The 222095-nt window shown below is 32.5% G+C and overlaps 4 protein-coding genes across 4 annotated transcripts in view; 2 read left to right on the forward strand and 2 right to left on the reverse strand.

The window, feature by feature from the left end:
• Positions 1–9329: 9329 nt before the first annotated feature.
• Positions 9330–128707, reverse strand: LOC113392565 (arrestin homolog). Its single transcript, XM_026629059.2, has 11 exons — positions 128483–128707; positions 60981–61032; positions 54522–54686; positions 43469–43589; positions 39642–39789; positions 35928–36081; positions 27397–27458; positions 22378–22441; positions 14494–14602; positions 10587–10728; positions 9330–10437 (listed from the first exon to the last, which is right to left on the reverse strand). The coding sequence occupies exons 2-11, from the start codon at positions 61010–61012 to the stop codon at positions 9890–9892; spliced, it is 1545 nt and encodes a 514-aa protein (XP_026484844.1). The 5' UTR covers positions 61013–61032; positions 128483–128707; the 3' UTR covers positions 9330–9889.
• Positions 128708–166759: 38052 nt separating this feature from the next.
• Positions 166760–204004, forward strand: LOC113392504 (protein obstructor-E-like). The gene is made up of 6 exons (XM_026628974.2): positions 166760–166901; positions 181549–181596; positions 199836–200075; positions 200375–200563; positions 202293–202504; positions 203764–204004. Exons 2-6 carry the CDS (start codon positions 181563–181565, stop codon positions 203842–203844), a joined length of 756 nt encoding a protein of 251 aa, XP_026484759.1. The 5' UTR covers positions 166760–166901; positions 181549–181562; the 3' UTR covers positions 203845–204004.
• Positions 204005–213719: 9715 nt separating this feature from the next.
• Positions 213720–219908, forward strand: LOC113392313 (kynurenine aminotransferase). The gene is made up of 9 exons (XM_026628672.2): positions 213720–213962; positions 214472–214625; positions 214938–215064; positions 215481–215590; positions 216953–217196; positions 217440–217606; positions 218077–218263; positions 218957–219120; positions 219479–219908. The coding sequence occupies exons 1-9, from the start codon at positions 213811–213813 to the stop codon at positions 219536–219538; spliced, it is 1365 nt and encodes a 454-aa protein (XP_026484457.1). The 5' UTR covers positions 213720–213810; the 3' UTR covers positions 219539–219908.
• Positions 219909–220600: 692 nt separating this feature from the next.
• Positions 220601–222095, reverse strand: part of LOC113392551 (CIMIP2 protein CG18335-like) — a 17708-nt gene continuing 16213 nt past the window's right edge. The window contains exons 7-8 of the mRNA XM_026629044.2: positions 221324–221422; positions 220601–220733 (exon numbers count right to left, since the gene is read on the reverse strand). Of these exons, the coding sequence (XP_026484829.1) occupies positions 220664–220733; positions 221324–221422 (169 nt within the window). The 3' untranslated portion in view covers positions 220601–220663. The remainder of the gene's footprint in view (positions 220734–221323; positions 221423–222095) is intronic.

Raw genomic sequence — 222095 nt, forward strand, 5'->3', positions numbered from 1 at the left:
ACTAACTTATCTATAGAATTTATTTATTCCCTTCGCACCCAAAAAGTTGCGCTTCAAAATTTTTGTAATTAATTTAAAGTTCATTAAGTTATACGTCAAACGGCACAACTTGTTACACTAATATTCTAAGTTAAAATTCGAAATCATTAATAATAAATTTTTTTTTAATGAACTTTTAAACGTTTTTCATAACCTAGTTAGTAATACAAATATCAAAGATAAATGCTTGTGCCATACTGCAGTTATCGCCATAAACTAAAACGTACCAATAAAACGTAATTACCCATTCCGTTTTAAAACCGAGCCATGTCGTTCAACGATTACATTTCACTGACAGGTATTTTATGACGATGTCAAAATGTTTTTACGTTCCGAAATCAAAGAAACATTTCTCGAATCGAAATGAGAGATATTATTTCTCTGCCTATGTGTATGTTAAGCACAGGTTCTTAGGCTGGCTTTTGGGGATCAGATGTCACGCTGTTATATTATAGCGGGAGTTTGTTCACTATTGTAAGCGTATAAATTATTTTATTTGACAGTTTTATAAATAACAAACAGCCCGTCCCGACTTTGTTCAGATAAAATAATGATTTTACTTCGAGGATTCGACGGACAAGCTAGTTCAAGCCGGCCCCGTTGCCCAGGGTGCACCACGAGGAGGTGACTGACATGTACCACGATTTTCAAATAAATACTCAAGTCTTACAATTTGTATTTATAAATATGCAACAGTAAAATGAAAAAAAAAACTAAAAACAGCGAGGATTTGAAGGACTAAGTTTATTTAACTTTAATTACTTGAATCTTCAGCCGACTTGTTTTATTAGCCAATTTGAAAATAGTATACTTATAAAAGGTGCTCGTTAACAAAATTATTTTCATTGTTTTTTTTTTTAATTAAATAATGATGACTTTAAAAATCTACCAATTAACGGTACCAAGCACTCCATCATATCATTACGTCAGCCAATAGTAGTGAGCTGGTTTATTGAGATACTGCATAAAGGAATTTATTCCAATAAAATCAAAGTCCATATATGACGTTCCAAATACTTTAAGCATTGAATAGTTCCTAAAGTAAAATTTAAAAATCTGTGTGATTGCACTGATATTTTTAATATCTTGGGAGTTGTTCGGTCAATCTCAAAGCAGTTGAACTGAAGTTTAACTTTATCTCTAACAAACGAAAGCAGGTTACCTCCGTAGATATTCCACAGACAATGGATAGAGAAGAAGGCGTTACTTTTTCCAAGCAATCGTTTACGTCACTGACGAATGACCAGTATAGGGTGAACTGTGTCTCCATGTTGACACTTATACTAAACATTTTACATATTTAGCATCCAGAAGTGAAAGAGATTAAAAAAATAATAATAATCCACTTAAAACAATTTACTAACCAAAATAAGATATCTCTTTCTTCCAATTTATCATAACATAAAAAACCAAATTATATATATTGAAGTAAACTACTTACTCAGTTAATCTGACAAATCCAAATGAAACATAACAACTTTTAAATAATTATAAGTCGTGCCAATATCGACTCGACTGTCCGAGGCAAAACATGAAAAATTAATGCCGGTTCAATTAATTAGCGCACTTTATTTTTTTTTAATTCTAGCCAGTAGTATGGGTTACGGAATCTCTGACATAAATGTAGGAAGAACGACGTCACATAATACAGACACTGTGTATATATATAATATTTGTTAAATAAAAAAACTTGGCATGAAAACAGAGTATATTTATAGTTTGTACATAAGAAACATGATGAAAGGATAACTAGTGGGCAATAAAAAAAATAACCTTTGAGCCTTAGATTTAGTCACCAATGACAAATTAACTTGAAGATATAACTTCTCATACATGTATTGTCGTTCTCATCATAACATTATGATCTTTTAAATTGAATTAAGTTCAATGAACTGTTCGTGAACACTAGCGTACGATACACAGCAAAAACAAATGAAAAAATCAATTGAGCGATATTTAGAAATATGAAATAATTTGTATTACTTACTACGAAAAAGATCAAAAATAACTCTTTGCAAATAAGTATTACAAATTGTACGCTAACGAAGCCAATGTTATTAAAGTATTATTTTAATAAGACAAGACTTAGAGAGATTATGTTTTCACTCCAAGCAAAAACCCACAATTTAACTAAGAAACTTTATCATTAGAAGACAGAAGGTCGTCGCTCTCTGCTCTTAATATTTAACTTCTTATTTAGAATTATAATTATTAAACGGCCGATTGTTTAATTAAAAAACAGGGTTCAGGTTAAAGGTTTCGTGAACACTTGGATTTAAATTATTCATTGTTACTAGTGTCAGTCGTGTAGGTGGTTGAAATTAAACTATAATCATTAATGAAAATTAAAGAAAAACGTTTAAAACATATTTTTCTTTAATCTTATTTCAATTATTTTTCATAAAAATCACAAATAGGTTCACCAACAGTTCAGTTCACCAACAATATATGTATAAGGAGTTATATTTATATAAGAATTATTAATATCAAGACCTTAATTATATACTAATAAAAGTTAAAAAATAGTTACTGTACAAATCATGACCGCGTGGAATGCTAGTGCATTCTAGCCACCATTTCACGCGTTACTAAACATTTTTGTTTAGTAACGTTACTAAACACGTTGAATCGCAATTCCGATCCTCTCGGCAAAAAAGAACCAGCCCTCCTGTCATCGGTGCAGGCAATATAGCTTGGTGCTATACTTTGAATAAAGGTTTTTGCACTAATACTCTAAGGTCCAAGTTTATCAACCGCAAATGGGACCCAGAGATGATTTGGAATAAGAGATGTTTGGATTGTTGGTTTGCTTCAGTTTGTATCGCGGCAGTTCCAGCTCTTGACATTGATTCCCTGATATGAAACGGGACCAACGTGTCATTGCGTTGACACGTTGGTCCTAATTTTAATTTTGTCAATTTCACACGTATGTTGGAAAAAATTTATCAGACCACTGCGGTTCTGTAGATAAATCCTATAATAGACAGACAACCTAGATTCTTAATATGGATCCATTATTTGTATACCGAAACCTAAAAAAGATCTAAAACTTTTATCATGTAGTCTTGAAACTGTAAATTTTTTTCTTTTTCATATAAAGATTCCAGTTCCTAGGATCCAAAAATCTCTTAATGAATAACGTCGGTACGTAAATAATTAAAAAAGTTCTCCGTCACCAAGCAACTGACCGTGAGGCGAAGGCCCTTAAAACAGCTTAATGTACCGAAAACTCGCCTTTTAATTAAAAAAAATCTTTTAATTTATAAATCTAGACTCTGTTCAGTTTGTTTAATTTATCAAGTAGATGTAAAGATTTAGTGTCTTTAGTTTGAAGCTTTAAGAATATTATTAAAAAAATATAAGTAGGATAATTTAAAAAAAAAAAAACAATTAAACAACACACTCAATTTATTTCTTATAATTCAAAATGGTAAAATCACCGCCATTTAAACATTGGCACTATTTCTTATCTCACCCTTACTAAAAGTAACATGAACACATATAACCAACCAGGCAATTATTACGAATTACGAAACTAGTATAATTTAAGGATAAAATAAAAAGGACCATGAATATTATGAAAGCAACTAACTATCTAACGATCAGCGCTCGCAAAGGCCCGCACTAAAGTGGCCTTGAGGATGTCGTAATCCCTCCGACGTAGCTTTCATCTACCCGACACTAAACTTGTCAAACCTTGACAAATAAATAATTGGAGGATGGGAAATGCTGGCTATGTCTCATTTCCTTGCAAATTATCTAAGGATATCTATATTAATAATTTCGCGTAGGTCTACAATAGCCCCGATAGAAACATATCCACAACTATAGATCGTTAAAAAATAATATTTTTTTTAGTCGACAACATACATATATCCACAAAAATCGTATCATTAGCAGTCTGTAAATTTTCCCCCTGCTGGGCTAAGGCCTCCTCTCCTTTTGAGGAGAAGGTTTGGAGCATATTCCAACACGCTGCTCCAATGCGGGTTGGATATTTAGATATTAAATCCATAAAATTAAATAATATGAAGTACAACGGGCGGCCATGTTTGACGTTTACGGGTGCGTTCCAAATAATAATTTCGTACAGGTGTACGGTAAACTCAATGGAAACTTATCCACATTTAATTTTATTAATAAATGATAAACCGTATTTGTTTAGTTTTTTTTTTTATTTTACTCGGGCAGACCCGGGTTTTCATCTAGTATCTCGTCTATTCTCTAGTTTATTCTTATAATTGCATTTACTGTGTCAGTTTCACCGAAACCAAATTAATTAACATAAGACTTACTACTCATCTACGTTATTATTTATGGTGTACCGTGACTTCATATGCCTAAATATATACATATATTATCTTATTTGGTCGAGGTTCAGTGATAAACATCTCAATCATAAGGTTTTTATGTTTATGAACTGTGATTGTCCATTAGAAACACGTGGATCTTGAGCGAAGAACGCGCTTTCAATCTGGGTAAGTACTACTGAGTTTTTAGGTATTAACCACACTTTCATTTGATATCCATAACATTGGGGTCAATGGGGATAAATCGCCACTTTGTGGCGGCCACCATTTTGGATTACAAATGGCTTCATTTAGGTAATCGTGTATTCTCACGAGAACCAATCGAGTGTGTCAAATTTCAGCTCAATCGGACAATGGGAAGTTGGTCGAATTTAACTTGCAAGATTTGTTTGGAGACACCGGGACAGGTAAATGAAAAGCTAGTTAAAAGTTAAACTTGATTGACAGGGCTTTGTGCTAGCTTGACTGTATTAAAGTACCACCTACTCTTTACATATTCTACCGTCAAACAGGAATACTTAGTTTGTATTGTTGTGTTCCGCTTTGTAAGGTGAGTCAGCCATAGAGCCAATAGTAGTGGGTGGTGGTGACCACTTACAATCGGGACCATTTGCACATTGTCAAACTATATCATTAAAAAAATTTCAAAGATATATGTGACGTATAGGAACCGTTTAAACGGTTCGTCACTTGTAACTCATAATCAAAAACACTCGGTTACTCATGTAGAATTGGTTAATTTTAGGGACTCCGTATACGTAGCGTATCATTATAGCATCTTATAAATTAGATTTGTTTGGTACAAAATACAAGACGACCTCTGTGGTTGAGTAGTGTGTACACCGGTTTTCATGGGTACGTCACTCCTGTAGTCCTGAGTTGATGTAGGAAAAGTTTATTAGTTTTTTATGTTGTCTTGGGTCTGGGTGTTTGTGGTACCGTCGTTACTTCTGATTTCCATAACACAAGTGCTTTAGCTACTTAGATTGGGATCAGAGTAATGTATGTGATGTTGTCCAATATTTATTACAAACATACCTGTTAGCTGAAAGCGTATTGCATGTAATTTTTCATAGATCGGGGGATATTGACAGAAAATTCTACGTAATTTGTTACAAGTCTTGCTACACGTCATAGGTCGAATTCCATTATTAATGAAACTAAAATAATGCCATAGCTGGTCGTCGGCACGTAGTCTTGGTGGACGATTAATCGAACTTGTCGACTAAATTGCGGGTGTCAAATGTTTTGCTTCATTTTTTTTTCCGTTATACGGTATCTGATAAAAATGTACTAGATGTTTTACTTGGTGGTAGGGCTTTGTGCAAGCCCGTCTGGGTAGGTACCACCCACTCATCAGATATTCTACCGCCAAACAGCAGTACTCAGTATTGTTGTGTTCCGGTTTGAAGGGTGAGTGAGCCAGTGTAACTACAGGCACAAGGGACGTATCATCTTAGTTCCCAGGGTTGGTGGCCCATTGGTGATGTAAGGAATGGTTAATATTTCTTACAATGCCTTTGTCAATGGGCGGTGGTGACCACTTACCATCAGGTGGACCATTTGCTCGTCCACATATCGATATCATAAAAAAAAAGATAAATGTTATACCTATCTGAGCTCACAGTCTGTCATATCAATGAAGATTATTAAAAGTAGATTTTGAATGAATTGAATTAAAAAACAATAAATCAGTTTACCTTTATCATATTAGTACAATAATTATAATAATATTAAAATCCGAGTCGAAATCATCTTTACAATTGGGTTGTCTGAAATAAATTAAATATTATTTCTAAGACCGGCCTTGTGCTACATATTGAAAACATAATTATATTAAACACTTTTATACTATAGTTTATATGATTTACAATAAAATATAAAAAAAAAACCTTCTGACTATAAATCAATTAAGAATCAAGATTTTAGTAGAACTATGTACATATATTATAAGGTCGGCTCTACGCTGTTATAATATACATACATATCTTTATGTATGGGTACCTTTATATCAAGTACTGTACATTATTTTATTTTAAATATATTGATATTTCACTGTAATGTATTCATATATTATGTTTATCTCTATTTATTTTCTTTACCTGTTTTAGCGATAAGGCCGCATCTTATGCATCTTTCTTGAATGTGACTAATGTATGTTATTGGTGTACAATAAAGAGTATTTTGATTTGATTAATATTTACCAAAATATAATGTATTTATTCGTTTGTATTTAATATTGCATATTTTGAAGCACGTTCCACGAATATTTGCAATAATAAAACTAGTATACAAACATAATCAATATGTTGTTCACACGTTCACCTTCTCTTACAAAACTTCATTCACCAAATGTTGTCTGAGAGACATATAAGACCGCCTGTGCGCACACTATGTTGATCGTTCTTTTCTTACTGATAAAATATATGTTATATGTTATGCAATTAAATATTTAAAATGAAATAAAAATAACTAAATAAATTAGTTACCGATAGGCTTCAAGAAGTCTTTTATAAAAACTTTTGAACTGTCTTGTTACACGACTTATTAAAATGCAAAGTTACCACCCGTCTTCAAATGTAGATTCTGACGAGAACCGGAAAAAAAAACGGATCACTTACCTTTTTCCATGTACGTAGTCAACACGGCGAACAAACCTACATAATAGTATCTTGGGCGAACTTCCGTCACCTTGGGCAATGTGGTGAAAAGAGCTCGAATCTCTTCTCAAAGGGAGAGTCGACTTTATCTAAATTTATAAGATTTAAAAGTAATTGGGGATAGGTGCGTCGGTACCGTTAATTTTATTAAGAATTATTGCGTCGGCATTGTTTTATTTCAACATTAATTGCGAGCGAGTTGTAGGGACTATGATTAATGGCACAAGATGCTTTCCAAGTTTTATGATTGAAATGGGTTTCTTAATACCTCTGACTTTTATATTCATGAACAAAAGTGATTAATTATATTAAAAGATAACGGGTAAGAGGTGATTAAAGTTACATTTAAAGAATCAAACGCTTGTTTTATGGATTTTTGTCCCACGATTTGACTATGGGAATGAAAGGATTGCATACAGGCTAATAAAAAATGTTATTGTATTACTATATATATTTTATGAAATGGTTACGCGAAATGGCAAATTGTCTATCTGATGGTAAGTGGTCAACACTGCCCATAGACATTGGCGCCTTAAGAAATTGAATCATTCCTTACAACTCCAATGCGCCACCAACCTTTGGAACTAAGTTATTATACCCCGTGCCTGTACACTCTCTTCAAACCGGAACACAACAATATAAGTTTTGCTGCTTGGCGGTAGAATATGTGATGAGTGGACGGTACCTACCCAGACAAGCTTGCACTAAGCCCTAGCACCAAGTAAAGATGAATGGATGGTACCTACGCAGACAAGCTTGCACTAAGCCCTAGCACCAAGTAAAGATAAGTGGATGGTACCTACCCAGACAAGCTTGCACGAAGCCCTAGCACCAGTTAAAGATGAGTGGATGGTACCTACTCAGAAAGTCTTATACAAAGCCCTAGCACCAAGTAAAGTTAATATCTGAATTACTTTTAATATTTCATGCTGGACTAATATTGGTATCCGATGTGATTCGTTGATTAACGCATGAAATAAATGTCTATCTTCATAAAAAACAATTGAAATGAATTTAATTTTTTAAATTACCAAGAGATTTGAATATCCAATTCCACATTCAAAGTAAATTGTGTGTGTTTCGTTCACTTAATCGAACGACTAATAAATGTTAATTTTTATCATAATAAAATATACAAAAACAGATTTTATGGAAATAATAAAAGATTTTTTTATTTATTTAATAAAAAGTTTTATGATATCAATTTACGTGTAAATAATCTTTCATTCGACTGTAATAACTATTTGGTCTGTTTACTGACTATGTCGGAAAATGATATTAAATAAATACACTTAGTAATTTGTTAAAATAATACAAAAAAAACACATTTCGAAAAGTTTATTTACAATTTATATACAAATTCGGTAAATAATGTTGATGTAATAACATATATTTAAACAGTAGCTTATATATTAAATGTGCATACTCTACAACTTTAATTGAAAATGTTGCCTTAAAAATATTAATAATATAACAAATAATGTATATAGAGCACAGGGTTGCAAGTTAAAAAAAAAACATTTAAATGGCAATGAAGAAATAAATTGCGAAAAAATTAAAATAGTTCTTTATCACTTGCTTCTGAATACATAGGATTTTTTATCGAAATGAATTTAATTAAAAAGTTGTAACACGTTTGACATTCAATTTAGTTGAATTATTGTGTTTGTAAAATCTCTTCTGACACTAATAGATACGAATACGTCATACATAATTGTGTGATTCCATTTTTAAAATTGTGCTAAAGTAAATTAAATCAATGTGAAAATCTGCCTTAATTTAGTCAATCACTACTATAATTTAATAAGCGTATAAACTATTCAGGCTTTGCCTTTTTATCAGCATCTGTACTTAATAAATATTAAATAAGTATTCTTAAAACTAAAAAAGGTATTAAAATCTAATGACTAGCTTTATAATGTCATAATACAAGGAGCGTGTGAGGTATAAATGTATGTGTGCAGTGGAGTTACCAGCAGAACAAGGTTTGGCCTTTGGTCAGATTAGAAACTACTAAAAAATGATTCCGGAAAATTAGACGGTTTTCTAGCAAATGTTTTGTGGAAAGCGATCTTCAAGACATCTTGCTTTTGATTGGAGGATTTCTCTGTCATGATATTCATACATCGTTAATTACAAAAACGAATCTAGGCACTGACGCACTGAAAATTGTAGGGGAGTTGAAAACTTTGAAATATGTGTCAATCTAACATTGTGTGAGTGTATGACTTTTGAAATATGGATATGACTAGAAACAGAGATGGAAGATGAACACACTGTGCTGTCCCTATATAAATAAATGGAATATGGACGAGCGCATAAATAATCTAGTAATGACAATTGGTAGAGAATATATTTATCATTTATAAATGTTTTTTATAATATTTGGTACATCTTTAATATACGATTTTACTTAGTCAGATCTCTTTAAAATTGACAAATTGTGATTTACTCAAACGCCGACTACATTTTTCTTTAATTATTCAATTCAGTTCATGTTTAGGTAACTACTAATTTCGTTCAGTAATACATTTACATGCAAGAACACCGAAATATATTTATCTAGATATCTGTGGTTAGCAAAAATATATAGTCCCTAGTTAGAATACATTTTATATATGAAACTATCTTTGGAACATTGAATTTCTTTGGCTTAACAAATAGGTACTGTTTATTAAATAGATCGCGTGTAAAGTAATATAAATTTAATCTTAATTACGACTGTCGTCTCACGGTGCAGCAAACAGCTCTTTTCAAATTCTCAGTGAAACCAATTTTTTGATTTTGGACCTCCGTTTTACAGGTTTTGGTGTCGTTCACATCATTTGACTTTTCAGTCTTATCGCCTCCCTTTCCTTTTACAGCAACTTCCTCGTCGGATCACGTATCGGAACCTGGGTACTTTACTATCAGATCTAATTCTTCTTGGTTCGGTTTCGCAGTTCGAACCTCAGTTTGCCCTTCGAATTTCTTTGGCCTTTCACACATTTTGTTCTCTATATTAACCAGGACATCGGCAACACATCTGTGGTCGTCTGGAGACTTCACCTCAGCCTCGTCACCGAATGTCGTTGCTTGGTTTTCGTTGACACCGTTGTTGTTCTGCTTATCTTTTTTCGTTTCGGCTTTACTATCCTCTTCTTCGCTATTTTCTTTTCCTTCGAGGATCATTTTATGAGTTGCTTCTTCTGTAACACTGTCTGTTGGTGCTTCGTTTATGCAGGAATGTGTGAGTGTGAAAGGCAATTTCACTGAAACTTCACCGCCCATAGCACTGAGGGTGAGTTTCACTTTGACATAATAAGAAACGTAAATAGCGAAAACGTTGCGATCCTCAGGCGAATCAGAGTTGCACAGAACCGTTGAAGCCAAACTTGCACCTGATTTAGAGTATGAATCTTCCAATGCTATCCAATTTTTGGTCACCCCTGTACAAATTATTTAGCTTTAATATTTATTATTGAACAAAATTTTGAGGTTATTGCTACTATACAGTATAAAGTAACGACGCATGAAGTTATGCTCGTACGACATTATCTAAGGCATAACTATACGATAAACTTATGTTTAAAATTACCTTTGTGTGGAATAAGGGTATACGTGTCAGTGAATGTTTGTCCGGGCAGTACAGGCGTTCCGGTCCCACGTACTAATGCAACCACATTCTTGAATTTCCCGTTGGAAAACATACACACGTCGACATGCTGGACCACTAGTGCCTAAAACAAAGTTTATATAAGAATCATTGATATCAATTATACTTTCTAGTATAATCGTGACAGTTGTGGATTTTTTATAAATAGATAATAAAATATCTTTATTAAAATCAACGTTAGCTATAAGTTTCAATTGTTATCTAATATCTATACATATAATAAAATTGGCGTGTCTGTTTGTAATATTAAAATAACCGCTTTTTACTAAATGCAAATGCATACGGTACGTATACCAAAATGACATATTTTTCAATTTTTGTCTGCTGTCTGTTTGTTCCGGCTAATCTCTGGAACGGCTGGACCTATTTTGACGGAACTTTCACAGACAGATAGCTGATGTAATAAGGAGTAACTTAGGCTACAACAATAACTTTTTTGTTAAATTCTAACGCGCAAGAAGTCGCAGGAACAGCTAGTCATGGAATGAAATAAATAAAAGTCATTAAAGATATATAATCTGTCAGTGTTTGGGTTGACAAGGCTAATTAGCAGTAAGTCCGTCCGTTACACAAGTTGTACGCAATTTATCTGAATTATAAGTTGTGTGTTGTACACTACATAGTTTAAAACAAAGTCGCTTCCCGCTGTCTGTATATCCCTGTGTATGCTTAGCTTTTTAAAATTACGCAACGGATTTTGATTTTTTACTAGATAGGGGGATTCAAGAGAAAGGTTTATACGTATAATACATGCATAATATAGTAGACGAATATTGATAATTTTAGAGGTTTCTAATATGATGTCGTAAATAAATACATTTTTAGCGCTTACATTGCAAACACTGGCTGAACCCTACGAGATAGATCAAAATAATGTAATACAGTATTGTACATCTTAAAAAGATTTACAAAAAAGTCCGCGATGATATGATATCAGTAACACGGAATAACAATTTTTTATCCTTTACACTTTACTAGAAATAATGGCTTATTTACGAAGCTATTATAAGCAATACAGCATGAATCCTTATCCAATTAAATTTAAATACATTGTGCATTTATTATAGCCCTATATACGTATATTAATATGGGCCTTAATAGAAAGTAATTTAAATGAATATTTCCGAAGATATTACAGATATAAAATTCAGGGACATAGCGGTTTGTATTGTCTAATGACAAAAAAGCTGCGAACGTTGTATTTAAAGACATTCTGTAGTATATTTAGTATAAGCATTGCACCCGTGCGAAGCCGGGGCGGGACGCTAGTATACAATAATATTTGTATGTGGAATTTAAGCCTAGCTTAAGCCATACGTACCAAGCTAAGTTACTATTGCTGAAATTAAGCGATCATCACCATAATCATCGGGATTAAAATTAAAACTTGGATTATGAAATTCATGACATATTGTATGTACGTCTTAATCGCTCAATATTAATGATTAATTGGCGTGAGATCATTGTTATCAAGCATTATGAGTGTATTAATATTGTAATTAATATCAGATGAGTTATTAAGTATAACATAAACATAATCAGCCTGTAAATTTCCCACTGCTGGGCTAAGGCCTCCTCTCCCGTTGAGGAGAAGGTATGGAGCATATTCCACCACGCTGCTCCAATGCGGGTTGGTGGAATACACATGTGGCAGAATTTCGTTGAAATTAGACACATGCAGGTTTCCTCACGATGTTTTCCTTCACCGCCGAGCACGAGATGAATTATAAACAAATTAAGCACATGTAAGGTTTGAACCCGAAATCATCGGTTAAGATGCACGCGTTCTAACCACTGGGTCATCTCGGCTTTTTAGATTAATTAATATTTATGATAAAGTTATTACGGAAATGTTGAGTATAAACTTAAATCATAAGATAAATACTAACTGAACTACTGCCGTGAATGGCTCTAATGGCTTAAAGGGCCTCTTCGAATTCTGAAAGGCGTTATCGGTACAATCTTGACCCTTTAAGATTTTGTGATATAATAGCACAAGTTTTACGCTTAAATTAAGAGGAAAATATCAAAGTAAGTAAATGTCCTAAAAATATATTGAATATACTTTTAAGAATACATGAAATGATTCAATTCTTAATTAGGTATTTAAATTTCAATTAAAAATCATATTATATATTATGTTATATACTTCGTACTTATAACTTATTTGCTGTGTTTATTACTTAACTGGTCTATTTAAAAAAACAAAAACATATTTGTCCATGGAACAGCTGGTGTGGTGACACTTTTACACTTTTTTGACTGACTTTTCTGACTGACTAACTGACATTTCAACCATACATTTATTTATTTAGATTTTTCAATTTCATTTTGTTTTACTTTAGTCTAATGTTCTTTTTTTATTTAAAAATGTCAAGATCCTTTGTTCCTATTTCGTACGACTGGTTGAATGAATAATTTAAAGTAATAATTTTTAATCCGATCAAGCGGCGAGTTCTATATGAAAATCCAACAATTATTTCGCGGTGTAGTAAGCTTTCAAGGGATTAAAATCAACCTGCAATCGTTTTCAAGGACTTTAATTATTTTCAATAGTCGTATCTCTGAATTACTTTTTAATGTTTTTGGTAATGTTCTGCGAACAATTTTCGCTCAATAATTGTTATATATTTAGTTAGACAGCCGAAATATAGAATTAAATATTATATTTTGGAAGCGTAATTATTAGTTTGGAATCAATGTTTGTGTCACAAAGACGTAAAAATGTATTCGTGATTGCAAAGTATTAATCAACTAGATGAAAACCCGGCTTCGCTCGGGTAAAATAAATAAAACTAAACAAATACGGTTCATACTTTACACTATACATACATTTTCATAAACGTTGACTTATAATTTATTATGCATAAGATCTACCGCACCTCTGCACGAAATTATTATTTGGAGCGCACTTTCTGAACGCACCCGTAAACGTCAAACATGGCCGCCCGTTGAACTGTCATGTTATTGAATTTTATGTGTTGTCGGTTAAAAAATTATAATTTTTTAACGATCTATAATTGTGGATAGGTTTCAAACCTGCATGAAATAGTGCCCAGTACAAGGACCTTAAATTGTTTTGACATATACAGATGTAAAACTTTGTGTCTTTTTTTGCGATGGTTTTTTTTCTAGGTTATTATTCTTCTAGGTACTAATATTATAAAGAGGTGAAATTTATTTGTTTTTATGTAGTGGTAGGTAATCTCCTCAACTGTCCACGGATCCAAATTAAAAATGTTGACGAACGTAGTGTTTATGAGTTAATCTTGATGTAATATAATACACGGATTCAATTCCAAAGATGTTGATGTATGTACGTAATGCTTAAATGTTAATCATGATGTAGTTATATATAATATGTGTTACTTTTTGTGTATGTACGAGGCTAAATATGTTAATGTTGTTTACAATTCATTCTACCCCTGCCTACATACTTTATAATCAGCCCTCCCAATCAATCCCCAACGAATTCCCGGGAAAGAATGCTGCTGCGATGAGGCGGCTGTTGCATAGATTTTGGAATTTACTTTCATTCCTTTATATAGTAAGATTTACATAAACACTATATAAATTACAATTTATATTTTCTATTCTAGTCAAAGTGTAAATATACTTAGTAATAATACAATTTAACGTTTTATGAATGAATGCACTATTTTTTTTTTAAATATATTTGTGCGTTTTCATTGCAATTTGTTTTTTTTTTAAACTGTTCATACAATCATACGTTGCACAGCAATTTCTTTATAATATGTGTGTGAAAAGTCTAAAAAATTAAAAATAAAACTTTTTAATTTTATTATGTTATATGGATTTTTAAACGTACCTTTATTCTTCTAACGGTTTTGGATGAATGGTTCGATATGACCACGCTCACAGCTATGGATTCGCCGTGTGAATACGTCGCTTTGTCTAGCCAGGCCTCCAACTCCACTCTGTTGACAAATAAGATGAAACTTTGTATAGTCATGGCTGATATTTGCATAACTTCTCTGACTAAGATCAAGAGGCTGGTTTAACAGTTGGTGGCGCATTGGTCATGCAAGGAATGGTGAATATTTCTTACAGCGCCAATGTCCAAGGGCGTTGGTGACCAATAACCTTCATGTGGCAAATATGTCGATTTGTTGTTTGAAGGAACGCAATGTATTATATATGTTTATTTGTAAATTAATTTGGATTGTTCAACAGTAAACAGGTCTAGTGTAAAAAAAATCAGGTTCGTTGACCCGTTGTTCTGCGGTCGTACGCAATCCTATACAACGTTGAACGCTTAGTTGGACCGAGAAATACGCACATAGGTAATGCCTGAAAAAATAAGCATTATTTTCTTTTCATCAAATACATCTTTAGAAAAATATATTGCGTGGACATTTAAAATAGACGTTCGTTTAGTTGCAGCAGTTTAAAATAGTCGTTCTTAGAATTTACATTAAACGAAGGGAAATGCAATTTATAATGTAATAGTTTACTACAGGAGTCGTTTCAATTTGTCAAAAAAAAAAAACTTTTTTTTCCAACTACAAGAAATTTGTTTTAAATGCTTGGATGACATGACTATTTTTAAGAATATTTCGAGAAACTTTACTGTATTTTCACTGTTACAGAATAATATCAAAGCTCCGTAGTTTCTCAACGGTATCGGTATTGTTCATCCAAAACCTTCGGCAGAGGGGCGTAACACCTTAGTTCCCAAGGTCGGTTGCGCAGTCAGTATAAATAGACGTTAATAATTCATCTCGTGCTCGGCGGTTAAGGAAAACATCGTGAGGAAACCTGCGTGTGTCTAATTTTAACGAAATTCTGCCACATGTAAATCCACCAACCGCACTGGAGCAGTGTGGTGGAATACGCTCCTAAACTTCTCCTCAAAAAGGGTGTGGATTCCTTAGTCCAGCAGTGGGGAATTTACAGGCTGTACATGTTGTAACTGGTACAGTATTTCTATTGGAAAACAATTACTAGAATAATTATTATGTACTTAAAAATATTGAATATACAAATCGTAGTTATAAAAGCTACGGTAAAAATGATCACTCCATGGGATAGTGGTAAATATCCCCGTTAAATCGCAATTTCAAGGCCAAAAATTAACCAACGCACCTGACATCAGTGGAGGCAATTAATATGTTTTTAAAGTTTATGAACTCCAAAGTGTGGTCAACAACAAAATGAGAAAATATACTTGCTTAATATTTCTACATAGTATAAAACAAAGTCGCTTTGCGCTATCGCTTAGATCTTTTAAACTACGCAACGGATTTTAATGCGGTTCACCAATAAACAGAATGACTAATAAGGAAGGTCCATGTATAAAAAACATCTTGACAAAGAAAAAAAAACAGAGTAACTACTGAGTTTCTTGCCGGTTCTTCTTGGTGGAATCTGCAATCCGAACCGGTGCTAGCTTCACTTAATACAGTTTGTTAAATGACAATTCGAAAGTGCCTGTAAAAGCCTACTAGAGTAAGTGTGTTTTGATTTTTTTTTATTTTGATTCATATTATACTAGAGAAGACCCGATAATGTCAACTTTCCTTACCGAAAAAGACTATTAAGATAATCTTTGTTCTTCAAGATAGTCCCTTATTGTTCTCAGAGCTACGGTAGCTAGTACTAGAATTATGAATATTCCAAATTTTTAATAAAAGCCTTCTATACTACGGTGTAATCTATTGACAAGTTTGAGAAGCGACCTTATTTCATTCGAGCGACACCGGAAGGATGGCGTAATTTATTCCATTATTGCTTCCCTTGTCCTTAAATAAACACATCTAAATTATAATTCGTTTTATATAAGGTACGCTTAGCAACAAAACCAAATTAAAGGAGACGTGTTCCCCAAAAAACAATACGCGCCTCGCTAAAAGCATTCTGTAACCGAATATACATTTTCATAAATATCACGAATACAATGCGACTGAAATGACCGAATTAAAGTTGACACGGCGTATTGAAACAATCATAGTTCATTCAACACGTTCGTTCACAAAGGAGAAAATTAGTGATTCATGTTCGAGGTATCGGTTAAATTAACTGTGCATCGATTCCAATTGAATTCATCGTTTGAGTTAAGTCTACTTAATTGATTGACTGTGATTTTTTGATGACTCAATTAAATCCAGTCATAATCGTTTTGCTTTCAATAATGACATTGATAAGTTAGTCGTTGTAATTTACTTTCTTCTTCTGTATTGTATATTGCTTATGTGGGGTTCAGTGAGACTAACGCCGTAACGGTGTCTCCCGTGAGAATGTACCTCATGACAACTTGTGAAGAATGATGGAGATGCTATTCGGAACGCGTGCGGTAACCAAATATCGACAAGAATCGAACTTTAATATTAAAAAAAAAATAGCTAAAATATTCGAAATTTAAATATCGCGTCTAGCAACGTTCTATGTCCAATAGAATCACAACATATATTTTTTAAAGTTTCGTATCGTTTTTTTAACCCGTCTAAGTATAAAACTCGAGACTATTAAGTTTACAATTAAATACTCACTTAAATATTGACTATAACTACAGTGAAATACTCATAATAAATATGAAATAAAGATAATACAATACAATACAATCGCATTTATTGTTTTCTACGATACTTGGCCTGTTATGCGTCGTGTATCGGTAATTTTATAAATGGAGATCTTAAGTGGTTTAAAGTAAATCTAATGGAGTATATCAAAAATCAAATCCATATTTATATCGTATTAACAAGCCCACGCTTCTTGGCGAACAGCTATGACGCACTATGTCCTTGTGGTTCCAATATACATGATCCTCCAGTGTGATGGTTCATTGATCCCTCTGATTCGAATAGTTTTTATGAGTATTATTTCTTTGTCAATAATTGGGCTAGAATTTTTCTTAGGAATAGGGCTTAGAATTCAGTCTAATATTGAATCGTAAAAAGCTTAGAGGCAACAGTTGATATTATTTTATTTTTATCTTTTATCTTTCTTTGTACTATCCTAATATATTTAAGCACAAGTTAAAACTTAATAATAAGACTAATAAATGTAAACACTGATTGGGAACTCACTGGCCCCTAAGATACGGGTTCTCCTAGTTTAGGAGTACAGGGCCTCTTTGATGTATTAACAATAAATATATTTGATATTTATTCGTGGCAGGTTAAGGTAAGGCAGGTTGGCTTTTAGGCTCATCCTAAGTTATGTATAATGTTGATTTTATTTACGGAAGTTACTTCACATTAAATATACCCTACACATTAAAATATATATTATATGAATGTTACCGAACATGAAACAACAATTTCAACTAAAATTCACAAAAAATACCGCACCGATACCGTAAAGGTTCGTTTATACGTTATGCTCTCTCTCCGTCACCCCTTCTATCCCTTTGTGGAGCGTATGGTAATTAAGATATTATTAAATTAAACTTGCTATGAACATAAATTCTTTACCCGTGACGGTTACATTTTTAATTTTATTGCAATGTACGCGATATATCCATAATCAGCAGCACGTCACGGCTATAAACAAATCAATAATTAGTAATAATTCACTTTAAATATTACACTTTTAATAAATATTGTACTTTTGTTATTCGTAACTTGAAATGGAATGGTTCATACAGTATAACTTCAACTTACTCGGAGCTTCGACTTTTTATAAATAAAGTTTATGATGGATTACATTACCGACCTGGAGTTGTTTCGTAAGTTTTAAGCAACCTGAGGCGCTACTAAACTTGGGAACTTAGATGTTATGTCCATCATGCCTGTAGTTATACTGGCTCACCTTTCAAACCGGAACACAACAATACCAAGTATTGCTGCTTGGCGGCAAAATATCTGATGAGTGGGTGGTACCTAACAAGACGGGTTTGCACAAAGCCCTACCACCAAAATTTCTTTTTCTACTAACACAACGTTCTAGCAGTGCGATGTAAGAATTCACCTCGTATTTCACTCGTTAAATGTTGACAACCGACTCACGGTTGTATCCCATTTCGATACCTTGAATCCTATAACGTTTATAATAATTGTAGGCAATGTTGCATATCACATTTCGACATCTCACGCTCGTATTTTACAGTGAGTTTCGAGATTATTCTTACAGAAAAAACTCTACAGTTGTGTTTCGGTGAAAATTGAATCGGAATGGAATCGGTAATCTATCCTACCTATAGCCATTATAAATTATTATATACATACATAATTAAGGTTTCGTTTGACGTGAATAAACCACAGATAATAACGTGTCATCTTGAAAGACAATTTGACATTAAACTTGAATAGAATTCCATTGAAGTTTTTGAGATTTGTCGAATGAATAATCTAATAGAATTATATTATAGGGCGTAACAAAGTTATTCCAGCGAGTTCAGTTATTTTATCCTTTTGATAATATATTTTATTTTACGAACGAATTGTTCAATGAATGATTATCATTTAGAATGCTTGAGGCGTTTCTGGAACGTGTTCATTGTAATTTAAAACAACCAATTAAGTGTCTCTTAAGTTTCGATTTAAATTTTCATTAATTCGATTGAGGCAATTGATAGAATTTTATTAGGGATTTTAATTCAAATATATAGCAGCAATGTTTGTATTTGAGAAATTACTAATGTTCGTAATCGTATTTAACACCCCAATTACGACTTAAACTTATTATATTAGTGGGGACTAAAATAGCGGAGGAGGCAGGATTGAACTTGACTATTAAAAAAGTAGGCGGGCAAAAGCCGTTGCTATAGATACTTTTTCGGTACGATAGAAGCATATTCGTTACAGGTTTCGCTTTCGCGTTGTAAGCTCTTGCTAAACAAATGTATTAGAGCGAATATTGGTGTCGTATGACTTAATTACTCATCAATTTCGATGACATACATATGTAGTGGGCACACAACAGATGTATTCGTTTATTGTATACTAGATGAAAATCCGGCTTAGCTCGGGTGAAATAAATAAAACTAAACAAATACGGCTTATCGTTTACTTTTCATAAAAATCTATATTTTCTTTTTAGGTGGTGAAAACTAACAATAAAGATTCTTTACGCAGCCTTCTCAATGCACTCGTAAACGTCAAACGTGGCCGCATGACATTGACAATTCAACGAATTGTCAATGTCATTGAATTTCATGGATTTATTATACTAATGTATCGATTTTGCAGATATATGTTGTCGACTAAAAATCATTAATTTTTAACGATCTATAATTGTGGATAGTTTTCTATCGTAGACCTGCACGAAATTATTAATACAGATATATTTTTATCAGTCTCTGTTTATCTACACCCTAAAATACACACACAATGATATATCTTGATATATTATATTCTATATCTATTATTATTAATTTTATATATATGGATTATTTTGATTTAAACACGTATTAAAAGGAATTCTGCCTCATTGGAGCAACGTGGTGAAATAAACTCCAAGACTTCTCAAAAGGAGATGTTTACAGGATGTTGCTGCAATATACTTAGGTATTTATTTTATGTAATATTCTGTTTAATTATTTAATATTTTATTACTTATTTTTAGACTTTACTTATTTAATTTAGTTCCTGAAATAAAAACGATTAAATTTTGTTTTTTCAATTAAGTTCGAATGAACACTTTTGATTTCGCTTTATACTAATCTAAATTATATTTTAATGCTACATTTTTTACTTGGAACATTTCGAATTGCGGTGCTTTTTAGTTAGTTTACTTGGCATCTTACTCGTGAAATGTTGAAACCCGAGTAACGCTGATAAGTTTTTTTATTCATGTTTCTTTTAAGTGTTATTTAAGTTAAAACACTTTTAAATTTCACAGTCGTGATTTCCATTGAGTTTCCTGTTTTGTGAATATATTTTTTAATTTAGATTTTCAGTAAATCGTTTGTCATTTTGTTTTACTTATCCGCTGGTGGACACACTAGCTAATCACTACATAGTATAAAACAAAGTCTATTACCGCTGTCTGTCCCTATGTATGCTTAGATCTTAAAAAATACACAACGGATTTTATTGCGGTTTTTTTTCGATAGATAGATTGGTTCAAGAGAAATGTTTATATGTATAATACATGCACAATATACCTAGTAGAGAAACACTGATAATTTTAGAGACATTCTATAGTATATTTAGTATCAGCATTGCACCCATGCGAAGCCGGGGCGGATCGCTAGTCCTGTATAATTCTGTAGCCGATGACGAGTTTGAGTATTATAAAAAAATGAATTTAACAGCAGTAAAAAAGGACGTAACATGTAAAATTGATTCGATGGTCGAATTTCGACCACTGATGAAGAAGTCGTCATGTCTCTTTTTAAACAAAAATTGTTAACTAATTCGACCTAATGAACCCAGGATCTCGGTATTCGTGGCCTTATATCTAACCACTAGACTAACGAGGCAGTCGACCACAATGCAAACACTTGTGTATGTTTATATGAAACACTATGTACTATCATTATTGTAAAATAGATTTAAGTATGTTTAGCAAAATACCTTATTATACATACAATATACATTTTTAACGCAATTGTATCGTGATTAACTTTTGTGCATAATTTGTATTATTAATTTACCTATTTAAAAAGGTACTAACAATATACTCAAAGTCGAACTCAAATTCCTTTATTCAACATAGAAGCATTACACTTACTTATTGATAGTCAAATGAAACACTACCACCGGTTCGGAAATGAAAACACCCTGACTTGAGAAGAACCGGCGAATGAAACTCAGCGGGTCTTTTTTTGTCTATTTTACATGACAGCATATCGCTAGTGCCATCCTTTAAATTATGAGGAAAGAAGTTTTGACAGCTAATCGGTCTGGTGAAGCGTCGTATCGATGGTTGGCGGGAATGTTGAACGCCGCCATTATTGTGGAGTAGTTCACTGCAAGAGCTACCAAGCCAGCGAGGAATCTGCTTTATTCCTTATAAATTTTGTACTGTGGTATTGCAATTTCTTAAGGAAAGAATAAATGAATGGTTTATACTAATAGAGTTGAAGTTCTGACTTTAGCAGCCTGTTAATTTCCCCTGCTGGGCTAAGGCCTCCTCTCCCTTTGAGGAGAAGGTATGGAGCATATTCCACCACGCTGCTCCAATGCGGGTTGGTGGAATACACATGTGGCATAATTTCGTTGAAATTAGACACATTCAGGTTCCTCACGATCTTTTCCTTCACCGCCGAGCACGAGATGAATTATAAACACAAATTAAGCACATGAAAATTCAGTGGTGCTTGTCTGGGTTTGAACCCGAAATCATCGGTTAATATGCACGCGTTCTAATCACTGGGCCACCTCAGCTCTATATATACATATCTATATATATATACATGCATAGCTTACACTAAATAATAAAAAGATAGACTTCGTAACATTCACTGATGCATTCAATTAGAAATATATAATTACATAATATATGTTATAATTTTTGGAATTTATTTAAAAAAACTATTCCCAAAGTGATTACGGAGTTTTTATTTTCTAAAAGCACTATTTGGATTAACATTCATTCATCAAGGCATGTTTAAAATTTTGTCACACATGACCACTAACCTATACTGAAGCAGCGTGGTGGAAGCTCAACACAATCAATTTGTGCAGGAGAAAATGTATAAGCTGATACAGATTAACTCGAAAAGTAAAGTAATTCAAATATATTCACAGTAGACATTGTGTGCTTCTATATTCCGTTTAAAATATTAAATTATAAAATCATTTCTCACCTTCCATCAGACAACAGGAACGGCTTCTCGACGGTCGCTCGGGGCGGCGCGGGTTCAACGTTCTCTGTGAAAACATGAAAATATGAAAAATAAATAATAACATATTTCACATCCCATTTGCCAAATTAAAGCGCATTTCCGCTGTTTTAGAAATCGTTAAAGCTGACTTCCTGCTGTACATTTTCCTATTAAATTATAATTAATTTATGCGTTCATATGTGATCCTTATCTGATAACATAGTTATGATATATGAGGTTGATTAATAGTGTGTCACAATTACGGCAATGTATCTATCTATATATATGGGGAGTCTTGATGGTCCAGTGGGTAGAAGAATTGACTCCTAACCGATGGTCTGAGCTCAAAACCGGGAAAGCAACATAATGTGCTATGTGTATCCAGGAGTCCGCATTGAAGCAGCAGGGTAGAGTAGCCTCAAAGCCTGGTACTACGCACTCTTTCCCCCCCACCATAAGCAGTTAGGTGGTACTCCGTAGCCCGGGCACCTCCGTAAGATTTGGAGACGCGCATATATGAAAAAACCTTCAAACCTTTTCCTCAAACTGGATAGGAGGCCTTAGCCAAACAGTGATATTACTGGTATACTGGCTTATTTATGTACAAATGTGTACATATTTTATTATATAATGATTTCACCTCCAGCGCCGCGTCTGTCTGTACGTACAAGATGAGTGCCACTTGACATTTTCCGTGGCGTGCGCTGTTTAGATCGATAAAATGATATGTGGACTCAGTGTTCGTCACACTGAGCGCCCATCTAAACGCTGCCAGGTTTATTTAGAAAAACTCTTAAGGCGATGTTTAATGTTAATGGCCCAACCCTTAGACGGATAATTTATTAACGCCACTTAACTTACAAGGTAACTTTCTAAGTAATCTTCGACATTCAATTTCCTATTAGAGACGTTGTACAAATACCTATTTTATTCCGTATAATGACGATATTATGTAAGAAGAAACTCGAAACACACGGCAGAATACGAACGTAATGTCAGACTGTGATATGCAATATTGACTATAATTATTATATATACACGTATCAAAATAGCATATCACCGTAAGTCGGTTATCAACGTCTCAAGAGTTAATTATTTTATTATCGCGCCGATAAAAGTTAGTGGCAGTAGAAAAATCGACCCTTAGTATTAATGATTTGATTGGATACAACTTTTAAGACGTGGTAAATCTATCTTGGTGGTAGGGCTTTGTGCAAGCCTGTCTGGGTAGTACCCACTCATCAGATATTCTACCGCCAAATAACAGTACTCTGTATTGTTGTATTCCAGTTGTTAGAAGGGTGAGTGAGCCTGTGTAATCACAGGCACAAGGGACATAACATCTTAGTTCCCAAGGTTGGTGGCGCATAGGGGATTTAAGGAATGGTTAATAATTCTTACAGCGCCTTTGTCTATGGGCGATGGTACCACTTACCGTCAGGTGGCCCATATGCTCGTCCGCCAACAAATGCCATAAAAAAAAAATATCTATATAACAGAAGGGGAGATTGATCTAAGTGGTCGTCCTTATCATCAGACATTATATGTGGGCGAAATGTGTATACGGGTATATTACAAAAATTCCTTAACTAATCGAAAGACAGTTTCTAGACGTGTTGTCAGTACGGCGGCTTGCAGTGAAGTGTAGTGTCGCCGACTCGCACCGACACATCTAGACTCCGTCGATCTAACAATAACAATCCTTTCGGCTCGTTATCAAATCAACTTCCGTATTGTTGACATCTCCAACATATATAAATTAAAATGAATGTATGCATGTCTATTCTCTATGAGTTATTAGTATTAGTATTGTGATTCTCATGCTTCTGTGATTTACAATATAAGTAATTTATTTGGCTCATATAAAAGTTATACTTATTTTAATAGTGTAGGTACATAATGTTACATTTTGTTCATAAAGTTTCTATCGTGTCGGTTCAAAACATAAACGAAAATAAAAATATGAACAGCGAAAAATTCCGAACAAATTCAATTCAACTTTTGATTATATTTCGGACGTTGATATTTCATACTTAAAAATACAACGAAATCAAATAACGTCACTGAATAAAATTTTTAGTGAAATTCATTCTTTGACGTGGAATTTCATTTAAAACTATAGTAGTACACCTTTAGTATATCTGGACTGGTTTATGCCTTTATTTTATTTTTTTATGTTTCAAGTAGGCGGACGAGCAAATTGACCACCTGATGGCAAGACCATGTTATGTATCTTGTAGCTGTAGTTACACCGTCTCACTCACCGTTCAAACTGGAATTGGGTTCCAATAACGGTTCCAATACTGAGTACTGTATTTTGGCAGTAGAATATCTGATGAGCGGGTGGTACCTACCCATATGGGCTTGCACTAAGCTCTCATTAAATAAATTTCATTTAGCACGACAAATTCCATTAGAAAATTTAAATTAAAAAACAACGACTTTGAAATATAATATTAGGTTTATATATTTTGTGCGCTATTGATGAACACAAAAAATAGTTCGTATTGGGTGGAAATAAATGGTCGAAAACAATAACCATAGAGTTCATAATATTGTGTAATAATTTCAATAGACTTAATACCTTTTCAGCGCTTTTATGGTTCGCTCTCGTGTATGTCTGTCCGTCTGATAGCGTCTGATACCGTATTAGTTACCAAAACAATAAACAATTCATTCCTTTTAAGTTGACCATTCGAAAATACTAAAGAAATTTAAATAGTTTTAAACTAATAACTATTAAAAATGTAAATTATTTTGAATACAAAACATTTACTGATAACGATATGAATTGCTGTTACTGCAATCAGCTGTGTTGGCATTGGGACTTTAAAAATGCCTGTAAATATAGCTTATAGCTGGTATTCACTTTGACATGGAATGTTATTCAAAACTATATTAGTATATAGTACATACATTAAACCTGTAAATTTTCCTCTGCTGGTTTAAGGCCTCCTCTCCCTTTGAGGAGAATGTTTGGAGCATATTTAACCACGCTGCCTCAAATCGGGTTGGTGGATACACATGTGGCAGAATTTGTATTGTATGTAGCCGTTCAATGAAACACCTAGCTAGTTTACGAAACGGTGCCGTTCAACCAGCTGCCTGAATGACCTCCGACAATTTAGCTCTCGTTCATAAAACAGGGTCATTTGCTTTGGACTTTCCTTTTTTTTAATTTGGTAGAAAATACCGGCTTCCTTAACTCTAATAAGGTTTTACGGCCTGTCTTACCCCTAAAGTGTTTTTAAGAAGGTGCTGCACATCCTTAGTGCTGAAGGTCACCGAGTTACAAAATTTATTGATAAACAACTTTATTTTCGGGAGCGTTTATCTTCATTCTTTTTATATGGTTGATCAACCCAATTCAAACTTTGTCACATCGATGATGACTTATACGCCCAAAATAGACAAGTATAAAAGCGGTTTTAGGACACGCTCAAAATTTAAATTCGATGTACCTTTAATATTGCTATATTTATCAAATGGTTTTTTTTAATGTCATAGGTTGCTTTACGAACATACGGGTCACCTGATGATAAGTGGTTAAATCGCCAATGTGCCACCAACCTTGGGAACTAAGGTGTTATGTCCCTTATGCCTGTAGTTACACTGGCTCACTCGCCCTTCGGAACACAACAACCACCAAGTTATATGAAATGAGCTTTAATATCAATTAATCTAATTAACAATAAAGCAAAGGATTATTATATTATTCTCCAAACGCGTTTCATCTTCTCGTATAAGTTTTATGCATATTGGTTCAGCATTTTTTCAGTTAGGCATACAAAAAAACCCTCCCCATTAACTAGTATAGATATTTATATTTGTTTTAAGCAGATAAAGTCAACGTTTGCTATTACGATAATGTCCTTAAAATTATCATTATTATTGAAATAATTGAAGTGAAACGTGATATGGGTGAGGTATCCGGAGAATGGGACCCGTTTTGACTTCACTGTACATTAAACATGGCCGCTTCCATGAATATTATATACCTACTCATATTATAACAACACGTCGATGTGATTGTGAGATGAAAGAGATATATATGCAGACTTCATAATGTATTGTTTCTATATTTAAACGGTTTACGCGGTTAGATTTGATCAGTGGGAGGGCTTTTGCAAGCCTGTCTGGGTAAGTACCACCTACTCGTATATTGTTACCAGCAATATTAGTAATATTAGTATAAGTTGAGTTCCAGTTTAAAGGTCGCGTGAGCCAATGAACTATAGATTCAAGGGTCATAACGTCTTAGTTCACAAGGTTGGTGGCATATCAGCGATGTTGGTTAATATTTGTTACAGCCCCAATGTCCATGGGCGACCACCACTGAATTTTCATGTGCTTAATTTGTGTTTATAATTCATCTCGTGCTCGGTGGTGATGGAAAACATCGTGAGGAAACCTGCATGTGTCTAATTTCAACGAAATTCTGCCACATGTGTATTCCACCAACCCGCATTGAAGCAGCGTGGTGGAATATGCTCCATACCTTCTCCTCAACGGGAGAGAAGGCCTTAGCCCAGCAGTGGGAAATTTACAGGCTGATTATGACCACTAATCACCAGCTGGTGACACTGGCGCCCTATTTCCGATTAATAAAAGTAATAATTTTGCAGATGGTCGATTAAAATTTTGCAACACACTCAAAATTTACATATTTGGCGATTAATTATGCACATAAAGAGCAGCCGCTCATGTCTGCGTCAAAGTCTTAAAGACGTGATTTTCTAGACTGAAAATGTCTTGTCTCAGGAAACCTGAGACCTTGAGGTCAGTTGTACGCGATTGACGATTAAAATTTTTTTTTTTTAAATATAAAATTTCAACTTTTTATTTGGCAAATATAAATTGAATATAGCATATAATTCCGAAATAAAACCGAATCAAAACATTCGTTAACCTATTTAGAAGGTTTATTTGCAGTTCTAAAAATATAAAAAGCAATATGGATGGTAAATTAAAAAGGGAAGTTTTAAAAGAAAGAACACTTACCGATTTCCTCGTTTTTCGCTCTACATTTTTCATCCGTGTCCAATTTAGCTTTATTTTTCAGCCTGTAATTAAAAAGAAATCCATACAATTCTGCGACTTTTCTTTCACGAGAGATTTGAAAAAACCGACTATGCCCAGTTTTTTTTTTTTTTATTACAAAACCTAGTGTTTTTGATAAACTTTTTCTCATAACTAGTTTCGTGAATTACAATTGAGGATAAAAAAAATCGCTTATTTAAATTTTTTTCTAAATGAATTTATAATTATAAATATTTTTTTTAATTAGAAGGCAATCCTGTAAGTGAGTACTTGATAGTAAGCGGTCTCAATGATCATATATATAAACACTGTATGAAATATTAACCATTCGTTACATCTTTTATGAGCTGACGTGACCCAATGGCTAAAACGCTAGAATATTAATCGAATATTACGAGTTTCAGCCTGAGAAAGGAATGCTGAATTTCCTGTTTTAATGCTTACGCTAATCTCAGAAACTACTAAAGGTACCACCTTTGTGTTTATACTGATCTCTTCAAAGTATAAAACAGTCGCTTCCCACCGTCTGAACGCTTAGATCTGTTAAACTATGCCATGAATATTAATGCGGTTTCATCAATAAATACATTGTTTCAAAAGATTTATATGTGTAATATTGTAGTAGGGAAAAGCGAAAAATTTCACCTTTCTCAGTTGGAATTTTTTTTTGTTCTTCACACAAAAAGTTATATATAAACTCTTATTGAACCAGTGTAAAAGCGGGACGGGTAACTAGTTAATAACACATTAGTAAGTTAGCTAATGTCATGACGTTAATAAGTTGAAAAAAAAATTGATGAGTTTCGATGACTGTCGGATAAAAGTTTTTTAATGTTACATGAAGAATCTGTACGATAGAATTACCCCTTTATGTATTCAGTCGTACGTACGTCGTCGGTGTACGTCATTTGAAATGATTTGAATGATGACCCAGTGGTTAGGTAATGTAGCATATTTCCACCTCCATATAGGCCTTATAAATGCCATGGACAGTTTATGGATACATGTGGATAGTACATAAGTTTATCTATAATTAATAATTCGCATTTTTGATAGTCTTCACTGAAACAAAATAGTCTACAAACTTAGCTTTCTTGTATTTAAAGCTTGTCTCTCTTTGTGTGTTGTATTAGTTTTAGAGTTAAGAGTAATACTTTGTAACAGTAATAGATCACGAAAACAGTATTCGCTTTTTAATTTATTAGAAAACATTGTGTTATTCCCGGAGCAATGAATAAAAAAAAACAAACTTTAACTTTAACATTGGTCGAGATCTTGAATAAATCTCTGATATTAAACATGGATTCGCGCAAAAAGTTGCGTTTTGAATGTCGACGAAGTTGTTATAGGAATTTCTTGTAAAATTAAAGTGGATATAACTACTTAAGTGGAATCAAGAATCGTTTGTAGTGTTTAATAAAGCAGAGCAATTGGCAATTCAGACGAAATATGTTAATCTGAGGTCTGTTTGTCTTTACACCATCGATTGGAATGGTTTAAAGAGGTATATTTCATAGTTTCATGAATCTTCAATGCATGAATTGACGCAAAAATCTTATTGTTTTGGTTGAAAAAAAAAAAAAAAAATTCAAGAGGCATTAGAATAATTAATGTATCATGAGAACGTCCTGATATATTTCAGTAACGTGGTCATTATTTTGAAAAAAGCAAACACGGGTGCATTTTTATAGTCCTGATGGTAAATGATTATCAGCTTCTAGACATTGGTACTGTAAGTAATATTTTCCGACCGACGACCTCCGTGGTTGGGTAGTGTGTACACCGGTTTTCATGGGTACGCTACTCTGAGGTCCCGGGTTCGATTTCCAGCCGAGTCGATGTAGAAAAAGTTCATTAATTTTCTATATTGTCTTGGGTCTGGGTATTTGTGGTACCGTCGTTACTTCTGATTTTCCATAACACATGTGCTTTAGCTACTTATATTGGGATCAGAGTAATGTATGTGATGTTGTCCAATAAAAAAATATATACAGGGTTATTGGAATCCTATAACCCTGTATATATTAACCATCGCTCATCTCCTTACATCGCTGATGCGCCTAACACCGACTAACTAACTAACTGTTAAAACTAACTGTTAGGCTAACTTTGAAACTTTTTCCTGTAGACGCACTGGTTCATTCACCAGTCATAATTCCGTATTGCTGTATGTTTAACTATCTATCTCTTGAATAGACTTGTTTTGTAATTTTGGTGGAACAAAGGGAGTTCAACAGTGTTTGGATATTCATATGGGAGATTAGACATCCAGGGTAACTACAAAGTTAAAGTCCAATACGTATGTATATTGTATAGAAAGATGTCTGACGATCACGACAAACATAAGAATGATCGTTCAGCTGCAAGTCATCTTACCGATTCTTTGTCATACATAATATATAGTATTTATAGGAATATTAGCTGCAGGTTGAAACCGCAGAAGCAATATTGAATTCCAATAAATACTAAACAATATTAAATATGATATTCATATTTTATCCGAGATATTTATAACTATGATATTATTCGTTGGTCCGAAATACTATTTTTTTTAAAACGTATATCGGATAAGATGTCGAAATTTATGATTTTAAGGAGTAATAAACGTCATCATATAGGTAAACTGTTTTTAATTTTGTTTATTTTTTTTTTTAAGTCGCGATGCCGTAACACGAAAATGTTGCCCTTGCTAAAATACATTTACGATTTCCACGTTGAGATCTTTAAATTTATTCATAGCGGTTCATGCATTCACAGTTGTAAACTATTATTGTTTTTATTAATCTTAACGTTAAATTAAAATAATATATAGGAATTATAGGAATTGTATTTAAACGTTTGCAATTTCATTTTCTTTGCATTTGATATTCAGTATATAATGCTACGACCCACGGCGGCAGAGTTGTATTGTGTAACGCAAGTGAACTCAAGCGGAGCAGCTATTCATAAAATAAGTATTATTTAAAATATGGTGATATTACAATACCCAAAAGTGGATAGGTACATGGAATTTATGTTTGTGCTGTTTGCCGTATTTGTGCAAATGAAGCAAATATAAGGTACGTATTGTGTCAATTAACGCAAAATACGTGAGCACGGTACAAGTACGTCGTGTTTCTGTTATAATATCTCCTACGTAGTTACGAGTCGTTACGGACCGCAATGGTCGGAATCGGTCAGAAGAACCATCATTATCATATCATATTACTAATTTTGAGACATATTTATACGTCTGGAATAAAATTTTCAATTATTAAAAAAAGTCAAATCATCTGTAATATTCTTTTTATTTTTTTTGTTGCGATTTATTTTAATATCGCTTGATTTATCGATGTTTTTATTTATTTACGGTTGGTTGCGGGAACCAACTAGTTGACTTTAAAAATACATAAAGGAAACCGGACCTGATGCCCCAATATTTGACACGACTTGAGATTCCTCAATACCTTTAAAAATAAAAACCAACTGTATATTGTATAAGTCCATATTATAGGGCGGTTTGTGTAGAGGCCTCGTAACTGGTCCCATTGTTTGAAGTGTCGCAATAAAAGGTTCGATATATGGAGAATTGCTAATAACCTCCTTCATGTTTCCAAGTACACGTTTCGTGGAGGTCGAGTTACGTACGGTTAAATAATTGACCCAAATATAGTCTTTAACGCGTGTGGTACAAGTGAGAACATTAACACCAAAATTGCTTAATATTTAACGAGTATTAGCTTTATTTTTCGAGTACATTAATACATTTATATATAGATATACGATTTATTACAGAAAAAAAGATAAATCAAATCAAATCGATGTAGAATGGTAAGGGGTGTATTAATATAAATGACTGTTTGTTTGTCTGTGAATTCCCAAGCTCTCGGATCAAGGTCGAAAACGGTTACCGTATCCGTACAGTTTTAGTTAGAATCCAACACAACCCGATTCCACTCCATTTTATTCACAAAAATGTTGCCGCGCGGGACGCTCAGCAGAAGTGTAAAATCGAAATTGATGTTTGTTAAAATGATTTATAGATAAAGAAAATCAATAAATAATTACTTATAATATAAGAAAGAGTCATTACATTGCCATCACAGAATGAGACGATTCTACTCAAATATACAAATAAATGTTGACTACGACCATAAAAATATTTTTTGGTTTTTATGTATCTAAATATATTTTCTAAAAGACAGTCCTTCATAATCACAGTCGCAGACTTATAAAAGGGCTTTAGCCATTTAATTTCGAAAAATATATTTAACATTTACAATGCCGTAAATTAAAAAAAGCTTTTAGAAAACTTTAATAGTCAAAGCATATCGTTCTATGCAAAACCATGTTAAGCGTAAGAAGCATAGAGCAATTATACAGCGAAATGACTTCAACAGAGTAACAACCGAGTTTTCAGCGGATTTCTCTCGTAGAAATTACATTCCGAACCGGTGAACTGTTATGATAGACTTGTGTTTCGAATCAAATGTTCTTGATAGTGAAATATTTTAAAGTTGTATATAACATAGGACATTTGCGTTGTTAGACATATTAACTATACCTTCCAGATCTAACATAGATAAAATATGTTATCTTTAATCTATTATTAAATTTTAGTCCAGCCATTTCCGTAAACAAAAATAAATATAGGTTTTACAGTCGAAATTACTATTATATATAAAATCTGTAATTAATGATTATTATTCGATCTTAAGTGTGTACAAATTGGTCGACCATTCTTCATTCTAGGACATGAAATTAAAAAACTAAGTTGTTCGATTGATGTCTTGTGAATCTAGTAACAATAAGTATACTTCAAATAGGCTGAAACTAATATGGCCTGAGGAAAAGTGGTCACCATATTCCCTATATACTTACTTAGCTTTAGCAGTCTAATTCGCGGAAGCATAAACATTGTCAACTTCCATACGTTTCTGCTGAGATTTCTTGACCAAAAACCCTATAACTCTTTTGTGGCCCTGATTCGGGTTTTGAATCTTCAACCTTGAATGTTAAACTCTAGAGACGAGGCAGTCAGAGTAGTAGATATTATAAATATTGTCTTCAAAATAATTGCTAAGTCAGTGAAATTATAAAAAAAACGTTTCGCAATTATTGGAAAAAGGCAAACATTTAAGAATACATTTGTTTGACAATAAAATACAGAGATTCTTAACGGTTAATCTTGTGGCATTTAATATATCCTGTGATATTACGATTCAAAAGTGCTTGCATTGTATGTTATAATATTGTGTTTAAAGTTTTAATGGAGTTAGCCAATCAAAGCAAAGATTTTTTTACTTCGTTTCGATTGGCTAACTTCATCAGATGTATTATCGTAACAACTGTTGCCTTAGACCGTTACCGAACACAGCTCAATGGAGTAGGATAATGTGCATTATGTATGGTTATATGGGCGACAGGGCATTTACCTGTACCGTGGGATTGCCCAGCGACACATATAATGAAGGTTCGATTTTCAAAAACGTAAATAGGTATTCTACAATACTTCGCTCATTCGGAATTAATCGAATGTTTTCAAACTTTATAAAAAGTCTAAAGATCGCGCTTAAGAAACTAAAAATAAATGTTTTGTTGATAGCTGATTTAAATATAACGAGTTTCTTGGAATAGTTTATAAAGTAATAAAAGTTGTATTTAGAATATATATAAATATAAAAAGTCTATTTATTGTAATAACTGACTCATCAAAGCTGCGATCAGAGGTATCAAATTTAACCACAAAATTGACTTCAACGTAATATTATCCACCAAGATATTTTATATGACAAAGCCATAAAATAAGCAGTAAAACTTGTTGTTATTTTATTTGCAGTTTCACATCATACCGTGATGCTTCATGCATAATTAATATTTATATTCTTGTAACATATATTACGTTTATTATTTTGACCTGGAAAATAGTTTTCAGCTGTAAGGTTACGGTACGTAAACTTTAAGTTATTTATTTTATGAATTCTATGACATCAAGTCTAATTTAGTTTTAAAATTATAAATAGCTAGCTGCTGTACACGGCTTTATCTACGTTACACGTTGCTGCTCAACCTTGATAATCATTTCCAATCAAAGAAGGAAAGATAAATAACTTGGATCTTACTTTGGAGCTCAGCTATATTGCGCAGTACTAACATTTCTTGGCTGAATAAAATGATTTATAATACAACACTATTCAACTAAACAATTTATATCCACTTTAATTTTTCTTCCAGAATTCTGATAACGCCATTTTTTCGCAAAGTCAAATTTAATACCATCGACTATTCAAGCTTTCGACCAATTATATCGCGTCAAATGTTGTTTATTTGGCTTTTGTTCTCTTGTGGTTGGAATAGTTTATAACTGTCCGGAGCTGGTCCGACCAGCTGGCATTTATTGAAGAATGTTTGAAGAATTTCAACGAGCTCATCTCCGAATAAGCACAGATATTTTTCAGCTTTGATTAGACCGATAAGAGCAGAGCAGAGAACAAAATGACAAGCGGCTCGGTATGTACATTCTACAGAGTAGAACCGCCATATATTACTCGGTATTTACTCTTTTCCGTCAATGAAATACCAGTAAAAATTACTAGAAAAAAAATCGACACAATTTATAAAATCTGCCTAATAATAAATGGGTACACCTTCAACTATTTTAATTCTTTCAATTCATTCAAAATGAAAACGTTATTCAAAAAGGTTTTCATAAGCATTTTTGAATAGCCATTTTACAGGATTATATTAAATATTAAACTGCGAGTAAAAATATCGTAAGTCTTTACAAAAGTTAGAGGCTGTCGGACATACCTAAGTATAGAATTAAAGGTTTTACTCTCTCGTCTCTTTGAGTGTCCTTCGTCCCTCCGAATCTGTATAAAGTCAAGTTCTCACAGAAGTTTTAGCCGGCAGAAATCCCGTAAAATCCATTTTACGAACATTCCAGGGACTCGAGTATATGTATTTCACATACTACAATAATTTGTGGTATGTAATACCAATATGAATAGCAACGTTTATATATAATCATTTATATATTTATTTGAATAAATATAGATTAATTTAAAAAATCTATACAAAAAATATAGCAATCGTGAAAAGTTGGAGCGAAAGACTATTATATTGATGTATGCTACAATGTTAGTGAAGTGACTCGGAGTGAAGTCTCAAGTATGCTAAGTATCCAAAGCCGTAGCACTTCAGCATTGCAAGATACCTCGAATACCGAGATTAGTTATACAAGATACCTATATTAACCTACCTACCTGTTTTATTATGTAACGTGTCTGTATGGACACATTACCGTCTTTACCATAGGGCACATGGGGCACGTGCCCAGGGCCCCCATCCTGAGAGGGCCCCGAAGAACCAACAATTTACCAAATTAAACCAGAAAATATATAGCAAAAGGGACCCAAATTCATGGTTGCCCAAGGGCCCCAGCACAGCTTGAGACGGCTCTGTATGGACATGCACTAATACATCGACGTTAACTTTTTGGGATGTATTTTATCTATTTACATACATTACTGGGTGGCTTTGAGCTAGCCCGTCTTAGGTAGATACCACTCACTCATCAAGTGTTCTACCACTAAATAGGAATGCTTGTTATGTTTCGGTTTGAAATTTCGGTATTTTCACATTACGGTTTAAGGAGTTTTGCTTTTTTTCAATATTATATCTTACAATCATCCCATAGATTATCCCATAGATAGTATCCATAAACTAACATCAGTGTTTAGTGTTCCATGAGTTATCGGTTTTCGACATTAAAAACAACAACAAAACGCGTGGTTTGTTTGTAAACAACATCCTGAAAGAACAACATACGCGCTGAATAGTCAACAAAGGTGACGAATTCAATATGACAAAATTTATATCAATAAGCATTTGTGATTGATTTAACTTCCTTGTAGTAAATACCTATGAGTATTTAGGTCAATACATACATTAAAACGTTATGTTTTATTCATTGTAAGATTTTCACGTGCTTTCCTATCATGTAGAACGCGGCAACGTATGTATAGGAAACCTATGTCACAAATAATTATCACATATCTCTGGGCATTGTGTTCTTCAAGTATTCAAAACCAAGTGAGCGCTTCCAAAAACAAAAATGTCTTCAAAATTGAGATACCGGATTTTGTAAGAACCCCCTTTCTAATAATTTTAAAACAGTCCAAAACTACCCCACTCGCGATACACTTAACCCTTCTCCAACATTGATATCATACGATATTTAGGTATAAGGTAGGTCGGAAATGGCTTCACCGGTCGTCACATAAGATGTTGTGTTCACGTTTTAAGAGTGATTGAGCCAGTATTACTTAAGGCACAAAGACACAAAAACTTAGTTCCCAAGTTTGGTGACAATTTAACGAATGGTTAATATTTCTTAATGGCAATACGTATGGGCATTTGCCAATCTGCATAACTACAATAAATAATCATAATGAAAATAAAATTAAGACGTTTAAATAGTCCCGTATTTTACAAGAATAAAAGGCTGTTACCTAAGCACGTTGTGATGTGCCAGCGTACTGAGCGTGCGGTGTGGTGATGGTGGTAACACTGGCGGTATAGCAGACGACTTGCCAGGACCTTGAAGTACTCGTATACCCATACGAACTGTGTTGCGTCTTGATACTTTCTCGTCAGCTCGTTCCGCTAAAGGAGGCAAAAAAATCTCGTATAATATTAAGTATGAAATAATGAACCATTATAAGTCTGTTTTTTTTACAAAAATTAGTCTCCCGTGATGGAACCCGAGCCTAAATCCAGGCGTTTTTTTCTAAAAGTACTCATTTAATGAATAATAAGACTTATTTATTAATTTAGTCTTAATAAACTTTTTAAATTTCGTAAATGGTAAATTTATTACATTTCCCGGTATCTTATTATATATGCATATACCATTGCCCAAAAACGTTCTCTGTACCGTATGCAAACGGAAAGTAGTGGTTACAAGTTTATTCTTATTTCTTGTATTAATAGTATGTATATCAGCTTTTATGGAATACTTTTGTATATTCTTCTGTATAAACATTATAAATATATATACTTATTATCATAAATATATTGTGAAACAGCCGTTAATATACCTATTTCTTTAAATTTTTCGCATAATGATGTCCTAGAGCTAATATTATAAATAGTTCGGATAGCTCTTTTCTGCAGAATAAATACTATTTCAATATCTGCTGCATTACCCCATATCAACATTCCATATGACATAAGACTGTGAAAATTACTAAAATAAACTAGTCTAGCAGTACGTATATCCGTGAGTTTTCTTATTGTTTTTATTGCATAAATGGCACAACTTAGTTTCCCTGCTGGGCATACAAGTGGGTGCCCCACTGAAGTTTGGAGTCAAGGGTTATCCCTAGAAAGGCCGTCGACTCAACAAACTCAAGCCTTTCATTATTCAAAATGACGGCAGAAGAATTTGATTTGACATTTGGCAGAGAAATCAAAATACATTTAGTCTTTTTGGCATTTAGTACCAAATTATTTATGTCAAACCATCCAAGAACCCGCGACAGAGCACTGCTTACAACGTCATAGTTGTTTATTTTTCTGTCCAGTTTAAAAATAAGGGATGTATCATTTGCAAACAGTACAATGTCGCAAGTCTTATTTACAAAATAAGGTAAATCATTTATATATATGAAGAACAGGAGAGGTCCTAAAATTGAACCCTGTGGTACACCCATTTGCGCCAGAGCGACATTTGACTTTGCACCGTTAACAACCACCTTCAAAACTCTTTCATTAAGGTAGGAGGAAATTAATTTCAATGCAGGGCCCTTGATTCCATAATAAGAATAATAATAATTCTTTATTCAAGTTACCAGTGACTCATAATGGTTAGTATACAATATATCTTACAGACTATGTTAGTTATATTTACAATGATACATATAACAATTTTTTTTTTCTATATTATATTATTCTATCTTATATTTTTCTAGAAGAATATCATGCCTAACGCAATCGAAAGCTTTTGATAAGTCACAAAAAACTCCAATAGCATTTTGTGACTTCTCCCACGCATCATAAATGTGCTCAACAAATGCTATACCCGCATCAGTAGTCGAGCGACCTTTAGTAAAATGTCTCCTGCCTGGAAACCAACAAGCATTAACTTCACGCTGATATTATTACGGACTAGTTTATATGATATTATTGGCGGGCTTCATAACTGTTTCCCTAACGTTAGCCATTACAGAAAACGATTTGAAAAAAACCTATTACTAAGATTTTTAACACAGTTGTCGGAATTGGTGGAATAAAAAAAAAATAAGAGTAAAATAAGGCGAGGACCAGTGATATTCATAATAGAACAAACTTAAGCTTTATTTCGTTATTTGAATGAATCCGTTGTAATATTTAGTACACGAACTAATATTCTTTGCAATAACAATGTATTATTTTAATGACAAGTCAACAGGTAAGAATCATCGTTCAAGATTTGAATAAGAATTTTATTAATGTAATCTTTATTCATTAAATTATTTATTAAAATAAAATTTTAAATGACTGATTCCTTTTTTAAATTTTCATTGAAGCAAAAAAAACTCCGATATTGTACTCCGAACAAGATGGATGGATCGTGTTTCTTACACTTGACGCCTTTTACGACTTAAGTGCGTTTGAGGTAAGGCTTAGATACGAAAAGTCAGCATATAAGGCCAAGTATGTCGTGTAATGAGTGTCTTTTATGCAATATTGTATATTATTAATTATGTTTAACATATTTTTGGTAAACCTATATAAAACTAAGTACAAGCTAAGGCTATGAGTTAAGTCTGAGAGCTAACGCAATGCTAAGCTCATTATAAATGTAGGTACTTATTTTAGTAAGAGCTTTTGTATCTTAACGCTTATCTTAATTTTCTCAGGGATAAAATTTTTGCTTTGAAACATATTTTCCTCATTTTATACATATTTTTTATTGCAAGCGACTAAAATGATTATACTTTGTATATCTTATCTTTAATTATTTCTAATTCTTCTAAGGTTCTTTTCTACGTATTACCCTTGATTCAAAATTTCAGTCTATTCGTATGCCCTAGTAGGGATACTAAGTATAGCCATTTATGCAATAAAAATAATTCGAAAACTCACGTAGACGTAATAGGTACTGTATAACCACTATTCGACTAACTTATTTTAGTAATAACTCATTGTCTTAAGTGTTATGGAATGTTGTTATGGGGTAATGCAGCAAACATTTAAATGTATTTATTCTGCAGAAAAGACCACCATTATCATTTAACAATTAAAATTAAATAATAACTAATAAAATCACCAACTAAAACGATAAATAGCCTGTGATGCCGTATTTGTGCGTGGCACCCAAACTTCGCGCCAAAAACAATAATTCTATGCTTCAGTGACGTTTGCCACAGATATAAAATGTTAAATGACGAAATTGATAAACGTTTCCAAAAGTTTTTAAGTTCCAGATGTTTGAAATGAATAAAGTTCAAAACTCATAATAAAAATATTTAATTTGTTATTATTATTTGTGGGGCTAAGTTTCAATATAATACGGAATGTTTCGATAACAGATATTGATTCTTATCTTTAACATAAGTTGGAATGTTATTAAAATTATTATAGACGATACCGTAACACAATAACGCGGTATTTCGCGTCCGCACTGTAACGTGTTGTCGCGCGCGTTTTAATTTTCTTTGGCGCCGCGTCTTGTCGTATAACAAAAATGCTCATAACAAATTCAGATCCATATTTTTTAACCTTAGGGCTGGTATTTATTCTTTATGTTTAAATGAGACTGCTCAAAAAATCCAGTTAAAAAAAATTTATGGATAGGTAAAAAATAAAAACACATAAAAAAGAACTTTTTTCAAATCAATTAAAAATATAAGAAGTGAAAAATAACGCAACCGGATTTTTTATTATAAAGTTTCATGTACAAAATATACGAAATAGGAGCTGCGAATGTATTTCGTTAGTCAAGTTGTTTTTAGTATCGCACCGAATCAGATTGTATATTATTTGTTTTATTTAGCGTTTATTACACAGTAAAAAAAAAGGTATTAAAGGCATGCTAATCCTTTGAACAGAGTTCCTCTAAAACAGATTGACAGTGACAAATATATTTGCTACATTTTAAATATTGGTAATTTAAAACGTTAGATACATATTGGAAAAAATGGGTTGGAACCTTTATATTCAGTCCGGAGTTAACGACTTACCAATATACGCTCGTACGTCGTACGATGTCCCAATAGGCGCTCCGTGATATTGTTTAGCCGGAACGAGCTGGACGCTCGGCGGCGCCAGTGGAGTCAACTCTAAGTGGAACGGAAACGCATTTGTCCCCAGCCTCTTGATAAGTGCATCCTGGAGCAAAAATGAAATTGTAGTACGTATAAAACCGATATGAACAGGTGCAGTGGAGGGTATAGCTACTGCTTAGTGATGGGTTGATATTTAGGCAAGTATCACTTAGTTTTGACGTTCTGAACGTGTTTATTTCACCAACTCATCTTAGAAAAAATGGTGAAATGGTCTCGAGGAAATTTGGCAGACTTAGAAGATTTTTTTCTTAAAGAAATCATTCCGTTTTCCTTCACCGTTGAAGATGAGATTAATTATAAACGCAAAAAAGTAACATTTAAATTCAGTGGTGCTTGGTCGGATTTAAGATGTCATGTGTAGGCGGACGGGCAAATGGGCCACCTGATGGTAAGTACTCACCACCGCCCAAAGATATTAGCGCTGTAAGAATATTAACCATTCCATACATCACACCAAAGCGCTACTAACCCTGAGAGCTTAGATTTTATTTACCTTGTGCCTATAACAATAATATTAAGTATTATTGTTTGGCGATATATCTTATGAGTGGGTAGGACCTTACCTAATCTACTCAGACGGGCTTGAATAAATTATACTACCAAGTAAACCCACCCGTTTTGGCCACTGGAATATCTCTATTCGGTTTTGAGTATATTTATGGTAAACATCAGTATGGTGTATACGAAAATAGTAAGTAAATTTTACAGTGAAAACAGTAATGAAAAATCCATTGTAGTCGTAAATTCTCTAACGAAATAGTAAAAAAAAACGCTGAGCCGTGTGTTGTTCTATGAAGTTTGTACGCAGAACGTATTATTTTTAGAAATAGCGAAAAAATTTCCGCCTAGCGTTTTGTCGAAATATTTTTTTATCTGTTCTGTTCTTTCATGTTGTAAAGCTGTTGTTTTATTGCATACATGGCTACTTTCTATTATTTTTCGTTACGAATACATGAGTATCAAGGAAAATAAGGTATATGGTTGCAGAAGCAGGTCTATGAGATTTAGTTGCTATAGCGATGTAAATACTGATTAATATTACTTTATTGTTATTATTTATTTAATATAGGCAAACTGAAAAATGGATCACTTGATAGAAAGTGGTCACCAACGTCCATAGATATTTGCACTGAAAGAAATATTAACCAACCCTCGGATCGCCAATGTGTCATCAATCTAGAGAATTAAGATGTTTTGTAATGTATGCCTGTAGTAGCATTGGCTCCCTCACCCTTCAAACCAGGAAACAACATTACAAGTTTTGTTGTAAGGCGATATTATATGTGATGAGTAGGTGGCAAGCTTACAGACGTGAAGACGACCTTCCAAGAAACCCTACCACCAAATGAACCCATGTCCCTGAGTGGTGATGACCATTAGTTATTTCGTTCCCAGATTTTCGGTTTAGCTATCGAGTTATTAATTAAATAATTAAAAATAACTAATTTATGATATACATTGTTGATGTTCGGTACCTTTTTAAGTTTCCTCGATCGATTTTCGGTCACTGCGATCAATGTCAAAGATCACCAATATTGGTGCCAATTTGAAGATTATGTAATATAAAATTTTTGATTACATGTTCGCTGATGGCTACAATTATAAGACTATATGGCCAATTTTTGTTCACGACCAATATCAAATTAACCAACTATTGGCGCAAATATATTTGTATATAATTTTCTATCAAAACTAACTTCATAATGCTACATATTTTCGCGTCATTCATGTATGATGTTACTTAATTTGCCGGTGTGGGTAGCGAAGTCGCTTATGGTCGTAATTTGACTTACGAGGCAAATTGAAAGCCATCGTATACAGTGAGTCACAGAACGTTTAATGGCTATTCCGAGTTCCATTAAGATGTCCGCATAACTTCTACACAATATTGGCACTGAAAAATTAGGCAAATTTGTGTTTATAATTCATCTCGTGCTCGGCGGTGAAGGAAAACATCGTGAAACCTGCATGTTACTAATTTCAACGAAATTCTGCCACATGTGTATTCCACCAACCCGCATTGGAGCAGCGCGGTGGAATATGCTCCAAAAACCTTCTCCTCAAAGGGAGAGGAGGCCTTAGCCCAGCAGTGGGAAATTTACAGGCTGCTAATGTAATATAAATATTAACTTTATAGTTATTTCAGTATTAATTTTTTTTTTTTTTAATTAAACCACGCTTTGTCTCTTTCACGTACTACTACGTACAATAATCACAGCGTTCGCAACGGTCGCATACAGTCAGCTAAATCTCTTCAAAAATTAACATCTCAATCACAGGTATTCTGCGATTTAATATGGTTATTGTCTGGCATGCCTTGCAATAAATTATTAATCCCGTACGAAGTAGTAGTAAATATAAACCTTATATTTAAATATACGATTTATTAATAGTTCTGATATATTATGCTCTGCAAACAGTTCTTGTATTGTAATATAATCTTTTATAATACAACAGTATTTCACTTACGTAAATAACCACTTAATTTTACTTCGATTTCAAAGTTCGATAACAATTTAACCATTCGAAACGTCCTTTTATTTAACGTCAATTAAATATCAAAGTTATTAATTAAGCTTTATTTCTCTTTTAAGTTGTATGGCAATCGGATTAATGATGTATACCCACTGACGACCTCCGTGGTCGAGTAGTGTGTACACCGGTTTTCATGGGTACGCCACTCCGAGGTCCCGGGTTCGTTTCCCGGCCGAGTCGAAATAGAAAAAGTTCATTAGTTTTCTATGTTGTCTTGGGTCTGGGTGCTTGTGGTACCGTCGTTACTCTTGATTTTCCATAAGACAAGTGCTTTAGCAACTAACATTGGGATCAGAGTAATGTATGTGATGTTGTCCAATATTTATTTATTTATTTACTTTGGATGTTCCTCGTGACTAGATAAAACATATTACTATAGTGCACAGTACGCACAAAAACGAGATCACTCACTATTGCCTTACGTGTTCTCCTAGGAACGGGAGTTCAATATTTGCAACTAAGAATATTTCTTAATGTCCCAATCGGGACTTTGATTGCAGAACCTTTACTTGGTTATAGAGCACTGTCCAAGCCTGTTTGGGTAGGTACCACTCACTCGTCGTATATTCCACAGCCAAACAGCATACTTGGTATTATTGTATATTGGTTTGAAGTGAGCTAATGTAAGCACAGACTCAAGGACACATATCAGTTCCCAAAGTTAGCACAGGCGATGTAAAAAATGTTTAAAATCGCATACGGCGCCAATGTCTATGGACAGCATTTGCCCGTCCGATTCTACGGCCTTATAAGATAGGATCAAAATCAACGAAATTGGCTCGTTAAAAATTATAAAGAAGATAAAAATGTCGTTTTGAATCGTTGACGATAAGGAATGATTGTTAACTTCTTTAGCGTTAAAGTTATTATTGGTAGACCATTAACAATGAGCTAGCCCCTTTATCCGGATTGGCCGATTACTAAAAATAAATAAAGTTCACCAATCGCATCTTTCAGTAAATATATTAACATTATATCCTTACAGTGGTATCACTGATAGAAATCCATCAATAGAGATCTCTCAGTCTTTATTTACGGGGAAACTTTTGGTATATAATTTCTACATCAAAAAATTAAATTATATGAAAATATATACGCTAATTATTCTGCTCTAACTGTTTTTAGTACTTTATTATATCCGTGTTATTGAGAATTAAAACCAGTTACTAGTAATAATGTTGCTTTACCTGCAACGCTGTGTTCGGTTCCCTCTCAAGGTTGCAGTGCAGCGGCCATATCTGCGCGAGGCTCATAATTGCCTCGTTACAGAACTTGAGGCCCATCACTTCTTCATCTTCGCGACCGTATCTGTCAACAGAAAAAATTAAATAAACTATGTAAGTTGTGTTTTAATGATAGCAACCGACAGCCGTAATGATTGAGTAATTATTTATTATTAATTTGGAGTGCAATTACGGAATCACTAAAATCGAAAAATCCAACATATAAACAAGGTGGGAAAAAAAAAAGAAATTACATAAGCAATACTTCAAGCAATGATAGGTTTACATTTTTATTATAAAAATATATATTCATATTTTATTACAGTATTTATTTTCGTTCATTATTTTTGGACGTACGAACGTGGACGTACGGTGGACGTCCAATTTGTTATAATATTTTGAAAATCGAATAAATATTTTTTAATGTGTAACCTCTTTCCAAACGATGAGTTTTTGAATACAATTTGAAAAACATTCGCTGCAAGAAACGTTTGTGAAGCCCTACAATTTTTTAAGTAGATTTATCAACCATTAGTTTGGAATAGAAATAAACATACTTTAATCAATTACTAAAATTGGTCATGCTGATTGTGAGTCACCTTGACTTGAGACAAGAAACTCAGCTAGCCACAAATAAATTATAAAATATTAAACATGATAACAAACCCAGGAATGCCTGCTGCCATACCAGCAGGTACATATTGTATAAATAATTAACATATTATTGAATTTCTGGCGTTAGCTACATATATGTAACAAAATATGTATTATCTGATTGTAATATTTGTTGTGTTTGTTTATTATCGCTTTAAGCGCTTTATAAAAATCAAAAGAGAAGTCTGAACCATACGAATAAGGTAATGACAGAGATATCGAAATGTCATCGTTATCAAAACGTTGTCAAAAGTTTTAAATGTTTTTTTTTAATTCACATTATTGCGTTCCACACATTCGAGGGCAAAGGTATTGTTTTATTAATCTAGTAGCAGATTATAAATATTTAATTACTCATACTCATCTGAATATATCCATTAAAAACATTTTATATATTTGTGTTCCAGTTATTTGTAAAATTAATGCGGTTTCATGGATTTTAGTAATGGTACTTAATACAATTTGAGTGATATTTATAAAATTTGTTACATTATATTTGTGCTATTTGTATGGTACTTTCATATGATTTCGACATTTAATAATTAGATTTGTTTTGATTAACGGGAGCAGAAGTAGCCTATTATCGTCTAGAGTCGTTCAAGGCGTATCAATGAATTATTTTAAATATTATGTTGGGATACAGATACAGCGTGTACTGGTTGCAATTCGAGTCTTAAGTAAATGCTAATAAAAATGAGAATTAATAAAAGTGTTATAAGTTAATATAAATTTCTGTTTTTTAATTTTTTCAATATTCTTTATTTGTAACACACAATACAACTGTTACATTTTATCTTTTAGCACTTTTTCTTCGTATTCGATTAAATTTTTAATTATTTCGTATTTCAATATTCATATTTCTGTAAGATAGCAAATAGCCCTTCACGATAAGTGGTCACCGCTGTCTAAAGACATAGGCACAGTACATTTATTTAACCATTCCTTACATCGCAAATGCTCAATCAAATTTGGGAACTACTACTTGTGGTTATAACTATACTAGCTCACTCCCCCTTCATACCATATCACAGTAATGCTAGGTATTGCTGTTTGGCGGTAGAATATCTGATGTGTGGATACCAACTGGTACCAACCAAGTAAACTATCATTAAATATATGTATTTATTCATAGATAGATTGTTAATTATAGTTTTACAGGATATAATTACTATTTATATGAAAATTGTAACTATATCCTTTTAAATTATTTCAGTAGTAATAAATATAAAAATACGTTTGAAATGAAAATGCTTTTCGCAGAAAAAAATAATGATATACAATAATCACGAACTTGGCTGCCTTCCTTTATGTCAAGGGCGTCTCAAATCTTAGTTCTGGCAATCGTTCAATTTACTTAAAGAGCCTTAGGGCGCCTCTTAACTGGATATGCAAGACGAAATATTGCATTTATATTTTGATGTTTAAGAAATCTGAAGATCGAGTTCCTAAGATATCCTACTAAGAATTGGTCTTAGTAGAAATAATGGCATCGTGAGAAATAATATTGGTTCCACTCACAAAATCTGACTGCATCATAGAATCGGAGATCTCTTATGCTCGTAATAATGCTTATTCCATTAATCTTCAAACCGGAACACAAGAAGTTAAATTTATGTTTGGCGGTAGGTTTTTGTTTTGTCGTTGTGCATCACCATATTACTCAGTCATCACATATTTTACCGCCAAACAGATATAGTTTCTGGTTCTGTTACAGCGCGAATATCTATGGTAGGGGTGACCACTTTACCATAAGGCCCAATTGTCCGTCCACCTACCTATACCAAAAACAAACTACCTAGATGTGTGGTTCTAACATTGGATAATGTAGTATTCATAGTTATATTATCAATTACTTTGTCGTAACAAATATATATTATGTATATAACGGACTGGGCCGTATCCATCAAACAATAAAAGCACGCCTGTCTTTGTGCACACACTTGCGCACTATTATGCACAATTGTGAAATTAAAAATTATCTCAGAAAAGTTAAATACTTTTATATATCTACTTATTAACATTTTCCAAGAAATTCTTAAAGATAATAATCAACTGAATTGTTCGATATTATCTACTATGTTGCAAAACACGTGCAATTTTAATTCAATTAGTTTTTCTCTGAACTCCAATAAAAAGACTATTATTGATATTGCATTTCATGTGAAATCTGGCTTCATTTCCTGTAATATTATGTTTCTATTGTAGATCTAATTATACACCACCGTAGAATTGTTAATACTGTTAGATTATAATATAGGTATATCACGAGATTGTAAACTGTCGGAAGAATGTGATCGGTGATTCAACTACAAAAAAACGTATACATTTTCGATAGCTTATCATCTTTCAGTTAGGTTGGGTTAGAGTTTTTATAATTTAACTTCAATTAGCTTCGGTAGATTATAATCTACAGAAAAGTAATGCGTTAAATTGTAAGCAGTGAGTTTCGGTTAACAATCTTTCGAAAGTTTACAATTACACGAGATAGATTATAATCTAACGGTATTTATAATTATACGGTGACATACATACATACATACATACATAGTTGATGTAATACGTTTAGAAAAAAAAGTAAAAAATTCTGAGAAAACATGAGGATTTTATACTTGGTGGAAGGGATTTGCAATCCAGGTCCCAGGTCCAGGTAGCTACCACTCACACATACTAGCGCCAAACAGCAATACTTAGTATTATTGAGTTATGGAGTTCCGTTTTAAAGGATGTGATGAAATATTTATTGACTTTCAGACAGGAGATATTATATATGTAATTGTATTTAACTAATATAATGTATCACGAATAAATGAAAAGAATAACGCCTGAGTTTTTTTGCTGGTTCTTCTAGGTAGAATCTATATCCCGTACTCATAGTTGCTTTACTTAATATAGTTCTATAAAATTACGATTCAAATATAAAAGCTTACTTGAATAAAGTATATTTTGATTTTGAGTGATTTAGTGTACTTAAAGGCACAATGTTGGCGACGCTTTGGCGATGTAAGGTTAATATTTCTTGCAGTGCCAATAGATGGTGACTCACCACCAGATGGTTCATATTTCAGCCCGCCTGTCTATTTTTATCAAATAATTTAAAAAAAAGCAATTTGAACAAGGCTCAAGTTTTTTTTTTTTTAATTTACCAATGCGAAGTAGTCAGGTCGAAGCCTTAGCAAAAATACAGAATTAAGTGAGACTATATCCAAGAAAGCTTCCGTTTGATGGTCATTATTCGTTCAATGAATCGTCCGTAAAGTAAAGTAAGAACTTAAGAAAGATATAACTATAACAATTATTTCTTCGATTTAAATATTTCAGCGACTAATATTCATTGGTTTGAATAATATTATTGCCCTGTAGGTATCTATTGTTCATGTAATTGAGGACTGAATATATAAAGGGATCCGAAGCTTTGCATTGAAATTAGAACAGTTTTAGTGGGTTTTATTTATTAATATTTTTTTTATGATAATATGGGTAAGTGGACGGGTAAGTGAGCCACCTGATGGTGAGTCACCGCTGCCCATAGAATACAGCAAAGAAATATAAACCATTCCTTACATCGCCAATGCGCCACAAACCTTCAGAACAGAACAGAAGAAGATGTCATGTTTCTTGTACCTGTAGTTACACTGGCTTATTCACCGTTCAGGTACAAAGCAATACTGAGTACTGGCGGTAGAAGATGTGATTGGATGGTACCTACCCAGACGGACTTGCACGAAGCTACCATCAAGAAAATAACATCATTAAATTAAATTGACCGATGACGTGCCACGTTGGCCCATCAAGTTAAGCAACTGCGCAATAACTAACAATTTCTTTATTCCCTAACATAGTCCGATGAGACGGAAAATCTGACACGACTGGAAGAGTTCCAACACCAACAGCTTTCGTATATAAAGTATAAACAATGCTAATTTCTCAGGATTTTTCGAATTGCATCTACGAAGAGTCCGATCCGAATTTTGAATCGAGAACTTCGTTATTTGCACACTTATAAATTAGCTAGTGTACAAAAGGCTATATTAGAATATTATTATAATAGTATTAACGTATAAAAACTAATTCTAATAAGTCTATCTGTACGCATTCGGTCGAATTCCATCATTCCATTCCTATCATTATATATCGTTAACATTAAATGTAATATTCAAATACGTCAAGTATTTTAATTTGCATCATTGATTTTATAACTATTAGCAGCTAAATTAGTATAATCGGATGTATAAATTATATTATACTACGTCAACAATCCGTTTAATACGCCTACTCTCAATATGTAAGTACCGAATATTAAAAAAAAATATCATACTCCATGTTTAATGATAATAATCTTCAATCACGTCAAAAGTTATTGATTTCATAGTATACTTGGTGGTAGGGCTTTGTGCAAGCCCGTCTGGGTAGGTACCACCCACTCATCAAATAAATTACCGCCAAGCAGCAGTACTTAGTATTGTTGTGTTCCGGTTTGAAGGGTGAGTGAACCAGTGTAACTACAGGCACAAGGGACATAGCATCTTAGTTCCCAAGGTTGGTGGCGCATTGGTGATGTAAGGAATGGTTAATATTTCTTACAGCGCCATTGTCTATGGGCGGTGATGACCACTTACCATCAGGGGGCCCATTTGCACGTCAGCCTACCGATATCATAAAAAAAAAGTCACAGTTAATGCCACGTGGCTTTAAATATTCAAGCAATCAGCAATAGGTTTACGTCACGTAAGCTTGCGGTATGTCACAAGACGTGGATCTAATTTCTATCGGCGGATGTTATTTGTGTGATGTATCCCTTTAGAAGGCGAGCCTCTAGAGACGTGCTCATTTTGCTGATCAAAAATTCGTTGCGAGTATCTACGCAGTATAGCTTTAACAAATTATATCTTAACGTGACAGATTTAGTAAGAAAATATTAAATAATTAGGTGAATACAGAAACGCTTACATTATTTATTGAATGTTTTAATAAATTAATTAATTCTGTAATAATAATAATTAGATTTAAATTATGAAAGGGTACTTTGACTTTTCTGTTCAATATTGTGAATCATGTGATTTGTAGTGAGGCTTATATAAGTGATGGAAGCACCGTACAGAACACTTTACACTCTACTCTTCCTGGAGCAGCAAGGTGTTAACATTTAAGGTATGATATAATTTTGTGATAAAGTAATATTGATGCTATATGAATTTTGTTTTCTGCAATTATCAAGATACAAAGTTAGTATTAAGGTAATTGGTGTTAATGTAAATATTAATTGATACAATATTACGATTACTACAACTATTATAATGGTTAAATAAATATTTGTGTTTCATATATAATCTTTTATTGTCTTATAACCTTAAAATATAACAAAGTAATAAAGAAATGGATTATTATTCTTAAAATATCCTGACGTCATTTATTAAGTCTCTATAAAAAAACTAACTTATTTAACTATTGTGTTCGACATCACTAAATGATGATGAAAAATATTAAAGAAAATTGCAATGTAAGAATATACTAAAAATCTATTTAAAAACAAGTAAGAATAAATATTTTTTATGATTACCGGTTGAGGCGACGCATTTGCAACTTGAGAATACAATTAATCTTACCTAGAGACGGGTTTAATCGTGCTTTCGGGTAAGAGTAAAATACGTCGCAAGACGATTATCATTGTCAAATTAGAAAATAAAATGTTGTCAAAATAAATTTTAATGTATCTAAAATTTGTATATACAAATTTATGTCTAAATACGGATTATAAAAATTAAAAATAAATATAATTTCATTGTTTCTATGTTGAGGATAATGTGCGGAACTAATAATCAAATTCTATTATTTTTTTATCACTGCGGGACTGTGGGTATGAATTATATTTATACATCACTTTCTTGATCAATGAACTGCACCCGTGCGAAGCCAGGACAAGCCGCTATAGTAATATAAATTAATTTTACTGTCTATTTGTTTGTTGGTTCAATATAATCTTGTAATCGGTTTTCAACTAAATTCCCTAAAAAATTAATATACCAATAAAATATTCATATAATACATGTTTATATAACTATCTAGCTTATAATGACAAACAAACTAACAGACTGATACGATAGTTAAAATAACATTGAAAAGATAAATTGTCGGTACCGAAACACTGACTAATGTCCTTGGCAAGTAAATCACTTCAGGATATAATAAATAAATCAAATTATCAATGAAAATATTTATGCATTTCTATATAGAATAGATTTAATTATATATTTAACAATACTACGCGGTTGTAGGTATTAAGTATAAAAAGTAGCCTATGTTCTTCCTTGGTGTTCAAACGTGCATCACATTGAATTTCATCAAATTAGGTACAGTGGTTTGGCCGTGAAAGCGTAGCAGACAGACAGAGATACTTTCGCATTTATTTTATTAGTATAGATATATTTAATTGAAACGTAGTTAAAAATAATTGTTTTTAAGTAATCTTATATATTTTAGCCGAAATGGCCCAGTGGTTAGAACGCGTGCATCTTAACCGATTATTTCGAGTTCAAACCCAGGCAAGCACCACTGAATTTTCATGTGCTTAATTTGTGTTTATAATTCATCTAGTGCTCGGCGGTGAAGGAAAACATCGCGAGGAAACCTGCATGTGTCTAATTTCAACGAAATTTTGCCACATGTGTATTCCATCAACCAGTATTGGAGCAGCGTGGTGGAATATGCTCACAAACCTTCTCCTCAAAGAGAGAGGAGGCCTTAGCCCAGCAGTGGGAAATTTACAGGCTGTTCAAATAGATTCTTCTTCCTTATTTCTTATTCAGCATGAATATTTATTTCTGTGTTCTTCTAGACCACGCTTTTAATTGGCTATGCTTTCCTAATTTATTTGTCAAACTAGCTGAACATTTTCATGTCATGCAATAAATATAATATAATAAAGAAAGATGAATATCATGGAAAATTATAAGACTTTCTTGAAATTTCAATTGCATCTAATTTGAGTTTGAAAGCCTAAATTTTATTTTAGCGCTTGGGGCTTCGCTTCACTGGAACCGCAATAACGTTATAAGAATAAATATCATTACAAGTGGCAAGAAGGTATCTGATAAATGTGGAATGTGGACGGTCATAGCTCCCGCGGTTCTGGGTTCAAACCCCGAGCAGGACCAATATTGTTTTTAGGAAATGTCAGCTCGGAGTTTAGAAGTATTTACATTATCGTTCCTCCGAAGTAGACAAGAAGAAGTAAGTCGTTGGGACTGTGGTGAACTCTTTCCGTTCGTATCAGATATACGACTTATGAAAATAAGGGAGAGTGCCCTTGTGTTTAAGCACACACTTGAAGTCTATAATAAGTCCTACGTATCTGGTCCTACGTAGCCTCAACGACCATTCATAAAAACTCCGTGACGTGTGGTTCGTACCATTCCATATAGTTCCTTTTCGATTTATTCTCAATACATCCTTACTGGGTCAGGTTTTCTATAATAAGATTCTAATTTAAATCAATGTTTTATCAAAATTTTATCTAATGTAACAACATTACAACATAACAGCCAGTAAATTTCCCACTGCTAGGTTAAGGCCTCATCTCCTTTTGATTCCACCACGCTGCTCCAATGCGGGTTGGTGGATACACATATGGCAGAATTTCATTGAAATTAGACACATGCAGGTTTCCTCACGGTGTTTTTCTCATTTTTCTATCTCTTCGTCTATCTAATGTAAAAATAACATTAACTAAAAAAGGCTCGATAAAAGGTTATTTAGGTACATATATTAATCATCAAGTTAATATTGGTTGACCTTTATACACGATAAATAATAACAATTTTATATTTGTATTTAATAAATGTATGTAATTTAATTGGTTGAATAAAGTAACTTCTTGTATGTTCGTCTTTTAGAATCTAGATTCTGAACCAGCCTTAATATACGTACAACATAACATGACTATGACTAACATAAAAAGGCTTGTAAAAGATTTTAAAGAATATTTCGATTTTTATAGTCAAGATAATTTAAAACAATGTACAGTTGGTATTCAAAAGAGGAAATTTATTCTAAGTTGCCCGACAGTGCGTTTTAGTGGAATCCACATACACGGCTATTTAGCTTGCTGGCAAGACAAATTCTTAAAGTGGGCTTTCAAGCTCAAGTCAAGTTTAGCGGAGGCTTATTTGAATAAGATTTTTTGTATTTACTCTATTTAACCATAAACATTTGTCATATGTACGTTTTTATTTAAACTTCTATATTAATTATATAATACTATATATATAATAATTATTTATACTAGTCTACCGGGGTCTCCCACGAAACTTAGCGTTTATTCAAAAGATTTTTCAGGAAGTTTGGCCCCAAAATGCTGACCGTATTTTAAATGAAGTTTTTAATATCATTAGTTCAATTAGAATGTTTACGTTTTAATTTTTTTTCTTATACAGCCGTAGTACCGCTCTCTAACCGGCCAGTAACCTTTTCCGCTCTCTAAACAGTAACAATTTAGTAAATTGCAATCAAGAATCCTCTTTAATTTTCTGCACATCTACGGCTGGAACTCTCCAAAATGAGACTATAACCGATTTTTTTATAAGCACCCATCGTGCCATAATCACTGGTACAAAAATCGGCTTACGCTTTTAATATATAAGATAAATCCGAGCATTCATTTGAGCATGACATGGGTAGGGTCAATATCTTTCAAAATATTTATTCTGTAATATTTGTTAAAAGCAAAAAGTATTTTATTAATTTTCCATTTTGTAAATATACCAATGTTACCCGATAATTTATTTCCAAATGGGAATACATTTATATTGTAAGCTAAAAGATATTTCGTTATTGAAAAAACTAAATGATTTTCACGAAAGACTTTTGTATTATTTATGAACAGTATTGGATTCGAGGGAAAATAAAAGTCTCTGATTTTATCCGCATTCATTCTACTGGTCTATGTTTACGAATTACGACATTATTTTTAATTTCTGATTACATGACCAGTATTAGACCAGTTTATAGCTTTAATATTCCTATATGTAATAGCAAGTAAGTGTTTTTGACGATCATCAATAGTTTTTTTAGTGATAGAAAAGTCAAAGGTTCGATTCTGATCCCTTAAAAATGGAAATATCAGTAATACCTTAAAAACACATTACCTAAAACAATAACTGAAATTATTTAAAGTACCTACAGCTGGGAAAAAGCCTTCTCTTACTTTAAGGAGAAGTCTTGGAGCTAATTCCACTACGCTCCTCGAATGCTGGTTAGTGGATACACATGTAGTGGTACTCAGAATTTCATTTCCTTAACCGCCGAACACGAGATTAATTATAAAAACAAATGAAGCACATGGAAATGTTGCTTGCCTGGGTTTGTCCAAAATTATCGGTATAAATAGACGCATTCTAACCACTGGCTCATCTCGGCATCATCTCGTATGTATCGTTCATTTATTTCATTGTTACTCTTCAGCTCCCGTCATCATAAGGAGGTAAAGATCTGTTTACTCACTTGATTTGTTGAATTACTAACGTAATAATTAACTAAACTTACCAGATATAATTTGGCTTTTACTCTTAGTTACTCTAAATCGTATAACGCACACTAAGACAGCTTATTAGCACGTTTCTCACTTCCTCCTACTAATAAAGGCCGATGCTCAAATGAGCTCAAATTACTTAATAACTAGTATTTATTTCTAACAGTATTTAAAACGCGATATTTACCAGGTTTTTTATTTTTATTTGGTGGAGCTCGATATTTCGAACAAACAACAGTCGAACAAACAAACGTCAGTCTCGTGAACAAGACATTCGTAGATAATGTCGAAATATCGAGCTCCACCAAATAAAAATAAAAAACATGGTAAATATCTCGTTTTAAATACTGTTAGTAATAAAAATAACCATGTTAATTTAAAATCTTATATAGTATTTATTTTATACATCTATTCAATTCACACATAGAATAGATGTATAAAATAAATACTAGTTATTAAGTCAAATCAAAAGCTTTCAAAAACGAGATGTTTCAATGAACACGGATCAGTAGATTTTTAGTGGAGCGAAAACAAATATATATTACAGATTGATTACACTAGGTGATGGGGCCTTGTGGTTCAGATGGGTAGTCTTTCGCCAATACTTTGAATTCTGGTGTTCCAATTTGAAGGGTGAGTGAGCAGAACAGCAAGCATAATGGTTATAACATCTTAATTCACAAGGTTGGTAGCTCGTTGACGATATAAGAGATAGTTGATATTTCTTACCTATCTCTATGGGTGGCGGTGACCACTTACCATAATGTGGCCAAATCACCAATCTACCTACCTATTTTAAATTAGTTAAATATTATTTAATGATAGATGTAAAATTCTCACCGAAAAGTTAATGTGACTTGTCCGAATAATTTCTTATTTTCCAAGCATTCTGAATCCACGTGCAGGACGCCCTGGATCTTATCAATGCTGCCATTCTCTACCACCAAGTCTCTCGAGTCCAGGTACAGTGTCAATTTGTTGTTCGGCGATGATTTCTTGAAAACGCTGCAGAAAAAAAAAACACTTAAGTAAAGTAAATTATTATTTATTTATTTTTAATTATTTTATTTAAATTCAAATCGTAAGTTAAAAAGGAAACACAGGCTTTTTAGATATAATTTACATTTGGAACCGGTTTTAAATGTTGGTTTTAAATTCAAATATAATTTTGTATAATGACTGATCAACAGGTTTTGACGATAAAGTATATTTTAATTTTGATATGTATAAATATTCTTTTTTTTCGCGTGCTCGTGTGTCTTTCTGGGTTTGTGTATGAGTGTGCGTGCGCGTGGGTGTGTGTGTGTGTGTATGTGTATGTGCGTGTGCGTGTATAAAGTACTATAACACGCAACGCAACGTTATTAGGATCGATTTCGAAGTAAGAAGTTGCAAGTTCTTATAGAAAATATTTTTCAATGAAAATTCTTACCAAATAGAAATTTTAAAAATTTACTGTACAAGTTATGACTGCGTGGAACTTTGGAAAGAATGACAGGAGCATTTCCCTTTAGAATTGCAATTCTAACGCAAAAAATGATCCAGCTCTCCCGTCACCAGTGGAGACAATAAGGCGAGGTGTTATACTTTAAAGAAGAATTTTTGCACTATTACTCCAAGGTCCAGGTGTTTCAACAGCAAGTGGCACAAAATCTGGAATAATTTGGAATAAGACACGAATATTTGGATCGTTTGTGCGTTTCAATTTTTTCCACGGCGGATCCGGCTCTTTACACTCTTTATAAATAATGTGTCCTCAAATTATTGCTTACTTCTCAAGATCGCGTCTCCGAATATTTTGCTTACTGCAAAAAATATTCCTATAAAAAAGTTATGTACTCGAGGGATAGCAAGTTTATGACGCTTGTGTCAACTTTACGTATAACACTATTTCTGAAATATTTTACGAACGTTACCCGATTTACATTTACAGTTTAAGATTATTAATTTTGAATAAGATTTTTACAAAGTACAGGACTATATTAATAACTACTATGAATACTGCTACTTACAAACGTAAAGATATAAATATTTAAATAAATAAATGTAAAAATAACGTTCAATGGTATTAGTAACACCGATCGGAAAAACGATAAAATCACTTCGATTAAAATACTTAAATATTCACTTGCAAAAAGAATACACTTTAACGACTTCTACTACCTACTCAAGCGATATTTATGAAATAATATTTATGCATACATGTTGACAGAAAAAGACATAAAGTAACTCCTGACAATTCTCCCTTTTACGCGGGACCCCACCCCAGACGGAAACTATTAATTAATCCAAATCCAGTACATTATTAAATAAACATTACAGTAAAGCCTTTTTAAATAGTCAATATTCCAACTCTAATATATTTTCGGGAAGCAGCTTCCAGCGAGAAGAAATGGCAACTCGCACAGTTGCTCTTTAAAGAGAATTAAAAAATTGTTAAAGAACGCTTCTGTGAAAAGGTTATACAATTTGTGAGTTCATGGTTGATAGCACACCTTAAGAATGACAGGGTCCCCTCTTGGGTATTTCTTTGTGATATTTAATATAATTATGTAAATAATTATAAATAAACTAAAAAAACCCGCTGAGTTTCTTTTGTCGGTTCTTCCCAGGTCAGGGTATTTTCATTTCCGAATCGTTGGAAGTGTTTAATTTGACAATCAATAAGTAAATGTAATTATTCTTTATTGAATAAAAAAGATATCTATTATTACCGTATGTATGTTTAGCCATGAGATAATTTATTGCTCATATATTTCCTCAACAGGAGAGCCATATATAAATGCAGATAGTCGCGTTAATATGTGTCGAAATTTATACTGGAAAGATAACGAAAGGCTTATTGGGGACAGTGCTTGGTGTTATAAACTTCAAAACCAAGGGTACTCCTTGTTGCAACGCGTAAACAAACGAAAATACTATTAAACTTGCAAAAAACTACGCACTACTTATTCTGAATATGTACACACAACTTATTCTAAAAGCGGTCCATCCCAGTCAGTACTGGTAAAATTTTAATAAATCTAAATGAAATAACATACGTATATAAAATTATTAACATTGAAGTTTAAATAACTTTTTTTGTAACTAAAGTGCTTTGTTGTATAGCATGCTTAAAATATTACTTTAAGCTAATAAAATCAAAATCAAAGTATTATTAATTCAAGTAGGCTCATAAAAGCACTATTGAACCGTCATGTCACAATGTTGAATTAAATGTAAAGGTACCACCTTTTCAGAAAGTAAAGGGTGAGTGAGCCAATATAATATTTATGTCCCTTGTGCCTGTGGCACAACCTTTGTCTATGGGCAGTGGTGACCACTTAACATCAGGTGGCCCATATGCTCGTCCGCCAACCAAAGCCATAAAAATAAAAACTTATACAAGGGAATGCAGAGTAGCCGAGGAAAAGGGCATGACAACATAAGAGAGCGTCATATCCGTCATTTACCGTCTCGGCATACGTATCGGTTTTACACCCAAGACACTTCAATTTTTCAGCCAACAATGTTTAAGGTAAACCCAGAAGAACTCGCACAAAGTCCTTGCACTCAAAATTTAATTACCTAAATACACGTCCTCATATCTTATTCATGAATGGACATCGTGTATACTAATATTATAAATGAGAAAGTAACTCATCTGTCTGTCTGTTTGACCATTGAACTTAATTTAATGAAGTTCGGTAGAAAGCTTGAACTCCAAGGAAGGATATAGGTTACTTTTCATGCCTAAAACTTGACAATCAAACTCCTAAAACGCAAACGATTCCGCAGGCGACAACTAGTATAGAATAGATTTATTATGCAGAAGGAAGACCAGTCTTTTTGCAAATCCAATCGAAGTCCATGCAAATGAAACTGTGATACAACAGCTCCTATAGTAATTAGTCCTGTCCAATCCATAATTGGTTTATACGTTGGAGGTTGCATATAAGTGTTACCGACTTTAAATATTTCAATGTTTTAATAAATCACAAAACTATATTCTACAAATATTTTAGTATCTCGGTTGATACTTTCCGTTAAGATTAAAATATTTATTTTGAATAATAATACGGTTTTTATTTTGACTCGAAATTGAACTTTCGTTTGCTAAATACCGTGCAAGAAATATGTGCTGGGATATAAATAATTGTAACATTATAAGTGTCTTCAATTATAATTTAAAACATCGTCGTCCACAAAGTAAAGTGTAATAGTGAAAAATAAAGTATTCTGTAGTTTGTGTGATTAAAATAATAAGAAAAGGCCGTAACATAAGTTTCACTCAAAAAATATTTAATTCGCTTTAAATAACATATAATCTAGTAACGAATTTAAGCTTCAAAGGAAAATGTTATTCGTATGAACAAAAACGGTTTTTTTTAAAATATTTAATATAGTTAGGCAGCCTGCCAGTCATCTAATGGTAAATGTTCGCCACAGCCTAGATGCACTGATTTGCATCCTCAACGCCGTCACCCTTAGGATGATGTTATGTCCGTTGTATATGTAGTTATACTGGTTCACTCACCATTCAAAGCGGCAGTAGGACATGACATAGGTGGGTGGTACCTACAAAGGCGGCCCTGCATAGGGCCTACTAGCATATAAATACATACATTAAACCACCTACATTATGCTAAGCTTACTACACAGTAATCTGAGACTTCTCTGAAGAATTATCATATTAGTTAAATGGGGTACATATTGTCTTTTTTCATCTCGTTGTTTTAAACGATCCGTCCTAACTTCATGACAGTGAGTTAGGACGCGAAAGTAGGTCAAACAAACAGACTTGTTTTATGTTTTAGGTTATTACGCTTTAGTTTAGTCAATATTATGAGGATTATGATGTCGTCCTGGCTGATTTTCAGCTACGACAGCGAATGTCAGAGACCGGTCTTAGTATTTGATTGTACAAATGTGTGCGCAATCTCAGATGCAGTCTTTGTTCTCTCACAATCACGATGACAACAAGAGTTCAGGTACAAGAGCAACGGCTTCCAACATACGCTGCTAACTTCGGAGTTCTTATTAACATCCCGATGTTACTAAGAGTATTTCGACGGAAAAACCCGATAATTCTTCATCATTCCGATCTGGTGTCTGAACTTCGAGGTCAGCTTGGTATCAAGCTACTAAAACAACGAGGCGTTCAAATGATATTTTGTGATGAAGTTACGTCAAGCTTCACCAATCAAAGCGAAGTCAAAGGAATGAGGATTTATTATTTAAAAAATCTTGACGGACTGGATCGTAGTGTAAGCGTTTGCCGGGGTTGAGTGTAAATTTGAACTATAAAAGGCGCTGCATCCACTACGGAAAATATAGATAATGCTTGCAATGTAAATTTATTAATTAAGCAAAACAAGGGTTAAATCAAATCGCTTAGTCTGTAGTGATTCAATACAATAATTTAAAATAAAACTGTATTCAATATAATTCATATTTTACAAGGTTAAATGTTCAAAGGAGTAATTATGCTGAAAACTAATGATGACACAATAGATATTTGAATCAAAAAATCGGGAATCGATATGGTATCAATTTCAATAGCTATTAATGTATGAAAATTATTACAATTTTAATCTAGAATTGAATACTCATAATGGTTATATTTTAGCATAGGATTTTTAGTGGCCATTAATGACAGTTCGTTTTTTTTTTTTAGTTAAGTTAAGGCATATATATATAATAAATTCTTACCGCCGAATGCATTAATACTTTGTGTCGTAATACAACAAAAAAAAAAAAGAGCGAGCGATCGCCTGTCACAGAGGCTTCGGTTTACTTTTAGCGCGAAGTTTGAGTGCTTTTTTGTAAGACATTCGTCTTACAACGTTCACAGTTTTTCAGTCATTAGACAATACATAACGCTATGTCCCTGCGTTTTAAATCTGTAATATCTTCGAAAATATTCATTTAAATTACATGCTGTAAAAAGCCTTATTGATCTATATTAAATTCACAATGTATTTAAGGTACTTAATTAGATAAGGATTAATGCTCTATTGCTTAAAATCACCTCGTAACTAACCCATTATTTCTCGTAAAAAGTAAAGGATAAAAAAATGTGGTTTATCTCTAAGAGATAGACATATACTATCTCAGACTTTTTTGTAGACAATTTCAGAGGTACAATACTGTAGTACAGTATTTTGATCTATGTCGTAGAGTACAGCCAGCGATTGCAATGTAAGCTCAAAAAATGTGTTTATTTACGACATCATTTCATAAATCTATATTGTGCATGTATTATACATATTAACCTTCATCTTGAATCAATATATTTATAAAAGAAAACCGCAACGAAATCCGTTGAACACGAGAGATTTTGATGCGGTTTTTTTAAAGGTCTAAGCATACATAGGGACAGACAGCGGTAAGCGACTATGTTTTATACTATGTAATGATTTTAAGTACTTAATTAATGTTATTGTTAATAGCTATTTACTATAAACTCATATACTTGTTGGTGTATTATTTTAAAAAGTAAATTTCACTTCTACTCGGTAGGAATATATTATTCTTTTAAATTACAAAATATTCAATATACTTATATAATTACAATATATTCTAATTCATACAGGGCATTATATAAAATGTTGTTGTAGTAATGTAAACAACACAAGAACAACGTTATACGATACATCGAATAGAATGAATCGGAAGCAAAATACCAGGAAGGCAGACAAAAGATAAATGCACGGGAGAAAAAAAGTGAGAGGTTTAGCGAGATGCAGACGATTAGCGAAATAGAATAAATATTACTAACTACATCTCGAACCGGTGTAGATAAAAATCTAATCGATCTTAGCCTATTTGAATAAAAATATTTTAGTGCGATTTATACGTAGTGTATGTTTTTAAATTATTATTATTTTTTTATTTTAATTCCTGTTACAAATGCTGCCAGTAATAGGTCGTAATAGCGATTTTATTTAAGTTGGTGGTTGGGATTTGCTCAAGGCCGTCTGTAGATACCACCCACTCATCAGATATTCTACCGTCAAGCAGCTTCACTTAGTTTGGAGAATGTGTGAGCTAGTGTTACAGGCACAAGGGATATAACATCTTAGTTTCCAAGGTTGGTAGCGCATTCTTGATGAATGGTTAATATTTCTTACAGCGCCAATGTCTATGGGTGGAGGTGATCACTTACCATAAGAAGGTCCATTTGTCCGCCTACCTATAGCATTAATAAAAGTGATAAGCCCGTCTTTGCACGCATTTAATGTTTTAAATATTCTGGTTTGATGCTGTGCTATTGTGTTTGCGTGCAATAAAGTTTTTAAATAAATATTTTTTTCTTACCGCTGAGAGTTCAGCGCGCTGTCCGATGTCATTTCGGGATTCCAATGACTTTCTGGAACAATTAAAAAAAATTATAATCGCAATATGAGAAATCATATAACTAATTTGAAAACGCACAAGATTTAATTCACATATTCACTCTAGTAAAGTATCGTCCTGCTAACATCCCATTGCTAAGAAAGACCTTGAAGCGTATTCCACCACGCTGGTTTCATTCGAGTTAGTGGATATACCCGTGACATATTTCTATTTTTATTGAGCATGACATCATTAACACAAATTAAGTACTTGAAACTTCAGTGTCAGTTAGATTTGAACCCATAATCTTTTTAGATTCAATTGTATTAATCACTGGGTTTTCTGATCACAAGTCTCTCTAGGTAGCACGTATTACTTAGTTATTCTACGGCTAAATAGATTTTTTTTGTAAAAAATACTAAGTATATAAGATATTAACATAAATAAGGGATGAACGAACGCTACATGAACGCTTTAAAATTAAAAGGTATCATATAAAATATGACATTACGCTTAGAGAAGAACTTATATTATAAATGTGAAATTAACTCTGTCTGATTCTTTCGAGTCCAAACCACGGAACCGATGAAGTTTTGTAGCAAGCTTGAATTACAAAACTAAAACCTGACGACCAAATTCTAAAACGAACGCAACCGAAGGCAACATCTAGCTTATCATGAAGACTGTGTAAGATAGACAAAGTAGTAAAAACTACATTAAATTATCGTTAAGTTGCACTTAGTTTCTAATATAAATTACATCATAGGTATCACTTAGATTTCCAATAACAGCCAATCCATATGATATGCAGTACGTGAAATCATTACGCTCGGGTGCTTCGGTAACTATTTATTTAGCACCGCGTTTACGTCAGGCTGCGTTAACATCTGTGTCGTACAGTTTATACGTTGTTGAATGACTAAACCGTCGAGTCTAACTGTTCCCATTTGTCAACAATATAAAGTGAATGTTTTCACTTTTATCGCTTTTTAATTTGTTTTTCTATCGTTTCGAAAAAACCGATAGTGTTTTTCCGAAAAACGCAAAGTAAGATAATCTCCGTTTAAACTACGGTTAACTATATAATGTGTATTGTTTAGCAGTTCCATAATTATCTTTGACGAGAAGTCAAAGATTCTGTGACAAACTAATTCAACTCTATATGTGATAGCTTGTTATTTCAATAGCACATATATATATATATTAAAGCATAATATATGCGATTATATTTTATCATGTTAGAGTCTCACTCGAAAGTCCTAAAATTTTATTGTAATGCCTGAAACATAAGTGTAATTTACTCGCTCACCCACAGTCCTAATTTTATAGGTTGAAAGCAGTAATCTTGGCAGTAATTAATCGTTACAAGGACTACAGTTGGCTCTAAATGTTTTTGAAGGTCATAAAAGTGAAGATGAACTTAACTTAGTCTATGAATTTGGTATCGGATGACGAGACATGACAAGGTTTGACTATCTATTGCCAGGTTAAGCCGTGAAGTTACTTAAAAAAAAAATACAGCTTTGTAAAAGAGTCTATGTACTCTATGAGCCGAGATGGCTCAGTGGTTAGAACGCTTGCATCTTAACCGATAATTTCGGGTTCAAAACCGTGCGTGCATTATGCCCGTTTGTGAGTTTGAATCATGAAATGTACTACATACATATATGGCAGAACTTTTTTTTTAAGTATATTAATTGGAATCGGATTTGAAACTACGATGTTCCATTTGGTTCCATGTGTTCCATTGAATCATGTCGGTTAATATATATACGTAATCACTTTTTGGGTGTGTGTTCGTATATCAATTATAATATTATTTATAAATTTAGCTTCGGATATAATTGCACGTAATTAAAAAACTTATTAGCTTTTTGATTATAATATTTATCTTTATTTGTCTTTGTCCTAATGGCCAAGCATTATTATTTACGTGTGCATATTATGAGTGTTAAGGTAATGGTAGCTTTTTCAATTCATTATATAATTTTTACAATGATATTTTAATCAATAATTACTTATTACTCTATATAAGAATGATGATATCGGATTCAGAGAGTTGATGTAAATGGAAAGAGATCTCCCGGGTCTCCAGTTACTGTGGGGGTCCCTCATGGATCAATTCTTGGACCATTTCTCTTCCTTGTTTATATAAATGACCTGCCACATATCCTAGGTAATAAACTCGAGATAGTATTGTTTGCTGATGATACTTCTTTAATATTTAAAATAAAAAGACGTCTTTCAATATATGACGATGTGAACAAATATATATATATATATATATATATGTACGAGTGTGTATATAGTTAAGTACTAGAAAGATCTGTTAATTATATTTTTAGGAAACATACAGGAAATTATCAGTATTTATATTGATGCTGTAAATAGAATAATATCTTAAAGTGATAACTACTTTTTACACGATATATGGTTTATCGCAAACCATCAGACATGTGAGATGTGAAAATATCTAAAGATTACTATTACTTATTTGTCATTCTATAAATTACGTTCTAATTCCGTCGTGAGTTAGATATCATATTGTAAAAGTCCTTTAAAATGAAAAGATTAAATTTTCGATAGTATTGATCGTTTTTCATTAAGCAAGTCAAATCACATTTATTTAAGATACTTGGTCTCTTGGATGTAAAAACTATCGATTCAGATATGATAAAGAATTCAAACACTCACATATTAAAAAAACGAAAGTACCAGCCTGTCAATAGGGTCTTCCGGGGTATGGAATCCTCTATTTTGGAGATGGTTAGGGGCTAATTTGACTACTTTGATCCCTATTCGGATCAGTGGATATATATGTCACAGGTTTTTCCCCAACATCTTCTTCTGTTTTCTTTCATTGCCGAAGGATTCATTTTGACAATAAAATAAGCATATAAAAATTCTATAGTGCTTGCTCGGGTTTGAAATCAAAACAATAAAATATACTCACTCCATTCAAGCAGGCTCTTTTAAAAACTTTTAAATCACAACGTTACAAGATTAAATATAAAACGGTTCGGAATAAATATTGACAAATAATAATTGACGCAGTCATACAATTACAATATAATTTTAGGGATTTTCAAAGCTTCATAAAGAATGTCTAGACTGAGCATTTGTCAGGTTAGTTAAGATAATTATTTAACTCTATGCTTTGTTTCTTAGTACGTTTTGTTTTTTGTCGTCAAAGATGTCTGAAAAAATAATTAACGTTATCAATTCAACTATATTTCAGTCTCTGAATAAATAATCTTTTATACATAAACTTCGTACAGCATAAAGATTAATTTAAATGTAAGATATTTCCATTTAAAATAAAAATGTTTGCTCAAATGACTCTTAAAAAAATATATATATTAAATATTTTCATCTTAAATGAAAAAAATCACATCAAAACGTGTAAAAGATTAACGGAAGTTTAATATTTTTTAAAATGAGTGAGAAACTTTTAAAATAATTTAAAAGTCGATGAATATTAATTTTATGTTTAAGTTTTATTGAACCTCGAATTATTTATTAACAGCTCACATTAGTCCGGGTGTATTGGCTAGGTTCTCTTAAATAGAAATCGATTTTTTGATCTTAAATATACTTAAGTTAGACTACATATTTATGTTCAGCCCTAACATCCTAAATCAAAATGTTTATAAAATAATATTCTATAAAGTATATCATACATAATTAATTCAAGTGAAAATCATTAATTATCACTCTGTACAAAGAATGATTTGGAAATGGTTTTCCTACTATATTTTAGCTGTTAGCTCACAATTTCGAAGTTTTTATAATAATTAGTCCTGCTCGGAAGTCCAAACAAATCTCCAAGCTTAGAGGCCCACCGAAATTGATTCTTAATATTCTGTATACACATATTGTTTTATTTCGCTGGTACATATATGTACCGTATGGATGTATATATTTTTTTAATTTGTTGTCATATGCGACTTTGACTATAATAACTAATGTTAATGAGGTTGGCTTTGTATAAGACAGTGTACCGCTAAACAACAATACTTAGTATTGTTTGTTTATTTAATTGAGTGAGCCAGTAACTACAAGGACAAGGTACATGACATCTAATTTCCAAACTTGGCGTTGAATTGGCGATGTAAGGAATGGTAAAAAACTCATTCGGCGACAATATCTGTAGACTGTGGCGATTACTCACCATCAGGCAGCCCATTTGCGCGTCCACCTATACCCTGTACAAGATAGCTTGATCTTTTTGATAGATGTAATTTTTTCTGATCGACATAACTTTGCAATGACGAACATATTATTTTCTTAATTTAATGATTTTAAAAATTGTAAAAATATTTTAAAAAAGTACATATAATACAAAAGTTCCTAATGATTCAAGTGTTATCCGAAAATTTTAAGACTTTTTCTATTATATATTATTGCTTCAAATTAAAATTTAAATAGAAACACTGAAAATAATAGACGCTTCTACAATGTTACATCGGTCGGACGGTAGGGACGCCAATAACAGGCAGTAACTGCTAAAAATATCGATTACAAAAATCCTTATTAAATATCATTGTTAACTTATTGTTACGAACGGGGGTCCTTTTGGTTGGGGTCTCTTAGGCTAGTGGTTGGAGTCTTTTTAGCTGGTATAACTCTTTATAGAAAAATAAGTTAAACTAAAATTGAATTCTACTTGAATTACGCATTCCATCGTTCCATCGACTGTTATATATGTTATATTTTCTGTTTCTCATCACTAGCCCGTCTGTCAAAAAGATCAAGCTAGCTTGAACATGGTATAACTATTCTATTTCAAAAAAGTAGACATTGTCAATCTGATACGTCAGTCAACGATTGCTAGGTCATTCATAAAGTTCCGCGCATATCATTCTCTCTGTTTCTGCAATTGCTGTGGCTCGGCCACATTACATACCGCGAAGCGACAAGAAATTATGGTCGTGATATCGGTTCGGTTAAAACATTTCACAATTATAAATGTACATGGTTCGTATTTACAATATATTATGTTATAACCACGTGCAATTAGCAATTTCAAAGTTCAGTGGTTTGTTCAAGTTTATTTAACTCGATTAGGTGTATTTTTTATTTTTTTTATTTATACACAAACGGGGAGAATTTAGTTACCGATTATATGACTTTATGTACCTTTAAGCGTACAGGACTATAAGCGTAGTGCAGTTCAATAATCCACGTAGGTAATGAAAATTACTTTTTAGAAAAACTTAACTTTTTACTGACTCAAGCCAGAGTTGTTACTGGGCATCAGGGACTGCTTTATAACCTAGCCGATATACAAGTTGCTGAAACATTTTTGGCAAAAAAAAAAACTGCTAATAAATTAATTTATTTATAAACAATTACCCATAGCACACAAGCCGTCACACCAATTTTACCCCATCGAGGGGTAAATTAAATAAAATAGCCTTCCTTCCTCGAGACTCAAACTATCTGCATACGAAATTTCACCTAAATTGATTCAGCGGTTTAAGTATGAAGAGGTTACAGACAGAGCTATTTACGCATTTATTGCATTAGTACAGATTAGTATGTATAGAAATTTCATAGTTTTTGTAAATGTCAATACCTTTTTTATGTCTCGGTCAACGACCTGAACAAAGATAAAACAATAAAATGGCGCCAGCTCAGTCCGTATGCTTTTACATCGACAAATACCTTCTCCGAGACCACTTTAATATTCCACTATATCTTTATTTGCAGGCGTTAAATATAAAATATTTATCTTTATATATCTTTACTTTACAACGGTGTTTAATTTAATGTGTATATTTCGTTGGTCTTGTGCGGAATTCTCATAATCGACGGCATTCAACGATGATAAAAATATGACGAAAAAAAAGGACGCGTCGTGGAACACCCGATTGAAATAAAGTTTCTTTCTATATATTGCTTATTAAATAACAGACAAAATGAAATAAACAAACAAAGTTTAATGTTATATAAAACCGTAAAGACATCATCAGCCTCCTGCCCTTATCCCAATTTACTTGGGGTCGGCGCAGCATGTCTTCTTCTTCCATACTTCCCTATCTGACGTCATCTCACAAGTAACTTTCGTTCCAGCCATATCATCTTTCACACAATCCATCCATCTTTTCATTGGTCGTCCCCTTCCTCTATATCCATCCACGGTAATGCTCAAGACCTTCCTCACAGTATGTTCCTCATTCCTCCGCATAACATGCCCATACCAAAAAAAACCGTAAAGACAGAAACAAAGAAAAAGAGAGAGACGCCAAAAAAGACGACGACGACGACAGACGACAAAAAATTTGTTTCTTTTAACATCCATGTGTATATCCTGTATATTACTAGAGTAAGCCGATTTTTGTCCCAGTGATTATGGGACGATGGCTGCATATAAAAAATCGGTTATAGTCTCGTTTTGAACAGCTCCAGCCGTAGATGTGCAGAAAATAAAAGAGGATTCTTGATTGTAAGTTACTAAATCGTTACGGTTTAACAAAGAATTAATTTTACATACCGAAAAGTTACTGACCTGTTAGAGATTGGTACTACGGCTGTATAAGAAAAAAAATAATGAAAACGTTAACATTCTAACTGAACGAATGTGTACTATTTTATATTAAAAATTTCATTTAAAAGAGGTTTCATCATTTTGGCACCAACTGTAGTAAATGTACTTTCAGTTTACAATGAAATGATATCAAAACAAAACCTGTCATGGGTTTCGAAATTCTTAAAAAATCTTTTGAATCAACGCAAAGTTTCGCGTAAGTATGATGTATTTATTAAGCGATTTTTACCGACAAACATTAATACTTAGTATTGTTGTCATAGAGCCGAGATGGCCAAGTAGTTAGAACATGTGCATCTTAATCGATGATTTCGGGTTCAAACCCAGGCAGGCACCACTGAATTTTCATGTGCTTAATTTGTGTTTATAATTCACCTCGTGCTCGGCGGTGAAGGAAAACATTGCGAGGAAACCTGCATGTGTCTAATTTCAACGAAATTCTGCCACATGTGTATTCCACCAACCCGCATTGGAGCAGCGTGGTGGTATGCTCCAAGCCTTCTCCTCAAAGGGAGAGGAGGCCTTAGCCCAGCAGTGGGAAATTTACAGGCTGCTAATGTATGTATGTAATTGTTGTCATCCGATTTGAAGGGTAAGCCAGTGTAACGACACACCAGGCATATATCATCTTGGCTTCCAAGTGTGATTGGTATATCGACAATGTTTAATATTTTTAGTATTTCTTAAAGCACTAAAATGTCTTATTGGTTAAACCTATACATATATATAAATATATATATATATATATATATATATATATATATATATATATATATTATTTATCATAACTTGGCCCACGGATAAACATCGCTTCCGTGCCTCCAACTTCTTTATCCCGAATATATTCAGCGAACCAGATTTACGAATATGTTCATAAATATTCGGGTTTTTACGCATATCATATTTTTTCTATTCTGATTTATATCTGACATATATATTAAATACATCAAGAAAGTTTGATAGTGTTGCGGATTTCAAGTGTAGCAACATGCTTCAGCTTTTATTGCAGTAAGTATCAACAGCTCATAGATGACCTAGTTTATACAAAAACAAGGAAAATAACAAAAATAATACTTCATTTCCAAGTCGTCTGTTTAATCCCACCCCCTTCTTTACTTGTTGAGTCTTAGAACTTCAAGAGAACGTAAACATGTTGAGCTGAAACTGTTCGTCGTTAAAGTTACAAAATTGTTATTTAATGACATAATTTTATAAACATTCACAAAAATTTAATTTAAACTTACTTTTATTTGTAATAAGTGTACAAGTCTCGTGTTTAAGAAACACACTACTAGGAATATTTCAAAATATTTAAAAAAAACATCTCATTCTGTAATTTGATACAATTTCAATGTGAGATTTCTCTCTCTCGTCTTGACAATTTTTTTTCAATAAAAAGAAAGATTTATTGGCTGTTGATTTAATACTGCAACTACTTCGAGAAAATCAAAGCACATTTTGTGCATGTGCAGCACACAATTATAGTAGTTTATTAGATCGGCGCAAGTGTTATAGTGTTCAATATGTCGTGTATAGAGTAAAGCGAAACCTTGTACCTCTACACAGTTACAAAGATCATTTTAATAGGCGTAACGTTATATTTTTGCACATTCTTCAGAAGACTGAACGCCCTCTTTTAGGCAACGTCGATCCTGCTATTTACTTAAGCGTCAAATTCACGCGGGAATGTTACACAAACGATTATGTAAGTTGTAAAATATATAATGAACGTACATAAATTGAAGTGCGCGTCGTCACACAGTATGTGTTTTATGATTCCTCCAATAAAGTTAGTTACAATAAACATTGTAGCTGTTGAAACACACAAGTGATACACGCCACGAAATCTAAAATAATTTTATTTAATACACAAGTTATTTTATTGACATTAGACGCCCTTATTCTCATGATATTTAACAATATTACAAGTTATTCTATAACACTGTTAATAATTCCAGTGAAGCTAACATTTTGAGTTTAATTGTCTGACTTGTATAAGTTATGATAAACACGAATATATCCTCAAGATATAGAACTTTCTTGAACTAATATAGCACCCGTAGGATGTAACCTAAAGGAAAGCTATTACGTCAATAAATAGTTTTAGTATCAAACGAGTTTAGTTTATCGAGATTACGTGTAACTTATATAAAATATGAGGACATACCCACGTACTAGAAAATGTGTTAAAGCATCGGTACTTTTCGATTTTTTTATTAAGAAAAAAAGTATTGTTCATTTTTGTTTTCAAAAACAACAGTCAACGTTTTTTTATGAGTAAAACTACCCGCTCCGGCTTCGTACAGTTGCAGTGCTGATACTATTTATAGTACAGAATGTTTTTATACCCAACGTTCACAGCTTTTTGTCATTAGACACTACAAACCGCTGTGTCCTACGTTTTAAATTTGTTATATCGTCAAAAATATTCATTTATATTACATGCTGCAAAGAGCCATATTGATGTATATAAAATTCACTCTGTATTTAAGATATTTAATTAGAAAAGGATTAATTCGCTTCGAAAATAAGCCATTATTCCCCGTAAAAAGTAAAGGATAAAAAATGTTTATTGTGGGTAATCCCTATGCGACTGACATATAACACCTCGGACTCTGATTTGATCTATCTCGTAAGGTTCAGCCAGCGTTTGCAATGTAAGCGAAAAAAAATGTGTTTATTCACATCACATTAGAAAACTCGAAAATGATCAATGTTTCTCTAGTATTTTATACATGTATAATACACAAAAATCTTCTTTTTGAATAAATATATCTATTAAAAAAACTACACCAAAATCCGTTGCGTGATTTTAAAGATATAAGCATCTAAACACTGGGACAGACAGACAGCGGGAAGCGACTTTGTTTTATACTATGTATGATATACAAGTAGGATTGAAGAATATATAATTATCTTAAATTTGTACGAAACAAGTTTTGAAAAGCGTATGGGACGCCTACATATATTAGCAAAATCTGTTGTATAATGAAACTTTTGAATGATTTAAAGTCACACAGTCAAAGTCGGTTCGGAATGTAGATTCTACCGAGAAGAACCGGCAAGAAACTCAGAAGATCTTTTTCAACATCTAAAAATACAGTCATGTTAGTTAAATACAATTATACATGTATGTTATATATCCTGCCTGGAAGTCAACAAGCATTAACTTAGCATCCTCCATCTAGTTCGTAACTGCTGTTGGAGATTTATTGATTTTACGTATATATTCGTCATTGTTGAAATCACATGATAATGGCTAAATACTGAAATCTCATTGGTCATTTATTACGTCATCAGTTGCTTTCGACCAATTATAATTAAAATTAAAAAAAATCTCTTCACATAAATTATTAACATTGACGACTTAAACAGGTACAAATAAATATTAAAAATAGTTGCTGTATAAATCACGAGCGCGTGGAATGGTGGCAGTTGAATGCTTGCAGCATTTTCCCGTTGAAACGCAATTCCGATTCTCTGGACGAAAGAATGAAATGATCATTTAACTTCGAACAACGTTTTAGTAACTAAAGGTTAAACTTTATTTAATGAATACCTTTTCTAATAAAATGTACTTTATTTAAAAAAAAATGTAATCGGGTACACTTAAACAAAAAAAAATCCAAATAAGTTTATAAATGACGGCGTTCTGAGGCAACAAAAAAATACAACGAAAATGATAACCTCTTTTTTCATGAAGTCGGTCAAAAAGTTGAATATCTTCGTAAGCATTTTTATAAATAATAAATTGTATATTATAATTTTTCAACACACACATTAAAATATTACCTTACACAAATTAAATATGTATGTATTTTATACATACATGCATAAATTACGTATGTATTTTCATTAGTAAAAATGGCAACTTTATTTAGTTGAGTGTAGAAATGATCCCATCAAAAACATAAATGTAAAAATGAGAGCCAAGTCCAATATTATGATATTTACCTTGGTTGTTGACTTCAACGACAAAAGAAGTGAGATCTAAATGGGTGCCAAGTTCAATGGTCCTTCCTGAAATTTATAACAACATACAATATCATTTCTTCTTATAACTTAGGATAATATATTGTAGCCTAAGGTCTGTCTAGATTCTTGGTAAAAACAAATTCAACGTGCAATTGTTCCACTTATAATTGAAAAATTAAACTTATTATTTTAGTAACACGTGGCCGTGGCGAGTATGTTGTATAAACGCTACGAATACAAGGGGAGAAACGTAACAGCATTAGAGTTGGACGCACCGTTTGCCGTGACGTCATACGATGCGTTCTAACCTCCAAGACGCGCAAATAGAAGATTCACATTACTAGGTACACAAATGATTGCATTATCACAAACGCCGTCGTACACTGTCACTGGACCAATAAGTTGTAAAATATGAATATTACTTTGATTTTAAATAATTTCAGTCTTCCTTTTTAAAGTATAACAATACTGAATCTAATTTTGGGACCAAAATAAGCCTTACTATTATAGTGATAAAATATTTACGTTATTTATCGCGGAGTACCTATTCGATATGTTGGCGAGAATCTGTGATACCAGACATTTGGTGGCGAAATCAGGACGTTGACTGAGATTATGGTTGAAATAAAATCTTAGGAAAACTGAATCATTTAATAATAAAAAAACTATATCCCTCAATATAATAAGATCAAAACTAACCCAGATTACATGTTACCAATTTCCGTCCGAATATATTTTATAGCTTTCATAAAGCATCGTTTACATATGACTATCGTTTTATATATTTATGTAAGGCAAAGAATAAAACAAAAAAAAAGATATATCTGTCTGGCGTCTGTATTATATATTAACAATTTTATGTATTTACACTGTTTTTATACAACATATCACGTCAGTGTAACATAAAGAAAAAGTGTTGTCGCTTATAATGATCTCGCAAACACTTTACCTGTTGGTAAGGGAATACCACCGCCCTTAGACATTGATGGTAGGAAATATTAACCATTCCTTAAAACACCAACATGACACATACATACATTCAAACACATTTCGAGTATGAGTTTTTTAAGTATGTATTTTTATTTTATACATTAGCTTATAGCATAGTATTACTGTAAATTTCCCACTGCTGGGCTAAAGCCTCCTCTCCCTTTGAGGAGAAGGTTTTGGAGTATATTCTACCACGCTGCTCCAATGCGGGTTGGTGGAATACACATGTGGCAGAATTTCGTTGAAATTAGACACATGCAGGTTTCCTCACGATGTTTTTGTTCACCGCCGAGCACGAAATGTATTATAAACACAAATTAAGCACATGAAAATTCAGTGGTGCCTGCCGGGGTTTGAACCCGAAATTATCGGTTAAAATGCACGCGTTCTAACCACTGAGTCATCTCATCTCTTTTTTTATTGTAGTATTAGTATGTATTTATAATGCGATAAATGAAATTGTACAGATTGTTTTATTGATATCAATATTAATATTATAATATTCCATCGAATGTAGTACAACGAAATATTACTATAATTGTAAACTCTACTTTATAAAAATATAAAAATCTTCCACACTAAATATGTGAAACCCATTAAATTCACAGAAGGGACCTAGTTATTTTAACCGAAACAACACAATTGACCCATAAAACAGGCGAGGGGTATAAGGTTACTATTTAACGACATATTTAGTGTTTGACATAATCAGCCTCATCTATAAACGCAGCTTTAGGGACGCAGTTAAACAATGCTGTCCTCTTCTTTTAAATGTGAAATCAATGACGCTAGAAAGAGATAAATCAGTTTAACCAAATACTAAACGACGTTACAAGTTAGATCGTATTGTTATTAAGGTGCTGGTGAAATATTTGGTCTGTATGTTACTTTGGTGGAGGCGAATTACTTCTATTTATATTAATACTATAAAGAGGTTAAATTTGTTTGTATATACAGAGTAATCTCGGGAACAATAGATCTAATTTTTTAAATAAATTATCGGCAGAAAGTTACATTATTCCTAAGTAATTTATACCCCATAAATTATATATATATTTATGATATCGGTAGGCGGACGAGCAAATTGATCACCTGATGGTAAGTGGTCACTACCGCACATAGACAATGGCGCTGTAATAAATATTAACCATTCCTTACATCACCAATGCGCCACCAACCTTGGGATCTAAGATGTTATGTTCCTTATGCCTGTAGTTACTCTGACTCACTCACCCTTCAAACTGGAACACAACGATACTACAACGGTACAGCTGTTTGGCGGTAGAATGTTTCTTGCATATCATTTAATAAATTGCTAGCATAACATTTATTTTTTGAAATTGCATCCTTATGAAGCTGTGGCGACTAACTAGTCTATAATGAAATAAAGTTCATCATCATGTATGTTACACTAGTAATTTAACACTTGTAAAATAGTTAATTTGGAAACTTTAGTTAGTTAAAAGCGCATGATAATAACCTTTTGATGGTTTTCCCATACTGCTATTCTCAACAGACGATCCAATTGGTACAATATATATATTTTTTAAAGTATATTACGAAATTATACCGCCGATTGTTATGTGCAATATTTATGTATGTGTAATGTATATACTATACGAGTAGTTATATTTACAAGTAGGTTCTTTAAGCACTTGATCAAATATCTTGCGTAGATCAACAGAGCTATTACGGTTAGAGCATAGCAAATGTTGCTATCAAATATTTGGTGCGGATTAATAAAATGCAATCTGAATCAAGGGTTAACCGAATATTTTTAAAAATTATGGCATGGCATAAAACGTTATGTGTAACGGCTACTAATTTAAATTGGTCGCATTATCTTCGTATAAAATTAAATTAAATCGATATTCTGATCTCCGGTAAGGTTTTTCATCATGGCCAGATTGGGTTTATATTACACTAGTTGTTGCCCGCGGCTTAACATGCATTTTAGGGGTTGGTCGATTTTAAATATATTAAAAAGTAAAATTTATTAAGTTCTTGTATTGATATTTCGTTTTATATTAACTACTCGTCTGTTATGTATTAAAGTATTTAAAATTTATTTTAGGCTTTATATACATACTAGATGTCGGTCGCAGCTTCGCTCGCGTTTTAGGGGTTGGTTGTCATGTACTAGGCAAAAGAAGTAGTCTGTGTCCTTCCTTGGAGTTCAAGTTTGATTCATACTAAATTTCGTTAAATTCTGTTCATTGGTTTGGCAGTGAAAGAGAGACAGACAGACAGACAGACAAAGTGCACATTTATAATATTAACATAGATGATGATAGCAACAAATATGAAAAAAAAAATTCACATTATTCTAAGAGCAAACACTATTAGAAAATGTTTAACATTCACGAACGACTTTCAGAAGTACGCCATACTTATATTATATTACAAGTGTTTGTCGAAATAAAAAGTAACTTCTTCTAAAGCGTTTTCCACGGAAGAAGTTAAATAAACAAGTTTGACATTGAATTGACGTGATATAACTAATCGATCTTTCGTAAACTGTGTCATTAAGTCGTGTAAAAATGGCGTTTTGAATATCAGCACAGTTGTTATCGGAATTTTAGAAGTAAAATTAAAGTTAAAAAATTAAAGATATACGAATCAAGAACGCATGTATATTACAAATCTAAGGTATACTCGTATTTTCATCTTCGTTTGACGGTTCGACGTAACATTAACCTAATTCGTGTGATGATTTTATAAAATTGTGAGCAATGTGTAATTAATTTAATTTTAATAAATTAGTTTAAAGTTATAAAATATAGCGTAATATTAGTAAGTAAGTTTATATAGATTGGAATATTTTACATTACACTTCCTGTTCTTTGTTCAACGTATCGATAATATAATATAATTATTGAATTATTTTGCACTGTTATAATACATCTCGTTAGTAAAAAGAGTATTCCAAAAAAGGAAATCAAACGCCAATTCTCATAAACTACAATTTCCATATATACTGTCGAAGCCGTACGCTGCGCACTCAATTTCTCGTAAAATAATTGTCTAGTCTATAGGTATAAAATCGAATACAATTTTTTTAACCAACACAGAAGTATCACTTTACACTTTACGCTTACTTATTGATTATCAAATAAAAACTACAATTGAAGCTCAGCGGCGATTTTTTTTTATTTTTTTTTTCTATTATTGCTCGCACATATTCTGCAATTTTTTTTAATTATTATATACCGAAGAAACGGCCAGGAAGCGATCGTTTCATTCAAAAATCCAAATCTTCAATGAATCCATATCATTGTCAATACGCATGAGACTGTGATTCCTCATAGTACTGTTTCTGAATACGGGATAATTGCTTTGTCGGCTCTCTTGATCATGTGTTACCGACTTTAGATATTAAGATTTTGATACATTGTTTAATAAAGCGGAAATACACATTACTTAAATAAATCACAAATTATATCCTACAAATGGATGATGGAAATGAGCGCCGAGATGGCCCAGTGGTTAGAACGCGTGCATCTTAACCGATGATTTCGGGTTCAAACCCAGGCAGGCACCACTGAATTTACATGTGCTTAATTTGTTTATAATTCATCTCGTGCTCGGCGGTGAAGGAAAACATCGTGAGGAAACCTGCATGTGTCTAATTTCAACGAAATTCTGCCACATGTGTATTCCACCAACCCGCATTGGAGCAGCGTGGTGGAATATGCTCCATACCTTCTCCTCAACGGGAGAGGAGGCCTTAGCCCAGCAGTGGGAAATTTACAGGCTGATTATGTATGTTATGTTATGTATCCTACAAATATTTTAGTATATCAATTGATTCTTTCCGTTTAGATTTAAATATTTATTTGATTAATAATATGGTTTTTATTTTGACTAGAAATTAAGTTTATAATTAAAGTCGGACAACCAGCCATTCGTTTGGCTAGATACGAACAAGAAAGTTGTGTTGACAAATAAATACCTATATTATAAAAGTAGTAAGTGTTTTTAATTATATTTAAAATCCTAACGTCGAAAAGTAAAGTGTATTAGTGAAAAACAAAGTGTTGTGCAGTTTGAGTGATTAAAATAACACATGGAACTTGGTGAATATTCATTTATTTTCAGATGAGTGAACCAAAATTATCACACATTTATTTTTTATTATTATTACAAACATTGTGAGGTCACATTTATATAAAACAATATTGTCAAACCGTCATCAACATGAACGTAACGTATTACGTATAAAAGGTACTTTTTAATTTTTTGCGTAACTAACTATAAATACACGTGTTATGTATATATTGTTCTTACGTGTCACTTTTGTAATAAAAACCGTGTGTCGTGCGACATCCGGTTGGAACGAAGATTCTTTCGCTTTGTATCATGTATTGAATATTAGACACAACATTTGAGAATAATTAATTTAAAAAAAATGTTTATTAAAAATCCCGTGTAAATTAAAACAATAGCAAAACCGTATAGAATAGAAATAGACGGAGGTTAAGATTGCGTGGAGAGATGTGATTATTTTTAACTTTGCCGTTTCATAAAATAAAGTCATTGGTAAAGAAGGCATATTATTCGATACAAGATTATATTGATGATAAAAAAGCGTGGAGTTAATGCTTGTTGACTTCCAAGCAGGATATATTAAATGCATATATAATTGTATTTAACTAACATGACTGTATTTTTAGATGTTGAAAAAGAGTAACTACTGTGCTTCTTGTCGGTTCTTCTCGGTAGAATCTACTTTCCAAACCGGTGGTGGCTTCACTTAATATAGTTTGTTAGATTCAAAAGTGCTTGTAAAAGCCTACTTGAATAAAGTATATTTTGATTTGATTTGATTTGCCAGTACTGTAAGCCTCATAAAAGAACTTCGTTCCAAATTATTCCGTACATGTGGATGTTACTGAACTTCTCATAAACGGATCGGATCGCATCGGGACGGATGGATGTTTCGCGTGTTTGTGTAGTATAGTTATAGCTTACATTGGATTCGGTGCGACTGGGATCCGTAAATTAATTATTATCAAAAAACGGACATCTAGTGTTTGTATAGTATATATTATTATTACAGTTAAATTATTAGACTTTTAATATCATGAGAAATGTGTATGTGCAACCTCAGCTTATAATATTTCCATAGTTAAATATGAAAGAAGTCATTATTCAAATGCCGTACCATTCTCATATAGATCAACAATACATCACAGAGATATTCAATTGAAATGCAATTATTATTAATTACTAGTTCGCTTTCAACTTATTCATTATTTAAAATTGAACAGCGGGAGCATCTGTTTTCAATTGGATATCATCACTCTTAGACATTGGTACTCTAAGAAAAACAACAAAGAATGTATTTTTACTTTATTTTTTATATATTTTTCATGCAATTTGAACCCGTAGTCTTAGGTTAATATACTCTAAGCATTGTGTCATTTCGGCTCTCAATCAAAATCAATATTAGAGAAATATAATTACAGAGATGTCAGAAACATGAATGTCTTGGTTTCTGCGGTTTATAAACATGCTCTAAATAGACCCAATCATGTTCTGACAGAATGCAGTCCTCGCAGGGGAATTCTTATATTTATCTCAACCAACAAGTAATCATAATAACCTATCAGAAATAACATATTAATTAATAAAAGATGAGAGTTTAGCCTGTGCTATTTTTTAGCCCATGAGATGTAATCATTAACTGATCTATTCGCCCGATCTCTTCGTAATGTACTATTGCATTGCACAAATCGCAACGCATATTTTTTCGCAAATTTATTTCAATTTCTCGGAATACATTTCAAATAAAGTCAATTTAAACATTGTGATTATTAAATAAAATTAAAACTGACGTTTTTTTGGGTGATCCTTGGGTTTACCGTCACGGTAAACGGCATGTCACGCTCTCTGCCACGGCTCTCTACTCTCTACTTCCGTTGCGTAGCGCGTACTACATAGGTACTGTTTTTTTTACGTGGTTCGATGAAAATAAATACAACGGAAATTCGCCTTTTTAAATACTAGTATCACAATATTAGTTTTATTCGAATTTATTGAGTTAACACATCGTTCGTCAAGGTTAGTAACACGCGTAAAGAATTTTAGTATAATATCACCAATACATAAAAGGAGTCGTATCGAATAATTAATTATTAAGAAAAATTAAAGATGCAGCATTAGATAGTGTCCGGTCGGTAAGAGATTGTGTTTCTGACGTCTGTCATTTGTTTATGACAAGTGACATTACAAAAATAAAGATAACAGTTGACATGTAATAATTTAACAACATCGTAGTATGGATTTAAAATAATAACATAAAACATAACATAATCAGCCTGTAAATTTCCCACTGCTGGGCTAAGGCCTCCTCCCATTGAGGAGAAGGTATGGAGCATATTCCACCACGCTGCTCCAATGCGGGTTGGTAGAATACACATGTGGCTGAATTTCGTTGAAATTAGACACATGCAGGTTTCCTCACGATGTTTTCCTTCACCGCCGAGCACGAGATGAATTATAAACACAAATTAAGCACATGAAAATTCAGTGGTGCCTGCCTGGGTTTGAACCCGAAATCATCGGTTAAGATGCACGCGTTCTAACCACTGGGCCATCTCGGCTCAAAATAATATTGATTTCATATAAAAAAAAAAGATTAATAAATGTCCGACGATAAAATAAAATAAAAAACTTAATTTATATTATAATATGAAAATGATAAATATCTTCGTCATTTTAATCTAATAATTTGTATCTGATTATCTTCGTGTCAAAGTGCCGCTTGAGTGGCTTTTGATTGGCGGATATTGTGGTTTGAATTTAATTAAAACAAATGGCGACGTTCTCTGGTCACGTAAATTAAACGAAATTATGTTGATAAATTGTGCAGTGACTTAATATCTTATGGAATCTACGATATCAGTATCTTTTATAACCTAAATTTATACTAAAATATCCAATATTCACTTAAAAAGTACTTCGGCATCTTATAATAGATTTATATCTTACAATCGTGTGTTATTATTTTTAATCTGTGACACTTAAATATAATTGAACTTTACGTTTTTCTCGATAAGAATATATTTCTATAAAAATAGGCCAAGACGAAACAGTTTAATAACCTTTGTCTCCTGTGTTTGTCCACCGATATTCTTTTTTTTTTTTAGTTGCCAGTGACGAGCCAGCTTTAGTCTTAACAATAAAAATAAATAAATAGAAAAGAACATATTCCAAACATTAAAAATCGTTTATACGTTATAATGATTATTGTTGAACACTACTTCCGAGATTACTAATAAATATAAAAGATAAAATAAAAAATATTGTTAATGGTTAGTAGACCGAAGGTCGGCTACGACTAATCTCAATACACAAGTCGATTGCATAGTAAATATTGTAAACGTAAACACAGAAGTATAAGATTTTAAATTAACATGGTTATTTTTATTATAAACAGTATTTAAAACGGGATATTTACCATGTTCTCGTGAACAAGACATTCGTAGATAATGTCGAAATATCGAGCTCCACCAAATAAAAATAAAAAACATGTTAAATATCCCGTTTTAAATACTGTTAGTAACACAGAAGTATTCTCGAAATGCGATGGATTGGGATTCTGATGCAACTGGAAAAAGAACAGATATGGAACCTAGTACATTACGTGCTGTCCGAGGCAGGGCATTCTATTTTCACTATATGGTAATGCATACAGTTACATATAAACACGATAAACAATGATCGTACTTAAATACACAGTTAATGATACTTATAAAACCGTTTGTACTGTCAAAATTCGAAACGCTTACCCTATAAATCAAACCTACCTAGTTTGATTTACAGAGTAATCATCCGCTAGGATTTTTTTTTTTAATTTCGACTATTAGTGGCGGAAATGGGATTTGTATTTTACGCGTACGAAGATCGATCGATCGGGTGAGAAAACAGTAGGGCAGAAATATTATCGGCATTTTATTTTATTATTTTTTTAAAATATGTATCAATTAAATTTTTTACATAAACAAAAATCTTTAATAGCACCAATCATCCTTGTGTGGGTACTTACTTTATTTCTCATTAAATTCGAACATCAAATTTAGAAGTGAGTAATTTTGACGTTAAGAATGTTCGCAGTTCAATTCCACTTATTTCTATTACGAGAGGATTGTCAGAATTAGTTTGCGTCGAGTTCAATCAAACCTCATCGAATTTCACATTTGTCTTGACTTTATACAAGATCTATTGTCAGATCAATTCGTAGATTATTATACAAGTGCTTTTCGTCGATTCGACAAGAATCTTAGTTATATTTAGTGGCTGTCTACGTGTCACCCTTCGATCTCAATTTTTCCTTCTTCGGGAAGAAATATTTTTAAAGAATAAAAAAATACACTTTATGGTTAGTTTTTGATAGGTTCATTGACACAACACTTCATTTGCAGAATTTGCAGAATGAACGTCAATTGATTTTTACAAATTTCAGAAACATATGTATATAAATTTTGCTTTTAATAAGATGAATGTTAACATACTTCGAGCAGTGCCGGATCAACCACGTAGCAAGAGTAGCAATTGGCTGCTCTCCACGCTCCGAAAAGAGGCCCCGCTTATTTAAACCCACTCATCCCTGCCTGAGCGTAATTTTTAAATATATTGATTATTATTTAATTGTATTTTTACAATTTTACACTTAAGAAGCATAGCAGATAAAGCGCTCTGTGAAATAGTTTGCCACGGACCCCACGCTTGCTTAATCTGACACTGACATCTAGTAAAAGTCAAACGTCAAAATCAAAATATACTTCGTTCGAATTAGTAAAATTAAGAAAAGGCAATATCAACCGACTTTCAAAAATGTTTAATTAAATGTAAACCTATCACTATTTCGTAATATAAAATAGTGTAGAATAACGTTGAACCACAAAGAAACTCAGTAGTATTTACTATTTACTACATTTGTATGTATGTATGTATGTACGTATATTTAGTATTCCCACACAAACACACGCCCCTTCATGTTAAATGATCATTTTTCTTAATAAAATAAACTTAACAAATGTAATCTAATTTGTATTTTTGCGGTTTTTATTTTTAATAGACTCACGCACACCATGATATATTTGTAGCACGATCGTCACTTACTCATACTAATGCGGTGTGCTTATATTTTAATGTGGAGGGGCGCGTCTTCTGCCATATATAGATCTATAGCTCATATAAATAGAGAAGTAATGTTAAACATGTCCGAGTCATCTTTAAATTGGTCGAATAAACTGAGGTTGGACCTAAATTGACCCTTTTTATAAGCTCAATATCACAAACTATTGAGTTTATGACTAACGTATAGTTCGTACAAAACGACCACTTCGTTCGAGGACACTGAATATTAAAAGTACAGATATTTGTTAGCGGACATCGTGAGATAAAAAGTATTCTATATGTATGACTTTACTGAATTACTTTAATATTTATTAACCACCCTCGGGCGACCCTTAACTTGTGTACAAATCGCTGCCAAATTAATTTTTTTATTACAGATCTTGTTTAAATTTTGAGTGGACCAGTGCAATTTCAGACATAAGGGACTTAACACATTGGATCGTAATATTAGCTTCACGTTAACAATGACTGATGCTATCTATGATGGCACAAAGATCGATAGACAAAAAAAAAACAATTTTACTTGGAGGTAGGGTTTTGTACCAGCTCGTCTATCTACCATCAAATAGCAATACATAGAACTATTGAGTTACGATTGAAGGGTGAGTGAGTCATTAAAACTACAAGGGTCATCTGAGTTCCTAAGGTTAAGGGCGCGTTAAGGATTTTTCGATATATCTTGCAGCGCCAATTTCTTCGGGCGGTGGTAACCACATACCATCAGACGGCCTATTTGCCCGTCCTACTTGTGTCATAAACACTCTGTGAGTGACCCTAGCTAAATTGGCAATACACTTTAAAATATAAGTATCGACAATGTGTAACATAATATCAGCGTATTATAACAAATTAACAAAACAAAGTATTATGGAAAATAAAATTAAATATCTTATTATATATTTCATCAAATAAACAAACTAATTTGTGTGATATTATGGTTCAAATTATTTATGATAGCAATATTCAATATTATAATCAACATTTTCGAGGAAGAAAAACTTCTAAGACTGCCTCAGGAGTTACTCTTAAGTGTTTTGGCAATTGAAAACAAAGAAAGAACGAAATGATTATGAACTAGATGTTATCAGGCAGTTTTCCTGGGTATTAAATAAAAAAGCATCCAAGTGCCAGTTGGGTTCGCGCACGAAGGGTTTCGTACCGGCAAAAAATCATGTTTGTAGTATGTGAGCCGCACTTAAATATTAATTTATTCTGTTTTTAGTATTTGTTGTTATAGCGGCAACATAAATACATCATCTGTAAAAATGTTAAGTGTCTAACTATCACGATTCATGAGATACACCCTGGTGACAGACGGACAGACCGACAGATCGAGACTTAGTAAGAGAGTCCCGTTTAACCCTTTGGTTACGAAATTCAAGAAAATAATAAAATAAATCAATACGTCAATGGATCCCATAGAACTGATACCGTTAAGTTCGTGGAAACTCGCGTGATTTACACACAAAGAAAACAAAAACATAATTACAGAACATGTTTTTGTTTTCGTATATGCAACAAGAAATTGGATAGCAGATGTGTAGAATTCCGAACTTTAGAAGTTGGTTTTGAAGCGATAAATTAAAACAAAAAATTATATTCCATTTACCAATAAAGTGTACAAATAAAATAGCTCGTTCCGAGAAACATAATAATTAATTATATATATTATTAAATCTTTAACGCCATAGTTTATTTAAAGGTATTCAAAGTCAATCATCTACATTTGGCGCCAAAATTTTTTTTTTAATTTTCCTTTTTTTTATACAGACGTAGTATCGCTCTCTAACCGGCCAGTAATTTTTTTCCGCTCTCTTAAAGTTAATTCTTTGTTAAATCGTAACAATTCAATAAATTAGAATGAAGAATCCTCTTTCTTCTGCACATCTACGGCTGGAACTCTTCGTAAGCACCGATTTTTTATCTATCGTCCTATAATCACTGGGGCAAAAATCGGCTTACGCTATGAATATACAAGATGTATAAATATCGAACTTTCCTCCATTTAAGTCTGAAACAACTGAGCCGAAAATTATGAAAATAAAATACGATATTGGGAGGGAGCTCGAAGAATCTCAAAGCTCGAAGAAAAGTCCTAAATCTATATTAATGGGATATGAAAAATGTTTATAAAAGTATAATACAACAAAGTATAATATTTGCTTACAGCAAGATAAAACTAGATCAATTGCTGCCGGCGGTTTGGAAATCTACTTTTGTATCGGAATTTGAGGAACAGTTTAAAATACATGTAATGTTATTTAAAATTTGTTACATTTTTAAAATTCTTAAAATGTTTACGTTTTTTACGTTTACGTCCGGTGTTTGAAATTATGATAAAAGTCTAATTAAGTCACTGGTCACTAAGTAGCATTGATCACTTTGATAAAAATCAGTGATAATCATTGTATGTGCACAAGAAGTAAGGATAAGCTTAGAACGCCATGTTTCCGACTCCGCAAAGTAAATAAATCATTCTTGGGGCAAGATATCCGCAGACATTTTTAACTTTGCCGTTTCATAGATTCAAGTAATTTGTAAAAAATACATTGGTAAAGAAGGCGTATTATTCGATACAAGATTATATTGATGATAAAAAAGCGTGGAGTTAATGCTTGTTGACTTCCAGTCAGGAGACATAACATATACTTACATATAATTGTATTTAACTAACATGACCGTATTTTTAGATGTTGAAAAAGAGTAACTACTGAGTTTCTTGCCGGTTCTTCTCGGTAGAATCTACATTCCGAACCGATGGTAGCTTTACTTTAAATTGTTTGTTAAATGACGATTCAAAAGTGCTTGTAAAAGCCTACTTGAATAAAGTATATTTTGATTTGATTTGGTCGATGATAGCCGATGATGAGCGTACATATTTAAATTTAACTATTAAATTAAATACTAAATTATCTTCAATAATAAGCCTGTTCCACTTAATGGATTGAGCTGCAATTTACAGGCTATCTACGGCCAGAGAGCAATAAAGAACCAAATTTTGTTGTGTTCCAGTTTGAAGGCTGTGGGAGCCAATGTAACCACAGGTATATGGAACATAGCATCACCTTAGTACCACCACGGACCAATGATGACGGACACTATTTTATACAAAAGAAAAATAACTACAAAAAGTGAAATATTTACAATAATCCTATTTACAATAGTCCATATTAAAATATACAGTCTCAAAGAATTCTCCGACTCTCTGACGAAACGTGCGCGGAATAAGTCGAGTGTGATCCGTCTCTATTATATACGATAAAATAACAATAAAAAAATAAATAACGCTACGAAAGCTTACTTTAAGACGCAATTTGAAATAACCAAGCATTATTTTATTTTTAGGGTTAAAAAGAGCTCCAATGGTCCAGTAACTAAAGTACATGGATTTGAACTAGACGCCGTCGATTCATTTTGCTACAAAAATGTTGTATTAATTTAAAAAAAAAAAAAACTAGACACTTTTAATTAAGATAATAAGCAGACATAGTGAGAATTTATATGATGTAACTATAAGATATAATCTTATTCTCTAGTTTCAAAAAGCCCTAAGGTCAAATTAAATTATATTACTCAAACTTTATGATAAACAGTGAATTAGGTTTTCACTTCACTATGCCTTCGTGAAAGCGTAATGTGACAATATGAGAAGCTAGAATTCGGATGCTCTTCCACTGAATATATAGCAAAGCATAGCTTGATATATTCATCACAATGACTAACAGCCTCGTTACTGTGCAAATTTCAGCTCTGAGTCAAGTTATTGCTTTTATACAACTACAATTTAGAATGTTTTTATTCTCAAGCTTCAGAAAACACGTAAAACCAGCCCTACGTCTCATCGCTGCACTTTTCAGTTATTTTTCACCTGCCATCTCATCGGAATATCAGGGCGGGGAAATATATAGTATACAATAAAGCATTCAAAAGGTAAACAGTTGATATATATATAATAGTATATTTATACGTTAACATAATATAAAAATTATCATTTCCATTGCATTACATCGATTGTCTTTAAAAAATACTTTTCATTATAAATAAATAAACTATAGTATTGTATACAACAACAACTCACAACTCACATCTTGTAAAATGAGTTACGTCCTAAGAAAATAATAAACCTGAACTACATATGAATTACGTCACATTTCAAAACATAATTCTTTATAAGCAGACTTGTGAAGTGTCAGTAATAATAATAATTCATTTCGTAGCGTAGCATTACACATCCGAATGGAATATGGTTTTATGACATGTCGGTCCAATTTCCACTTTTCCATAAAGGGATATGTTACCCCGAGGCTATGTAGATTACAAAATTCACAGCCATTAAATTTATTACTTTAAACCTTATTTTTATGCTCACAAAGATGACAATCGAGTGCAATAAAACTATAATTAGGGAGAAAAATTTACGATATAAAAACCTTTTATTACACATAAAAGGCCTTGAAAGGCCAGCAAACTCAGTTCAGATCGGGCACGTACCAAAAAATTTTCATGTCCTCGGCAGCGGAAAACATCGTGATAACGAAATTTGTCACGTGTGTGTCCCACGTTAGATGAACGTGTTGGAATACGGTCCAAGCATTTTCCAAATGTGGAGAGCAGATCTCAACCCAGCATTGAAGCGAAAATTATGATTTATTCTTAACGCGATTGTAACAAATCAGCGTCTGATTAAAATGTGTTAGTTTCAAACAATCTTCCATTCTAAATAATATTTTTGTTTTCATAAATAGTCAATTATTGAAAATAACTTCTTTAATTACTTTAAAGAAGTATCGTGCCAACGTCAACCATATAACTTCCATCATCAATGGTCTGTCTGACCGATATTTCTGAATATGACGTCCCATGGGCTTAGTGCATTTAAGATTGCGTACAGACTTGTGCACTTTAATATAGGTATATTGCAAAGTTCGCTCGTCTTCCTTGAGAACAATCAAGTCTGTCAGTAGCCCACCGTCATAATATTATAGCAGGATATAATAATGGACCTTTAAATGTTTTAAGTCATTAAATATTTGACGCAAGGTAACCGTAACCTTTCTACTACGATAGACCAGCTCAGTGTAATATTTACTAAAATACAAAGCATTTTAAGGTTTGGTCAACACATTACTTAAATAAAGGTTGGTAAATTTCTCTCGGAGTGTTCATATTTAATGACACAGGTAGCCACTTATTACAATACAATTCTCTTAATATATTTTATTTTTCCATATCTAACTTTAAACTTTGACATAGACTATTGAAAATCTTCTAATAGAATTTTGTACTATATTAAGAACGTGCAGCACCTACAACTTTGATGAGAACGGGTACTTTATAGAGTGATGAAAGTACGTGCTTACCTATTCCTACTAAGGTTCGCACAATAATGACTTCTCGGCATTAATATTCAGGCATTCAATACACGTGACAGAGTATTCAAAACCATTTCAACACTTTGATTACATAAATGTTATTTTATATCAAAAATGTTCAAGTGTTTGTCTTACGAATTGTAATTAATTTAAAATAAGTTTTCTTTGAAGGACTGATATTTGTTTGTCTATTTGTGATTTTAAGATACACATATAAATAATACATTTTGAAGTACATTATAATTGTCTGATTTTTAAAAAGGCACCTACTTATTAGTATAAACTGTACTACAGTCTGGTCTCCCAACAAAAAATACTAATTTATTATAAAGGTTTAATTTATAATTAAAATCGTTAATAAAAAAAAAATTGGTCAATAAGAAAGATAAATATATAGATACATATATTGATATAGATATAAGATACTATATACACATACGTATAGGCACAATTACATGTTTTACATTCAGTTGATTGTTGATATCCAAAAACTATTATTCCTTGTCTTAAAGTAAGTTTTTTTAGTCAAGTAATAGAATGTCTTTGACTATTAAAATAGCGTCCATATTTATATAGCGGCGCTATTTAATATCACATAAATAATCTGAAAGAATACCTAACCAAGGTCGATGGTGGGGTAGCAATACACAATACGGTTGTAATCTAACGCGTGTCGTAAGCAGACCTCTTCAAGTGGACACTCGCCTTTATCCCTTACAAGTTTAACGTACTCAATTAAGCATGTCCTTATTAACGTGACACCGTATAATTAAGCCTCCAATTCTCGTGGAAGTGACTGCTGGAAGTGTCTGAAATTAAGTGGAAATTTTCGGAACATGAGGCAAAGAAATTCGTACTAAAGCTCGTAGCTTTAATCATGGGCTTAGGATACGTCACATGAATTCTATTATCTGGCAAAACCATTAAATTTTAAATTGTTCATGATAATAAATTTATAATCATCATATTTTCGTTATTTATTTCTCATAACAATTTATATCTTTAATAATAATAATAGTATTTAATAAGTTTGGAAAATGTTGCGTCGAAAGTCATTGTGCAGTAAGAAATACTTATTGGATGACCCAACAACGAAACATCAGTTTCTTGTATAATAAATTACAACTTTGGACTCTTAACACATGAATGAGTTGTATTAAGATCGTCTTTAACTGCAAATGTTCGGTAAAGTCTACGCGTTCTAGTCTATGTAATTCAACAAGGTCATTCATTTGCGATACTTTATATCTCATGGTATCCTCTGAACAAAAATCGTATCTTTATGGTCAGCGTCCATAAACAAAGCGGTCGTTATACAAACTAGACCTTACTCATAAATTCAATAGCTTGTGATATTGCGTTTATAAAAAGGGTCTACGTAGGTCCAACCTCATTTTATTCGACCAACTTAAAGATAGAGAGAGACCATATTTTATATCACTTATTTTTATCATTTTGTTTTTTTAGATAAAATTGGCATATTGGCTATCGGATGGTAAGTAGTAAGTACTGCCAGTAAAAATTGGCACCGTCAGAAATTAAAACCATTCCTTACATCGACAATAGGCCACTAACTTTGGGAACTGAGTCCTTTGTGTCTTTAGTTACTGATTCGTTAGCCCTCGTCGCTTTACATTCAAATTACCTACAGCTCTTTTGAGAAATAACTAACTTATATTTATAAAAATTATGCAACTTTATTTTTCATTCAAAGGATTTATTTTTAGTCTGCTATTTTTATAAAATAATTCGTTATCTCGTCTTCTGCGAGTTGCGACGTAACCAGACGTCAACGGAAGAAAATTAAGGATTGAGATTTGCAGCTTGAATTGTAGGAACTAGATGTGCACTTATATACTATAGACTATTGAGAGCGGTGAAATTGTGCGTGGCATGGTTAAATTTGGGATGAAATGAACTTTATTCTTATAAAAATATTTTGTATATTCCAAATTTTCCATTTTTTTTGGCTTTTGGTCTCCACAGACATATTGTCTGCGTTTTTGGGCTTATCTCCAGAATATTTGGTGACGTTTGGTAACTTGATGTTCCTGCATCTTTTTATTACTGTACATTATCACAATCCAAATTACTGGATCGCAGTTTTGGTTTGTCTTTATCTTTACTTCCCCCTTTACGTTGTCACTGGTGTCAATTTAATATACAAAGTTCTTCGTGTGACGCGCTAATACAACCACTATGGGATACGCTGTCGTGAAATTGTATATTTTTAGTTGCATTTTATAAGGATGACCGTCTTATAATCAAGTGCTTGTGCATCATATATTGTAAGTATATTAAACCCATCTCTGTTACGATACTCTTGACCTTGTATTGTTTGTTGAGTTTTTCCGTATTCTTTTTCTACGTTCACCCACGTTATATGTAGCACTTCCCAATGTTCAAGAGGTAGAAGTTGAAAGCTTTCTGAAAGCGATTGGGCTCCTGCGGGAATGGTTTCTTCTAGTCAAATCTCCACATCTCAAGTTTGACTACGACGAGGTCATCTTCAGAGGGTGAAATGTAATCTTTCACGAGTGCATTTTTCATCCTCATTCAGAAGTGTGAAGCCTCTAGCGGAGCTAGCTATAGACTGCTATAAGAGGAGTTCTATGTTTTGCTTTTATAACTTATAAGGTGTCATTATTGTAGATATTGGCTTCCAATTATTGGAACATCTCGAGATACATATATACCCACATAAAACCGTAGCATTTTCTAAATATCCTAAAAACCCATTTATATTTTTTTCGTTCGTCACAGATTAATTTTACGGAATTTTGGTGATCGGCTTATTACACGCTTGGATTCCTGAAATAAATATCTTATGAAGACAAGATTGTAAGACATTTTTTATCTGTACTAGTATTATAAAGAGGTAAAATTTGTTTGTTTGTATGTAGGGATAATCTTCGAAACTCGGGATCTAGTTAAAAAATCACTAGTAGAAATCGACATTCATTCTAAGACCATAGAATATGAAATATATTTATGTCTTATAATTTTTTATAGTAATAAATTGAACTCGTGCAAAGCCGGGACGGGGCGCTAGTTATATATATTTTTATCAATAATTATTGAAGAGATGAATAATAAAATAAAATAAGTTTAATACATTAAATATTTATAATAAATTATTAAGATAATTTAATGCTATTCAGAAGTGCAATTCAATGTTGAATCGATAAAATAAATATAATATTTATTCTACGAGATAGCACGAAGTAAATTTCGTATTCAATGAAATTGTGTACCGAAGGAATCGTGTTCCGAATCCTATTTTCTGATACTTTAATCTAAAATAGAATATTTAACAAATAATTTTCACTACAAATCTTCTTTTTAAATGTAATCCTAAAATTATATTAGAATTTTATTTGTATTATGAGTACAAATTTTATTTAAATCTACATTCTATTGTAAAATTATAATAAATATTCAATAAATAGTAAAACTCAAAATCAAATTACTTTATTCAATGTAAAAGCATTACACTTTCTTATTGATGGTCAAATTAAACACTACCACCGGTTCGGAAAAGGAAATACCCTGTCCTGAGAAGAATCGGCGAAAGAAACTCGGCGGGTATTTTTTTTACACATATTCAAAATGAAAAGACAGGACCGTGATCGTTTCTTTACCAAGGCTATCAATATCAATCACTAAATCATAGGGACAGAAAATTCCTTAATCGGGAATTTGAATCAATAAAAATTATTTTAATAATACTTAATCACCTCATCCTTTATATAATTTAATATACACATATGATTATCATTCAAAAATTATCAATGTCCGATGGAATATTTATTATTCTAACTAGTTATGATAGGCATTCGATTTACAAAAATAACAATGAACGAATAGAAAATATAAACGAAATATTTTAATAACTTGATACTACGTGATATTATCAAAACTGATAGCATTTTATAACAACAATGCAGTCCAATTAATTTATTACATGAACAATATGTTAAATTTGTAGTTATACTTAATTTTAGTTTATAAATACTCGACAGTGAAAATCCTTGAACATTTTAAACATATTTTAAAAAGCTATTGTTCGTTAATTCCTAAATAATAGTATGTAGGTATGTTTATATGAATGTATATAATGAATCTGAAATTATATCATGAATCAGCATATAATGTAAAATATGGCCGAAAAATCCTTGTGTAAGCTAACCTAACCACATTAATCTTGACCGATTGTATTTGTGTCGTTTTTTATCGATTCAAATCCGGCCAGGCGCTACATACGTTTAACAGTGTAACTATTCTACTAACAAAGCGATCGAGTTGCGATTCAATCGACGTTGGATTGGAATATAATCTGGAACGTATCGTAACTGATATAAATAAGTACAATTGACTCCCAGCTTTCAATTCGTACTCAACCTAAGTACATAAAAAATGACCAATATTATTGTACGATTTTAGGAACATGAATAAAAAACTATAAAAAATACATTACATAACACAGACGCTAACATTTATGATGCCTCTTATTTTTCCCCTAATAATCAAAAAGCTAAAACCACTGCTGTTTTTAGTAATATGCAACATCTTTTAACGCACCTTGGGCATAATCGACTCGTATTACGGAAAACGGCAGGAAGCTTTCATTATGCCATCATAGCCCCTCTACTAAATAAAGGTATTTACTGCCTCGTTGGTCTCCTGGGACCAAACCTCAGGTCGCACTGATTAAAGTTATTTGGTCCTTCTATCGAAAAATTCTCAGTAGCAGCCCAGAATCTGTAAGTTGAAAATGTGTACGCTCTTGTGCCTCGAAAAGTAAGAAAATCTGATAGACCTGTGCCTAAAATCGTAGTTGGCTAGTCTTTCTTGAAATTAGCCACCGTGACATGTATATATATCATACGCTGATATTTTATTAACAAATATTTTTGTTCATTTTATTTCCAAATCAAATTTACAAGTGACTCCTGTTTCTAATGCATCTCCAAATTAATAATGCATGACATCGGCTCTCTCTTCTCTTGCAGCATTTATTTTGATTAGAACAAAAGTTCGTTCTTTATAAAACACCAGCCAGCGGTCATTGACACTGCGCGTCTAATAAATTAAAGTAATTTTATTTAAATAATTCTCGAGAACTATTTCAATGAAATCCAAGAAACGTTCTACAAAATTCAAATATAAAATTCGAACAATCCAATTGTATTACATTATATATAGTATTACATAGTAGTTCGTTATGTATCTATATATGATGTATATTATTATGATTGATGTGATGACGTATTGTTTTAGTTTCGCATTCAAATAAAATCGCAGTGCAGGACACTGTTCAGCTAGTAACATTTATTGACGAAGGTGACGGGACCCGGATTTAAGATGTACTGAGACGGTTTCAGTGAAAGCCTATGTCCAGCAGGGGAATACGATTGGCGGATGACGAGAATGATGTTTAAATGGAGTGAAATGATCATTATCATTTCATAATATAAAGCAAAGTCGCTTACCGCTGTCTGTCCCTATGTATGCTTAGATCTTTAAAATTACACAATGGATTTTGATGCGGTTCTTTATAATAGATAGATTGATTCAAGAGGGTGGTTTATTTTGGAAGCGATTTTAAGTAGTACAGCATTAATTCTTATCTAATTAAGTACATTAAGTACATTGTGCATTTAATATAGTTCAATATAGCCCTTTACAGCATGTCATTTAAATGAATATTTTCGAAGATATTACAGATTTAAAGACAGAGACATTGCGGTTTGTATTGTCTAACGACTGAAAAAACTGTATACATTGTAAGATATTCTATAGTATATTTAGTATCAGCATTGCTCCCGCGCGTAGCCGGGGCAATATCCTAGTTATATAACATTAAGACACAACCACAACCAAAAACACAAACATGTTCGTGGAGAATAAGAATATTACAAATAATCTTGATATTTACATACATACATAAGCAGCCTGTAAATTTCCCACTGCTGGGCTAAAGCCCTCCTCTCCCTTTGAGGAGAAGGTTTGGAGCATATTCCACCACGCTGCTCCAATGCGAGTTGGTGAAATTCACATGTGGCACATGCAGGTTTCCTCACGATGTTTTCCTTCACCGCCGAGCATGAGATGAATTATAAACACAAATTAAGCACATGAAAATTCAGTGGTGCCTGCCTGGGTTTGAACCCGAAATCATCGGTTAAGATGCACGCGTTTTAACCACTGGGCCATCTCAGCTCGATCTTGATATTTACCTGTTTTATTTTCGGTTAAACAACTGTACTAATATTGTAAAGCTGAAGGGTTTGTTAGTTTGGTTGAACGCGCTAATCTCAGGTATAAAAAAATATTTGATTGTTACATAGCCCATTTATAAGGCTAAAGCTACCTGATCCATGTATCAATGAAAACGCTTCCATTGCGTTTGCTGCGTAAACGGCTAAGTTTCGCAAAAATCATTTACGACAGAATCTGTAATATAGCAAATCAATATAATAGGTGATTGATATTTATGGCAATATATTTACATGCAATTTTCGTGATTTCGTAGAGTGCTTTAGTCCTGATATCCTAGTACATTCATTTCGTACTAGCGACCCTAAAGATTTTTTTTTAAATATTTTTTTTAAACCGTGAAATATGCGGACGTGGACAGAACAACTCGCCAAAGTTTCATTACAATCCGATGAATGGCTTAGGAATGAATAGCGAACAAACGTACAAAGATACATTCATTTTTGATAATTCATATTTAAGCGACCATGTTTTATGAGCTTAAAATGAATACCAGCATCTTCTATACATATAATAAAATTGTATGTTTACACGGTACATATACCAAAATCATTCTTTTTTACAATTTTTGTCTGCCTGTCTGTCTGTCGGTATGTTTGTTCCGGCTAATCTCTGGAACGATTGGACTGATTTTGACGGGACTTTCACTGGCAGATAGCTGATGTAATGAGGAGTAACTTAGGCTATAATAATATATTTTTTGTTAAATTCAAACGCGCGCGAATTCGCGGGCACAGCTACTTATATATAAACATAAAGCAATAATTGGAAATGGACTTATTCAATAAAAATATTGTGCATATAATAAATATCTATAAAATAATATTTATAATAACATTTTTAAGAATATAAGTAATTACGTTTCAGAAAATAATAAATAAAATGTTTATTTTTTATACGACTATAACTCCATACTGGTTTTACTGTTTTTGCTTCATAAGGTAAACAATTTTAATGGAACGAAAAAATCTGAAACGCACACATCCTTCGCTTCTATTTTAGCTCCAACATCTAAACTAATAAAAACAGTGCTAACACCAGTTTTATACATGGTGTTACATTTGAAACAGCAAGAAAATTACATTATTAAATGCACTTTTTTTCATTCTTACCAAGATATATTTTAGATCACTCCGGAAATGCTTATGTCCTGCTCACTGTTTCTGTCACGTTGGTGATTCTCAATGGAGAACTTCTTTGTTCTTAGTTTCTACGTCTGGGCACGTCCCACCATCATATATTCTATCGACAATTAGCAACACAAAGCTATTATTGTATTCCGGTTTGAAGTGTATCTGATCCAGTGTAACTAAAGGCACAAGGGACAAAATAACTTATTCCATAGGTACGTTGGTGATTGGAGAAATAAGGCATGATTCAAATTTCTTACGGGCCCAATGTCTATAGAGGGTGGTGTCCATCGACATTTAGTGGCCCATTTGGACGTCCGTCTTAACATTTCATTTTAAAATATATATTGTCTAGTAAATTGTTCGGGAGCTATTTTGGAACACAAGTGTGTGCACAATCACAAATTAACTTTCTATTATTTCACACTCCAATCCAATGAAATGCGATAGGATCGAGTTCAGTTGCAGGACTAACGGTTTAGCCTTTGTGAAATTAAAGCACAGCCAACTTTATAAACTTTGGACTGCTACTAAGATTTTTTTCATAGAAAAACCCTGAAAAGCCAGATATCAAAGGATTTACTGCCTAGCCAGCTATTAACGAAACAAATAAATTATCATGTCGATCCAAAAATTTAGATTGTTATCCTGTCTGGCAATATAATCATGCAGTCACGTTAAATTAATAAATTATAAAAAAAGAAACAACAACGGCAGGGACAAAATAAAAAAAAAATCTGATTGAATTCCGGCCAAATGTGCAAGAGATATTACATTGAAATAGGAGCAAAGGTTTCCTAAATCCATTTCTACTCAGAATTTACTGAAACAAGAATAGCATTAAAAAAATATACTACTAGTGGGTCGCTCTAGAAACTTCTCGTTTATTCATCATATTTTTACAAATTACGAAACCTATGACAGGTTTTTTTTATTAACTATCATTGTAAGACGACGTCTGTTCGAACGTTTTACATTTTTTTACACATCCATAGCGCCGCTCTCTAAGTGGCCAGTAACTTTTTTCCGCTCTCTAAATTCTTTGTTAAATCATAATAATTTTTCATCGCATTTTCAAATCACATCTCATTTTTCTGCACATCTACTGCTGGAGCTCTTCAAAATGAGACTATAACCGATTTTTATGTGTCCCATAATCACTGGGACAAAAATCTGCTTATAAATAAAAATAGCAACAAAATGACACAAGTAATAATATATATATAAGCAATCTGTATGTTTTCTTTTTAAACCGACACAATTTCGTATTTCCTTCGAAACCACAAATAGAGGAAACGTGCTGTGTTCAACATTGTTCGGTCACTATTAATGTCATGTAATTTCCTTACAACAATGTTGGGTCATGTTAGATGAGTAGAGTTTTCTGCTTGGAAAACTAACCTATTTTATCTATAGTCATATTATAAAAAAGGTAAAATTTGTTTGTTTGTATGTAGGGGATAATTTTCGGAATTTATGAACTAATTCCAAAAACGTTTTCGATGGTAGAAAGCTGCATTATTCCTGAGTGCTATAAATAATGTTTATATCATAAAATTTTCTTTAATAATAAATAGCACCCTCGCCAAACGGATGCGGGTCGCAAATTTATAATAAAATTTCAATCGTAAAATAACTGATTTCAAATTATTTCAACAAATTCAAATGAAACCAAACAGGAAGTAAAAGGAAAAATTCGTTAATTGATTTGATAATATGAGATACGAGGTCGATCTTGAAACTATTTGCTCATTATTTTAATTATTAATAAAATTAATATTTAATTTCACATATCAATGCATCGAAGAGTACGAGTAAACGAATTTTCTATATCTTTTGTTTTGCACGCTTACAAACGCTCCTGTACCTCCGAAGGTTGGCTGGTAAGCCTTATTTGTAGCGTTTAGCCTGCCTTTCCTACATCATGAGATGCAATACATAAAAAAAATCTTTAATAAACTTTAATGTGTTAACATTACACAATTTGTTCTTATTGTTTTTTTAAAGCCGAATAGATTTATATCAACGGTAATCATCCATTCAGGTGTATCTTTAAAGTGAGTTCATACCAAATACAATATGTATGTAGTTACGTACTTGAAAAATATGTAGGACATAATTATATTCAAAGAGTTTGTCGTTGATATACACTCGGAAATTTAGATAAATACAAAACGCTTAGTGCATTAATTTATTCAAAGACTATACTAAACGTGATTTCCTTATTACTATTTTTGATCTTGCGATCTGTGGGAGTGATTTCGTGAAAAGGAACGGAAGTATGTAACACGATAGGGAAGCGCGTGCTTTTTGATTTGACCAATGAGCGCGCGCAGAGCGAAGTTGTCTGTCAGATGGAACGAACCCATTTTCTGAGAGTATTGTTAATGTTGTCTATTACCAAGGTGACATGTCAGATGCTACTCATCGCGTTCGACTACTGTTTGGCTCGTTTGTTAGGAAGATATACTTATTTTGATGCGTTATGAAAAATGAGAATGAGAATGTTTTTTATGATGCGCGCGCACGGCATGTGTCAATCATATTCTATTCCACAGATTATAAATTTTAAGATCGGATATAAAGCGATTAATAATAATATATTATGCATTTGATTTCAAAAGGCATATATATAATATACTTTTTGGTTCGAAATATTAGTAAATATAAATACTATTTTTAAATCATAAATAATAATACTGTTGTTGTTTATAATGTTTTTTTATGATGCGCGCACACAGCGTGACTGGATACCTATATTATTAAGGTTTGTTTTTATTTTACTTTTTTAAATAATACTACCAATGCCCCAAATTATTAACTTTAGTAATATCCCTTAATTATTAAGGAATTACTAATATCCCTCCTTTTAAGCTTATCGCTAATATTATGATGTTGAGTGGGAACGACAATGGCCCAAGGGGTCAGGATCGATCCTGCGACTTTTTACAACGCTAGGCGGTCCGTAAACCATTGCGCTATTGACGCAATGGTTTACGGGCTGTTACGTCGATTAAGTATCAAGACAACTTCACAACTTATCATATTTAACAATGTATGTTTTATTACACATCTAAATATTGAATTTGTAAATGTGTGATATAGCAGAGGTGGAAATTACATAATTTTATTATAAATAAATAGATTACTAGCGCCGAGATGGCCTAGTGGTTAGAACGCGTGCGTCTTAACCGATGATTGCGGGTTCAAACCCAGGCAAGCACCACTGAATTTTTATGTGCTTAATTTGTGTTTATAATTGCTCAGCGGTGAATGAGATCATCGTAAGAAAACTCAAAGGGAGAGGAGGCCTTAGCCCAGCAGTGGGAAATTTACAGGCTGCTAATGTAATGTAATGTAGATTATTATTATTTTTATTGTAATTTATTTGCATCCAAAAAACACTGTTTTTAATTATGCAGAAGAATAAGAACTTCTCAAGCGCATACATAAGGACACCGCTCTTTTTTTAATAACCTATACGCCAGTCATTACAAGCCTACATTAGACAAAAAAGTATTAAAAATACAATTTACTTTATATATTTAATAGCAGTTAATAATAGAAGTATTCAAATACTGGCACATAACAGCATGGCCACGCTCGCGGCTACGTTACAAAATTTATGAAATGTTTATATTTATTTTAAACGAGAAACGCGGAAAACAAAACGATACATTAAAAGTAAAACATATGTTTTTCTAACAAGTTTATAATAAATACTTTTTTAATTGAATTTATCGATAGCCATTCAGTGTTACTAAATCGCTTAAAAGCACTGAATTAACAATAACATTCAGTTGGTAAACGCCGCCAAAATCATATTTTATTGCACAGATTATAAATTTTAAGATCGGATATAAAGCGATTAATAATATTTTATGCAATCGATTTGAGAACGCATATATACTTCGAAATATTAGTAAATATAAATACTATTTTTAAAATCATATATTATTTGCTTACAGTTGTGAGGTTTAAATTCATAATTAATGTTAGAGGGTAAGGGTGTTGATGGATGGGTAAGGATGATTAATCTTAATAGTATGAGTACAAAAGTTTATTTTTATTTATTTCGTATATATATATTGCTTAATAAAATATTTTGTAGAATTATCGTTATTTTATTAATTTTCCTCCCGATAAATCAGCCTTTGTACAATTATTTTGTTGTTTGTGCACTAGAAATATTTACAAAAACAACTAACAATATGTAAATTTATTAATATTATAAAATCTCAAAGATAATTTTAAATTCGCTTTCGAAATCTTTAAACTCGTAATAATCGCTTGTAGCTCTCTTTGAGATATTTTTAACAAAGAACACTTGCCGATTCTTTTCAAAAATGTATAAATTTATATATCATATTTATTTTGATAAATATAGTACAAAAAACTGCACAGTTTTATACTCATAAAAAAAGATATAAATATTAGGTTATAGCATCCAGGGTACATTGACTTCACGGAGTTCCGACTCCGCAGAGTCACCGGTAATATTCCGTAATGAAATCGGACCGACGACGTTTTATATCTTCAACTTAACAAGTTTAAAACTTATATTAAAAAGCAATTAATATAAAAAGTAATTTCAAAATAAAATAGTAGAGATCATACTGCCGTATATATTTATATAACGGCGAGCCGGCAATATTGTTTGGTTCGGGATCATCATCTTCGTCATACATATTCACAAATAATACAACAAATCGATAGCTGGATTATCGTATATTGATTTTTACAATGTTTCATTGGCCGCGACCACATCTGTCTTATCCTTCTTGACAACTGACATGTTATGTTTTTTTAACGTGACAAAGAGTGATTGACTTCACTGGCCATCCCGAATGAAATCTCAAAACTAAGATATTACAATCAAAGTATTTAATTATCTGACGCTGCGACATATATATAAATATATATATATATATATATAAAATTAAAGCTTGTGTTAGAAGCATGTGGTTATGGCGGGACAATAGTCCAAGGGGTCAGGATCGATCCTGCGACTTTTTACATCGCGGCCTTTAAACAATTGCACTGTTGACGCTTAAATTAATTATTAATCAAAAAATGAATTGTAAATGATTCATTTATCCATCCAATGCAAGCCGCATTGGTTACATTTACCATTCGGAGCATTTCGTCTTTTCATTAATTTACATATACGACTGAGATTGCCAGATCATCCATTTTCCCGTTCCGTTCGTGCGTTTCCGTTTCCAGATTCTCCATTACGAAAACAATATATGTTTAATAAATCTTGTTAAAAACGGTATTATGTGCAGTGCTTGAAATGGAATAATTCATAGAAATCCTTTACATTTGGTGTATAAATCTATTTGTATAGAATTATTTTTAGATAATATGTTACTGCTTTTAACTATTTCAGACATTAATAATAAAACTCGGATAGTGCATTAAATGAAAATTATAAGCACACTAAGTTAATGTCAGACAGTGTTGGAACAAACGCCGGTATTAGTCAGGATTAAAGCTCAAACTTGTTATCTCCGAGTCAACCTTACGAAAGCAGAAGCTTACGAAGATAGCTTTTATCTAAACATATAAAATCTATCTGTACTTCTCTTTGAGTTTAATAGACTAACATCGCCAAACGATGTTGATTACCATTATAATGTTGAACGATAACCTGGTGGTAAGTGGTCACCACAATAAACAATGACTCTGCAAATATTAACCAATGTCTTCTTCTACTTGGTGGTAGGGCTTTGTGCAAGCCCGCCTTTGTAGGTACCACCCACTCTTCAGATATTCTACCGCCAAATAACAGTACTCTGTATTGTTGTGTTCCGGTTAGATGGGTGAGTGAGCCAGTGTAATCACAGGCACAAGGGACACAACATCTGAGTTCCCAAGGTTGGTGGCGCATAGGTGATGTAAGGAATGGTTAATATTTCTTACAGCGCCATTGTCTATGGGCGGTGGTGACCACTTACCATCAGGTGGCCCATATGCTCGTCCGCCATCCAATGCCATAAAAAAAAAAATGAAATCGTTAATGCGCCACTTACCTAAGGAACTAAAATTATGTCCCTCATGGATGTAGACGTTTAGTCAAACTTACCATTCAAACTGGAACACAATATTATTAAATAGTACCGTTTGGTGATAGAATATAATGAATGTAGTGGTACCAAATTTGACACGTATAGTAGGTATTTTTTCAAGGTCTCCCTACGTTTATGTACTCGTATATATTGGCTGTAGTTCATCTTCGATATATGTCAACTGAACGCCATGACAATTGTTTGAGAACGGGGAATATTTTAGAGCAAGTCGTGTAGTCGTATATCGTGTACATTCATAGTTTACAATCAAATTACAATTACAAAAAAATAAACATTTGCAATGCAACTAATCCCGGAGCAGTTATATAATTAAAATCAAAATATTCTTTATTCAAATAGTCTCATAAAAGGAGTTCTGAATCATCATGTTACACAGTGTCGAATTTAAATATAAAGATACCACCAGTTCTGAAAGTAGATTCTACCGAGAGCGGCAAGAAAATCAGTACACTTATCTATCATTTTATTTACAGAGTATGTCAGTACAAATTAAATAATGTCAAAAAAATGTATACATAGATCAACAAATACTGAGTCTACGTTTTTTTATTAACTTCGTAATTAATTCGATTAAATAAACTGTCCCTACGTGTTATTATAAAACAAAATACCCTGCATCTGTTAGTATTTTCGTCAGAGGCGATAAATCCAAAAACTACTGAAATGATTTCGGATATTCGGTTCACCAATGGGCGGAGAAATTCATAAGGTAGGGTTAGGTGTTATTCATGATGGATTCGTGTAAATTGGTTGAAATATGACTATGGTTATTGAAGATGTAAGTAGGATGGAATCAAGTCGGTTGGGAGCTTCACTGGCTCCATGTAATTCAATAAATGAATAAAGTAATCATCTATACTAATATTATACATGTGAAAGTAACTCCTTCTGTCTGTTTGTCGCTCTTTCACTGCCAAACCAATGAACCGAATTTGACGAAATTTGGTATGAAGCAAACTTGAACTCCAAGGAACGATATAGGCTACTTCTTTGGCGTAGCACATAACCAACCCCTAAATCACGAGCGAAACCGCGGGCGACAACTATTATGTAAATAAAGCCTAAAATAACTTTTAAAATACCTTAATACATAACAGACGAGTAGTTAATGTCATGTAATTTGAAATAAATATAGAACGAAATATCAGTACAAGAACTTAATATTTTTTTCTTTTTAATATATTTAAAATTTATAAATATATAATTCTTTTATAAGTATTTATGTAACTGGACTCGTCCTAAACGGCTAGATCGATTTCGATGAAATTTTTCACGTGTTTTGGTTCCCGGGTGATTTAGATTCGACGCAAGGGGCGCTGCGATCGGGTTCCAGGTTTTATAAAGGAAAAAATAAAAATCTTAGTTTAAAATCCGGGCGGTCAGTGAATTTTATCTGTATATTTTCATTATCTTTCTAGTAAACTAAAATATCATACAGTGTAATATAAATAAAAACATCATTAATTATTATTATTTTTTTATTGTTAGCTATTCATATATAATCATGAAATTAAATCCATTTTTACCATCAATAATATAATTTATAGAGCCTTAAAACTTTCCTTCACTTTAATTAAGACAAGTTATGTACCCTTCAGTAAGAATATGAAACCCATCACCAACTTTAGATTTGAATCACGTTTTGACGAAAATCAGAATTCCCTTAGGAATAATATTATATTCATCGAAGTATTCAGTACTACTAAATTCGTGGTTATTATTGGGAGCAATAGCATGTTATTTATTCAAATAGGCTTCGTTGTATTGTATATATAAAATCTTCATATTTTAAATAACGTGAATTTAAAATTAAATAAGCTTAAGTTGTATATATATTGTTATTATATATTTTGTTGACCATAAGCCTTAATATACATAGTATAAAAACATCACCGTTGAATCTTAACAGAAGACTTTCAGCTCTTTTTTGTACTAAATAGAATATTATAACGCTAACAAAAAATAAATATATCTTTAGTGAATACATTTACTTGGAATATCGAATCAACGACCGACCTTTGTACTTCTTCGACAATAATATAAACACGGTATATATATGTACACAACTTTAGTATTTAAGACCTCGAATTATTGCCTCCACTGGTGACAGGAGGGCTGGTTCGTTTTTAGCCCAGAGGATCGGAATTGCGATTCAACGGGGAAATGCTGCTAGCATTCTTGCCACCATTCAACGCGGTACTTTATACAGTAACTATTTATAGTTTATATCTGTATATATTTAAGCATTTAATGTTATCAATTCTTATGTTAATAAACTTATTAATTTACTTTAATATAATATTAAGATATTTTTTTAAATAAAAGTGACAAAGGACCAAATTATGAGGCCATTGAGCATCCCACATCACAAAACGTACTCTTTTAAAAAGTAGCACTAGAGACATTTCGTCTTATATTCATTGGAATATTAATAAAAAAATCTCTTCCTTATAGAAGTCGGTCAAAAGTGAACCGTCATTACGCGAGTCCAATTCGTGCTTGGCCAGTTTTGATGCATGTTACGCAATATATTTTCAATGTATACCTAAACCTACATTTGCGATTCTAATGTCGAGACGGATTAATGTTCTGACGAAATGGTCAGACGAACATTGACATGCCGCATCGAATCGAACTATCCTTAACAGTTACTATCCGATGATGTCCTTGTAAGGACTTGTATTTGACAATGAAACGATTACTGACCACTTTTATCGTTATACACTAGTCATATTGGATTACCTTTTAATTAAAAGTGTTAATTCATTCGGAAATAAATGTACCATAAGTTATATTTGACACCGTTTATGATTTTGAACTATGTTTTGTAATGTTTAATTGTTTTAGATATTATGAGTTGTTTTGTGTCGGGATATTGACTTGTATTACATTATATTTATTGTATACACATACACTTCTACAATAACAGGACTCCGTGACTACTTAGAAGGGTGATTTTGCAATAATTTATGGTAAACTAAAAAATTATATAGTAACATTGAAGAAAGTCAATTGTCCCTGTATATATAGCGCTCTTATGCTAAGCAACAAAATTATGTCATATTTTAATTAAATTCATCAAATCGCACTCTTAGAAAAACATTGACAGAATTCTAAATTTGAAAAATAATATTTACTAGAAAATAAGGGCTACTAAAAGATTAAACAAAATCTTTTTTTAAATTACTGTACGAAGATACTTTTATGTTATTTACTACACCAAAAAGGTTTAAGACGGTACTTGTGGTATTAATTTTGTCTTACGATTTTTAGTTACAAATCTGCATCAATTTCAAAAACATGTTATAGTATTTAATTAAGAGACTGGTATACTCTGTTAACAAATAGCGGTACTTAATTTAGTTGTATTTAGGTTTAAGGGTAAGTGATGGTCACAGTTTAACTACAGGTATAAGGGAAATAACATTGCTGCATTGACAATGTAACAGATGGTTAGTATTTCTTACAATCCAAATGTCCTCAGTTAGTGGTTACATAATCAGCCTGTAAATTTCCCACTGCTGGGCTAAGGCCTCCTCTCCCGTTGAGGAGAAGGTATGGAGCATATTCCACCACGCTGCTCCAATGCGGGTTGGTGGAATACACATGTGGCAGAATTTCGTTGAAATTAGACACATGCAGGTTTCCTCACGATGTTTTTCCTTCACCGCCGAGCACGAGATGAATTATAAACACAAATTAAGCACATGAAAACTCAGTGGTGTCTGCCTGGGTTTGAACCCGAAATCATCGATTAAGATGCACGCGTTCTAACCACTGGGCCATCTCGGCTCTTCAGTTACATTTAGTGTAATCTTAGTGGTTAACATTAACTATCACGGTGCCTGTACAAGATATATAACATCTTTGTTCTCATTAAAAAATATACTTGAATGTGTGTGGATGTAAGTTAATTTTTTTATGTTTAGTCATAAGTGTGGGTCGAACTTTATCGTAACCCATGCTTCTAAAAATACTTTCAAACTTCAAAATCTCGTAACCGATTTGAACTAGTGAAAACCGAAATTACACTTTATCGAGTTTCCAAGTGTCGCCTTAAAGAATTCTATTTTATAGCTCCGGGACCGGAATGGAATCTCTCCTTTACTTAACGAAGTTTTTCTTGCAGTTTTTTACCTTATTTATTTTCATTCGTTGTCTTAATATTTCTATTTTTCATTCATACTTAAATTCATTTTCTTGACACAGTAAGAAAGTGAAGCAACATGCCTGCCTTTGAAGAAAAGGTATGGTGCTTATGCTATTGCTATATGGAGGAATGATGTAGCCTTCTACCAGTGAAAACATTTTTAGAATTGGAATGAAAACCAGTGAATTCATTTTTTCCGGAGACTACCTTTACATTAGAATAAATTTACTTGGTGGTACGGCTTTGTGCAAGCTCGTCTGGGTAGGTACCATCCACTCATCAGATATTTTACCGCTAAACAACAGTACTCAGTATTGTTGTGTTCCGGTTTGAAGGGTGAGTGAGCCAGTCTAACTATAGACACAAGGGACATACCATCTTAGTTCCCAAGGTTGCTGGTGCATTGGAGATGTAAGGAATGATTAATATTTCTTACAGCGGCATTTTCTATGGGTGGTGGTAGCCACCTACCATCAATTGGCGTAAATGCTCGTCCGCCAACCTATGTGATATCCATATGTTACCACACTATTAAATGACTTGCATAGTTACAATACACTTGCTTTTAATATGTCATACAATTATATTACATATTTTTTTCATTAAACCAACTTAAATAGAAACATAAATTTACTTTATCAAAGTTTTATATGAAACGTTTCGAATCGAGTAGTCTTTAAAGTTAACCTCAAAGTTTTGAACCGCGACGATATTAAAAAGTTTAAGTAATTATTTTTATACGACTATTTGAAAATTTTAAGATGTTTATTATATATTTTTATTTTTAACATTACATGAATATTAAAAAAAATTTAAGAGATTTTTTTAAAATGTGGTCTTCATTGCCAAGATGCGTGTGCAAAAGATCTTAATATTTTCACCGCGAATATGTAAGAATATCACATTCGGAGACTTGTTTAAATAAATTTATTTTAAAGTGACTATTAATATTATCATTACATAGTATAAAACAAAGTTGCTTACCACTGTCTGTCTGTCCCTGAGTATGCGTAGATCTTTAAAATTACACAACAGATTTTCATGCGGTTTCTTTTAATAGATAGATTGGTTCAAGAGAAAGGTTTATATGTATAATACATGCACAATATAGTTGAGAAACACTTACAATTTTAGAGGTTTTTAAAGTTATATCGTAAATAAACACATTTTTCTGCGCTTACATTGCAAACGCTGGCTAAACCCTACGAGATAGATCAAAATAATGTAGTACAGTATTGTAACCCTTAAAAAAGTCTTCAAAAAAGTCCGCAATGGTATATATCTATCTTTTAGGGATAACTCACAATAACCATTTTTATCCTTTACTTTTCACGAGAAATAATGGCTTATATTTTCGAAGCGATTTTAAATAATACAGCATTTATCTTATCGAATACAAAATATCGAAATAAATGAATATTTTCAAAGATAATACAGATTTAAAACCCAGGGACGTATCGGTTTGTATTGTCTAATGACTGAAATACTGTGAACGTTGTAAGACATTCTGTAGTATATTTAGTATCAGCATTGCACTCGTACGAAGCCGGGGCGGGTCGCTATTTTAATAACAATTTACTAATATTTCTATTACCAAGCCACAGTCTCCCAAGTAACCGTAAAACTTGTATAAGTGGGGACGATAACAGCTCAACTATTTCCATAGAATTTGCGATTTACATAAAAAGTAAAATATTGAGCTATCAAAAAACTTAATTTAAAAAGTAATTATAAAGGTATCACTGAAATAAATTTATGGCATAAACATATGGCGTAAACATTACGACACTACGAAAATAGCTGGAGTTAATAAACAAAGGGTAATAACGCAGCAAGAGGGAGTCATCAATCATAGTCGGCTGCTTAATCTTGTTCCTCGGTGTGCTTTATAAAACCACACTACATACATACATATATACATTTTTTTTTTAGTGTTTCATTTTCACATGTTATTACATTGTAAATTATTTTAATTTAATGTCGTATCATAAATCGCATAAGTCTAATAAAATTGCTTTATTTAATAAGTTATTTACTGACTACTCGTTGGTCTGGCAACACAGCACTGGATGACAAGTTGAATTTTACAAAATTTATTTAATATTATAAGAAGAGTCGGTGTGACTTTCCGAACGTCATACGTCAACTGTCAGACGTCTTTTAAATTCATTCGCTTTTTGTTGGGAAGCAGGGCGAAATACGGTCAAGCGTATAATTGTTAAACTGTTTTTGTAATAATATTGGCAAACCTGAAATTGATTAAAGTATTTTTTGTAATTAATTAATTATTACTTTATATTCATGTAATAAATTTATTAAAAGTAAATTTGTTTTGTTAATAATATCGTATCAAAAATCGCATAAGTCTAATAAAATTTGCTTTATTTAATAATTTATATACTGACTACTCGTTGGTCTGGCAACACAGCACTGAGTGACCAGTTGAATTTTATAAAATTAAACTTCTTTATAATATGAATGAATAGTTCATTCTTTCAGATATTTTACGTTCGTAACTATCAAATTGAGATTTTAATTGTATATATTTTATAATATACGTTATTTCCTCATAATAATAACACTGATTAGAAAAAATTTTTTTTTGTTGGAATGGCTTTGTCCAAGACCGCCTGGGTACCAGATCATCACAACAACTCATCTTTTATTCTACCGCTGAATTTCATTGTATCTCGGTTTGATCTAGTGTACTATTAGGCAGAAAGGATACATAGCTTCTTTGTGAGGAAGGTTAGTTGCTTATTGTCGACGGGTTGTTATTTCTTACAACAACAATTTACATGGGTAGCAGTGACCATTTGACAATTACAAATTACTAGTTATTGCCCACGACTTGGCTCGCGGTTTAGGGTTCGGTCGACATGCATAGTCTTATATCTTTCTTTGGAGTTCGAACCTGCTCCATACGAAATTTCATCAAATTCGGTTCCATGGTTTGGCCTTGAATGAGCAACAGACAGAAAGAGTTACTGTCACATTTATTGTTTTAGTATAGATGAAATGAACTAGTTAGATTACATAGAAAATGCTTGCTCATTGTATTTCCGCAGGAATACTTTTAGTAAATTTTGGATTCATTTATTATGTGGAGTAATGAACGTGAAAAAGCTTTCAGCCACATTAGAGAGCTTGAAATTAATCTTTCTGAAGGTTGAAAGTCAGTAATAGAACAAGAAAAAAATAAAGTGACCCAAGAAAATAATGCGATTCAAAGATTGTACGATAAGTTAAAAGTTCGACTAGTTTGAATATCACATTGAATGTACCCGTTATAAATTGAACTACCACGCCAAGGACGATTCGTAATTAAAAAACAAACATGTACACGTTAAAATGATTTTTTGATTAACTTTTTGTTAGGCAGACCGACAAATGGGTCACCTCATGGTGGTCACTACTGGTACTCTAATGAATATAAGTCATTCCTCGTAGCACAATTTGTCTATTAGAACGAACAAATGGACACCTGATGACATTGATACGGTAAGATTCCAATAATTCTTTCGATTTGCCTTGGGAATCGAAATCTCGGGAAGAAAAATGTTATGTCCCTTGTGTAATTACAGGAATTACAACATGATGGTGACTGTTAAGCAGTTCCTTCGTCTTGAGTAAATCTAGATCATTGAATCAGGTAATTCCTATCATAAACATTATCGCAACTGAACGAATATGTACGAACTCCGTGGAATTTGAAGAAATGTATTTAATTCTAAGCGAACTGCAATTTAAATGCTTGTAAAAATAATAAAATTAGGTAAGAGAATAAGATAGAACAACTCATTATAGAAATACCAAACTAGAATCAAATTTTTAAATAAAAATTATGACGTAACACAAAAACAAACAATGGCCATATTTACTTGTGGCCAATATTGTTGAGCTATGCAACTCTAATTTAGACAAGATTAAACACATATTGAATACTCCTTGCAAAACTTACGAAAGGAACTGCATTTACATATAAAATGAGCCACTGGCACAAATATAAATATACATATTTGTACTAATTTTTTACTTAAATACATTACTTTACTCACTGAAGTCAAGTCGAACAAGAAGCAACATTAAAAAAAAGTAACGTCCGTACATTACAACATCATCATCTTCAGCCTCCTGCCCTTATCCCAATTTACTTGGGGACGGCGCAGCATGTCTTCTTCCATACTTCGCTATCTGACGTCATCTCACAAGAAACTTTCTTTCCAGCCATATCATCTTTCACACAATCCATCCATCTTTTCATTGGTCGTCGCCTTCCTCTGTATCCATTCAGGTTCATGCTTATAATAAATTATAAACAATATATATTACAACAATCTGCCAAAAATGCCGAGATGGCCCAGTGGTTAGAACGCGTGCATCTTAACCGATGATTTCGGGTTCAAACCCAGGCAGGCACCACTGAATTTTCATGTGCTTAATTTGTGTTTATAATTCATCTCGTGCTCGGCGGTGAAGGAAAACATCGTGAGGAAACCTGCATGTGTCTAATTTCAACGAAATTCTGCCACATGTGTATTCCACCAACCCGCATTGGAGCAGCGTGGTGGAATATGCTCCATACCTTCTCCTCAACGGGAGAGGAGGCCTTAGCCCAGCAGTGGGAAATTTACAGGCTGATTATGTATGTATGCCAAAAATATTACAATTTTGCGGTTGATAGATTATTATGATTTTAATGGAAATTGAATCGTGTTTGTAAAAAGTATTTACTCGTTTATTGCAAGTGTTGTTTACTAATCAATCATTGAGGGAGGGTGTAAAATTATTTTAAGTAAGCCCTATATTGTGGCAACCGAGAAATAAAAGAATTGTGATTGGTCTCTGAGGGCAGAGTTGGCCTTGCCGCCGAAGCGACTAGTTCTAAGTTAAGCACTTCAATTATTATTTTATATATTTCACAACATGGTTGCACGGTACTACAGTTCGTGTTTGTTTGTATTAGTTTATTTATATGTATATCTTACAACTTAAAGCTTGTATACTTGTAGTTACAGATAGTTAGCTACAAGTCCTTTCAGTGTAAGATATGATAAGTAATATATTTATATGGTGTAAGATAGATCACAAAATCGTTGTAATTGCAGATAAACGTATACAAATAAAGTAATTTATATCTTAGAAATAAGACCAGAAGTTATTTTTTAAATACAAATTTATTACTACCCTCAAGAAAACAATTTACAAAACGAATCTACTTTGAAAACAATTAAATTTAACAAACCAAAATTAAATTAAACAAAAACTAAAATGTAAGACCTCCGAAACTATTACAACAATTACGGAACAATCTAACGAAAAACCCAACAAACAGAATGACGTTGCCGAGATGTTGACCCGATAACAGCCGAACTGCAAAGAGATCGCGCCGGGTGCTGGCGCTGCTTTTTATATGTTTTCCCCACTCTTCTTCCATTTTCTACATATATTTATAAGTGTTATATTTTTTATTTCGATCGTTATTATACCCAATATTTGCGTCACTAAATAATGAATTAATGAATTCTATGAATTAATATTAAGTCAGTTGAGCAAAAATTTTAAAATATATAATAATATTTTTGTGTTCCGGCTAGAAGGGTGTGTGAGCCAGTGTAATCACAGGCACAAGGGACATAACATCTTAGTTCCCAAGGTTGGTGGCGCATAGGTGATTTAAGGAATGGTTAATATTTCTTACAGCGCCTTTGTCTATGGGTGGTGGTGACCACTTACCATCAGGTGGCCCATATGCTCGTCCGCCAACCAACACCATAAAATAAAAAACATACCATCAGGTGCCTATTTGCCCATCCGGCAACCTTCCCTTTTATTTTTTTTTATCTTACAACTACAAATATTGTCGCTCTAATTGACAATTTACAGTTTCATACAAATGTTAAAATTACATATACGTTACATTTTTCATTATATTTGTAAAACAACGAAAGTATTTTCGAGAACAGGACTGACATTAACACTTAGTATTACCTAAGTTAAGAATAGTTACATTTATTATTGTTACAATAGTTGAAGGAATCTATAATAAAAATATATATCCGAAAGTAACTCTGTCTGTAACCTCTTATTTTTTGTATAGGTAGTTTTTCACGCTTGAAGCACTGAACTGATTTAGATGAAATTTGGTGTGGTGATAGATTGAATCCCGTGGAAGGATACAGCCTTTATAGAGCCTCGAGGCTGTAATATGGGTGGTGACGATTTGTTTGCAACAGGCAAGTGTACATTTCGCGCGGTTAAAGCCGAGTTCGTTATTACTCCAGAGTTTCTTACCGGTTCTTCACGGTAGAATCTACATTCCGAACCGGTGCTATCTTTACGTTAAATACAATTCTGTAAAATGACTCTGAATTCTGGAAAGTGCTCCTAAGCCTACTTGAATAAAGTATATTTTCATTTATTGTAACCCTATTTCCCTTAACAGATTTTGACAAATTCGATACGGTTAAGGTCGTCGATGTTTCCCGGGCGTCATGGCTTAAATCCATCATTAGAAATCTGATACGTTTGATGTTACACGCCAAAATTGATAAAGACCATTTCAATATTATGATTGTCTATTACTTTTTTTAAATATTTTTGGGATCGAATGACTGTCTGCTGCGTAATTGCTTCTTATTTGACAGGAGATATTTTTTAAGGAATATTTGATGGAATAAAATCCAACATAATTAGGTTTCATGATTAATTTAATACTACGACAGTATTAAACTTTGCTCGATGGTAGGGCTTTGTGCAAGCCCGTCTGGGTAGGTACCACTCAGTCATCATAAATTCTACAGTCAAGTAGCAGTACTTTGTGTTATCGTCCGATTCAAAGGGTGAGTGGGCCAGTGTAAGAGCACAAGGAACATAAAATTTCAGTACCTAAAGTTGTTGGAGCAATGACGATGTAATAATTATGTTTTACGGCGTAAATATCTATCGACAATGGTGACCACTTACCATCAGGTGGCCCATTCGACCGTCCTATCTATGCTATATAAAAAAAATACCAATTCAATTTTTTAATTCCATAATTAAAAAACGTAATACTCATGAGTAATACACCAGGCAGCCAAATAAAAAATAAAACTATATATTTTAAAAAAGTAATACGATCAATAAATAACGATAAAGCGAAAATAGATAATTCTATTTTCATCCTTGCAACATTATCATTTGAATTTAATTAAATATCACACCGTCGTTTCTTCGTAACGAATTCCTGTTATATATTTTAATTCATTTTAATATTGTTAACGTTTTTAGGAAACATTAATAATATTTATTAAAAGTCAACTGTAAAAGCGATTTATTTAATCAGCTTAGTATAAAATGAGCATGTTGCCGAGCCGGCTTTTCGTTTTGCTTTTCTTACGTTCAGATTCATTTGTAGGTGCTTTTATAATCTGTGCGAGCAAGTATTTAATGAAATGAAATACTCGTGTAAATATATATACACGTGTATATAGCAGGAGTTTCCAAATTACAATTTAAAAATAGGAAATTATTAAATATGCAAATTATGGGAGTCACTTACAAGTATTACAAAAATATAAAAGAAACAACTGCGATTTATACTCGCGCACTGAGGGATCCGTACTATCAGACAGGTGGATAAACAGACACTGACGTTTCAACATATTTTCGGTTTTCCTATAGTTGTGCTACAAGATATCTACTGTTTCAGCCAAATTTCATGATTCTAAGTCAGCGGTACCCTATATGTTTCATATTCTTTGTGAATGTATGGCAAATGCGACATAAACAGCCATAACTTTTAAGTAGACATCGAGGCTTGCATTCACAGCGTCAAGGGACGACAGACTTTCAGAATTTCGAACTAATTTCAACTTTATGACTACACGTTCCTAAGAAAAAAGGTCTAGACGGACTGACATACAAATGGACAGACAGACGACGAAGTGATCTTATAAGGATTAATTTTTCCTTTACAGCAATAGGTTGTAATTTTTGCTTGTTAAGGAGAACCAACCACCTTGGTTCACTACTGTGGATTGACAGATCAATGACACCCAGATAAGAAAAATAAATCTCTAAACCTTAACAGTGAATAAAAATAGATAAGGTTTATCTAACATTCCATAATTGCAGTCACTCGATGAAAGCCCAAGGGGAGAAGAATCACGATTGTACTTCAAGTTGTGTTCATCATTTCTTCGCCCATTCGTGTCTTGTTTGAAGCGTTGACATTTTTCCAACCAATTTTATATATTGATTCATCATCCTCCTGCCCTTATCCCAATTTTACTTGGGGTCGGCGCAGCATGTTTTCTTCTTCGTCATCTCACAAGTAACATTGTTTCTAACCATATCGTCTTTCACACAATCCATGCATCGTTTTTTGGGTCGTCCCCTACCTCTATATCCATCCACATCCATTCTCAAACCTTTCTCACAACATGGTCCTGATTCCTCCGCATAACATGCCCATACCAAGACAGCCGGTTTCCAGATAGCTTCTCGGTTACCGGTGACACTTTCAAACTTCCTCTTATGTACTCATTCCTTACTCTATCCATTCGCGTAACACCACACATTCCTCTCAGCATTCTCATCTCTGCCACATGCAGTTGTCTTTCAGACATTCCAACACTCTGATCCATATGGAACAGCAGGTCTGACCATATTTATTTATTATTTCATACCAGTTTTAAATATTGATTATTCAATGTAAATAACACATTTAACAATAAACAGATATCTATTAACTTCTTCTCTAGTATTTACATCGTCTATTCTTTTAAGAACAGTGTTTCTCAAATTTTACTAACGAAGGTATTTTTGGTGCGTGATATAAAAGCACGTGTGATTATGTGTTCATTGTATTTTGTATTTATTTTGCTATTTTTAACAGATTACGAGAACTTGCGCAATAGTTTTACGTAAAAATATAATTTTATTTTTCATTGTATTTCTTTTATATTTTGGAGGGTTTATATTTTGGAGGTAATTAAGCATAAAAGATGACTGATATATTTATACTAATATTATAATTAATATAAGGAATTATTTGGGACAAACCCGGCTACTGAATTTTACCTCCGGACATCAAATCCACAACAGCGCGATTTTTGTCCCTATATCATAAGGATAAAAAACAATAATAATAAAAATTAAAACACTAGGATATCCTATGAAATATTCGATATGAAAGTGTGAATACTCCTCAGATGCTTTGAGGTATTATAAAGAAACATTTAATTCTAACGAGCGGTTGATGTACAGTCTTATTAACTTTATTATTCATCCAAGTCCACTAGTTGGAAAAGCTTGGATGACATTTCAAATAGTCGTGCCAATTCGCAGTAGGATAAAACATGAATTGGAATATTGCCAACATTACAGTCTTGACGATATCATATTTAACGCATTTCTAGACATAGCGTCTTCCCATGACTATTATAATGAAGAATATTTTTTCTACTAAATATAAACGTTAAATATTGCTGATAACGGTTTGGTACTCAGACGTAGGAAATATTTCATCTTTCTCATCATAGTCATAATTATTCGCTTGCTATTAAATTAATCCATTTATTTGGGATTGACAGTCGGATCAAGATGTTTTTGTTCTATTCAGATTATCTTACGGAGTCTGTCAAATGTATTCTCATTTATCTTCGGCCGTTAATCAAAACATAATTACAATTAGGTCATCAAAAAAGAGCCGTTTAGGACTATTTCCAATATGACAGCCCGAGACTCCTTTCGGGATTTTTTTAACGTAATTGGTGTACCAGCGATGGCAACACAATATATTTACAACTCTATTACATATATATAATAATATTGATTATTTTGATGGAAACAGTGACCAACATTGTATAAACACTAGACGTAAAGAAGAACTTGTTACACCTGGTTTCCTGGGTCTGCGCAAATACAATTCATCCTTCCTCGGGCAAGGTGTTCGCTTCTATACGGGATTTGAGGAAGTTATCCTCAAACACTAAGTTTTGCCAATTAATATTAAAGAAACGTTGATTGATGAGGCGTATTATTCGATAAATGATTATGTAGATGATAAAACGGAATTAGTATTCATTGATCTCTATACTTAGTATTGTTGTATTTCGGTTTGAAGGCTGATTGCACAAGGGACACGACATCTTAGTTCCCAAGGTTGGTGGCAAATTGGCGCTGTAAGGAATGGTTAATATTTCTTACATCACCAATGTCGTTCGTCACCATTTACCATCAGGTGGCCCAATTGCCCTACTAAGTAACGTAATTTAATATTGTATCTTTATAATTGTGTATTTAATATTCCGAAAATTCTCTGAAATCCTGATGATTAAAATAATTATCGAATGAAGAACAAAATTATAAGCATAACGTAGGTACCATATAAGGATTAACATTAAGTTATCGGGATTTAACGGAAAACATAAATCCCTCGATATTGCTAATCCCCATCGAGAGTGATAACAAATCACTATTGAAAAACAGTGGTTGTTTTTTTCGCCCATGGAATAATCTGGTTAATTGTTAAATGCTCAAATCGATAGCGGTTCTGATTGGATAAAATCCGAAACGATCAATTTATACCTTTTTTAAACATACGTATGTTCATAGATCTAAAAGTGTTTAATTTGTTTTCATAGTCATCACTATTATGATGTGTTAAAATGCATACTTTACTAAATATGATAATTCCTCGTCTTAGATATCATCTGAAAAATCACAAGTTTCTGTTCGTTTCTGATGAACATATTTAATTAATTTATTCTCACTATAATAATTTTTTAGTACATCATTGTTACTTTACCTTCACGAATACTTTCGTATTTCGTTTCCGCAAATTCCTCAATTAAGATAATATTTTGGAGAGCCCCAAAAATCAAATCGATATTTAACGAAATTATTCTCCATTCGTTAATATTAGTAAAGATACAACTGTATAAGAATTGCGATATCTAACACCATGTATAGTTAAAAGTTAAAATTTATAGATAGAAGTCGCCATATATGTACATATGTCAGTTTTAAATCAATTTAAATTCTTATATATTTATGGTTGAAACGTTGAATTTCAGATACAATACATAAATTTAATTGTAGGTATTAGAGTATTGAATGTTTGTTTCTGAGTTTAGCCGGTTCTTTCCAATAGAATCTACATCCCGGACCAGTGGAAGCGTTACATTAAATTAAATCTTTTAAGAGGATTAATCTAAGATGAATTGTAAACGCTCTGTTGGGAAATGTAATAAAGATGGAATGCTACTGTGATTATGCTATTAGCAATGGTAAAATTTTAGCTCATTTGGTCGGCTTTTTTTCTTAAGAAGACTGTTCAGTTCATAGATATCGTTTTCGAACTTCTAGGCTACAGATAACAACTTGGTCGCTTCTGTTGGGACTATGGTAATACTAAGTTTTCCAATAACGAAAGTCTCGCTATGCTAAACATTTCCTCTGCGTTCGATGCGGGTCTATTCGACAGATCATTAATATGCACTAAATACGTTTCTTTGAAAATATAAAAATATGTTAATATTATAATACAATAGCGCCAAGGTGGCTCAGTAGATCTCGTTTCAATGTCAAACGAAGATCAGGGGTTCTAATCCCACCTCTACTGGTAGACACCGTATAAATAATTCTTCATCATCATCACCATCGACATCATCCATCTCGTATCGGAATTATAAATTGAGAACGTTATTCCAGCTGTTTGAGACCAATATAACGTACTTATATATAATATATAAAAGAAAAGTCCATCAGATACAACATACGCCATTTGATTTCTAGTGAACGATAAAGTTACAAGACATACATTTGCTTTTATGTCTTTGTAGATTCATTCTCCCCTCTCGTGTCTCAAGGCTCAACCATAGACATTTTATTCCTAAGTATTTTTAAATAGGATAAATCATTTTATTCGATTCTGAATTCATGTAATAAAATTATCAACTTATAAGCTGAGGAATTCGACGACCTATTCCGATTGTAAATCACGTATTAAATGAATTTAATAAGTCAAGTTATTAGTGGCATTCTAGTAAGAATGCAAGAATTAATTACGTATCTCACTCGTGAAATGTTGACAACTGACTTTTCGTGACACGCTATTTTGATACGTGTATCCTATAAATTTTATAACTAATTTTAGTCGACGTCGCTATCACATTGTAACAATAATTTTTAATATCTCAAAACAATTATTACAATGTTTTGTATATTATAACCGTCATTTAACATTACAAACAAAAAATAAATCTATAAAAATTATGATTAAATCAACCACGTCAATCAAACTTCGTATTTTTATTTACCTAGCGAAAATTCAGATTAACTATTTCTGTCGAATCCTGCCTTTCATTTTTCTTTGATAAATATTTGATGTTATCAAATTAATTTTAAATTCATATACCAATTTTTATAATTTTTAGGGATTACCTAACTATTGCTGCATTTCTACTTCCTAATTGGTTTATCAATGACTATTCACCCGATTTAGCGGTCTGCACCCCAGAGCTAGACAAGATCTTTCTATCAGCCTAAAACATCCACCACGCTGTACGTCACAGTTATTTTTTATTTCTTCTAACACATCTTCATTCACTGCCAAATAAGAGATACATCTTATACATAAAATAATATTGGAGTGTCTGCTTGTAATATTAATATAACCACTTTTTACTAAGTACATATACCAAAATAACATTTTTTACGATTTTTGTCTGTCTGTCTGTTTGTTCATAAGACCTACCTAGTTGGCGCTTACACCGTTTTTAGTTTAATAAAATGTCTTCTGACCAAGACCATCTTTTTATTTAACAATCTCTAGTATAAGTATATAAAATCATTGAGGTAAAATTGCCTTTGTCAAATAGAACCAGGCAAGAAAATAATTATATACCTGTATTTAATCACGTTTCGTACTCAAATTGAGTTGTACAAGTTTTTGCACTCGACGAAAGCAAAGTTACATTGTTCTATGCTAATATGCTAAAGTTACTGTTTTCGTAAACATTAAGGTGTGCTAATTAAAACTTTGAGGTTCTATTGCTGTTCTAGTTATCTCTAAGAAACCTATTAAGGACCCCCTGTATACATAATACGGTGTGTGTATAAACTTTATGGTATAAATAGTTTCTGCCCGCAGTTTCACCCGCATTTGTTTGGCATCCTTTTCTGTGCCCCTGAGAACTTGTATGCAAATTTCATGACGATCGGACAGGACATGAATTCCTAACAAACTAAGTCACTTTAGTATTTATAATATTAGTTAAGGTATAGCTTTTGTATTTCTAATATAAATGGGCCATCTGATAGTTAGAGATCACCACTGCCCTTAGACATTTGGCATTTAGTAAGAATTAACCATTTCTTACATCACACCAATGAGCTAATGTACAATGTGAGCTGAGGTATTATATCCCTTGTGCCTGCATTTACACTGACTCGCCCACCCTTCGAACCGGAACACAACAATATAAAGTACTGCCAGTTAACAGAACAATATCTGATGAGTGGTATCCAAACGAGCATAAAACTATTTATTTATTTATTGCCAATTGAGGCACGATGAAATAAAACAAGTTAATGTTGTGTTATGTAGTTATAATAATAAACGCTAAAACAAAAACTATTTTGCTCAACTGTTTATTTTTATTTATATTCATGAAATAAATCTGTCTTAAAAGCGAATATACGAGTATTTTCTTTAGAACGAAAAAGTTCGCTCGTCTTCGAATGTTTTTTTTTGCACAAAATTATGCGAAGACTTCGTAAATATACTTATGTAGAATAAAATATTTTTTGAGCAAATCAATGATCTGTATGATATCAAGCATCTCATTGATACGTTACGGCGCTTAGGGTTGCCACTATATAAATATTCGATTTTATTCCCTGAGCTAAATTATTTCCGTTATTTATTTAGTTGTGTATAGAACTATTCCCTCAAGAAACCGCGCCCCTCCACGTGAAGTTATGATCGACATGTGTCAATATGGGTGAGTGACGCTCGAGTTATAGCACGATGAATTAAAAAGTGGATGTTCTAAATTCTAGCGTTACTGCACATTCCTCATTGGGTTAACGGGCGTCTATTTTAGCTGATCCGTTTCTATTGAAAGTTATTTGCCCCTTCCGAGCAAAATTACCCAATTTAGCAAAAGTTTCAACCTATTTGGACATATATTTCTTTTTTTTTAAAGCAGTTCAACACGACTGAATTTTCCCATTAAATCGAGAATATCCAAACTTTAAGCGTATTGGACAAAACTTTCTTCCGTTTCAGTGTGACAACTTAGCTAATATCAGACTCAGGGTGCTGTACCTAAATCTTGATTTATATATACTTAGACTAAGAACCTTTGAAAGTCAAGGCTTTATTAACTTTTCCATATAAGCATTTTTTTTTTATTATTTTAGGGCAGCAGAGGAGTATTTGGCCACTCGACGATAAGGGATATTAAATATTTGCCATAAAATTTGTAACGAATAACATTTTCTGAATCGCGCTAACGTTTGGTTCGCAGCAATATATACGGTAATATTTTTAATTTAATATTATTAATTTAATTAAACTATCCTAAGCTCAAAGCAAAAAATAGTAATGCCATTAATGAAATTAGTTGCGTAACTCTCTATCTCATTCACACTTCATAAAATGTCTCTCCCTCTATCTTTCTCATACTTAAATTATGTAAAGTTACCGTTTCGAGGGAAAGCTTGGGTACAATAAATCATTTTAAATTAAGTAATAAAAAATAGTTGAAAACCGGATTCTATCACAAAAATAAAAATTTGACCATAATCTAAGCCATAATCTAGCAAGTGTCATACTATTTTGGAATCCTCATTAAATGCGCCAACATTTAAAGCTACTTGCCCAACCAGTGTAGTACATTTTTTTTTCAGTAGAGTCAGTTGAAAAAAAAATTCAATTTCACTTTTGATATGGGATTAAGGTGTAATTTTCTTTCAAAATTAGAGCAGTTGGTTTAAAACGTTTGGTTAACTACTAGCTACAGGAGCATTACTCAGGGTTATAAAAATATAAAAAAATAAAAATAAAGTGGAAATCTGTAGAAACGGGAAGTGAAAATGCATGTTTATATTTCGTTTTATTTTTAAATGGTCATAATTTTTAAAATACATGACATAGATTTTTTTTGGATTTTTCTGATAACTGTTATGACCTGGCCTATCACCTGGTACCGGCTTGACGTCGCATTCCGGGACACTCTGTATAGCGTTCGAGTTCGTGATGCAAAGATGAAAATGTGGCTTAACTAACTCAGGCCATTATCAGATATTGAATTTATTACTGCTACCATCTTTTAGTGGCTTAGAATTTACGCCATGCCATTTTGCATTTATTACTTTTTAAAACAGTTTCAGAGTATCGTACATTCTCAAAAAATATCTTACATTAGTCTCTGACCATCTGTCATAGACAATTTTATATGATGATAAGTCTATTAATTACTATTCACATATAAATTGCAGAATATCGTTTTGGTCAGAGTTTCTGTAATTAGAGATTTGGCTGTTACTCGTAACTTAGATCATAAGCTAAGTTTTGCTTGCCATATAAAAATCAAAATCAAAATATACTTTATTCAAATAGGCTTTTACAAGCGCAGTTGAATCGTCATTTTAGAAAAATATATTAAGTGAAGCTACCGCTGTTATACTTACATATTTAACAGCTAAAGCTTATCAAATGCTTGGATTTATTCTAAGATTTACTTAAGGAATTTAAGAATAACTTAATACGGATTTTTAAGGCTTATGTTAGTTCTATCTTGGAAAATTGCACTGCAGAGAACGCTTATTTTAAAATTAATAAAAATTTAAAATTTTGAAACATTTGCGATTTAGAGGTGTCCTCTCCGAGAATTCTGACAATAATCTCGGGTATCATCTCGTCAAACGTGCGCAGAGGTTTAAGGGAGCAATTTGTTTTACATAAAATTATTAGACTATATTTTAAATTTCTCAAAAAAGTGGTCGAGATCATAATGATCTCGTGCCTGATTTCATATATTATAATATGTAAAACATTACAATCAATTTTAAAATTTATTAAACTATTTTTTGACGACAGTTTCTAAAAGTAATAATGATATGAATACGATTAGCATGTCACTCACGTGCTCGTACTGTTTTTATGCAAAAAATCCCTTCCATTGATTGTCGCATATTTATGCAAAAAAATAAAGATATTTTTAAATTATTCAGAAATAAATAGAATAAATCCGGTAACAGCGCTTGTTAATATAATATATCTCTCCCCTTGTATCAACTCAAGAGAATCGTTAATTGCAATTGGATTCACAGAGCATACAAATAAATCATTTAAAAGAGCTAAGGACGCCTGACGCAGAATAATTTATTGTTAATAAGTACTTATATTAAAATACTTTAAGAGCTTAGAGAATGTAAAATTACACAAAGTCGCAATCATATCAAAACGTAAAACCTCCAAATAATTTTCATAAATTTTCAATATAATTTCTTAACATTACAATTCAGAAATGCTTAAATAGAGAATATTTTGGATATATCGTCGAACTGGGATGCAGAAATGGAAAAGCGTCCAATCAGATAATTTTCATTAGTAAGTCATTTCAACGTAGTCCAACGTGAACTAGTATTTGAATATAAATTCTATATGATTACCAATAATCCTAAAATTGAGATCAATGCAGCATGGCAATTGCAGGCTCAATTAATAACTTAAATTCAAACTAAAGAAAATATACACAAAGAACAGTAAGCCTGTGCAGATAAAAAGAAAAGAAAAAATTTTGTAAATAAACCTTTTTTTATCCTTATCAATTAATGGGGCTAGTAGATCAATGAAGACTAATGACTCAAGGTGTTCTGAAAGATATCGCACATAAGCTCGCGGACTTACTCTTATGAAAGGATCAGGGACTTTCGCAAGGAACGTCTATTTATTACACCAACAATTTAAATATTGAACAATCAAATAATAACTTACTTAATATTAACCCTACCCAATGTTAGAAAGCAAAAATTATTATATATTTATACGGTGGCCGTCTTGATGTAGCCGATATTACGCTGTTTTAAGGAATAGCATTGGTTTCCAAACTTCAGTAATTCCTCATTTATCGTCCCTGAAAGGGAGATTCAGCTCCGCAGCATACGCGGTCAGAAAAATTAGACAACTACCTGATATTGATACTGCTCGTCTAGTATATTTTGGTTATTTTCACAGTATTATGTCATATGGCATATTACTTTGGGGTAACGCTGCAGATATTTAATCTGTTTTTATTTTACAAAAGAGAGCAATCCGATCTATTTATAATCTTGGAGCTTGATACTCTCTTCGGGATGTTTTTAACAAAGTAGGAATACTCACTGTTTGCGCCACAACATATTTACAACAATATTATGTATATTCAAAGTAACATTGATCACATTTCTATAATAAAATTCCGCAGACATTTTTAACTTTGCCGTTTCATAAATTTTAAAAGATTATACAGATTATAAAAAAGAGTTAATACTTGTTGACTTCCTGGCAGGATATATTACATACATATATAATTGTATTTAACTAACATGACTGTATTTTTAAATGTTGAAAGAGACTCACTACTGAGTTTCTTGCCAGCCCTTCTCGGTAGAAGCTACATTCCGAACAGGTGTTAGCTTCACTTAATATAGTTTGTTAAATGACGATTCAAAAGTGCTTGTAAAAGCCTACTTGAATAAAATATATTTTGATTTGATTTAAATAACTAAAAGTTGCTTTAACAAAATTAGAAGAGATCCTCAAAACAAAGACGAAATGGCCCTGGAAAGGCAAGCGAGCAGTCATAAACCAGTGTCAAGAAGAGTCGGTGACATTGGCAAAGTTACGTCAAACCTGGTCCAAATCAATACACAACCGAAGTCGCTGATGGTGAAAAGGGCTATCAAAACAAAAAGAAAGTAGATGACGGAGATGATGACTTTGATTATGACTAATCTGATTTCGATTGCGTTATTTATTGATATATGCTTGATGTGTTTTGAAAGTAACACTATTCCAAACATCGTGATCCCGTCACGTCGATATGTGACAGTCATCGTTTTCAGTTCATTATAAAGTACAGACGCAAACCTATTATTATTATTTTAGTTAGTATTTAAAATGCAAAAGTGAGCGTGTTTCTTACATTTTTACATCTTAAGACGTAACCACTCAAACGATCATCATAAATTTCGCATACACGCTGTCCAGCATTCAAGTGATAACAACCATCTGCTATCCGTAACATGTAGAAGAAACCGCTGGTAGAAACTAGTTACGAAATAAAAACTAAAGTAAATATTCCAGAGAGTGAAGGAACCAATCTGATCTTGATATGCAAGTTCACTATGATCTTTATCGTCTAAATTATTCGTATATTTTTATATCTATCTAGCTTTTAGTTCCTAGATGGCAATGACCTGAACACTAAATCTGTTCGTAAGTGTTATGATCTACCAAAGATGTAAATCGTCTGGAATTATTAAGGTCGACTAGATGATTCTGCAATCCATAATTTAATCGTTTCCATTTTAGAATGACCCACAAATATTATTGTAAACATAAATCTATAACAAGATCACGTAAAATGTTGAATTTATGATAAGTTTTGGCAAAAAAATTATATTCGCTATTCCAATTCATCCGTTTGCACAATGAATACGTAATATATTTTGTATTAAATATACTTTTTACTTTTATATATTTGATGTAACTGTTTTATCTGAGTTTTTTAGCTGAAATTTTAAATATCCCTTACAACGCCAATGCGACACCAACCTTGGTAAGTTGGTAGTTAGTTGGTTGCAAGGTTTTAATATAAATGACATGATATAGTTTACGATCACAATATGCAACGGGATGGTAAGTGATCTTCACTGATAGACTGAGCACAGCTGACTGGAGAACTGCAAACAAACACCGTCAATGAAACACCAACTATAATAGGATCTAAAAAGTTATGCCATTTGTACGTTTACCAACATATTTATACAAAGAATTTATGTTTATACACACACATAGCCAAATGGGCCTACGCACAGCCAGTAAAACGATACATATATACCCTTTAAATCCTGCAAAAAAAAAGGTTTCCCTGTAGTCTATATTCGGTGGTAGATTTATATTTAATTCAGCATTGGAGCATGACGATTCAGAAATTCTTTTATGAGCACACTTGAATAAGGAATATTTTGATTTTAATTTTTGTTATTAGATAAATTTTACAACACATCCACCTTGTTGGGTACAATTTGTGACTAAACGATGCATCTTATATATCAGCGATCTAATTCGATACTATTTGAGCGTAATGAAATAACCCTGTATCAAATTATCGGCTAAATTTACCGTAAAGCAAACATTATTTCCCAACACTATATCAAGCTCCTCTTGATCAATTGTACACTTGAGTAAACATATTATTTCATAATGTTTATAATACTATAATTAAACTATTAATTTGTAAACAGTTAGGGATTAGAATTAACGTAGCAACGCAAGCTGTAAAGGTGAATAATTTTGATTAGTAAATTTTAAGAAATTGGTTTAATTTAATTGTCGGTTAGTTAAAGAGTTTTGTGTAATGCCATGTTGTCAAAAATATTTTAAAGAAAGTTTTTTTTCTATATCATAGGAACGGAAGAGTAAATTGACTACTTGATGGTAAGTGGTCACCAATGCACGTAGACAATGGCGCTGTAATAAATATTAACCAAGGCGCCACCAACTTTGAGAACTAAGACGCTACGTCATGTCTGTAGTTACACTGGCTCACTTCCCCTACAAAATAGAACACAAAAATTATGAAAACTGCCGTTTGGGGGCTGAATATATGACAAAGGTGGTATAACTTATACAGACGGGCTTGCTCAAAGTCCTACCACCAAGAAAATACACACACGCAAATATGTACATATTTTAAAGATTAGTGAGCTAGTGTAACAAAAGAAAGTGAGTTTGTGTTGACGCTGGAAACGTTACACATGGCAGCTGCCTACCTACTGGAATCTGGTATACGTCTTCGATCCTAACATATGGAATGGGTCCAATTCATATCTCAAGATGGCGTTGACATCTTACAATTCCTATAACATTTATCCTCTGCTGTAAATAAAATAAAATCCCATGGCAATAATATACTGAGATAGAATAACAGGAAAATGTATAAAATAAAAAAATATAACACGCAGTACAAACATTTCTAAGAAACGTCGTTCTGATTATGTTCGACGTTGGATCAGGTTGAAAGTAATTTCATTGTAGTTTCAATCGTATAGAAGTTTCGATTTCTGATCGTATAGAGTATTATTAATAGCTAAGCCGATACGGTCCTGTGGATGCAAATGCAGAATCAACCTCCAATTTTCATGTGCTTGGTTTATTTTTATAATTCTCGTGAGGTAAGCTGCATGTGTCGAAAAATTTATAACGTCTATCAACCCAATTTGTAGCAGGATGATGGAATTAAATCCGGACCCTTAAGCCCAGCAGAGCGACATCTATAATGTTAAACGCGTTCAAGCCACTCGATGTCGACTTTTGTACATAAGTTCATTATTACAAACGCAACATAAAAAATAAAAATCTGAGTAAGTTCTCTAAAGGCACTTGCGCGTAAAGGAAATATCAATCCTCATTGTGTCGACGTCGTGAGTCGTAATGAATGCAACGTAAATAATGGACTCCATAACTTACAACTAAACTTCATTAGGCTCGAAAATTATAATGATAATGTTTAAGCAAAATTAAGCACTGATATTAATTTTACTCGAAGACAGGACACTTAAGGCAGCGAGAAAATGTACCCAAAATATTGAAGTTGCTTCTCTATGAGATAATTATCGAAATTGTTTTATAATACACTGGCGATTTAAGACCTAAATACTAGGAGAAAAATGACGTAAGCGACTTGCATCGTTTTAATACATTTTTACGTTAATATGTTTTTACTTTTAGGACTAAACTCGTTGCCTGGATTACGAGAGTTTACAGGAACGATGATAAAAAAATCATAGTTCCAGATATATATACCTAATATTCCATGAATGTATCTATTTATATATTTACTTATAAGTCCATTTAAATTTATTTATAGTGTTCAGTAGAATTAGGACTTTTAATTTCTAACTAATATCATTCATGGAATGTAGCTCGCTTCCATAAAAAAAATAATTAAATTGCAACGATTGAAGATTCGCATACAAACTGCGCAAAGAAAACTCGTAAAATCATGAAATCTCAGATGATTTCGACTGAGAGATAAATACAAAAATATTATCTATCAAGGAATTTTCAATAGTAGACCTAAGCTAACAGCTAGCAAAACTATAGGAACTTCACTGAACTCTCTCAAGTTGCATCGGATAAGTCCTTACGAAATTATGATTATCTTATTCATAGTAATTACATGAATCAAATCAATCAAAATCAAAATCATTTATTTAATGTATACATACATATATATACATACTTATTGCATATCAAATAAAAAACTAGCACCGGTTCAGAAAATAAAATACCCTGACCTGATGAGAACCGGCGAAAAAACCTCAACGGGCTGGTATTTTTCTATTTATGATTGTTTAAATAGACAAGAAGGTTTTATTCTCAAGGTGTGCCATTAATCATGTACTCACTAATTGCACATTGCACACAAGCGTTCCTTTTTTAAAATTACCAACAAGCATTTTGAACGCTTTCTGGAATCCAGTCGCAAAATCGTATACGTAGAGTGAGACTCACAAAAGATTTAGCGACTGTATATTCAAGTAACAGGATTAATTAGTTTTCGTTCAATAATAATATATATCCTTAGTTGTGAAACGTAAAGTAAATCAGAACCAGACAAATGTTAAATTAGTTTTCATATCGTTTTGCCTGTTTTAGAGCATTCGCCTTCCAGTGTAATAATTAATAAAGACATGTATCTAATATTCCATCGCTAATCAACAATAATTCTTATCATTGTGTTCCGGTTTGAAGTGTGTGTGAGTCAGCGTATCTACAGGGTAAAGTGTAACGAGGGTTTCCACCTTATACTATGGAGGAAGCTTACCAACTGATAATTTTCGGATGTGTATCTGCTTAAAGCTGTTATAAATGCGAAAGCAACTCTGTCTGTTACCTCTTCAAGTTTAAACCGCTGAACTGATATAGATGAAATTTGGTATGGAGATAGTTTAGGTCCTAATTATATCCCTCGAGGGACGAGGGATATAATTAGATGAAAGTGAAACCCAGGTTCGGCTATTACTTTATAATAATTTTATGACATAAAAACATCATACGGACATACGAAACTTTTAATTCATCATTTTTAAAACAAAAATAAGTTATTACTCTTGTCACGGACATTTAATACAAAGAATTTTCGAGATTAATATTACTAGGCACTAGTTGTCCATGTTAAATTCCTACTAAGTATTTGCAGATTGTTTCGATATTAAATAATATATTGAAATATATATTTAATACACATCCTTATTTAAATAAAATACACCTGAGTACGATTATATAAGAACTATGTACGTTTATTTTTTTTATAGTGTATGGAAGCCGGAAGGCATAATGGTCACCACCGCCCATAGACTTTGGCACTGTAAGAAATATTAAACATTCCTTATATAACACCAATGCTATACCAACCTTGGGAGCTAAATTCTTATGACCCTTGTGTCTCTAGTTACACTGGCTTACTTACTGTAAAACAATACACAACAATAATAAGTATTGTTCTTTGGTGGTATCTGTGAGTGAGTGGTGGTGTCTATGAGTTGGTACGCAGACGAAAATGTACAAAGCCGTACTACCATTTTTAAAGAACTATGAGAAATTATCTAAATTACGGAGAAAATAAAATCTATATTTTAGATTGAAAGGAACCACCACCAAGTAAACAAGTTTTCTACGAATGATGTTAAATACGATATCAAAGGCAACTCTTTCAACCTTATACCTTTAAATTCTATATATATTGTGGTATGTATAAGATTTTCTATACAAATTACTTTCTATAACGAGTCCTTTTTAGCATTGAGGTATTCCTTTTCCCAAATCAATGGTGTATTTTTGATAAACAAAAATATGTTTATGTAAACCTTCTATATTGAATATTATATAAGGATTCCTAAAGTAGAGTATATGATTTAAACCAAATCTTTATACTTTATGTATAGGTCAAATGTTCAATGATAAAAGTCCAATGACAATTGAATTTCTTTGTTAAAGTCACCCTGGGACTGGAGTGTTGTAGATTTAATTTAGATCTCTGACTTGTCGTTTGAAAGTGATTTCGTATTCGTAAAGTATTTTTTAATGCTCCCATATTAAAAATATATATATTATTTATTCACATATTCGACTAAACCACGTAAAACTATATTATAAATTATGGCAAAATATTGTACTTTAAATATGGAAAAATAATTAATTTTAGTTTTTTTTTTTAAATTACAAACGATATAGTAACTTATATTCTAGAGCAGGCAGTCTACTAACAATACATATAAATATACATATTCAAATTATTTCTGAAATCGAAATACATATTTTTGACATTTGAGAAAAAAGTGGCTAATTAAAAAAAAAATTAAAAATAATTCTTTTTTCAAAATAGTTATAATAAAGGCATTATCTACTTATAATTAAAGCTATATAAATCACATAAATCTGACCACTTTCCGTCCATTAATAAAACATTTAATCTCATATCTGTCGAAAAGCCACCACCGTAATAAATATGATAAGCGTCTGCCATTACATACCTGGATATTGAAAGTTTTTTCGTAATAATAACTTTTCCTCTGCCACAACACTGACACTAACCCAACATTATTATTCCACGTTGAGACACATACTTAAAATAGTTTACACTCGAAAAAAAAAATAACACTTTTTAAACTTTTATTTAATCTGTAATCAATACAAATTACCGTTTATTTTTTATTTATTTTATCACGTCTCGTGGGCACACGCGCATCCACCGCGACGGCCGAACTGTGACTGAAGAAGGTTCGCTTCAAAGTTCTCTATGTGCAACAAGTATAAATATTTATATGTACCACTTATATACAGTTTATAGGTAGAACTTTTTTGTTCGTCATTTCGAAAAGACGTACAGTTCGTGTGGGAGTTTATTTAATTAAAATATTATTTGTCTTACAATGTCTATTTCTGCTAGTTCGTCTGGAAATAATTCGTCACGTGATTTTCGATACATATGAATTGAATATTCTTTTATTTCATTTGGCGAAAACCCTTCTCGTTATTATAAATACAATTGTGTTTTTCTTCTTTAATGTAGTAACGGGGCAAAGTATTCACGTGTTTTCTTTTGTGTAAAGTTAGTTTAGCTCAGGGTTGGTTTAGTTGGGGTACATGTCAGTCACCTCCTCGTGGTGTACCCTGGGCAACGGGGCCGGCTTGAGCTTGCTCGTCGGCCACGGCTAAGACTGGCGGGAGGGATGCCGCAGGGCCGCTCCTGGTACGTCCCTGATCGGCGTCAGGGCGGACCATGTGAGTGGCCTCGTTGGCTAGGATGGAGTGGGAGGGCTCGCTACTCGAGCGTCCCAGCTGTTTTACACCGGCGGTCAGCGGCGGAGACTACCATCTTATCCGCCGCAGGGCGTCAGCTTCCTTGACGCCCAGCCTCCAGTGGCGGACTCGAGGGAGTTCGCCAAATGCCCACGTGGAGGATGAGGGGGAAGGCGCGCACCTCGGCGGCATGGTGGAACCCGAGGATGGTTTTAGTGGGTAGAACAGGGCAATAGCATTAGCGTGCCCTGGCACGGGGCATTAGGCCCAGGTTGAGTCCCACATACCCGTCCCGGTCCCACGACCGGGCGGCAAGCGTAAATGCATTTCCTTCTCGTTAAAAAAAAAAGGGTTGTTTTAGTTAAGGACGGCGAATAACTTTCGGTTGACATTAATATTATATTTACGATTTGTGATTTATTTGATATTAGATATCAATCAATCATTTGATCGATTGCCAATTTACGTCCTCGTAACGGAATTTAATTTTAACGCCATTACTACACTACTGATAGCAGTCAACCCTTTTCTACTGGAAAATAAAAATATTTTATTTGTATTTACGTGTATAATATTATGTTTTATAGTATTTAATATTGTAAGAAAATTATAATATTATAATTTAGAATATTTATTATTAATTACTTTGTATTTCGAACCAAAATTTACATCTCCTATAATCGAACGTTAATTTTGTTAATCGACTTATGACCCAACTTAAGTTTTTAGTATCTGTGGAAAAGGATAAGTACATTTGGCGGGTAAAATAAAAAAAAGATTCAATTGGAGATAAATAAAGACGGCGTGTGTTATCTAACTGATCACAAAGATAAAAAATATTCATAAATATATGTAATAATGTTAAGTTTGTTTTTTTAATAAAAGTTAAATAATTCAATTTAAAGGATAGGAAAAAGTTTTCTTACGTTAGTATCCATTCATAATCAATCATGAATTTATTTAGATTCCAATACAGTAATTTGACAGAGATAAACGAATAAGGGTACAAAAGTTGAAGGATAATTATGCGTTTTCTATAAGTACCATCGACTTACTTCAGCGTCTACGGCCTGAGCCGAGGTGAGATCTCAAAGGACGCCCTAAGGATGGACGTCACTCGGATCCCGAGAAGGCTCAAATTTCAAGGCGAAGTCTAGTATTCGCTCCCACACCCAGTGACGCTGTAAAGTAGGGCCAAAAGAATGTCCAAAAATATATATATAAAATTAGGAAAATAATATTTTCATTTTTTGACGACCTCCGTGGTCGAGTAGTGTGTACACCGGTTTTCATGGGTACGCCACTCCGAGGTCCCGGGTTCGATTCCCGACCGAGTCGATGTAGAAAAAGTTTATTAGTTTTCTATGTTGTCTTCGGTCTGGGTGCTTGTGGTACCGTGCTTTAGCTACTTACATTGGGATCAGAGTAATGTATGTGACGTTGTCCAATGTTTATTATTTATTTATTTTATGTATTCCTTAATATTCTACCAACAAATAGAATACAGTTTTAGTATTGTATTGTTGTGTTTTTGTTTGAAGGGTGAGTGAGCCAGTGTAACTACGTGCACAACTGTAAGGACTGGTTAAGATTCCTTACAGTACCAATGTCTATGGACAGTGGTTCCTCAACATTAGGTGGCCGATCTGCTTATCCATTTGAAATCAAAAAAATTGAATAGTTGGTCTAGTGTTGATCTAGCTTAGTCCTGGGTGGGAAGCAAATCCAGGTAGTGCCAATTTCAAAGGCTTTCATTTTAAGAAATTCTCAGTTGCAGGTCCGAATAAGGAAAACACGAAAAGTCATCGGTTCTGCGCATTTTCCCCCAGTCTTCCGGTCCCCGGTAGTATCGGATTGCCGTGCTATTAAAGGACCAAGCCGAAATTCGGTCGGAAGTTCGAGTACAAAATAGACCTTTTTAAATGGGAAATTTAGTTTTTCGTTTATAAATGTTTCGAATAGGTATAGAATTCTTACACAGTGCTAGCTCATATCGAACGTTTCTAATTTTTTTATTTAATCATAAAGTATTTATTAATTTTAAATTTTTAAAAATTTTAAATATCGTACAAATAATATTGTATCAATTGTGGATTGAAGGTGATTTGATGTACAGGATCTTCTCATTTTGGGCACCAATCTCCGCAAACGTATGATACTGTACATAGCTGATACAACTTACTATTTCTATTCAGTAATAAATTCATTCAGTCATTCATTCATTCTTTCATACTACTCTTTATTTATACGTGTATCACAGAATGTTTATACATAAGAGATAAATATTTACTTTTTGTAAACAAGTTACAGTGCACATAAATCCGTTAAGCAGTGTTTATGTATAAACACTGCTTAACAGATTAATTATAACATGGTATAAACCTCTGTTAACGGAGTCATATATAATCATAACATCATTTTAAATTGATGTTAGACTTTATCTCACCATGTTTCGTAGAACATAAAAAGCGTTTTATAGTAAAAGTCCATCATTGTTCCGCTGTATAAATAGTTTCAATGAGAGGTTTAGTGTTTTTTCACTACCCTGCTCCACTAACCTTTAGTGGTTAAACACTTAACTCTCTCAATTACGATTACTTATATAAATACATTTTATATATAAATATATTATTTAATATATTTTCTTGAAACATCCATACTAAAATTATAATCATTACTTCCTTACTAATAATATTATAAGGGCAAAATATTGTTTGTATGGATGTTTGTTACTGACACAAAAACCACTAAATGGTAGGTACCACGTACTCATTAGATACTCTACCGCCAAACAGCAGCACCCAGTATTGTTGTGTTCCGGTTTGAATGCGAGTGAGCCAGTGTAACTACAGGCACAAGGGACATAACATCTTAGTTCCCGAGGTTGTAGGCGCATTGGCGATGTAAAGAATGGTTAGTATTTCTTACAGCGCTATGGACGGTGACCACTTACCATATGCTCGTCCGCCTACCTATATAATAAAAAAAAATATTATAATGATACTTTACATAGTCTATAATTATAGAATTATATAGTGTGTGAATAATGCCTTGCAACCAACCACTTCAAGGAGAGCGAAGCCGCGGGCGTAAACTAGTTAAATATATTATAAACAAATTAAACGTGTTATTTGATTAAAGTTCATATTTTTCGTCCACGATTCTTAATCCCGAACATCACATTGATTGTGCTCGTTCTGTTACATCCCTGCAATGATAGTATTAATAAAGATTAAGCGCTGATTAAGCAACTTTAAATTTCTAAACAATTATATTCTATTAACAAAAGTTCAGTTCGATTTTGATCCCGGAACCATAAACACTTGCCGAGTTTCCTATCCAATAATTATTTTGTTCAAATTTATTTGTGCTAATGAAATATTATTTTTTAAAAAGACTCGAGTTTTTCTCGTGATGACAGTTCGCAGTCGGGCCGCGTCATAAACGAATTAATCCGAAAGCCTCTGCACTGGTGTCCTTGTGGAGTTATTATAAAGTAAACATTAAGTAATGATCCTTACCCGTGAAATCAGTTCATAAAAAGTGATAAATAAAAGTTAATTAAACGTTTAGAAACACTTTACTTTTATGGCCATCGTATTATTTAACTATTCTACTTTAATTAACAAACAAAATGAGCCGAGATGGCCCAGTGTAATCTAAACCGATGATTGCGGGTTCAAACCCAGGCAAGCACCACTGAACATTCATGTGCTTGGCATTGGCAGCGTGGTGGAATACGCTCCAAACCTTCTACTCACAGGGAGAGGAGGCCTTAGCCCAGCAGTGGAAAATTTACAAGCAGTTAATGTTGTAACAAACCTTATATAGAATCAGTGAAATTACTGATTACTGAGCTAAGAACAAACCTGTGTTGCAGAATTCATTATCCCCTAACATTTGGTTTTGGTACCATGACAGATCAAACGTATCAATGGTAACGTTATAAATTTCATGAATTTATAAATCAGAAACGCTAAGCAAATTTATAACAAGAAATTAAATATAAATACATTTGTGTGCGCAGTCGTGCGTGTATATTCGTGTACGCGCGGATGTATTTTAAGTTAGTGTTTCAATGTTACTTATTGCCTAAGCACATTAACATAATAATATAGATATTTTTTTTATAAATAGTAAACAATTTTATGTGGAAAATTTGTTCCGCATATCTGATCTAAAAAAAAATGTCATGACATAACTTAAAACATAAGTGATCTGCTTCAAGATCAGGTATTACATGATTAATGCATCCTCCATTTTTAGTTTTCATGACGATCGATCGATATGTTGATAGATGAAAGCGGGTCAAACAAACTTACTTCCATATTTGTAGTAGATAATGGGAGGGATTGTGTTCGTGCATTTAATTAAATTCGGGTGTGTTATCTTTCTATAATGGCTACGTTAATTATTATTAACAGGCTCGTCGGTTCGATCGCTACGTAATAAAGTTATATATCATTCTAAGATTCAAACTTCGAATTAAAAAATATTTGATTTTTCCAACAAGAATAGTTTGACTCTCTCAGTCGGTGTCGGAATGAAGACTAATCGGACTATAAGAGTACAGAAAAGACTACTCTTTTATCTGTGCGCACCCTTGTGCAGTACGATTGATCCTGAGTCTCGTTAAGAAAGTTGACAATGGCGTTTGCTGTGCTATGGGGAGAGATCGCCTTCGCCCCTGAGCTCTGCCGAGATATGAGCGAAACAAACCACGGATATGTTATATCAATACGATCCCGTAGCCTCTTTGATATTGAGACTGAGTGAAAATCACAGTACCTTATTTGGTCATCATCATCAGAGCCAAGTTCGTGGGTTTAAATCTGGACAAACACCATTGAGCTATTACGTTCATTAGATTCTTGACGATAATTAATTTCGCCTTCGGTGCACATCAAGGTCTGTCCCCATTGCAGCAGTTAGAACTATTATTATTTATTTATAAACTATTCCGAAACAACAATAAACATATTCCGATTTGACGATATTATCGTGATGATAACGAACATTGAGATATATGTAGATAAGTCTTAATTTTGTACCGGGAAATAAATAGAACAAATCAATTTTATTGAATAGCCAAAAAACTAATTATTTGTAAAAAGTCAACGCAAAAGATTTCGGTGAATTGCACGTGATAAAAATAAATACTTAATTCGGTATTAAATTGTTATTAGTTGGTGTTATTTCATTCATTAAGTATAATACTAAACTTGGAACAATAAGCATAGCTAGAACGTGCAGATTTTTCTAGAAATTCCAGTGCCTGTCTAAAAATATAGAGTATAAAATTCTAGTTTTAGAGATTGGTCATCAGGAGTAAGGCATAAAAAAGTATGTCTTTCCTTAGGGTTCAAGCCTGCTCCATACCAAATGTCATCAAAATCGATTCGTCGATCACAGTCGATCGTAGCTTAAAAGTGCAACAGACAGACAGACTGCAACAGTTACGTTCCCATTAATAATATAATATAGTTCGTAACATCATGTTTCTAATTTAAATACTCATATTGTAGTAATTTTAATATCATATCACTCTTGTTTCAAAGCACTAAGTCGTCGCGAATACCTTCAATGGGCCCTTTGTCTCCCGCCCACCTCAGTAAGGATTTAAGCTCTATAAAATCAGTCGTACTACCATAGCTAACATGTGAAAAGTTTCTACGATACTCCGCAGAATCCTGTTAAATATTTCGAATACAAGTGTTAATTTATATATGGTCACTCGACCATATATGAATTAATATTACTGCCTCTTTGGTCGAGTGGCTTGCACTAGCACCGCCGCCAAAGTAGATAAATATATTATTGTAAATGCTATTAAAGGGTTTAGCCCTTTAAAAGTCAACATCGTAATATTACAATAAAAAAATCAAAGCACCTTTGCGCTACTTACGTAACGTTTTAACTAATAACGCAGGATATTTCAACAGCACAAGTGTGTGCGCAACTAGAAATGCACTCACAGAATTGATGACTCGTAAAGCAGACGAATAGTTAATAATAATTATGAAATAAGTTAATAATTATTATGAAAGAGCCGAGATGGCCCAGTGGTTAGAACGCGTGCATCTTAACCGATGATTTCGGGTTCGAACCCAGGCAGGCACCACCGAATTTTCATGTGCTTAATTTGTGTTTATAATTAAAAGTGAAAACTGCATGTGTCTAATTTCAACGAAATTCTGCAACATGTGTATTCCACCAACCCGCATTAGTGCAGTAGTGGAATATGCTCCAAACCTTCTCCTCAAAGGGAGAGGAGGCCTTACCTCAGCAGTGGGAAATTTACAGGCTGCTAATGTAATGTAAAATTATGAAATAGCACTAGTCTAAAAGCATGTACCGATATAACCTAGACTAAACAAATCAACGTTACAATACCTATTAGCATTCATTTGAAAACGCAGCGGGAATTTGTGCAGCAAAAACAAGATAAAACGAGATTTAATCGAGACAAATCGTGTTCATTATTTACGTTCATTAAACAGTGAGTTTATTTCGTTGTTAATAATAATTACAATGTTTATTTCCCTTCACAAAATCAGACCTTACATAATTAATAAATGATATTTATTTCTAACGTTCTAATCTTCAATACTAAAAATAGATCATCTATTCCAAGGGAAGTAGGAAAAATGATAAACAAACCTTAGATTTACGTATTTCATGCGATTTGCTAATAACTCAGCTATGTTGTGAACTATTAAGAGTTCATGATTAATATATTTTTATTTATAATACAACACTGTTGCACTTAACCACTTTAATTTTACTTCCAAAATTCCGATAACAGTTTCGTCGACGTTCAAAACGCCATTTTTTCACAAATCCGTAGTGAATATCATAGATGAATCAAGCTCTCGACCAATGATATCGCGTCAATTTGCTGTCAAATGTTGTTTATTTGGCTTTTTTCCTGTTATGGTTGGAATAGAATATATATGTAAATATCCACAAGACGAAGCGTCGAAGTCTATAGAAATTTATAATCAGTGGTAGTTTCACGTAGAAAATACTTATGACATTTTTTTATATCTCTATTTATTAGCTTAGATCTTTGAAACTATGCCACGGATTTTAATGCGGTTTATATGTATAATGCATTCATATTTATTAATTTAATTTTCAATTTCCTAACCGGAATAAAAAGGTTTATCAACGTTATATATAGATCCTTATTGCAGCAAGTAAATAAACATTGAATTTCGAATTCAAGTTTTATTCATCACGTAATATTATTTTTATACTCAATAACAACCATTAAAAAGTTTTGTTTTTTATTTTAGTTAGTTGTACTGGTCATTTAATGCAACAGTCATAAAATAAATATAAACATATTATACGTTTAAAATAATAGCTCATCGTGACAGCATTATAAACCATTCCCAAATTATCAAGTAACTAATCATGTAACTAAACAGTTACTACTGATATTCTTTGCAGTATTTCACGGTAGAATCTATGTACTTTCTGGACTTGTGGTAGCTCACATTTAATTAAATACAGCGACATGACTGTTCAAAGGTGCTTTTATGATACGACTCGAATATGTAACATTATGGTTTTGAATTTTATATGTAACTAGTTGTCGCCCGCGGCTTCGCTCGTGTTTTAGGGGTTGGTTGTCATATGTTAGGCAAACAAGTAACCTATTTCCTTCCTCGGAGTTCAAGTTTGCTTCATACCAAATTTCGTCAAATTCGGTTGATTGGTTTGACAGTGAAAAAGCGACAGATTCACATTCACATTTATAATATTAGTAAAGATAGTATAGATTATGTCAAACACACATCACATTCAATTTTGGCAAAATATACTTAAATAATCACATTAAAATTAAATATGAGATCTAACATATTTACGAATCAAATATTAAATATTAACGAAAAGCAATTTGGACGCGAGTGTACTAGAAATATTTTCAGATGTTATATCTATCTCATTTTAGCACTGTATGTAAAGTTATATATCTGTCTTTGTTCTTTAAAGACCATCCGCTCGAATGCACAGGCAGGTGCGATTTTTCCGACTCAGCAATCAACGGGCCTCTGTCGCGGTATTGAAGCACAGTACAGTCAGCAGTAAAAATTCGAATGAATATTATTATTAAATATATTTATATAATTATAATATGAATTTAAAATATTATATCTAAACAATAGTAATATCAATCTATTGTCTGTCTGTCTACAAATCTCATTTGATAAGATTGATGGATTTAATGAATATTAATCACTACATAGTATAAAACAAATCGTTTCCCGCATTCTGTATGTCCTGTATGCTTAGATCTTTAAAACTACTCGTATAGTATTTTGAAGCTGATGATTAATAGATAGAGTAACTGAAGAGGAAGGTTTACATGTATAATAATAATGGATAATTTAGCAGAGAAACACTGATAATTTTAGAGGTTTCTAATATGATATCGTATCGTATCTATATCGTAAATAAACATATTTTTTTGGACTTATATCGCAAACGCTGGCTGAACCCTCCGAGGTAGATCAAAAGTATGTACTACAGTATTGTACACCTTAAAAAAGTCCGCTATGGTATGTCTGTCTCGTAGAGATAACCCAACCAACCATAACAAGAACCATTTTTTGTCATTTTTTTACGAGAAATAATGGCTTATTTACGAAGCGATTTTAAGCAATACAGCGTTAATCTTTATCCTGTGAACTTCCTGTCGTGGCGAGTCGCTTGTATTTTACATTTTACTATTTATTCACAATAAAAAAAAAAATATAAGATTTTTTTTGCGGACAATACACATCTGTTTCCATTGAGAAGCAATATGTGATATATCGAATACAAACAACATTTTAGTTACGCAAGCTGTGGCCAATGATTTTTATTTTGATTGATGTTTCAGATAAAAATCATGATATAAATATATTTCTGACTTATTTCATTCACAGACAACAATCGAACTTCAATTTATAATATACTTCTTTTATCAAACATAAAAATCAGTTGATTTACCATAACAGTCGCATAAAATGAATATCAAGATGTACTTTGTGTATTCGAGTGGGCTCATTCAAACGTTTTTGAGTGATTTTACAATTTCTAAAGCTGACACCGGTTCAGATTCCTCCTTAAACATTTTTGAGTCAATATTGAATTAAATGTAAATCTTAGCTATCATTATTGTAATGAGAAGCACCGGTAAGAAACTCAGTAGTTACTCGTATAGCATACGTATTTCATTATTATTATATATGCCCTTACGTGACCCACTTTTGGGCAAAAGCCTCTCCAGTAGCACTCCACGTATCCCTATCAAAGGCTATTTCTGGCTACGTTTTTCTCGCAAAGGTAGTAAAGGCGTACTACCCACTTTTACACACTTTTAAACACAAAATTAGTAAAAATAATTAGTATTAATAATTAATGTACCTAGTATTGATGACGTAATAAAACTATTTTTTTTTTTTTTATAAATAGGGCCACTTGTTTGTAAGACGTCAAGATCACCCATTGGCGCTCAGACATTGTTTGTGTTGGTGGGAAACATTAACCATTCCTAACAGCACCAATGGGCCACCAACTTCAGGTAGTAAGATGTTACTGGAAATTTGTATTGTATTGTGTAGAACATGTGGTGAGTTGGTGGTACCTACCCTTGTGCGCTTGCACAAAACTCTAGCACCAAATAAATTTCATTTTGCATTAAGGACTTAAATAATAAAAACGCGTCAAAATAAACAATGATTGAATGATTGTACAAGTATTTTCAACTGACGAGAGACAGAACTTGGATGGAGATTTTAATTAATACTTTGAAACAGTCTCTAGAAATAAGGGGAAAGAAATAACAATTGTTTCACCGTTGAAGTTTTAACTTTGTATATCGATAACGTAATGGTGCTGCCACACCATGCTGAATTTTTTTTTTTATTTTTTTCTTACTGATATTACAACATTAACTAAATCTACTAATATTTATTTAGTGTTTAATCTTTTGTTTTGAATTCATACACTCCCGTCGACTTGACTACACCGATCAATATAAAATGTTTGTTTACTCTGGAGAAAGAGATTACAGCAATCCATCAAACAGGTCTCAGAAAAAGGTCTGGAGCGGCAGACTGAATTCAATATAAATATTCATCCTGCTTATATGTCTTGTTTTCTTAGTAATTAACGTGCATTTATCTGCTTGCACTTTGGTACAGTTAAGTTAAAGTTGGGCTTTGTGCACGCCCGTCTGGGTAGGTACCTGGCTCAGCAGATATTCTACCGCCAAGTCGGTATCGTTGTGTTCCGGTTTGAAAGGTGTGTGAGGCAGTGTAACTACAGACAAATAATGGCGAAACATCTTAGTTACCAAGGTTGGTGGCACATTGGCGATGTGAGGAATGGTTAATATTTCTTATAGCGCCATTGTCTATGGGCGGTGTTGACCATTTACCATCAGGTGGCATCTTAAAAAAAATATTTTATTATTTATTGATTAATATAGAATTAATTCATTGAACGTAATGTTGATGTCCTCTTGACTTAGTTCGACCACGGCAGCTAATTTCTAGGAACACTAGTAATAAAAACTTCCCAAGTGTAGGCAGAAACTCAATTCTATATGTATTCTCATAAATCTCATAATCCAATGGAGGGAAAAATTACATAATAAGGAAGAGTTGTTTCTTACCAAAAGCTTTACATCCTCCCAAGGTATAGAAGTATATACACTTCTAATTTAAAAACTCTGGTATGCTACTGAATAATACTCAACAGAAAACTATGCAGGGATTCGAACCCAAAGCCCCGGGAAATGCAGGCTTATTAAATTATCGCTAAAAAAACAAACAAAAATTTAATCTCCTGATTGAAACATAATAGCAATATTATTTCGATCAATTTTACCAAAACAATTCTGTTTATATTAAGATAATAGAAGAGATTAAATTAAAACAGAGGTAACAGGAAAATTTGATTGAATACCAAAATCTAACTAAACTTTTCCCTCCCTTTATCTCTATATTATATAAAGAGAAGTATTGTCGAACAATGACTCAAAATAGTTGAAAATTAAACGTTAACGAGATAGCATTAAAGTTAGTTTTACTTTTTATATGACATTAATTAATTTATTTAAAGACTTTATTGATCTCCACAAGATAGAACAAAACGCGGAATTAATGACTGAAGGCATTCTCTGCCAGTCGACCTATAGGTCAAACAGAAAACCATGATTAATAATTAACAATACACAGACATGTGGATATATTTACATAAACATATAGTATCTACAAAATAAATATATATCTATACTATCTATAGCAAAAGCATATAAATAATACTATTTACAGGGAAAACAATAATTTTTAATTTGTTAAAAAAATAACATGTTCAGCAGATATTGCTATTTTTTTTTCAAAGGATATTTACGTATATTATACGCCAACGGGTAGCACTTCTTTAAAAAAAAAACATTATTGTGATTGGATTGAAAATTGAAAAACAAAACATATTTCTATTAATACAAATAACAATTATGACTGAAGTTCAGAACTTAATTAAGTGGTTTTATCAACCGTGCAAAGAGCTAAATCAATGCAACTAGAATGTAGAGTTAATACAACAAACATGACGACTTCACTGTTCCATTGTATTAATCCTTACTGGCATCCAATTAACTTTTCTTTTTTGTAATATTACTAATGTAAAGCAATAGTAACAGCTTATAAGTCCAATGAGTTCCACTGCTGGGCAAAATCCACCTCTAATCTTAAAAGGTTTTGAGGTTATTCATCACGCTGTTTCAATGTTTTTTGGTGAATGCAAATGGGGCAGAATCCTAACCGATACATAAACAAAAATGATGGTGCTTGTTTCGGTCTCAAATATTCTGTTAAGATATACGTGTTCTAACCTCTGGGGTATTAGGTTTTTCGTATCAGATGTCAATAGAACAACTGCGTAACATATATTAAAAACCAACTACGAACTCTCGTAAATTTCAGATCAGTTTTATTTATTTAAGTACGTCTGTTCTATACTGGTACATACATACATATGTATTTACACACAAACATACATATACACGCAAATGAAGTTACAAGACAATTTTGACATATTTATTGAGATTGACGCTTATTATTACGTGCAAATTGTCCATTACAATATTATCTACGATGTTATATAACCTCATGCCTGTAGTAGAACTAGCTCAGCTTTCGAATCAAAACGCAGCTATACAAAATAGGTATTGACGGTTCCCGGTAGAATATTTAATCAGCGTCCGGTCGGTGTATATGTTACTGTAAAAACTCGAACTACGGTAAATCTTAAGATTTTCCAGTAAAACCTAAGATTTATCGATCATGAATGGTAAATGTCCATAAAACTTTGGGATTCGAACTTTTACCATCATTCACTTGGTAAATCTTAGTTGTTTTAATAAGATTTACATGTTAGGTTAGGTTGGAAAGATAAAAGTCCGAAAAAGTCGTCCCTTTATAATAAATATCAACTCATGTCGGTAAATCTTAGGTTTGACTGGAAAATCTTAAGATTTACCTTAGTTCGAGCTTTTACAGTAACATATACAATAAACGAGCTGATGAACGTAACAAAAGTACAAGACACAAGTAAATATAAACGTCATCGCTCATCTATCAACTCTCTCCGTCTCCGACCTCAAACTTTCTTAACTTACAAAACCGCTTAATAATCTCTTTGAGGCTGAAACGGGGAATACCGGATAATAGTAAATTTCGTTACAAGTTACCTGCAAAGTTTGTTAATTCGCTTAACCGCTTCTCGCTTAAGTTGTCAAAAGAAATAAGAGTAGTAGTATGAGGTAGTTAAATTACGAAAATAATTTACGTGAAATATTTTAAAATGCAACGTAGCGGTTTTTCCCTCAATTATTTTTAACCGCGATCCGATTAAATTACAGAAGTCAAAAGTTGTTCATAATTTTATTTTCATTTCGTATTAAAATTTCACGTTAATTATTATTCACCAAATAAGAGGAACCACTAAGTACAGTTTCAGGTGATTCAATTGTTAACGATCCAACTCTTTCTCTTTGCTTATTCAATGGAATTGAAGAGATTTTTTACTTAAAGGCCTTAATATCATAATCTACAAGTTCAACTTGAAAAGCACTCACGAAAGATATGGGCTATATAAAATCAAATTATACTCGGCGGTAGAGCTTTGTGCAAACCTATCATTATCCATAATTTTTAGACGAGCGGGTAGCACTTAAGGTACTAGGTAGGTCTAGGTCGATATGAACAGTACCTAAGGTACTACCCGCTCTTCACGAATTCTATCGCCAAACAGCAACATAAATACTGTTGCGTTCCCGTTTGGGATTTACTGAGCCAGTATAATTAGAAGCACAAGAATTTTTAATATTTATTATGATGCTAATGTCAATGTCGCTAAAAAATCTTTACCATTTGCGACCCACGACAGCATAGTGAGTGCGTTTTACACGGGTGAAAGAGTACAGAATCGCTAGCAATTTATACAACATGAAAATCAATAATATTTATTTATAAGGGATTTTCTTCCTCAGTAATAAATTTGTACGAAATAAAGTAACGTAGACGAAAGTCGTTTTCATTTTTGAACATTCACATGGAAAAACCTTTGTACTGTGCATAATTGGACTATCTGTTTTCTCTGAGTATGGATATCGTAAATGCATATTTTTGCCATACAAATATTTAAAGTTAAAATTTATTATTGTATACAATGATTTAATATCAATATTTATGTACTAACAATAAACTTCATAATGAATACATGTTTCAATTAATTAAATGATGTTAAAAAATGTTCTAATCTAAAAAATGGAAATTTTGACGTACCTTGCGAGAGAAGTGAACTGCCATGGACTGCCATCATAAAAAAATAAAAACAGCAGACAAAATGTCCCATTTTCGAACAAAAAGCTCAACCTATTTAAAGAGGTGAAGAGCATCCTGTAATTCGCTACATCAGTGTAGATTATTTCTTATGTAGGGAACAAGAAGAACTGTTACAAAATATTGTGAAATAAGATCCTTCGAGGTATTAATTTACACAGCGCTCTAATTAACGGAACCGTACCTAAACTACCTACCTTAACTAATTTCGGTTACGGCCTTAACCAATTTCAATAGCTGAGTGCGTCTGTGGATATCATTGAAACAAACTCACTTACACTCTCTTAATCTGACTTGTCGGCAATTCGACATGAACAGAGACGAGCCGCAAATTCGAGGGCTTTCTAAGGCTTTGTACTTAAGTACTAGACATTTTCAAATTCGGATTTATTTTATTAAGAAAAATAATTCTTAGTGTGACTTGTGTACTGAAAATTTCTTGACAGCGTTTGACCTCTTTTATTGGTCTGGTCAAGCCTTTGAACTCAGGACTTCAGATTATGCAGTGTTTAAAGCCATTAGACTATTTGGGCAGTCCAATATAATACACTAAAAACATCGGTACAGTACAAATAAATAACCTAACACAACTATATTTTGAATTTTATTCTTTAGTCTTTATTGCCTTTGACAAAATATTCATAATCAGCTAATTAGTTTCAGCTATTGTTTCATTGTGTAAATATTAAATGCATTGAATTAACATAATCAAAATACTCGGGTTTATGTATTACATTTATGGCGAAAATGTATTATTATTGAATTGAATTAAACATGTGTTCTAAGTGCGACGTCATCAATAATCTCTCGTTTTTGGGTCCAAATTTGTGAGTTATATCAACAAAGTTAAGGTAAAGAAGTTACAGACTGGAAATGTCTCACATTTCAGGTAAAGACTCCATCTTAAGATGAAAGTTTGAAGCTTATTAATCCACGCTGCTCTAATGCAAGTTGGACACATATGTAGAATTTAATACGACTTATGCATGTTTTTCTTCGCGCACGGACACGAAGCAAATTACGAACCTAAGTTAAACACACAGTGATGCTTGTAAAAACCTACTTGAATAAAGTATATTTTGATTTTGCTCAAAGTTTAAACTCGAAATCTTCGGTTAAGAATCTTGTTATTCATAAAATAGGTAGGTGGACAAGCAAATGGGCCACCTGATGGTAAGTGGTCCCGACCACCAATAGTCATTGATCATTCCTTATATCACCAACCTTGGGAACTAAAATGTTATCGTCGTCTGTGCCTGCAGCTACACTTGCTTACTCACCCTACCAATCGGAACACAACAATACAAAGTATTTCTGATAAGCGGTAGTTTTTTTTTACGCTATAGGTAGCAAACGACGATCACGTGATGGAAAATGACTACTACCGCCCATGGACGTTGCAACACGGGGCGTTGCAGGTGCGTTGTCGGTAATGAGTACGCTATGAATGATTAATATATAATGAGTGGGTGGTACCCATCCAGACGGGCTTGCACAAAGCCCTACCACTGTGATATCTCCGCTCAATTACTTTACACAGTATATAAAACATTTAAATTAAATCTTATATAGAAAGAATTTTGCTCAATTCATACTTTATCGCTACTTGTTCCGTAATATTTGCCTACTTAAAGACAAAACGTCAGCTACAGAAGCGGAGGGTATTGTAGCAGCCGTCAGTTGCATAATACGAAAGGCCCCGTAACGAGATTTTAGCACCGAAATTACATTTAAAATTTATCCTTTAAGTTAATATTGAGTCCAATAAATTAATAACCCGTCAATTTTCAATGTTAGTCAAAGGTCTATTTTAATACATGTGCACGTGTAGCAAAATTCATGTGGCGCATTAAATAGGTCGATGGATACATGAATTATGTACACAAGTAAGGACGTCAAAACTCAATTGGTTTATACAAGAACTTGCGATCTCGCAATACTTATTTCTCTTTTAGAACCAATTACAATTTTTTTTTTTTTTTTTTCGTCGTAAAAATAAAAAACATGGTAAATATCCCGTTTTAAATACTGTTAGTAATTACAAAAATATCACATTAAACAGCTAACTAGATTAAAAATGATATTGCGGATTGATTTCATTTCATATAATTGCCTTAAAAGTTTAACCGTACCGATAACGTTTATTAACTTGGTGGTAGGGCTTTGTGCAAGCCCGTCTGGATGGGTACCACCCACTCATCATATATTCTACCGCCAAGCTGCAATACTTGGTTTTGTTGTGTTCCGTATCGTATCAAATGGGTTATTATCGTTCCTACTAGTGCCTACTAGTAATATTACAACTACGTTTATTATGTAAGTATTATGAAGTGGATATATAAGGAAAAATGTACAAAACAAGCAACTCTTTATGAAATTAGTCAATAGCACTAATCATATCGTGCAATATTGCTATATTAATCTTACAGGCAGCGTATTTATGTATATTACATAAATATATATATATATATATATATATAGCCTTTTAACTGTTCTGATCTGCTTCAACATATATATGAAATCCATTAAATATATTTATGTAGATATAAACTTCCAAGTGATGTTTTTTTATCGACGATATTAAACGACAATCACAAATAATTTGTATATATATTAAATGTAATGATAGATATGTAATTTTCATTGTTAAATAATATAATGTACAACCAAAAATATATGTAAATAAAAGTATTACCTAAATGTTTTCAAATTGATAAATTTAACCACTTACGAATGAACGCATAAAATCATAATCAACTTTTATTTTTATTTCAGCAGCCGTGCAAACAGTCCAGTGTTGGTAAATGGCCACCGTCGACCATGAGCGTCAGCATGAACAAATCCACTACCAAAACTTTTGAGGCTGTTATGTAAAGTTACAGAAGCTCACATCTGTTAGTTATTCTACATTCAATACAAAAGACAAAGCTGTATTAATAAATACCTTTACATTTACCAAAAGAAAAAAAATGAACTAAAGAAAATGTATAGAATATGACAGCAAGTCTTTCTCATTTGTAAAATCTTTTCAGTCTAATGTCATATGGGATGCTTCTGACGGCGAAGTAAAATGGCATGCACGCTTCGTATCAAATGATAAGGCTTTCAACCTTTGCAGAATAGAAAATATTTCATTCGTTATTTGCATAATATTTTCAAGGATCTTTGTCAACTTATATCTACAAAGACATACATTGTCACTTATGTGATAACAATAAATTAAAGTAATGTTCACTTGCAGTTCATCGTCGTAGCCATTATATGTAAATTTTACATATAATGTTTATTACATGCTCAATTTCACCTTCGGACATCTCGTCAAAATTCCAAATATCACCCGCACCACCTAGATGTCCGAAAATCCACAACAGCGCGATTTTTAAGACATTTTCTGCCTCGCACAACCACTCTGTGGAACCAGCTTTCGCCGACGGTTTTTCCGAACCGATACGACTTGGGAACCTTCAAGAAAAGAGCGTACTCTTTCCTGAAAGGCCGGCAACGCACCTGCACGCCCCCCGGTGTTGCAGATGTCCATGGGCGGTGGTAGTCACTTTCCATCAGGTGAGCCTCCTGCTCGTTTGCCACCTATGACATAAAAAAAAATGTAGGTACGTATACAAAACAAAATTTACTAGCAACAAACAAAACAATAATCAAGTATAATTTATATGTTTAACTTTGTCCCATCTCATACACTCAAATTAAATTGTTGTTATTATTGTTCTTCCGTATGACGTGCGATGTTTCGATACGATTATGTAGCTAGCCCGTCGACTGCTGCGATCGAAAACTTGATTTTGTTTAGTGAACGAAAGATTTGTATGGATAGTCCTATTAAAATATTTTCGAATAAATATGCAGGTAAATTTTTTTATGTTCATTAATTTAGTTTCATCGTATATTTTGGCAGTTGGTGTTAGGAAGTGATAATTGAATTTTATGATGATGACAGCTGAAGCCGTGAAATATTATTATATCCTAAAACTCGCTGCATCTTCGGATAAAATTATATATATATATTAGTTTTGTAGTTTATAAAATACAAAACTAATACATAAGTACAGCTTATAAAATACTTTATTATTTTTAAATTCAATATTAATTTGAATATGTTTCAAACATTGAATTAAATAAAACTCGTAAAGTATAATTTGTCTTGAATTGAAACTTTTACAGTCGGGTCTTTTATGCCTCAGAAAACAACATAAAACGACAAAATTCAGTCACCATTTTATCACCGAGGAGTCTAAAACTACGGAGTTTTTATTGACTAAAATTTACATATACGTAAATGAAATGGTTCCTATTTAATATAGAAAAGATTCTAACAAAAAAAAAAAACATTGGCAGTTATAGGGAATGCCGATAGAAGTGAAAACTTGATCGTTTAGTATTAAAATTTTTAAATTTCCTAATGTTTTAATTAAAATCATTAACATTACTCTGGTTTTCAAATCTGCTGCATCCTATTGTATCTAAGCAACAATTATATGCATGTTTTTATGGGTTTTTTATTATTCAAATATATTACGGACTGTACAAGATCTTGACGAAATATGAACATAATTTAATGGAAGTAACAATTAAAATACAATCATATTATTTATGTATAGTATTTGTATTTAGATAAATGTCAATGTACTTGATTTTTAATATTACGTTCATTGTTTGCGTAATTGTGATCATTAATTTCAAGAATACTTAAGGATTTTTTGTACTTTCAATTAGGCCATTGTCTTCCAAAAAAGTTACAATTTTCTTATGATAACTAAAGTAAGAAATGAAAATATAGGATTCAAAACTATCTAAGTATTGCGTTAAAAACGCATCGATTGTCGTTTTATATTTTTTAGTACTGATTTTTCGACCATTGGACATAGTTAAATTAAGTGTTTCTTGTCTGATTATGTAAAATGACGATTCAAAAGTACTTATAGCCTACATGAGTAAAGTATATTTTGATTTTAAAATAATCCTAATTCCATGATAATTTTTCGAAAAAATCTACTAATAAAATTGAATGATATAAAATTATACTTATAATCATTTTCCAAAAAATAGCAAAGTACATATTTTATTTTTTAAAATTTAAATAAATAACTAATGATTTAGAAATATTTTTTTTTTTAATAAAATAATATTTTTAATGGAATGGTCCTTCATTATCTTTTTAAACTAAATATTTTAATAATATAAGGTAATGAACTATATTTTGTACTAATAAACTTGTTATAATTTCTTAATTTCAAAATCCACGAATAAAATACAAGTAGAAATCTGTTTTACCACGGTAGTAAGTAAACGTCCCAGTCACTGTGTAATACTAATTTCGTGATACATTTCACATTTTAAAATATTAGAAAATAAAAAATATAAAAAAATTCTAACGTCAATCTAAATACGAAGGCTTAAAATAATTTTCTGTTATTCATTTTTCATCTTAAAAATATCGGTGTATTTATTGTGTACTCACTATTGTACTACACAGTGGTTCTACAATAAAACCATTCAAATAATAATCAAACGAAAGCATAAAATACCTAATGTTTTACAATACGTCAGATGTATCTATAGCTACAGAAATACTGTTATCAAGCATGTCAGTGACGCGAACACACGATATTTCAGCCATCCGAAAAGCGTCTAACGCGCACAGCAGACGGCCGCGCGGCCGCCGCGCATGCGCCTGTCATGAGCATGTCGGTGACGCGAACCTATAAGATTTTCCTCTACCAGAACGCGGCTATAGAAGTTTACACTTAAAAAAAAACATTTTTCTTTATGGATAAAATATTTAATTACAGGAATATTATAGCAAAATTTGTTTCTTTCAATCTGTAACCTGTTTATTCAATTATACTAGAATACCTTTATAATTTATCCTTATCAAACAAACTAAAAATATTTAGGTCAAGGCAATCTAACAATGGTTTACAGTAATGGTGTGAATCTCCCAGGCGTTTTAAGTAATTTTATGAATGGCTTATGGTGTCTCCAAGTTATGGATCAGAAGCGGGAAATATAAGAAATCGTACGGAAGATTGCCTTCATGAACATATACGTATACATGCTCTTTTGAAGTCTTAAAATGAAGAATAGCTTATCCATTATAATATCTCGGACTGTAACTGTGTGCAGACAATGGTTCAGTCAGAAACTCTTGCAAAGGGTCAGGGCTTTAAGTACATTCCAATGAAAGTGAGTGCATTATATAGTAAGGCAGAGAGGAAAAGGAACTTAAAAGGAAAAAAATACCACTATAAAATATATATCGTCTAGATCTTTCGATATGAAAAGTTTTGTCTATTAGTAGTGGTAAATACTGGTTGTCGAAATTGACAAGTAGTAATACAAAGGACACACTTTCAACTACCGCCTAGCATTAACATGATAGGTAGTGAAATAGATTAATACCTAGTCAGTGGTACCTACCTAGACAAAGATCTACCGCCGGTAAATATTATCTTAGTTAGACTAGGTAGACTCGAATTACTTATTATTTATTCTACCGCCAGTATCTGTAATGTTTTTTAAGTTTTATTTAACATAAAAATCAAACGAAATATATTTTGTGTTTATTTCGTTTTATTAAATTAAATATTAGTTATTACAATAATGTTGAATAACCATCGAGAACAATTTATTTTGGAAACAATAATATTCCACCGTGTAACTTGTACCATAGGTCATTCAATGGCCAGCGAAACTTGGTCGACCTTGCGATGGGATCTGAGTATTTAGAAAGGATGAATCGGACCTCGTTTTGACTGCTCCGTTTTCCTAACATGGACTTATCGAACCAGTTTTTCGTTTTCGAGTTACATCATTATTTATTTAAATTTTAATATTAACAATACTAAGCCTGTATTAAATAACAAGTTGTTCTCTGCGGGTTTAACCGCGTTTATTTTCGAATAAAATAAATCATAAATGTAACAATACTAACGGAAACAAAACAGCGGTTTGTATCATATCTCGATGAAATTAGTAAAATCGTAATTTCTTTTCTGTTTTTATGGCTTCGGTAGGCGAACGGGCAAATGTGCCAAGTGGCTACCACCAGTGGGCCCATAGATACTAGCGCCTCCATCCATAGTTACACTGGCTCACTCACCCTTCAAACCATATAACCAAAAAATGTTGAGTGGGCGGTACTTACCAAGACGGGCTTGCACAAAGTCTGTATTAGTTTAGTTATACTATACTCACTTATGCTTTAAACAAATACATATTTACGTAAATGATTTCAATGAAATAAGAACTAAACGGTACCTTACAATATTCCGTATAAAACCTATTATTTACAATTTTATTTTATTTTGAAGAAAACAACGAACGAAGAAACAGGATTGGTTTCGATAAATTACAAATATCCACATTAACATTTAAAAAGATTCAGTTATCATTTTTTGTTTCCTTACCTTCCATTGCAACAATAATCTTATTTGCTTATAAAGTTTTTATAAAGTCAAAAATATTTTGACTTTATAAAAAACTATTATTTTAAAGAAGCTAGATGCCGTTTTCAATACTATTGTATTGAAACAGGCATATTGCTTCTTTAATTCGGTGTCATTGTGAAAATTATTTTAAAAAACAATAATGTGATTCTTATTTCTTATTATTTATTTACATTTCAATTGGTTGATCTGGATTAGAAAAATAATAATACTACAACTTCTGTATTCAATTTCATATTAAATTTATAAATGGAAAATTTCTTTAAACTAATTAACTTTCAAACCACAAACATCTCTCTAATGTCATGCAAACAATTTCTCCACATAGTTACAATCACATTTCTCCTGTGAATAGTTACGACAAACATTTCAAAAATGAATTATATTTTTAAAAAGAGTTGTTATTTCGATCGCACTTAAGATTATACTACGTTAAAAAAAATGTTTGCTAAGGCTGATAATCATTTGGGCCACCTAATGGTAAGCGGTCACCACCGCCCATACACAATGGTGCTGTAAGAAATATTAACCATCCCTTACACCGACAAATCGCCATCGACCTTGAGAACTCAGATGTTATGTCCCTTGTGCCTGTAATTACATTGACTCACTAATCCTTCAAACTGGAACTGTTTGGCACACACAAAGCTCCACCGTTAAGTAAGTGTTTCGATCCCTTCAGAGATTTGTTCTTTGTAACACATAAAGATAATTACAAACATAAAGACAATTACAAACAATAAACGCGTGTCTTTATTCGTCTTAGTGTTATTATACTAAACTGTCATTATAAATAATGATACTCTTTGGTAACGTCTCCAACGAATGTTATAATTCAGAGTAGTTCTGCATTGTTTACGGCGATTTAAAATTAAATTTGGCTGTATGGTTCTAACAGTAAATCAACAAAATTTTCTGTATTTTAAAATAACTTAAAGTGTAATTGAATTCTAACGAGTATCAGAATTATATAACTCATAAGTGACGTCGTTCGCCCGTCTGAGTTAGAATCAAAAATAAATTGAATACAAAGATGCATGTCATGGATGACATTGATGTATTACATCGTAAATACAATCTGAGTGGACGATATTTACAACAAACTAACTTACTAAACTACCCGTCTGGACTACGCGACTTGACCTCATACAGGTACAAATAAAATTTTATCCGAAGGCATAAACAAAACACAATCGGTGCGATTTCTCGCAGCTAACAAGTCTATCCAGTTCTTAAATATATACGTAGGTCGCACGCGCTTGTTAGATCGGCGAAATAGAAGTTTACTATAAATTTTATCCATTTTTTTATTATAACAAAGTCTATGTATCTTGTACAGATAATAAAATGTAGCACCATATTAACGTCACACTGCTGGGCAAAGGGCTCTGCCTTTTGAGGAGAAGATTTGGAGTTTACTTCACCACGCCGATCCAATACGGATTGGTAGATACACGACATATTCTTATCCACCACGTGCAGGTTTCCCCACGGTGCTTTCCTTCACAGCCAAGCACGAGGTGAATTATAAATATAAATTTAGCACATAAATTCAGTAGTGCTTGCCCCAGGTTTGAACTCAGAATAATCGGTTAAGATTCATGTCTCGTAACCACTGGGTCATCACGGCTTTTCATAAAATATTGTCAGTTGCGTAACTTTTATTCATTTACAAGATTAAAAAACTTTACGAGTTAAGAAACTCTTGAAGTTTTTAGTATAAGTATAGACTTCTGCATTTATGTTCAAATTTAATTTGATTTCGATATACATATTTATATATAAAGGTTTAAAATTTAAAGTAAAATTAAAAGCGATGCTAAAAGATAGTGTGATCGTCTTGATCAGAAATAGCCCAAGTCTTAAAAGAACCGAGGATAAATTAAATTAATTAAAGTTTATTATTATTAATAAAGTCCTCTGACTGCGTCGGTTTTTATGGAAATACGACAGATTTGGATACAATCTCTAACACCATTTCTTGGGCCATTTTTCGGGCGACATATTCATTTATATTATAAAACATAAAATAATTTCTAATATAATAAAAATTTAAGCTTGAAAATCTGTTTGTTGTTCGTCTACCCCAAAAAAACAAAAATTCGTCTCAAAATAATTTCAATTAATCTATCGGATAAAAATTCAAATTTCGAGCATTCGTACATCTGTAAAGACTGATATCTTTAAATCAACGCCAGAAAAAAATGCTAGGTATATCGATTGTCTGATGAGTTGAAAAAAAAGATTTCCTAAGGACGATTAATATTGAAAGCAAGAAAGATAATAAACTCTTGTTGATGTCAAATAAGTCAGCCATTATGAAATAAACAACTACATTACTGATACATAACAATGATCATATTTTATATTTGAACGAATACATATCGACCCATCCTCCGTATTTCGTCCCAACCTTTCTACAATCTTGTTCTGAAACATTTACAACGATCCTATTGAAAACACTCTGTTCATTGCTAGCTTATTGATCTTGATATATGTTGAAAAACAAACATAAGTAGTAATGAAAATCGCATTTTCAAAGTATGAAGTAAACAAACAATTTTGGTAAGTATATACGACAGAACGACTTCAATGACTTCTTAAGTTTTGTTTAATGGGAAAACATTTTTGGGCTAAGAGCTTCGTTTGTTAGAACAATATCACTATAAACTTCGATAGAAGTCATTAAAGTAAAGTTAGTACACAGCTAATATATCAGAAAAATATAACGTTGTATTGCTAATCAGGACTGGATTTAAAGGTCTGGAGGCCCTGGAGCAACAAAGTAGTGGAAGTTTCTAATTATTGTTGTACAATTTCATCTCAGTCAAGTTTATCAATAATTCACCTTTTTGTCTTCTACCTTTTTGTTCTAAACAGTATTTACATTAAATCTATATGTGTATAGTGGGAGCCCCCCACTTATGGGAGAGATAGGGGGTGGTTGCCCCAGTTACCCGCCCCTTAATCCAGCCCTGGACTTAACCCATAATTAAAAACAAACACAAGCCAGTATTTTCAGAGAAACGTTTAAGGAAATGGATGACGTTAAGTACCCTTCTGTTCAGGGAAGGTTTGGAGCCTGGAGCAAGCTTCTCTATTGCGGATTCTACGGACCTATGTATTCAACATTCAGCCGGTCATAGAATATCATCCGACAAATACAATTACTGCACGATGATTTTATTCATCGTTGAGCAAGAAATAATTATAAACAAAAATTAAGCACATGAAACCTTAGTCGTACTTCTCAGGGATTGCACTGGGCTATCTTCATATTTAAAAAAAAAAATCTTATATGTCAATTGGGTATAAGGTCCATAACCATGTTAGATTTTTGAGGTTAGGATTATTTTTGTTTACATTAACAGCCTCTAAATTTCCCACTGCTAGGCTAAGGCCTCCTCCCTCTTTGAGGAGAAGGTCTGGAGCATATTCCACCACACTGCTCCAATGCGGATTGGTGGAATACACATGTGGCAAAATTTCCTTGAAATTACATGCAGGTTTCCTCACGATATTTGTTGATGATGTTGATGGTGTTTTCCTTCACCTCCGAGCACGAGATGAATTAAAAACACAAATTAAGCACATGAAAATTCGGTGGTGCTTGCCTGGGTTTGAATCCGAAATCATCGGTTAAGATGCACGCGTTCTAACCACTGGGCCATCTCGGCTTAGGTTAGGTTAGCTTTGTTATATTCGTTTGCATATTATCCTGAGCATTATGTTTAGAAATATAGCAATACAAACACAGGATATGTGATAATGTTTAAAGGATATTACATTTTTATTTAATTTGGGCTTTGGAATCTAATGTAATTAGATGTAGCTAACTAATATCATAATGCCAAGTGCGTGGTCAAGAACAGGTGCACTTCCTCAGTTCCTCACTCAACGATCCTGTATGGGACAGAGATCAGTCTGTTGACAGCAAAAGAGGACTCTTTAAACTCTTGTCTAAAAAGTAATAAAATAAGCAATTACTAAAATACACGTTTATTTAGAAACACATCATAGTAAAATACGCTAATACGCCTGATATTACATTGTTAATACAAAAGAGAAACATAGTGATCTTCAAGCACATTAGTGTAATAAAAAAAAGTAAAGACGAATAAAAAAAAAGGTCATCAAATCCCCCGAGCGGTATTTTCACAAAAATATCGACCAATCACTCGAAAACAAACACACAGAGGTCAAATGGGAACGTTTGCTAAAACAAGTCGAGACCTTCACTGTAATAGCAAAGTTGGGCCGTATTCTGATACGCATCGTGTAATCGCCAATACGTTTACGCGTTGTCCTTCTCTTGCGACTTTTATAAGTGGAAGAATTGGACTACACTTATATGTTTATGTTATCATCAACATAAAATTTATCCATTACAATTTATAGGTTCACTACTAAAGATAGGCCTAATTAGAGCCACTGCGGTTGTGTCAGCTGAATCCAGCTCAGTACCTCAAAGTCTTCTTAAGGAGAAGAGTTTAAACTGAATCCATTACGATGCATCAATGCAGAATTTACATTAAAGGCAGTGATGCTTGACCTGGCTTGATCCGCAATCTATCTCCATATATATTCAGCACTTATTATCAGAAAATATCAAAACAAATAAAAAATGGCAATTTTCAATGATCAATTGATAAAAAAAAACAAAAGACTGTCTGTAACCTTATGGAAGAATAGATAAATCCAAGATTTTCTTTATCTCAATAGAACGCTTTGCGACTGATAAGTCTAAATCTCGTTCAGGTAAAGGATTGAGAGCTTAATCCGTAGTGCTTCATTGTGGGTTCTTAGAAATCCTGAGGGCATCCTTACGATATTTTGCACAACACAAGGAAAAGTTAAGTTTTATTTTATTAATAAAAAGGCTCTTTAAAAAAAAATAAAAATTAATATATAACGGCTATATTTTGATTTGGTTCGGTATTAAATAAAATTCGGTATTCAAGTAAATAACTTAAATTAAATAACATAACGATTCAAAAGTGCTCCTTGAATCTACTTGAATAAATAATATTTTAAATATAAAAATAAAATGTTGAGTTAACATTTTTACGGAAAATAAACTTTATTTCCATCGTTTTAATTAACGTACTAATTAAATTAATTTTCTGAAAAGTGTAACTACTCAGTTTCAATTTGTAAAATCCGTTTAATTCCGAACCGGTGATATGTTAAATTTTGAATTATAAAATGAGTATTCAATATTACTTGTATGAGGCTATTTATCATAGTATGTTTTTATTTTGATTTATTAGGATATTATTAAGCTACCTATAAAATGTATTTTTTAAATTGCTACATGACTACATTGTTAAGTTGCTCGCTAAGCCATCAATTGAGTATCATGTCGCTCGAAATAGACAACTGCATAACTTAACTTATTTTTCAATGTTTATTTTAGTACTAACTTAAATTGTGAATATTTAAATGTGTGATTTAATAGGTAGATTATTAATAATTATTTAAATGCAATTAAATACTATTGTTTATTACGCCTAAGAATTAGTACTTCTCACGCTGTGCTACTCGTACCACTAAATACACGCAACTATTTTCTATATAAATATTGACCTATTTGAATAATTCCTATAAACATATTCATGACTTTCATTTCTTTAACAAAATAATATTTTATTGTAAAAAACAACGACTTCGGAATGTCTGAAGGACATCTATCTCGAATAACTTTAACCATTTTCGAAAAAAAAATGTTATTTCAGTTGAAGCTTATTAAACGAAATGGAATTGGTCAGAGCGATCTCCATCGCCATGATAGATGATGAGGTTCTGTCTCGTTCCATCAGACACGTCGTGTAAGATTTAAGACATTTTATTGTTTTCACTAAAAACTTTTTGGAGACCGACGTAGTATTCATTCGAATCAAAACAGGTAATAAAGTGATCTCCACTTTATTACTTATTTTGATTCGAATGAATATCAAAGTCCTTACAAATTTTTCTAACTGTCAAAACTTCGGCCCGGTAAAATTAAGATTTTATATCAAGTAAATTTTTATATAATGACATATATAGATAAATATAATAAAATAATTGTACTAACATAATTATGTATATTTCAATCTTTTTTAAGTGGTAGTGCCACACTGCATACCTTCGGGTTGCAGCCGAATGGGCCGTCAAGCCCGGGGAAGTACCACTCTCTCACTTAAAACCGGCGTAAAGTGGTCCTTAAAGGCTGGCAACGCACCTGCACAGTGTTGCAGATGTCCATGGGCGGTGGTAGTCACTTTCCACCAGGTGAGCCTCCTGCTCGTTTGCCACCTATGACATAAAAAAAGCTATACATAAGGTTACAATGACAGACGACCCTTCTATAAAAACGTATATAGTCGTTAATAGGTTAATATAATAGTTAAATTATTCGTATATATATTTAATGATCCCATTATAAGTTATCGTAAGAACTTACTGAAATTGATGTGAAATCGTTCAAATTAAATTATTAAGGTAATTATTGTAAGATACGTATGAATATTTCTGTTATTCAATTGAGTATATTTATATATTAAACTGTTATTTTGTAATTTATATTTGTGATTTATTTGTTACAATTATACAGTTATTGTATTTGATTTGGGTTTTGTTTCTCTACAGCAGTGCGATTCTGTAAGAAATCACTTCGTATCTCACTCGTGAAATATTGACAACCGATTTACTGTGATACGCAATTTTAATACATGTATCCTAAAATTTTTATTATTATTATAGTCAATATCACATATCATATCATTCTGATATTTCATACTCGTTACCTGCGGTGAATTTCGAGTTCCTTGTTTCAGAATAGCCGTCCAGTTGTAAATTATTACAATACAGTATATGACGTTTTAAAAAGAAAATAATTAACACTATTTTATTTCTACAAATCAATTTATCGCGATTCAAACCAACCATTTAATAATGATTCTATTTTTCCTTATAATAAGCTTTGTTTGTAACATAGCATATATTATAACTTGTATTTCGTTATCACACCATTGAGCAATAAAATTATGCGGTTGGAAAAAAGGCACACTTATTGCCTAGAGGCATACTTTACCTCACAACCTTTGGGTTAAGCAAAAATTCGTGAAGATAGTAATTACAAAGTGATGGTAGCACGTAAATATAAAACACTAGCTGTGCCCGCGACTTCGTTCGCGTAGTTGTCGGAAACACTATCATGATTATCGTTTGATTGCTCACGTTGGTTTTGTTATTATAATCGTCAATAAGATTTAATAATATGTTTTACAGTACTTCAGCGTAGATTATATTTTTAGTTTTATTTTCTTGTGGTAGAAGAACATACTGATTTTGCCCGCAACCCGATCTTGACAACGCGACATATAGTTGGCCGTGTGAAAAGCAGTCTTGACTTAAATCGATTCCTACGTGTTTAAATATTTGGCCCTGTGTTTTATTAATGGTTACGGCAAAAGATAACCTAATGGGAAATTGAATTCTTTTAAAATTAAAAGGTAAATCATTTGGAATCATTGGGATGCGAGGTATAAGCACTGTTTGACCAACTGCCGGACCAGTCAAAACTGTTGCAACGATCACGTTATTGCGAAGGAATTTTACTTGAAGGCGGGTCCCGTTACATAAATTTGGTGGTTTAAGATTTCTGAGTAAAATTATCGCAGCACCTATTTTTAACTTCAGGGAATGTGGTGGAAGGCCGCTCGGGTTTAAAGAATTGAGAAACTCTTGTGGTTAATGGACAGCATCTTCTTGATCCATTACATTATCAATAGATGGGTAGGTAGTTATATCGCCTGGAAGTTTGGTTAAAATTAGGTCGTTAATTTCGTCAACGCTACTATTTCTCGCCGCCAATATTGCCCTTTGACACATCCATTGGTAATCTTTATTTTCTATTTCGACGATATTAGGGTAAACTTTTGATATTAAATCCTCTATGCTAGTCACTTTTTCTCCTAAATCACGATCAATTTCAATTTTATTTTCAGAATGAGGTACTTTTCCATCTCCTATTAAAAGTAACTTTGAAGGAAAATTTGTACTTCCTCCCCCCAAATGTGCTCTCATATTCGTAGATAATTTTAAGGTATGGACAAATTTCCATAACGGTGAACTTTTAAGGCAAGACATTACAATGTCTGCTCTAGTTCCTCTTAAAATTACCGGTAAAGTTTGTCTAAATAAATTACCAACATCTGTGTTTTTATTGCTTATTGTTATACGGTCAATTATGACAACCCTTTTCTTAAACATAAAAGAAATATTGTACAATAGTGTACGATTGCGAATATTTTTTTTGTTAACAATTCGATGCAGGTGTATCGACATCTGGATGTAAGACAAAAGAAAAAGTCAATTGTAAATAAATAAATCACAAACAAAATTCATACTCTGCCTAAACAAACAAAACGTTCAACAGGAAATGTAATAGTAAATCTGAATGACTTTTCTTTGTCTTGGATTAGGAGAAAAGTTCATGAATTGTAATACCTGACGGTAGACATGTTTGCTTAAACACTCAATTTTGATTCCAATTTTCTGTCATTATATAGGACCACTATGTACGTATAGGGTTTAAAAAACATCAAGAAGAAGTGTATTTATCGATAGACCAGATTTACAAATTTGGAGTATATCATATATTTACAAACCTACCTTGGCTGACACCGCCTCCGAAAATAACAATAATTTTAACTATAATATATTATCGTAATAACTTTGCTGACTTTTAAATAGTCTAAATATTTTTAATTTCATTTTACATAGTATAAATCTAAAAAATATTGTGATCATTGTTTGTTATTCATAGGTTTGTGTTAAGTTAGATTTAAAGTGGGTAGGTACATACTTATCTCCTTGCGTGGAAACACAGAACGTACCTACATATTGGTAAGTAGAATAAGTTACTTGATTATTAAGTTGTAGAATAATAAGCAATTATTTTTTACTTTTTAGAGCATATTACTTTTTTTCTCTTTTGAAGTCGGTTTTTTTTTTTGTCAAAATTTTTGTTTCTAAAAGATTCGGCCGAGTATCGCTAACGTGCTCCTTAGAATTGTTCCGTTCCCTTCCGTACCGTTACTTTGTCAAGGATCCTATGCTCAGAACCTTACCAAACTTTCACCATAGTACCCTTGAAGTATATCCTTTATAATAAAAAAAGAATCATTAAAATTGGTTGGCACAATTTTGAGTTATTCACCTATTTATCGTGCACATACATAATGCACATTTAGGACTTATATCGTTTTCATAGGGATACCATCATCGTAACAGGATAAAATTAAAATGTGGCCCCACGGGAAGCACTACCTTTCAAACAAAAAAAAATTATCAAAATCCAGTGAAAAGTTATGAGGTAACAAACATATAAAAAAAAAAAATACAGACGAATTGATAACCTCCTCCTTTTTGAAGTCGGTTGAAAACAAATAATATTAACTTAAACGTAATAAGATAAACAAACCGAACAATAAGAAGTTTAGATTGTTTCTCCTTTGGTGTTATTATTTCATAAGGTGATTATAGTACAACCGTGTTGAATATGCTTGAACGTAATAGAAATTACTTGAAATATTGAACTACTAATTTATTTGTGTAGTCATTTTAAACGATATTCACCTATTTGCTTATTTGCATAATTTATTTTCTCAGTGATGATTAATCTGCATCGGTGAAAGTATCGCTCGCCATTTTGAACTTTTTTACGTGTGTAATGTTATTTTTATACCTTATTTATACCGTGAAACGTTTGAATTGTTTACTTGCAAAGTACGAAGGAATGTTCATTGAAATTTTATCTTATATCGTAAGTTAAAACTACAGCAGATTATGATTTAAATGTAATCGATTTTAAACGATAAAAAATAATGAGCAAATAAGCTGATAACAAAACCTAATTTTGATAAATAATTTAACTATTAAGAATGTTAATTTTTTTAAGTCATTATGTGCATTGCTACTTCGCAGAACTACACCGCGGGTGAGAGTGGCGAGCGCGGCGGCGGGGCTGACCCGCCTCCCCCTCAGCCGCCGCCGCGCCCCGCCTGCTAGCACACTCTTAACAAATAGACATATAGTGTCACGGACTTTTTTTTTATTATTAAAAGAGGAATATATCTTTCATACACATTTTTTGAGTAACTTAAAACGTTTATGCTGCGCACGCATCGAAAGTCCATAAATGTGAATAATTTTCCTCGTTTTTGCAACATTTCTCACTGTCGCTGCGCTCCTATTGGTCGCAGCGTAATGTTATATAGCCTAAAGCCTTCCTCTATAAATGGACTATTCAACAAAAAAAGAATTTTTCAAATCGGACCAGTAGTTCCTGAGATTAGCGCGTTTAAACAAACAAACAAACAAACTCTTCCGCTTTATATATTAGTATAGATTAATAATATAGGTACTGTTGACGTTTATCTGTGCCATGACATGGTTATGTTACCGGCAATATGGAAAATCTGGTAATCTATGCAATACCTAGGCAGAGTGTAAAGTACCTTGCATTCTGTTGACAAGAAAGACATCGCGAGGAAACCTGCGGAACTCAGATGACATTGTAGCACATCTAGGTATTTCTAACACGCAAACATTGGAACAAGTAAAGTAAGTAGTTGGAAACAATTTCCGAAGCAAACATTCGCTGGTGATTTTGGGAAAATTTACGGATTGTTTGCTATTTTTTAATACTTATTGGCTATTGACCTCCAATCGTTACAAGCTGAGATGGTCCAGTGTTTGCGCAAACCCATCTGGGTAACCACTCAGTGTATTTCGGTTTGAAACCCAAGTAAGCCAGTTTAAGTACAGGCACAAGGGACATAATATCTTAGTTCCCAAGGTGGGAAGCACATTTCTTACTGAGTCAGTATCTACAGGCGGTGGTGACCAATTGCTAGGTTTACGTTTACTGACTATTTGGATATTTTTTTTGTATGATAACGGCAGGCGGACGAGCAAATGGGCCACCTGATGTATGGTGGTCACCACCGCCCATAGACAATGGCGTTGTAAGAAATATTAACCATTCATTACATCACCAATGCGCCACCAACCTTGGGAACCAAGATGTTACGTCCCTTGTGCCTGTAGTTACACTGGCTCACACACCCTTCAAACCGGAACACAACAATACTGAGTACTGCTGTTTGGCGGTAGAATATCTGATGAGCGGGTGGTACCTACCCAGACGGGCTTGCACAAAGCCCTACCACCAAGCAAATGCGTGGATGCGTGTTTTGTTCAAATGTTACTATTATAATCAATGTCGTATATCACTCTGTGACATTTCATGATCGTGTTACACGGTGACTCTTTTTCGTACGCAAATACTCTACGCCGGGTGATGATTAGATAGTTATCATTTATATCACGTCAGTCACTGATGTTAACACTTGTGGGTTTCTAGGTTTTTATGAAAATAAAACATACTCCAATAATTGGTACACTTGAATTTATAATACTCGGACAGCGTAACGTTGTGCCAGGATTTATTAAAACAACCGAATGTCCTCCTTTGGCGCGTACTACCTTTTTTATATCAAATAATCGGAAGTCAGTTTACGAACTAGTAAGGTTTAATTATTGTTCACAGCGTAATTTATTACTATGGTGATTAACGAAATGATTAATATTAATGAATTATAGAAATAAGGTATTGGTAAATAAATCACTAAGATAAATATAATTGAGAATAGTTATTATATGCCACAATAGCTGGGCGCCTATGTGCTACTTGTTAACACTAAGCATCTTTCTCACTTAATAAGAAAATGTAATCTCAGTGCGAAATAAATAAAAATACCTTATGTTAGTAATATAATATTTTACCAAAATGTAACAGACTTTTAAATGAGACCAAGCGTAGTTCTTTATAAGTATAGCTTCCCAAACAAAAAACGTAAGAAACTATTTACGAGTATTATGTTTAATAATAAAACCGAATTGCCTTGCCTTACCTCTTAAGTCGATTAAGACGATATTATTATCGTTGCACACAAAGTCGATCTTACATTTTATATACTAAATGTTTATAATATTAAAAAAAAAAACTTACAGTATGAATAAAACAGCTAGTACGTCGTATTCGCCGGAACCTCATAAATACGAGAGCCCGTGCAGAATACGAAGAATATCCGGTGAACTTATTCTTTTGTTCTGTATATAAAATATATTATACACTACGATTCCTTGGATTTATTCCTTCAATAAAATTACCAAAGAGTTTGTCTTGAATTCTTAATAAGTGACGTACCATTGGGAATTGACAGGCGACAAAAAGTGAGATGTCATTCGATTTATTTCTTATTGATACGGTTGATGTTTTAGAAAAAAATACCCGAGCTACTTTTGAAAGATGCTAAACGAACTTTGATTTGAAGCGTTCGATGAAGCGTAAAACCGTAGGGTAAATCTAAAAACAGAAAACGCGCAAGTGTCGTTTAATGTTTATCTGTAACGCTTTCTCAATCGCTCATCATAACATTTTGTACACAGATACAAAAAATTACATAGGACACACACGCACACAAACACCTGCGCCGCCTGACGCAGGCTGAGCCACGACAAACGATTATTTTATTACTTAAATGATTTGTAGGAAATTAAGCCGTAGTAAAAATATTTTATCAACATATTAAAAAGTTAAGAGTAGATTTTTGTGAAAAACAGTAGATTAAAAGCATTTATTTTTTTTATCTATAAAACAGGTAAGAGCATCGTTGTATGCAGAGCGCGTCCCAGCATCTGCCGCGTCAAGGCTAGCGAGTGGGCGAGTTTAAAGCGGCGGTCACACGAGATAATATATTTAATAACTCCGCAAAAGTCTTTAAGAGTAAGGTTTTTTATATAACTAAATTAATTGATTTTCTTGTTATATGGTACCTTCCCACTGCCCAGATAAATATTGGTGCTATAAGAAATATTATTCATTTTTCACACAATTAATGCGGTACCAACTTTAAGAGCCAAGGTGTTGCTACCACAGAAAACCGGGATGGTCAAATAGTATATAAAAAAGGTTTCCAATAATACTAAGACATAAAGAAACCATCTCCTATTTCATTGAAAGTACAAAACTATTTCTATTTGTTGTAGTTCATAATGAAGATCATATAAGACATTTAAAATTGATTTCTACGTTTATGTTTTATTTATTCTATCCTTGCTCAATTCATAATAAATCCTGTAATTAGTCATACATAATCCTTTTTTTTTTCATCTCACTAACATTATAAATACAAAACAAAACAAACAAAACAAAACATGTTTATTAACAAAAAACAACATTATACAATGAGATGTCCGGTGGTACCCACACTAGGTATTCCTGTGTCGTGGGTACCTATTGATAGTTTTACAGTACATGTTTATTGTTGTCGCTCGGCTTAGAATATAAATTATATAATTGTTTAGCATACATTGCATAATTTAAATAGGATTAACTTACAGATGGTCTTATGTTAATGAATACGAAAGTTGGGATGGATGTTTGTGACTCGATCACACTAGAACAAAGCTGAATAGAATTTGATACAGATTATTATAGTCTACAAAATCATGTGATTTGTTACTTGGCACTTTTTATCCCGGAAAAATCTACACAACATCTGCATCCGCATTCTCACGGGCAAGTGAAACCGCTGATGGAAACCAGTAATAATAAATTAAAAAAAATATAAATTTAATTTGTGTAAACTTAGCCTTATTCACTCAACTCATTATACAATGCAAACAAAAGTAAAAGTATCCTCGACAACCTAGTTTAATCAGATTCCCGTGTATGCTTAATACATACATGCTTAATATATGTATATTTAATAAAAAATATTATCATTTCTTAAAATATTTAACGTCTACGCGTTAATAGAATTTCATTAAAAAAACAGTGAAGTTTAATTAAAACTACGAAAAGACCGACGAATCCGAAAGACGTTGGTGGAATAGAGGCTAAGGAGCACGAAGTGGACTTAAAACTTTGAAATGGATGGTTATTGAAAATTTAAGAATTTATATTTAGAGAGAGAGTGATGTACTAACCATGGCGTATTGGCCATGTAAGCACACGGCCAATACGCCATGGTTAGTATTTCTTACAGCGCCAATATCTGTGGGCGGTGGTGACCAATTAGTACCAGGTGTTTCTTTTACACGTACAGTATTCTATTTGAAAACTTAATTTGGCTTCACACGAATAATCTCAAAAAAAAAATGTACTTATAACAGTTTCAGAGCGGAGGTGCTTCAGATGCTAGATCAAGTGATCCTTAACGGAAGATTCGATCCACTGACTTTTATTGTGGCCGTGACGGAAAATATCGTGAGTTGTCTTGCATGTTTCGGAAAGTGTCTACTACAGTAAATCCAATTGGACTATCGTCAACCCTCTCCTTAATAGGAAGCCATTATCCAGCTAGGATATATTCACAGCATGCTTTACATATCAATAAGTTCTCAATGTCGCGAATTGGTGAGAACTTACCCGAAATGTCACAGACTATACCATACAACTTTCGGAACAAAGTAAATACACAAGTATAACATAATTTGCTTATATATTTGGTACGAATGGGAATAGAACCCTTGACAGTAAGTCGGCCGGTTGTAATAACCATGCCGCTAGACGTGAATCTTGTTTCTTTTTTTTTCGCAGGAAAAATGCACGTGACGTGGGACTCTTCGATGCCCAGGACGCCTAGCTTGCCCTAGTACACTAGAATACCCCCTAAAAACCAGCGGTACAGTCCCCGTCTCGTTGACGGGCGCCACGGGATCGCTCTCTCATGTTACCGTGACGATTAATGTGATTTTGTACTAATTAGTACAATTTCACGTCAAAATACAAGAATCGAAGCCGCGACCTAGTTGGGAAAGGCATCAATCCTACCTAAGAATCTTTTGACAAACAAGTCTTTCAAATATGTAGATATTTTATCAAACAAGCGATCTTACTCGTTTCTAATATAGGTATTATTTTAAATTATTAATACGGAGAAAACGTATTTCCGTACTAAATTAAGAACATGATAAATTACTACGGAATTTTAAAACGCTATGAAAATATGTATATTTAATCACCGTAGTCACGTTATAGATTAAAAATGCATTCTTCTAACAAAGTAGTACAATAGACAGCCTTACAAAACATCATTAGCAAGTTTTCCGTTCATGAGTAAAAAAAAATGTATCGGCATTCCTGTACGCATCCTCGCCTTGAACAGACCTTGACGTTTTGAATACGTGTTTAATTTTGTAAAAAAAAAAAGTATGCGGACCTTGTTGGACCTTGTGTTTATGCTTAAAAAGTATTTCATGAAAGTTATTTATGGCTTATTTATCTGTTTGTTATTAACTGTTTCAATAATGGATACTTAGGCGATAAATAAAGTAGGCCGGTGGATGGCATTGCAGTTACATTGAAGGTATGTCACTTGTATGATCCACTCCTTATGTTGTTAAAACACAGCCGTGCATTAAAACTAAGTTTTTATTTAAGAAAAAAAATGTATTTCAATTTATATTAACGAATTGATACTTCTTTTAGAAAACGGCTTATTTAACCGTTAATATTTATGAGTTCTATTTTCAAACTATTATTCTTAGACAGACAACAATTAAATTATAAACAGATTTCACGCTTTGTTCGTGAACTACATTCTACTGCATTATTTTAAAACTTATTGTACGTTGTATGGACCAACTAAATTACAAGTCTATCAGCTTGTTGAAATGCGGAAATAATTAAAGATTGATTCTCGACGTTATTCGAATAATTCCTCATATACTTTTTTTTTAATTTTTTCGACTAACGCATTAAATATTTACAATATATTTTATTAAAAACAAATATCTATAATAAATACTTTTTTGATACAGTTTCAATTAAATTCTAACAATGGACAAATGAAATGGACCAGGCTATTTATAGAATAAAACGACGTTAAAAGCTCCGCCATGACGTTGAATAAATTTGAGTCCGTGTGCTGAGGAGCATAACAATCGAACTCAAATAGACCGCAAAGTTCAACGCACAAGACAGCTGAAGTTATACCTACCAATTTAAAGAGACAGGTAATTAATTCGCTGCAGATGATGACCACAAGTATATCCAACAAGGCGGGTTACTTTAGCGAAACAAGAGTGGTAAGTGACGTTCACATTCACCTGCGCCAACGACGCCTCCCCAGTCATACTTCGTATACCGACCAAGTCGCTTCCATTTTTAAACGCGTTTCAATTTGTTTATTTTTTTTAAAGTGCGTGCCAGATCTGCGAAAAAAGTAAGTTTTATATGCACCATAAGTAGTTTTCAGTTTTAATTACATTTTTAAATCTTTTAAATAAATATTGCAGTCATTAAAATATTATTTTAAAAATTATTTACATAGTTCTAGAACTTTTCGAAGTTTCCAAGGAGGTCATTTAATTTTTTTTTAATAATATAGACAATTTTTTATACGATGTTATGTCATGGATCATGAGCACCAGATAGTGAAAGTATTCTTGGTTTGTCAGAAGATATGTGATTAATGAATATGTATGTGTGATATTTGCGGTTGTTATACAACAACTATAATTACCATAATAATGTACGATTATCATAATAATATTTATTTATTTAATGGCTCTATAATTGTGATCTTTGCTACAAAACATTAAAAGAAAAATATATCAGATTTTTTAATAGAATTATTTATATTCTACGTTTAATTTTTTTTTATTCAATAAAATTATGTACAGGAAAATCTTTTTAAATATAAACTTTATAACTAATCAATTTTATGTAAATTTAAATAACTATATGCTCATCTAAAGAGGTCAGCGTACCTGATGTTAAAGGTCGCGAGTTCGAGTCCAGTTCCGTGATAAATTTGAGCACACACACAGTGTGTTTTGACATTTACTGGTATTTCTTGACGGCTCTTCAAAATTCCATAGCACAGTGAACAACTTATTAAACAGCCATACCTTATATTACAAAGGATATAGAATTTTAACAATAAAAAAAAGAAACAATTATTTTCTTGAAATTTAAAAATAAAAGAAATATTAGCGAATTGTAAACCTACTTTGATTGAAATCGGTTAAAATTAAATTTACACTTTTGGCTTATGTACATATATGTATATATAAACAAAGTAAATATTACGAATATAACTTGGTAGAGCTTTGTGGAAGCCCCTCTGGTTAGGTACCACCCTACATACTATATTCTAACAACAAGCTGCAATACTTAGTATTATTGTGTTCCGGTTTGAAAGGTGAGTGAGCCAGTGCAATTACAGGCACACCAACTAAGTCTTTATGTGCTATAATGTCCCATCACAACTTAGTTTCTAAGATTTGTGGCGTACATCGCCAATGGTTAAATCGCCATCGGAAATGGTTAAACTTACCGCGCCAATTTCTATGAAAAATGGTGAACACATCAATAAATATCATTTATTAATGAATATTTGACTCGATTCATAAATAGTACAGTTATATTGATTTTACCTACAGAATATAAATTTAATACCTATATAATCATTGAGATATAAAAATAAAAAATATTCCTTTTATAAGTATTTTTGAATCATCATGTTACAGGTTTAAATTTAATGTAAAACTATCACTAAGGAATGATTCTTTAGAGAATAAACGAAAAATAAGTTGTTAATAACTTTTTAATCAATCAAAAAACAGCTTTCATTTTTGCTTATCTCATATGAAGACGCTTTAAAAGTGTTTGTAACAAGCTATTTGCGTAAAGAATAATTTGGATTGTATTCGTAGCCAGAGGATACATAAACTTAATTTATTGGTGCATTATACTTTGTGCAAGTTCGTCGTGGTAGGTACCACCTATTCATCAGATATTCTACTGCCACACAGAAGTACTTAGCCTTGTTGTGTTCTGGTTTAAAGGGTGGTAAGCCAGTGCAACTACAGGCACAAGGGACATAACATCTTGTTCCCTAGATTGGTGGCGCATTAGCGATGTAAGCAATGGTGGCCACTTACCACCAGGTGGCCCATTTGCTCGTCAACTTATCAATACCATAATAAAAAGTATACGATTTTTTATTTACTCGTTTATTTGTAATTAGCAACATTTACAATGATATGTTAACAGTTGTTATCGAATCTAACCATAAAGAAATTGACCAATAGTTGATAGAAATTATTTTATAGAATTTATTGTCTGTGTGTATTAAAATGTATGTGTGTGTGAAAGAAAAATAGTGTGCGTTTATGTCTGTTTTTTGTTAATTGGGAGCGTTTAAAGGTTTTAAATCATGTATATTTTTTGATTGATAAAAAAGAGTAACTACTGAGTTTCTCGCTGGCTATTCTCTTTATAAACTTTTCATATTCCGACTTAGGTGGCGGCGTATATTTAATTCTCAAAGGTGCTTTTTAAATTAAGTAAAATTTCATTTCAAATACTCAGCAATTTTAAGTTAAGCTAAGAGTCACACATGTTTCCATTTCATAAATATTTAAGAGCCGAGATAGCCTAGTGGTTAGAACGCGTGCATCTTAACCGATGATTGCGGGTTCAAACCCAGGCAAGTACCACTGAATTTTCATGTGCTTAATTTGTCTTTATAATTCATCTCGTGCTCAGCGATGCAGGAAAATATCGTGAGGAAACCTGCATCTGTCTAATTTCAAAGAAATTCTGCTACATGTGTATTCCACCAACCCGCATTGGAGCACCGTAGTGGAATATGCTCCAAACATTCTCCTCAAACGGAGAGGAGGCATTAGCCCAGCAGTTGGAAATTTACAGCCTGTTAAGAAGTCCCATAATTTGTACTTAGCTCCAACTCGATTATTTAGCTCTAAATAACTATTTATTTGTCGTATGACCTTTATATAAACAGTAACATTGAACGTCAACGGTAAACAATCTTATACATTATATAAATAGTCGAATGTATTACGTACCAGTATCGTTAACTAGTTCGATATTCATGTAAACTGATCCGGTCTAGATATTATCTATATAGTTCTGAGATCTAGATCTGAGTTATTTCAATTTTATATTTAGTTGTCATGTAAATCAGTCGACAGCCGCTGATATGGAACTATTTTAATGCACGGAGAAATAATTAACAATTCGATACTGTCATCTTGTTAAATTTCGAAGTGGACTAACAATCCTGTTGGGCTATGACCTTCTAATATGACAATGTATTTATAATATATTCCACTATATTGCTCCTATAGTTTTGACGAGGAATTTTATAGGATATTTTTTAATTTTCGTCTGCAGCTTTAACAGCGTTTTAATGAGGCTCTCGTAGGTTTTAGGTATGAAAAAGTAGTCTATGTTCTATCTTCGTCGTACTAGCTTCATTCCAAATTTAAAAAATATATATAGATACGATATATATTGTATAACACTATTAATCATATATAATGTATATATGCTGCTGAACGTAGCATATATGTGACCAATCGAGGCGAAATCTTCCGTAGTTATTTATAGCTTATTAATATTTTGAACCCCGTTGATCCTCCGGGATCGATTGAAGCGGGTTCATCGAACTATCTAGAACAGAAAAAAACTAGAATAATAATCAAAGAATATTAACTAATCTAATAATAGTAAATAATCATTTGCAGAATATTATGCCTTATTTATTATTTAAAAGCTTTTATCCTCAAGCCAATAATATATGTAGAATGTTTAGGTACATATGTTATACTATTTATAGTTCGCTATACAGTATGTTTTGAACCGTTAATGGAGATCTTATACATGTCCTTTTGGGTGCAAAACTTTTAGGATCGCCTTTGGACATACCTAACATTGAGCAAACATCCTGTAGTTCCAAATTAAAATAAACTCTTGTTTACTCCTTACGTCTCAGTAAAGTTGTATTATTAAATTGGTGCAATTTATAAATTTATACGTCGTTTATAAATATAATTGCATTTAGTTTTGAGAGTAATAAATAAAATGAAATCAGTCGAAAATTAGTTTTTCGATTCGAGCTAATAAGTATTCAAAATATATTAAAAAAAAAAAAAACATTTTTTAAGAATACTTCTGCTTCTCTTTCGTCTTTGTGTTGTTTTTAAATTTAAATATTTACAAGCTTATAATCTTTACGTTCAATGTATTTACATAAACATTATTTACGTTGATATTTTTACTAACTACTTTTCAAATTCCGTTCAAAAAACTTTCCGTTTCTCTGAGTAGAAAACGTATCAGTCCCATTGTAAACAGCGGAAGCAATAAGGAGTCATATACACATGTATAAAAATATCTTAGCATTAAAAGTTAAAGATGTTACACACATTTGAAAACATTGCAACAATTGAAAGTTGCAAGTAAAAACGTACTAAACACCAAACTACCGACAAAACTAACATCTTTCTTTACTTAAACAAATAACTGTCAGCGAAAACATTAGTAAATATTATTACATAATATATTACATAATATATTCTAAGCAAATATAATTCGTTACACGTTCACAATATTGACTAACAGTCATATGCAAATTTACACTCATGCAATATTGACGAATTAAAAGACGTACAGACATCGCATAGTCATTACATATATATGAATAATTTGTTTCACGAACAGCGAGAGATTATCATTAAATTGTTGTACTTTGAATTTATAAATGAACCAATTACAACGTCTGAAGCTAAAGGTTAAATGGCTAGGAGATGCTTCGGGGAATTCCCTGTTCTGCTATTTTAGTAATACAATTCAATTTCGATTTATTTTTTCCATTACCATAACCAAAGAGAATATTGTCTGTCTGTTTGTTCGGGCTAATCTCTGGAACGACTGGACCGATTTAGATGGGACTTTTACTGGATAGATAGCTGATGTAATAAGGAGTAACTTAGGATAAAAAACTTAGGATAAATTCAAACGCGCACGAAGTCGCCAGCACAGCTAGTTTATAAATATTAGTGTATTTTCGCAGTAAAATTATTTCACGACAACAAACACAATTGTGGTTATTGCTAACAAACGGTTCTTCGAAGTATTCTTGGTAACTGGAAAGCAATATTGGTTTTGTTCCTATGTGTTTCTACTGACGGTTTCGTTTGTCTAGTAGCTTCTAAGGCTACCGCTAAGGATACCGTTGATGAGAAAACAAGCACAGCCTTTACTACATAAAGGCTTGATCTCTTTCCGGTCGTTCCGAACGGTCTTGTCGGATTATGGATTAGAGGAAGGGAGGAAACCTGAGTTCGCGTCGGTCGTGTGTAACTTGTGCTCTGAAGTAATTTTATGTATTTACATAAAAAATATTTACATGAATGTCTTAATTATATGCAGATAAAAAGTTACTGTACAAATCATGAAGGTGTTGTATGGTGGCAAGAATGATATCAGCATTTTAACGTTGAAATATATTATACAAATTTAATTGAAACATTTGGCATTCATAATCCTTGCGTACAAAATTATTTTTTTCCTAATAGTAAATCCTTGTATGTTTTAGTAGTTTTATATCATTTTAATAAGGCATTAAGACTAATAAACTCTTCAATTGCATAATATTGATACGCCCCGACCCAACTCCACGGTGAAGGTCCAAGGGTGCTATTAGCAAGAATTAAATTGATATTTTTATTTTACAGCATATGTCTAAACAATAGTTTAAATCAGTGTGATTTAATGATAAATAGAAACAATAATTTTATTGTGAAACAAAGATTTTTCCACAGATTATAAATTATTTGAGTAATTTTAACTGTCATAGTCAAACTTGCTACAGTCAATCAAAACACCAAACAAAAAACTGATGTACAGTGAAAAGTTTTTTAGCACATATTCCTATAAATATCACAATGACTGCAAGCAAAACCATCGGCAGACGTTATCTGATAGTTCTAACTAAAACCTTCTCCGAAATGTGCTGCATTCTCTAGAATAAGTTTTACGTATATTACTTTACCGGTCTTTTCGTTTTAGCACAAAGAAAACCCCCCCCCTGATATCACGAACGTGTACCGCGATGAGTTTCGTATCTCTTACAAAATAGCTCAACAGAATCGAATACTACAAAACAATTTTACATAATTCGAAACGAAATCGAACGCATTAAATATTCATTGTACTAACAACCAGTGTTTATAACGTATAACGAAATTAAAAATGACACCTCATTCATTACCACATTCAGAACACGAGTATCATCAATTATGTTACCTAACGCCTAAGCCGCGTACTTAACGCATGTTGTTGTAATGTACAAACGCGCTGAAACGCGTTACACACAAGAATAATATTTCTTTAACTAGTTACGGCCGCGACTTCGGACTCACATTTGGAGTGAAGTTGATCAACTAAGCATTAAAAATACTAACTCCTGCCTAATTATTGAGTATCTTGGATCTCTTTCTAGTATAATATATATATATATATATATATAAACAGTAAATTTAATCTATTCCGTTTGTCAACCGATGTTTTTTGTTTGATGGCTAATGCTAAAGCTTTTGGGTTATCGATAAATATATTTTAGAACTAAGCGTAGTCATTTGTTTTTTTTAAACATGAGAGTTCCTAAATATTTTCCTCAAATTTTCAAAAATGATTGTGATCTTATAAAGTTAAATTATAGTTTTATAAGTTCTCATAAAAAGCTGTTTTTAAATGCTTGTAATATTTTATTTGAATTTAGAGTTGTTTGTTGTTAATTAATCAAAATTAATATTTCATTTGAAAAAATTGCTTTGATAATAAAAAAACATAAATATAGGTCCACTGCTTGCACTGCTAAGATATGCAAAGATCGCGATTGATTGACTGAAGATATAATATAATATACAGTCATAATTTATAGTGTTTAAGAGCAATACAGGGTCGAACAACAAAATATGTTTAAAGAACATATTACAAAATATAAACAAAGAAATTAACTTAAAAATATGTAAAGTTTTAACTACCTACCCGTGTGACATCATAAATAGCTACTCAGCTCTATCTCAAGCTTATAATCAATTTTACTTTACTATATTTAACGACTACGGACGACGGAAAAAACAACAACAACAATTTAACAAAAACATAAAATCAATTAATAAAAAAAGGAAAATGAATACACAACATTTAACATTAAAACACACAGAGAATTACAAATGTATAAAATATTACAATTATTAAAAACAATATAACAACTTGTTATAAAATAAATAAAAAAAACTTCAACAACGCATGCGCTGATTGCGAGGCGTGTCAGGAGTGACCTTACTTAAGCTTAGTCACAATTATTTATTAACCACCTATCCGTTCTAACTTCACACAGACAAGATAAGAGAAAGATAATTTATCACATGAGAATATTTTTAATAATGGGATATACACGAATATCACGTGATATTGTCGATCCAAGCAAAATATCACTATATAAAATGTCCCCCAGCCGCATCTACCTGTCTGCCTTTATTTCGATGGAAAAACGCATTACGCGTTTCCCCCACATGAAGTGAGGAGGTTGACGTGGGACTCGATGGTGCCCAGGACGCCTAGTACACCCTAGTATACCGGAATACCCACTAAACACCGGCGAAACCCTTTCCGTCTCTTCGATGGGCGCCGCGGGATCTCTTTCGCATGCTACCGCGACGATGCTGCGTGTCTGCCTCTCGTTGATCCTTATCATATACCAAGCCGAGACGGGCAGGAATACCCATGCCAAGCCAAGACGGGTAGCTGGTCTTGTAATACCTCATAGACTACTAATTGCAAACAAATATAATTCCTAGAATAAGTTTAAAAATCAATATCAAAACCTTACATTAAACCTTTTTATATATTACGTACAGACAAAACCGCCTAAAACATTATACGTATATATTAGTAGTAGAAAATTGGTATTAAAGGCGACAACAAGAGTTTTCTAACACGCAACTTTTATGTTACGTAAATAAAAATGAGCCATTAAACACTTGTAGCCGAAGTTCAAAAAGTGTCAACAATTTGACAATTTGTATTCCATAACGTGTGCTTAGTGATTTGTCACGCAGAACATGCTTGACACGATCTATGATACTTTCAACACAAAGTCATAAACAGCGGATAACGGATTTTGTAAATGAGCTTTGAATAAATGACTGAAGTAATGGTTTTTATTTTCGTCAACTAACACATTCGCTTCATAAATAAATATAAATCTTTATGTAATATATAAGGTTTTATTGTAATTAAAATTCGTAAGTGGTTTTTTATTTTTTTTTAATTTAAATGTCCTACGTTTATTAAGGCAGAGGAACCACAACGGCACTGAAAAATCTTTATTAATAGCCTATATCTCTAATGCATAGCCAGCAAAGAGAATTGAATGCTCATATAGTTATAATTAAACTGGTTCACTCGTCCTTTAAATCCGAACATAACACCACAAATTATGAGTGTTTAGCTCTATCACAAATACAGCTAGCTACTAAACCGATACGACTTGGGAACCTTCAAGAAAAGAGCGTATACATTTCTTAAAGGCCGGCAACGCACCTGCAAGCCCTTTGATGTTGCAGATTTCCATGTTTGCCACATATACAAAAAAAATATACTTAATTCACTTTAAAAACTCATATTTTATTTAAGTTAATGCTCACAAATCCGTCCTCTTTGAGAATCTTAATTTTGTTAAATAAGTCCGGTTTTAATTTAACAAAATTGAAACTCTTTCCTAAATAGACCGAAGTGAGTCGCTTTTTAATGTAATTTTTTATTTACCGGAATAAAATGTCGTCTTTATAATTTGCTATCCAACTTTTCAAATAACTTTTTCTATTTTTTTTTACTTAAAATTTCTCCAACTAAACCAAAATGTATTTTATTCTCGGATAGAATTTGTTGCTTAAACCTATTTTTTTTAGATTCTTTTATTTATTTGCTATTTTGATAACTAGTATCAGTACTTTTTTATCGTAAATTTGTTTATTGAAATTGAATTATTTTATTTAAATTAGCATAACCTGCCTCGCCTACCTCGCCTGCCTCCCTCGTCTAGCCTAGCTCTGGTCTGCAGATCATGAGGTCCTGAAAAAAAGACTCTGTACTGACAAACAATATATTGTGTTTCTCTGTCAAGAAATTCTCCGTAACAGTTCGAAATTTAAAAGCTACCCAAGCACAGAACAGGACAGAAAGCTCTCGCTGATCTTGTCTAATTGCCCTCTTATTGAACTATAAGTGTAATAATATAAATACACCTGTGTTCATGCACATGCTTGTGACACTGCACAAGTATTAAAAATCCCATGCATAGTTAGTTGTTCTTTGAACTCGATCAGGAGTACTAGAACTTGACAATTATAAGTTTAACCATAATCCATCCATTCTCTCCGTCTAATTCAGAGTCTAATATTGAAATATTAATAAAGCCGCTATGATATCAAACGGCAAAGTCATTAGTATGCAGGACGAGTAATTTTATTAATTAATAATTCGGCCATGTTCGCTAATTCCAAACAAGTATCTGTAGTCATGTTCAGGTGAAACATAGCAATCCCGTTTTTATCGTATGAATTAAAACACTTAATAACTTGGCGCATAATATTTGTGGTGATTACTATCAGACGAAGTTATAGTTATTCTCGCTGAAATCCATACAAATAAACATCAATATATTTAAGTTAAATAAAAATATGATTACACAGTTATTATGTTAAAAAATTATATATTTTTTTAAAACGAACATGGCAGCTCAGCCATTGTACTAACAGTCATGCTACTAGAACCGTAGCATCATAGACCCCCGGTTCTAGCTTAAATACCTTGCAAAGCATAACAGAGAGGAAGATTGTTGTTCTGTATCAAAATGCAGCGTATTTAGCTTTATATTCATTTGTTGACTGCTTCGTTGGTCTCGTGGCTAGATATAAGGCAACAGATCGTGAGTTCCTGGTTCTGGGTCTTTAAGTTGGAAGTTTGTACACTGTGCACTGGAAAGCACTTAAGCTGTTCGCCCCACGCCTGGTCCCTTTCTGGTCGTGTCAGATTTGTCGTCACATAAGCTGAACACTCAGACACACGACTTTGTTTTAGTAATAATCTACACTTTATACGGAACCATAACGAAAAAATTGAAAAAAACACATTAGGGACCAATGATGTGTAGCATTTAACACGTATTACGAGTATAGTCAATTAAATCGCGCTCCTCTTCCTATTTCCTGTTACATATATTTATTGCATTCGCGAAATTAGTTCCACCAACTGCATCATGCCAAGAACACGTTATACATCTTAGCAATATTACAAAAGCGAAAGTTTGTGTATTTGTTACTTAATAACACTAGAAAGTCTTAACGGTTTCTAATAACAATCACTCAGTTAAAAAAACAATAATTAATGAACAAAATTATACCGCCAACGCCCCTCCAACTATTGGTTCCAAGATGTTCTATACCTAGTGCATATAAACACAGGCCAACTCACCAACCCTCAAAACCCAGCTATAACATATTTGTATTGCTCTTTGGCCATAAATGTCACTAAGCTAACTTATTATAGGTTGAGAGATCATTGACAGACAGATCTACAAAAGTCATATCACATTGAAGACCTCCGTGGTGGAGTAGTGTGTACACCGGTTTTCATGTACGCCACTCCGAGGCCCCGGGTTCGATTCACGGAATCGATGTATAAAAAGTTCATTAGTTTTCTATGATGTCTTGGGTCTGGGTGTTTGTGGTACCATCGTTACTTCTGATCTTCCATAACACAAGTGCTTTAGCTAATTACATTGGGATCAAAGTAATGTATGTTATGTTGTCCAATGTTTATATTAATTTATATCACATCATAGACAACGAATTAAAAAAAAAAACACTACTTAACAGAAACCAGAATACGAGAAATTATGTGTGCAGATTTTTACCATAAACGTTAATTTATTTATGACATGTATCAGTAAAATTCAAAGTGTTCAACGCACCGATAAACGTTTCCAACGGACTTTTAACAGCTTAGAAAGGAAAAATCACATTTCCTGTACCGTTTAAGGCGTCTACAGACTATCCGGTCCGGCCGGGAGCGAGTTTACGTCACAGCTGCTAATTGCGTCGCTTTCTCTTACGATTCACGCTACTCTTGCGACACTCATTTTTTTCCCGAGGACGATCACTGATGCAATCGCAGTGCGTGAGAAAAATATTATGGCACATTTCAATAAGAAAAACAGTACAACGTTGTAATAAAACTGCACGATGTTCTCTGATTACGTTTACTCTGTTCCATTGTCTTTTTTATCGTAATTGCTTTGGAAAAATCATTTTTTATTATAAATCTATAAAGTTAAACTAATCTTTTATTTCATTCATAAAAAATCTTGTGATTTTCACAGATGAATCACACAAAGAATAGTTATGTTTATAATGTTCGTTATTGCCTCATTGTCAAATAAAAATATTAATGACAATGATTATAAGACGATTTATTTAATAATAAAAAAAAAGTTTCGTAAAGAGAACATTCTGTAAATGTCTTGCTGCTGGGCTGTTTCTTACAAAGGGTCAGAGCTTATTCCAAAACATTCCGTCAGGTATTCGTCCTGCTCGTTTGATACATACACCAGAATAAATATATACTCGCTACCTAAATCGGATACGCGGGTACACGTGTCACAGAATAATATCTGATGCGATCCTATTATGAACTTTTCATGAAATTCGTAAAAAGTTAGTAGAGTTAAAGAGTAACTTTACACAATATTATTCCTATAAAATAAACTTCCAATCTATCATATTATAGTTATATATTTTGTACACGATCTATAGATAATAAGTTAAAAAATATTGGTGTTAAATATTACGGTCAAACATTTCTCCTAACAGGTTCAGACAGCCGAATCGATTATAATAAAAAAAATCGATCGAGCAATTTCGGTCATGTTTTGAATGATATATTTTTCTTAATTACTTAAATGTCTTATGCTAGCAGAACTCAATATCCTGAGTATTAATACAGCCTATGTATACAGTCGCCATAAGCGCAACAAGCTATTTTTAGAGATAAAGATAAATCGACCTTCTGGGCGCCTCATCGGTAATCTCAAAATGTACTATTATCTGAGAGGCGCCCTGCGTTTTTACCCCTGCACCCTGGTTTAAAACAGGCCTGTATGTATATGACAATTATGGTGATCAAACGAACTGGAAGTCTATTAATTTGAATAACATTCTAAAAGGTTACAATCAACAATGTACATTAATAGTCTGTGCCTTATAAGCACGTCATAAATAATCTCATAAATGTTTACGGTAATGATGACATCTCCGTGATATCACACCATTACTATGTCTCTGAATGCCCATTAGGTATAACTTTGTAAATAGGTATCTGCAAGATGTATGATTAACTATAATACTATTATTAGGAAGTCAATTCATCGATACAAATGAATAAAATTGAGGTGTCTGCTTGTAATGTCTAAATACACGCATATTATGTGTGTGTGTGTGTGTGTAAGCACACAGGAGCAATCTCAATTCCCTCACTCCCATAAACCGACACGACCGAGGCATAGTTTAACACTTCCAACTTTCAGACACCGAGCTGTTACTGAGAATATTTAGTGGAAAAAATCAAAATCTATTTATCTAGCTCCTAGATCAACGAGGGAATCAAAATTAAAATTATCATTAATCATTAGTACCAAATTAACATACATTAGCAGCCTGTAAATTTCCCACTGCTGGGCTAAGGCGAGTTGGTGGAATACACATGTGGCTGAATTTTGTTGAAATCAGACGCATGCAGGTTTCCTCACGATGTTTTCCTTCACCGCCGAGCACGAGATGAATTATAAACTCAAATTAAGCACATGAAAAATCAGTGGTGCCTGCCTGGGTTTGAACCCCAAATCATCGGTTAAGATGCACGCGTTCTAACCACTGGGCCATCTCGGCTCTATACCATCAAAATAAAATTAAAACATTGCGTTGACCTTATAGGAATGATGTAATTATCAAACAATTATTATAGGCTCGCGAAAAAAACATCTCCTTCGTTTATTATGTAAGTTATTTTAATGAGATTCTAAATTTAATGTTTTAATGATATATCATTAAAATGTATAACATGGTGAATTCTGAAACGTGACCTCCTTAAAAGTAAAATACCAGCTCCTAAATGTCCAAAAGCTGAGAAGAGCTTCCTCCCCTTTAAAGGGTATTAATTGCTGGTTGGCTAACAGACATTTCTTAGAATTTCCTGAGAGAGATGCGTGTTTCCAGTATTTGTAAGTAAATCAAGCTCTTAAATACTGGTTGCTTGCCTGGATTTATGTGTAGTGATGTACCACATATAGTTTCTCTTATTCTTCCTGTGTTTTTAGTCTTCTAACCTAACCCCAAAGATTTCCTTGAAGATATCGCTCGTAATAAATGACTACAATACAAAAAATATTATCATTTCAGATGATAAAAAAGCGTGGAGCTACTAGTAATACTTGTTAACTTCAGGCAGGGTATATTATATTGTATTTAACTGACGTAACTTTATATTTCAAACACTAGAAAAGAGTAACTACTGCATTTCTTGCTGGTTCATCTCTTTTTTAATTCAGTTCTGTAAAATAACACTTCAAAAGCGTCTACTTGAATAGAGTATATTTTGATATTGATACAATACAATACGCTATATTTTAAACTTTTATAACTGAAATTGAGAATCAGAATAAAGAAGAATCATTTGTACGTACAGAATATTTCTATTCTATTCTTCTTGTCTTTTGCTGTACAATAAAATGTGGATCCAAATCGATACCCACGTTTTCATTGGACTCAAGCGTTCAACGCGAATAAATTAAAAAAAAATATATAAATAAAAGTCGCCATGAATATCTACCTAGATTTTCGTATGAACAAGGTCGATAAGTAAGGACTCGCCCTTGTGCTATATTATTTACATATATATAATTATTATTTAAACATATTAAGACGTGTATTATTGCGGCTTGCCACACGAACCACTAACTTGTTCAATTCAGATCGATCGCCAGATTAGAAATAGTGTTCCGATTCTATTTTCTCTTTATTTATATATCTATATATATATATGTATATATATTGTAAATATTTCGTACAAAATAAATGGTACTACTACTAATAGGTGTTTTGTCCAAAATATATTTTATGTACGCTTACATGGCTAACTCTAACTAAATTTCTGGAGGTACATCAAAACAATTTACTAGAAAATTGTAGATCTTAAAAGGCTTCAAAAGAGTCCACAAAAGTATTTGTCTATTTTCTAAAGAACACTCACAATTTATATTTATTACAGATTAGTAAAAAACTCTAGATTATTTACGAAGACATTTTCTCGAATTAATTATTAATAATTATTTAGATAGATATCTTAGTTGCCTCGGACAATTACACATAGATTAAAATAGTCCTTGACGCTATAACATTCACATGAATGCTTTAGAGATATCACCGTTTCCAAATTATATGCAACGAAAAAAAAATATCGATGGGTACGAAATAGGTGATCGGATTACTCGTAACAATAAAATGTTTACTTAGGCAATTAAAATTATCCAAATTTGAATCAAATAAAATAAATATTCATATTTCTCACATATAACAATAACAAATAAATAAAAATAATAAATTAAACATACCTACATAGATGTCTGTGCTAAGCGTATGCATCATCATCATCCTCCTGCCCTTATCCCAATTTTACTTGGGGTCGGCGCAGCATGTCTTCTTCTTCCATACTTCTCTGTTGTGCTAAGCATATTCATTTTCTTTATTATATATATATGTATATAATAGGCGCGCCTTCGTGAGAGGATAGTTCTATAAGTAGTCTAACATTATGTCGTTGATAATATTCAAATATTACGTAATAAAATTCCCATAGTTACTTAAACGAACCTTTATGGTTTAACATTGAACTGTTTTAAAAGCAATAAATTATATAACGTTCTCTCATTGCAGATATATACCACAAAATGTCAGTCGAAAGGTGTCGGGTCAGTCTTATTGGTGAGTAAATATTTGTTTGAAATCATTTATATATAACATATACACATAATACATTTACTTATATATTTAAAAACCAATCATCAAGTCATTTAACATTTAATTACATCGCCTACATCATTCTATCTCGTGATACAACAAAAGATCTTTAGTGATATAAAAATTATTTCGAAAGGTTAAAGTCTGTAATGTTTATTAGAAGCGATTACAGTATAATTACATTCCCCATTACATCGTAGGCAATCTCATAAATGGACTCGGTAATACAAGCTTGTCATGCCTGCTCTGTGATATCACATCATTATAAAGTTCATAGTAATAAATAAATGCACGTGAACAATGTTGGTAATACGTTGAGATCTTTACAAGATCTGATATTAATGAGCCTTCATTCAATCTGTCCCGTATTATTGTATGTTATCGGATTCTTGAACTATTTGTCACAAATCGTTGGACCACCTGATAGTAACTGATCACCCATAAATGTTGAAGTAAGAAATATTAACAATAGAATGGTATTAAGAGACTTCAGATGTTTTGCTCCGCGTGCTTGTAGTTAATGACTTGCTCAGCCCATTGCTGCTGTTTGCCGGTAGAATATCTGATGAGTGGTTGGTACCTACCCATACGAGATTACACGAATCCCTACCACGAAGTAAAATTTATTCATGATTTACTCGGGAGAATTTACGGAAAAGTATAACTATTATATAATCTACAAATCGAACCGGTGGTAACTTTAAATTTAATTTAATTTAGTAATGTATTGAATATGATTTTTTTACTAAAAAAACAAAGCTATTTCAAAGAATAGCACGCAAAGACAATATAAAGAGAATTATTACTTCGTGCATTCGACTGCGAATTCCATGTTTGAGTTCAGAGGAAAAGAGTTGTACATTTAGCAAGGCCTTTGTAGGCAATTCGCCTAAATTGAAATTCGTATATGGTAATACCCTCGAAACGAGATGTTGTATAGGGTTTCTGAATAAATGGGCTATCTTAATCAAAAATATATCAACTCTTTATATTATATATGTATATGATAACTTGTATGATAATGAAGACATGAAATATGATATTAGAATTTTGGGGAAGCGTTCAACAAACTTCCTTCATATTAAAAAAAAAGTGAAAATTTGTGCCTTTGCTTATTTATCAGTCACGCTCGAATAACTGTACGAAATCTGTTAAAACGAAGTATAGAAATAGATTTTCTATCAACATAACTTGTTATATTTTAATTTAGGACAAACGAAGCGTGCTGAATAGCCCACGAATATCCATAAACGTGAACTAAGCCCGAATTTACGTATTCATTTGCGTAAGTTAGCCGCCGCTTAAGTAATATTCTAAATGGAATATTCAGATAATAACACTATAGAGGATACGTCTTCCGCTTAAACTTTAAAGGTCATTTCCACAACCAATATAGTTAACGGTAATGAAAATCGAACAGCGTTACTAAACGATAAAGCCTGTTTTACAATTACGCTCGGCACGAGTCGCTTGAAATCAGAAGATATTGCGACTTATGAGTTATGTGATAAGTTATTTATTTTCATATTTCTCGAAACTTCAACAGTTTTCCGGATTTTAGCAAACGAGATATGGAAGTCAAGAAATATACACGATGTTTTAATAGCTATGACAACATTTTTTTTTTAATTCCTTTGAATTTATATCGTCGTCTAGAAGTCTGAAACGGTATTTTTTTTTTTTTTACATTTATTAGCAAAAAGTGTGTTGCTTGTATGTTGAATAAAGAAATTTTTATTTTAATATGTTAATCTTGAATCTCCAAATAATAGACTACGTTGATACATAATCTGCTAATTGATATTTAAGCAAGCGCCGTTGAAATTTCATATGTTATACCTTTTGCTTGACAAGCGAAATAATATCGTGATAATATACACATATATGTATATGAATGCGTGAACATATGTAAGGTTAACAAAAACTAAAAGTAGGGTAAATATGTACTGCAGATAAAAACATAAAAATATAGTATAGTATAAATATATAGTTTTTTTAATGACATAGGTTGGCTGACGAGTAAATGGGTGATGGTAAGTGGTCACCACCGCCCATATACAATAACGCTGTAAGATATATTAACCATTCCTTACATCGCCAATGCGCCACCAACATCGGGAACTACGATGTTATCTCCCTTGTGCCTCACTCACCCTTCAAACCGTAACACAAAAATACTGAGTACTGCTTTTTGGCGGTAAAATATCTGATGAGTGGTTGGTACCTACCCAGACGGCTTGCATAAAGTAGGGTAGACCGAGGCGAATCGGATCACTTTTTCTTTGAGGTTGAGCAAATCATACTAAAGTGTTATATAATGTTATTTTTATTGATAAAAACGTAAGAAGTAACAATCAGCTATGGAATAAACATTTGAAAACTGAAATCATACATATATTCTCTTAATTGGCTATTAAAAACAAAAAAAACAAAAATATCCGAATCGCCCCAATTTTCGGGGTGAATCGGATCGTAAACAACATTAAAAATAAAATTTAAATTTTTTAACACTATAGGTTTGGAATGAGTAAAAAATTAATAATGAGATCAATTTTAAGTATCGGCACATAATTCACATATATGTGGTCCATGTCCCCGTGTGGTGTGAGACGCGTGTCCATCCAAAATTAGAATTACTTTTCCTGGGGTCCGGTAGCGATTGAAATGTTGCAGCCACAACTTAAAAGCTTCTTCGGTAACCCAACCCTTTTCTGTCAAGGCCACTTAAGTACCAGGCTGCATACCATTTTTTGTTCCTTTGCATGAAGCGATGAAACCAGTCCTGGCCAGCCATTCTGGCACTTCTGTCAAATTTGTGTTTTATGTTTTGACGTTCTGCAAATTCAAACGCACTGCTTTGGGTGTAATTCCGAAGCCACGACTTGCCAAGTGCAATAGCCGGTCAGCTAACTTCTTTTCTGCGTTCTCATCTAAAGCTGGTTGTCCACCTCGACGCTTAATAATACCCCTGGATAAAGCAGCTCTTCTCTGTAAGCTCGTTAACGGTAAAGTTCTTTATTCTGGACTTTACTTACTGCCTCTTTCATTTTTTCTTGTGACCATTCTCCGGTATTAGTCTTTCTTTTGTACGTGCGAACCATCTACATACAATTAAATAAATATGAATCAATAACCTTAAACATTTAATAAGTCAGTTTAAAAGTGTGATCCAATTCGCCCCTGACGATATGATCCGATTAGCCCCATAATCAAGACTTTTGAAATAAATATTTTAGACGTTAACATCTAAGATCATACTTAAAAGCGAATTGATTCTCTAATATAGACACCTTGCTTAACAAGATAAACCTTAAGTAGTTGAGTTTTAACACAAATACGTAATATGACACAAATAAATTGTAAGTACGTACCTTAGATTAGCGCCAAAATTGCGACATACACAAACGACCGAGTCGCTGACGAGCGGCGTCAACAATGATTCACAAGCGCGATCGAAATACTGATTATGTCGGGAGGTGCGGGGTGAGAGGAGAGACGAAAAACGACGGTTGAATGCGTTCTATGTAAATGCGATATTTGAATTATCAACAAATTTCTTATTTAGATCCGATTCGCCCTGTGATCCGATTCGCCTCGGTCTACCTTAAAACATCCACTAGAGCATTCTGTAAGAAGAAAGTTGAAACTCACCGCAGAACACGAGCGACATTGACTAAAATAATTATAAAATTTATAAGATACACGTATCAAAATGGCGTATCACCGTGAGTCTGTCAAAATTTCACGAGTGAGATGCGTAATGGATTCTTACAGAATAACATTACATCGTATCTGCTATTAAAATAACAAAGGATATTTATTTTAAGTCACCAAATTTGAGCAATCTCCTTAATGGACACTTGGAGTAATAGCATTACGAAGCCCTCGTCATAGTATGTCCTCTTCCCGCTTCGTCATTTTGTCAAATAACACAAATGAAAAAATGAAACTGTGAAAAATTGTTGTATGAAACAACGCTTTATTCAATCACCAATGAATCGTGTTCGGAATTATTCATTTATTACTTTATTTGGACCGTCGCTTTCATTGATATACTCGTAATTAATAGCTCTAAAAAATCCTTGAATTTTTTTTTAAAGTATGACCAGTTTGTCTGTGTTTTTTTTCATCAGTCGCAAAATATTTATTTACATAATTTAAATTTGGAATGAGTGACCTAATTGGAAGTGGTCTCCACCGATCACAAGCATCGATCCTACTATGAGATATATTTACCAATCTGTCGCTAACTATACAATAGGTAGCAGCGCCATGATGGTGTAGGTTTATTCTTCCGAATTAGACCCCACGAACCTCCGTTAAGATCCATATTTTTCATTCCAGCAGGACCACAAGATAATATGTAAAATTATATGCTAGATTCAAAGACAAAGCCGGGGACACGGGTGTAATAGGAACCCTCGAAGGACACTTACAATATTATTTCCGGGTACAAAATTGGTACATATCGCTAATAACGTAACGCACTAATGAAATGGCCTCGTCGTCAAATTGAGTGCCTTCAGTGTCTTTATATGCTTTAATATCAAAAAGTGATGTCGAGGGCGCGGAACATACAGTTCAATAGAAGTACTATCAATTTGGTTTCGAAAGTAATTCTGTCCGTCTGTTACTATTTGAAGAAGCAAGCTTGACTCCAAGGACTTTTTATGCCTAGAACCTCATGACAAACCACAAAATCTCGAGCGATGCCGTGAGCGATAACTAGTTATCTATGTTTAGAAAACTATTTGCCATATATTGACTATTAACTGGAACTCCTGTTCAAAGCACACACTCATGCATGCGCACACACAGACATACATATATGGTTGCCGCTGCGCAACAAACGTATTTTTAAATTTTTATCAAGTGTTGTTTTTTTTTAAGATTGTATATGTTTTTGCTTTTTATTTAATTAAAATAATAAAAACATACTACGCATCAGTTAACATATTAAATCATAGCAATACTATGACTTAACTCTTCATTGTTTACGTCTGATGTCAGAACATATTATATTAACAGTATGACAACATTTTTACACATAGTATATTGTTTTTAATATATATACCACACACATTGAAGGAAGGGGGACTTGGTGGTAGGGTTTTGCGTAAATCCGTCTGTAGGTACCACGGTAGGTACTACCAACTCATATATTTTCAGCCGAAAAAACTTTACTTGATACTATTGTGTTCTTGTAACATAACACTGTTTATGTAAGAAGTGGTTAAAACTTCACATGGCACCAATGTCTATGGGTAATGGAGACCACTTACCATCTGGTGAACCTTTGCGTAGCCGCCTATCTATGACATAAAAAAAAACAGATTTTTAATCATTTCAATCTAATTTGATATTGTATTTACAAACCGAGGCTCTTCTATCTGTTCACTTATTCTAAAGGAAGAATCGGGACTGAGAAATTAATTGATTACAAGTATTAATCAAGCTAATGCACAATGTTTTGACGTTTTTTACTGCTTGAATTAAAACTTCCTTTGTGATTGACCTGGAAATAGGTAATTTTTATTTTGATGGACATCCCTATATAATAGTTTATTAGTGACAGGGTTTTCTTACATCAACTTATTTTGAACTTTAATCAAGATCAGAATCATCACAAGATTTCTTATATATTCTTTATTTAAGTCGTGATGGCCCAGTGGTTACAAAAGGTAACCGGTGATTGAGTTCAAATCTGGGGCAAGCACCATTGAATTCAGTGAAGGAAAGAAAAGGATTAGGGTTCAAACCTTCTCTTCACCCTTTATAACTTTTAATCATGTCATAACATTCATTAAATGTATATCAGTAGTTTAGAATATATATATATTTTACCTTAATCGGCGGTAGGGCTTTATATAAGCCCTCCTCTTTTGTAGGTACCACCCACTCATCAAATATTGTAACGCCAAACATCAATATTTTATATTGTTGTTTATTGGTTTGAAGGACGATTGAGCTGATCCTTTCCAAGGGAGATGGCACGTCCGTGACCTAAGGGAGGAGTTAATATTTCATACGGCGTCTATAGATGGCCCATTTGCCAGTCCTCCAAACCATATGACATGATATTACCCTCCTAACACAAAAACATTTTAGTTTTATATAATAATATAAATGTGTTAATTTTACATAAGAATTATTTACATCGAGGCCTTGATTATATACAAATAAAAAATAGCCAATATATTTTCCTTTTTTTAAATTATAGCCATATTAAACTTTATAAAGGAAGTCTTCTTGATTTTTATATAATTTCATAATCGTTATATTTTGCAACTTCAAAAGGAAATCATTGGTGTCAATTTCCCGCCATAACTAGTAACTGTCAATGTCATATTTTTTGATTGCGTAGGTACTTGAAGGTTTGATTCTTTTCACAGCTCCATGGGACTCCAGACCTCAGTATTTGGTATTCATTCGAGCTCCATACATCTATGCGATTCTAAAACAGTTCTCAACGGACAAACAGACGGACAACAAAGTAATCTTATAGGGTTCCTTTTTCCATTAGAGGTACAGAACCTTAAAAAGTAGATTAATGATCATGACATACATTTTTAACACATCAATCATACGTTAAATTAATATTGATATGAATTTAGGTTATAAAGTATTTTGTTTAAAATAGAGGGTACACTATATTGTAAAAGTTATACGTAGACGTTTTGATTAGCATTTTAATCTTTAAAAGCTCAGATTAATAGACAAATCTCATTCACCGTCAATACATAAGTACAGTTAATTTATATAATAATAATTGTAGGTACTTGGTTGGCTGCCGATATGAGCCGAGATGGCCCAGTGGATAGAACGTATATATTAACCGATGATTGCTGGTTCAAACTAAGACAAGCACCACTGAATTGTCATATGCTTAATTTGTGTTTATTATTCACCACGTACTCGGCGGCGAAGGAAAACATCGTGAGGAAACCTGCATGTGTCTAATTTCAACGAAATTCTGCCACATGTGAATCCACCTACCCGCATCGGAGCAGCGTGGTGGAATATGATCATAACCTTCTCCTCAAAGGGAGAGAAGGCCTTAGCCCAGCAGTGAGAAATTTACAGTCTTTACATGATGTGGTTGGCTGCCGCATTGGTCTAATGACTTGATATAAAGCCACAGTTTCGAGGTTCAGGGTTAAACCCCAGATCGGACCAATGATAAATTATTGGGTTTTTCTATCGAAAAATTCTCAGTAACAGCCCGAAGTCTGAAAGTTGGAAGTGTGTACACTGTCGTATCTAGCAAAGCACGTGAAAGATTGTTAATATTTCGTAGTTTCAATGTTTATGAGCGGTGATTACAACTTGCCAAAATAATTACTTCGGAAGAAAATTAGTTTCAATATCAGGAATCCGTTTCGAGAATAGGCATCGTCTAACTTTTCCCATGACATCTTTTCCCGAGAAAATCCGACATTTTCCTGCTAGTTCAATAAAGTCAGTCCACCGTGTTATTGGACTGCCCATATTCCGTTTATTCCCTGGCGTAAACTATAATGGATTTTAGGAATTAATAAAGCTCATTAATTTTGCGTATCAAATTGGAATTATAATCGATCAATGGTTTACCATTGAATATATCATCGGACACAGGCAGGTTTCACAATACGAAGTACGATATAACACAAATTAGACACATGACAATTAAATAGTGCCTATACCAATTTTAAACCGCGACCTTCAAATAAAATTCACATTTTTTAGCCAACGAATACCTAGGTTGAATTAGTCACTAAGAAAAATCACACAGTATCCGATTTAATCTTACGACTATCACACTATTGAAGTAGAACCGAATGTTTCCACAATTCCCATCCAGTCTACCGTTTCTAATTACGAGACCACGAAATATATTTTCATTGCAAAACTATCAAGCTTTGTTTGTGAACAATAATTGTGGGAGTCGCAGGACCTTGGTGCAGAAGAGAATGCCGAATTAATTAGGCTTACACGCCTTTATATACGACACATTAGTGTGAGATGGTGTACGTTAAAATAAGAGATGTTATAGATATATTTAAACCAAATTAACGCTTACTACTTGAGTAGTAATTTGTTTTAATTTGGAAACGCGTTGTATCTTTTGGTACAAGTCTTACGTTGGTTTAGTCGTTCGATCAACAAAAACTTCTCCTCGTATATAAGAATAGATTGGATGAAAAATCTGAATATTTTCTCAGTTATGTAAATACAATTATGCAGGCGCCACATTTGCGATATAAAATAGTGCAAACAGTAACGTTCTTCCATTTCACGCAACTCGCGTTGGCGGTTCCGATTCGATATTTGTGACGGCTTCGAAGAAACCTAAAAGATAAAAAATCACCTTGGTTTACGATAGCAATAATAACAATGACTCGTATTAATGCCAAATTTAAAAGAAATATTATTAAAGCAAAACTTGCTGAAGTAAAAATATTACCTTTAATCATATGGACGTATCCATCACTAACGTTACGTAAAAAAAAAAGTTGCACCTTTAAAAAGTTAATTAAAGTTTCACTTTAATTAACAAACGCATTAGCTTAAATTTATTAATTATAATAACATTTTACTAATCACTCGGTAACATCAAATTCAGACGAACAAAGTTTTGCGTATTATCTATATTTAATAACCCTTTCGTATTTGAGGCTTATTAAACTGACAAAAACATGCGTTTCATCTCAAATTACATATCTAGATTATATCACACAGGTGTACGTAGTTTAAATTGGAATATATTTAAAATAAGCGCTGGAGCGCCCCATGACTTTGTTGGTTTAACAGTATATATTAAATATACTTTTTTCTAATCTCTTTTGAGTTCTTTATTTCATACATTAAAGTCGGGTAAATTGTAGTACTAGACAAAATTTTAATAAATAAATATTGGAGCTGGGAGGAGCAAATTTGTGAAACTCCTCAAGAAATAGTTCTGAATCTACATTGACAATATTTTAATTATAAAGTGTACATACATTTTTTAACTAGAATATAAGCTTATGTAAGTCTTAATTAAAACCGAATTAAATATAAAACCAAGTTCAGTTGAACCTTAAGAAAATAATATTATATAAGAGAATCTAAAAATAAAAAAATATAAAATTTAATGTTTGAGTTAATTAAAAAATCCAAATTAATAAAGCAACGTTACGATGTCATTTTATTGACCGAATGATTATTCTCACTTATTAAGTGATAACTAATAATTTTTTTGTATATATAATAGTATAATGTTTTTGCGTATATGTTCCTAAACTGTTCATCCACTTTTAAATAAACTTTGGTGCCGTGTTTTGATCTTGACAAGAAATTTTCTTTGTATATCTGTCCTTCAATATGAACGATGAACGTTTCATGTAGTTTCATCATACTACGCATGAGAAGTCGGAACAGATAGCTAGTTAGTATTTACGTATTTATTTTCACTAATTTCTAAAGTCCAAGCTTTCAAACCAAGACAAATCTATAGATACACGTCTCGTTTTGCTTACCAGTCAATCAGTTATTCCAGTAAAGGACTTCTCCATGAACAAAACGCTTAGCACAAAGATTTATGATCAAGCGGATTAGACTTTGACCCAGCCGGTGGAGGTGCCACTCATCAGATATTTTACCGCCAAACAGCAATATTTCATATTATTGTGTTCCCAAGGTTGGCGGCGCTTTGGCGATGTAAGGAATGGTTAATATTTCTTACAGCGCCAATGTCAATGGCCAATTGTGAAATCATGAAGCAGACACAGATGGGAATCTTCATTTGATACATTTTGTAGGTTAATAGCTGTTTTGTGAAGTAATTATTCACGATAGAGACCTCAAACAATAGGCATAATGTGCACTGCAATTACATTAATATTAATGTTGAACTTATGAATTTCGTTGTGTATTCTAACAGCTTTAAGTTTTGCAAAGTGAACACCTTAATATACATACGGATATACAGTATGTCACCTTTTTTATTTTCATTTACGAAGAGTTTCTACGCGAGTTGAGCGCAAAACATTCAGCCAAAACACAAGTAGTGTAAAATAATAAATAATCAAGTTTGAATGACAGAAGAGCTGTCTTCCTTTGTTTTGACATCCTTAACACAGGCTATTTAATTTTAGCCTAGCTAGGATAGCCAGTACTTGACCTGTTTTTCTTTTGATGACCATATTATATTACACATTAAGTCTTTACTCATAGTGCAATCATGTAATAGTTTTATAGATGTTTTCTGTGTGAAATAAATAAATTATAAATTATTATTATTATTGGCGCACTTTGGGGTACGACCGTCTCGTTTGACTTAACGGCAAACGACATGACACTCTCTTTTACCGTCATGCCCCCTTCGCCACCGTTCTCTGCCCCATTGCCTTTATGTGGCGAGCTACCATATACTTCGTTGCTATCTAATATTTTAATAATAACAAAAATATATTTCATAGCTTATATATGGGTACTTCGATTTGTTATATGTGCTGGGCACACGTGATGGCTGTATTTTCTCTTTTAAGGAGTATCATTAATTATACACAAAATGTGACGCCTGAAATTCATCTATTAGGTATTAAATCCATCTTGACGCTTAATGCATTATAGAAAGTTATTAGAAATAAATAAACCAATACGTAAGAGATTGAAAATGAAAAAAACCAAGCACAATTTAATTATCTTCTTCTGACATTTTATAAATATATTGAAAGACTATTTTCCAAACACGTTTTCCTGACATAGTTCGTTTGGTCGCGTCTGCATCGTTTAAGGGAATTAACTATAATATCGGAGAACGCTTTAGAGAATGAAATAAAAATAAAATTTTACACTCTCCACAAAGTATGCTTGGCGTCTGGAGCACTCTGATCTTTTCAACACATTTTGCAACAAAATTTCGATACGAATTTTTCGTTTCTTGGTATTTTTTTAAAGTAATGCTTAAAATTATCTTCGATATGATTGGTAGCAAAAATGGTTTTATTTATAAAATCTAAAAAGTCTAAAAATAAAATAGACTTAAAGAAACAGCCATTAAATGACCCACGGCTGGGCAACATTATTTTATTGAGAAACTTCGGAGCTTGTTTCATTAAGCTACTCCAATAAAGATCGGTGGATACACGTGCAGCAGAATTTAATACGACACATGCCCTTTCCTGAGTTTGAACCCGTAATATTAGCTTGAGAAACGAGACGCACGTGTTAAACCATGGGGCTCGTATAGGTCACTACTTCTCACTCTTTTTTAAACGTAAGTTTAAGCAGCTTTCATACTAATCAAGGAATCAGAATACACCGCACGTTGATCAATTAACGGAGCATCCATGTTAGGTGATACAGCCCATACGTGTGAACTAATTGTGACATATAAGGCGCCTATGTAGGAGGTCGTTGAACTCCTTGAGAGTCTTGACTTATAGATACGGCGTACCTTCAAGTAGATTTACAAATATAACTGACTAGTCGTTGCCTGCGGCTTCTCACGCGTTTTATTGGTTGGGCATTGGTGTTAAGTATGAAGTAGCCTTTCTTGGAGTTCAAGCTTGCTTCGTATCAAAACTTTATCAAATTCGGTTCAGTGGTCAGAGCAACAGGCAGACGGACATACAGTCACTTTCGTATATATAATTTTAGTATTGATTATAATGTTGCATAGAACAAAATAGCACATTTATGAATTTTAGGAAAATTACACCAAAGAAATATTGAAAATGGATGTCCGTTTGTGTACGACTGTATATAATATAATTATTAATATTATATCATTTTTTATTCAAGTTGATGTTAAATGTGACATCTGTTTTTAGGAAATTACGGCTGCCTGAAAACAGGTTTCTAAATTTTACTTCGAAGGTTGTGTGTACTCCTGTTTTTACAAGTTTCCAATTTAAATTCTTCCATGCAATTAATTAACAAATATATATATTTGATATTTTTTAATATAAAGTGTTAAAACTTTGTGAATAACATCAGATTTATATCGATATGGCCTTAAAACGAAAGACAGCCATCAAAATAACACCAAAGGCAACAACGATGTTTAAATAAAATATTTACATTCCAAACAGGTCATTTTGTCCTTTGACTATTATGACGTCATACAATGACATAATCTTCTGAAATTTGATGATTCTTAATTTCATTCATAAAAAAAATTAATAATCGTGTTTATGCTATCATATCATTTAAATTTTAAAAGGTCTTAAGTCTTACACGCCAATTAAACTTTCTCGCCAATATTTATCGCAATAAAATATCTCATAAATCATATAAACATGTTACAATAAATCTTCCGTTCAGCTTCCATTATCGTTCTTCTCATCTATTCGCTTTAAAAATCGCGTGAAAGCAAGGAAACGACAATTTTCTTGCTTCATCATCTTTTTGTGAAACAAGTTATAAACAGATGCGTTATGTGAGCATTTAAATTGTGTTTTGTTTTACATTTTTCAATTATTTTAAAGGATTTATTGAGAGAATTCCTAATATTGTACAAGATTTTAGTTTACTTCGTCGAGTATGTGTGAGTCATATTACACAGCTAATAATTGCAATAGTATAATAAATTAATTTTATTTCATTATTTAATAATAGCAGCACTGTTGTTTTTATTAAAATCATAATTTTGTAATCAGTATTTAATGTATCCGGAAGTAATTATACCAAAAAAAATCCACGTCACGGTATTTTGAAACCGACTGGTTCCTGCCAGGCAGAGTGTTAACACTTAATCCTACAGACAAACACTTTCTCTTTTATTTTCATCAAGTAATAGACAAGTATGAACAAAAAATATTAAACACAAGACAGAAATCAAATAATGATGTATAGGATCTGATTAGACCACACATTATTTTGTATCTTATGATCAATAGCTCTCAGTGATGCCGATAAGTTAATGCTCTCATCCACAACAGTAATAAACACATACATTTGCGCATAAACTTATGTACTTTAATTTAAAATATCTCCCTCATATGATCGTGTAATCTGATTCACTGGAGGTAGATGTATTTTTGGACTTTAAATTAATATGAATAAAAATGTAACTAGACGTGGCGTTATGTTGTAATGATAATTTTCTCAAAATATTATTAAGATAATATTCACGTGCAATATCGTATCTGCCGTATTATATTCATTCATTATCTGTGTTATGTAAAAAATAGTTTAATTTACCGATATAGTTGCGGGGAATTCGATTTTATACTGACTATGTAACTTATGATTTATATTTTTCATTAGAACATATTTCTATGCATTGTACCGAAGAAAAAAAAACTTATTTTTATTATTTTATAGAAAACAGACAAAACATAAATCCAATACAATCTTAAGACATCCTCCCATCGGAACGGAATACTTAAAGCACTCCAATAAAAACATGAAACTAGTTTTGCAACATCCGCTTATGACTTAAAGCAATCTAATCGTATTGTTATCGCACCGATGAGCGGTTTCTCTCACGACATTCCCTGTGCTCTCTCACGAAACACTAACAATGCGAAATCACGACTCTTAATACAACGAGACAATATTTCAGAATTCAGAATCTTTGTAACGTGTGATCATATTCTGTAATTAACTCATCTCTTTTAGCTGTGAGAGAAAGTTCTGAAACAAACTATAACGATTGAATTTGGTCAAATTAATATAAATAGGGGTTGCAATGTATTCATACATTGTATTTATAATGTGTGTTACTTACTGGCCAAATACTCTAGACTCCATACTGTCTAGATGTCATAACGGCATTCACAAACAAATATGGCGCACGGCTGCGTATGCTGTCAAATAGACGTTAATAAATTATATTTTTGTAAACGAATAATTATTTATTATATATTAAATCCATGTGTGTGTGCTTGTATCTTATTAAATAATTATTGCATAATCTTATCACGGCCCAGCTTAAGCTTTAACTTTAGTTATGTACGAATTCTTCTATTTTCAAAAACATGTACAATTCAGTAAATTCTACTAAAACCATACAAATGAGAACCAAAGAGACCCGCGTCAAGTTCTGACTTGACATATCCTGAGGTGACTTCATATATCCGGAGAGGAGGCTCTCACAGGTCCTATGTCACATAAATTGACTGATGCTACGTAATAGTTTCCTGGTAATGAAAACAGTTTACCTTCTGTTGTAAGAAAAACTCCTTCGTAAAGCTTAACCCCACTGCAACATCCTAATATAATAAATGTATAAGGGACTTTGTTTAGTAATTCGCTTGTTATGCTTTCACGAAATAATCGCAAAATTTTGCATTCAACTTGTCAAAGGTATAGAAAAGGACGAAAATGGGGAGTGAGGGCTCTCATACAAATTCGAGTGAAGACGCAGAATAATCCTTATAAACAACATATGTATAGATTATAAAAATCTTTAAAAAGAAAATACTTATCATATAATATTAATTAAAAGCGCGCAGCAATTATTTGTTAAATTTATTTGGCTATACGGAAAAGAAATATAATTGTCTATAGCTGGTTAAGTATTTTATATCAAAAAGAGTAACTACCGAGTTTCTTGCGGGTACTTCTCGGAACTGGTGGTAGCTTGACGTTGAATTTAATCCTGAAGTTCTGTAACATGACGATTCAGAACTAATTATGACCCTACTTGAACAATGAACTTTTAATATTCACCTTATTTTCAATAACAAAAGCAACGATAATAGCCTGTCCTCAACCATAATGAAATAAATAAATTAAATTTATAAGCATAAAACGTCCGTTATTACATTATCGTTAGGTCAATTTATTTCCCTCGTAGGCAAAGGCCGTATAAAATATTACATAGATCAATGCATGCGTGTAATCGGCTTACATAAAGTGACTTCGTCCAATCACTGGTAATTTATTTGCGAAGTATCAATAATATCGACCTATCACGTAACGTATCAAGTAGATTAGATAAACGCTTCGAAGATTTTTTTATCGTTCGAAAAGTAATTGAACCATACATCTAATGGCTAACGATGCGTGACCGCATTTAAGTACCTTCAATTTTCTAGATTTTTACCGTTTGATTTTATTATTAACAGACACATCGATACATAACATAAACATAATCAGCCTGTAAATTTCCCACTGCTGGGCTAAGGCCTCCTCTCCTGTTGAGGAGAAGGTATGGAGCATATTCCACCACGCTGCTCCAATGCGGGTTGGTGGAATACACATGTGGCAGAATTTCGTTGAAATTAGACACATGCACGTTTCCTCACGATGTTTTCCTTCACCGCCGAGCACGAGATGAATTATAAACAAATTAAGCACATGTAAATTCAGTGGTGCCTGCCTGGGTTTGAACCCGAAATCATCGGTTAAGATGCACGCGTTCTAACCACTGGGCCATCTCGATACATATTTTGTACATATGTGCTTGATGGTAAGTAGGGATTGCAATCCGGAAAAACGGATCCGGTATTTCGGCGGATCCGGCATCATTATACGTCTACCGGATCCGGTACCATTATACCGAATTCGGGGACCAGATCCGGTGCTAGCAATTTTGGCAAAATGATAGAACTGTTGCATGAGTAGACACTTTAAATGCGGTTAATTGTTATAGACTCTTTAATCTAGGCTTGATTAAATTACATCGTTAATGTACTGCAGAACACTATAAGCATCGCTTAAAAAACTTCGGTTTTGATACTGAACTGATATTATTGGCATGATCAAGAGTCGTGGTCAAAGTAGGTAAGCTTATGAATTGTTATGAACAGCTGTGCTTCGCACATTAGCTATGATTAGCTATGGTCAATATTTTATATAAAAATAATGAAGAGAAGGCAGATGACCGCCTGGCAACAACGCCAACAACATCAAATGAATCAGATACAGATGACGAAGACACAACGAATGATGATGAACAAGGAGTTACAGTTATAATAACTGACCCTCGTCATCCTTATCTTTCTAAGGCAGAAGTAATTCCTAGATACAATGAGTTTCTTCAAAAAGTGGTAAAGCTTTTCAAAAGGTTGTCTACTAAAAACGATATGTAACTGCAAACGTATGTGACAGACGAAACAGGTAAAGAATAACGCCTTACTTTGGATTACCGCTAAAATCCTAATATTTTATTTTTTATACCGTATGTTGTTGAAAATAAAATTTTGTAATTATAATACAAACTCATTATTGTGGTAATTGTGCCACTCATTAGACAGATTTATAAAATCGTATTTTATTTAAACCGATCCGTTCGGATCCGGCCGGATCGATGGGAATCCGGTCGAATCCGGCCGGACTGAAAATTACGCCGGATTGCAAGCCCGTCTTGGTAGGTACCACCCACTAATCAAATATTCTACCGCCAAACAGCAAAACTTAGTATTATTGTGTTCCGGTTTGAAGAGTGAGTGAGCCAGTGTAACTACAGACACAATATCTTAGCTTGGTTATCTTACTTTAGTGTGGTGTCATTTGTACGTCGCCTACATATTACGTAAATTTATTTAATATATAGTGCACAATATTTAGTGCACAAGTTTATAAGCAAATAGAGGCGAACTCTCTATTTTCTGACCGGAAAGAGATCAGGCGCAGGGCAACAAACATAACGTAAATAATACAAAAGATACAAAACGGTTACTATACAGCTTCGAAACAACTTAAAAAATCTAAGCGTCAAGGTTGAAGCATATCGTATTTAATTACGTTATAAAAACTATCACGAAAATACAATTTATTATCTAATTCTGGACGTTGACGATTCGAGAAGCTCAATTAAATACGACTGAATGACTACGTCACTTTCCATTTATTGGACTCTGAACGCAATGAATTATTTAGATTATAAAAAAGTTACTATAATAAAACTGAGATCAAATAGGTCATGAAGGATGTACATATCCTTTTTATTTATAAAAGGTAGACAGAACAACGGGCCATGTGATGGTAAATGATCACCACCGTCCATAGACATTGGAACTAAGAAAAAATAATTGAGAACTAAAACGTTATGCCCCTTGTAATTACACTGACTCACTCACCTTTTAAATCGAAAAACTAGCTATCCAGGCGAACTTGCACAAGGCCCTATATATAAAAAATACATTACCAAGAAATTCCGTTCGAATCCCAATCAAATAAACGTCAAATAAATCATGCATATGTCATGAATCACATTGATGGTGGAGATATACGAATTACTCGTCAATGCCACTTGAGTCTGAGTTGCATAAGTCGGAAGAGCTTTCACCTGCGCCGGCGCACCCGCTACGTAACATAACATAACATGACATGTTATGGTCATAAAGTAATGTTATTGGTTATGTTTGAGCAGGTACTAAAAACGATAATGGGCTTTAAATTGCTTGTAAAAATAAATTCTATTATAAATATTTATAACAGAACGTGTGTCATAAAAAATAATCGTTTTATATTGTTTATTATTATTCATTTACCTTAATCAATTTCAATTTGAAGGAAGACGCGTTACAACCACTTAGTTTATATTTTAAAAATGTTAATACTTAAAAATATAGGTATATATGCATTTAAAATGATTTATTGGTTATTTTAAGAAATTCCAATTAAGTAGTTTGATAGTAATAGGTACGAGGAAACGACATCACCAAATATGCAACATCTATGTATGTATTCAGCTCTGAATAGCTTATATATATAATATTTCGTGGTTAATAAGCGTGACAGTTGATGTTATCAATGACGACAACGCTCTCCTCGAATAAGGCAACTCCATTCAGAGAAAGTGATTAAATCCATACCTGATGATGCATTTATTTATGTTCACCTTGATCATTTCTCTTCTATTTCTATTTAGAGAATCAAACCCAAGGCTTAACATTCATAATGTAAGCCTGATAAATCATTCTTGAATGTTTACTTGCTTCGTCCTTTGATTCTATCGTGTCTCTCAAACATCAAGATCCTCTGATGAAATGTTTTCATGCGAAACCACGAAAGCAAATTAAATATTCCGTGTCTCATCATAATATTCGACGCCATCTTGTAAATGAGTTGCGTATTAATTGTTCATTATCTGTGGACGTTAATTGATTTTCGCTTCGAGTTGATCTTTTACTAAATTTCCTTCGAAGCTGTTAATTTATGCTCAATTTTAAATATTAATTATGAAATGGGGTGCAATTAAATTCCGAATATAATGAATAAATTTAACTTTAATTTAAGATGTGATCAATGATAAATAAATAAAATATCTTTTCTTTTTTCCACAGCTCTCGTAGCCAGTTTAGCAATCGCCTCCTGCGCGCAAGTAGAAGATCCATGCAAGACAAAATCCAGGGTTGTAGCCGACGACAAATACTGCGACAAATACTGGGAATGTGATAGCGGTCAGGCTGTCCAGTATGACTGCCCCAACGGCTTGGTATTCGCGGGAAAGCATCGAGGAGTCACCGAGGGCTGCGACTATCCTTGGAGATCGAATTATTGTGAATACCCCAAAGTACAAATAAGTAAGTTACCTATTTTTTTATATGTTAATATAATTCTTCTAATTTTTTTTTTTATTATTATTATTACTCTTTGTTTGATCAATGCCAAATAAAAGGCACTTTAAATTATTCATCAGACGTTTTCTAACGACAATTATATGACTGTAATGACAATTGTTTAATTATTTCTTACTTCTTTATTTATTTTAGAAAACATAGTCTTTAATTACAATTAGTGAAGTTCAAACTAAAACAAATCGTTTATGGGTGACGAAGCCCTACCAGCATGTAATATTTTTTCATTAAATTTCTTTTACCAGACCCACCAATTGGTACGGAGCACTGTGATTGGTTGTATGGAATCTTCGGACATGAGACCTCCTGCACAAGGTACTGGACCTGCTGGAACGGAACCGCTACAGAGCAGCTGTGTATCGGTGGTTTGTTGTACAATGAGAACGCCCACTCATGCGACTGGCCCGAAAACGTTGACGGCTGTCAAAAACATCGTAAGTAGAGCTTTATAAGAGTTCATGTAAGTCTTGGCAAAGGATCTACCTATGCATACATACCAATTGTCCGAATTAAATATATTTTTTTCTATTATAATTGCCTTCTAAAAAAAATATTAAAAATATGTTCGAACATAAAATCATAATACGAGTAACTGAAGAAAAACCGTCATTATTCACCGTTCTTTTCGTCCGTTATACGTGCTGATGTTATTGGTTCGTTTACAAAAATATATATATATATTAAAAGAACTATTCCATGAAATACTCATTCAATTTACTATTAATACGTAAAATCAATTTCATGGGAAATCCAACACGAAGGTTATGTAAGTTTCATGGAAATCCAACTCGTTTCTAATAAATAACCAAGGTCCAACCTTAGGAAGGTATAATGGTCTAATTTCATACAACATTCCGAATACCCAAGGGTGTGGATAAAAATATATATAATAAAATTATATTACGTCTATTTTAATTATAGCTTTCGCATATGTTCAAACATGCCTCATCGCCAATTTTCATAATCGGCGCTCTAAGTGGCATCTGTCTGACAACTTTCCCCCTAATTACTGAAAGCCGTAAAGCGGATAATAGCTTACGGTCAATGATTTATCTTCTTTTATAAAACAACTAGACATTTAGTAAATAAAGACAAATCGTCAAGAAAATCCATTATCAGATCCTTTTATTATTTTTACGCCCATCTATTATCTATTCGTAGTTGAGGTTAAGAACAGTTGATTATGAACTTTGATTGATTATAAAATACAAATTTTAACAACTATGCTTTTCATATTTAATATTCAGGATTTGGACACGATTTTATAAATAATAAAAATCATTTCGCAACCAAAACGACACAAACGCTCGTAAATGTGCCTCTTCTTTGTGACTTTACTAAATATTTCATTCCCCATTAACGGACCCATCGTTTCTTCGTTTTCTATCCTGGAAAAGATAGAATAAAAGTAAAAAATCACTAATTTTCCTCATTTTGGAAAACAAGACGCTAGACTGATCTGATTTGACAAATAATTCGGATGAAACTTAAGTCAAATTACATTATACATTGTACGTTTTTAAGTTTATTTGTTTAGGATTTTCCTGAAAATAAAGGTCCCATTTTTATGTATAAGAAAAGCGTTTACTTATTTTATTTACACACGTTTATGTTGTAATAGTCTTTAGGAGCAAACATCCCAAAATCCACAAACAAGATTGAAATAAAACTCAAGTCAGAAAAGAATGAGAATCGACTTAAGCTACCTTTTAAAAATCAATTCACGTTCCGCAATCTTCGAGGGATCGAATGGTATAAACATTAAATTACGGATTCAATGCGATGAATCAACAATAGACATTGTTGGGCATCTCAGAATTCCATCTAAATTAATTCACGTTACTTCGGGCTTGGGCTCAAACTCAATGCCTCCATTCTACGTTGTTTTTAACAAATACTAACTTATTATTACGAGTTTAATTCAAATATAGTTTCTGCTGCGTAATATGGTTAAATATTATTATTATTAGAAACATAAAATAGGCATACTTTAATTATAATAATTAGCAAGAAGTGTAAATAAACATTTTTGTTGAATTATGGAACTTCTTAAGTTTTTGTGAGCTACTATATATTTCAAGCATTTGTATTTTTTATTTCAATTAAGATTCAGAAAGTTAGACTAAAGCTTTAAATATATTTTATCTGTGTAAATTATTTCAGCTCTCTGTAATGAAGACCCCAACGGCAATGTGCCTCTCGGCAAATCCTGCAACAGGTACTGGCAGTGTCAGGGTGGTTACCCTCGTCTCCAACGTTGCCCGGCTATGCTTGTGTTCGACAGACGCTCTCTAAGATGTGTCGTACCACCTACTGAGGAATGTGACGTGCCAACCACCACACCCCAACCACAGGAGGAGGAAGATGTCAAACAGGTTAAATATTAATTTTAATATATTCACAATGCATTAAAAACAATTTTAATCAATCGTTTCTATTATTAAAGTCATATAAATAAACTGTCGATAAAAATCTTCCAAATGTGTATCCAGCACGTATTTGTTCAGACTTCGAACTTTTTCCTCAAGTGCAGAGGAAGCATTTGCTTTTTACTCTATATTCATATTTTATATCCATTTGTATCGTCTAGTTTTAAAGGGAATATTCGGTTACTTGAATGCAGGATATAGATATCATAGCCATTAGCAGAATGAATGCGCACCTGCGGCAAATCCCGAAATTGGTGCAGCCCATTGAACATCCTTTGATAACAGGCTTATAAACCAGACCCTACGATGACTATGTACAAACGATCTGTTATGATTTATTTACGTATCTATATATGCATATTTCTTGATCTAGTAGAATATTTACTCTTTGTGATATGAAACAACAGATGGAAGACAAGAAGATACAAACGACGCAATTAACGCCATCTAGGCAATAAAAGACAAGCTTTGAACTAAGCATTTGGACATTTTTTTCTATACGATGGCAAATACTTTGTATAAATGTATATATATGTTAGAGATAATCAATTTACATGGGTATACGACCTCATTTATTAGAAAGACGATAACACACAACGTGATTATCGTTTGATAGGTTGTTAATGGTCAGACGTCAAGTGAAAGAAATATAAGACGGGCACCTATTTTGTTTCATTGATGTGTCAGTCGTCTGATGGAAATAAAAATATTTAATGGTGTGTCAGTATGAGTTCCTTTGTTGAGTGAGGCAATTTCCTTTGTTGATCTCTTGGTCTTGGGACAGCGCCAGTGCCAGACGTACGTACTGACTGATTTAGTAAAAACAACATGTCGGACAACAATATTGATCATTCAGATGGTTATCCATTTAAATCCGCGACATATATATGATATGATATTTATGAGTCCGTTAAATGATTTTTATTATTAGTTATGTACAATTGCATGACTGCAGCACTATTAGTAATTACTTTAAGGTAAGTAAAGCCGCAAATCACTGAACACTGATCGAAACAGACAAGGAACATAAAAAGGCTCTATACTTGGAAGGAAATTGACAATAGAAGGAATTATTTAGGTTACTTAAAAGGACAATATGTGTAGAGAACTGCTCAGTTCGATTATTAGATTAAAATTTTATCTAAAATTCTACTGTAAATAAAAATCTTTTTATTATCATTTATTAATACTCTTTTATTTTTCAGGGACAACAAAATTCAAAGAGGACATCGAACAATGAATACCAAGACGGCCAGGGTCAAGGTCGCCAGAGAAACAGAAATTAAGCTCAGGTTCTAAATCTTTCTTAATACATAGCAATTTCAATGGGCATAATATTGAATCTAACATTACCAAATTATCCAACAGTTTTAGTTTATAGCATATTTTATATTTATAAGGCTGCGTTTTTTGAGCAGTGATTGTTTATGATGTTCTTATCTGACGTTCTTATCCATTCCATTGGAAGTTGTGTTACATGTAAACCTAGCCTTATTTTTCATTATACTCTTAAAGTGAAAATGTCAATGCGTGTTTTCGTGTATGTCGTGTAAAGCACTAACTAGAAAATTTACATCAGCGATATTCTCGTAGCGTTTTCATTTTGGAAGTTCTTTCAGTATACCTATTCATCAGATATTTTTCGACTTTTTTTTTCATTCATTTTACAAATATCATTCATGTTGATCTTAATAAATACGACAATAAGGTAACGTCAGATTGTAATTATTTTAAATCAATTAGAAGAAATATAATCCACACACACTCAACGCTAATGAACATTGCATATCGGTTGAATATACACAAAGTTTTCTCTTATTCTTGCAAATATCAAATTACTGATGTCAGAAAGAGAAATATTATGAGACTACTTACGAGTCTGCTTGTAAACATAATTCACCGCTGTACAAAGTTTTATAGCAAAGAGGCCGTATATATCACTGATAGTAAAACTCTTTCATTCTCATTCGGGAATATTCCCACCACACTTTAAGCAATAATATTTATAATCTATTGTTATTACCTTTAATTAAGTAATATGTATTTTAGTGTTAGCTGCTGTATAAACTTAAATCTGTCAAAGAAATACTCATTTAAGCCTCTAAGTTACTCGTATTTAAACGTCTGATTCATCGGTATAGTCAGGTTAGATTAAGTTTGTATTGTTCTAATTTTAAGATAATAAAGATATTTCTTAAACAAGTCTTTCATTTTAAACACACAAAGCCCGATAAATATTGGATACTTAACTGTCTCTGGATTATTACTTTTTTTTTAAAGGTATAAGTTGGCGGACGGGCAAATCAAATATAATTCAAATCAGACATAACTATCGAAGCCCGTTAGACTATACAATCTCTAAAGCTGTACTAACATGCTAGCTGAAAGTTTGTTTATTTGTTTGTTCAACCAGACAATCTAATCGCTCTAATCTCAGGAACTACTGGTCTGATTTGAAAAAATATTTCAGTTTTCGAAAAATCCTGATAGAATTGAACAGTGCTAAAAGTTCTAAAATAATTTTGCCACACCTTTTAAGATTGGTTCACTAAATAACACACGAAGGTGTTTTTATAAGCATCATATTAATCCTTTTCCAAATGAATACAATGTTCATAGACTTTAACAAACACTTTTAAATTGTACGCGAACGAAGTCGCGAGCAAAAGTTTGTTGATTAAATAAAAGCTTATTCGTAATAATGATTTTTTACATCTGTTCGTCTCTTATTTTTTCACGAATGTTCTTTTCAAAACTTCAATTAGATGAAAACCAAATTCTTATTCCAACACGATTTCTAATATAAATATTATCATCCAAATTAGAAAAATTGGAACGTTTACCATAGACATACGAATTTTAGTGGATCAATTTAGTCTGAAACAGCTCATAAAATCGTCTCGTTTATTTAACGAGTAGACGCTCGTGCGAATTATCACAACTCACCTACAATATTCACGCCACCTGTAATGGGGTCACAAAATAAATATAAGACCCAAGAATTTCTCACTTTATTTCCATTTTATTCTATCAGAGTCCATTAACTTTAGGATCGGGTTAAGTGCTTAGAGCGGACGCACATTCTACGAACTGAAGGAAAAAGATAATTTTACACTCGATTAAGGGATTTCGTACACGATTACGACGAAACATATGTATTAATCTGTCTGTCCACCTAATGCCTTATCCAAAATGTTTTATGGATGGTTGAATCATCCATCAAATGGCGTATGTTTACGTCTGAATACGTATATATAATTTTTGAACCTGCGGCTTTACCCTCGCGAAATTTATAAAACACAAACTTCCAGCCCCCAGTTTACCCCCTAAGGGCGGATGTTTTGTAAAATCCGTAAATCCTTCGTTAATTCTTAGCGGATGTCTAAACCTTATAAGGAACCTGCCAAATTTCAAGTTTGTATGTGTTCTAGTTTCTGATTAATCAGTGAGTGGTATTTCGCTTTATAAATATATAATTATCTGATACTTAAAATGAATGACACTGTCGTCTTTAGTACGCTTGACTGAAGTAAATGGAGCGGCGGCGACTTGATTAGCGTAGGTCACGGGTTGACAGCCGTCATTAGAAAAATAAAAGGATTATCAAAAATATAAAAATTGAATAAATGATTTCAAAAGAGTAAAATAATATTTGAATTTGCTATGATATCTCATCCATCTAATTACGAATCTGATAACCTGATAACGAGATCCCCATTTACCACCGTTATATAGATTATGCCTTCAATTTGTTGTTTTGGTTTAATTTTGCAATTAGTTGCTATGTATAAAAAGTAATAGCATTATGATATTTTTACCATACTTATATCATAACTTTTGACCGTAGACTTAAATTGGTTCATTGTATCGTGTAGTATACCATGGGACTTAAGTTCGAATCGGCTTCAAATACAGAAGAAGTGATAAGCATTTTTTTTTATTTGAATGCATATTCGTTCTAATAAAAAAATATTTAATGTTTTGTAAGTCAAGCGTTCTGTGATCTGATTTAGGATATTCCTTTACAGTGGGAGTTAAAAAAAATTATACTCTGCCGAAATTCATTAATTAAATGAAATCTTCAAAGTTTAACAGCTCTGTAACCGATATGTGAAATGAATATCAAATATTATTAAGTTTCGCAAGAGTGTATAGGCACGTTTATTTCAAGTAAAACATATTTTTAGCAGTTATTGAGTAATATTAGATCGTAGACCGCTGCTTTCATTTATGAAAGTATCCTCTATTTAAATAAGTTAATTTGTTGAAATAAAAGGTAAATTTCTATGGAAGTGAGAATTGAATCTAAGAATAAGCTATTTTACCTTGATAGGATTGATAGCCGAGATGGACTAGTGGTTAGAATACGTGCATCTTAACCGATTATTGCGAGTTCAAACCCACAAACCACAAAATTTTTATGTGCGTTATTTATGTACATAATTAATATCGTGCTCGGCGATAAAAGAAAACATGGTGAGGAAACCTGCATGTGTCTAATTACAATGAAAATCTGCCACATGTGTAACCGGACCAGCGTGGCTCTATATAATAAGATTAAAAAAACTTCACCTTAAAGGGAGAGGCCTTAGCCCAGCAGTGGGAAATTTATAGGCTGCTACTGTTAATGTAGGGTAATAATAAATAATAAAAACTCTAGAATTTAAGAATCTAATGTTTTCGTTTTGATTGTCTAAAAACAGATACTAAGTGCATACATATATAAAGAACATAAAATATCCATCCTTAGAACATAAAATATCCAGCCTGGAGTGAGCTCTTATTATATACTCTTATTATATATATAGTGAGCTCTTATTTATCGCTGCTATTACCGTTATCGGAGTAATATTCGGTATTCACTTTCTTTTAATTCATGTAAACCAATTTTGCAATCCGAAACGGAACACGTGACCATAAAAGCTTTGACCGTAGTCCTATATATGGTCACAAAGTATGATCAATAAATCTTGTTATTCATTAAAAAAATACTTTTTGTAAAAAACGCATGAATAATATCAAAATTGTACATCTGATTCCTTGAAAAGAGCAACTATATGAATTCATTGCCGTTTTTTCTAGCTGGAGGATGCTTTCCGAAAAGGCGGTAGAGTTGAAAAATAGACGACTCACAAACGCTTAACTGTAAAGTTTACTTAATAAAATACATTTAATTTTATTTGAAAGCTGTCAAATTTGAGGTCAATGATCCCATTCAAAAGGTTCGTCTAAATTGCAATGAAGTATAATACTATAAGGAATATACAAATTAGTAAAATTGTCTCTGTCTAAATGTCTTTGATTTAATATTTGACAGTACGCCAGATGGATCTATGCCGAGGGATTCCGTTGTAATAAACAGAATATAGTATAATTTAGAATTAAACAAGACTTGATATGATATATGATAATACGGGTACCTAACATTTTACACAAAATCAGAACTAAAAAAAAGATCAGACCAAATCGATCCATTTAGTAAACGTATTATTGTTCATTATTTTCTAGTAAAAACGAATGAATCTCAAGAATCAGTGAGTACATTTCATCTAAGACGCCATATTGCAACTGGTAATCACAATAATGTGAGGTTTATTGAAGCGTATAAAGCTAGTCAGACTCATGTAGCTGAATATGACATGCAGTTTAGATAGTCGATGTCAATAATTTCTAAGGGTTATGTTTATATCGTTATATAATAAGTACACTAAGCAGGCTATAAAACATGACAATATGAATATAAAAATAATATAAAACCTCTTTGATTTTACGATTTTTTTTTTTTATTGAAATTTCTATTGCAAGCACATTGCTTAAAGTACAGGTTAATGTTAAAATATTAAGTTGGTTGAACACAAACATCTTTAGGGTGCCATTTGGTGCTATTGTCACGTACGTCAATAAAAAGGGATTATCATGATTATTGAGATGGTTATAAGCTTAATTACTTCCTGCTCAGGGCCGGACCGTAAGTTTTCCCTGGGCTAACACTAAGACCCACCTAAGTCATATCTGAACATAGACTTGAATTAAATTAATTGAATGGGTTTGATTGATTGCAGGACTCGCAAACCATAAGATCTGTTTAATTTAATAAAGTTATGGATTCTTTCGAATTATCGTCTATTTTTGACTTAGCTGTGGCCCTGGGGTGAAGCCCAAAAAGCCATATGATAGATCCGGCCCTGTTCCTGCTACAACCATAAATATCATATCTGTAACCACACTAACTAATCGGGCTACTAATAACTGTATAGAAGTACACATCACGTTTTGATTGGGAAAAGGCAAATACCTATAATCCAATTTTAACGCAGGTGAATCCACGAGGCACAGCTCATAATAAATATATACCTCTAAATACAAATCATATTAACTAACATTATAAATAATATCAAAAAAAAAAAAAATTACTTTTATTTGAAAAAAATATATTATTGATATAACGAGATGAGCTTCCAGACGTTCCAGCTATTGAGGAAGTAGCACATATTTATTTTTTCTAATTATACTTTCAGGAAGGATACACGAGCTGAAGATGAGAGGCTGCCTTAACCCAATTACAATGGCTCATTTACAGGCTGTACCACCTATAATACGTTACTTTTAGCACAATCACATTTTTATTTGCCTTTCTCATTACAAATACTCTTTATCTGTGTAACTGTTACTAAACAGCAGACAAAGTATTTTTATAATATCGAATGCTTGTGTGACGTTCTCAACTTATCACTGTCTCGTGAACAAGACATTCGTAGATAATGTCGAAATATCGAGCTCCACCAAATAAAAATAAAAAACATGGTAAATATCCCGTTTTAAATACTGTTAGTAATAAAAATAACCATGTTAATTTAAAATCTTATCACTGTTTGTTGAAGAAAAACAAACTCCACTTTATTTTATTTATATATAAATAACCTTGAAGTATTCAAAGACAAATTGAAATACTTATTATGGATTTCACATTCCATTACAAAAAAGTTCTAAGTAATCAATAAATATAGCAATTAATTATTGAATTAATTGTTAAAAAAGCACTTTCAATAAGTTTTCTTTGAAATCAATAATAAATTAAGCATAATTACTGACATTTATATTTATATTATATTTATGACCGCCATTTATCATAATTTATAAACTTTGATAGGGATGTCGCTTTGAAAATAAATTAAAGTTTTATTAACACAAAAACCGGAGTTAATGTAGTCAACATCAAAAAGAGGCTAACTTAGGGATGGCATAAGTTATGAGTATTCATTAACAAGTTTGAAACTCGGTAATAACCTCTCAAACTTTCCATATTCTCCGATTCCTTTGTACAAGTTTTCAGCAGATTTGTAAGGAGGGGATTTGTAATTATAAAATTAATAAAATATAATAAATAATAAATTCTTATATATATTAATAGCGTAAGCCAATTTTTTCCCAGTGATTATGGGACGATAGCTGCACTTAAAAAATCGGTTATGGTCTCGTTTTGAGGAGCTTCAGTCGTAGATGTGCAGAAAATTAAAAAGGATTCTTGATTGCAATTTTATAAATTAGTGTTACGATCTAAGAAATAATTAATTTTAGAGAGCGGAAAAAAGTTACTGGCCGGTTAGAACGACATTTTTTTGTATGGCTGTATTAAAAAAAATCAAATGATACGTGCTAACCTACTAGGACATACGTTGTTCTTTGTTTTATATTTTAATAAAAAATATTTAATAACTTTAAATAATGTATAATCAGTGATAAGATGTTTTAACACCACGAGAGTTTTTGGCGCCAAATATAGATGGGTGACTTGCAGTTTACAATGAAATGAAATCGAAACAAAACCTGTCATAGGTTTCGAAATAAATAAAAAATCTGTTGAATAAAAGCGAAGTTTCGCGGGCGACCCACTAGTTATTATTTAATATAAGTACATATTATTTTTTATAGTGAGTGTATAACAAAATGTTCTTATTCAAAAACAACAGGTATGATTCCTCGTCAAAAAACGGACTTCTAAAAATCGAATGACGTAGCTCTAGAATGTAATAAAATCGGTCCAAGTTTTTTTTTTGTATCTTTGACATGTAATTTAAATATTAAAAAGCTAAACGAATAAATTGTAATTACAATAAGATAGAGTATGTAATTATATAATTAAAAATGTACATGTTTCTGAACTATATCCTTTTTAATATTAAGTTATATTTTACACTAAAACTAACTTCTGTATCGGACTTTTGAATATGACTTTAACTCTATTCTCATTTTTGCTGCAGAGAAAATCGAGTATCACTGTTATTACAAACTCAACCCTCATATGAACATCATGAAATGTAAAATACTCGAGTTAAAAAAGCATAAGTTTTTATTACGACGAAAACAAACATTCGTAAGTTCAATGTTATACAAAGTATCTTAAGACGAGTTTACATTTTAATTTTCAACTTCCTTGAACTGTGTTACAGTTCAGACATCTCGATTTAAACTTCTTCTAATAAATTACTTGAAACAAGGAAATTAATGCTTCTTTCAAACTTTGATTGTTACCAGTTTAGGAAATCTATTTGAAAATTACATTTTGATATTAGAAGTGGAACACTTTGTTCACCTGGTGGTAGGGCTTTGGGTAGAAAACATCCCTCATCACTAAACAATACTATTTAGTATTGTACTGTTGAGCACTGGCTCATTGATATTACCAATGACAGTGGTCATTACGGTCGGAACGTAACTTCTCAGCTCTCAAGGTCGGTGGTGCTTTGGTAATGTAAGGAATTAAAAAACTAACATTAACTTCTCACAGTACCCATAGTTCTGGGCGGTCCTCACCAGTTACTATCATTTGCCGGTCAGTCAAAACACACAATTCATAAATAATATATTCTCATTAGTATTAAAATCGCATAATTTTGAATCTGTAACCTGTATCTGACACGTACCTCAAAGCCACACAAGGACAAGAATAAAATAACTGAGAAACTTAACGTATTCGTTAAACTCGATTCATTCTCTAAGCGTATTTGCAACTTTATACGAGGTCCTATTGAGAGCGCAGCGTGGGTCTTCCCTATGGTTTTCAGTTTTCCCAATACTGGGAATTAGTTTTCTCATATTCATAATCCTTATATTCAACAATTTAATTATGAAAATATTTTATACATTACAACGATAGTCATAAATTAAAGAAAATATTGACTAATGCTGTGTCTTCTTCTTTCAAATGTAAAATAAATAATGACAAAAAGAGAGCAATTTATGTATGTCTTCACGACGATTTACGACCAAAACATATTATGATTTTGACTACATATTTACATGAAATTACAGGAAGTGCTCAAAAAGATTTTCAAACAGACAAATATAATGATCATTTAAATTACAATAACCTAAATATGTAATTTTAAAAATGATACCTAAACTAAGGTTGCTAACGTCTCTTAAAAATTGCTAACCACATAATATCTTTTGATGTTCACCTACAAAGCTCGCTTTGTTAAGCTTCTATAAACTTTTGAAGCTTCATCGCTGACGATGAAAGTTCGCGCTTTATAATACACAAAAAGTAAGATTAATGGTTATTTTTATGGACGTTTACATTCTATATTATATTTTATGAAAAAAAACACTTTTTGTGACCTTTGTCGTTAAAGTTTTGGAATTTGCTCGTTTTTCTTTACAGTATAATTAATATATTATTTCTGCTAAAAAAATGCTCGAACTACATTAGCAAACCAAATTATTAACAAATTGTGGTAGCACATTTGAATGATTTTTAATAAAAGTTGGGCGCCAAACGCACTAACAAATTTTCACTTTATGGTGATGGAATCGAAACGTAATCGTTACTGTTCAAAACCGCTTTCCTATTTGACTTAGACAACCTTTCAGATAAGGTTCGGTTTTTGGATAAATATATAATCAGGATAGTATCGTAAGTAATATTACTTATATTGGAAATTGGCCCTTAGTTACGACTATTCCCTATAAAAAAATAAACTGTAGTTTATTTTTCTGAGAAATCGTCGAAGTTGGAACGGAACGGGAACATATCATAACCGTTATAAGTTATTAGAATAAGCCCCATAGTAAAAAAGAAGAGCATACTAGCGCTAAGACCTGGGCCTAAGAACCCCTGTCGTTTCTAGGGAACAATCGACTTCGACTTCGGCCAGCTTCGACTACAGTTCATAACAAAAATTGGTCGAAGTTTTGACCGAAGCCGAAAGTTTTCTGTCGCACCTCTTGCGATCTTATTCTATTGGCCAGACATTCAGTGTTATTCACATTTAATTTCTGACCGAACGCCATCGCCATCCATTTGTAAATCAAAATAAAATAACTTCGGACGGCTAAATACTATTAATTTTCCGAAGTAAAACACTGATTAAATTAATAATTATAATATTCCTAATAATTATTAGTAATTACTTTATTTTTAATTTTTTTCGATTTTCCAAAAATATATATGATTAAAGTTTAGAATGAGTTTGAAAGAGTTTATTTGCTAGAGAAGTGGAGAAAAAAGTATAGTGAAATTATAGTGCAAAAATCGAAATAATATCATAATAATTATTTATATATTTGTTATTCATATTAAACATTATACCTGTATATTATGTACTTGATTTCAAAACAAATGTTCACAAATTGGTCTGATTACAAAATGTACTTATTAATATTTCAATATTTGCTTGTCGCTAACATAAAAATTAAAACTATATTAAATCTCTTTGTATATTTAAGGTATATCTATGGATGTTATTATTGTATGAAAACAATAATTGTAAAATACAACATTAAAATAAACCGTTAGTTTCTGTCGACAGTTCTTCTCAGGTCCAAGGCCTTATTTCCGAAGCGGTTTTAGTTTTTTAATAATTAATATGCAAGTGTAACTTTTTTTATTAATATTGAGTGAAGATATTTGACTTTGACATTGAAAATTACTACATTTACAAACTACTACTTTGTAAACGAAAATAAACTTCAAAAACTTCACTATGACTTTTAATCTGTCAAATATATATGTCAGTTCCTTATCATTGACTTTCGACTTATAAATATTATTATTCTAGGTAAAGACAATTAAGAAAATGAATTTTATGTTATCAGGAGCTATGTAAATTGTCTTTAGAGCGATTATATTATTCAAGTTAATTCAACCTTATAAGAATTGTAGTAATTTCTCTCGCTCTGACAGTTTAACTTGTATTTACACTGAGATAGTACATTCATATCTTTATTTGAATATTACAATCTGCCTTATCATGTTTAGGTTGAAAGGTCTTCTGAGTGCAACGATAGACATTAGCTGTTTCAAACAGTCGAATACAATTGTCTGGCGAGGAAAAAGCACTTTAGAAATGAATAATAAATTTAAATTACCTGCCCGTTACGGAGCCGGCGAAAAGAGCGTCTGGTAAGTCACATTATGAATTCTTTCATCGTGTAGTGCGAAAGCTATTTTTATAATACATCTTATGTGTATTCAAACATGGGTCAGATATTACGCAATAGTTTGACTTTCATTTGAATTGAGATTGAGATACATAAAAATAACTCCAAAGTAATAATTTGTCTCTAAACTTCTATTACCAGATAAATGTCTTGCTAATATAGAAACTGAGAGTTGTTCCACTAAACTACTCTTAATGTATTTACATAGCAGATTTTTTTTTCTTAGCATTCTGTTAAGAATGAGATATAAACACAAATTTATCATATAAACACCAAACAGTGCTTAAATAACATAAATTTTACCATATTGTCATCTCTCATTAAGATGATCCACATCACTGATCTCTGATCCTAACCACTGAACCAAAGGAGCATAATGTATTTAAAATGATGACTAATGGTGTTGTAACAATTTCATATTTGTAACTGCATAAACAGAATTGATGGTGAAATTAACCATTTACTTTAAAGGGTTGAGTACATCCAGTTAGCTGCAGATTACAAACCGGCTGTGAACCTTGGACAAGGTTTTCCAGACTACCATGCACCCGAACATGTCACTAAGGCACTCTCAGAAATTCCTGTGGGTGATAATCCACTGCTTAATCAGTATACGAGGGGATTTGTGAGTATAAAAGAAATATATATGGTGTTATATCTATTTAAAAGTAAAATATTAGTATATATTTAGAAGTAAAATTTAATAGATAATATAATTATTAGAAAATCACTGCATTTGCAATATTGTATTGGAAAAGAAGAATTGTCAAAGCACCAAATTGGTAATTTTGGACAATGTTATATATGACATAATAAAGTAAAAACTTTAAACTTTGGTGCTTTAGTGTTCGTCTGAAAAAGTAGAAATAAATTAAGAACTTTTGGTTTATCTAAATAAAAATAGGCTTTTACTTAACTTTCATGTTTTTATTTTCAGGGACATCCCCGTTTAGTTCAAAATTTAGCAAAAATATACTCCCCACTGATCGGTAGAGAATTAGATCCATTTAATGAAATATTAGTGACGAGTGGTGCTTATGAAGCTTTGTTTTCTGCAATTCTAGGTCAGTATTTATAGTTTATATAAGACATAACTAGTTTATATGCAACACATTATATAATAAATAAAAGTAACAAATTAACCCGCCTCTCATAAATTGTTATACTGCAAAACATCATAACATTGTATTGCTATGTTCTGGTTTCAAATGTGAGTGAGTTCCTGTAATAATAGGTACAAGGGACATTAATAGATGTCATGGTTGATGACACATGAGATTTCCTTTACATATTTCAGTCAATATAATGTAATAATCTATTTATTATGGTTGTTTTGATGTTAGAATGTAATGTTTTTTATCAATATACATAAATTTAATTTATCTCAATAGACATTTTATCTATTCAGGTCAGAGCCTTCTAAACTCTTCGTCCATAAACTGATAAAAACATACATTTATTTAAATAAAATATATTCCAGGTCATGTGGACGAGGGAGATGAGGTGATTGTTATTGAACCTTTCTTCGACTGCTACGACTTTATGATCAGGTCCGCAGGCGGTACTCCTAAGTTCATTGCTTTAAAGCCAGTGAGTCTTGTTTTGATGATTCATTTTAAACTAAGCTTACCTCTGCAAAGGTCTATTCTTATAGATTTTTGTATATTGCTATTGGCTAGACCTGGTGTTTGAGCTTTCGATCAATAGCATACTGAAGTTTGGTAATTGACAATGATAAAGTTCCTGTGCCTCGGAAAGCATCCTCATCCATGACTGAACTCTACCCAATTGTGTCGGATTGAAGTCCCATCAGGTTATGAAAGAGCACCCATGTTTGTTCACACATTTTTTTGTATGCATAAAACTTAAAAAATAATTAATCATATACAAAATAAATGATATATTACATTATTGTACAGTGAATTTGTTATGTTGTGTGTTGATGTGTTGCCTATGTGATATTAATAGTTAACAGATTTAACATTTTATATAAAAGTATAGATATTTATAGATCCATTCACATTCGAAAGCGCTCCCCTCTACATCAAATTACCGGCGTGCATTAGTGAGTGTCGCTTGTGCTTACAAGATGTCTTAGTGTGCGGGAGATGAATGAGAGTAAGGACAGCAAAAAAAATTTAAAATCGAGATTATGTTGTTAATTTTATTTCACGCCTTTTATTAAACAAACGGCGAGTGATTAGATCTATAAATAATATGTTTCAAATAAATACTTACATAATAAATAATTAAGCAATTTTTAAGAGCATCTATATCTTCTGATTACTTGAAATTTTAGCTGTTTTCTCGAAGGACTGAATAGATTTTTGTTTCGCTTATCCAATAGTTTCGGTTACGGTTACTGAGCTCTATAACATCCCTAATCTGTGTACATATAGCCATGAGACTTATACATACATTTAAGACTTAATGCTATAGTAATTTTAAAAACTGAAAGTAAACTTAAATAAAATGTTGCATATATTATTAAATCCACTTATAGCGCGCAACATCACACATAAATACACATACACAGACATACGGATAAACAAACATGCGTGCTAAAAAAAAAAAAATTATTTTAATAATATTATTATAATTTTTTTTTTACTTTTATTGTCAAAGGTAATGAATTAGTCATCTTTTGTGTTTTTGATTATTATTTTTTGATTATAATACGAAACAATTATGTACCTAAAATCTGCGAAGAAACGGCCTTCCAAAACACAGCGAAAGCTAGTTTGGAATTCTAAAGGAAGCTAAAGGAGAAGAACTTTTAGAACTCTAGAAGGCTGGTATCAAAATTGTAAACAAAACATGGAAAATAAATAAATAAATAATAAAAAAGTATCCATGTATCTATGCTAATAAGAAACATATAACATATATATATACCAGATTATAATACCTTTAGTTAAGTTAGTTATTTCAAGAATTGTGAAATGTTGACAGAAATCCACTGGAGGACAACTAAGATCAGCCGACTGGATCCTTAACGAACAAGAGTTATCGTCATTATTCAATAGCCGAACAAAAATGTTGATCCTGAACACCCCTCACAATCCTCTCGGCAAAGTGTTCACGGCACAGGAGTTGGAGACAATCGCAAACTTGTGCAAAAAGCACAACGTCTTGTGTCTCTCTGATGAAGTATACGAATGGATGGTCTATGAATCTAACAAACATATTAGGATTGGTGAGTGGAATGATTCTATTAGAGTATTAGAGAGATCTACCCACTAGCCTGCTTCTCTAAGCCACCACACATTAGCGCACCTTCTGTCTTCCCGTCTAACCAACTGTCCAGATCATCTCCACTTTGATATCCTGATATTCTCAATGTTTTCAACGTTTGTCTTATTGAAATTTATAATATAGTAACATAGTATGGTCTCTTACACACATAATAATTCCTGTACTAATTTGCAATTGCTTCCAGCTACGTTGCCCGGTATGTGGGAACGGACAATCACCATTGGTTCAGCGGGTAAAACCTTCTCCGTTACTGGCTGGAAGACAGGCTGGGCCTATGGGCCCGCTAACCTTATGAAGAACCTTCAAGTTGTTCATCAGAACTGTGTCTACACGTGCTGTACTCCTGTACAGGTAATACATACATATATAAACATTTTTAGTCCATTCCATTAGTTGAACTCCTGGGTGACAAGATACTAACACATCATTGGTCCGGCATGTGAGATACTAAGAAATAATTTGGCTTATAAAGGTCACTTGCATTTAAATATTACAACAGAAGGGCAATTTCCTTTGGGAGTTCCTTTCGTAGAATATACTTTAGTTTTAATTTGTCCCAGAGTACTCAATCCATTGAGGCTCCTTTCATAAAACAAATATCTAATCATTTTTTATACATTCAAAAATACCGCGTAATTTAGTAATGACTATGTACATAGAGATATTATATTATATTAAAAGTTAAAATTTTCCGTCGCGTCTGTGTTTATGTCCATACTAATATATATCTTGTAGGAAAAAGTTTACGTATTTTTGAAAGTGTGCAGTGTGCTAAACTTTTCCTCACTAAAGAAATTTCATATTAAAAAATATAATTACAGGAAGCAGTCGCCCGATCGTTTGAATTTGAACTAGCTCGAATCAACACACCGGAGAGCTACTTCGTCTCCCTCGCTAAAGAGCTCATCTCCAAACGGGACTACTTAGTTAAAGTGCTGAGAGAAAACGGCTTCAACCCCACCGTACCAGATGGAGGGTACTTCATTGTAGCTGATTGGTCGAATCTTGGTAAGGTTATTTCTAATAATTGATCTGTATACCAACCAGTTTACTTATTATTTAATTTTGTATATGTCTGTCTTCTTCTTTCGAACGCTAAATTGCTGTCGAGAGAAAGAGAAGGTATGTGTACGGTGTGTACATTGTAACTCTTCACTTGTTTTACAACCGATATTTGTAAGTCTCAATACCATGATGTAGAATATATATTTGAAGCAATGATGATGTCAGGGACTAATTTTCACGTTACCTTTTTAAAAAAATCGTTAATATTGACATTATTTTTAAATGTTTTTTATTTCATTACCTCTGTTAAAGATATGTTTAAAAAAAAATTATCGCTCTACACCTCGCTTTATCATTAACTGAATTTGTAGATAGATTTTTAATTATGTTTGTATATATCACCGCAGAATTGTAAATATTATATAAATATAAATTGTAAATGTAGTGATTTAACTAAAAATAAAACGTCAAAAATTTCGATAGTTTATGATATTTCGGTAAAGTTAGTGTTTATAATTTAATTCAAATTACGCACGTCGATAGATTATAATCTGCCGCAAAATAATGCGTTAAATTATAAGCAGTATGTTACGGCTCACAATCTCGCGAGATAGATTATAATCTAACGGTATTTACAATTTTACCGTGACATATATAACCAAAGTTACAATATTTAATGTCTTCATACAATTTCAGCAAAGAAAATAGATCTTACATCGGAAACAGACAAGTACAAGGATTACAGATTCACTAAGAAATTTGCGAAAGAGGCCGGAGTTCTAACAATACCGCCCTCAGCTTTCTACTCGGAGGAACATAAACATCTCGGCGAGAACTTCGCAAGATTCTGTTTTATCAAGGTAACGTATTTTAAAAAATAGACTATACACTCGAATGCTTTAAGATGTGTGTTTATTTTAACATTGCCGCTCTGAAGTTAAAAGTTGTCCAAAAGTTAAATAAGAAACTTTAGTTTTATTAGAAACAGTAAAAATTACGAGTACTTTATCTACGGAAATAAATGAGAGAATTAATAAATTAAACCGGTCTACATAGTAACTGCTGGCCAATGACGCAGCTTGCAACTTCAGACCAAAGTTAAAATGTGCTGCACCTACGTACATAAAATTTGTTTTTACTGCATTTTGTTAGCTATTTGATTTCGATATTCACGTATATCATTTATTTTTATTTAAATATTATATTTTTTGATTTCAGAAAGACGAAAATCTGTCATTAACAGAAAAATTACTGAAGGAATGGAACGCTAAGAAGTAATTTTATAAAATTACAGGGACTCTTTATGATATATATAATTATTAAAATTTCATATAATATTTAAATATCATACTATAAGCCAAGAAATCGAACGAAGCCCGTTCCACGAAACGAGCTCCCAAGGGAAATAACCCTCGTGCGATCAATGCGCGTGACCTTCTGGGGCCATATTATTTCTTAGGATAGTCTTACCGCATTCGTCTCCTTATCTCTGGCCGCGCGCATCGACCAATGAGGTACGAGTATTTCGTTCTCTAGGAGTTCGACTCGTGGAATGGACTATATAAACATGAGTACTGTAAATGTATTTTTATATAAAGTTTTATATAATACAAATGAATGTTACGTAAATAAAATACAGTACTTTTAATGTATTTTTTTTAAATTACATAAATAAGAAATTATTATCATATATGTTAATAATACTCAATTTAGATATACAATGTTATATTGTTATCAAAATTATATTTTAAAAAATCATTCAAACTACTTATATGCTTTTTTTCGACAACTTTTCTGTGTTGCTGAGCTATCGATAGTTTGACCTCGAAAACTATTCAAGATATCGATAGTATCGTTTATGCAATTCTATCGATATTATTAATAGTATTGGTCATGGAGAGCTATCGATACTATCGATAGCATATCGGTACTATCGCTAATCCCTTAACTATCGATAGACTATCGATAGTGGAGTATCGATATGCAACACTATGCCTTTTACGTCCTAAATTATAAATTTAGAAAAAACAGTAGGTTACGTTTTTTTATAACAAAACAAGAAAGACATATTCAAGGCCCTGAAATTATCAAATACAATTTAAATTTAGTTAAGAAACTCCCAGATTTGTAAGACAACCAAAGAGATTTTTGCCCAGTATAGACAACCTGACTAAAATTCATATAATATTTCATTTTAATTACAACACTATATAATACATTTCAAAATATGCATTGTTTATTTTTTTTTTCAGGCAATGTTCATTTAATATTAGTATTGATATTATTGATTGCTATTATATGTATATTACAGAAATAAAAACATTATATAAATGAAATGTGTAAAGTTTATTTCATCAAAAAATAATGGTTATTTCATTCTCAAATTCATCAAAAAAAAAGTAATCAGGACGTAAAATCACCACGCAGCCATCTTTTCGCGTCCCGTGTATCATTTCCATACGTTTTACCAAATCTGAAAACACACAACAATTAGGTTTAACTTAAAAGATCAATATTCTCAATCTAAACTTAACAAATGTATCTTATTAAAACAACATAACTTTATTGATCATTAAAGTAGAAATATTTAAAATGCAATAGTAACTGGATCTGTTTGTCTATGTATTTCTCTTTTACAGCCAAAGCTGGAACCGCAAGAAAAGACAAAATATTTTTTTATAGGTACCTAAAACCTGACGATCAACTCCTAAAACACAAGCAAAACCGCGGGCGACAAGTAATTCTAAATAAATAAACGCCAAACAGCTGCTCCATATTCCTCGCCTTATAGTGTTAAAGCTAGGAATGATAAATAATTATCGATATTTTTATCGTTTATTTTGTTTTATATATCGATATTAAAATCCCCGTTAATTATTGAACCAGCTAACCCGTGATTATTTTAACTATATGACTTTGGCTTTCGCTGGCAAATAACTTAACTAATAATAATATTAAGCCCAGTCACCGAATACCTCAAAAATAATTTCAATGTCCGTTTTTTCCATAAAACCGTATCTTAAACCAATATGACGTAACCTCTCAATTAGTATGATTCCTTACCTAAATACGCATCCAGGAACATGACCCGCGTAGTTCGGCAACATCCCGACGTGCTTGTGATAGATCTCCGTTGGATTGATGGATAGTGGAGGGTCAGGCCTATAGAATAAGATAAAAAAGTAATGTGTTTATACAAAGCTTAAAAACGTAAGGCAAGACTTAAATCTACTCTATAATTTTTTTTTAAATTCCAAATTTACTTTATTACTTGCTGAAATGCAAAGTAACACGTCCCACGAGGTAGCAGACCTACCTACCTACCTTATATACATCGAAATAAGTATTATATGAATAAACATATAAAATATTGATGTTGATTATTATCTTACTAATATTATAAATGCAAAGTTTCGATGGATGAAAGTTATTACGCAATCACAATATCTAAACGGATCGAATAGAATTGAGCACAGAAATAATTTATAGTCTGGAATAGCACACAAATTAATTTTTATTCCTAAAACATATCAACACCTCCCCTCCCCCCATACGCCGGCGGGAAATATAATACATTAACTTATATTATAATCAAGTTTATATTATATTCTAGTTATTTGCAATTAAGTAAGCAACTGACGCTGCGCTATGTGTAGCGTCACCAAAAAAGTAATCAATAACAAATAGATAAATATATCTATACATATAATAAAATTGGAGTGTCTGTTTGTAATTTTAAAATAACCCACTTTTACTAAATGCATATGCATGTATACACGGTACATATACCAAAATAACAGTTTTTACAATTTTTGTCTGTCTGTCTGTCTGTCTA

The sequence above is a fragment of the Vanessa tameamea genome, chromosome 5, assembly GCF_037043105.1.
Source record: "Vanessa tameamea isolate UH-Manoa-2023 chromosome 5, ilVanTame1 primary haplotype, whole genome shotgun sequence".
Classification (NCBI taxonomy): domain Eukaryota; kingdom Metazoa; phylum Arthropoda; class Insecta; order Lepidoptera; family Nymphalidae; genus Vanessa; species Vanessa tameamea.

What these genes read in the sequence shown, in the direction of transcription:
- LOC113392565 (XM_026629059.2), bottom strand. Translation starts at nt 61,012, where the DNA reads ATGACATCGGACAGCGCGCTGAACTCTCAGCG. An exon ending in AACCGAACACAGCGTTGCAG is followed by an intron (nt 39,790 to 43,468) that starts GTAAAGCAACAT and finishes TTTTTGCTCCAG; the next exon opens with GATGCACTTATCAAGAGGCT. An exon ending in AGCGAAAAACGAGGAAATCG is followed by an intron (nt 22,442 to 27,396) that starts GTAAGTGTTCTT and finishes ATGTTTTCACAG; the next exon opens with AGAACGTTGAACCCGCGCCG.
- LOC113392504 (XM_026628974.2), top strand. Translation starts at nt 181,563, where the DNA reads ATGTCAGTCGAAAGGTGTCGGGTCAGTCTTATTG. An exon ending in GTGTCGGGTCAGTCTTATTG is followed by an intron (nt 181,597 to 199,835) that starts GTGAGTAAATAT and finishes TTTTTTCCACAG; the next exon opens with CTCTCGTAGCCAGTTTAGCA. An exon ending in TGACGGCTGTCAAAAACATC is followed by an intron (nt 200,564 to 202,292) that starts GTAAGTAGAGCT and finishes AAATTATTTCAG; the next exon opens with CTCTCTGTAATGAAGACCCC.
- LOC113392313 (XM_026628672.2), top strand. Translation starts at nt 213,811, where the DNA reads ATGTTTAGGTTGAAAGGTCTTCTGAGTGCAACGATAGACATTAGCTGT. An exon ending in TAACAAACATATTAGGATTG is followed by an intron (nt 217,197 to 217,439) that starts GTGAGTGGAATG and finishes AATTGCTTCCAG; the next exon opens with CTACGTTGCCCGGTATGTGG. An exon ending in CAAGATTCTGTTTTATCAAG is followed by an intron (nt 219,121 to 219,478) that starts GTAACGTATTTT and finishes TTTTGATTTCAG; the next exon opens with AAAGACGAAAATCTGTCATT.